Raw genomic sequence first — 288,358 nt, forward strand, 5'->3', positions numbered from 1 at the left:
GTATGAAAGACAAGGCTAAAATGGACTTGCTGACTAAGGTTGGAAAAACGAAGGCGTGCATAAAGGCTTATGCTCCAGAGGAGAACAAAGTTTCAGAACAGAACTCCACTGAACAACAACAACATAGTTTGACAGAGAATTCTGAGTCTGTTCAGTTTACAGACATATACATTACTGAGGAACACCGAGCTTGAACTCAAACTTATTTCAAATTACGACAGCAATTAGAGCAATTGAGTTGCCGTCTCGAACAAGAGATGAAAGCAATGAAAAAGTTCTATGACACCGAATGGGAGAATCTGGAAAGACAACAGAAGCAGCTGAGGGAGAAAAGGGAGCAGGAGCACACAAACCGTCTGCGAGAGGAGGCCAAACGAATCAAAGCTGATTCGGTTTCTGAAGGTGCGTGCTCTAATCTGGTGGAACAAGATGTGCAGCAACTGAAGGCGCTTGTTAGCAGGTTGCAGGCAGAAAAGGCTGATTTGGTCGACATGACTTCCGAGCTCCTACTGAAGTTGGGTGCAGCATCACCGGACGATTCATTTGTGGAAATTCGAATGGTGGAGGCTGCGGATGATGGCAAAGTAGAAACAGCAAAGGAGCCCCAGGGCAAGTTTATAAACAGCCCTGCAGCTAATGGGAAACGGATGATGGCAGAAGAGTTAACAGTCAGCCAACTTCTTCATATGCTGAGGGACAAGACCCTGAAATGGGAAAAACTTGAACACGAGCCTCAATCTTCAAAGAAAAGGGGTTCGGAACTCTCAAAGGTTATTGAAATAGCTGAGGTGGCAACACAGACTGAGAAGACTGCAGCAGAGCCGCTCTTGGATGCCGAAAGTACGCTGCCTCACGTCAATGCAGAACAACAGAATGCTGAAACAGCTACTTCAGTAGAGGGATTGAATGGTCCGATCAATCAATCTCCGAATGAAGTTGAAGTATTGAAATCACAAATGAGGTCATTAGTAAAAGACTTGCAGGAAGCCCAGAAAAAGTGGGATGAAGCTGAACGCATGATGACGTCTCTTCAGGACAGATGTCGGGATTTAGAACAAAAGCCGGCTAACGTTCAGCTGGGCAAGGAGGAAATAGAAGACCCTCCCGCTGGCTTAGCTCAGGATGACACCGAATATTACCATGACCTGTTGAGCGACACCGAATATTACGAGGACCTGTTCTGCCCAGCTTGTGATGAAAACTCCCAAAGTGCAGAAACCTTGATGAATCACAAAAAGTCTAAGGAACATCGGGAGATGGTGGCGCTACTACGGGAGGAACTGTGCAGGCAGCTGGCAGCTGACAATGGAGCCCCGAGAGTCTCCAAGAAGCAGAAAAGGAAAAGACGAAGCAGAAGATGATAACCATCTGAACCACAGAAAAGGAAAAGACGAAGCAGAAGATGATGATCATCTGGACCATCATCATCACTATTAGATCACGCACGGGGTCCCTGCGAACGGAGCCAAATCAGTTTGGAAGTAGAAAACTTTCCAAGGTACTCAAGTTTTACAAGCCAACAATGCTGGTTCAGAAGGACGGAAGTTCAAGCTGTTAAGTCCAGTGAAGGACTATTGGATGAGTCACTCCAGCAACGTGAACCGACTACACCACGGGGAACTGCTGCACCACTGAGGCATTGTCAGGACCGAGTCAAGAAGCACGGAAGGCGCATCCACCGAGATTGAATCTGTGAACTGTTTCCGCAGAGATTACATCTGTGAACTGTTTTAACATAAAGTTGGGTATATGTTAGGAGGTTATGTTTAATGGGGAATAAGTATGTTGTAAGCTAAAAAGGGAGGATTGTAGTGTATGTAACTGTTCTACCTTTAAGAGAACTATTGTATGTAACCGTCCACCTTTAAGAGAACTATTTTAGGTGTGGCACTACTTTATCCTGGCTGCTGTATACTGTAATACCGACGGTGACCACACCGGTATATAAGTGCTGTGGCAGAATTTATTGGGCAGATTCGCCCTGACCTTCGAATAGTAAAGTCCTGTTTAAGTTACTCTTGTAGTCTGTGTATTACTTCGCTATACAACCCACAGACTTTATAGCCACGTGATTGATGAAGAGGGATTACATAAGTCCCCTGACAAAATTGAAGCGGTAGTTAAGGCTCCAGCGCCTGAAAATGTGTCGCAACTGAGGTCATTCCTCGGATTGGTGAATTGCGACCATAAGTTTTTGTCGAATTTGTCCACAATTCTGCACCCACTGAACGACCTGCTACAAACTGGAGTAGCATGGAAATGGAGCGATGAATGTAAGCGGGCCTTTCAGAAGTGTAAAGGCCTGATCACTTCAAGAGAAGTATTGGCTCACTACAACCCATCACTACCGATAAGACTGGTGTGTGATGCGTCTCCCTACGGCGTTGGAGCGGTACTGTCACATAAATCCCTTGATGGTTCAGAGAGCCCGATAGCTTTTGCGTCATGCTTGTTAACTGCAGCCGAGCGTAACTACGCCCAGATTGACAGAGAGGCCCTCAGCCTGGTGTGGGGGGTGAAGAAGTTCAATCACTACCATCATCATAATCATAATCATAATCATAATCAACTTTATTGTCATTGTCACGGACAGAAATTTACTCTACTAACTGATCATCAACCTCTTGTCTCCATTTTCAACCCTAAGAAGGGCGTCCCGATAATGACAGCACAACGGCTACAGAGGTGGTCTCTTTTCCTAGGGGCACACCAATATGACATCGAGTACAAAGGAACTAAACAGCATGGGAATGCTGATGGATTGTCACGCCTACCGTTGCCGACGGTGGAAGAAGCACCTGCAATGGATCCTGTGGAGATATTCCACTCGACCATAGTCGAATGTCTACCTGTGATGAATGCAAACATAGAAAAGGAAACACGAAATGACCCGACACTCTCCAGGGTCTATGATTTAACGGTGAAGGGATGGCCAGCACATGGCGAACCACTGTTGCCAGCATTCTCGCCGAGAAGAGAACAGCTGTCAGTGTGCCGAGGAACCTTGATGTGTGGATCCAGAGTAGTAATTCCACCCAAATTGAAGGATAGAGTGCTCAAAGAGCTTCATGAGGGTCATCTGGGAGGGGTAAAAATGAAGAACTTAGCCAGAGCGTTTGTGTGGTGGCCAGGAATCGATAGAGAAATCGAAGAGATGACCAAGAGCTGTACAGGATGCCAGAAGGTCCAAAACGCCCCACCACAAGCCCCTCTACATCCATGGGAGTGGCCCTCATCTCCATGGCAAAGGGTACACATTGATTTTGCTGGTCCATTTATGGACTCGAAGTTTTTAATTGCGGTGGATGCACATTCAAAGTGGCCAGAGGTAATAAAAATGTCCTCAACCACCACAGAAAAAACTATCACAGTCTTACGAACCATGTTCGCCAGAAATGGGCTGCCTGAACAGATTTGCTCCGACAATGGACCACAGTTTGTGTCTGAAGAGTTCCGGAGGTTCTTAAAGAACAATGGTGTTAAGGATTAAACATCCGCCCCATATCATCCAGCCACCAATGGATTGGCTGAGAGGTTCATTCAAACATTCAAGAAGGCTATCAAGGCAATGTGTAATGAAGACATACCCCTACAACACAAGATGGATAACTTCTTGTTTGCCTACCGGAATGCGACACATGCGGTTACCAACCAAACTCCAGCCATGATGTTCTTCAATCGAAGACTAAGATGCCGCTTGGATTTGGTTAAGCCAAACATCAGAAGAGATGTGGAGAACAGGCAGTTTCAGAATATGAATGAAAGGCCAACCAGGAGTTTTAAGATAGGTCAACCAGTTTTGGCCCGGGACTACCGCACAGAGAAATGGCAGCCAGGAACGATCTGCACATGGCAAGGACCTCTAATGTATACCGTGGACATTGGAGAGAGCATTGTAAGACGCCATGCTGACCAGATTCTAGAGTCACTGGAAAACGTCAAATCTACACCACGATCCTATACACCTGGTGATGAAACCGAAGTACCAATTGCATCTACCTCAGAATCGGTGATATTGGAAGCAGACGAACCAAACAATGACGTTGATCCCGAATCAACTTTGCCAGAAGAACCTGATACCCCAAAGAGGCGTTATCCGGACAGAATCAGGAAGCCTCCTCAAAGACTGAATTTATAATTGATTAACTTCAGCTAATGTATATAGCAACTGTAATTGTAAATATGTTATTTAATTATTAATCGAATGTTATGTACTGTTTAGCTAAAAGGGGAGGAATTGTAGTGTATGTACCTTGAAGAAGGAACTATATTCTGCAGCCCCTGTATACTGCAGTACCAGTAGTGACCACCCCTGTATATAAGCCTGTGTAGTAATTTTGTATTGTAGTTCCAGTTTTGTCTCCATTCAGTAAACACCTGTTATAACCAACTTCTGCAGTCTGTGTCTCAATTACACACGGACGTTACAGACAAGGCTTTCAGCACTGCGGTATCATATGAAGCAGCAGCACGGGGTGCTGCAGAGATACAACAGAGACTGCAAGAATATGGCACAAACGAAATGTCATACAGAACAGAGAAGTGCTATCGCTGCAGCAGAACAACACACGACCACAATGATTGCTGGTTCAAAGACAAAGTGTGCAGACAGTGTGGAAAGGTAGGACACATAGCACGAGTCTGCAGGTCGGGAAAGAAAACCAGCAATAAGAAATCTCCAAAAGAAAAGTACAAGAAGGTACATAAGGTGACGGAGAATAGTTCAGACGAACAAAAGAGTGATAACGACTCCGAAAACAGGGAGCTGAGTTATCTGAAACTACATAATGTGATCAAAACGGAGGATCACCGAACCATTTGGGTCACTCTCAAGATAGCAGGAGTCCAGGTAAAAATAGAATTGGACACAGGATCAGCCCTAACAGTCATAAACCGACGGGACTACGAGCGGCTATTTTCACACATACCCTTGAGAGACACAAAAATTATTTTGAAGACGTACACGGGGCAAAAAGTCTACCCCAAAGGAAAAATTGTGAGGGTGCTAGTCAGTTCTGTTGGTAACCTCTAGATGGCACCTTCACTTGTTTGTTCCTTTGTTAATTGTTCCTAGTTTCCTGTGTTAATTGTTCCTAGCCCTGTGTTAATTCTTAACGGCCTGTTAGCTGTTCATGGGTTTCACCTGGTTTCTTGGTATATAAGTTCTGTTGTTGCTTCACTCTTTGCTCAGTCCTCACTAGGGTGAACCAGGGAGTTAGTCTTGACAATGTTCTCTGTCTTGACTAGGTGCTCTGTGTGACTAGCCTTTTCTCTATGGCAGCTTGCCTTCACAAGCTGGTTGCCATGGTTCTTGCTTGCGTTTTAAGATGTATTTAAGTCTGTTGTTCTGTTAAGTTGCTTGTCTTGGTAAGGTGCTGTTTGGACAAACGTGTTGCTATGTGGGAGCCGTTGGGAGCTTGTCTTGAGCTTTGCATTGATAAGCCGATTACCCTTGGGGTAGCTTGTCTGGAGTTTTGCCTCGGCAAGCCGCTTGCCCCTTGTGGTAGCTTGTCGCAAGCTCAGTATAGACAAGTGGGCTTCCTCATGGAAGCTGTCCTGAGTTCCTATCTTGACTAGCCGTCTTGTAACTTGTCTCTAGTTCTTATGTATGCTTGTTGTGTTTCTGTCTCGAGTTCTCTTGTCTCTAGTTCTTATGTATATTGCTGTGTTCCTTGTGTTAATCTAGTTATGTGTGAATCTAGTAAAGTTCAAACAAAGTACGGTATATTTGTCTCTTGTCTGGTTTCTGCACTTGGGTCCAGAACTTACCTTGCCCGGAGAGCACGGCCCCTTATCTATACGGCCCCGTGGCTCCCCAACCCTGACAAAAATAAGGGTGACCGTTATATATAACGGTAAGGAAACACCAAAACTAGACCTGTATGTATTGCAAGATGGAGGACCACCATTACTGGGACGTGAATGGATCTGGAAAATACAGCTGGATTGGCATTCCATACAAGCACTGACTGTGGCTGCCAAAAAGAATGACGACGTCACACCTGGGCGACTGTCAAAGATCCTAACCGACGCGCAAGAAGTGTTCCAGCAAGGACTCAGAGCAATAAAAGGCGTGACAGCAACAATTAAAATCGAAGAAAACGGAAGCCCAAAATTTTTTAAGGCCAGACCGGTACCTTATGCGATCCGCCCAGCTGTCGAAGCAGAGCTGGAGAGTTTGGAACGTTCAGGAGTACTGTCCAGGGTAGACTGGAGCGAGTGGGCTACACCCATCGTCCCTGTGATGAAAAAGTCATTGAGCAGCACGCCTGGGGAACCAAGGAAGGTTCGCATCTGTGGGGACTTTAAGGTAACAGTGAACCCAGTCCTTCAGACCGTGCAATATACACTTCCGCGGATTGAAGATATTTTCGCCTCGCTACCTGGAGGGAAATGCTTCACTAAGATTGATCTGGCCCAGGCGTATCTGCAAATGGAGGTAGAAGAAGCATCAAAAAAATACCTCACAATCAACACCCATAAAGGTCTCTACCAATACAACCGGCTGGTATTCGGGGTAGCATCAGCTCCGGCTATTTGGCAAAGGGCAATGGAACAAGTCCTGCAAGGGATCCCAGGGACCCAGTGTTATTTGGACGACATCCTGGTCACGGGCGAAAATGACAGTGCTCACCTCGCCAACCTGGAGCAGGTGCTCACTAGATTGAAGGAATATGGGCTCCGAGCTAACCGCCCCAACTGCGAGTTTTAAAAAAAACAGATCTCGTATTGTGGCCACGTTACCGATAAGTCCCCAGAAAAGATTGAGGCAGAAGTCAAGGCTCCAGCAGCGGAAAACGTGTCACAACAGAGGTCGTTCCTCGGGCTGGGAAGCTACTACCATAAGTTCTTGCCAAATTTGTCTACAATACTACACCCACTGAACACCCTACTGCAAACTGGAGTGCCATGGAAGTGGAGTGACGAATGTAAATGAGCTTTCCAGAAGAGCAAAACACTAATCACATAGAAAGAGGTATTGGCCCATTTCAACCCAGCACTACCAATTCGGTTGGCGTGTGATGCATCACGCTACGGCATTGGAGCAGTGCTGTCGTAAAAATTCTCGGACGGCTCAGAGAGGCTAATAGCCTTTGCGTCACGATCACTAACTGCAGCCGAGCGTAACTACGCCCAGATTGACAGGGAGGCCCTCAGCCTAGTGTGGGGAGTGAAAAAGCTCAATCACTATCTGCACGGGCAGAAATTCACCTTGCTGACTGATCACCAGCCTCTTGTCTCCATTTTTAATCCGAAGAAGGGCAGTCCGGTGATGACTGCACAACGACTACAAAGATGGTCACTCTTTCTAGGGGCGCACCATTATGAGATTGAATATAAGGGCACGAAACAGCATGGAAATGCTGATGGGCTATCACGCCTGCCACTGCCTACTGTGGAGGAAGCACCAGCAGTGGATCCTGTCGAAATATTTCATTCGACTATAGTTGAATACCTACCGGTAACTAACGCTCATATAGAAAAGGAGACCCGAAATGACCCGACACAGTCTCGGGTATATGATTTGACGGTGAAGGGATGGCCAGCACATGGCGACTCACTGTTGCCAGCATTCTTGACAAGGAGAGAACAGCTGTCAGTGTGCCGGGCAACCTTGATGTGTGGATCCCGAGTGGTAATTCCACCCAAGTTAAGGGATAGAGTGCTCAATGAGCTTCATGAGGGTCATCTGGGAGGGGTAAAAATGAAAAGCCTTGCCAGGGCTTATGTGTGGTGGCCGGGAATCGATAAACAAATCGAGGACCTGACCAAGAGCTGCTCAGGATGCCAGAAAGTCCAAAATGCACCACCACATGCCCCTCTACACCCATGGGAGTGGCCCTCATCTCCATGGCAACGGGTGCATATTGATTTTGCTGGTCCATTCATGGACTCAATGTTTTTAATAGCCGTGGATGCGCACTCGAAATGGCCTGAGGTCATCAAAATGTCCTCCACCACCACGGAGAAAACTATTGCAGTCCTATGGACCATTTTTGCCAGGAACGGCTTGCCAGAACAGATTTGCTCCGATAACGGACCACAGTTTGTGTCTGAAGAGTTCCGGAGGTTTATGCAGAAGAATGGGGTAAGGCATTACACATCCGCCCTGTATCATCCAGCCACAAATGGATTGGCTGAGAGGTTCGTACAAACCTTTAAGAAGGCAATAAAGGCTATGTACAATGACAACATTCCGCTGCAGCATAAGGTGGACAATTTCCTGTTCGCCTACCGGAATGCGACACATGCAGTCACCAATCAGGCCCCGGCCATGATGTTCTTTAACCGAAGGTTAAGATCTCGCCTGGATTTGCTCAGACCAAACGTACGAAGAGATGTTGAGAGTAAGCATTTCCAGCACATCCATGAGAAGCCAACAAGGAGCTTCAATGTAGGGCAACCAGTCTTGGCCCGCGACTACCGAACAGAAAAATGGCAGCCAGGAACGATATGCACACGGCAGGGCCCACTAATGTACACAGTGGACGTTTGGGAAGAACATCGTGAGACGCCATGCTGACCAGATCCTGGAGTCACAGGAACAAGTCAACCCCATGCCTCGCCCATACGTATCTGGTGATGAACCCGACGTACAGGTCGCATCTACCCCAGAAACAGTAGCATCGGAAGCTGATGACCCAACCAACGACAGGGTGCCAGAATCGCCTCCGCACCAAGAGCGAGACACTCGGGAAAGGCACTATCCAGAAAGGATCAGGAAGCCTCCCCAAAGACTGAAATGGACTATTTTCCAGTTCCAGAGTGAGCCACGTTGAGTAAAAACCTGTTGTACCGTTCTCCTGCAGTCTTGTGTCTTACTACTGACAGACACAACACCATCTTCCCTCATGGAAGTAAATGGCAAGCTCCTCCACACCCCGTTCGCCACCTCCATCGATAACTATAGGTGCTCTCTCTCCTGAGCACCCATAGACGTGGGAGTCTTCCACGTCACCTCGCTTTCCAATGCTCATTCCTATCAGAGCGAGTAGGAGTACGCCCCCCTTCATCCTGAAATCCTCTCTGCAAAGAGATACAAGAACATATAGCCAGGTCCCAAGGAGATTCTCTGGCTTGGGTGACGCATAGTCGAGTCTTGCGACCTCGACTCAATACAAACACTCTTAACAATACTACTACTTACATAAAACTACCAATCACCTCGTTTAAACTTAAGCTAAACACCCAAACTTAACAATTTCAAAACTTAAAAAGATTACGTAAAACTATGTACATCCGCCGCCCGTCTCCGGGCGGCCAGGCTAATCCCTGTTTGGGCTGCAGCACACCGCTCCCTTCGGTGTGGCCGTACTGTTCTGTTCCTTCGGTCCCTCACAGCCTGTGGGTGCTGGCTGGGGACCTCTGTCCTTAGATTTACCCCTGACTCGGGAGTCTGCCCCTTTAAAATGGGGAGCCGGTGACCACGGTTTCCTTGGCTGGGGCGTCCGTGGGGACCTTCTGGGGATTTTGGCGGGTGGGGTCTTTCTGTCTGGTGGGCCTTTAACACGAGCCACTGCCCCCTCCTGTGCAGTCTGTGAACTTTCCACTACCGCTTGCTGGGGATCTTCCTTCTCAGGCTTTACCTCTGCTGAACCTGGGCTAAGGGCAGGTAACTCTTCGCAGCCTGGTGCTGCAGGCTGAGGGTCCTTGCCCTCAGGTCCCACCTTCTCTAAACCTGGGTCAGGGGCGGGGTCTCCGCCCTCGGGTCCCTCCTCACCTAAACCTGGGTCGGGGCGTGGCCTCCGCCCTCAGGTCCCACCTTCTCTAAACCTGGGTCAGGGGCAGGGTCTCTGCCCTCGGGTCCCACCTCATCTAAACCTGGGTCAGGGGCGGGGTCTTCGCCCTCGGGTCCTACCCCATCTGAATCCCAGAAGAGTGGGGGAGTGTCCCAATCGGTGGGCGGAATGGCCCCTCCCCTTAAACAAGCCACTGCACCTGTCTGTGCAGTCTGTGAACTTGCTCCCGCTGCAGGCTGAGGATTTCTATCCTCAGACCTCATCCCAACGGGCTGTTCTCTCCTCTCGGGTTTAAACAGTTTACACTGATTAATATGGAACCATTTGGTGCGCCGAGGCATCTTAATGGCATGTACCATGGGGCTGGCCTTGTCTACAATGCTGTAGGGCCCCATGTATAGCAGTTCTAGACTTCCCACCCGAGCAAAATTCCTCACCATAACCTGATCCCCTATTTCCCACTTGTGGTGTTTTCGGGGTTCTAACAACAATCGATTGCTCCGATGCTGCTTTCCCATGTTCCCAGCCGCCTGCCCGTGGACCTGCTTAAGGTGCTCAAAGAGGTTCCTGGCGAACCTGTCCCGGTTTACCTCCCTGAGCTGACCTTCTGTGAGCACCGGGGCTAGTACATGGGTGGGGGTCCGCATAACCCTGCCAGTCATCAGCTCGTGCGGGGAGTACCCCGTACTTTTTGACTGGCTGGCTCGGATCCCCATCAGGACCAACGGTAGGACCTCGGCCCATTTTCGAGGCGAGTCCACCGTCTCTTTCCTCAACCTTTCTTTCAAGGTCCTGTTCATTCTCTCCACAATCCCTGAGGACTGTGGGTTGTGTGCAACGTGCCACTTCCCCTCGATGCTGAGCAGCATAAGGGTATTCTGTGTGAGGGTGCCAGTCAGTTCCTTCAGTAACCCCTAGATGGCACCTTCACTGGTTGGTTTCCCTTTGTTAATTGTTACTTGTTTCTCCTGTTTATTACTTAACTGCCTTTCATCTGGTTTATTGGTTTCACCTGTTTTTGCTTGTATTTAAGTTCTGTGGTTTCTTCCCTCTGGGCTCAGTCCTGACAAGGGAGTCAGTCTCGACTAGGTGCTCAGTCTCGACTAGGTGCTCAGTCTCGACTAGGTGCTCAGTCTCGACTAGGTGCTCAGTCTCGACTAGGTGCTCAGTCTCGACTAGGTGCTCAGTCTCGACTAGGTGCTCAGTCTCGACAAGGTGCTCAGTCTCGACAAGCCTGTTGCCCTGTGGTAGCTTGCCTTGACAAGTCGGTTGCCTTAGTGGTTGCTTGTCTTGAGCTCCTATGTCTATAACTGTTTATCTGTGTTATGTTTTGCTTGTATTTAAGTTCTGTGGTTTTTCCCTTTGTTCTCGGTCTTGACAAGGTGCTGACAAGTTGCTCAGTCCTGACAAGGGAGTCAGTCTTGACAAGGTGCTCTGTCTTGACTAGGTGCTCAGTTTTGGACAAGCCGGTTGCCCTGTGGTAGCTTGTCTTGAGCTCAGTTTGGACAAGCCGGTTGCTTCATGGTAGCTTGTCTTGAGTTCCTATCTTGACAAGCCAGTTGCCCTGAGGTAGCTTGTCTTGAGCTCAGTCTTGACAAGCCGGTTGCCTCACGGTAGCTTGTCTTGAGTTCCTATCTTGACTAGCCGTTTGCCTATGTGGTAGCTTGTCTTGAGCTCATATGTTTCGTAACTGTTTACCTGTGTGATTCTAGTAAAGTACTGTTATTTAAGACTGCATATCTGCTTCTCGCCTCGTCTGTCTGCACTTGGGTCCAGAACCAGCCTCGCCTTGATAGCACGGCCTCGTGTCTACACGGCCCCGTGACAGCAACCCTGACAATTCTGCATTACCTGCCCAGTAAAGTGACTCCCTTGGTTGGACTCCACATACTGTGGTAGCCCCCATCGCGAGAACACTTCCCGGACCAGGATCCTGGCTGTACCCAGAGCTGTGGCTGTTCTGCAGGGGAAGGCTTCTACCCATTTTGTGAACACATCTACTAGGACTAGGCAGTACTTATAGCCTCCCTGGGCGGTGGGCAGGGGCCCGATGTAGTCGACCTGTATCGACTGCCATGGTCCCTCTACCCTCCAGATGTGTCCCATAGGTACCTTCCTTTTGTGGGGGTCAGGGTTGTTAGCAGTACACACCAGACAGTCGGCGCAGAACTCGCGGACACCTTCCCTGAGTCCTGGCCACCATCCCGCCTGTTCCACCCGCTGCCAGGTGGTCTCAGGCCCAGGATGTCCCGCTCCTGGACCCTCATGGGCCAGTTGAAGGAATTCCCTCCGGTGCTGCTGTGGTACTACCCACTGTTCTCCCCTAAACAGCATGCCTTCTTTCACGGAGAGGGCTGCTGTGCCGTAAGGGCCCTCTACCCTTTTTCCCTCAGTCACTGCACCGAGGACTGCCTTGAGGACGGGGTCTTGGGCTTGGACCGTCTTAAGGTCCCGGGCTAAAGCTACCCCTGCACTCCATTGTGTCCCATCCCTACCCCTGACTGCTGCTATGGGTCTGGACCCATATGGGTCCCAGAAAGTGCCGGTGCGGGCATCCTCCTTAGCTAGCATGTCAGCCTGCTGGTTGCCCTGACTACGGGGTTCTGTGGAGGAATGGGCTTTCACCTTATGGATGAAAACCTCCCCTTCCTCCCCCACTGCTGCTAAGATTTTCTCCAGCAGGGGTTTTACTGTGAGGGGTCTCCCGTCGGTGGAGGTGTATCCGCGGCGGGACCAGATGGCCAGGTACTCCATACACGAATTGCACGTGAACATACTGTCCGAGCAAATCGTGTACGGGGTGGGGAAGATTTCGCGGTGTGTAACAATGTACACTACCACGGACAGTTCAGCCTGCTGGGCGCTCATGGTGCTGGGGAGCTTAATTGCCAGGGCAATGTTTGCCAGTGGGTCATAAACTCCACACCCTGTGAGTCACTCACCAGCAGATACTGTGCTGGAACCGTCCACATAGATTTTGCGGCCTGTGGGGTGTATCCCGGCTCGCAAACCTATGTCCACTTCCCAAACCCCTTCTATGGAACACCGGTGGGTCGTTCCAGGATATACCAAGTTGGCTGCGAGCTTTGGCTCGCAGAGACCCTTCACCTTTAGGTCCATCTGTGAGAGGAGCAGGGTCCAGCGAGCAATGCGGGCACTGCTCACCGTTCCATCCTTGATCCTCTCATCCAGGAGCATCTGGGTGGGTGAGGAGGGTGATGGGAGAGGTGCCTGTGAAGATCAGCGATCTTTTCACAGCCCAATGTGTGGCCAAGAGGTGCCTCTCATAATTGGAGTAGCTCTTCTCCACATCCGTGAGTATCCTGGAGGAGTAGACCACCGGCCTCAGCCTGCCGTGCCGCTCTTGGAGCAGCACAGCACTCAGGCTGTCCCCGCTGGCTGCTACCTCCAGGAAGAACTCTTTTCCCCCATCTATGGCCCCTAGAGCTGGTGCGGTCTGCAGGTCTTTCTTGAGCCTGACAAATGCTGCCTGGCAACCCTCATCCCACGCCCACTCCACTCCCTTGTGTAGGAGTCGGAGCAGAGGGGCTGCTGTGGCTGCATAGTTCTCAATAAAGTCTCTGCAGTACCCGGTTAGCCCTAGAAACAACCTCACACCCGTGACTGTGTTGGGGACTGGTAACTCCTGTACCGCTTCCCTTCTAGCCTTATCTATGGCCCTTTCCCCAGCGCGTACGGTCAGGCCCAGGAATTTCACCTCCTGCTGGGCGATCTGCGCTTTCTTTGGGTTTACTTTAAAACCCTCCTGCCTGAGCAGTTCCAGCAGTTCGGCCAATAGTGGGCCATGTTCCTCTCTCGAATCAGTGAATAGGAGCAGGTCATCCACATACTGTACCAGCTGTCTGGGCTGACTGAAGCCCTTTAAACTGTTTGCCATGCACTGGTGGAAAATGCTGGAGCTATTGTGGAAGCCCTGAGGCAAACAGTTCCAGGTGCACTGTTGCCCTTTAAAGGTAAAGGCAAACTTGTACTGATCCTCCCTCCTTAAAGGGATGGACCAAAACCCGTTGGAAATATCCAGCACCGTGAAAGTGGTCGTGGATGCTGGGATACTTCCTATCAGGTTGGCAACTGCTGCTACCGTGGGTGCACAGGCTGGGATGTTGCTGTTGAGCACCCGATAGTCCACCGTGGCCCTCCAGGAATTGTTCGGCTTTCTAACCGGCCACAGTGGAGAGTTTACGTGGGTGGCTATCGGTCTCAGGACCACCTGCTGTACTAAGGAGGACATGGCTGCTTCCATGTCTGGCTCCGCTTCCCTGGGGAATTTGTACTGTTTTTGGGGTCGGGCCATGGGGTCCCCGTCTACGCTGACCTCAAACCCGTTGATCCTCCCGCAGTCGTGTTTGTGTGTGGCAAATGTGGCTAGGTGGGCTTGCACAAATGCCTGGAACTCCTTTGGGGTGTTACTGACCATAAGCTCGAGGTTATAACCCTCTTTAGGCTTCATGGTGCACAGGGTCCCCTTCCCTTCTTTCCCTGGGATGACTACTACTCCGCCTTCCTTTCCTGTACTTGCCCTCCATAGGCAATGGTTTCTTAAATCCACCAGGATCCTGTGGCCTACAATAAAGTCGGCACCCAGGATCCCTTTTCCACCCTCCTGTTCCCACTTAATTAGGATACAGGTCCACTTAGAGCGGAGTGTACCTAAACGAATGGAGAGCGGGATGGAAAATGAGCCGGCCTGTTCTCTGCCTGTGAATCCCGCCAGGCTGTATGGGATCCCGCTAGATAGAGGCGAGGTGGTGGGGTTAGCTGAATGGACCATGGTGCATGATGCCCCCGTGTCCAACAGATAGGTCCCCTTTACCTTTTCTACCTCCATCTCCACGAGGGGTCTCTTCCATACATCGTACTGTAGGGAACACAGGTAAACAGGCTGCGCTGGCTCTAGTCAGGGCTGTGGGTTGGATGGGGCTGACGGGGTCAGAGCACCGGTAGCGGCTGCTACCTGATGTGCCTTCAATAACTCAAAGACAAGGATTTTAAAGGATTCAACTAAAGGCTTTTAATCACTAAGAACATAGCAGCATAGCAGGTCTTCCCACATCGAGTTCATCTGGTAGTGAGTGACTCATACAGCTCCTGAGACCTTTATATGGCAAAAGACAGGGGCGTAGCCAATACACACAATAGGAACAAAAGGGTGTGGTTCACACAATACAAGCAGGTAAAATACAAGCAGGTCTGATGAAGGCATATTTCATCACATTCACCCCTTCTACAGATTTAGTCTGTCCGGGGGTGTGATAGTCCTTCCTGAACGTTGCAACAGCACCTCGGGTTCCGACCGGGAGTCCGTGGTGCCCTCCTGGGCATACCCATGTGCCGGGGGTGTTGCAGGTACTTCTGGGGGTGGTGAGGATACCTCTGGGGATGGTGGAGGTTCTTCTGGGGGTGGTGGTGATGGGTCGTCGTCGTCGCTTCCTGCCGAGGCGAGGTCCTTTATGGACACGGTGTCTTCACGCCCGTCGGCGTGCTTGACGTACGCGTACTGTGGGTTTGCGTGGAGTAGGTGTACTGCCTCCACGAGGGGATCTGTTTTGTGGCCCCTCACATGCTTCCGTAACAGGACTGTCCCTGGGGCGGAGAGCCACGAGGGTAGGGATACTCCTGAGGTTGATTTGCGGGGAAAAACAAACATCTTCTCGTGAGGAGTGGCGTTAGTAGCAGTACACAGTAGCGACCTTATCGAGTGGGGTACGTCTGGGAGGACATCCTGCCAGCGGGAGGTGGGGAGGCCTTTAGACCTTAGTGCTAAGGTGACCGCCTTCCACACTGTCGCGTTCTCCCTCTCCACTTGCCCATTACCCCGGGGGTTATAACTAGTGGTCCGACTCGTGGCTATCCCCTTCGACAGCAGGTATTGGCGCAGTTCATCGGTCATGAACGACGCCCCCCTGTCAGTGTGGATGTAGTTAGGCATGCCGAACGTGCAAAACAGGTTGCCGAGGCACTTGATGACTGTGGCACTGGTCATATCTGGGCAGGGGTAGGCGAATGGGAAGTGGGAGTACTCGTCCACAATGTTGAGAAAGTACACATTGCGGTCGGTGGAGGGGAGTGGTCCCTTGAAATCTAAGCTCAGGCGCTCGAATGGCCGTGTAGCTTTGATCAGGTGGGTCTGAAAAAACGGGGCTTGCATTCCGCACAGGTGCGGCAGTCCCTGGTCATAGGCCGGACCTCCTCGATGGAATAGGGCAGGTTACGGGATTTTATAAAGTGGAATAGCCGGGTGACCCCCGGGTGGCAGAGGCCATTGTGGAGGCCCTGTAGCCTGTCCCCCTGGATGCTGGCACACATCCCTCGTGATAGGGCGTCGGGGGATTCGTTGAGGGCCCCCGGCCTATATATTATGTCGTACTCAAACGTGGAGAGTTCGATCCGCCACCTGAGAATTTTGTCGTTCTTGATCTTCCCCCTCTGTTTGTTGTTAAACATGAAGGCTACCGACCGCTGGTTGGTAAGCAGGGTAAAGCGTTTGCCGGCTAGGTAGTGCCTCCAGTGCCGCACTGCCTCCACTATGGCCTGGGCCTCCTTCTCTACCGAGGAGTGTCTGATCTCGGGCCCTTGCAGGGTTCTTGAGAAAAAGGCTACGGGCCGCCCATCCTGGTTGAGGGTGGCTGCTAAAGCGAAGTCGGACGCATCGCTTTCGACCTGGAAAGGGATGTTTTCGTCCACTGCCCGCAGCACGGCCTTCTCAATGTCGTGTTTAATGCTGTTGAAGGCGGCGTGGGCCTCGGCTGTTAGCGGGAAGGACGTTGATTTCAGGAGGGGACGGGCCTTGTCGGAATAATTGGGGACCCATTGGGCGTAATAGGAGAAGAACCCCAGGCACCTTTTCAGGGCTTTGGGAGTGTTTGGTAGGGGTAGCTCCCGTAGGGGGCGCAATCGGTCGGGGTCCGGGCCGATTTCCCCCGTTTTCCACCACGCAGCCCAGGATACAGAGGCGCGTGGTGCTAAAGACACACTTATCCTCGTTGTAGGTGAGATTGAGTCTGAGGGCGGTTTTCAGAAATCTCGCGAGGTTCGAGTCGTGGTCTTGCTGGTCGTGGCCGCAGATGGTGACGTTGTCTAGGTATGGGTAGGTGGCTGTTAACTGGTTCTCATCGACCATGCGGTCCATCTCCCGCTGGAAGACCGAGACCCCGTTCGTTACCCCAAAGGGGACTCTGAGGAAGTGGTAGAGACGTCCGTTCACCTTGAAGGCAGTGTATGGACGGTCCTCCGGCCTAATGGGGAGCTGGTGGTATGCCGATTTTAGGTCGATGGTGGAAAACACCCGGTATTGCGTGATTTGGTTAACCATATCCGCTATGCGGGGCAGAGGGTAGGCGTCTAGCTGGGTGTATAGATTAACTGTCTGGCTATAATCTATCACCATCCGCTTCTTTTCGCTACCCTTAACTACTACTACTTGGGCGCGCCACGGGCTGGTACTGCATTCGATGATACCCTCCCGCTTGAGTCTTTCTACTTCCGACGCAATGAACCGTCTATCCTCCCAGCTGTACCGCCTACCCTTGGTCGCTATGGGTCGGCAGTTGGGTGCGGGGTTGGCGAACAGAGAGGGCGGCTTGACCTTCAGGGTAGCCAGACCGCACACTGTGAGGGGCGGCTGGGACCCACCGTAGGTAAGCGTGATACTTTGGTGGTGGCACTGGAAGTCCAGACCCAAGATCACGCTCGCACAGAGATCTGGCATTATCAATAGTTTAAAATCTCTGTAATCATTGCCTTTTACTGACAACATAACCGCGCAGAAACCTGTAATTTTTGAGGTATGAGTCTTATCGGCCATGGCGATTTTGCCCTGTGTGGGGGCTATCGTTAGAGAAAGTCGTTTTACCAGGCTAGGATGAATAAAGCTTTCGGTGCTCCCGCAGTCAATCAAGCATTTAACCTTGTTCCTGTTTACCTCTATGTCCATCATCGATTTAGACAACGGATGTGGCCTGGATTGATCCACTCTGATCGAGGCCACCAGTGGGTCCTGGAGGTCCGTGTAGTCGGGGCAAGATGGTGGACTCCATGAGGGTGGACAAGATGGCTTCCAAGATGGCCGCTCCCACGGCGCACACGCGGCAGTGGTGGAGTTGGAGGCGGGGTTCCCTCTGCAGACTTTGCTGAAGTGTCCTTTCTTTCCGCATTTAGAACAGGTGGTGACCTTCGCTGGGCACAGATGCCTGGAGTGTTTGTCCTGACCGCAGAAGTAGCATTTCGGGCCCCGATGCATCGCGGCAGTAGTGGGGCTCCTGGGTGGAGGCTGGGGCTCCGATGGTGCTGAGCTGGCCTGCGACCTGGGAGGTGAAGATGGCTTCCAAGATGGCGGCCCCCACGGCGCGCACGAGGCGGAGTGGGCCGCGTGGCCTAGGGAACAGGATTCAGAGTTCCTCTGGACCATATCCAGCGATCGCGCTATATCTATAGCCTGTTTTAAGTCCAGTCCCTCCTTTTCAAACAGTCTCTGCCGAATATAGTTTGAACTGAGGCCCGCAATAAGGGAGTCTCGAATCAGCTCCTCCGTGTACACGATGGCAGACACGGCCTTACAGTTACAGTCTCTGCCCAGTACTTTTAGGTTTAGTATAAAGTCCTCTAGTGACTCACCATGCCGCTGCGTGCGAGTAGTCAGAAGATGCCTGGCGTACACCACGTTTATTGGCCGCGTGTAGTGGGCCTTCAGGGTGGTGCAGGCCTCCTCGTAGCTGGTGGCATCTTGGATGAGAGGGGAGACCCGATGGCTCACCCAGTTTCGCAGGATTCCCAGTTTCATGTCTCCGGTAGCGGTTTTGGCTGCGGCTATGGCAGTGGATGAGTTTGCAATGAAAAATTCGAAGCATTGGAACCAGTGTCCGAACTGTGTGGCTGCGTCTGAGGCATGGGGGTCCAGATCCAAGTGCTCTGGTTTCAGGAGTCAATCCATCTTGTTGTTTTAGTGATTAAAATTGATGTGCCTTCAATAACTCAAAGACAAGGATTTTAAAGGATTCAACTAAAGGCTTTTAATCACTAAGAACATAGCAGGTCTTCCCACATCGAGTTCATCTGGTAGTGAGTGACTCATACAGCTCCTGAGACCTTTATATGGCAAAAGACAGGGGCGTAGCCAATACACACAATAGGAACAAAAGGGTGTGGTTCACACAATACAAGCAGGTAAAATACAAGCAGGTCTGATGAAGGCATATTTCATCACATTACCCTCCCGTGGCCAGTCAATAGGGACCTCATGGTGTCCAAAAATGACTCGACCGCGGCAGGAGGGATTCCTGTCTCTGTCTTTTGGGCTGGGGCTGTGGAATTCTTTCCCTTGTTATCCTTCCAAGGGTTTTTGCACTCCTTCCTCCAGTGTCCATCCTTCCCACACCCGTAACAATTAAGCTTAGTGTTGGAAGGGTTATTCCCTTCCTGATGCCACTCCTTCCTACCCTGTCCGGGTTTTACCTCATGCATCTTCCCCTTAGGTGGGTGTGCATCGGTTCCCCTACCGTTCTTATAGGCTAGGGTCAACTGTCTGATCACCGTAAGTTCGGTGGTCAGGGGATTCTTAGGGTCGAACCAGACTTCCGCCTTGGCCCAGACCTGTGGCAAGCTGTTTGCCACCAGGAAACGGAGTCAGTGAGCCAGCTGATCCCGGTTCAGGAACACCCGGTTAGGTGCCCCAGGACAGGCGCTCCTATACACTGGCCATAACCTGTCCGCAAAAGCCTGCGGGGTTTCCCCTGCGAGCTGCACTGTCTTCTCCACACGGGAGAAAGGACTTCCCTCATTCATCCCCATGGCCTCCAGAACTTCATCCCTGAACTCCTCATACCCGCTCTTACATTCGTCAGAGAGGGACTGGAGGATCCTACTCTCCAAAGAGAACAGCAGCATTTTGGCCTGCTCAGCATCATCGCACTCATTGATGCTCGCTGCCTGTTCCACTTCCCTGAAGTGGACCGAGGGGTCCCCTTTTTCGGTGAGCCTTGGGATATGGCTCACCATAGCCCTAAGCTGTTGGGTGCTATAGGGAAATACAAACTGGTTTTGGAGGGGTCCCACGTCCTCGCCATTAACGGGTGGGCTGAACCTCCAATGCCGGGCTGGGCACATCGGCCCTGGTTCTAGCCTCTCTTGCGGGGGTTGTTCCACCTCCGCTTCTACCCCTAACTCCACCCCCCCTTTGCCGCCAGACCTCGCTAAAACCTGGCGCTACGGGTGGTGGTCGTGGGACCTCCTGTTCTTCAACCGGGTCATCCCTTGGCACTACCTGTGGTGTCTGAACCGTTCTCCCCTCGTTCCCGGTAAAATCCGCCTGGCCTGCCTTCGGGCTTATGAGGCACACCATGCCCTTTGCCTTTCTTAGGGCCAGGCTCAGATTCTCTATCTGTTCCTTGCAGGGGCCATGATCTGCATCTTAAAATCCCTGTTCGCTCGCTAACTTATAAGTTGCCTTTACTTCTTTTACTTTCTCCTCCTGCTCCCTTACTTGTCTCGCTAGGCGGGCATTCTTCTCCCGCAACCTCAACTCACTGCTCTTGGCTTCAGTGACCTGGCACTGTAGGTATTCCAACCTGGCCTTATGTTCTCCCATTAATTTTACCCTTTCCTGGTTTAGGGCCTACAATGCTACCAGTAACTTTTCCCCTGCTAGAGCCTTGTCCTGGACCTCCAGGGCTGACTCCCTTAGCTCGGCTGCTGGTGCTGCAATGAGCCTGTCCAAGAGCTGGACCTGCTTCTTGAAGCACATCAGCCAGACTGCCTTCTCTAGGGATTTCTTGTGCTCCTTCCCTTCTGTCCACTTAGCTGCGGCATCTACCGGACGCCCAGCCTTTAACAGATTGGTGATCCACTTCTTTGTGATATTCACCTTGCTGAACACATAATCAGAAATCCTTTCCTCCATCGTGGTTTGCTCTTCCGAACCATTGTCTGCTGTATCGCACCCCTGTTGCCGGTGTCCTGTTGCGGTCGCCATTTCTGTAGGGGGTGGCGTGTGCCCAGTCAGCTCTGCCCCTGACTGTCTCTGAGCGGTTCAAATCACTCCCACACCCCTGGGTTCTAGACACCGGACTTAGGTACAGGCGGCGATACAGAAATAGAGTAGACAATTGGTTTGGTGCAAGAAAACCATAATTTTTATAAAAGGCACAATAAAATCACAACACTGAGAATTACTAGAATAATTACAGGCATATAGAATTACACGTATTTGGGAATGGGGAACACACGGCACATCGAGGGAAAAAACACATTAAAAATCCCCCATCCCTTGTCCCACCCCCAATACCTGACCAAATTAAGCTACGAGGGGCCAGGGATTTATGCCCACCAATGGGGTTTCCTTGACAGTTCAAAACCTGTCGGTTAAGCCGGTTGTGGTTTTGGGGTTCGCTCTTGTTGTCCTTTGGGGCCTGCCATCGTCACGTGGTCTCAGGGCGCGGCGATGGAGTCGTTTGTGCGAAGTAACCTCCTTTTCCACCGTTAGAAATATGGTGTAAAGTCTTTGTTGGGTACTTCACTTTGCAGAGAATGGTTGTTCTTCTGGTGGTGGTTTGGTCACTGACGGTTTTGTTGCGGTTGGCGGTTTATATCATTATTTTGATCTTCCTACCCATGCTTCAAATGCCAGCTTATAACTGGACCGGGGTGTGTGCCAGCTCGTCCCCAACGCTCCTTTTCACTGCCCTTCTCTGCTTATCGGTTTTTGGCTGTTCATCTCGTCTCGTCTGCCCGGCTGTGGCCCCGGGTGCCCTGTGTGCATTCGAGTCGGGTCCCGTTCTCCTCCCGCGTTTGGCCCCCGGTGTTGTAATGGGCGTCCTCGGTGTCGAACAGCGCGGGGAGAGAGGAGAGGACGAAGAGCCAGCAAAGAGGCAGGAGGCAAGAGAGGCAAGAGGCCTTGGCTACCAGTGGGCCAACAATTATACCCGGTTCTTCACCCCTTTTCTGTGCGCCAAATCAGGTCAGTTCTTTGTCTAATTTTGGCGAGCTCGTCTAAAGTGATTACAGTCATCCACTTTAACGGGTTTTGGGGTGGTTGTCTCCTTGTTTTAATGGCTTCAATATCCTGGCTGTTTGTTATTTATGAAGTTTAATCATCTTTTCCTGGCTTGGCAGCTACCTTGAGCTGTTACCGATTATTTATGCAAAAAGTTAATGGCCTCAAGATTAGGTCCATCCTGACTTGATCTGTTCCAAGATGAAGAATGCATATTCTGTGTTTACCTAGCTGTCTGGCTTTAGAAAAAGGACAAAGTCTTTCACAGATCCATGCATGTTAGGTTTCGTTTCAGGATTTGAAAGGGCCTGCCTTTTGCAGGGCCTTGCTTTAAAAATCCTGCAGGCCTTGGTCACGAGGTTTCAGAAGCCATTTTGGGTACCCTTTTTAATAACTTGTCCATACAGGGTCCCTTTATCCATAACTTTTGGGGAATGTGGGAATTTTGAGAACCCTACAGGAATGACGTATGAGGAGAGATTGGGTCGATTGGGCTTATACTCGCTGGAGTTTAGAAGAATGAGAGGGAATCTCATTGAAACGTATAAAATTCTAACAGGACTAGACAGACTAGATGCAGGAAGGATGTTCCCGATGGCGGGGGAGTCCAGAACCAGGGGTCACAGTCTAAAGATAAGGGGTAAGCCATTTAGGACAGAGATGAGAAGGAACTTCTTCACCCAGAGAGTGGTGAACCTGTGGAATTCTCTACCACAGAAGGCAGTTGAGGCCAATTCATTAAATATATTCAAGAAGGAGTTAGATATATTTCTTAAGGCTAAAGGGATCAAGGGATATGGGGAGAAAGCAGGGACAGGGTACTGAATTTGGATGATCAGCCATGATCTCATTAAATGGCGGTGCAGGCTCGCGGGGCCGAATGGTCTACTCCTGCTCCTATCTTCTATGTTTCTATGAGGCCCCGTCTGCTCTTTCAGGTGGACATAAAAGATCCCATGGCCGTATTTTAAAGAAGGGCAACGTAGTTATCCCTGGTGTCCTGGCCAATATTTATCCCTCAAACAACATCACTAAAACAGATTATCTGGTCATTATCACATTGCTGTTTGTGGGAGCTTGCTGTGTGCAAATTGGCTGCCGCGTTTCCTACATTACAACAGTGACTACACGTCAAAATAAAAAGTACTTCATTTGGGATGTCCGGTGGTCATGAAAGGCACTATATAAATTCAAGTCTTCCTTTTCTTTTCTCTTCCCCGGGCGCCTGCTTTCTTCACCCACACCCATTCCTCCCCCACCTCCAGACCCCTGATTTCAACCCAGCCTCTGCACTCCGCTCCCTACAGGCTCGGCTGCATTTAGTCTCCTCCTTCCCCCAATTATAGCTACCTGCACAGCTGTGAGGGTCCGGCTGTGGTAAACCACTGTTTGTATTCCACTGTGTACATGCCTGGACATGCCTCGGCTGACTCCTCCCACAAGTCCTAGTATAAAGGTGACTGCTCCCCAGCCCTTTGTATTTCTGGACCGGTCGACCACTCGAGGCAGACCTTCATTCTTTTGTTAATAAAAGCCTTTAGTTACTCTCTTAACTCTCAGTCTTTTATGAGTAATTGATAGCGCATCAATTTTATTAACACAATTTTTATAATGGAGAAGATCCTCACACCAGCATGCCTGGACTTAGATCATCGGGAGGCGGACTCATCCACCAAGTTTACTCACTGGCTTAAGTGTTTCGAAAAATTCCTGACCGCCTCCGCAGCAATCAAATCGGACGAGGACAAACTGGATGTCCTGACCTCCAAAGTGAACCACCGAGTGTACTCGGTCATCCAAGACGCGACCTCGTACGCGGACGCTATCAAGCTCCTCAAGGACCAGTACACGCGCCCAGTGAACGAAGTGTATGCCAGGCACCTTCTGGGGAGTCGTAAACAACAACCTGGGGAATCGACCGTGGAATACCTTCAGGCACTGTCTGTGCTTGGCTAGGCCTATGGTTGTAAGGATGTAAAGGCCACCGTGTACACAGAGGAACTTATCCGGGACGCTTTTGTAGCGGGCCACAGATCCAATTACACCCGACAGCGACTGTTGGAGCAGAGTGACCTCGACCTCAACAAGGCCTCTGAACTCGCACTATCATTGGATGCAGCCTACCGGGGCATGGATGCCTACTCCTCTGCACCGTGGACGCCGCGGGGAATGACAGCCTGGGACACGGTAGGACCGCCTCATAGCGCCGTGCCACCCCAGCCACACCCCAGCAACGGCCCAACTACCGCAGCAGTGTCCCAAGGCCAGACAGCAGTGCCCCAAGGCCAGAAATGCTACTTCTGTGGCCAGGCAAAACACCCCAGAGCGCGCTGCCTGGCGAAAAACGCGATCTGCTCGGGCTGCGGGAAGAAGGGACACTACGCTAACGTCTGCAGGGCCAAAGCCACCCTGAACCCCAGCAGCGCCGCGTGTGGGCCATGCGGGCCGCCATCTTGGGCCTCCCCGGCCATGTGCGAACCACCGGTACAGCAGCCATTTTGGACGCCTCCAGCCACATGGGGATCATGGACGCCGCCATCTTGGACGACAGCCGGAACGCAGCAGGCCCCCAACACCGCCTCATCTGATACCCGCAGCGACACACCGACCCCTACGCTGGCATCCGTTACACAGTCTCCATAAGAGACCTTGCACCCTCGGGGGCCGCAGTAACCCACTACTCACTACCACCACCCCCCACGATCCGATATCCAGCCCCAGCAGACGGCAGGCCTGGGCCCCGCGACCCGCTCGACATCTACGAGGACGACACGCCTGTGCCACAGCCCACGCAGGACTCGACGCCGGAAGCTCCACTACCCCTGCCGTTGCCACGCCGATCACAGCGCCAGACAAGACCTCCGGAGAGACTCCAATACACTAACTTTTAATACACTTCACCCCGCCGGACTCAATTTTAAACAAGGGGTGAATGTGGTAAACCACTGTTTGTATTCCACTGTGTACATGCCTGGACATGCCTCGGCTGACTCCTCCCACAAGTCCTAGTATAAAGGTGACTGCTCCCCAGCCCTTTGTATTTCTGGACCGGTCGACCACTCGAGGCAGACCTTCATTCTTTTGTTAATAAAAGCCTTTAGTTACTCTCTTAACTCTCAGTCTTTTATGAGTAATTGATAGCGCATCAATTTTATTAACACAATTTTTATAATGGAGAAGATCCTCACACCAGCATGCCTGGACTTAGATCATCGGGAGGCGGACTCATCCACCAAGTTTACTCACTGGCTTAAGTGTTTCGAAAAATTCCTGACCGCCTCCGCAGCAATCAAATCGGACGAGGACAAACTGGATGTCCTGACCTCCAAAGTGAACCACCGAGTGTACTCGGTCATCCAAGACGCGACCTCGTACGCGGACGCTATCAAGCTCCTCAAGGACCAGTACACGCGCCCAGTGAACGAAGTGTATGCCAGGCACCTTCTGGGGAGTCGTAAACAACAACCTGGGGAATCGACCGTGGAATACCTTCAGGCACTGTCTGTGCTTGGCTAGGCCTATGGTTGTAAGGATGTAAAGGCCACCGTGTACACAGAGGAACTTATCCGGGACGCTTTTGTAGCGGGCCACAGATCCAATTACACCCGACAGCGACTGTTGGAGCAGAGTGACCTCGACCTCAACAAGGCCTCTGAACTCGCACTATCATTGGATGCAGCCTACCGGGGCATGGATGCCTACTCCTCTGCACCGTGGACGCCGCGGGGAATGACAGCCTGGGACACGGTAGGACCGCCTCATAGCGCCGTGCCACCCCAGCCACACCCCAGCAACGGCCCAACTACCGCAGCAGTGTCCCAAGGCCAGACAGCAGTGCCCCAAGGCCAGAAATGCTACTTCTGTGGCCAGGCAAAACACCCCAGAGCGCGCTGCCTGGCGAAAAACGCGATCTGCTCGGGCTGCGGGAAGAAGGGACACTACGCTAACGTCTGCAGGGCCAAAGCCACCCTGAACCCCAGCAGCGCCGCGTGTGGGCCATGCGGGCCGCCATCTTGGGCCTCCCCGGCCATGTGCGAACCACCGGTACAGCAGCCATTTTGGACGCCTCCAGCCACATGGGGATCATGGACGCCGCCATCTTGGACGACAGCCGGAACGCAGCAGGCCCCCAACACCGCCTCATCTGATACCCGCAGCGACACACCGACCCCTACGCTGGCATCCGTTACACAGTCTCCATAAGAGACCTTGCACCCTCGGGGGCCGCAGTAACCCACTACTCACTACCACCACCCCCCACGATCCGATATCCAGCCCCAGCAGACGGCAGGCCTGGGCCCCGCGACCCGCTCGACATCTACGAGGACGACACGCCTGTGCCACAGCCCACGCAGGACTCGACGCCGGAAGCTCCACTACCCCTGCCGTTGCCACGCCGATCACAGCGCCAGACAAGACCTCCGGAGAGACTCCAATACACTAACTTTTAATACACTTCACCCCGCCGGACTCAATTTTAAACAAGGGGTGAATGTGGTAAACCACTGTTTGTATTCCACTGTGTACATGCCTGGACATGCCTCGGCTGACTCCTCCCACAAGTCCTAGTATAAAGGTGACTGCTCCCCAGCCCTTTGTATTTCTGGACCGGTCGACCACTCGAGGCAGACCTTCATTCTTTTGTTAATAAAAGCCTTTAGTTACTCTCTTAACTCTCAGTCTTTTATGAGTAATTGATAGCGCATCACCGGCATAATGCTCAACCGTGTCAGTGAAAACATCGCAAAATGCAAGTTCTCATTGCATGTCAATATTTACTCCCATCGAGGACAGCACAATGACGATTGACACTGTGTGATTTGTGTTCTTCAATGATTAGACAAGAGACTGCAGGGAACAATCAACAGGTGTTTACTGGATGAGGGTTACTCTAAAACTAACTATACAGATCCCTACTCAGGGTTTATATACAGGTGTGGTCACTGCCGGTACTACAGTATACAGGAGCTGTAAAAAGTAGTTCTCTCCCTTAAAGGTACATACATTACAATTCCTCCCCTTTTAGATTAACAGTACCATAACATTCATTTAACAATTAAATATCAACTAATTACAATTAACACTTTTAACATGCAACATTAACTGAAAATAGTCTATTTATAAATTCAGTCTTTGGGGAGGCTTCCTGATCCTTTCTGGATAGCGCCTTTCCTGAGTGTCTTGCTCTTGGTGCAGAGGCGATTCTGGCCCCCTGTCGTCGGTTGGTTCATCCGCTTCCGATGCTACTGTTTCTGGGGTAGATGCTACCTGTACGTCGGGTTCATCACCAGGTACGTATGGGCGAGACATGGGGTTGACTCGTTCCTGTGACTCTAGGATCTGATCAACATGGCATCTCACAATGTTCTCCCCAACATCCACTGTGTACATTAGTGGCCCCTGCCGTGTGCATATTGTTCCTGGTTGCCATTTCTCTGTTCGGTAGTCGCGGGCCAAGACTGGTTGCCCTATATTGAAGCTCCTTTTTGGCTTCTCATTGATGTGCTGGAATTGTTTATTCTCAACATCTCTTCGTACATTTGGTCTGAGCAAATCCAGACGAGATCTCAACCTTCGGTTAAAGAACATCATGGCCGGGGTCTGGTTGGTGACTGCATGTGTCGCATTTCTGTAGGCTAACAGGAAATTGTCCACCTTATGCTGCAGTGGAATGTCGTCATCGCACATGGCCCTTACTGCTTTTTTAAAGGTTTGTACGAACCTCTCAGCCAATCCATTTGTGGCTGGATGATACGGGGCGGATGTGTAATGCCTTACCCCATTCCTTTTCATAAATCTTCGAAACTCTTTGGACACAAACTGTGGTCCGTTATCAGATCAAATCTGCTCTGGCAAGCCGTTCCTGGCAAATATGGTCCGTAGGACTGCAATAGTTTTCTCCGTGGTGGTGGAGGACATTTTGATGACCTCAGGCCATTTCGAGTGCGCATCCACGGCTATTAGAAACATTCGGCTGAAAATTCAGTAGCCTTAGCGCCTCATTTGAGGCGCTAGAGGGCCTTGCGCCGGAGTTATGGCCAGTAGTGAAATTCCCTGGGGCCCTAAATCGGCGTTGCTCCGGTAGCGCTGCGCCGGCACCGATGACGTCATCGGTGTGCGCAGCGTCCCGGTTGCCGTGGTAACCCGCCCGAACTCCGAAATTGAGTTGCGGCCGCCTCGCCCGTGGCAGCCGCAACCAGCGTTTTGTCAGAGGTGCCTTACTGCAGTTAGCGCCGGCGCATTAAAGGCCCCGCGGCGGCTGGCCGCTTTCCCGTCAGCCGCCTGCCCGCAGCTCCCTCCCCGGACTTCTCTCCCCCCCCACCCCGGAACAGATGCAAGCCCGGCACTTGTCCGAGGTGCCGGGCTCATTTTTAAGCAGATTTGCGCGGGCCGCGGCCGGGTGCAGGCAGCTCCTCCTTAACGGAAGGAGGAGGCCTGCACTTCCCCAGCCTGCCGCACCGCATCGGGTGCCGCAGCGCCGGAATTGCGGCGCGAAACGGCAGTTAGCGCCCTTTTCCAGGCGCTAAGACCCTTCAGTAGCGCCGGCAGCCGTTTGGGCACGGCGCCACTGAATTTTTGGCGTGCGCAGGGGACTTAGCACCGGCACTAATTTCCGGCGCTAAAGCCCTGGCTAAGCCAAAACCCAATTTCTAGGCCATTGAGTCCATGAATGGACCAGCAAAATCAATATGCACCCGTTGCCATGGAGATGAGGGCCACTCCCATAGCTGTAGAGGGGCATGTGGTGGTGCATTTTGGACCTTCTGGCATCCTGAGCAGCCCTTTGTCAGGTCCTCAATTTGCTGATCGATCCCCGGCCACCACACATAAGCCCTAGCAAGGCTTTTCATTTTCACCCCTCCCAGATGGCCTTCGTGAAGCTCATTGAGCACTCTCTCCCTTAACTTGGGTGGAATTACCACTCGGGATCCACACATCAAGGTCCCCTGGCATACTGACAGCTGTTCTCTTCTGGATGAGAATGCTGGCAACAGTGAGTCGCCATGTGTTGGCCATCCCTTCACCGTCAAGTCATATACCCGAGACAGTGTCGGGTCATTTCGGGTCTCCTTCTCTATACCAGCGTTAGTTACTGGCAAGCGTTCAATTATAGTCGAATGAAATATTTCGACAGGGTCCACTGCTGGTGCTTCCTCCGCAGTAGGCAGTGGCAGGCGTGATAGCCCATCAGCGTTTCCATGCTGTTTCGTGCCCTTATACTCGATTTCATATTGGTGCGCCCCTAGAAAAAGGGACCATCTTTGTAGCTGTTGCGCAGTCATCACCGGAACGCCCTTCTTTGGATTAAAGATGGAGACAAGTGGTTGGTGGTCAGTCAGCAAGGTGAACTTCTGCCCGTGCCGATAGTGGTTGAACTTTTTCACTCCCCACACTAGGCTGAGGGCCTCCCTGTCAATCTGGGCATAGTTACGCTTGGCTGAGGCTAGTGATCGTGACGCAAAGGCAATTGGCCTCTCTGAGCCGTCCGAGAATTGTGCGACAGCACCGCTCCAATGCCATAGGGTGACGCATCACACGCCAACCGAATTGGTAGTGCTGGGTTGAAATGAGCCAACACCTCTTTTGATGTGATCAATTCTTTGCTCTTCTGGAAAGCTTGTTTACATTCGTCATTCCACTTCCATGGTACCCCCGTTTGCAGTAGGGTGTTCAGTGGGTGTAGTACGGTAGACAAATTCGGCAAGAACTTATGGTAGTAGTTCACCAGCCCGAGGAACGACCTCAGTTGTGACACATTTTCCGGTGCTGGAGCCTTGACTACTGCCTCAATCTTTTCAGGGGGCTAATGTAACCCCTCTTTATCAGTAACGTGGCCACAATACGAGATCTGCTTCTGGAAAAACTCGCATTTGTGGCGATTAGCTCGGAGCCCATATTCCTTCAATCTAGTGAGCACCTGTTCCAGGTTGGCGAGGTGATCACTGTCATTTTCGCCCGTGACCAGGATGTCGTCCAAATAACACTGGGTCCCTGGAATCCCTTGCAGGACTTGTTCCATTGCCCTTTGCCAAATAGCCGGAGCTGATGCTACCCCGAACACCAGCCGGTTGTATTGGTAGAGATCTTTGAGTGTTGATCGTGAGGTACTGTTTCGAGGCTTCTTCTACCTCCATTTGCAGGTACGCCTGGGCCTGATCAATCTTAGTGAAGCGTTTCCCTCCAGATAGCGAGGCAAAAATATCTTCAATCCGCGAAAGCGGATATTGTACAGTGTGAAGGACTGGGTTCACTGTCACCTTAAAGTCCCCACAGATGCGAACCTTCTTTGGTTCCCCAGGCGTATTACTCAACGACCTCTTCATTACAGGAACGATGGGTGTAGCCCACTCGCTCCAGTCCACTTTGGACAGTACTCCTGAACGTTCCAAACCTTCCAGCTCTGCTTCGACGGCTGGGCAGATCGCATAAGGTACCGGTCTGGCCTTAAAAAACTTTGGGCTTGCATTTTTCTCTATTTTGATCGTCGCTGTTATGCCTTTTAGTGTTCCGAGTCCCTCCTGGAACACTTCTTGTGCGTCAGTTAGCATTTTTGACAGTCGTCCAGGTGTGACGTCGTCATCCTTTTTGGCATCTACAGTCAGTGCTTGTATGGAATGCCAATCTAGCTGTATCTTCCGGATCCATTCACGTCCTAGTAGTGGTGGTCCTCCATCTGGCAATACATATAGGTCCATTTTTGGTGTTTCCTTGCCGTTATATATAATGTTCACCCTTATTTTTCCTTTGGGGTAGACTTTTTGCCCCGTGTACGTCTTCAAGACAATCTCTGTATCTCTCAAGGGTATATGTAAGAATAGCCGCTTGTAGTCCCTTCGGTTTATGACTGTTAGGGCTGATCCTGTGTCCAATTCCATTTTCACTTGGACTCTGGCTATCTTGAGTGTGACCCAGATAGTTTGGTGATCCTCCGTTTTGATCAAATTATGTAGTTTCAGACAACCCAGCTCCTTGCTTACGGAGTCTGTATCACTTTCTGTTCGTCTGAACTACTTTCCGTCACCTTATGTACTTTCTTGTACTTCTCCTGTGGAGATTTCTTGCTGCTGGTTTTCTTTCCCGACCTGCAGACTCTTGCTATGTGTCCTACTTTTCCACACTGTCTGCACACTTGGTCCTTGAACCAGCAATCCTTATGGTCGTGTGTTGTTCTGCCGCAGTGAAAGCACTTCACTGTTCCGTATGACATTTCATTTGTGCCATATTCTTGCGGTCTCCGTTGTATCTCTGCCGCGCCCCGTGCTGCTGCTTCGTGTGATACTGCCATGCTGAAAGCCTTGTCCAGCGTAAGATCCTTTTCTGATAGAAGCCGTTTCTGGGTTCCTTTGAAGCCCACACACAAACTTGTCCCTTAAAGTATCTGCTAGTCCCGTTCCAAACTGGCAGTGTTTCGATAGCTTGCGCAGTTCCGTTAAATACTCAGCATTACTTTCATCTTTATGCTGGTTCCTTTAGTGAAACTTAAATTTTTCCACTATCAGCAGCGGTGTGGGGTTTAAGTGGTCCTGTAGGATTGACACTATGTTTTCAAAATCCTTTTCTACTGGCTTCTCTGGGGTTAGTAGGTTTTGCAGTAAGCCATACGTTTTTGCACCCATTGAATTCAACAATACCAGCGCTTTCCTGTCACCTGGCACTTCATTCGTCTTGCAGTACACTTCTATGCGTTCGACATATGTCATCCAATCTTCGACTTCATTGTCGAACGCTGTGACACTGCCACTCTTCGGCATCACTGGGTGTGGTTAGACTGGCTCAAAATGGCGTCTCCCACACTCTCCCTTCTTCTCCGCTGCGGCTCAAAATGGCGTCTCCCGCGCTTTCCTTTCTTCCCCGCTGACGCTGCTCGGCCCTTGAACACCGGCTGCGCTCTGCGCGTTTTCCTGCGCGCCTCTCTCTCTCATTGACGCCGCTCGGTCCTGAACACCGGCTGCGCCCTGTGCGCTCTACCCTCTCTCTTCTCCCGTTGACGCCGCTCGGTCCTGAACACCGGCTGCGCCCTGTGCGCTCTACCCTCTCTCTTCTCCCGTCAACGTTGCTCGGCCTTTTTCTGTGCCGTCGGTCGGCTCTAGCCGCCGCTGTCTGGGAAGGGTCTGCGCCGTACCTGTTGCCAGCCTGTTTCGCTGGACCACCTGACTGGAGAACCAAGCCCGGCTCTCGACAGCCTCCCCTGCGATGCTCAAATCTCTGCTGGATGACTGGGGGGTTTCCCATGGTCGACGCCCATGCTTCTGGACTCGGCCTTCTTCTTTCACTGTTCTCCAGGAGCGAATCCCTGGGAGGTGATGCAGAGTTGCAGGTAGGTTTGAATCTTCTCGTCGCCAATGTTAGATCCGTGTATCTTGATGTTGTGTTCTTCAATAATTAGACAAGAGACTGCAGGGAACAATCAACAGGTGTTTACTGGATGAGGGTTACTCTAAAACTAACTGTACAGATACCTACTCAGGGTTTATATACAGGTGTGGTCACTGCCGGTACTACAGTATACAGGAGCTGTAAAAAGTAGTTCTCTCCCTTAAAGGTACATACATTACAGGATTTGGGGTTAGGAGTTGGGATTCTGTGTATTGGTTTGGGTTAGATTTGGGATTATGAGCTAGGGTGATACCTGGGATGGCAGGAATGACGTATGAGGAGAGATTGTGTCGATTGGGCTTATACTCACTGGAGTTTATAAGATTGAGAGGGGATCTCATCAAAACCTATAAAATTCTGTCAGGCCTGGACAGACTTGGTGCAGGAAGGATGTTTCCGATGGCCGGGGAGTCCAGAACCAGGGGTCATAGTCTAAGGATAAGGGGTAAGCCATTTAGGACTGAAATGAGGAGGAATTTCTTCACCCAGAGAGTGGTGAACCTGTGGAATTCTCTGCCACAGAGGGCAGTGGAGGCCAGTTCATTAAATATATTCAAGAAGGAGTTGGATATATTTCTTAAGGCTAAAGGGATCAAGGGATATGGGGAGAAGGCAGGGACAGGGTACTGAATTTGGATGATTAGCCAAGATCTCATTGAATGGCGGAGCAGGCTCGAAGGGCCAAATGGCCTACTCCTGCTCCTATCTTCTGTGTTTCTATGTAGGGTTAGGACGTTAGGGTTTGGGATAATCGGCTGGGTATAGGTTAGGGTGTTAAGGTTTGGGATTATGGGCTAGGGTTCGGGGTTGGGATTATGGGCTGGGGATAGGGTTCGCATTGGACGTTAGGGTTTGGGATTATGGGCTATGTATGGGTTAGGGTTTGGGATTATGGGCTGGGTATGGGTTAGGATTTGGGATTATTGGCTGGAGATAGGCTTCGGATACGACGTTCGGGTTTGGGATTATGGGCTGGGGATCGGGTTAGAATGTTCAGGTTTGGGATTATGGGCTGGGGATCGGGTTAGAATGTTCGGGTTTGGGATTATGGGCTATTGACAACACCGCTGTCATTTATAAAAGGCCGGTGAGCAAAGTATCCTGGCGGCTCACACCAGCCTGTGCCACCCGGGAACATGTAGGGCACACTGAGCCAGAAGGCAAGGCAGCCGACTATGAATGTATCTTTTCAACTGATTCAGCACCGCCAGCCGCCGGTTAGACTGCGATTAACTAACTACTGGGCACCGGGAAGCTGCTGCCAGTGGATCGCTCCGGCCCACCCGCAATCACCACCAGTGGAGCAGTCCAGGTTAACCGAAGGGGAGACGTTGACCAATGAGATTGAAGCTGGGAAATTCAAACAGGAGGGAGGGGCGAGCGCGAGAGTCAGCCGTTCGGCGACAGAGACTGAATTAGTAGACAGCGGCCCGGGGACAACCAGAGTCAGAGACAGCGGCCCGGGGACAACCAGAGTCAGAGACAGCGGCCCGGGGACAACCAGAGTCAGAGACAGCGGCCCGGGGACAACCAGAGTCAGAGACAGCGGCCCGAGGACAACCAGAGTCAGCGACAGAGACAGAGGTCCCGGCAGCGGGGGAGCGATCCAGACACGGCACCAGGAGTGAAAGAGCGGCCCCGCAGTAGGAGTGTGGTTGCCTTCCAGCAGCCGGGTGTCGTGCAGTGCAGTCTCGGTTGCGAGGATGTCGGAGGAAGGCGCGGTAATAGTGTGTGTCCGGATGAGGTCACCCAATGATCGGTGAGTGGGTGTAATGGAGAATGGATGTTGTGTATAATGTGCTCCTCAAATCAATCTTTAAAGGTGGCAGTTGAGAAAGCATATGGGAACCTGGGCTTTATAAATAGAGGCGTTGAGTATAAAAGCTAGGAAGTTATGCTAAACCTTTATAAAACACTGGTTAGGCCGCAGATGCAGTATTGTGTTCAATTCTGGGCACCACACTTTAGGAAGGATGTCAAGGCCTTCAAGAGAGTGCAGAGGAGATTTACTAGAATGGTTCCAGGGATTAAGGACTTCAGTTATGTGGCAAGATTAGAAAAGCTGGAATTGTTTTCTTTAGAGCAGAGAATGTTATGGGGAGATTTAATAGATATGTGGTTATAAGAACATAAGAAATAGGAGCAGGAGTAGGCCAATCGGCCCTCGAGCCTGCTCTGCCATTCAATAAGATCATGGCTGATCTGATCCTAACCGCCAATCTGCTATCACAGAACCATCTCCTGAATCTAACAGAATTAGACACACGAAATAGGAGCAGGATCAGGCTACACGGCCCCTGGGTCTGCTCCGCTACCCACCGGGCTATAACCGATCCGAACCTAGACTCATGTCCAAATTCCTGCCCGCTCCCCGTAACCCTTAATTCCCTTTACTTCTAGGAAACTGTCTATTTCTGTTTTAAATTTATGTAATGATGTAGCTTCTACAGCTTTTTGGGGCAGCATATTCCATGGACCTACCACCCTCTGAGTGAAGTAGTTCCTCCTCATCTCAGTTTTGAAAGAGCAGCCCCTTATTCTAAGACTATGCCCCCTAGTTCTAGTTTCACCCATCATCAGGAACATCCTCCCTGCATCCACCCGATCCAACCCCTTCACAATCTTATATGTTTCAATAAGATCGCCTCTCATTCTTCTGAACTCCAATGAGTAGAGTTCCAATCTACTCAACCTCTCCTCATATGTCCATCCCCTCATCCGAGTGAACCTTCTTTGTACTGACTCGAGAGCAAGTATGTCCTTTCTTAAGTATGGACACCAAAACTGTACGCAGTATTCCAGGTGCGGTCTCACCAATACCTTGTACAACTGAAGCAATACCTCCCTATTTTTATATTCTATCCCCCTAGCAATGAAAACCAACATTCCATTGGCCTTCTTAATCACTTGCTGCACCTGCATACTAACCTTTTGAGTTTCGTGCACCAGGACCCCCAGATCCCTTTGTACTTCAGTGCTTTCCAGTTTCTTGCCATTAAGATAATAACTTGCTCTACGGTTTTTCCTGCCAAAGTGCATAACCTCACACTTTCCAGTATTGTATTCCATCTGCCAAATCTCTGCCCACTTACTTAGCCTGTCTATGTCCCCTTGCAGGTTTTTTATGTCCTCATGTCCTCCTCACTCACTACTTTCCCTCCCATCTTAGTATCATCTGCAAACTTTGATATGTTACACTCGGTCCCCTCCTCCAAATCGTTAATATAGATTGTAAAGAGTTGGGGACCCAGCACTGTCCCCTGCGGAACACCCCTTGTTACTGATTGCCAGTCTGAGAATGAACCATTTATCCCAACTTTCTGCCTTCTGTTAGATAGCCAATCCTCTATCCATGCCAGAATATTACCCCCAATCCTGTGATTTTTTTATCTTAAGCAATAATCTTTTGTGTGGCACCTTGTCAAATGCCTTTTGGAAGTCTAAATACACTACGTCCACTGGTTCCCCTTTATCCACCCTATATGTTACTTCCTCAAAGAACTCCAACAAATTTGTCAAACATGACTTCCCCTTCATAAAACCATGCTGACTTTGTCCTATTAAATGATGATTATCCAAATGTCCTGTTACTGTCTCCTTAATAATGGACTCCAAAATTTTACCTACCACAGATGTTAGGCTAACCGGTCTATAGTTTCCAGTGTTCTGTCTACTGCCCTTTTTAAATAAGGGTGTGACATTAGCAGTTTTCCAGTCTGCCGGGACCTTTGCTGAGTCCAGGGAGTTTTGGAAAATGATTACCAATGCGTCCACAATCCCTACCGCCACTTCCCTCAAGACCCTAGGATGTAAGCCATCAGGTCCAGGTGATTTATCCGCCTTGAGTCCCATTATTTTACCGAGTACCACTTCCTTAGTGATTTTGATCGTGTTTATCTCCCTCCCTCCCTCCCCCCCCCCCCCCCCCCCCCCATAGCCCCCTGTTTGTCCAGTGTTGGGATATTCTTAGTGTCCTCTACTGTAAAGACTGATACAAAATATTCATTCAGTGTTTTTGCCATCTCCATATTTCCCACCATTAATTTCCTGGTCTCATCCTCTAAGGGACCAACATTTACTTTAGCCACCCTTTTTCTATTTATATAACTATAAAAACTCTTACTATCTGTTTTTATATTTTTTGCTAATTTACTTTCATAATCTATCTTCCCTTTCTTAATCAATCTTTTTGTTATTTTTTGCTGTCTTTTAAAGTTTTCCCAATCCTCTATCCTCCCACTAGATTTGGCTACCTTTATATGCCCTTGTTTTTAGTCGAATACTATCCTTAATTTCTTTACTTAGCCACGGATGGCTGTCTCTTTTACACCCTTTTCTTCTCAGTGGAATATATATTTTTTGGAAGTTGTAAAATAACTCCTTAAATGTACACCACTGATCATGTATCGTCTTACCCTTTAATCTATTTTCCCAATCCACTCTACTCAATTCCGCTCTCATACCTTCATAGTCTCCTTTATTCAAGCTTAGCACGCTTGTTTGAGATCCAACCTTCTCACCCTCTAATTGAATATGGAATTCAACCATGTTATGGTCACTCATTCCAAGGGGATCCTTTACTAGGACATTTTTAATTAATCCTGTCTCGTTACACAGGAGCAGATCTAAGGTTGCTTGCCCCCTGGTCGGTTCAGTTACATACTGCTCAAGAAACCCATCCTTAATACACTCAATGAACTCATCCTCAAGGCAGCCCTGCCCAATTTGATTTGTCCAATTAATATGATAGTTAAAATCCCCCATAATTATAGATGTTCCCTTATTACAAGCCTCAACTATTTCCTGATTGATACTCCGTCCAACAGATTTGCCACTGTTCGGAGGCCTATAGACTACGCCCACTAGTGCTTTTTTCCCCTTATTATTCCTTACCTCCACCCAAACTGTTTCATTATCCTGATCTTTTGACCCAATATCATTTCTCTCTTACAGTGATTCCTTCCTTTATTAACATAGCCACCCCACCTCCCCTTCCTTCCTGCCTGTCCTTCCTGATCGTTAAATAACCTGGTATGTTTAATTCCCAGGCATTGTCACCCTGCAGCCATGTTTCTGTAATGGCCACAAGATCATACCCATATGTAGCCATTAACTCGTCTATTTTGTTACGAATGCTACGTGCATTCAGAGAGAACTTTCAAATATGTTTTGTGACACTTAGTTCCTGCTTTTGCCCTTTTTATTACTTTACCTTTTACTCCATACCTTCTGCCCCTTCCTGACATGCTCTGGTTTTTAATTTCCCCACTGCTACCTAAGTCTATGACCTTCTCTCTTGTCATTTTTATTATTTTCTCTCTAGGAACCTCCCCCCCACCCCCCCCCCGCACTAGTTAGTTTAAAGCCCTCTCTACAGCCCGAGTTATATGATCCGCCAGGACTCTAGTCCCAGCACTGGCCAAGTGAAGCCCGTCCCAACGGAACAGTTCCCTCCTGCCCCAGTACTGGTGCCAGTGTCCCAGGAAGCAAAACCCATTTCTCCCACACCAGTCTTTGAGCCACGCATTTAACACTCTAATTTTATTTGTCCTAGCCAAATTTGCTCGTGGCTCAGGTACCCTTGTGGTTCTGCTTTTTAATTTGGCCCCTCGCTGCTCAAACTCTCTCAGCAGAACCTCCTTCCTTGTCCTATCTATGTCGTTGGTACCAACATGGACCACGACAACTAGATCCTCCCCCTCCCACTCCAAGTTTCTCTCCAGTCCAGAGGAGATGTCCTTCACCCTGGCACCGGGCAGGCAACACAGCCTTCGGGACTCTCGCTCTCGGCTGCAGAGAACTCTATCTATCCCCCTAACGATACTATCCCCTACCACTACAACATTTCTTTTAACTCCCCCCCGCTCCACGGTGCTGTGGCCAGGTTGCTCATCCTCCCTGTAGTCCCTGCTCCTGTCCTCATAGGGAGTAAGAGCCTCGAACCTGTTGGACAAGTGCAAGGGCTGCGGCTCCTCCAACTCTACCTCCTGGATCCCCGTACCTGCCTCACTTCCAGTCACACCATCCTGACCCTGGCCACGGACTACATCTGAATTAATTAACCTAATTGGTGTGACTACCTCGTGATACACAGAGTCCAGGTAACTCTCCCCCTCCCTGATGTGTCTCAGTGTTTGAAGCTCGGACTCCAGCTCTTCAACACGGAGCCGGAATTCCTCAAGCAGCCAACACTTAGTGCAAATGTGATCATCGTGAGCATCAATGGTGTCCACCAGCTCCCACATATTGCAGCAGCAACACATCACCTGATCTCCCATTCTGTGTAATTAATTAAATTTGATATTATTTTTAAATACCCTCTGTCCCGATTCTAGATGATGAATATCGCACCTTAGAAACTATAAACCAAAGAGATTTAAGCTTAAAAAGGGAGAAATACTTACCAACCAATCACTTACCCGCTTTCTGGTGACGTCACACTTGGATTACTTTTTACCTCTCTCCTTCCCTCCGAGTTCCCAGACTGGAGACTGGTAAACCTTACCTGGTCTCTGGGACTTTTATAGCCCCGCTGCTGCCGCTGAAACACCCGCCGACCCACTGAGGCCTTACCTGGTCTCTGGGACTTTTATAGCCCCGCTGCTGCCGCTGAGTTCCCGCCGACGCACTGAGGCCTACCTGGGCTCTGGGACTTTTATAGCCCCGCTGCTGCCGCTGAGTTCCCGCCGACGCACTGAGGCCTTACCTGGTCTCTGGGACTTTTATAGCCCCGCTGCTGCCGCTGAATTCCCGCCGACGCACTGAGGCCTTACCTGGTCTCTGGGACTTTTATAGCCCCGCTGCTGCCGCTGAATTCCCGCCGGGTACTGTCTCCCTCTCCCTCAAATCTGCTGTCATTACCCCTCTCAAAAAAACAAACTCTTGACTCCTCTGTTCTTGCAAACTACTGCCCCATCTCCCACCTCCCTTTCCTCTCAAGTCCTTGAACATGTTGCCTCCCAAATCCATGCCCATCTTTCCAGCAACTACATGTTTGAATCCCTTCCATCGAGTTTCTGCCCTGCCACAGTACTGAAACTGCTCTCGTCAAAGTCACAAATAACATCCTTCGTGACTGTGACAAAGGTAAACTATTCCTCCTTGCCCTTCTAGACTTGTCTGCAGCCTTTGACACGGTTGACCACTCCATCTTTTTCCAATGCCTCTCCACTGTCGTCCAGCTGGGTGGGACTGCACTTGCTTGGTTCCATTCTTATCTATCTAATTGTAGCCACAGAATCACCTGCATTGCTTCTCTTCCTGCTCCTGCATTGTTACCTCTGGTGTTCCTCAAGGACCTATTCTTGGCCCCTTTTACGTCTGTGTATAATGAGACACAGACTGCGGAGAACGGTACAATAGGTGTTTACTCAACGTGGCTCAGACTGCAACTGATCTGTACAGATTACTACTCAGCGTTATATACAGGTGTGCTCACTGCCGGTACTAAAGTATACATGAGCTGTAAAAAGTAGTTCCCCCCCCTTTAAAGGTACATACATTACAATTCCTCCCCTTTTTAGATTAACAGTACCATAACACTCTTAACAATTAAATATCAAACTAATTACAATTAACACTTTTAACATGCAACATTAGCTGAAAATAGTCTATTTATAAATTCAGTCTTTGGGGAGGCTTCCTGATCCTTTCTGGATAGCGCCTTTCCCGAGTGTCTTGCTCTTGGTGCGGAGGCGATTCTGGCCCCCTGTCGTCGGTTGGTTCATCAGCTTCCGATGCTACTGTTTCTGGGGTAGATGCGACCTGTACATCGGGTTCATCACCAGGTACGTATGGGCGAGGCATGGGGTTGACTTGTTCCTGTGACTCTAGGATCTGATCAGCATGGCGTCTCGCGATGCTCTCCCCAACGTCCACTGTGTACATTAGTGGGCCCTGCCGTGTGCATATCGTTCCTGGCTGCCATTTTTCTGTTCGGTAGTCGCGGGCCAAGACTGGTTGCCCTACATTGAAGCTCCTTGTCGGCTTCTCATGGATGTGCTGGAATTGCTTACTCTCAACATCTCTTCGTACGTTTGGTCTGAGCAAATCCAGGCGAGATCTTAACCTTCGGTTAAAGAACATCATGGCTGGGGCCTGGTTGGTGACTGCATGTGTCGCATTCCGGTAGGCGAACAGGAAATTGTCCACCTTGTGCTGCAGCGGAATGTTGTCATTGTACATAGCCTTTATTGCCTTCTTAAAGGTTTGTACGAACCTCTCAGCCAATCCATTTGTGGCTGGATGATACGGGGCGGATGTGTAATGCCTTACCCCATTCTTTTTCAAGAACCTCCGGAACTCTTCGGACACAAACTGTGGTCCGTTGTCGGAGCAAATCTGTTCTGGCAAGTCGTTCCTGGCAAATATGGTCCGTAGGACTGCAATAGTTTTCTCCGTGGTGGTGGAGGACATTTTGATGACCTCGGGCCATTTCGAGTGCGCATCCACGGCTATTAAAAACATTGAGTCCATGAATGGACCAGCAAAATCAATATGCACCCGTTGCCATGGAGATGAGGGCCACTCCCATGGGTGTAGAGGGGCCTGTGGTGGTGCATTTTGGACTTTCTGGCATCCTGAGCAGCTCTTGGTCAGGTCCTCGATTTGTTTATCGATTCCCAGCCACCACACAAGTCCTGGCTAGGCTTTTCATTTTTACCCCTCCCAGATGACCCTCATGAAGCTCATTGAGCACTCTATCCCTTAACTTGGGTGGAATTACCACTCGGGATCCACACATCAAGGTCCCCCGGCACACTGACAGCTGTTCTCTCCTTGTCGAGAATGCTGGCAACAGTGAGTCGCCATGTGCTGGCCATCCCTTCACCGTCAAATCATATACCCGAGACAGTGTCGGGTCAGTTCGGGTTTCCTTTTCGATACAAGCGTTAGTTACTGGTAGGTATTCAACTATAGTTGAATGGAATATTTCGACAGGATCCACTGCTGGTGCTTCCTCCGCAGTAGGCAGTGGCAGGCGTGATAGCCCATCATCATTTCCATGCTGTTTCGTGCCCTTATATTCAATCTCAGTGGTGCGCCCCTAGAAAAAGTGACCATCTTTGTAGTCGTTGCGCAGTCATCACCGGAACGCCCTTCTTCAGATTAAAAATGGAGACAAGAGGCTGGTGATCAGTCAGCAAGGTGAATTTCTGCCCGTGCAGATAGTGATTGAACTTTTTCACTCCCCACACTAGGCTGAGGGCCTCCCTGTCAATCTGGGCGTAGTTACGCTCGGCTGAGGTAAGTGATCGTGACGCAAAGGCTATTGGCCTCTCTGAGCCGTCCGAGAATTTGTGCGACAGCACCGCTCCAATGCCGTAGGGTGACGTATCACATGCCAACCGAATTGGTAATGCTGGGTTGTAATGGGCCAATACCTCTTTCGATGTGATTAGTGTTTTGCTCTTCTGGACAGTTCGTCTACATTCGTCACTCCACTTCCATGGCACCCCAGTTTGCAGTAGGGTGTTCAGTGGGTGTAGTATTGTAGACAAATTTGGCAAGAACTTATGGTAGTAGTTTACCAGCCCGAGGAACGACCTCAGTTGTGACACATTTTCCGGTGCTGGAGCCTTGACTACTGCCTCAATCTTCTCTGGGGACTTATGTAACCCCTTTTTATCGATAACGTGGCCACAATACGAGATTTATTTCCTAAAAAACTCGCATTTGGGGCGGTTAGCTCGGAGCCCATATACCTGCAATCTAGTGAGCACCTGCTCCAGGTTGGCAAGGTGATCACTGTCATTTTCGCCCGTGACCAGGATGTCGTCCAAATAACACTGGGTCCCTGGGATCCCTTGCAGGACTTGTTCCATTGCCCTCTGCCAAATAGCCGGAGCTGATGCTACCCTGAATACCAGCCGGTTGTATTGGTAGAGACCTTTATGGGTGGTGTTTGTGAGGTATTTTTTTGATGCTTCTTCTACCTCCATTTGCAGATACGCCTGGGCCAGATCAATCTTAGTGAAGCAGTTCCCTCCAGATAGTGAGGCGAAAATATCTTCAATCCGCGGAAGTGGATATTGTACGGCGTGAAGGACCGGGTTTACTGTTACCTTAAAGTCCCTACAGATGCGAACCTTCTTTGGTTCCCCAGGCGTGCTGCTCAATGACTTTTTCATCACAGGGACGATGGGTGTAGCCCACTCGCTCCAGTCTACCTTGGACAGTACACCTGAACGTTCCAGACTCTCCAGCTCTGCTTCGACGGCTGGGCGGATCGCATAAGGTACCGGTCTGGCATTAAAACATTTTGGGCTTGCGTTTTCTTCAATTTTAATCATCGCTGTCATGCCTTTTAGTGTTCTGAGTCCTTGCTGGAACACTTCTTCGCGTCAGTTAGGATCTTTGACAGTCGCCCAGGTGTGACGTCGTCATCCTTTTTGTCAGCCACAGTCAGTGCCTGCATGGAATGCCAATCCAGTTGTATTTTCCGGATCCATTCACGTCCCAGTAATGGTGGTCCTCCATCTTGCAATACATACAGGTCTAGTTTTGGTGTTTCCTTACCGTTATATATAACGGTCACCCTTATTTTTCCTTTGGGGTAGACTTTTTGCCCCCTGTACGTCTTCAAAATAATTTTTGTGTCTCTCAAGGGTATGTGTGAGAATAGCCGCTCGTAGTCCCGTCGGTTTATGACTGTTAGGGCTGATCCTGTGTCCAATTCCATCTTTACCTGGACTCCTGCTATCTTGAGAGTGACCCAAATGGTTCGGTGATCCTCCGTTGTGATCACATTATGTAGTTTCAGGCAACTCCGTTCCCTGCTTTCGGAGTCGTTATCACTCTTTTGTTCGTCTGAACTATTGTCCGTCATCTTGTGTACCTTCTGGTACTTTCCTTTGGTAGGTTTCTTATTGCTGGTTTTCTTTCCCGACCTGCAGACTCGTGCTATGTGTCCTACTTTTCCACACTGTCTGCACACTTTGTCTTTGAACCAGCAATCATTCTGGTCATGTGTTGTTCTGCCACAGCGATAGCACTTCTCTGTTCCATATGACATTTCGTTTGTGACATATTCTCTCTGTTGTATCTCTGCAGCGCCCCGTGCAGCTGCTTCATATGATACCGCAATGCTGAAAGCCTTTTCCAGCGTAAGGTCCTTTTCAGATAAAAGCCGTTTCTGGGTTCCTTCACTTTGAAGCCCACACACAAACTTGTTCCTTAAGGTATCTGCCAGTCCCGCTCCAAACTGGCAGTGTTTCAATAGTTTGCGTAGTTGTTAAATAATCAGCATTGCTTTCATCCATATGCTGGTTCCGTTTGTGAAACTTGAATCTTTCTGCTATCAGCAGCGGTGTGGGTTTTAAATGTTCCTTTAGTATCGTTACTATGTCTTAAACTCTTTTCCATTGGCTTCGTTGGGGTTACTAGATTTCGCAATAAACCATACGTCTTTGCACCCATTAAATTCAACAATACCGATGCTTTCTTGTCATCTGACACCTCATTTGCCTTGCAGTACACCTCTTCGTTTGACATATGTAGTCCAATCTTCGACTTCATTGTCAAATGCGGTGATACTGCCACTCTTCGGCATTTTGGGTGTGGTTTAAAATGGCGTCTCCCAATGGCTTAAAATGGTGTCTCCCGCGCTTTCCTTCCTCCCCCGCTGCTGCCGACGCTGCTCCCGGCAATGGCGGCGCCCTGTAGGTTTCGCGCGCTTCTCCTGTGCTGCTGCCAACGCCGCTCTCGGCGGTCCTCGTGGCAATGGCGGCGCCTCGCAGGTTTTTGCGCGTCTCTCTCCCTCTCTCCGACGCAGCTCGGCCTTTTGCTGTGCCGCTCGGTCGGCTCTAGCTCGCCGCTGTCCGAGAAGGGTCTGCGCACTACATGTTGCCAGCCTGTTTCGCTGGACCACCTCGACTGGAAAGCCAAACCTGGCTCTTGACAGCCTCCCCCGCAATTCTCGAGTCTCTGCTGGATGACTGGGCGGTTGCCCGTGGTCGATGCCCGAGTCTCTGGCCTTGACCTCCAATCCACTGATCTCCAGGAACGAATCCCCGGGAGGTGATGCAGAGTTGCAGGTAGGTTCGAACCTGCCTCGTCGCCAATGTTACGTCTGTGTATAATGAGACAGACTGCGGAGAACGGTACAATAGGTGTTTACTCAACGTGGCTCAGACTGCAACTGATCTGTACAGATTACTACTGAGCGTTATATACAGGTGTGGTCATTGCCGGTACTACAGTATACATGAGCTGTAAAAAGTAGTTCCCCCCCCCCCCCCTTAAAGGTACATACATTACAGCCCCCTCCTATTTCTCATCTACATGCTGCCCCTTGGCGACAGCATCTGAAAACACAGCGTCATTTCCCACATGTATGCTGACGACACCCAATTCTACCTCACCACCACTTTTCTCGACCCCTCCACGGTCTCTAAATTGTCAGACTACTTGTCCCCACATCCAGTTCTGGATGACTGGAAATTTTCTCCAATTAAATATTGCGAAGACCGAAGCCATTGTTTTCGGTCCCTGCCACAAACTCCGGTCCCTAGCCACTGACTCCATCCCTTTGCCTAACATCTGTCTGAGGCTGAACCACACTGTTTGCAACCTTGGTGTCATATTTGACCCTGAAATGAGCTGCTGACCACATATCCGTGGCATAATTAAGACTGCCTACTTTGCCCCTCCCTTTCTCTGTAATCTCCTCCAGCCCCACAACCCTTATTGTTGTCCAGACCCTAAGCTCTGGAATTCTCTACCTAAACCACTTGTAGGTAGGTGAACCCGCACCTCCTGTCTTATAATTCCAGAATCCGACTTGAGCTCCTTCCGTCCGGGTGGAGTAAAATGGTGAAGGCTCACAAACTCGGTACAACTCGGTATGTTTTTAACTATTTATTGTACTACAAATAACATACAAACGTCGATGCACTATTCCCTTATAACTCCAAACAATACTAACACACGCCGTTCCCTTTAACTATTTAATTTCAAGCACCATTCAAGTGGAGGAGTCTGTTTCCATCTGTGCGGGTGATCAAACCGTCCGCAGTTATCCTTGCAAGTTGCCCCATTCCCTTTCTAAACCCACCCTTTTTATAATACGAAAGATCAAAACCTCTGACAATTGATTGACGCAAACCCTTCCCACTTTGTACCATCTTAATCTCGTTAAAGCTAGGCTGACACTCCAGTGCAGTACTGAGGGAGTGCTGCACTGTTGGAGGTGCCGTCTTTCAGATGCGACGTTAAGCCGAGGCCCTGTCTGCTCTCAAGTGGACGCAAAAGATCCCAAGGCACTATTTCGAAGAAGAGCAGGGGAGTTATCCCTAGTCTCCTGGCCAATATCTATCCCTCAATCCACATAACAAAAACAGATTATCTGGTCATTATCACATTACTGTTTGCAAATTGGATGCTGCATTTCCCACATTAAAACAGTGACTACACTCCAAAAGTACTTAATTGGCTGTAAAGCGCTTTGAGACATCCGGTGGTCTCAATCCAACGACAATCCTGGCATTAACATTTCCAAAAGAGGAGGGAGCTGTTCCAGACTCGGTTGAACCAATTGTAAGTCTGGTTAACAACTGGACCAAGGAGTTTCACTGGACAGGATAGTCAGTTGAATTTTCACAAACACATGTCATTGTGTGGTTTGATTGTTCCAGCCACTTCCTTGGTTAGCATATTCATAAGAGTCGTGTCTGGTTCTTATGCTGTTTAATCCAGAGCGTGTATTATGAATTCCTTTTAAAAGTTTCGTCTTTCCTCATGTTATGCCATGAAATTAAGTTTGTTCAGTTTCTTATGTTTGGTCAATTTCACAAAACTGTCTTTACAGTGCAGCCGTTTGACCCTTTAATGTTGGTATCATTTAAGTTGAATGTGTTCTTGCTGCAGGAACTGACTACACTCTCCGCCCCTCCCTCTCTTTCCTCCTTTAAGATGCTCCTTAAAACCGACCTCTTTGACCAAGCTTTTGGTCACCTGCCCTCATTTCTCCTTTATGTGGCTGTGTCTAATTTTTTTCTCTGAATACTCCTGTGAAGCGCCTTGGGATGTTTTACTATGTTAAAGGTGCTCTATAAATACAAGTTGTTCTTCAAAATTATGGAGCGTTTTAATAGAGTAAATAAGGAAAACTGTTTCCACTGGCAGAAGGGTCAGTAACCAGAACGAGAGGTGAGATGAGAATTTTTGTATACCTGATCTGGAATGCACTGCCTGAAAGGGTGGTGGAAACCGATTCAATAATAACTTTGAAAAGGGAATTGGATAAATATTTGAAGGGGGAAAATTGCAGGTTATGGGGAAAGGGCAGGAGAATGGAACTAATTGGATAGCTCTTTCAAAGAGCTGGCACAGGCACAATGGGCTGAATGGCCTCGTTCTCTGCTGTGTCATACAATGAATAAAGTTTTAATACATTGAGGCAGTGGGGCTGCTGTTGCATATTTGAATGAGCAGGACTTGGTGTGAGTGAGGATATAGGCTGCAGAGTTTTGGATGAGCTCTAGTTTACAGAAGATGGGAGGCAAACTAGGAGAGCATTGGAATAGCTGAACAAAAGCAAGATACTGCAGATGCTGGAAATCTGGGGAAATAAACCTGAAAATACTTAGTCAGGCAGCATCTGTGCAGTGAGAAACAGTTCACGTTTCAGGCTGTTGAATTTTTGTCAGATTTGGAATAGTTGAGTTTAGAGGTGATCAAGGCATTTCAGCAGCAGTAAAGCTGAGGAAGGGGTAGAGAAAGAAGGGCAGTGTTAGAAGTGGAAGTCTTTGTGATGGGGAGGATATGGAGTCTGAGACTCAGTATAGGACATTGAGGCCACAAACAATCTGATTCAATCAAGACAGTAGCCAGAATGGAGGTGGAACTGGTGGTGAGGGTACTGATCTCTCTAACCTATTTCCGCTCTACAATCCTCCAAGAATTCTGCATTCCTCCAACTCTGGCCTTTCGTGCATCCCCCACTTCCCTCGCACCACCATTGGTGGCTATGCCCTCAGCTATCTGGGCCCTAAGCTCTGAATTCACTCCGTAAATATCCGCCTCGCGCTCCTTTTTTAAGACCCTCCTTAAAACCCGCATCTGACCAAATAATTGAACACCCCACCTAATATCTCCGCTTTGGTTTAGTGTTCATTTTTTGTCTGATTATGTCTGAAATGTCTCCGGACATTTTTCTATGTTAAAGGAACTATGTAAATTGTTGTTGACCTGTGAACGGACTCTGTCTTAGATTGGGTTATGGGGTATCTCTAACCCAACCCCTGTAGGGAGGAATGTTGTTGCTGCTTCTGTTAGATGGCAGATAGTTGGACTTTCCATTTCTTAAAGTGAGGGAATCTGGTTTTACTTCTAAGTGACCCAATGACAGCTCCAGCATCAGGACAATCTGAGGTTCTTTTACTGTCAGGATAACCATGGGAGGAGGGGAGCCGGGAATGGTGGCCAGAGGGTGAGCGGGAGAAGCAGGCCACCACACGTGGAGCCGAGCCGGCAACAGTGAGGAGGAGGCCGCGGTGACGAGGAGGACGGAGCGGCTGAGGGACATCGTGCTCCCACTGCCACTGGATGTCAAAGAATTGATTTTCTGAACACGGCGCTGTAAGAATAGCTGACGTGTCCCTACGGGGAGTAAGCATTCCATTGTACTTGTACTGGTTACATATGGCAAATAAAATTGAATTGAATACATCATTTTTACAAGAGCAGCCAATGGTGGGAGAAATGTGCTGCACTCGTAACAAAAAATCTCTCATTTGATCGATCACTGAAATAAAAAGGAAAAAATGCAAATGATGGAAATAAACAAGTTGGTCAGCATATCTAAGAATGTGTATATAATGGGGAGAGAGATGGTGTTTTGGGAGGTGCTGAGAGGTGATGCGTCACTGCAGAGACTCGTGCTCAACAATTACACAGCATTTTCACCCCATGTAGCATGATAAGAGCACATCAGGTTAAGTTGATACCAGAATGCTGTTGAGGTAAATTTGCACTTGATACAGAAGAGAAGAAAAGGGATTTCAAATCTGACTGCATACATTGTATAGTTCAACAGAAATTCCATAGACTACCTACTCCTATATCGTGAGTTTGAGCAGGATTTAGCTACAATTATCTTCAAATTTGTGGAAATTATTTTATGGATGTAATGAAACTTAATTACCATTGTATGTACAGAAAATGTTCACCATCAACTATCTAACCTGCACTGATACTTCTGCAGAATAACTTGAGCCACGAGTGGAGGCCTGGGGGTGAATGAGAGGGTGGAGAGCGAGAGCCTGAGGAATAAACACTAGGATGCTCAATACAATAAGGAGCAGGTCCACCTGAGGTTGTGCTATTGGGGACGTCGTCAGAAGAGGCATGATTTCCCTTTGTTTTGTGAATGTTGCTGTCTGGAAGTGTTAATGGCGACTGAAAGAGCTGTGTTTCAGCAGCACCAGGGTGGCCTTTTCCTCCCCAGTCTCTGTCTCGGATTCAATAGATTTTGGTTGGGTGCCTAGGCTTCTAAACATCTGATTGTTGGTAGTTGTAGAATGCAAGTGAGGGAGACAGAAAATGGAAGGCAGATAGAAAAAGAGAAGGATGATGAAGTGGAAATGGAGAGAGAATTGAATAAAATGTTCAGAACAACACCATGGCAGAGCAGTTAGCATTTTAAGGAGCCATGTTCTTGCTAGTAATTATAATAAACTATATGAATTATACTAAAATGTTTTCAGCTAGTTTGTAATGCAGATCAGGTCTGCTTCACGATTTAAAAAAAAAAAAAAAAAAAAATTGTGCTCTACCAGGGAGAAAGCTTTACAAGGAGGATCTGCTGCTGAAGCCCCTCCGATTCATTGGAAAGCAGACAACCGATCTATTTCCCAGATTACTGGGGTCAAGTCATTCAGCTTTGGTAAGTTCCTGAGATGTTTTGTTACAGATCCCTATTGATAAGTTTAACCGGTAGCAGTTGCCCTTTCGTTTTTCGACTAAGTGACCCTTACTCATCGATGAGCCTAAACATTGAGTCAGCAGCGTAGAGGCCAGCTGTTGCTGTACTAGTCAACAGCACTTGCCTCAATTATCTGTGGCTCTGTTTTCGGAATGGGAATAATAGCACACCTTGGGACAATTGGCTGATGGAGGCACTGATAGGCTGAGCCAAAGGATGTTAGCACCTCTGTACCTGTGACTGCATTCTCACCAAAGGCCATCATCCAGGACACTATTGCTTATAACAGCACCTCTAACATCTCTGCCTATTCACTAGTTGTTGTAAGGATCAGGCCCACTATTAAGGTCAGACTAAGATATCAATTGAATGGAACTGCTGTGATGCCATTTAGTGAGTGACGCGCACAAATAGTTCAAACAGTAGTCGTATCTCGGGTTTAGATTTCCTAGTTGATTGACTTTGCTCAACACATGCTACAGAACAAGCAAATTTAGTTGGTGGCTAGTTCACATTCTTCTGTACTGAACTGGTGGTTTGTTCTAGATCGTGTATTCCATGCTGAAGAGACAACACAAACAGTTTACCATGAAGTTGCACACTCTATTGTGCTCTCTATCACCCAAGGTTATAATGGTAAGTACACTTCAGTTTCTAATCTTAAACCTATGGTTGAATAAAGCTGTCTTTTTTTTCCCCTTCATCATGGTTATATAACTGGCAATTTTTTAAGACTAGTTTTAAACCAGAGCTATGGACCGTTTCATTTGATCTAAGGTTCTGAAGAACATGGAGCAGGCCATACAGCCCCTGATCTTCGATCTCAACTCCACTTTCCCGCCCGATTACCCATATCAAATATGCCTTTGGTATTGTAAATTCAAGCATGGTGATGGCCCTAATCATGAGCTTGATGGGGGTCCTGTTATTAATAAGTTTAATAAAAATCATTTACATTATAGACCATACATTTGCCTGGCAGGTGTATTAGAAGGTTCTCTGGACATTGGGACTGTTGAAATATTTCCAGTTTAAATGTGGAGTTACTGCAATAAAATTGTGCTTGAAGCAAAAACCAAAATGAAGACCTCTTGCAATGGAAGGAAATAACTGCTGTTCAGCATTAGACAGAATAAAACCTCCTTTGATATGATACTAGTGTAATCTTCAGTTACTTTAATGTGCTTCTGTTCACCATTACTATTTAACATTCCTAGGTTTCATCTTGGCTAAGGGGTTTTCCACTTGGTAAATCCTTCAGTAAGTGGGGTAAACTAGTAACATTTTCACTAAGATTGCAGTAGGTTAAGATTCAAAATGGCAAGCTGCCATGCAGAGGGTGGTTGAGGTTCAGTGTTGATGTTAAATTTAACTTTTTGTTTAACAGGCACCATATTTGCATATGGACAGACCTCTTCTGGAAAGACTTACACAATGATGGGAAATGCAGACGCTCCTGGTCTTATTCCTCTGGCAATCTGCAATTTATTCAGTGTTATTAATGATGTAAGTAATGCTTCAGCGCTTTTGACCGCTATACTTCATCTAAGTCTTGAACATTGACTTCGCTTACCACATATTCAAGACAGAGATCGCTAGATTTTTGAATATTAAGGGATATAGGGATAGTTCAGGAAAGTGGAGATGAGGTAGAAGATCATCCGTGATCTTATTGAATGGCGGAGCAGGCTCGAAGGGCCAAATGGCCTACTCCTGCTCCTATTTCTTATGTTCTTACATGCTGTTTGTATTTTGGAAGTGTGGCAATAATTTACAGAATGGAGAGAGTTTGGCCCCTTTTTTGGCTGGTGATGACTCTCTCTCTCTTCCTGCATTGTCACCATTTTCCAGAAATACATTCAGTTGTCTCTTGAACCCATTTATATTATTTCCTTCACTGCTGCTCCCTAGCAGGTTATGCCATACACCTGTGAAATAGGTTTGCCTGAATTCCCTATTTGCTCCTAATTCCCAAATATTTAGATTGCATCATCTTGTTTCGCAACTGTTTTCAGTCTGAACAACTTTATCAATCCCCATCTATTGGATCACCTAGAAATCGCTCCTGTGTCAGTGAAAGTATCCAGAAAATGTAAGGTTATCAACAAAGCTACTCCTGCATCAATAAAGTAAAACAAGTTCTTCTTCTATTGATTCTGTTCTTCAAAATATTAAGGGATTGACAATGTGGATACAAGTAGATTATGTAATTTACACTAACTGCAGAACCAGGGTACTTAAGTAGAACATTCCCAAGCTTCAGCTGAGAATGAGACGTTCTCTTCCCCGATAGGTAGTAAATATGTGATGGTACTTGTCAAAAGTAGGTAACGGAAATATTATGAACTCCTCCACTTTTATATTTAAAAAAAAAAAGCGATCTGCAAACCGGTTGCCATATTCTATATAATAGTGACTGCAATTCAAAAGGTAACTAGAATAGAAACAAATAATGCTGGAAGCGCCCAGCAGGTCAGTCAACATCTGTGGAGAGAATGGGCAACTTGATGTTTGAGGTGTAAGCCTCCAAAAGAATGAAGGATAATTAATTGGCTGTGGAGCTCTTTGGAATGTCTGGAGAGGCTTGGTAGTAAGTTGCTTTATAAATGCTAGTTTGCTTGTTCTCCTCCTGTTTGTTACTTTGGTTCTCATGTAATTGAAGGACCAGAATTTTATTTTTCTGCTGAGCTGTTGTAGTAATTTATTTTTAAAATTTTTTTCACCCAGATGTCAGACAGCAGAGAATTTCTGATGCGGGTTTCTTACATGGAAATTTACAATGAGTCTGTATCAGATTTACTTGCTGGTCCAAAAAGACAACCTCTGGAAGTTAGAGAAGATATGGAAGTAAGTGCATCTAAATGTGATGCTAAACGGTGTCTGTATATTCACCGACCTTCGTTCTTTTGTTTAATACAGGTAAACTCATCCTTCTAGAGGTCTTGAAACTATCTAGCAACAATTTTCTAACCTTTGTATTTCATTTTCTTTGCTGTGGCTTGTGATTGCTGATTGCGTCCTCCTGCTGCAGTTTCTATGATAGGGGCTTTGGGTATGTTAGCTACCCAACCGCTTACAAGTAAAATTCCTCAGTCTAGTTTAATACTGATAAGTGAAATGTTTCCTTCTGTAAAAGGTTTGAGCATTTTACTGTCCTGAAATTGATTCATATAGTATCCTGAAGAGGAACACCAATAATACTTAAATCTTCTACTTTTAATATTTTTAAACACTTATTTTCCAGAGAACAATTTATGTTGCTGATCTGACTGAAGAGGTGGCTGTAACCTATGATGATGTAATGAAGTGGGTCAGGAAAGGAGAAAGTAAGATTAAAGCCCTGATTATTCTGTTGCAACGTTAAATTTCGATGGTGTGGTCTGCTTGGATTCGGGTGTACTTTCACCGAAGTTAGAAAGTTGTGCATTCAAACCTCACCAAGAAGTGAGCACGTGATTCCAGCTGACACAACTCCTGCAGTACTGAAGGAGTGCTACAATGCTGCCCTTCGGATGAGATGTTTAAACTGAGGTCTTGTCTTTCCATTCAGATGAACATAAGAGAACCCATTGTCCTATATTTTTTTTTTTTTTTAAAAAGCACGATTTTCTCGTGTCCTGGTCAATATTCCTTCCATGAATCAATACCAATAAAACACATTAACTGTTTATTGATTTAATTTACTGTTTGTGCCTTGCTATGTGCAAATTAACTGCTGTTTGTCAATATAACAAGTGACTACGCTTCAAAAATAATATATTGAATGCAAAGTGGTTTGGGAAGTCTTGAGGATGTGCTGAGGTGCTTTATATAAAGTAAGTTTTCTTTTTCTTTAATTTGTCTCTTTATAAAAAAAAAAAAAAAAAGCTCTTGACTGAAAGAGATTTGGATTTATATAGTACCTTTCACAACCTCCGGAGATCCCAAAGTGCTTTACAGCCAATGAAGTACTGTTTTGAAGTGTAGTCACTTTATTTATGTAAGAAATGTGGCAGCCAATTTGTGTACAGCAATGTGATAATGACCAGGTATCTGTTTTTAGGTGTTGGTTGAGGGATAAATATTGGCCAGGACAATGGGGAGAACTCCCCAGCTCCTCTTCAAATAATGCCATGAGATCTTTTACATCCACCTGAGAGGGCAGACCGGGTCTCTCTTTTAACATCCCATCTGAAAGGCAGCGCCTCGGACAGTGCAAGACTTCCTCAGCACTGCACTGTGAGTGTCGGCCTAGATTTTGTGCTCGAGGCTCTGGAGTGGAACTGGGTCACGGCTGATAACCAATTGTGTATGGAGTTTAGTAAGAAAAAGTAGTATTTTGTAATTGGACACCTGTATATCCTTGGTATTCTGTATCTGCCTTATACCAGTTATCTAAAGTAATGTCATAGGAACTTCTATTTTAAGATTTATGGTGCCAAGAATGGTAAAGTACACTGGAGCTGTTGCTTGATTTCTGCCATGGAGCAACACATTCTTTTTTTAAGGTTAGGATTTCAATTGTTTTCCAAGTAACAAACCTTCTGTCAAGTGAGGGTTTGCAAAACTTATCATTGCAGTAAGATTGGTTAGTATTTGGGCTCATATGTAAAAACTAGAGGCTTTTTTCACTGCTTTTGCAGATTAGCACTGCTTTTTCTGGGGTAGTGTAGAGAATTTCTCTGCATCTAACCTGTGCTATACCTCATCTAGGAGAGGTCAGTGTGCTCAAAAAAAAATGTTTTGTTTCCCAGTGTTAACAACCCTCACCTAGATGAGCACAAAACAATACAGGTAGACTATCCTTTATCCGAAAACCTCGGGACCAGACGGGTTTCGGATAAAGGAGAATTTTGGATTTCGGAAGGTGGGTTGGCGGGGGGCCGTGCGCACGACTTACGCTGACGCTCAGCGTAAGTCAGTCGGGGTCGGCGGTTGTCGGGGCCGGCGGGGTCCGCGGGGGGGTCGGCGGTTGTCGGGGCTGGCGGGGTCGGTGGTTGGCGGGGTCGGCGGTTGTCGGGGCCGGCGGGGTCCGCGGGGGGGTCGGCGGAGGGTCGTGCGCACGACTTACCCTTTATCCGAACTTCCGCAACCGGAACCCTCTAAAAACCAAAGGTTTTTTCGTTCAGCGTAAGTCGTACGCACGACTTACGCTGAACGAAAAAACCTTCGGTTTTTAGAGGGTTTCGGTTTTCGGAAGTCCGGATAAAGGGTAGTCTACCTGTAGCACTTTATAGGAGCAAAATAAGGAAACTAATGGGAACAAGCAGCAATGGTTCGCTGTGATGCTTTGAATTGCCTCTATTCACCATGGAAATCTATTGCACTGATTTAAAGTGAAGAAGTTGTTCTATTTTTTTTTCCTCTTCAGAAAACCGGCATTATGGAGTAACCAAAATGAATGAACATAGTAGTCGGTCGCATACAATTTTTAGAGTGGTAAGATAAAAGTTGTCCACTTTTTAAACTAAAATAGTGCATTTTGATTGTGCAAAAGAACATTCATTTACATAGCTCTTTTCATGACCTTGGGGTGTCCCAAAGCTCTTTAGAGCCAATGAATTTTTGAAATGAGGTCACTATTATAACGTAGGACATCACAGCAGCCAATGTGCACATAGCAAGGTCCCACAAAAACAACATTGAGATAATTGATCAGGGTACTTTTTTTAAGTGATGTTAGATGAGGGAGATATATTGTCTAGGACACTGGGGAAAACACTCCTGCTCTTAATCGAATAGTGCTGTAGGATCTTTTTATGCCCACCTGAGAGTGCAGATGTCACCTTGGTTTAATGTCTCATTTGAAAGTCAGCACCTCCCAAACTGGTGACCTCCACCATCTGGAAGGACAAGGGCAGCAGGTGCATGAAACCACCATCACCTCCAAGTCACACACCATCCTGACTTGGAGCTATATCGCCGTTCCTTCATCGTTGATGGGTCAAAATCCTGTAACTCCCTACCTAACAGCACTGTAGGAGTACCTTCACCACATGGACTGTAGTGGTTCAAGAAGAAGGCTCACCACTACTTTCTCAAAGGCTACTAGGGATAGGCAATAAATATTGGCTTTGCCAGCAACGCCCACCAATGCTCCCATGAAGCTGCACGGCCGCACAGTGGTCTGGAGGTCACTCGCAGGCTGGCTTACAGGCTTTTACATGGTAAAACCGCGCATGGGCGGAAATTTGAATGGGCCACGCAGCCTGTTAAAGGGGTTGCGCACTTTTTTTTATTTATAAAAAAAAAAAATTAGTGAACATTGACGCCCACATCCCGAGAATTATTTTTTTTTAAAAAACCAAGGTGAACCAATGGCACAGTCACACTAATTTAGTTCCTCTGCTTGTTGTAGACTGACGAGCTGTGCTCTGGCAACTGTAGTATACCTCCAATCAGGCTTCTGGCCAGGACTGCCAATCAAAGGAACTACAGCCAATCATTGACCCTTTTCACAGGTCTCTGATACAGCTGTCAAACAAAACCACCAGCTGAGGATCCTTGATGCTTTGATCTGTCATAACTTTAACTAATTTATTTTGAGATCAGGGCTAAGTACTTTGAATATCTGTGATTGCTGGTAATTAACATTGTCCAGCCAGCTATCAAAGGCACTATTCACTAGAACTACACCAGTAAGTCTGCAATCATTCAATGCTAGCATATTAAACTACCTTTTTTCTGGCCAAAAACAAGACGGACATGTTGACCTCAGTCATAGAGTCATAGAGTTTTACAGCACAGAAAGAGGCCCTTCGGCCCATCGTGTCTGCGCCGCCCATCCATCCCTGTCCAGTCTAATCCCATTTTCCAGCATTTGGTCCATAGCCTTGTATGCAATGGCATTTCAAGTGCTCATCCAAATGCTTCTTGAATGTTGTGAGGGTTCCTGCCTCTACCACCCTTTCAGGCATTGAGTTCCACATTCCAACCACCCTCTGGGTGAAAAAGTTCCTCCTCAAATCCCCTCTAAATCTCCTGCCCCTTACCTTGAATCTATGCCCCCTTGTTATTGACCCCCCTACTAAGGGGAAAAGTTCCTCTTTGTCTACCCTATCTATGCCCCTCATCATTTTGTACACCTCAATCAGGTCCCCCCTCAGCCTTCTTTGCTCCAAGGAAAACAACCCCAGCCTGTCCAGCCTCTCTTCATAGCTGAGGCGCTCCATCCCAGGTAACATCCTGGTGAATCTTCTCTGCACCCTCTCCAAAGCAATCACATCCTTCCTATAGTGAGGCGACCAGAACTGCACACAGTACTCCAGCTGTGGCCTCACCAGCGTTTTGTACAGTTCCATCATAACCTCCCTGCTCTTATATTCTATGCCTCGGCTAATGAAGGCAAGTATCCCATATGCCTTTTTAACCACCTTATCTACCTGTTCCGCTGCCTTCAGGGATCTATGTACATGTACACCAAGGTCCCTCTGACCCTCTGTACTTCCTAGGGTCCTACCACTCATTGTGTATTCCCTTGCCTTATTTGTCCGTCCAAAATGCATCACCTCGCACTTTTCAGGGTTAAATTCCATTTGCCACTTTTCCGCCCATCTGACCAACCCGTTTATATCGTCCTGTAGCCTGAGGCTTTCCTCCTCACAATTTACCACCCCACCAATTTTCGTGTCATCTGCGAACTTACTGATCATACCTTTTACATTCTCATCCAAATCATTTATGTAGATCACAAACAACAAGGGACCCAGCACCGATCCCTGAGGTACCCCACTGGACACAGGCTTCCAGTCACAAAAGCAACCTTCGACCATCACCCTCTGCCTCCTGCCACTCAGCCAGTTTAGGATCCAACGCGCCAAGGCACCCTGGATCCCATGGGCTCTTACCTTCTTGACCAGTCTCCTATGTGGGACTTTGTCAAAAGCTTTACTGAAGTCCATGTAAACCACATCCACAGCATTTCCCTCATCCACCCCCCTAGTCACCCCCTCGAAAAATTCAATCAGATTTGTCAGACATGATTTACCCTTGACAAAGCCATGCTGACTATCCCCGATTAATCCTTGCCTCTCCAAGTGGAGACTAATTTTGTCCCTCAGAATTTTTTCCAATAATTTCCCTACCACAGATGTTAGGCTCACTGGCCTGTAATTCCCTGGTTTATCCCTGCTACCCTTCTTGAATAATGGTACTACGTTAGCTGTTCTCCAGTCCTCTGGTACATCCCCTGTGGCCAGAGAGGTTCTGAAAATTTGTGTCAGAGCCCCTGCAATCTCCTCCTTTGCCTCCCACAGCAGCCTGGGATACATCTCGTCTGGGCCTGGGGATTTATCCACTTTTTGGCCTGCTAAAACCGCTAGCACCTCCTCCCTCTCGATGCTAATATGTTCAAGTATGTCACAGCCCCCTTGCCCGATTTCTATGTCTGCATCGTCTTTCTCCATAGTGAACACAGATGCAAAAAATTCATTTAAAACCCCGCCTACATCATCTGGCTCTACACACAGATTGCCACTTTGGTCCCTAATGGGCCCTACCCTTTCCCTGGTTATCCTCTTGCCCTTAATATACTTATAAAACATCTTAGGATTTTCCTTTATTTTGCTCGCCAGTGTTATTTCATGGCCCCTCCTCGCCCTCCTAATTTCTTTTTTAAGTATGCCCCTGTGTCCGTTTACATGACATGCTTTTGCTGTACCTTGCTCTAGCAACCATAACCAACTGTGTGGTAATAGAATTCAAATCAATAATATAATACAGACAGCAAGACATTTTGTTACACTTGTCCTTCTGTTGCAGAAGGTTGAAAGAATGTATGCCTGCACTGGTAAGCTTATCCATGCTGCTTAGCAAAAGTGAAAACATCCTGAACCTATTGGGAAAGGAAATATGTTATGCTAAGCGATAGTGCACTATGATGAACACGGACAAGATTCTGTCATATGAAGAGAATAGATACATATTTGGTGTGTTTGTTCAAACTTCTGAAGTGCACCTGTGGTAGTCATTCCTTCGTTGTCACAATTTCTGTTCCTTTTGCCAAGTTCTCACTTTTTGAAAACATGAGGCAAAAAACAGTGAAATATTTCACTTATGAATTGGGAGAGAAGACCTTTCAATCTTTCCTATTGACCTTGCAGTATTCCCATATGTCTAATGATACACTGCAACATTAAAAAGCCATCACTTTAACAGCAAATCATGGGCAAAGTTGCTTTTCATAGTTGAATTTTTCCTACATCCGGACTGGATTTCTTTTTTTCTAATAACCCTTTAGCTAACATTTTTCTGGCAGTGGGCTACTGCCCATATCCCATTCCCTTTAGCCTCTTTGCTGTAGAATTTTTAATTGTGATACTGAAAGTTATGTTTTTCAGCTATAAATAAAATTTGGGATACTATGATCTAGTTCTTTAGTGACTGACCTGAATCTCAGTTATTCCTCTAAATGTACAACATTCAATGTTCAAGTAACTGCATATTGTACAACCGCATCGTTCTAGAATGCAGTCGTATTCTTGATCTATAAATGTCTTGTGAAATAAATAGTAGAACTTGGTGTTGATATCCATGAATTATAGTACGTTTTACCCCTTTCTAAAGCTTTTTGTCCTGACAACTACCCCTGTGGAAAAATGTGAGGCACCTCATGATTGGAGCAATAAAGCACCCTCTACTTGTTTTTATTTCAATGAGAAAAGTTTGAATAACTTCAATTAAAATAACTTGTTTATATAAAACAAAGAATAGGGAGGTATAGAGGACAGTGGAAGACCATCATAATTTGCTTCTGACTTAGTGTGGAATATACGTCACAGTTTACCCCATTGTGAATCAATGTACTAAGGTGACATCTTTAAATGGAGCAGAGTGGAGTTTAGACATAAATGTGAATGCTCATTTATAAGATTGCTCAATAGGCAGTTCTTGAACATTGAATGTTCCCTGGCTTGTGAAAAAGGATAGCGGGGCCTGTAAGCTGCAACTGGCTCACTTGTTGCTAAGCCATGCTTGTGTACAAGTACAGGTAGACTACCCTTTATCCGAACTTCTGAAAACCGAAACCCTCTAAAAACCGAAGGTTTTTTCGGTCAGCGTAAGTCGTGCGCACGACATGACCAGAGTGGCGCACGACTTACAGGCCTAGCCAGATAAGGGATAGTGTAGCATTTTTCCACACTTCTGAAAACCGAAATCGCTCAGCGTAAGTGTACCAGCCTTTATCCGCACATCCGAAACCAGAAAACCTCTGAAAGCCGAAAGTGGCGCAAAGCATGACCCTTGCCGACCCCCACCCCCGACCACGACCCCCCCGCCGACCCCGACCCCCACCCTTTCGGATAAGGGATAGTGTATCCTTTATCCGCACTCCCGCAAACCGAATTACTCTGAAAACCGAAGTGTTTTCGCTCACCTTCCGAAATCCGAAATTTCCCGAAAACCGAAACACGGCTGGTCCCGAGGTTTTCGGATAAAGGATAGTCTACCTGTACCTTGTATCACTGATACCATGAATGTGTTGACAAATGAGCATTTTTACTTTTAAAGAAGAAATTATTGAAATGAATATTTGTTTCTGAGATGAGAAAAGCACTCTAAGAACATAAGAACATAAGAAATAGGAGCAGGAGTAGGCCAATCGGCCCCTCGAGCCTGCTCCGCCATTCAATAAGATCATGGCTGATCTGATCCTAACCGCCAATCCACTATCACAGGACTAACTCCTGAATCTAACAGAATTAGACACACGAAACAGGAGCAGGATCAGGCTACACGGCCCCTGGGCCCGCTCCGCTACCCACAGGGCCATGACCGATCCAAACCTAGACTCATGTCCAAATTCCTGCCCGCTCCCCGTAACCCTTAATTCCCTTTTCTTCTAGGAAACTGTCTATTTCTGTTTTAAATTTATGTAATGATGTAGCTTCGACAGCTTTTTGGGGCAGCATATTCCATGGACCTACCACCCTCTGAGTGAAGTAGTTCCTCCTCATCTCAGTTTTGAAAGAGCAGCCCCTTATTCTAAGACTATGCCCCCTAGTTCTAGTTTCACCCATCATCGGGAACATCCTCCCCGCATCCACCCGATCCAACCCCTTCACAATCTTATATGTTTCAATAAGATCACCTCTTATTTTTCTGAACTCCAATGAGTAGAGTCCCAATCTACTCAACCTCTCATATGTCCATCCCCTCATCCCCGGGATTAACCGAGTGAACCTTCTTTGTACTGACTCGAGAGCAAGTATGTCTTTTCTTAAGTATGGACACCAAAACTGTATGCAGTATTCCAGGTGCGGTCTCACCAATACCTTGTACAACTGAAGCAATACCTCCCTATTTTTATATTCTATCCCCCTAGCAATGAAAGCCAACATTCCATTGACCTTCTTAATCACTTGCTGCACCTGCATACTAACCTTTTTGAGTTTCGTGCACCAGGACCCCCAGATCCCTTTGTACTACAGTACTTTCCAGTTTCTTGCCATTAAGATAATAACTTGCTCTACGATTTTTCCTGCCAAAGTGCATAACCTCACACTTTCCAGTATTGTATTCCATCTGCCAAATCTCTGCCCACTTACTTAGCCTGTCTATGTCCCCTTGCAGGTTTTTTATGTCCTCCTCACTCACTACTTTCCCTCCCATCTTAGTATCATCTGCAAACTATGATATGTTACACTCGGTCCCCTCCTCCAAATTGTTAATATAGATTGTAAAGAGTTGGGGACCCAGCACTGACCCCTGCGGAACACCACTGGTTACTGATTGCCCGTCTGAGAATGAACCATTTATCCCAACTCTCTGCCTTCTGTTAGATAGCCAATCCTCTATCCATGCCAGAATATTACCCCCAATCCTGTGATTTTTTTATCTTAAGCAATAATCTTTTGTGTGGCACCTTGTCAAATGCCTTTTGGAAGTCTAAATACACTACGTCCACTGGTTCCCCTTTATCCACCCTATATGTTACTTCCTCAAAGAACTCCAGCAAATTTGTCAAACATGACTTCCCCTTCATAAAACCATGTTGACTTTGTCCTATTAAATTATGATTATCGAAATGTCCTGTTACTGTCTCCTTAATAATGGACTCCAAAATTTTACCTACCACAGATGTTAGGCTAACCGGTCTATAGTTTCCAGCCTTCTGTCTACTGCCCTTTTTAAATAAGGGTGTTACATTAGCAGTTTTCCAGTCTGCCGGGACCTTTGCTGAGTCCAGGGAGTTTTGGAAGATTATTACCAATGCATCCACAATCCCTACCGCCACTTCCCTCAAGACCCTAGGATGTAAGCCATCAGGTCCAGGTGATTTATCCGCCTTGAGTCCCATTATTTTACCGAGTACCACTTCCTTAGTGATTTTGATCGTGTTTATCTCCTCCCCCACCCCCCCCCCCCCCCCCCCCCATAGCCCCCTGCTTGTCCAGTGTTGGGATATTCTTAGTGTCTTCTACTGTAAAGACTGATACAAAATATTCATTCAGTGTTTTCGCCATCTCCATATTTCCCACCATTTAATTTCCCGGTCTCATCCTCTAAGGGACCAACATTTACTTTAGCCACCCTTTTTCTTTTTATATAACTATAAAAACTCTTACTATCTGTTTTTATACTTTTTGCTAATTTACTTTCATAATCTATCTTCCCTTTCTTAATCTTTTTGTTATTTTTTGCTGTCTTTTAAAGTTTTCCCAATCCTCTCTCCTCCCACTAGGTTTGGCTACCTTATATGCCCTTGTTTTTAGTCGAATACAATCCTTAATTTCTTTACTTAGCCACGGATGGCTGTCTTTTCTTTTACACCCTTTTCTTTTCAGTGGAATATATATTTTTTGGAAGTTGTAAAATAACTCCTTAAATGTACACCACTGATCATGTATCGTCTTACCCTTTAATCTATTTTCCCAGTCCACTCTAATCAATTCCACTCTCATACCTGCATAGTCTCCTTTATTCAAGCTTAGCACGCTTGTTTGAGATCCAACCTTCTCACCCTCTAATTGAATATGGAATTCAACCATGTTATGGTCACTCATTCCAAGGGGATCCTTTACTAGGACATTTTTAATTAATCCTGTCTCGTTACACAGGACCAGATCTAAGGTTGCTTGCCCCCTGGTCGGTTCAGTTACATACTGCTCAAGAAACCCATCCCTAATACACTCAATGAACTCATCCTCAAGGCAGCCCTGCCCAATTTGATTTGTCCAATTAATCTGATTCAAAAGCGTTGTTGCTAGGTTTGTTAAAGTTGCCTGTAATTTCACACACTATTTCAGAGATGTTTGGGGCACTTCTGTGGTTCATTGTTTTAAAATAAATTTTGAAAGCATTTCAATTTTATGAAACCTGATTTAAGATGCCTTTCCATTTCAGATTGTGGAAAGCAGGGATAAAAATAATGAAGCTGTTATGGTTGCACATCTGGTGAGTTATATTCCATTTTCCTGAAGTCATTGGAAGATCTACATCTTGTTCAATTCAATTGATTTTAATGTTCTGGCCTAAGCAGGAATGACAAATCCTATTGTCTTCCTGGGCCAAATAGGTGCCCCTTGGCCAGCACATTAATTTGCATATATGTCAGGTTGTTAACGTGTTGATGTTGGAGTTGGGATTTATTTACTAGTGAGGCTAGCAACAGCCCAATCTAAATCGTCAGGCCCACAAAATTAAAACTGAACAACCCAGCCAGCAAGAAAAATAAGTGCAAATACAGCTGAATTGCTCGGGCTCGGAAGGCACAGCTGACCCCAAGAGCTATAGTTATCTTGGGACTACCATGAAAACAAGTCCGGCCAGGGTGGAGGTTCTTGGTCACTGATCCGCCAGTTGTGTAGTACAAGTTTTCTCACGTTCACTTCTTTCGATAATTATTCATTACGCTTTGTACACTATGGGTAAAGAAAAGCAGCCAAACATCAAAATCTGTTGCCTTGTGTACCATGTACATTGTTTCTTTTGCCATTAGTATAATTTGTATTTGTCAATTCATTGATGTGCAAAGAAAGAATCACTGGGTTATCTTCTTTTGATGCAAGGTTTTGAGTTTACTGTTTTTGTGAGAGAATTCCATATTCTAATTGCCACCTGTGTTTATAAAAATGTTTTTAACTTCTCTCTTTTTGTGATTATCGTAACTTTGTGCCTTCTTGCTACCATGTTAATGTGCAGTGAAAACGATCGCTATTTTTACTCTGCCTTGAAGCCCTTTAAGTTACAACTTAAAATTCTCATGTGCTAGAAGGAAGCCCTAACTTCAGTAATACGCTGTTGGAAATATTGCTGTTTCAGTTGACCACTTGCTTTTGGGCGAGAGTTACGTTTTCGCATGCTTTGTTAGGAATAGATAAACTGTCCTTCACAATCAGGGTACAAGATGGTGCAATGAGCTGGATAATAGTCTTTTGCCTCTAGTGCATGGGTTCAAAACTGACTTCAAATGAGTGGGTGAAAGCTTCCTATATGGCTGCAGGGGTCTATATCTGAACTGAATTTGGGCAGTCAGAAGCTGCTTTTACTTTGTGCTATTTCACAGTCTGTTTTAGGAGAGCAATTTTTATATCCTACTCCTGTCTTTATACAATGGAGTGAGTCGTATTTTAAAAAAGCTTTGGGCTCTGGTGTTATGGAGGTCTAGAAAGCAAATGTGTGCATTGGCTACCTTTTTAACATTACAAAAATGTTGTCTTTACCCTAATGCTAGAATCATGTAGCCACAATTGATGCATTTGGTTCTTGGATGCTGAGCTTTATAGACTGCAGGAAGTGGTGAATGTATTGGAGGAAAGAGTTCGTTTTGAGCTTGGGGCTGAGACACAGTGGAGGAGGTTTAACTCCTGAACTTGTGCTTCACAGTGACACTGGATACTGTTTTGTTGCTTTGTACTAATCCTTCACCTTTGTGACAGCAAAACAGTAATTATATTAGTGAAATACCAACTTAAGTGGTTTAGGGTATGGACACGAGGAGCTACGGAACAGGAGTAGGCCATTGAGCTCCTCGTGCCTGTTCTTCCATTCAGTTCGATATGGCTGATCTGTATCTTGGCTCCATTTACCAGCCTTAGTTCCAAATCCCTTAATACCCATACTTAACAAAAATATGTCCATCTCAGTGTTTGAAATGTTCAATTGACCTAGCCTCAACAGCTTTTTGGGGGAGGTCCAGATTTCTGCTACCCTTTATTGTAAAATGTGCTTCCTGACATCACCCCTGAACTTTCTAGCTCTAATTTTAAGGTCATGCCCCCTTCTACTGGGACTGCCCCACCAGAGGAAATGGTTTCTCTATCTACCCTATCAAATCCTTTAATCATTTTGAATTCCTCAATTAGATCACTCTGTTTCTCTCTCCACGATGCTGCCTGACCTGCTGAGTGTTTCCAACATTTTCTGCTGTTAAAGGTTAAGGGAGATTTGATAGAGGTGTTCAAAATCATGAAGGGTTTTGATAAAGTAAGGAGAAATGGCAGAATGGTTGGTAACCAAGGGACACAGATTTACGGTAATTGGGGAAGGGGGGGAAAAGATGACGAGGTGGAAAAACATTTACTGAGTTGTGATCTGGAATGCACTACCTGAAAGAGTGGTGCAAACAGATTCAATAATAACTTTAGAAAGGGAATTGGATAAATACTTGAAGTGGAAAATTTGCATGGCTGTGGGGGAGTGGGACTAAATGCATAGCTCTACCAAAGAACTGGCACAGGCACGATGGGCCGAATGGCCTCCTGTGATGTATCATGCTATGATGTTACTATGAGAGTGCACAGAACAGGCCATTCAGCCCAACTGGTCTATGCTGGCATTTATGCTCCACACGAGCCTCCTCCCACCCCTCTTCATCTAACCCTATCAGAATATCCTTCTATTTCTTTCTCCCTTGTGCTTATGTAGCTTCTCCTTAAATGCATTTCTAAGTTTCTTCAAGATGAAAACAATTTTTAGTAACAGCAAGGGTCTATGTGGCCTAACAACACCATTACTTTTCACTTGATCTCACCATATCCCTCAATCTCTTCTCTCTTCAGAAGCAGCGGCTTCTTTAACCCATTCATACTACTAGCCATTTGTGTTAAACAAAATTTCACCTAACTTCTCGCCATATGCCAAACTTTGTTATTTTAAATCTATGAACTATTAGTCTGGCCCTTTAAATTAGAGTTGAATATACTTCATATTTTTGTACAGACTTTAGAGAGTGTATTATACTTGTTAAATGTAATGCCAAAACACACAATTCAAGTCTGAAAGGGAACCCAAGTTTCATTGTTGACTTTGGGAGTGGTCTTCGCCCCTGTGCAGACACAATTAAGTCTGTTGGTGTTCCCATCCATTGTGGAAAAAGTCAGCCTAATCTGTTTGGCAAATGATGACTCCTAGGCTGTTTATCTGTTATGCTGTGATGCAAGTTGATTGAGGGGGCCATTCAACCAGAGTGACCAGTAAGTGGACTTGCTTCAAATGTGGTCTTTCGTCCAAACTTTGTTTTGGGTTTGCTACTAAGAGAAACTAATTTTCAATGCAGAATTTATCTGTCTTGGATGCTATGTAGGCAAGTTCTGTATTTTAACCAAAGCGCGCTTTACCATGTGAAAGGTGATTTATGAACGGTGAACAGAACACTTGGATAGTATCCTTGCCCTTACCCTTTTTAATACAGATCACCTAGGCAGAGGAAATGAGAAGACCGGGATTTTGTTGACAACTGGTCTACTGTAGTTGGAAGAAACTGTAGACAATCTTTTTCTTTTGTGGGGAGGAATGTTTTGCAATTTGGGTAGAGGATGTTGGATGATTGTGTGAATTGCTACACCTGACTTTGAATATGGGAAAATAACGTTTCCCAAAGTGATCAATTATGGGTGAACTAGCTGGGGGAGCCCGGCTTTGCCAGGGCTGTTTTGGGCCAGGCGGTTTAAATCGAGTCCCAGGCTTTGGGGCCTCTCTGTGTCCCTCTGTGAATCTGCTGCCGGGCAACATTTTAAATCGAGTCCCAGGCTTTTGGGCCCTGTCTGTGTCCCCCCCCTCAATCTGCTGCCGGGCAACATTTCTACCTTTTTAATACCTTGAAAGATGAAAGTGAAAGTACTTATAAAACGTTTTTGGTAAATCTTATGTTATTTTTAAAAGGGATACTAACTTTTTCGAAGCTGGATTAGCAGATTTTGAGCTGGAAGTAAATGGGGTTTTTAGCTTGAGGCAATGGCTGCCAGATCCCTGAGATGAAAACGATTAGTCCCGCCCACAGACGCAGCGATTGGCCAACCATCAGGCGACTGAACTGTAGGATTGGTCAATCGTGCCGGCACAGGATTGGTTGACCTTGATGTCAGTCAATCAATGCTACTTAGCAGATAATGAGTTTAATTTTGAAGGTTTTTTGCATAACGCGCGAACAATTTTTGTCTGGCCGAAACGTAAATACGCTTAGGACGGTTCTGGAATCGTCAGCTTTCTTTCGACGTAATGCACGTGTAGGTACGCTCTAACTTTCGAGTTAATTCATGACCGACAGAAGTATCCTTTTTATATATATATAATATATATATATAAATATATATATTTATTTATTGATATTTATTTATTTTCTCCGATCTCCTTTTTCTATTGTACACAGACCATATGCTTAAACTAAGAATTATACAGTACAGTACTTGCAAAACTCTGTTTCTTTTGCAGAATTTGGTCGATCTGGCAGGCAGTGAACGAGCCAGCCAAACAGGAGCAGAAGGTAAGTTCTTTTTTAAACTTTTAATGTTTTGCTGAAGAATTTACTTCACTGTCCTGTAGGCTCGTACCATTGTCTAATGCCGTAAAATTTCTAACTGATTTTGTGTCTCTGTTTTAGCTTCCTTTAATATTGCTATGCAAATCCCATTTGTATGCAATCACTGTTCTCTGGGAAGTATAGTCTGCCAAATCACTGGCAGTTTGTTAATTTGAAAAATACATTACATTTGAAACTGTATAAGTAACCTCTGTATAAAACAAAGTATTCAGATCTCCATGGCTGGTGTTCAGTGTTAAGACATGAATGCCCTATGTCCATGCAGTGCTTTACCGGTGTCTGCCTAGGCATCCCAGAGGCAAATTGTGGGAAGGAAACGCCAGGCTTTGTTTGAAATTCTGGAGCTGTCAGTCATGCATATGCTTACCAAGTCCTGTAATGTGGTTCTTTTCTCTTAGACCCAGCAGCTTTGAGCTTTCCAGTAGCCCTTCACTCTGAGCTCTCGCTCAGGAAAAACCTCCTCCTTATTTCTCTGCCCAGCAGCTCCTTAGTCTCGTCTCGTCTCAAGCTCAGGCTGTAGGAGTCTCCTACCAGACATAATCAACCCTAGACACTGCTGGGTTCTGCAGTGCTAAAGGACACTGGCAATTAATACATTGGCTTTCAGAAAACTAACCTTAAATGTTGGCCAGGTTTTTACTCTGTAAACTCTGGCACTGAAATAAATCATTAAGACTGTGTGATTACCAAAACATAATTACAGTAATTCAAGTGGCAACATAGTACTTTAAAATATTTATAACTTCAATAATGGTATAAAAAATTCACATTTATTCTAAATAATTTTACATATTGGAATTCTGTAATGTTCTCCAAAAAGGGAAACAGCAGAGTGACTATATGGGCCTAAAAATGCTGAATGCAAATCTGTGTAGATATGATTCCTAAACTGTCTCCAAGATTAAACACTGCTGATGACGAGTGTGTGTGAAGCAGACTAACAGTGTAAGAAGACGCAGAGATAGAGAAAACATAGAATTAGAGGCAGTGTGAAACTAGCAGAGAGACTATTGCAAGAAGAGATGCATTTAAAAAAAAAAAAAAAAATCCAAGTAATGTCATAGGAGATAATCAATTTCCATCTTTGTCAATATCTCCTGTTGATTGCTCCCAGACATTGCTAGGCATTAATCGCTAGCCCCTTCTATGGGCTGTAAGTGTGTCTACAATCCGAATCAAGGTTTCTGGATTCTTGCCAGTTTTAAAAAAAACAATCCCCTGGCCTTGTTCTAGTGAGGAGTATTTAAAAATAAAAAAAGGGGATATTTAATACTGAGCTTACTTCAGTAAGTGCTTCTGTACTGCTTAGCATCTTAAATCTGATGGCATTTAACTTTTGCTTCAAACTATTCACCCCTACTTCAGTGAAGGGGATATTGATTAATTGATTTTTATTTTTCTATAATTTAGGTGTTCGCCTAAAAGAGGGATGCAATATCAACCGTAGTTTGTTTGTACTTGGGCAAGTTATTAAGAAGCTTGGTGATGGACAAGCTGGGTAGGAAACTGCTTTGCTGTTGAGAATTTCTGACTATAATTGAGTGTCCAGCTTTGTTTTTTAATAACATGCCACTGTTAAAATATATGTAATGTAATTCATAACACATTTTGTATGTTGGGAGGTGTAAGTGAGCTTTTAAATGTCCAGGAGAGGACAACACAATGTTTTAGGTTTTTGTTGCCTCCTTGGTCTAATTTTTCTTTTCTTCCTATTTTGTAGTGGTTTTCTAAATTATAGGGACAGTAAGCTGACCCGGATTCTGCAGAATTCGCTGGGGGGGAATGCAAGAACGCTCATCATTTGCACAATTACTCCAGTTGCTTTTGAGGAAACTCTCAGTACTCTTCAGGTAAGACAATTCTCTTCTTATTCTTTACCTCGCCTTTCTCCAGCCCCTTCAAATAAAACTCCCCTGTATAAGTTTCCTGTATTGGTGTAGGTTGATACTTTGAGTTCATGGAGCCTGTTTTTAGCAATGAAAAAAGCACTTGGTACAATCGTATGACAATACTTGCAGACACAAATTTCCCAAGCTGTAAAGACTTTCCTTTCCAGTTGCACCCTGAAATTTCCAAATGCTAAGCATCCTTATTAAATTAGGAGACTAGGACCAACTGAATGCAATTGTGGTGATTAGTGATGAAATGAGCCATAATGATGAAAGCTAGCCTGAATGTTATTCATGCCCTAGTTCATGTCTGTTTTGTTCTCATTGCTTTAGCTACCAATCTTTCATAAAATGACTGGAATTTCTGATGTCATTAAGCTCTCACTAATCTGGTGCCATTTGCCATGAGATAACTGCACATTACCTCTTGTTCTGTTCAATCCATTGCATACAAAAATTTTGTGCCTATCCATTTAATATACAATGGGCTTTCTGTAAGGAGTATGAGGAAGACTTAGTGGCACAAGGAGGTTTTGGCCTCCTGCTTGCAAGTGTGTCCTCTTTGTCATTCACTGGTTACAATGGTACACATGCCAATGTCTCGTCTCCAGTCTCCTGTGACTTCATTTGATGTGACTAGACCTGGGCAACATCCCTGCAAACAGTCACTGCATCAATAATATTGTCATGTGCATCAACAGGGTTGTGCACACAAGCAATGGAGGTAGGGCTAACATTGTACGAAGGAAGCATTTTATTTTCACCGAATAACAAATGCCTTCGCAATTAAGAGGCATTCCCTTGATGCTGCTTATTGTGGTAGTTAAGCTGGCTTTTAGTTTGGGTATGTGAAAGCAAAAGTTAAAAATAAGCTGCAGCTCTCACTTCATTTTCCAGCTCATGCACACTAACTTTCTGCTAGTCTTCGGTCGTTATGGTATTAGGTTATTTAGGAAAAGTGGTTACAAAATGAGTAAGATGTTCTATTACGAGGTAGTAACTCTGTCTGAATTGTACTTCCCCTCCTTCCTGTAAGGACTTCATACTGTTCTCCTCTCAGGAGGCCATCGAATGGATAGCCAAATTAGACATCCCATTATAAGCTTTTCACACGAAACACAACCGTTCTCCCAGTTTGTTTCCAGTACCACCTTCCACACCTGAGCTTTTGAAATGATTTCCTTTGTCCTCAGTTGAAGATTCCCCCTATACTGTGAGGGGTGTGATTTTCAGATTTTATTTCTACCCTCCACCCCGGCAGTGCTTAATGCCCAGGCGGTAAAAATGAGAATCTTCCTCTCTGTATCTGTGTTTCTAATTTAATTGATTGCTCTTCAGTTTTTATATTATCTCTTCAGCCATGTAACTACAGTATCTCCTGTTTTTCTTTTCAGGTTACACTACATCCTTGTGTGTTTTCCTCTTTTCTCCTTTCAATTTGTTCTTTTAAATTGCTGTTCATCAGTATTTCTTTTCTAGTTATGGTTCACAGATGAAATATTAGCTTGTCAGTTCTCTTCACAGATGCTGACTGGCCTGTGAGTTTTCTTAAGATATTCTTGAATATGGGTGGGAGCAAGTGGTGCGGGGTGGGTGCATAGAGATTGATTTGGTTAGCCATGCAAAATATCTGTAAAGCATAGGAAAAGAGAAAATTGTACCCAGTGACCTCTGTTTCTGCCAAATTGCCAGAATTGGATGTATGTGCTTGCAGTTTAAATGAATTGTTTACAATTTCTAAATATATGATCAAACTATTTAAATAGTTACTATGCACAACTAAAAATAGTTAATTGGGGTTTTCTTGTGGAACTGAGCTCTCATTTATGCCTGTTGTAGGAAAAATGATTCCTCGGAAACTAGACTTTGAGTAAGAGAGACAACTTTATTAAATGACAGAGCTCTGGGAGAAGCGTCTGCAACCACGCGGTCTGCGAGAGCACCTTCTCTTCGATTGTAGTACGTGCCGAGCTTATATACAATTCCAAGAAGTTGGTTTTAGATCATTTACATTCACCCAATCAATTCGTTTATTAGCGCATATCGTTGTTTTCCTCCAGTCAGGAGTTTACACACTCGTGTTGCCAATTCTGCCTCTTCAGTGATTGCGAAAGGTCTTCGTTCCGTCTTGTTCCGTCCGCGTCACCGGCGGAATGTGATTAGTTCGATAATAGGATACCAGTGAACCTTGTTAGTCCTCAGTGATTCAATTAATCCCAGTCAGGACACGAGATGAACTTTGTTCCAGCCATGCGTAAGCGTGGCATGTCTCATTGTGCAGTGATTCAATTAGTTCCAGTCAGCGAATTTGTTGTTTGTGTCTTTTCCAGCAAAATCTTGTCCAGCAAAATTTTATTCTAACAGTCCCTCCTCTTGGTCCTGGAGCACGATTCATTTGCTCCCAGATGACCATCCTCGGTCCCCTTTTCGTCGGTGCTTACAGCCACTGGCTTATGTCCGGGGGTTCGGTTGCTCCTTCGACAGTGTCGTATTGGTGTTCTTCGTCCCTTGGTAGCCGGTTGGTGTGTTCCTCCTTGATGGAGGCGATCGGCATCACGGTTTTCATAGCAGTTTGGCAACACAACTTTATAAGGCTCAGCGCACAACACATCAACATACAAATTACAACTATTATTATTATCCCTTGCATCATCCACGCTCCCCACCCGGTCTTCCCTAGCAACCAATCAAGCCATCCCCCTGTGCTTGTGGGTTGATGGAGCTTCTTTATTTCTTCTTGGATATGATTTGCTAGGTTCGTGATATTCTCGGAGCTATCTGGGACATATGTACAGCAGTCTGTCTCGATCAGGGCACAGGTGCCTCCTTGCGCCGCCAACAGATAATCTAGGGCTATCCTATTCTGTAAGGCGGTGGTCCGGATCGCCACCATTTTGGCACTCATTTCTCTCAGGGACTCGGCCGTATCGTTGGCTATTTGTTCGAGCACTGCTGCCATGTTTATGGATTCCCTTGCTATTTTTCCTGTTCCGTACCAGGGGAATGCTATAGCCCAGAATCTTTCGGTTTCCGTAATAGCTCTCTTAACACGCGTGGCTGGTTGCCATAACGACTGGTACCCGTAGTGGTGGGTTAGGGAGGATAAATGATGGATGTATGGTACTACGTATCCTATATAGCATGACCCAGTCCAGGTTCGTGGAAGCCATGGATACGCCTTATATCCGCAAATGAAATAGGTATTATTATAGGCCTCAAATTTGTTCCAAAGTTGGTACATGATCCCAGGTATTCCCCTCCAGGGTAGATTGCTAGTCCGGTTTAGCACTTCGGATAAATTAAACGTTCCCACGTGGGGCCATTCTAGGGCACCTGGTGGTTTAGTACTGGTTTTGGTTAAAGTGTAATTATACTTGCACTTACTCCATCCAACCACTAACCCTGCCTCGTCATAGTTTACCAAGCTGACTTCCCCCTCTGCATTGTTTAGTTTTCCCCCTGTGCTGACTAATAGCTCTTCTGGATACCTTCGATTATCGTACTGGGGATGAAACCATCCTTTAAAGTTCGTGGGGTTATACCCTGCCTGTTTCCACTCATGTTCCAGCTGATCTGGATTCAAGCTATTTTGGGTTTGTATGGTATCCTTATTCCAGGTGGTATTAGAGTATAATAACCACCCTACCATCTCCTCTACCTTAAAGGGGATAGGCCTTAATGGGATACCTCCCCCCCCGTATGGGTGGGCACATGGGCGCACACTCAGCAGGAGCTTTGGCCCATTTTTTTCGCATAGACATATGACATATACAGAAAGGTATTTACATGCAATCCCCTCTCTTTACGTAAATGGGGTACCGCGCTTCCCGTGACAATATAAAATAACGCCATTACCCATAATACTCAACATGATTAATATATCACTACAGTCCAGTCTTTACAGGAATTTTATGACAAAGGGTATGCAGATCACCTGTAAAACAGATTCAGAAAGTAGCCAGTCAGTTGTCTTTTTATATACTTTCACTTGTGTCCAATGCTTCCATACTCCTTTACCCCTTATGTCTAGACAGGCACAGGTATCCCCACTGATTATGATTTCATATGGCCCACTCCATTTTGGGGCGTACCCTGGTTTGCTGGGCAGAGTTTTCACCATGACTTTACTACCCGCTGAGGGAACATAAGCCGTCATTGTGAGCTCTTGTGCCCGATCCTTGTCCTCCTGATTATCACGGACATTCTTTCGCATCTCCTTTTAATTGAGTGCTAAGTTCCAGAACGTATCATTTTAGTCTATCTTTTAAAGGGCCTACATCGGCCCCACCTGTTATGATGCCTTCTGGCAATTGCATCGCCCTTCCTGTCATCAATTCATAAGGGGTCAAGCCTGTCGTTCGGTTTTCAGTGGCTCGCAGCTTCATTAGGATAATGGGCAATACTTCAGTCCAGGTTTTCCCCGATGTCTGCATTGCCTTTGCCAATGCATTTTTAAGGGTTCGGTTCATTCGTTCCACCATGCCCGAACTTTGAGGGTGGTATGGGATGTGGAATTTTTGTTTAATTCCCATTAATTGGCATACCGTTTTTATGACACTCCCGGTAAAGTGGGTACCTTGATCAGAGTCCATTTGAATTGGTATTCCCCACCTGGGGATTACTTCTTCAGCTAAGACTCTGGCAACTGTCAAAGCGGTGCAATTTCACGTGGGGAAAGCCTCTACCCAGCGGGTGAATTGGTCTATGACCACGAGGCAGTATGTTTTGCCGTGTGACGGTGGAAGGGGACCTGTGAAGTCTATTTGTATATGCTCCCAGGGCCCACGTGGCCTTGGTTGATGTCCCATTTTGACCTTTATGGGTCGCCCGGGGTTATACTGCGCACAGGTGATACATCGATGGCAGTATCTCGCGATATCTCTTCCCATCCCCTTCCACCACCATTCTTTGCTGAGGCCTCCCATCATCGCTTCTCTCCGAGTGTACAAGCCCATGGTGGAGTTCTAATAGCGTATTTTGAATGCACTTGGGGGCCATTACCCTGTTATCCTTTCACCAGACATTATCGCTTCCCTGCTTTGCGCCTTGTTCTTCCCACGTACCTTTTTCGACGTCGGGGGTGTCCTTATGGAGTTCGTCAATACTTACCTCGTCCTCGGAGCTGCTCACAGCGGCTATTGGTACTTCTTCGATCCTTTCTTGCTCTAGCGCCCTTTGTGCTGCTTGGTCCGCAGCCTGGTTCCCCTGGTGATTTAACTAGTCCGGTCCGGTTCCCTCTGATGTGCCTTAATCTTAATTACTGCTACCTGTTGGGGTTTGTCGCTAGCTTCTAGGAGGGCTTCTATCCTCAGCTGGTGTTTTATGGGATTGCCTCCCGTAGTAATGAATCCCCTCCTACCCCATGCAGTCATATAATCGTGGACCACCCCAAAGGCATACCTACTATCTGTGTAAATGTTCAAGATTTTATTCTCTGACAACTCTAGTGCCCTGGTGAGAGCCACTAGCTCTGCCACTTGGGCCGATAGGCCTCCATCAATCCGTCCTGACTCTACGGTTTTTAATTCACCATTAACCACCGCCCACCCCGTTCGGGGCAGCCCATCTATATACTTGCGTGAACCATCTACGTACAACGTCTCTTCCGCTGTCGCTAAAGGGGTGTCTTTTATCCTACCTTCTTCCAGGTTCATATCTACGTCCCCACAGTTGTGGGGCTCCCCAGTTCCCAGTATTCTTTCTGCCGGGTTCTCCCCCGTGTCTCTAACAATGGTTACTGCTTTACTCGGAGGGAGGAGGACGGCCTCCCACTTGGCACGTCTCATGTTCGAGACGGATCTTAATTTCCCGGTATTCAGCATCTCTACCAGAGTGTGTTTAGTGTGCAATATAATGTTTCCTATCATTACTATCGGCTCACTAACCTTTACTGCCCAAGCCGCACAATCCAATGCAGCTATGCACCGGGAGAGCCCTGTGACTACCGGTCCCTCCGCTGTGGAATAGTAGGCGACGGGCCTTCTTTTATCCCCATGATCCTGGTAACTACTGCTGTGTAAACCCCCCCTTCATTGTTGCAATGTATGTGGAAGTCCTTACTCATATCTGGCAGTCCTAGCCCTGGGGCTGATACTAGCTCAGACTTTAGTTGAGTATAAGCTTCCTCTTGTTCCGGTCCCCAATCTATCGGTTCCAACGCGGGTTTACCCCCTTTCACTAATCTTTGTATAGGTTCTGCTAATTTAGCGAACCCCGGGATAAAATTTCGACTGTAATTAAAGAGCCCCAGTACCTTCCTGACTCCGCGTACTGTTATGGGTCTCGGCATGCCCTGGACAGCGTGTTTCCTGTCCTGTGGCATTTCTTTAAGTCCTTGGGAGATTAGATGTCCCAGGTATAGGACCTGAGATTTTCCTATCTGTGCTTTTTTAGGGCTTACCTTGAGGCCAGCCGTCTCTAGGGCCCTTGGTACTAAATATAGGGTTGCCAGATGGTCTGCCTTTGTTTCCGAGGCTATTAGTATGTCGTCGACGTACTGCAAAATAGTGCTTCCTTTAGGTACTTCTATCTGTTTTAGGATATCACTCATGACGCGGTGAAAAATAGCTGGGCTATTATGGAATCCCTGTGGCAATCTGGTCCACGTATATTGTTTATCCCCTACTGTGAATGCAAATTTCTCTTGTGATTCCGGATCTAATGGGAGTGCCCAGAATCCGTTAGCTATGTCTAAAAGGGTGAATATCTTCTGTTCAGGGGATAGCCCATTCAAAATTGTTGAGGGACTGGCAACGATGGGGTGTAATTTAGGAGTGACCTTGTTGATGGCCGTGTAGTCTATAGTCAACCTATAGCTCCCATCAGGTTTCTCTACTGGCCATGTGGGGGAATTAGTAGTGCTCGTGGTTTCCCTCAGGATACCCCTTTCTACTAGCCCCTTCACTATGTCCACGACTGCCTTCCTGGCCTCCGCCTTTATTGGGTACTGGCGGTGTGGCTTGTGTTCTGGTCCGGGAATCTTAATAGGGTCGATACTAGCTTTTCCTGTATCTAACTTTGTTTCAGCCCATACCCCAATCACGGAATCACAAATGGCTCCGTATCCTCCCGTATCTTCGTGCCAGTCCCTGGTTGTTATGGTGGCCACCCCAAGGGTGCCGGTGTTATTTGCCAGTTGTCTAATCTTTTCCTTACGACCATCCGCCTTTTGGCCATGTTAACCTTCCTTTGCCACAATCAATTATTGCTTTATACTCCCTCATTATATCATTACCTAATATTGTACCTTCATTATTTTTACACACATAGAATTTCATGGGGAGGATGGGGAGGTATATATTATCGATTTCTACCAGCTGCGTGGTGCTCAAATAAGCTGGCACTTTAGTGCCATTGAGTCCTCGCAGGAGTATTGACTTACTAGTCGTGGGGAGGGGGAGGTTAGTGACGGAAACTGATGCGCCTGTGTCCACCAGCATTTCACATTGTCGGCCCCCTACTAGTGCAGACACATAAATTCTCCCCTCCCTTTTACCTTTTATGGGGGCCACAGGACGTCAACTACTACGCTTATATTCCTGCCATTCCTTATTACTTTGTCTTGTGCAACTTTCTTTATTATGTTTACTTGTTCAATGAGTCCTGCTAGTTGGTGTACTAATAACAAGATTCAAGATTCTTTATTTGCCATATGTAACTAGTACAATGGAATGCTTACTCCCCAATCACTCCCACAATAAAGCTGTGGGAGCTCACAGAGACACGTCAGCTATTTTTACAGCGCCGTGTTCAGAAAGTCAATTCTTTGGCATCCAGTGGCAGTGGGAGCACGATGTCCCTCAGCCGCTCCGTCCTCCCCACTGTTGCCGGCTCGGCTCCACGTGCGGTGGCCTGCTTCTCCCGCTCACCCTCTGGCCACCATTCCCGGCTCCCCCCCTCCTCCCAGTCGGACTGCGAGTCGTCGAGTCTGCTGCTGCGTCCCGATGCGCTGTGCTCCTCCGCCTGACTCGCCGAACACATCCTCCGGTCGCCGCGGCCTCCACCTCACTGTCGCCGGCTCCACGGCGTACACTCCTGCCGCCTTGGTTTTATCCTTTGTCTGTTTAGTCAACCAGCTTCTCTGGAGTTCTAAAGTCTGTGACACATCCCAACCGTCTTTCTGCATCTTCTTAATTAACGACTGTCGGTTTGTCATGTAAGAATATGTGAGGGAGCCCGAAGGTCCCCTCTTAACTTCCTCACCTGACATCGCCGCTGCTTCACCAATCGTTCCTTCGTGTCTGGAGATCTGTTCCTTAGAGAGCCCCCCTATTCTTTCCTTCCGAGAATACCCGAGCTTCTTGTCGCACTCTATGCCAGCGTTCTCAGAGGTCCGGGTTTGTCTTTCTCTCAAAACTGCCCGGATGTGTAACGCTTGCTTGTTGGACGGAGTTTCTACCCCTCCCCGGTGTCTGTTTACCTGATCAGGGTCCTACAACACCGACGCTAATAATCTCCTAGTTCACTTAGCAACATGATATAATGCAGAAAAATGTTAACCGTACTCGACTAGTATCACGACTTTAGAACACCTTGGCGTCTCGGCACCTACTTCATGGTCCTGGCCTTCGCGTGGGGCATTTGCCCTCTTAACAACCGGCCTGAGGCTAGGTGTCTGTGACAAGTGTCCTCCTGGTCCGAGGTTTTTCTTAGTTACTATTACACAAATACAAATCAAGTAGTGTCTCTTACCCACTCAGTCTGTGTCCCAGATTCGTTTTGGTGCCGCTTCGCTGTTCAGTCGCCTTGTCGAGTGTCTCTGATTTATGGGCGGTCAAAAATCTGACTATTATGGGCGGTCAAAAATCTGACTACTCACCCTGGTCACTGATTCGAACGACTGTTCAGCTCCGTGGCACCCTGCTCGCAGCGCCAATTTGTTGTAGGAAAAATGATTCCTCGGAAACTAGACTTTGTAAGAGAGACAACTTTATTATTAGCGCATATCGTTATTTTCCTCCAGTCAGGAGTTTACACACTCGTGTTGCCAATTCTGCCTCTTCAGTGATTGCGAAAGGTCTTCGTTCTGTCCGCGTCACTGGCGGAATGTGATTAGTTCGATAATAGGATACCAGTGAACCTTGTTAGTCCCAGTCAGGACACGAGATGAACTTTGTTCCAGCCATGCGTAAGCGTGACATGTCTCATTGTGCAGTGATTCAATTAGTCCCAGTCAGCAAATTTGTTGTTTGTGTCTTTTCCAGTAAAATCTTGTCCAGCAAAATGGTCTTTTCCAGCAAAATCTTGTCCAGCAAAATTTTATTCTAACATGCCCAATAAATAAAACTACTTGATTTATATTGGTTGGGGAGGGAATGTTTTTCCCATTAACAGATGCTAATCAAGTTCAAGTGTGCAACATTTTTCCCTATTAGTTTGCAAGCACTGCCAAATTCATGAAGAATACACCTCATGTGAATGAAGTGTTGGAGGACCAAGCTATGTTGAAGCGATGTCGCAAAGAAATAATAGATTTGAAAAACCACCTGGAAGAAGTAAGTTGATACTACTTGGGGTGTGTAATTCTAAATGATTGTGGTTTTTCCAACATATTTCCTGTGAAGCAAAAATGATCTTTATGATCTGCAAAAGAGGATTCTATTGATAGAGGTTTGGCGTAGAACAGAAGAAAAGTTAGTGGGGGGGGGGGGGGGGGGGGGGAAATGTTTTTTTATCCGTAAATGGCCATCCCCAGCACATTAGCCACCATTATTGCATCTAATTCTATTTTGAGTAACGCCTCAATTACCTTGTTTGATTGTTTTAAACCGTTATCACTCAAAGTAAAGTTTTTACTGATATCTTTGAAATTAAATTTTCCACATTTATGAGTGTGTCAGCCATGGCACAGTGGCAGCACTCTTGACTGAGTCAGAAGGTTCGAGCTCTATTCCTGAGACTTCATGTAATCAAGGCTGATACTTTGGTGCAGCACTGAGGGAGTGCTGCACTGTGGGAGGTCTCACCTTTCGGGTGAGACTTCAAGCTAAGGCCCCATCTGGCCTCTCCGCTGACATAAAAGAACTCGAAGCACTATTTGAAGAGCAGGGTGTTCTTCCGGTATCCTGGCCAACGTTTATCCCTCAATGAACATTTTTTTTTAAAAGCATATGTGCAAATTGGCTGCTGCATTCCCTACATTACAACAGTGACTACACTTCAAAAGTGCTTCATTGACTGAAGTGCTTTGGGACAGCCTGAGGCCATAAAAGGCGTTCTATAAATAAAAGTTCTATCTTTTACTTATGAACATAGGAATTGCTTGCTTGAAAAAAAGACCACAGTCTATCTAGTTCACCTTCTATTATCCTGGTAGTTGCATGATTCAAAAATGAAGTTGTTGACTAATGGCAATCTATCAATTAGTCTACGACAGATCCAGACGTGCGAGGAAAACCCCCATTGGTGGAAAGCTTTGGGAACCATAGGTCCAAAGTAACCTGTTCCTCCAAGCACGCTACACTTACCATATGTCAAGTTTCACACACTGTGTCCCAAAATATTTTCTGAAAGAAATCTATCTAATTTGCATTTGAATGAACTAACAAGAACTGCTTCCACTGACTCCTTATGGAGTCTGTTCCACAGATTTACCATTCACTCACTGAAATAATGTTTCTGCAGATTAGTTTTGAATTTACCTGTCTTCAAGCACAGGCTGTCCTTTGGTTCTACTGTTCTGGACAAGGTGAATCCTAAAAACAGCAATCGCGTCTCCTTTCTACCTTCTCGTTTCCAGTGAACACATGCCCAATTTAAGTAATCACTCGTCATAATCCATCCCCTCAATTATTCTCGTTGCCCTCTTCTGTATCCATTAAATACAGGAAACTTTGTGCTATCTGGCACCGACTGGACCGAGCTGTTGCCGTTCCCTCAAAACTGCCGGACACACCAGCGTTAATGTTGAAGCATATGGAGCTTTTCATCTCCGTATCTGACAACAAACACTGTTGCTTAGCAACAGCTTCTAAACAGTTGGCCCGTACCTTGGAAGCATCTCTGTAGCTTAGCAACAGCTTCAGAGAGACTTTCCAGAGCCTGACTGCTGGGGGGAAAAAAAACCTACGAGAAGAAAAAAAACCTAACAAAACGGCTCCTGATTTTTGCCAGTGGCTCGAGCTTGCCGGACACTCCGGCTAACACACAGTTTCCTGTAGCTGCAATATCCTTTTTGTGTTTTGGCGACCTGAACTGTACACAGTATTCCAAATGTAGTTGCACCAATGATTTGTAGAGTGGCAGGGTTACCTTGCCATTTTGGCTGAATACTGGCCTTTTAGTACAACCCAACATCTGATTTGCTTTACTCACTGCCATCGAGCATGTTTTGATAGCTTTAATTTATTGTCAATGAGGACCCCAGATCTCTCATTTTCCAGACACAATTATTTTATTTCCATGTATGTAAGTAGTAGTCCCTTCCTGGATTATTTTTTTTGTCCTCCTGTGAAGCACTTTGCATTTTTCTGCATTGAATTTTATCAGCCACCTGTTTTCCCAATTCTCAAGTATATTCAAATTCTCGTGTAGATTGTCCTGTTCACCTTTGCAGTCTACAACTTTCATTAGCTTTTAATCATCTGCAAATGTAGCCACTGTGCTTACGACTCTCAGATCCTATCTACTTTTTACAGTTTACCATCTCCATATTCAATTCAATTCAAATTGCTTTATTGGCATGATGACAAGGTACATCTTATGTTGCCAAAGCATCGAAAAACATTTATGGTTGAACACCTAAACGCAGATCTATCCATACAGTGTATAAACAGATATATCCCTGAGTGTATAAATATACATTCATATAATTTGTATATACTCTTTTTTTTCAGATTTAATGGTTGTCCCTCTGTTTATGGCAAGCTGTAACATAGTGTGCCGCTAAGGTTACACAATTTCTCTGTTCCCCTAGTAGGTATCCCCTATATATACATTTAATATTTTCTATACATTTCAATGAGCACCCCAACCTAACAGCATCAAAATTGCAGATGGTAACCGTGGCAGTAATTTGATGGTGAGCCATCTGCAGTTTGTGGCAATTTTCTACATTTTTAAGGTTATTTTGTCTGGAGTGACTTGTTGAACTTATCAAGAGGTCAAACACTCAATTTAATGGGTGGTTTGGTAGTTTGAGTCAGTGTTGCTCACATGACCAGAGTTCTAAAGGTCTCCTGGAGAAGCTGCATTGACTTTGGATGAGCTCGGAGGCAGTAGCTCAATCCAAGAAAAGTTGGTATTGATGCAGGCTCAAAGGATCATCTTGGCGATACCATGTTTGTAGCATAAAAATAACTTCTTCATCTGGCCTTTAGTAAGGAATCATTCCCTAAAGCTTATTAATGGAAAGCTGAGTCTTCTACTTGGCCTACTTGATATTGTGATGCTTACTTTTTTATGACCATGCCAGTCACGCACAAAAGATGACATCCTGCCAAATGTATGCATTGATACTGGATAGAAATGGAGAATGTACCAAGTTGTGAAAAAAATTTTGTTGCCCAGCTCGCTTCAGAGACTCGTGTTCACGCAATGGAGAAAGCTCAACTGTTGTCAGAAAAACAAATCCTTCAACTGCAGCATGAGCAGAAAATAAAGAACTTGACAAGAATGCTAGTCAAAGTTTCACCTGATGATGACCACCAAGAAATGAGGGTAAGCTGAATATCCTTTACAAACCAACTGTCTTGCATTTAGTACAGTTTGATTTAAGTGATACATATTTGTGCATTAAACTTCAGGAGACTATTTAAAAGAGAATTAGTTTTGCGTATTGGGAGAGTTGAAACATAGAAGATAGGGGCAGGAGTAGGCCATTCGGCCCCTTGAGCCTGCTCCGCCATTCAATGCGATCATGGCTGATCATCCAAATTCACCCATATCCCTTTAGCCTTAAGAAATATATCCAACTCCTTCTTGAATATATTTAATGAATTGGCCTCTACTGCCTTCTGTGGTAGAGAATTCCACAGGTTCACCACTCTCTGGGTGAAGAAATTCCTCCTCATCTCTGTCCTAAATGGCTTACCCCTTATCCTAAGACTGTGGCCCCTGGTTCTGGACTCCCTGACCATCGGGAACATCCTTCCTGCATGTAGTCTGTCTAGTCCTGTTAGAATTTTATAAGCTTCAATGAGATCCCCTCTATTCTTCTAAACTCCAGCGAGTATAAGCCCAATCGACCCAATCTTTCCTCATATGTCATTCCTGCCATCCCAGGTATCAGCCTGGTGAATCTTCGCTGAACTCCTTCCATGGCAAGAATATCCTTCCTCAGATAAGGCGACCAAAACTGCACACAATACTCAAGGTAGAAACATAGAAACATAGACGATAGAAGCAGGAGTAGGCCCTTCGAGCCTGCTCCGCCATTCAATGAGATCATGGCTGATCATCCAAATTCAGTACCCTGTCCCTGCCTTCTCCCCATATCCCTTGATCCCTTTAGCCTTAAGAAATATATCCAACTCTTTCTTGAATATATTTAATGAACTGGCCTCCACCGCCCTCTGTGGCAGAGAATTCCACAGGTTCACCACTCTCTGGGTGAAGAAATTCCTCCTCATTTCAGTCCTAAATGGCTTACCCCTTATCCTTAGACTATGACCCCTGGTTCTGGACTCCCCGGCCATCAGAAACATCCTTCCTGCATCTAGTCTGTCCAGGCCTGACAGAATTTTATAGGTTTCGATGAGATCCCCTCTCAATCTTCTAAACTCCAGTGAGTATAAGCCCAATCGACACAGTCTCTCCTCATACGTCATTCCTGCCTTCCCAGGTATCAGCCTGGTGAATCTTCGCTGCACTCCTTCCATGACAAGAACGTCCTTCCTCAGGTAAGGCGACCAAAACTGCACACAGTACTCAAGGTGCGGTCTCACCAAGGCCCTGTACAACTGCAGCAAGACATCCTTGTTCCTGTACTCGAACCCTCTCGCTACGAAGGCCAACATACCATTTGCCGCCTTAACCGCCTGCTGCACCTGCATGCATACCTTGGATGCGGTTTCTGCTTTCGTTGAGTTCGGTTTACAGCCCGAGCACTGTTGCGATGTAATCTTATGTTCGGCGTGGAGATTTAAAGGCTTTTTATGGAGAAGGATGTAATGAATCTTTAACAAAATGCATAATCCACGTCCACCTGTTCAAGCCCAGTGATGCCCTTGTTGTTTTGTACCAGTCCATATAGGTTTGATGATTGTTACAAGTAGCATTAGAGAAGGGAGTTGTTCTCCTTTCAGGTTACTTGACTGTTGCAGTGAAGCTCTACCTCTCTCAACTCTTAAAACGAGGTTTATTGGATAGATTTTGACTGCGGAGCAATTTTAAGATTTTCAATCTGTTTTAACTATAAATAGTGAAAGGTGCCAGGTCCTACTACAGTATGCAGACTTGTGGCAATTCCATCTTAATTAGTCCAGTAACTATGAATTAGTAGGGGCTCAGTACATGAGTGAGAACAAACCCTAACCCCTCATTGCATAAGAGAGTTTTTCCTCATGTCACCTCTAGTTCTTTTACCAATCACCTTAACTTTATGCCCTCTCATTATCGACCCTTCAGCCATTGGAAACAGTTTCTCTTTATTTACTCTATATAAATCCTTCATGATTTTAAACACTTAGCTTTTCTTTTGTCCAATTACAACTGTTGCATTTTTAACTGAATCTAGTTGGTGAAGACGTAGATTATATTTCAGCTATTATATTTCTAAGTGCTGCTGGAATTTTTTAATGGCCCAGAATTTACTGGAGCGGGGCATCTCGTGGTGCGCCCTGCCCCATTGGTTAGGCTTTTTCCCTTGTCCTTAAGACAAGCAAATCTCCAGGAACTGACACCAAGTTATGAAAAGAAATAGGTGAGGAAATTGCAGATATGTTGGTCATAATTTTCCAAAGCTGTCTTGTTGGGAATTGTGATGTTGGATTGGAAAATTGCAAATGTCACTCAATTATTTAAAAAGGGAGGGAGAGAGAAACCAGGTAACTACAGACCTAACTCCAGTTGTGGGGAACTTGCATCAGGGACAGAATGACCGAGCACTTGGACAAGTATGAGCTGATCAGAGTCAGAATGGATTTGTAACAGGTAGGTCATACCTGATGAATTTAGTTGAATTTTTTGAGGAGGTCACTAACATGTGGACATAAGGGAGTGGCTATCCATGTTATCTATACGGATTTCCAGAAGCCATTTGATAAGGATCCGCACAAGAGATTATAGCAAAAATATATATACACAAAACTGGAGATAACCTTGCGACATGGGTTAGAGATTGATTTGGGAGGTAGAAAACAGTAGGGAGTATGTTCCCCTGGGATCTGTACTGGGGCCTCAGCTTTTCACCATGTATTACAATGATTTAGATGAAGGAATAGAGAATTGTATATCCAAATTTGCAGGTGATACTAAGTTAGGAGACACAGTAAGTTGTGCAGATGGGAGCAGGAAGTTACAAAGGGACACATAGATTAAGTGAGTGGGCAAAACTGTAGCAGATGGAGTTCAATGTGGGGAAGTGTGAGGTCATCCACTTTTGATCTGAGACACAAATTGGAATATTTTCTTAATGGTAAGATACTGAGAACTATGGAGGGGCGAAGAGATTGTGTCCATGTACACAAATCGGTAAACACTAGTGCACAGGTACAAAAACGAATCAAAAAGGCAAATGGAATATTGGCTGTTATCTCATGAGGGCTGTAGCTTCCAATTGTACAGCGCCTCAGTCAGACCCCATCTGGAGTACTGCATGCAATTCTGGACACCGCATTGCAGGAAGGATATATTGGCCTTGGAGGTGGTGCAGAGTAGATTCCCCCGAATGATACTGAGGCTTAGTGTTAAATTATGAGGCCAGGTTACATAAAATTGGCTTGTACTCCTTTGCATTTAGAAGGTTGAAGGGTGATCTAAGGGAGGTGCTTAAAATGACAAAAGGATTTGATAGGGGACAGTATTTCCTCTAGGGGAATCCAGAATAAAGGGGCACAATCTTAATTAGAGCCAGGCCATTCAGGAGTGAAATCAGGAAAGGGTAGTGGAAATCTGGAAAACTCTCCCTCAAAAGGCTCTGGATGCTGGGTAAATTAAAATTTTCAAGACTTGGATCGAGAGATTTTTGCTGGGTAAGACTCGAGGGACTAAGCGGCCTACTCGTGTTCCTATCCTTACATTTGATTTGAATGGCTCGGCGCTCTTAGAGACTCCTGATCAGGTACAATGTCTATATTCTGGAGTTGTTGTTTGAACTGGCAGTCATATTCTGTGACATAGAAACATAGAAGATAGGAGCAGGAGTAGGCCATTCGAGCCTGCTCCGCCATTCAATGAGATCATGGCTGATCATCCAAATTCAGTACCCTGTCCCTGCCTTCTCCCCATATCCCTTGATCCCTTTAGCCTTAAGAAATATATCCAACTCTTTCTTGAATATATTTAATGAACTGGCCTCCACTGCCCTCTGTGGCAGAGAATTCCACAGGTTCACCACTCTCTGGGTGAAGAAATTCTTCCTCATTTCAGTCCTGAATGGCTTACCCCTTATCCTTAGACTATGACCCCTGGTTCTGGACTCCCCGGCCATCAGAAACATCCTTCCTGCATCTAGCCTGTCCAGGCCTGACAGAATTTTATAGGTTTTGATGAGATCCCCTCTCAATCTTCTAAACTCCAGTGAGTATAAGCCCAATCGACACAATCCTCATACGTCATTCCTGCCATCCCAGGTATCAGCCTGGTGAATCTTCGCTGCACTCCTTCCATGGCAAGAGCATCCTTCCTCAGATAAGGTGACCAAAACTGCACACAATACTCAAGGTGCGGTCTCACCAAGGCCCTGTACAACTGTAGCAAGACATCCTTGCTCCTGTACTCTAACCCTCTTGCTTCGAAGGCCAACATACCATTTGCCTTCTTAACCGCCTGCTGCACCTGCATGCTTACCTTCAGCGACTGGTGCACAAGAACACCCAGGTCTCTTTGCACTTGCCCTTCTCCCAATCTATTGCCATTCAAATAATAATCTGCCTTCCTGTTTTTGCCACCAAAGTGGATAACCTCACATTTATCCACATTATGGGCAGCAACATGGCAAATGCACTAATCACCCAACCTGTCCAAATCGTACTGGAGTTTCGCGACATCCTCCTCACAGCTTACCCTCCCACTCAGCTTTGTGTCGTCTGCAAATTTGGAGATATTACACCCAATTCCCTCGTCCAGATCATTAATATATATTGTGAACAGCTGGGGTCCTAGGACCGATCCTTGTGGTACCCCACTAGTCACTGCCTGCCACTCGGAAAACGACCCGTTTATTCCAACTCTTGCTTTCTGTCCGCCAACCAGTTCTCTATCCAAGTCAATACCTTGCCCCCAATCCCATGTGCCTTAATTTTGCATGCTAATCTCTTATGCGGGACCTTATCGAAAGCCTTCTGAAAGTCCAAATACACCACATCCACTGGTTCTCCCATATCTATTTTACCAGTTACATCCTCAAAATTCCAGTAGATTAGTCAAGCATGATTTACCTTTTGTATATCCATGTTGACTTTGTCCGATCCTGTCGCTGCTTTCCAAGTGCTCTGCTATTACATCTTTTATAATAGACTCTAGCATTTTCCCCACTACCGATGTCAGGCTTACCGGTCTGTAATTCCCTGCTTTTTCTCTGCCACCTTTTTTGAATAGTGGGGTAACATTAGCTACCCTCCAATCCATGGGTACTGTTCCAGAGTCTATCGAGTTCTGGAAGATGATCAGTAATGCATCTACTATTTCTAGGGCCACTTCCTTAAGTACCCTGGGATGTAGACCATCAGGCTCTGGGGATTTATCAACCTTCAGTCCCATCAATTTTCCTAACACCATTTCCCTACAAATACTGATTTCTTTCAGTTCCACCCTTTCATCAGACCCTATGTTCCCCAACATCTCTGGGAGGTTATTTGTGTCCTCCTTTGTGAAGACAGAACCAAAGTATGTATTTAGTTGAAATAACAGCAGAAAATGCTGGAAATACTCAGCAGGCCAGGCAGCATCCGTGGAGAGAGAAACAGAGTTAACGTTTCAGGTCTGGGACCCTTCATCAGAACTGGAAAAAGCTGGAGATGTAACAGCTTTTTCCAGTTCTGATGAAGGGTCCCAGACCTGAAACGTTAACTCTGTTTCTCTCTCCACGGATGCTGCCTGGCCTGCTGAGTATTTCCAGCATTTTCTGTTGTTATTTCAGATTTCCAGCATCCGCAGTGTTTTGCAATTATATATGTATTTAGTTGGTCTGCCATTTCTTTGTTTCCCATTATAAATTCCCCTGATTCTGACTGCAAGGGACCTACGCTTGACTTCACCAATCTTTTTCTCTTCACATATCTATAAAAGCTTTTACAGTCAGTTTTTATGTTTCCTGCTAGCTTACACTCATATTCTATTTTCCCTTTCTTAATTAATCCCTTTGTCCTCCTTTGTTGGATCCTAAACTGCTCCCAATCCTCAGGATTATTGCTTTTTCTGGCCAATTTATATGTTGTCTCCTTGGACCTTATGCTATCCCTAATTTCCCTCGTTAGCCACGGTTGAGTCACCTTTTTTGTTATTTTTATGCTAAACTGGGATGAACAAATTCTGTAGCTCATCCATTTGGTCTTTGAATGTTTGCCATTGCCTATCCACCATCAACCCTTTGAGTGCCATTCCCCAGTCAATCCTACCCAACTCGCTCCTCAGACCATCGTAGTTTCCTTCATGTAAATTGAGGACCCTAGTCTCTGAGTCAACTATTTCAAATTCTTCATTAAGATGGAGAATGATCATATTTTGATCGCTCCGACCCAAGGGGCCTCGTACAACAAGATTGCTAATTAATCCTTTCTCGTTACATAATACCCAGTCTAAGATGGCCTGATCTCTGGTTGGTTCCTCGACATATTGGTCCAGGAAACCATCCCGTAAACACTCCAGGAAATCCTCCTCCACAGTATTGTTACTAATTTGGTTAGCCCAATCTATATGTAGATTAAAGTCACCCATAATGACTGCTGTGCCCTTATTGCACGCTTCTTTAATTTCCCTTTTAATGCCATCCCCAACCTCCGCCTTACTGTTGGGAGGTCTATATACCACTCCCACTAATGTTTTTTTTCCCCTTAGTATTTCTCAATTCTATCCATACAGATTCCACATCATCAGAGCTAACATCCTTCATTACAATTGTATTAATCCCCCCTTTAACCAGTAATGCTACCCCACCTCCCTTTCCTTTTTGCCTATCTTTCCTGAATATCGAATACCCCTGGATGTTGAGTTCCCAGTCTTGGCCATCCTTGAGCCACGTTTCCGTAATCCCAACCAAATCATATTCGTTTACCTCTTTGCGCAGCCAATTCGTCCACCTTATTACAAATGTTCCTTGCATTAAGACACAAAGCCTTCAGGCTTGTTTTTTTAACGCTCTTAGTCCTATTAGAATTATTATTATTTACTGTGGCCACGTTTGATTTAAACCGTTGATTTCCCTGACTGCCACTTTTGTTTTTCTCCTTCCTATCTTTTGCTTTTATCCCTGTTTCCCTTTCCTCTGTCTCCCTGCTCAGGTTCCTAACTCCCTGCCATTTTAGTTTAAACCCCCCCCCCCCCCTCCTGAACCTCCCCGCAAGGATATTTGTCCCGTTCTGGTTCAGGTGCAACCTGTCCGACTTGTACAAGTCCCACCTTCCCCAGAAGCAGGCCCAGTGATCCAGGAAACTAAAGCCCTCCCTTCTGCACCAACTCTTTAGCCACGCATTCATCTGCTCTATCCTCCTATTCCTATACTCACTAGCACGTGGCACCGGGAGTAACCCAGAGATTACAACCTTTGAGGTCCTGCTCTTTAATCTGCTACCTAGCTCACTAAATTCTTGCTGCAGGACCTCATCCCTCTTCCTACCCATGTCGTTGGTCCCAATGTGAACCATGACCTCTGACTGTTCACCCTCCCCCTTCAGAATGCCCTGCAGCCGTTCAGTGACATCCTTGACCCTGGCACCAGGGAGGCAACAAACCATCCTGGAGCCACGTCTACGGCCACAGAAACACCTATCTGTTCCCCTTACGATGGAATCCCCTACCACTATTGCTCCCGCACTCTCTCTCCTCCCTTCCTGAGCAGCAGAAGCACCCCTGGTGCCAGGAAGTTGGCTGCTGCTGCCTTCCTCTGGTAAGTCATCCCCCTCAACAGTATCCAAATCGGTATATCTGTTTGCGAGGGGGATGGCCACAGGGGTCCCCTGCACTACCTGCCTGCCTCTACTGCTCTGCCTGATGGTCACCCATTTCCCTTCTGCCTGTGCAGCCTTTACCTGCGGTGTGACCAACTCACTAAACGTGTTATCCACGACCCTCTCAGCATCGTGAATGCTCCAAAGCCCATCCATCCGCAGCTCCAGCGCCGCAATGCGGTCTGCTGGTAGCTGCAGCTGGATGCATTTCTGGCACACATGGTCGTCAGGGACACCGGCAGTGTCCCTGAATTCCCACATAGAGCAAGAGGAGCATAACACGGGGCTGGGCTGTCCTGACATGACTTATCCTTTAATTAATTTAAATTAAATCAATACCACCAATTTAATGATATACTCAAGGGTGCTTGCCTGCCAGCAGTCCCCGCTACACCACAGAGACCCGAGAAACTATAAACCACTGAATTTAAGTTTTGCAAAGAAGGAGAAAGAGTAAATACTTACCAACCAATCGCTTACCCGCTTTCTGGTGACGTCACACTTGGATTACTTTTTACCTCTCTCCTTCCCTCGGACTTCGGAGATTGGTACGCCTTACCTGGTCTCGGAGCTGTTTATCAACTCGCCGCCGCTCAGCCTCGTTCTCTCGCAGGTCCGCCCGCCTGCCTCCGCTGCTTTTTAACCCCATATGTACTGTGACAGAAGGAAACCAATGTCGTGATGCAATACCAATCAAAATTCTTCTGTGTCATGATGGGTTTTATGAAGTGAGTGAGGGTTGTGGGGGAGTGTATACAAAACACTGGTTGAAAGCTGAGTTGGGATGACCTGAGGAGTAGAAATAAATGCAATTGAGACTGAGTTGCATAGTTTGTTGGGACTGGATTTTTGGGGTTTGGGCCTGCATGTGTCCCATGGAGAGGGAGTTTACACACTCTAACATGCGATACACTATCTGTCTGTATTTATGTTTTTAGGCCAAAAGGAAGAGGAGAGTCACCTGGGCTCCTGGAAAACAGCGAGCATGCTTGGACTCTGCAAGTGATGGTGCTGCTAAAATAATAAAGTTGGATAAACTTTGTCAAGAGCTAGATGATGGTAAGTTCAATAATCATTCATAAGATAACTATTTATCTTTAACTCAACTGCTTATCTACCAATTTGACCATTGAGAAAATAAATTCAAAAAAGTAGGCGTGTTTTCATAAGTCATAACTTATCTCGCATTGTGACTGGTCTTCCAAGTCTGAAGTGCAGCACAGCCTGCACACTAATGCAAAGCAGAAATCATGACTGCTGTTGTAGAAAATAATGCCTTTTGGGTCATAGGAGCAGAAGCAATTTAGTATTCAAAAGGTAAAGTGTTGAGAGAGTGTCGCCCTTCAGCACTGTATACTGAATGCTATATATTTTGCACGTCAGTGGTGCGCTTCAAATATAGGAAGACTTCTTAAGGCACCGTATAAAGAGGTGGAAAAGACAGTAGGCACCAAGTATGCATCAGAAAGGGGATACTGAGAGGGTTAAGGGGAGGGAACAAAAACACGACTGACGGGCAGGCTTTTGAAAGCAGGGAGCCAGTGCTTGGACCCTTGTTTCTTGGCTACATAGGTGCAGAAACCAATTGCAAGCTTGTTAAACTTACAGATGAGACTAAAATGGGGAGTGAAGTAGGGATGAAGAATGCAGTTAAGGTTTTGTAGAAGGATTTAGATTGATTATGCAATTGAACAGATAAATGATAAAGAAAATTTAATCCTGACAAATGTGAAGTGCTGCATATGGGAAGAAAAGAATGAGCAAGAAAGGTATACAATGAAGGGGATAGGATGAGCAGAGATTTTGAAAGGGACCTGGAAGTGACTAGATGTAGTGTTGAGATTGTATGGAGAAGTAATTAAAAAAAACAGATAGAGTATTGTGATCCATTGTCAGAACATGGGAACAGGAATAGGCCATTTAACCCCTCAAGCCTGTTCCGACATTCAGTGAGATCATGGCTGATCTGTGACCTAACTCCATATACCTGCCTTGCCCCATATCCTTTAATACTTTTGGCTAACAAAAATCTACTAATCTCAGATTTAAAAATAACAATTGACCTAGAATCATTTGCTGTTTGTGGAAGCGTGTTCCAAACTTCTACCACCCTTTGGGTAGAAGTGTTTCCTAACTTCACTCCTTAAAGGTCTGGCTCTAATTTTTAGACTATGCCTCCAAGTCCAAGACTCCCCAACCAGCAGAAATAGTTTCTCTCTCTCTCTACCCTATCAGTTCCCCTTAATATCTTAGTCTTCAATCAAATCACCCCTTAACCTTATAAATTCCAGGGAATAGAACCCTAGTTTGTGTGATCTTGCTTTGTAATTTAACCCTTGGAGTCCAGGTATCATTCTGGTAAATCAACACTGCACTCCCTCCAAGGCCAATATATCCTTCCTAAGGTGTGGCGCCCAGAACTGCTCACAGTACTCCAGGTGTGGTCTAACCAGGGTTTTGTATAGCTGCAGCATAACTTCTACCCCCTTGTATTCTAGTCCTCTAGATATAAAGACCAGCAATCCATTAGCCTTTTTGATTATTTTATGTATCTGCCCAGGACATTTTGTACCTGGACCCCCCCCCCCCCCCCCCCCCCCCAAGTCTCTTTAGACCTCCACTGTTTCTAGCTTTTCACCATTTAGAAAGTACTCTTCTATCCTTGTAGGTCCAAAGTGCATGACCTCACATTTGCCTACATTGAAATCCATTTGCCACAGTTTTGCCCATTCGCTTAATCTATTAATGTCTTTGTAATTTTATGCTTCCATCTACAATGCCGCCTATCTTTGTGTCATTGGCAAGCTTGGATATGTGGTTTTCTATCTATCATCTGAGTCGTTAATAAATACTGAATAGTTGAGACCCCAAAACAGATCCCGGTGGGACACCACTAGTCACATCCTGCCAATTTGAGTACCTGCCCATTATCCCTACTCTCTGTCTCCTGCCGCTCAGCCAATTTCCTAACCAGGTCAATAATTTGCCTTCAATTCCATGAGCTTCAACTTTAGCTAACAATCTCTTATGAGGGACTTCATCAAATGCCTTCTGGAAGTCCTTGTAAATAACATCCATAGGCATTCTCCTGTTCATTGAATTTTTTGAAGCTGTGACTAAAGTAATCAGATTTATCAGGCGTGACCTACCCTTTACATGCTGGCTCTCTGATCAGCTGAACATTTTCAAGGTGTTCAGTCACTCCTTTAATTATAGACTCTAGTAATTTCCCAACAACAGATGTTAGGCTAACTGGTCTGTAATTCAGTTTACTGTGGACAATCTCCTATCATCCCGTTGAAGTCAGCCTTACCTAAATCTAGAATCTTAGTAACTATTGTGTTTCTCCCTTTCAAACACTACGTTGAACGCGATCATATGATCGCTATTAGATAAATGTGCACTCACTGTTAGGCTGTTAATTAAATCTGGCTCACTACGCATTACTAAATCTAATATGGCCTGCCCTCTTGTTGGTTTTAGGACATATTATCCTGAACACACTCGAAATTCACTACCTTTCTGAGATGAGCTAGTCTGCTTATCCCAATCTATATAAAAATTAAAATTCACCATTAAAACCATCCTGTCTTTGCTACATGCTTGTCTAATATCTGGATTTATACATTCTACCACTTAATGGCTGCTACCAGGGGACCCATACAGAACTCCCACTACGGTCTTAAATCCTTTTCTGTTTCTTAATAGACCCATAGTCTCCACTGCCTGCTTACCTCTCATAATATCCCCTCTTATCATTGAAGTGATTTCAACCTTAATCATTAAGACTACACTTCCTCCTCTACCATTTTCCCCAATCTTTCCTGTAGACCTTGTAACCTGGTATATTTAGTTCCCTGTCCTGACTCTTTTGCAGCCATGTCTCAGTAATGGCTACCATGTCATACATTCCAAGTTGAATTTACACCAGCAATTCATTCAATTTGTTCTTTATACTCTGTGTGTTTGTATAAAGAACATTTATTTGGGCCACACATGGCAACCTGTCCTTCTGCGCTAATGTTTTACTCACACATTGCTTATTTCTCTCTCCTGGTTTAATTAATTTGCATCTTTTCGTTTTCCCTTTCTATCCTTCAGAGTTATCATACCCTGGAATATTCAGTTCCCAGTCCTGGTCACCTTGCAACCATGTCTTTATAATGGCGATCAGACCATACCCATTTGTATCTATTTGTGCTGTCAACCCATTTATCTTGTTACGAATGCTGCGTGCATTCAGATATAGAGCTTTAAATTTTGTCTTTTTACCATTTTTCCTTGTTTTGGCCTTTTTTTTCCTGTTACACTCTTATTTTTAAACATTCTGGCCTAGAAATTCAGTGGGCTGTGCCACCCGTTAGTGCCCAAAGAGGGCACTTAGTGGGTTTTGCGCCACTGGCCATGCCTCCCGCTAAATTTAGCGGGACGCTAATGGCGGCGTTAGCCGCTAGTGCTGCGCCGCCACCGATGACGTCATCGGTATGCGCAGCGCCCCGATCGCCAAATTGGGTAGCGCCCCCTGCTTTAACGCCGGTCGCAATTTGCGACCAGTTCAGGGGGGCCTACCTGCGGCGGTTGAGGTGCGGGGCGGCCATTTTTTTTTGCTGGCCACCTGCCAGCACCTCACCGTGCCGCCATCCCCGTGGAGTGCCGGCTGTGTTCCAAGAGCCGGCACTTGCGCTCTTCCAGCACGCTGCAGCAAGCCCCTCCCCTCTAAGAGGAGGAAGGCCTGCAGTACCGCAGCGCGACACGCTGCGGCATGTTACGCTGCGAACTTCAGTTGCAGCGCCCCAGGAGAGATGCGGGGTGCCTCGAGTAGCGCCGTGCTTCCCTCTGGGGCGCGCAAACTGAATTTGCGGCAGGCGGCCGTGACTTCTTCCGGGGCGCTACTTCCGGCGCCCTGGCGAGGCTGGCGCCCCAAACGGGGCGCCGGTGAATTTTTAGGCCTCTGTCCCTTCCTTCCTGTGACACACTGGTAGTTATTTCCCCCATCTCTAGCCTGCTCTATTGCTTTTTCATTTCTCATTGACTTTTTATTTTCCTGCTCACCTGGATCCTCCCCCCCGCCACCCCCCCCCCCCCCCCTCCCTCCCTCTCTACAGCCCTAGTTATTTGATTTGCCAGGACTCTAGCCCCAGCATGGTTCAAGTGAAGCTCGTCCAAACGGAACAGCTCCCTCTTATCCCAGTACTGGTGCCAGTGCCCCACAAATCGAAACCCATTTCTTTGAGCCACTCGTTCATTTCTCTGATCTTATTTACCCTATGCAAATTCACTCTTGGCTCAGGTAGTAATCCAGCGATTATTACCTTTGTGATTCTGCTTTTTAATTTAGCTCCTAGCTGCTCATACTCTCTCAGCAGAACCTCTTTCTTTGTCCTACCTATGTCATTGGTACCTACCATGACCACTGGATCTTCCCCCTCCCACCCCAAGTTTCTCTCCAGCCCACAGGAGATGTCCTTGACCCTGGCACCGGGCAGGCACCACAGCCTTCGGGACTCATGCTCTCGGCTGCAGAGAACAGTATCTATACCCCTCACTATACTGTCCCCAATCACTACAACATTTCTTTTTGCTCCCCCCACTTGAATGGCTTGCTGTACCACAGTGCTGTGGTCAGTTTGCTCGTCCTCCCTGCAGTCCCTTGCCTCGTCCGCACAGGGAGCGAGAATCTCGCATCTGTTGGACAAGGCCAAGGGCTGAGGCTCCTCCACCACTACCTCCTGGATCCCAATACCTGCCTTGCTTGTAGTCACACCCTCCTGTCCATGGGCCAAATTGGAAGTAATTATTCTAGTGGGTGTGACTGCCTCCTGGAACATAATGTCCAGGTAACGCTCCCCCTCCCTAATGTGTCAGTGTCTGAAGCTCGGACTCCAGCTCATCAACTCTGAGCAGAAGGTCCTCGAGCAGCCAACATTTGCTGCAGATGTGGTCGCCTTGGACCTCAATGGTGTCCACGAGCTCCCACATGCAACAACGACAACCCATTGCCTGGTCTCCCATCTGAATTAATTAATTTTTAAAATTTGGAACACTTCTATCTTTTAATCTACACCAAGGCACTTAAATTTAGACGCTCAAGTTTGGGGGAAAAAAAGCGAGAAATAGAGAAATACTCACCAACCAATCACTTGCCTGCTTTCTGGTGACTTCACACTTCGATTGCTTTTTACTTCTTTACACTCACTGGTCCGTTGTATCTCAGCGTCTCCCGCTACTTTTGCACGCTCCCGGGTTTTGGCGCGCTCGCTCTGCTCCCGCTGCTTTTAAATCTCCCGGGTTTTGGCGCTCTCGCTCTGCTCCCGTTGCTTTTGAACTCTCCCGGGTTTTGAGTCTTGAATTTTTTTTTTGAAATAGCAGATGATGACGACTTTGATGTGGATGGTGATTGGCAATTTGAAACGATATCACAGTGCAGTAGTGCAATCACGGTAAGAAGAGGTGGAAGTTGTGGGTTCCAGATACCTTCATTTGAAGATTCTCTGTGCTTCAATGATCAAAGCAGATCCAACCAAAACACTGAGACTAGGTAAGATATGTACGTGTTGTGCACTGAAAGCAACAGTTTTCCATGTTGGTGACCATTTACCATGTCATCAGATGTGCTATTTTCTAAAAAGATCCTAATGGGGTTCATCCTTTTATTTAAGAGCCTTTTTACACATTATAGGCCAGAGGTTTAAAGAACTCGAGAGAGTTGTAGTCTTGAATTTAATGTTAAATCATGTCACTGGTCTTTCTGTTAACCATCGACAAAGGAGAAGTGCAAGCAGAGGTTGGGATTTTGTCCCGTATGCATACATCATGACATCAACATGAAAATAATACATTTGTGTATGGTGATGTCACCATTGAGGTGCCCCACGGCAATGCGTATACTAGCCTGTTAACCGGTAGCAGCCAAGAAGACTCTGGAAGCCTAATTTTCATTGCTATCCATCTAAAAAAAAACATTTTGGTCAGGTTTACCTTGGGGCTCCCAGCAGCAAGAGACTTTTTATGGGAGCTAGATGGCTCTTCAAAATTTAATGGCAAAAATATATTTAGATGCTTGACTTGAAATAAAGAAAACCTTTTAAGTGAATCTGTTTAAACTTAATTATAAATATTAAGTATGATAAATTGCAATTGGGTTTGCGTACCATACCAATCCTCAATCTACCTTTATAGATTTCTTCAATTGTCATAAAATGCCACTATTTTAAATATCTTCAATTAATTTATTGTGCAGTATGCTGGATGATATATTATCAAAGGATGAGTTGGGAAAAAGGATTAATGAGCTGGAGAAACCACTTGAAATCCTGAGGAAAGAGAAAGGAGAGGAAAGCAGGGAGCAAAAGGTCAGTGCCAGTAAAACCTGTTGAGATCTTCAATCAATTTCCTTTGATTCTGTCAATGTAATCACCATATAAAAGTACATCTTCCTCCAGCAAATGAGGGAAATTATAGCAAGTACTGTTTTGAGTTGGGGGTGGGGAGGGAGGGAAGATGTTAGATCATAGGGAATTGGCAGAATGGTCTTCAAATCTCTTGAATCCAGCATTACCTGGAATGAAATTCTGTTGTATGTTATCTGGGCATAACGAGTATGAAATGAATTGTACGTACTCAATGCAGCTTCTTGTAGTTGTCAGCAGCTTTTCTGGGTTGTCCACTGTTTGGAATGAAAACTGAGGCCATAAGGATGGCTGTGTGTGGGAAATTGAAAAAATTCAGAGTGCAATCGTGGTTGGTTTGGTAGTTGGGGTTAAGGGCACATTGTTGGGATAGAATAGAAGGATTGTAAAACTACATCAGCAATGTTATCTGTAACCTAGAAAATATTATTCTTCTCACTTAGTGCCCAATGTTGAAACATGTTCTATTCTCCAGTGCTGATATAAGTTGCCTTGATGAGCATAAAAACTCACTTAAATTTTTTTCAGAAAGATAATCCATCAGGTCATCTTTCCCATCCATTATTGTATTAGGATTTTATGCAGTACTACATATTCCCCCGCCCCCCCGGCGCCTCAGCTGTACCAGCAATTCTGTTTGTACTTCCACTACTTCTGTGATGTCCGTGAGGTTCGGAAAGATCGAAGCCACAGTCTTCAGTGCTCACCACAAACTCTACTCTCGACATTGACTCTTCCTTTGTCTCACTCAGTTTCAGCATAAATACTGTGTGTGGTAAACCACTGTTTGTATTCCACTGTGTACATGCCTGGACATGCCTCGGCTGACTCCTCCCACAAGTCCTAGTATAAAGGTGACTGCTCCCCAGCCCTTGGTATTCTGGACCGGTCGACCACTCGAGGCAGACCTTCATTCTTTTGTTAATAAAAGCCTTTAGTTACTCTCTTAACTCTCAGTCTTTTATGAGTAATTGATAGCGCATCAATTTTATTAACACAATTTTTATAATGGAGAAGATCCTCACACCAGCATGCCTGGACTTAGATCATCGGGAGGCGGACTCACCCACTAAGTTTACTCACTGGCTTAAGTGTTTCGAAAAATTCCTGACCGCCTCCGCAGCAATCAAATCGGACGAGGACAAACTGGATGTCCTGACCTCCAAAGTGAACCACCGAGTGTACTCGGTCATCCAAGACGCGACCTCGTACGCGGACGCTATCAAGCTCCTCAAGGACCAGTACACGCGCCCAGTGAACGAAGTGTACGCCAGGCACCTTCTGGGGAGTCGTAAACAACAACCTGGGGAATCGACCGTGGAATACCTTCAGGCACTGTCTGCTTGGCCGGGCCTGTGGTTGTAAGGATGTAAAGGCCGCCGTGTACACAGAGGAACTTATCCGGGACGCTTTTGTAGCGGGCCACAGATCCAATTACACCCGACAGCGACTGTTGGAGCAGAGTGACCTCGACCTCAACAAGGCCTCTGAACTCGCACTATCATTGGATGCAGCTTACCGGGGCATGGATGCCTACTCCTCTGCACCGTGGACGCCGCGGGGAATGACAGCCTGGGACACGGTAGGACCGCCTCATAGCGCCGTGCCACCCCAGCAACGGCCCAGCAACGGCCCAACTACCGCAGCAGTGCCCCAAGGCCAGAAATGCTACTTCTGTGGCCAGGCAAAACACCCCAGAGCGCGCTGCCCGGCGAAAAACGCGACCTGCTCGGGCTGCGGGAAGAAGGGACACTACGCTAACGTCTGCAGGGCCAAAGCCACCCCGAACCCCAGCAGCGCCGTGTGTGGGCCATGCGGGCCGCCATCTTGGGCCTCCCCGGCCATGTGCGAACCACCGGTACAGCAGCCATTTTGGACGCCTCCAGCCACATGGGGATCATGGACGCCGCCATCTTGGACGACAGCCGGAACGCAGCAGGCCCCCAACCGCCTCATCTGATACCCGCAGCGACACACCGACCCCTACGCTGGCATCCGTTACACTGGACCAAGCGAGACCGCACCAGCTGGCCAGTTCCACAATGGACATTAAGGTAAATGGCCACGATACAATCTGCCTTTTTGACTCTGGAGCACGGAGAGCTTCATCCACCCCGACACGGTGCGGCGTTTCTCTCTCCCAGTCCTGCCTGCGCACCAGCGGATTTCTATGGCCTCCGAGTCCCAGTCGGCGGACATCGGCGGCTACTGCGTAGTGACACTCGTAGTAGACGGGACCGTGTACGATCATTTTAAATTTCTGGTCCTGCCCGACCTCTGCGCTGCCATCCTGCTGGGGTTAGATTTTCAGTGCCACCTTAAAAGTGCTATGATGGCGTACGGTGGACCCCTACCCCCACTCACAGTCCGCAGCCAGCAGCTCCCAAATTGCCCGCCGCGCACCAGGTGCAACCTCTCCACACTCAGTCACCCCCCCCCCCCCACTGTTTGCTAACCTCACCCCCGACTGTAAGCCCATCGCCACAAAGAGCGCAGGCGATACAGTGCCGGGGACAGGGTTTTCATTAAAACCGAAGTGGAGCGGCTCCTGAAGGAAGGGATTATTGAGGGCAGCACCAGCCCCTGGCGAGCCCAGGTTGTGGCCGTTAAGACCGGCGAGAAGCAGCGCCTGGTCATCGACTACAGCCAGACAATAAATCGCTACACCCTGCTGGACGCCTACCCACTCCCCCGCATAGCTGATATGGTCAACCAGATCGCGCAGTACCGCGTCTTCTCGACCATTGACCTGAAATCAGCGTACCACCAGCTCCCTATCCGCCCTGAGGACCGCCAGTATACTGCCTTTGAGGCAAACGGCCGCCTCTACCACTTCCTTAGGGTTCCCTTTGGCGTCACCAACGGGGTCTCCGTCTTCCAAAGGGAGATGGACCGGATGGTAGATCAAAATGCGTTGCAGGCCACTTTCCCATATCTGGACAATGTGACCATCTGCGGCCGTGACTTGCAGGACCATGACGCAAACCTCGAAAAATTCCTCCGCACCGCCCAACTCCTGAACCTGACATATAACAAGGAGAAGTGCATATTCCGCACAAACCGCCTCGCCATCCTTGGCTGTGTTGTGGAACACGGAGTCATCGGCCCCGACCCCGACCGGATGCGTCCCCTTATGGAACTCCCACTGCCTCAAGGCCCTGAAGAGGTGCCTAGGGTTTTTCTCCTATTATGCCCAGTGGGTCCCCTACTATGCGGACAAGGCCCGTCCGCTGATCAAGTCCACCTCTTTTCCCTTGACGGCAGAGGCCCGCTTAGCCTTCCACCGTATCAAGGAAGACATTGCCAAAGCCACCATGCACGCAGTGGACGAATCCATCCCCTTCCAGGTGGAAAGCGACGCGTCCGACTTTGCCCTGGCCGCTACCCTCAATCAGGCGGGGAGACCCGTGGCCTTCTTTTCACGAACCCTCCAAGGCCCGGAGACCAGACACTCCGCTGTTGAGAAGGAGGCCCAGGTGATTGTGGAGGCTGTGCGTCATTGGAGGCACTACCTGGCCGGAAAACGATTTACCCTGCTCACTGACCAACGTTCAGTTGCTTTCATGTTTAACAACAAGCAGAGGGGCAAAATCAAAAATGACAAGATCTTGAGGTGGAGAATCCAACTTTCCACCTACAATTACGAGATCTTGTACCGGCCCGGGAAGCTCAGCGCATCCGGGGGTTCATTTTCGCGTGGCACCTGCGCCAGCGCGCAGATCGATAGACTGCGGGCCCTCCACAATGACCTCTGCCACCCGGGGGTCACCAGGTTCTTCCACTTCATCAAGGCCCGCAACCTGCCTTACTCTATTGAGGAGGTCAGGACCATGACCAGGAACTGCCAAGTCTGCGCTGAGTGCAAACCGCACTTTTGTAGACCAGACAGGGCTCACCTGATAAAAGCCACTCGCCCCTTCGAGCGCCTGAGCGTTGATTTTAAAGGGCCTCTCCCCTCCTCCGACCGCAATGTGTACTTCCTCAATATTATTGATGAGTACTCCTGTTTCCCGTTCGCCATCCCCTGGCCGGACATGACCAGTGCCACGGTCATTAAATGTCTGAACGACCTCTTCACCCTGTTCGGTTTCCCCAGCTACATCCATAGCGACCGGGGCTCATCGTTTATGAGTGACGAACTCCGTCAGTACCTGCTAACTAGGGGTATTGCCACAAGCAGGACCACCAGTTACAACCCCCGGGGGAACGGACAGGTGGAAAGAGAAAATGCGACAGTTTGGAAAGCCGCCCTGCTAGCCTTAAAGTCTAGGGGCCTTCCAACCTCCCGCTGGCAGGATGTGCTCCCCGATGCGCTCCACTCTATTCGGTCACTGCTCTGCACTGCCACTAACGCCACCCCCCATGAGAAAATGTTTGTCTTCCCAAGGAAGTCCACATCGGGGACATCGCTACCCGCCATGGCTGACGTCCCCAGGGCCAGTCCTACTGAGAAGACACGTGAGGACCCATAAAACGGACCCCCTGGTCGAGAGGGTCGACCTCCTCCACGCCAACCCCCAGTATGCTTACATTGCATACCCGGACGGGCGGGGGGACACAGTCTCCATAAGAGACCTTGCACCCTCGGGGGCCGCAGTAACTCACTACCACCCCCCCCCCCCCCCCCCCCCCCCCCACGATCCGATATCCAGCCCCAGCAGACGGCAGGCCTGGGCCCCGCGACCCGCTCGACATCTACGAGGACGACACGCCGGTGCCACAGCCTACGCAGGACTCGACGCCGGAAGCTCCACTACCCCTGCCGTCGCCACGCCGATCACAGCGGCAGACAAGACCTCCGGAGAGACTCCAATACACTAACTTTTAATACACTTCACCCCGCCGGACTCAATTTTAAACAAGGGGTGAATGTGGTAAACCACTGTTTGTATTCCACTGTGTACATGCCTGGACATGCCTCGGCTGACTCCTCCCACAAGTCCTAGTATAAAGGTGACTGCTCCCCAGCCCTTGGTATTCTGGACCGGTCGACCACTCGAGGCAGACCTTCATTCTTTTGTTAATAAAAGCCTTTAGTTACTCTCTTAACTCTCAGTCTTTTATGAGTAATTGATAGCGCATCACTGTGGCAACAAGAGCAGGTCAGAGGCTGGGTACTCAGCGGCATGTGTCTCACCTCCTGACTCCCCAAAGCCTTTCCACCATCTGCAAGGCACAAGTCAGGAGTGTAATGGAATACTCTCTACTTGCCTGGATGAGTGCAGCTCCAACAATTCAAGAAGCTCGACACCATCCAGGATACAGCAGCCTGCTTGATTGGCACCCCATCCGCCACCTTAACAAACATTCACTCCCCGCACCGTGGCTGCAGTGTGTACCATCTACAAGATGTACTGCAGCAACTTGCCTAGGCTTCTTTGGCAGCACCTCCCAAACCTGTGACCTCTACCAACTAGAAGAACGAGGGTAGCAGGTGCATGGGAACACCACCACCTGCAAGTTTCCCTCCAAATTACACACCATCCGGACTTGGAAATATATTGCTGTTCCTTCATTGTCGTTAGGTCAAAATCCTGGAACTCCTCCCTAATAGTACTGTGGGAGTACCTTCACCACAAGGACTGCAGCGGTTCAAGGCGGCGGCTCACCACCACCTTCTTGAGGGCAATTGGGGATGGGCAATAAATGCTGGCCTTGCCATCAATGCCCACATCCTGGAACGAATATAAAAAAAGACAAGACTGTGCATCCTTGACATCTTGCTGATTAAGGAGCAATATATACTGCTAAAAAACAAGAAATAAACTAGTTAATAATGTAACACTGGATGAATAAAGAGATGAGGGCAAAATTGAAACTAAAGAAAAAGGCATACACTAAGTATATAGAAAGTAAAGGAGAAGATTACAAAAGGGAATATGAGGAAGTTGGGAAAGAAGCCAAAAATACTATTAGGAAGGCGAATAAGAACTACAAAAGTAAATTATCAAGGAATCTAAAAATAAATAGTATTCTACAGACACATAGCAAAAGAAAAATCGGGATGGGGTGAAGCCATTAACAGATGTACAAGATAAACTTACAGGTAATGACAAATATTGAATATTTACCATGCCTCAGTATTTACCAGGGAGTCTAGCAGGGTAGACATGACATTAGAAGATCAAAAAAGATTTTAAGATAGAATGGGGAGATGATTTGCCTTCACAAATCCATGCTGGCTGCCCCTTATTAACCCATGCTTCTCCAAGTGAGAATTAATTTGCTCCTTGATGATGGTCTCTAGCAGTTTTCCCACCACTTGACGTGCGACTGATTGGCCTGTTGTTACCAGGTTTATCCCTCCTTTTTTGAATATTTGCAGTCCTCTGGCACCACTCCAATATTCAAGGAGGATTAAAGATTGTGGTCTGAGCTTAAGCTGTCTCCATCCTAGCTTCCCTCAGCAACCTAGGATGCATCCCGTCTGGAATGGGTGACTTGTGACTAAACAGCAGAAGCAGCATGCTATAGACAGAACGAAGTAATTCCACAACCAGCGGATCGGATCAAAGATATGCAGTCCTGCCACATCCAATCGTGAATGGTGGTGGACAATTAAACAACTAATGGGAAGAGGAGGTCCATGAACATCACCATCCTCAACAGTGGCGGAGCCCAGCACGTGAGTGCAAAAGACTAGGCTGAAGCATTTGCAACCATCTTCAGCCGGAAGTGCCAAGTGGATTATACGTCTTGGCCTCCTTCTGAGGTCCACATTATCACCGATGCCAGTCTTCAGCCAATTTGGTTCACTCCATGTAATATCAAGAAACTGCTGAGCGCACTGGATACAACAAAGGCTGTGTGCCTCGACAGCATCCCGGCTGTAGTGCTGAAAACCTATGCTTCGGAGCTAGGCGCACCTCTGGCCTGTCTGTGCTGTAAATTCTATGTAATGAGCTGAGCTCCGTTATCACCACTCCTCCTCCTCCTATCTTGATTCTCCCTTCTGCTGAAGCCCTTATCCATTCCCTTTTTTTTGCTCCAACTTCAATTACTCCAATACCCTCCTTGCTGACCCCCCTTTGTTCATGCTCCATAAACTCCTATTTGTCTAAAATGCAGCTGCTTGTATATCTAGCACTAAGTTATACTCGTCCTCACTGACCAACACTGGCTCATCAATGTTCCCGTTAAACTGCGCGGCTGTGCTGTGCTCGGGAGGTCATGCGCAGACCACTTGCTGGCTTCACAATGGGGAAAACCCCATGCTTGCGTGGTATTTTGAATGGGCCACACAGCCCCTTAAAAAAAGGGGCCACGCACCCAAAGAAGAAATTAAAGGGAACACTGGCTGGCTCCCTGTCCCCAGTGCAGTCCTTATCTTCTAATCCCTTAATCGCCTGACTAAACCCTAGCTCTAAAACTTCCATGAGGTTTATTTTCTCTCCTAAACACTTCTATCTTACACCTGTGGCTTCCTGAACAATCCATCCACCCCACTACTGGTGGCAGAGCTTTCGGCTGCGTAGATGCTGCTATGGAATTTGCTCCTGCAACATCTCTGCACCTCTCCATTTTAAAAGAAAAACTTCTCAAAAGCCATCTTTTTCTTGTAAGTTTTCAATCATTTATCTTTTTTTCCCCCTTGTTACTGCTGCATAAAGTGCATTTGGAAATCTTGTACGTTAACCGTGGTTCCCAGGAAAACGTTCATCTTGTAATTAGTTGGTTTGTTCCATGTTTGATATTTATTTCACCAAAACTTGTGCCCCAGCTCCCCGGGGCCATGGATCGGATCTGCTTGGTCCTGCGGCCTGCTCCGGTGTGCTCCCTGCCCGACTGGAAGCCAAGCCTGTCAGTCAGACTGACTTCCAGGCGGGGAACCTGGAAGGCCAAAAGACGCATGCTGTTAAAACACCACAGCGTGTGGGGAAACCCGGGATTCCTGTCCAAACCTCCACCCAGTTAATATCCATGCCCATGTTTCAATCTCAGAATAAATATTTGTTTTTCCATTCTAAATTGGTCAAGCAGGCCACATTTATCTTGATTGGCTCATGTCCTTAACTCCAGTCTATTTGGATTCAAGATCTGAAGGAAATTTAAATGGAAACCATTCTTTAACTGAAAATCAAATTTCATGTTGACTTAAAGGGCTGGCAAGATGATGTTCCATGGGTTGGGTAAAATGCAACTAGGAAAGTCAGATGGTCTTTTTTTCCTCCTTTTCTAAGAGATAGTGTGATGTGTGAATCTTTGCATGAAATACATTTTAAGGCTGCCCCTTTTCCTGGTCAACTTTTGGCCTTTTCCTCAGCCATGGGCGATTGGGAAGAGACTAAGCTGGGGAAGAAAATGTGAGAAGTAATGTTCTGAAAAGGTTGTTTATAGGCTGAGGAGTAATCTTATGTGGGTTGTTATAGCAGTACTGTTTTGTTTGTAAGCTGCCTTCCAAGCTTTGGAGATGTTTTTCTAGTCTTTAACTTTTAAGTTTTTTTCCTTCAAAAATCCCCCACTGCTTCGCCTACCCAGATTGTGGACAGTTTTGGACCCAAAATATTTTCAAGGCGATGATAGGCAGATATTTGAGCTACAGAGTCGTCGAGGGTTGTGGGGAGCGGGCAGGAAAGTGGAGTGGAGGCCAAGATCAGATCAGCCATGATCTTATTGAATGGCGGAGCAGGCTCGAGGGGCCAAATGGCCTACTCCTCCTATTTCTTATGTTCTTATTTCCGTGTCTTCTCTTCCACTCCCCCTCCCCCCACCCCCACCCAATGCCTCAGAGAAAGACTGGTGTTCTACTCTGAAGCCTCAGTCTACACATGTTGTATGATTAGCTGCTGGTAATGGAGGAGGACAGGTGAGATTCTCGGATTGACTCTCTCCTTGCTCCAAAATACCTCCTGGTTTCAATTTGAACTGTGCATGTTTTTGTTTTACTGTTTGATTTTAATCGCTTGTCCTAATATTTCAGAATCGTGAAAACCACTTTTGAGAAACCGTTCAAGGAGAGTGTTGAGCTTCTTTACTCGCAAAATGTATGTAAGGTTTGCTCTAGCATTCCATTGCAAGATTCCGTGTGTCTGTTTTCCAGTTTGATGCAGAAAGCTTAAAAATCGAGAATGATCAACAGAAAGAAGAAATCAAAGAATTAAAAGAACTCCTGCAAGAAAGGCTTAAGAATGCAGATTACTTAAAAATGGAGAATGAGAAACAGAAAAATGAAATCAAAGAACTAGAAAAACTGAGAGAAGTAATTGAAGACTTGAAAGAGAGACGTGAAATTGAAGAGTTTGAGTTCTTGGAAAAAGAAAGTGAGAAAGAAGAAAAGGTACTGAGCAAATGTGAATTTTGAAAATATTTAGCCTGTGGTACATTAAGGGTGATCTTGCCAAAGGGTGATGAAGAATTTAGCAAAGCCCTTTAAAGAAGATTTCGTTAACTTTATTAAAAAACACAATCTGCCCAGATTCCATTTAAACTTCTTGGGGTGGATTTTCCTCCTTTGTGCTTTGGTGCAAGTAATAGTCTGGGAGGAGTGCACAGGGGAGGATCACATGCCTGATTCTCCATCCATTAATTTAAATGGACAAACAATTGGGCAGGCTCTGTTGGAATGTGCAATCCTCCCTGCCTGACTTTCTTCTATGTACTGCAACCAGGTGATTATTTACACCCCAAGTGGAAGAGGAAAATCTGATCCGTTTTGTTTCTCCTGCTTTTTGCCTAGATCCTAAATTTTAAACTTTAAAAGCAAGAATTAGTTTGGAGTGGTGAATACCAACAACAACTAGTATTTATATAGTGCCTGTAACGTCGTAAAATCTCCCAAGGCGTTTTACAGGAGCGTTATCAAACAAAATTTGACACTGAGCCACATGGAGATATTTGTACAGATGCCCAAAAGCTTAGTCAGAGGTAAGTTTTAAGGAGCATCTTAAAGGAGGAAAGAGGCTGAGAAGTTTAGCGAGGAAATTCCAGAGCTTAGGGCCTAAGCAGCAGCTGAAGGCACTGCCGCCAATGGTGGAGTGATTAAAATTGGAAGTGCACAAGAGGCCAGAATTGGACGAGCGCAGAGATCTCAGAAGGTTGTAGGGCTGGTGGAGGTTATAGATCGGGAGGGGCGAGGCCATGGAGGGATTTGAAAACAAGGATGAGAATTTAAAATTGAGGCGTTGCCAAACCAGGAGCCAGTGAGCACAGGGGTGATGGGTGAATGGGACTTGGTGTGAGTTAGGATACGGGCAGTAGGATTTTGGATGAGCTCAATTTTATATAGGGTGGAAGATGGGAGGCTGGCCAGGAGAGCATTGGAATAGTCAAGTCTAGAGGTAACAAAGGATTAGATGAGAGTTTCAGCAACAGATGAGCTGAGGCAGGGTTGGAGTTGGAAGTAGGCGGCCTTGGTGATGGAGTGCATGTGGTCCGAAGCTCATCTCGGGGTCAAATACAACACTTAGGTTGTGAACGGTCTGGTTAAGCCTCACAGTTGCCAGGGAGAGGGATGGAGTAGGTGGCTAGGGAACGGAGTTTGTGGCAGGGACCGAAGACACTGGCTTAGGTTTTCCCAATATTTAGGTGGAGGAAATTTCATCGAGTACTGGGTGTTGGACAAGCAGTGGAGGGGTAGAGGTGGTGGTGAGATAGAGCTGGGTGTCATTGGCATACATGTGGAACCTGAATTTGTGTTTTCAGATGATGTAAATGAGAAATAGGAAGGATCTGAGATGCTAGCTTGATGAAGGCTAGTGGAAGTAATTATTTCTCATACAATCTCCCTTCTTGGCTGTTTGCATTTTCATGTTTTTGCTGTGCCTGCAAAGTTAAGGAAGCTGGTTCACAATTCGGAGATTTTCAACCAGGAACTTGAGGTAAGTGATTTTATATTTAAATATCCCTTTTTAAGTGAGCATTAAAGTGAAGTGCATTTCACTCACATAGGAATGAAAAAAACAAGAATGCTGGACATACTCTGCAGATCTCATAGCATAAAATATTACAACATTAAAAACAGTCTATTAAGCTTAGCAATTCTCTGCCAATGAATATAAAATACCAGAGGTTTCTTTTGCCAGGGATCAGTGCCATTTGGTTTCCCAAAAATCTGAGTATTGATTGTGTGTGGTAACGTGAATCTTTTTAAATCATGGAAAATTCAAGGAGTTGAATGTTGTCCTGATAAAACAACATTGGGTAAGCCTGCTGCAAAGTAACATGTTTAAAGGAGCAACACAATATCTTGTGATCATTAGCTGTTTATTTTACATGTGCTATGACAAAAAACACCACTTTTATATAAAATTGTAAACCAACTCTTTATAAACTGGCACACAGTGCAAAGAGAGAATCTTTTCCTCAAGTAATTTGGAACTTGATTGGGGCTCAAATTCAAGTCAAGAATATCTCCATTTTGTTTCATGCAGGAATTCAATTGTACATAGAAGTTGAATGAAGGTGGATAAATGCTAATTGCCTCAACTGTAACATTTTGTTTACCTGGCTTCAAGCCGCCTTCAGTCTTTACATCAATACCTGCTCATTTTTCTAAATTCAATTCTGAGGTCAAAACCCATGTGTGAGTGCCGAGGACCTGTGTGAGTGCCGAGGACCTATATTCGTGATTAGCACTTCCAAAATGTAGCACAATTTTGTTTATATTTGATCTAGTTGTGATATCAATAGTGCATGATTATTTTGAGCAGATGCTATAGTGGGAATTTCAATTTCTTAACAGACTGAACTAAAGACTAAAACTAAGAGATTAAAAGAACAGGAACAGAATCTCCTCGCTCTTCAACAACAGCTAGAACAACTGAAAGAGTTGTCTGACAGCAAAGTGAATCTTGAGATGTTAATGGTGCAGGTAAGGGTGGAATATCTGCTTTGCTTGATCGTAAATTTAACATGGTTTTTATTTTATCTATTAAATCTTTGAGACATTCTTTGTTGATGAACAAGGAAGATAGCAGAATTTTAGGTGCTTGATTTGGGCTTTGCCTTACGAAGAACCATGAAATGGAAGTTTTTGTACATTATTGCTTTACTTATAAATTGTATTTCAAAGTTTAAGGGTAGTTTGAGCACTTGCATGCCATTTCTGTAGATTAGAGGAAATGCAATTATAAATCATTATTACATAGATGTGTCACTTTTTCAATTATGTTTTCTGCTGATTTGCATTCCAGATTAGCCAGTTACAGCAATCGCTGAGCGACGCTGAAGTCGTAACTCTTGATGCAAAGAAAGTGTCTGCTTTTCTCAGAAGTGAAAATATGGAGCTTAAGGAAGAAACGGTAGTAAAAGAATTTTCAGTGCAGAATCTTGACTTCAATAATTGCCTGTAAATTAATCCATCTTGCAGTAATTGATGCTATTTATTTTCATTAGGCTTTCTCCACACGCCTTTGGGAAAATTCCAAAATTTTGTGGTGGTGAAGGAGTTGCCATGGGGTTTTCTTCTCTTCTGCCCACCCCACACCCTCTGAGCTCTGCCACAGTATAAAGACAGTATGTAGAAATAGGGTTGCGAAGGGGTGGAAAGTTTCCGGTACATTTCCGGAAATTTTCCACAGGAAGTTTAGCTTGGGAATTTTGCCCAAAAAAGCACATGCTAGCATTTTCTTTTGTATTTCATATTTTTTTCCACAGGTCTCCTTTCAAAATTACTAACAGAATCTTAATTATTAAGGAATTTCTTAATCAGTATATGTTTATCTTTCTTGGCTTGTTTTAATAATTACAAATTTTGTGTGACTGTGAACAAATGTGTCCTGATTGGTTGGATGAGCGATTAGCTCCCTTTATTGGTGATGTAGCGTCATGCGTGCACAGGTCATGCTTCCATCGCATGGAGCATCAGGAAAAATTTACTCACCCTGTTGCAATCACGCTGATTAACCACAGTTCGACACAGACGAATGCCCTTTATTTCTCTGCATAGAACAATGCCACGTTTACCGTTGGATGTATGGAAGCATTTTACCCCAGGCATTAAAGATGGAAAGATTGTGTACTTGTGCAAACACTCTACAAAGCCATATGTAAAGAATGCCACAAAGATCTAGCAGCATTTATCCAAATGCAACAACTTCACTCAAAGCTCATGGCAATCAGCCCAGAGTTCCTCTGCTTCCATTCAAGAAGATGATGGTTCACATTCAGCATCAGGCTCCTTATCAGCAACTCCTGGCCCACTTGGAAAGTTCTTTAATACAATGGATAACCATAGCCAGAAGAATGCAGATGAGTGCCTTGCTCGAGCTGTATATGCGACAGGCTCACCCCTCATGTTCACAGCCAATGTGTACTGGAAGAGATTTTTCAATGTTATTCGCCCTGCATACTGTCCTCCCATCAGACATGCTTTGTCTACTTATTTGCTGGAGGCTGAGTATAACAGCGTCCAAGGAAAGCTCAAAGAAACGATAGAGATGGCAGACTGTGTTGCAGTTATCTCAGATGAGTGGTCAAATGTACGAGGGGAGGGCATCATAAACTACATCGTCTCCAATCCTCTCCCAGTGTTCAAGAGCACAGACACGAAGGACAACAGGCACATTGCTGATGAGCTGAAAGCGGTCATCAACAATCTTGGATCACAAAGTCTTTGCAGTAGTTACTGACAATGCTGCGAATATGAAGGCTACTTGGGCTCAAGTGGAGGAGGCCTACCCTCCTATTATGTCTATTGGGTGTGCAGCTCATGGGCTCAACCTGCTTCTCAAGGACATCATGGGTTTGAGAACCATGGAAACACTACAAGAGAGCCAAGCAAGTTGTTAAGTATGTCAGGGGAAAACAGGTAGTTGCAGCAACCTACAACTCCAAGCAAACGGCAAAGAACAAGAACACCACACTGAAGCTGCCCAGCAACACTAGATGGGGTGGCGTTGTCATAATGTACAACAGCCTTCTGGAGGGTAAGAAGTCGCTGCAAGAAATGGCACTATCCCAGTCTGGGGATATGGAAACCACCATCAAGAAAATACTGCTGGATGATGTGTTTTGGGAGAGAGTGGTTAGCAGCCTTAAACTATTCTCACCAGTAGCATCTGCAATTGCTCAGATTGAAGGAGATGACATTGTCTTGTCAGATGTTCTCAGGCTTTTTGCTGATTTTAAAAGAACAAATCCGCATTGCCCTACCCACATCCCTGCTGCTCAAAACCGAGGAGAAGGCAATTGTTCAATTCATACAGATGCGTCAAGAATTTTGTGTCAAGCCGATTCATGCTGCAGCATACATGCTGGACCCAAAGCATGTTGGGAGACCAATACTTTTTGGAGAACAGATCAACAGCACTTAGTGTGATTTCTACCCTCTCATGCCACCTCAATCTGGACGTGGGCAAAGTTCTGGGAAGTCTGGCAAAGATCTCGACCAAGCAAGGTCTTTCGAATGGGGACGGGATATGGGAATCATGCAAGCATAATGGTGCACATACCTGGTGGAAGGGACTTTGTGCATCTGAGGCCCTGTCACCCATTGCATCGGTGATACTCCAAATCCCACCTTCATCAGCGGCCTCTGAACGCAACTGGTCACTTTTTGGGAATACGCTACAAAGGTGCGCAACAGGCTGACTAACAAGAGAGTGGAGAAACTGGTGGCTATCCGGGCGAACCTACAACTTATTGAGCCAGATACAGAAGTGTCCACCACACAGCTAGACACTGACAGAGGAGGAAATGGACACGTCAGAGCAAGAGTCAGAGAATCAGGAGGAGCAATGAGGAGTAGAAGACTCAAAGGGTCAAAATAAGGACAAATTACAGGCTAAATAAGCTGATGCTCTTTTTATTTTAGATGGGTCTTTTTTGTGGGGGTTCAATAAAGTTCAAAATTATAACCTAAATAAAGTTTTGAAAGCTGTTTTTATTTGTATGGAACAGTATATCTGTTTTTTGTCTCTGACCCTTATTATCTTCGTCATCAAAATAATCAGTGTGCAAAAAAAAATCAATTCCCATGGAAAGTTTCCTCTTTTAAAAATTCCTGGAATTTCGCAACCCTATGTAGAGATCTAAGTGAAGTGGAAGGAGACGGTATTGGAAAAGGGAGCTGGCACAGTTATATAGGACAAGGTGAGGAGGAATGAGGTGGGAGGGAGAAAAAGAAAGTGACGGGTAAGGAGTGAATGTGTAAAGGGGTGTGGAAATTAGAGGGCATATGAGAAGAGGAGTTCAGTGGGAGCAGAGAAACAGCAAGTGTGATAGGGAGATGTAGCAAAGATGAGGGAGATGGTGAAGCGAGAGAAGAAAGTGATGTGCAGAGGGTTGAGAGCGAAGGAAAATGAGATGAGAGTCAGGGTAATGAGTGCAATTGAGCATAACATTTTTTTCAAAAACTGGTTTCAAAACGTATTATAAGTGGCATTGCCATGCTAGGTTTTAAAATTTCTTGTACGTGATACTTGCATTTACTGTGAGTATTATTGAGTACTGGTTATACTGTACTTGTGGCTATTTTTAATTGAAACAAAATGTTTTCCCTCTTGATTCTGTGGCTCTAAATTATCCCTTCACTAGCTTGTTTGATGACTTCAACACAAGAGCCTGAATGTACCTGATCCAGAGACTGTTTGTTCCTGGGACAGAGCTGCTCCTCTGGATATTGCAAAAGACTAGTGGGTTCAGGTGTCTCCCTGCATTGCACCTTGGGTTTCATCATGCACTGCTCTTGGTATAGGCAAAAGCAAAATACTGCGGCTGCTGGAAATCTGAAATAAGAACAGAAAATGCTGCTCCTATTTTTCTATGTTTCTATGAAATACAGGTTGAGCGTCCCAAATCCGGAATGTTCCAGACTCCAGGACGATTGGTGGCAGGGGTCTGGAATCCATAAAATGTTCTGGAATCCGGACACCCTGAGGGAGGCTTACCAAAAACCGGAAATAGCGCCACCTGGGCCCAGGCATTTCTGGACTTGGCACGTGTTTCTGATGTCCGAAGTCCGGAAATATCGCAATCTGGGCTCTGGCGTTTCCAGATTTCGGACATCAGAAACACGTTTCGAAGTTCGGGAAAACCTCGGTCCTGAGGTTGCCGGATTTGGAACGTTCTACCTTTACTCAGCAGGTCAGGCAGCATCTGTGGAGAGAGAAACAGTTATGTTTCAGGTCCCGGTTTCCATTCTCCCAGTTTCTCCGTCTCCGCCACATCTGCTCTGACAATGCCACCTTCCATAGCAGTGCTTCCTATATGTCTTCCTTTTTCCTCAAGAGGATTCCCCTCTACCGTGGTTGACACGGCCCTTCACTGTGTCTGTTCCATTTCCTGCACTTATGCTCTCGCCCCTTCCCCACCCTCCTGGAGCCACAATCGGGTTCCCCGTGTCCTCACCTTTCACCCCACCAGCCTCCACATTCAACGGATCATCCTGCACAATTACCGCCACCTCCAGCGTGATCCCACCACCAAACGCATCTTCCCCTCACCTTCCCTTTCAGCATTCCGACACCCTGGTCCACTCCTCTATCATCCCCCAACACCCCTTCCCCTTCGCCTGACACCTTCCTGTGCAAGGGCAGGCGATGCAACACCTGCCCTTTTACCTTCTCCCTTTCCACTGACCAGGGCCCCAAACACTCCTTCCAGGTGAAACAGCAACTTGCTTGTACTTCTTGCAATCTAGTATACTGTATTTGCTGATCACGATGAGGTCTCCTCTACATTGAGGAGACCAAACGCAGATTGGGTGACCGCTTCGCGGAACACCTCCGTTCAGTCCATAAGGGTGACCCTGAGCTTCTAGTCGCCTGTCACTTTAATTCTCCGCTCCACTCCCACTCTGACCTCTCCGTTCTCGGCCTCTTGCACTTTTCCAACGTTAGCTCGAGGAACAGCACCTCGTCTTTTAATTAGGCACTTTTACAGCCTTCTGGTCTCAACATAAAGTTCAAAAATTTCAGATCATAAACTCTGCCCCAATTTTTTTTTCTCGCAGCTGTTGATGATTCTGCCATTGCCGTTTGTACTTCATCTAGAGTCATGTTTTGTTTCTTGTCCCATTACCATCTCCTTTTGCCTTGCACCATCATCCCTTTTGTCTTTTAATCTCTCCTGCCTTCCATCCTATCGCAGACCTTCCCCTTTGTTCTTTCCTCCCCTTTCCCTGCCCCTACACTTGCTTAAAAACCTGTTACATCTCCAACTTTTTCAAGTTCTGACAAAGGATCATCGACCTGAAACATTAACTTTGTTTCTCTCTGTACAGATGCTGCCTGACCTCCTGAGTATTTCCAGCATTTTCTTTCAGGTCGATGTTTCGTTCTGATGAAAATCGGGCTACCCTGGCCACAGGCCTATCCGTAATTGGCCATTTTGTTCCGTTGCGTGTGCTGCTATGCTTCATAACTGCTCAAAATAGGGCAAACCATAAAGCAATATACATTTGTGTTATTATAGTCTTTGTGCTCTGCAATTGGATGCTAAAGGGCTTAGCAATCCAAATTGCTGGCACTCTAATGAGGTACTTTAAAACTAGTTGAATGATAATGACCTAATGAAAGTGGCTTTTTGTTCTAAATTTGTTTTTTTTTTAACTTCTATTAACTGAAGAATGAAATGAGGGTAAGCTATCAACAGATGGAAAAGGATACCCACCTGTACTGCCGCCAGCTTGATACTGAACGGTCACGCTACAAACAAATGCAATCTGATTTGCAGAATGAACTAAAATCTGCTTTCAGTGAAAATACCAAGCTAATGTCGATCCTGGATGGAAAAGTTCCCAAAGGTACTGTTACTGTAATGTAGTACAGGAAACTTTCATTTAACCAGAGGTTAAAAGTCCGGAAAGCTCTATCTACTGGCAAAATTCAGGAGCCGTTTTCTATAAGTTTTTTTACTTCTCGTTGCTTTTTTTCCCCCAGTCAGGCTCTGCAAGGTCGGTAGCTAAGCAACAGCTTCAGCTAGAGATGCTTGCAGCTGCAGCCGACTGTTTTGAAGCTGTTGCTAAGCAACAGGGTTTGTTGATTCTCACGGAGCTGAAAAGCTCTATGTTTTAACATTGCCGCTGGCTTATACGGCAGTTTTGATCTAACGGCACCAGCTCGGTCCCGTCAGTGCCGGATACCAGAAAGTTTCCTATACTTCTATTTAGGGACCATGTTGTGTATTGTCATTAAACATCGTCAACCTGGATTTGAATCAAACTCGGCTTGACTGGATGAATTTAGTTTGTAGTTCTGAAGAAGCATCTTGTATACTGTTTCCCTGATTTTTAATCGCTTCATCATTGGTGGCCATGCCTTCAGCTGCCAAGGCCCTAAGCTCTGGAATTCCCTCCCTGAACAGCTCCACCTCTAACGTCCTTTCCTCCTTTAAAACCTACCTCTTTGACCAAGTGTTTGGTCATCTGCCCTAATATCCTTCTGTGGCTCTGTCAAATTTTGTTCGATAATGCTCCTGGTAGTGCTTTGGGACGTTTTACTATGTTAAAGATGCTATATAAATCCTTGTTTGTGTTTTAAACAAGTATCAGAAGTGGGATGCAGTTTTCCATCTCTTCTTACCACCTTAAAATATAGCTTGACCGTTGCACTAGCTGATAGCTTTTTCTTTCCTTCTCTAATTATTGCCTCAAGGCTAATTGGAATGAAGAAGTTTTAGTGTCTGGTTCTCACCTTGTTATGGCAATTTTTCTTTGAAAGAAGCTTGCCTGCTTGTATTTATCAGAGAATAAGCCAAAAAGCAACAAGACTGCTTTACAGATCAGCAGAGCGGCTTATATGATTCACTAATACTATGAATAGGGTTTGTTGGCTGTTTACAGTGTTGTACCTTACAGAAAAAAATGAGTGATTTGCATCTCCCTGCCATTGCCCGCTTGAGGCCAGCCTGACGCGGTTATCAAGTGGGCCTCAATGGGTGGCCTGTGCTCCCGCAGGGGCCTCCTTTCGATATTTAAATTAGGGACCTACGCCAGTCGTAAGTCCCTGATGTCATTTTTCTGTACCAATAGGCAGGCATGCACCATGCATGCTCTTCCCATTGGTACTAGGTGTGGAACAGTTAGGCTTAAAGGGGCTTAAAAGAACAGCTGTAGGCCACTCAAGCACGTAGGTAAAAATTTGTGGGACCAGGAGGTGCAGGAATGTTGCTCCTGAACTAACACACACAGCCTGCTGTTGGCCTGTCCGCCCCCCTCCCAACTCGCTACTTCTGGCTTGGCTCCACAGAAGAGCTGCCTGAGCACTGAAAATAGGACGGGCCTAGATTGAGTCTGAAATAACAGAAAATGCTGGAAACACTCAGCAGGTCAGGCAGCATTGTGGAGAAAGAGTCTGTCAGGCAGGCAATGGGCTCGCGTTGCCTGATGAAATTGGCCACCTGAAAATTGCCTCCATGGTGTTTGAGAAGCGGCTCAAGTTCTGTTTTAGCTCGTGTAAGCGTTCAGCTAGATTTTGATTTTTGTGCTGTCGTTCCAAGATGATCTGTTTTCTCTCTCCCCTTGTATGCTTTGCTTAGCTGAGACTTTGTGATGTGTATGATATGCCCTTGTGAGCACAGCTCTTGCACTGCCCAAAGCAGGGTGTGAAATATATCTGGGGATTTAGTATGTAAGAAGCCCAAAAACCTGATGTGCATGTCTGAGAAACACCAGATGGCTGTACTGAATGTACGAGCTTTCCTACAAAAATGAGATCGGCACAATATCTGAGTGACTGAGGTGGTGCATAAAAAAACTGAAAATACTTTCAATTGGCCACACTCTGACTTTATTCTTCCAAAGGAAGGTATGCAGCTACCCTTAAAGCTCAGGATTTTGATTGTTTAAGAGGAATCAACATCCTGTTCTCATTACTGAAGAGCATCTTGTTAAATGGATTGTGAAGCAGTTTGTTAACTGGTTGAAGAGTGTATTTTGCTTGACCATTAAGATAGTTGGTCATTGAAGCCATCAATGCAAAAAAAAAAAAAAAAAAATCTGAGATTCTTTTGTGTGTCTGCATGTATAATGCTCTTGCCCTGATTCCTTACTTGGAAAATGTTGTGCATATGTTGCATGGGTTTTGATAAACTTCTTTTGCTGTAAGTTGAAGTATACTTCCCTGTTGCTGCTTTGCCTAAGGACAGGCAATTCAGTAGTTCAATTGGCAAGAATGCTTCTATTTCAGCTCTTAACCTCTGTTCCCCTCTGTTATAGGTTTAGGGAATTCCCATAAGGCTGAGCTTCTCCGTATTGCTCTGAGTGAAACTGCTCTAAACAATAAAAATTAAAGACTCATTTGTCTTTCACTAAAGAGTATGGATGAACTCTACCCTTATTAGCATGGGAGAATCCATTTCATCCTTGCACAGGCAGAGTTTACTAGAGTTCTTTACAATAGTTATAAAATGGGTTCACTAAAAGTGTTTCACTTTTGCTGATTGGTACAAGTAAGCTCAGCCTCATTTTATTATGGATATCTTGTCAAACTCTTCAGGTTGGCAAGACAGACTGCCAAAAGAAGCAAGTCAGAAAGAGGGCAAAGAAGATTATTTTAAAAAGCAAGCACTTGCAATGAAAAAAAAAGTCTACACCATTCTGCTCTATTGAAACCACTAACTCATCAAAAATTTTTGGAGTCCCAGCACTCCCTTGCTGCCTGTCCCTCTCTATCATAAAGTTCAAATTAAAAGATTTATTTTGTTCCCAACAATACTAATCTGCATTGCTCAGAGAAGGAAGTTGAACATTAACCTTTATCCACTAGAGTATTTTTAAAGTTTGCAAATGCTGGTTTTGGAGACTAATGTTTGCTCCCCTATTGACTGTTACCAGATTTTAAAAATAATGTAAAAAATGTTGTTGTGTCCATGATTTAGAGAATCTACAAACTCTTGCAGTACAGAGCAGAAGGAGTAGGATTAACCTGAGTCAAAAGATTTTGGGGGTAGGGATAATTGTGGGGACTCTACTCCCTCAAAACAAATTCACTGGGTTACCAAGATTAAAACGTTAATGGGAATTGTTCTTGTAATTTTCCTTCCATCATTTTCTCTTCCTCCCCCAACCCCCCCCCCCCCCCCCCCAAACTTGGGGTTTACAGTACTGTACCATTCCTATCTGGATACTGACTTTTGTTCAGTGAGGGTGAAATACTAAAGGTGAAGGTCAAAATAAAATCATTTGAAGCAAGGTGAACCCATAATCATCTAAATCTTCACGGAGGGGGGGGGTATTTACAAGTAGGTGATCCTACTATTTTTGTGATCGCATTACTCGTGCTGAAGGAAAAAATCAATCTCTAATATTGAAATCCATGCATAGGCGAAGGTTTTAACTCTGTTTCAAAGTACAAGGATATAAACAGTCAACCAGCATTTTAATACTATCTCCTTTTGATGAACCTAGATTTATTGGATCGTGTTTATTTGGAAAACAGCATTGCTGATCTTAAGCAACAATTGAATAAAGCAGAAAAAGAAAAGACTAGTTTGCAGCAAGAAGCAGACCTTTTATCTCAATACAAGTCGTTGCCTGAAAAAGTGGATGAATTAACAAAACAGGTAATGAAAGTGCAATGAGTACATGTAGAGAATACTTGACTTTTATGCCTCTATTTATATTCGAAAGAAAGAACTTGTGCTTGTATATCACCTATCGCATCCTCAATTACTTTTGAAGTGCAATGACTGTTATGTAGGCAAATTTTAGACCAGCTTCCAATTGTGCCATTTCCCTTTATTGCCAAATCACCATGTTAGAAAATCTCAAGGGCGTCACAGATAACAGATTATTTATGGCAGTGTGTATTTGCAACACCAAAGTTCTGATTGGTCCCCTTGGATGACTAGACCAGATTTTTGATTGGTCCAGCAGTTTGCCTGGAATGTGCAATTAGATCCTGCCTGCCTGAGTAATCAAGTACTTTGCAACTTGTAATTTGATCCATTCATTCTGACTGCCAGGCTCCAGACAGAGCTCACATTACAGCTTTCAGAACAGGCAGGGCTCACCCTCACAGGTTAGGCCCTTCTCCTCTTCACCCCCACCCTGCCCAAGTTCCTGACCTTCTGACCCCACCCACCCCCGTCGATAGGTCATTGTGTGGGTGGTCACGAATTGTTGCCAGGTTTATTGGGTATGAAGTGAATAGTGACCGTGTCATGACTACCGGATTTTGTCCAGTCCAATTATGTCACTTACCGTACATGGGCCGGGCTTTCCGAGAAATCAACCAGGTCTCGAGGGAGGAGAAGGCGAACATGGTGCGGGTGTAATAGGGGGTGGGGTTGGAAGAATGTGATCCACATCCAACAGCAGGGGGAGAACTGGATCCGTCTTCCCACCTGGATCAAGTTCTCGCTCTCATTTGCTCCCCCTTTTAGACCTAGATCACATTTTCCCCCCATCCCCACTGCTCTCTTAATTCCTCCCCCCCCCCCCCCCGAGTTCCTGACCTTCCCTCTCCTCTGAGCTCCTGTCCTCTTCCCCTTCGATCCCCTCACCTCCTTGCTCCCTTTGATCCTCTCTTTACCGCCCCCCCCCACCAGCCACCAACGTGATCCCCTGACCTTCTCTGCACGGAGTCGAAACCTTTGGGTACTGCGCATGCGTGACCTGTTCGAGAGTGCATGTGCAGAGTCAAAAATGCATTGCAAATAATCAGTCCAATTATTTATTCCATTCTTTTCCCTTTGTTATTTTTTCTAGGACCTTGTTTGAGCAATGTAGTTTCTCCTGCTCTTGTGACGCATTTATTCGAGTCCTGATGTTCCCCATTTCATTTTGGCATAGCGGTTTTACATTGTTGCCCTCCAAATGAAAGCTTTTTGCAATCATTTTCATTGTGCAGTTTATGGATTTAATTTTTGTAAGTTAGTTTTAATACCCAGTGGAGTTTTTTTTCTTTGGTTCATGCCCATATTAGGTTGCGGTTTTGGTCATTTTGTGCACTTGCAACCTGTAGCATGAAATTTTGCAGATTTCACAGCATGTTCATTTGTATTACAAGCTCATTGGGAATGTTTTCTTGAAATATTTGAAACTAATCTGATGTCAATGGATTAGTTCTCTTAACACACCATTCTCCCTTTAGTCAGACTTTGAAATTGAAAATGGAGTGCAAAATAGAGGAGCACAAACATTCCAAGTTCGGGTGGAAATTTGTTAGGGGCTGGTGTAAAGACTGGGCTACACCAGGAGAATTGCAAAGCCAGGTTACAAACTACCTTTATGTAGCTGGAGAGAAGTCATTGAATTGTTCTGTGTCCAAAGATCCTACTCTGGCTCAAGCTCTAAAGCTTCACTTGGCACTCTTCCTTCCACCACATACAGTGCTGCAGCTAAATATTCAGTTCATTGCAGTAAAGATACCAAATGTTTTGGGTATGATCAACCTGGGCATGTTTCAATTACAGTCACTCAGTATCCGTCAAAGATTTTGAAGTGCTTGCAATAGGACAATTCAGTCTCTTTTGGCAGTGTGTCTAAAAATGGATGTTTCCCCACCCACCCTTATTGCGAAGTCATGAGACTACTGTGAAGTAGAACTCATAAGGACCAGTGTTCTCTGACTTTCATTGTTGGATGACAGCCGTCATCAATTGTACAGGGTTAAATAAAGGTAAACTATATCTAAAAGTAAGGTTTACTTTGCTGTAAATTTTGCCACATTTATTGTGCGACAGCTGCTACTTGTATTTAGAAAAGCAAAATGGCACATCATAGTGGGAGAGATGGTAAACTAAGCAGGTAGTAGGAAAGAAGTTAGAGTAGGTGACAAAATCCATGATTGAAAAGGTAAGTTTTGAGGAGTCTCTTAAAACTGGGGAAAAAGTGGTGAGGCAAAAGGGTTTGGGAGGAGAATCCCAGAATGCAGAGGCATGGTAACTAAGCTCAGTTACTGATGGCACAAAGGGATGTGCATTGCATAGTAGGCCATGCTCGGGTGAGTGGAGGCTGTGAACTGGTATGTAGGGCTAGAGAAGATTGCAGGTGAAACTGGAGAGTTTTGAAGATGAGGGTTTTTACATAAATGTGCTGGGCAGCAGAGTGCCAATGTGTGTTTCGTTGGGAGAAAATTAATGGTTATTGCCTTGAATATGCATCTAGGTTCTAAAGCTAATAGAAGAACTGAATGGTGTTACTTCCGAACGTGATAATTTGTTGGTAGGCAGAGAAGAAAATGTTCAACAATTTGAGAACTTGCGTGGAGAAATGTCGACTATTGTCCAGGATAGGAACAAACTCCAGGAAGCACTGGTCAGCCTCCGATCTGAGCGGGATCTTCAGGAAAATTTGAAAACTGAGCAACAGGTAAAAAAAAAATTAGTATCTAGCTGTCAGATCATTAATCGTTAAAGATTAATCCTTAGGTTTTTTTAAAGCTCATTAAGAAGAATAAGTGATATATTTGCTCATCAGCAGGAATCCTCTTGCATTCTTCTGAAGTTATTACATTTGTTTTCTTTCAATAGAAAATACCTATTCTGATGCAGAGGAAAGACATCAAACAATGAATGTTTGTAATTTCAGTTAAAAATTAAAATGCTAATGGCATTCCCACCATTGCCCTGCTTTCTTCCCTCATCTCTAGTGAACTCAGTTGTCAAATGGTGTAGCTCCTTTTTGGCTAAATAGCTGCTGAGTTTTCTTAAAGCGAGGCTAGATGTTTCAAATTTCTCCCCTCTGCTTGCCATGTAAGCCTAGATATGAAAATGGATTATAGTTGGCAGCTTTTTTGCCCACAGAGTCCAGGAATGGCCAATTATGGTTCCATAATACACAAATGAAAGATCGGCCAATGCTTATTTTAAGGGGTCAATGCTAAATGCATATTAACATCATAATGTCAACGCTGCTCATGTCACATTGCAAGCAGGCAGGGTAAGATGAAACAGCGAAAGGCAGTTATTTGTTTCGCAGCATTTTCTTTAGAGTTGACAAATGAATTGCCCAATTCATTGCCGGTGTGCTTCAATGTGCTTTTTACAGAATGAAATGCAGTGTAGAGTGGAGAATCTCAAAAAGGAATTCGATCTGTGCTTCACACAGTTTGAAGAAGAGAAGGCTAAATGTGCACAACTTCAGCATGATATTGAAGACAAAGAAAGACGATTTCAAGAGCAAGAGCAGCAACTGATGCAGGAGCTTGAGAAACGGAAGGAATTGGGTGAGATTAATGAGACATTTTTCATCTGACCTCGTAAGACTAAGTTAAGAGTACTACTTTTTAAATTAGATCTCGTAAACTAAATCATTACACAAAGTTAATTTAACATTTTCTTCCTTGTTTGTTTTTGCTTTGTCAATGGACAAAGCACATTTATAAATAGGATTTTTTAAAATTAAAACACTCCTCAAGCAGGGGTTCACAAACTAAGGGGGAGAAATTCAGTAGCGCCCAGGAAGGGGCGCTAACTTTTGAAAAATTGGAAATTTAGCACCAGTCGCTAATCAATCTCGCCCGCTAAATTCAGTCTCAGCGCTCAAAGAATGCAGGGGAACGCTAAATCAGGCACTAATGGTGTAAGAGCGGCGTTAGGCTTCAAGCGATAACGAATATGAGGTGTTGTGTAATTGGAAGTGAGCATTGACGCAGGTGCATCCATCCATTAAAGGGGAGGGTCACTGGAGTCTGCACACCAGCCCTCAATCATTCTGGGAGGGCAGAGCGGCGATATGCTGTGAGATGAAATGCAAAGTGGCTTGACGACCCACAACACTCCAGGGACTAAGCAGCCTTTATCTGGATGCAGATACATCCTGCGCTCTCTGCCACTCATAACTGACCGTTTGAACGGAAGTTCCTTAACTGCTGGGGCGCATCCCTTTAAGTAGTGCCCCGCCAGCCGGCTCGTTCACGCCTCTGCTCCCTGGTGCTGTCGACGTGAGGCGGTAAGGCAGGGGGCACTATTGGAATTTGCAGATTGGGCGCCCAGCGAGCGTTGCACACTCGCTGACGTCACGATCTGCATGGCGAAAGGGACCGAGGCGCTAACTGTTATCGCTGGTGCTATGGTGCCGGCAAATTAGTCGTGCTGCGCAGGATTCGCACGCTACTGCCTGAGTGCCCCATTAGCACCCCTGCTAGGTGCTAACCACCTGAATTTCGCCCCGTAAGTGTCCCCAACCTTTGACAAACACCATGATATCTCCCAAGCCATTTTATTTGATTCCAAATTTAATATCTCCTCAATGACAAGATTATAAATCCTGTGTTTATCATTCATTGCCATTTTTAAATGTAATCTTAGTCTGCAACAATCAAGTTTGCATTTTTCTTTGGTCAGCAGGCATGCATCGTTCTATCTATTTGAACACAAAAGTATATCCAACAAACAGCTACATGTTCGATTTTTAAATTCGCCATTTCTTATTTGTCCTGCAAGCACATTAATACTATGTTCTTTTAATTATACATGCCCAAATGATTCCTCCTTTTAAGCTGTCCTAAGCTACAACTTTTATTTGTAATGCGACTGATGTCAGATTGTTCCTTTGATGGATTGTCTTGAGAACTGTAGCTTAGTAAGTGAAAAAAATCTCTGAAGGGTAGATTGACTTCATCAGTCAAAAGCAAAAAAAATGAGCTCATGAGGTGAAGGTACTCCCACTGTTAAGGAGGGAGTTCCAGGATTTTGACCCAGTGACGATGAAGGAACGGAGATATATTTCCAAGTCAGGATGGTGTGTGACTTGGAGGACAACTTGCAGGTGGTGGTGTTCCCATGCGCCTGCTGCCCTTGTCCTTCTAGATGGTAGAGGTCGCAGGTTTGGTAGGTACTGTCGAAGAAGACTTGGTGAGTTGCTGCAGTGCATCTTGTAGATGGTACACCCATGATGCACTGGTGGTGGAAGAAGTGACTGTTTAAGGTGGTGGATTGGGGTGCTGATCAAGCAGGCTGCTTTGTCCTGGATGGCGTCGAGCTTCTTGAGTGTTGTTGGAGCCGCACTCATCCAGGCAAGTGGAGAGTATTCCATCACACTCCTGACTTGTGCCTTGTAGATGGCAAAAAGGCTTTGGGGAGTCGGGAGGTGAGACACTCCCCGAAGAATACCTAGCCTTTGACCTGCTCTTATAGCCGCAGTCTTTATGTGGCCGGTCCAGTTAAGTTTCTAGTCAATGGTAATCCCCCCCCCCCCCCCCCCCCCCCCAGGATGTTGATGGTGCTGAATTCGGTGATGGTAATCCCGTTGAATGTCAAGGGGAGGTGGCTAGACTCTCTTGTTGGAGATGGCCATTGCCTGGCACTTGTGTGGCGTGACTGTTACTTGCCACTTAGCCCAAGCCTGAATGTTGTCCAGGTCTTGCGTGCGGCACAGACTGCTTCATTATCTGAGGAGTTGTGAATGGCACAGAACACTGTGCAATCATCAGCGAACATCCCCACTTCTGACCTTATGACGGAGGGAAGGTCATTGATGAGCCAGCTGAAGATGGTTGGGCCTAAGATACTGTCTTGAGGCACTCCTGGAATGATGTCCTGGGGCTGAGATGATTTGTCTCCAACAATCACAACCATCTTCCTTTGTGCTAGGTATGACTCCAGCCAGTGGAGAGTTTTCCCCTGATTCCCATTGATTTCAACTTTACTAGGGCTTCTTTGATGCCACACTTGGTCAAATGCTGCCTTGATGTCAAGGGCAGTCACACTCACCTCACCTCTGGAGTTCAGCTCTTTTGTCAATGTTTGGACCAAGGCTGTAATGAGGTCTGGAGCAGAGTGGTCCCATCAAAACCCAAGTTGAGCATTGGTGAGCAGGTTATTCGTAAGTGCTGCTTAATTGCACTGTCGACGACACCTTCCGTCACTGCTAATTGAGTGTAGGCTGATGGGGCGGTAATTGGGTGATGGGATTGGATTTGTCCTGCTTTTTGTGGACAAGGCATACCTGGGCAATTTTCCACTTTGTCAGGTAGATCATAGAATGGTTACAGCATGGAAGAAGGTCATTCAGCCCATCGAGCCTGTGCTGGCTCCTTGCAAGAGCACCTCAGCTAGTCCCACTCTCCCGCCCTTTCTCCGTAGCCCTGCAAAATTTCTTCTTTCAGGTACTTATCCAACTCCCTTTTGAAAGCTGTGATTAAGTCTGCCTCCACCACCCTTTCAGGCAGTGCATTCCAGATCTTAACCACTTGCTGCGTTAAAAAAAAGTTTTTTCTTGTGTCGCCGTTGGTTCTTTTGCTAATCACCTTCAATCTGTGTCCTCTGGTTCTCGACCCTTCTGCCAATGAGAACAGTTTATTCTGTCTACTCTGTCTAGTCTCCATGATTTTGCACACCTATATCAAATCTCCTCTCAATATGAACATACGAATTAGGAGCAGGAGTAGGCCACTCTGCCCCTCGAGCCTGCTCCGCCATTCAATAAGATCATGGCTGATCTGGTTACACCACATTCCCGCCTACCCCAGATAACCTTTCACCCCCTTGCTTATCAAGAATCTATCTACCTCTGCCGTAAAAATATTCAAAGACTCTGCTTCCACCGCACTCTGAGGAAGTGTTCCAAAGACTCACGACCCTCTGAGAAAATTTCTCTTCATCTCTGTCTTAAATGGGCGACCCCTTATTTTTAAACAGTGACCCCTAGTTCTAGATTCTCCCGCAAGAGGAAACATCCTCTTCACATCCACCCTGTCCAGACCCCTCAGGATCTTGTATGTTTCAATCAAGTCACCTCTTGCTCTTCTAAACTCCAGCGGATACAAGCCTAGCCTGTCCAACCTTTCCTCCTAAGACAACCCGCCCATTCCAGGTATTAGTCTAGTAAACCTTCTTGGAACTGCTTCCAACGCATTTACATCCTTCCTTAAATAAGGAGACCAATACTGTACACAGTACTCCAGATGTGGTCTCACCAATGCCCTGTATAACTGAAGCATAACCTCCCTACTTTTGTATTCAATTCCCCTCGCAATAAACAATAACGTTCTGTTAGCTTTCCTAATTACTTGCTGTACCTGCATACCAACCTTTTGCGACTCATGCACTAGGACACCCAGATCGCTCTGTAATCTCTCACTTTAGATAAAATGCTTCTTTTTTCCTGCCAAAATGGACAATTTCATATTTTCTCATTATACTCCATTTGCCGGATCTTTGCCCAATCACTTAACCTATCTATATCCCTTTGTAGCCTCCTTATGTCCTCTTCACAATTTACTTTCCTACCTATTTTTGTGTCATCAGCAAATTTAGCAACCATACCTTCGTTCCCTTCATCCAAGTAAGTCATTTATATAAATTGTAAAAAGTTGAGGCCCCAGCACTGATCCTTGTGGCACACCACTCGTTACATCTTGCCAACCAGAAAATGACCCATTTATGCCCTCTGTTTCCTGTTAGCTAGCCAATCTTCTATCCATTCCAATGTTACCCCCTACACCATGAGCTTTTTATTTTCCACAATAACCTTTGATGTGGCACCTTATCAAATGCCTTCTGGAAATCTAATTACAGTACATCCACCAGTTCCCCTTTATCCACAGCACATGTTACTTCAAAGAACTCCAATAAATTGGTTAAACATGATTTCCCTTTCACAAAACCATGTTGACTCTGCCTGATTACCTTGAACTTTTCTAAGTGCCCTGCTATAACGTCTTTAATAATAGCTTCTAACATCTTCCCTATGACAGATGTTAAGCTAATTGGCCTGTAGTTTCCTGCTTTCTGTTTCCCTCCCTTTTTGAATAAAGGAGTTACATTTGCTATTTTCCAATCTAATGGAACCTTCCCTGAATCTAAGGAATTTTGGAAAATTAAAACCAATGCATCAACTATCTCACTAGCCACTTCTTTTAAGACCCTAGGATGAAGTCCATCAGGACCCGGGGACTTATCTGCAGCTCCAACAATTTGCTCAGTACCACTTCCCCGGTGATTGTAATTTTCTGAGTTCCTCCCTCCCTTCCTTTTTCCTGATTTACAGCTATTTCTGGGATGTTACTTGTATCCTCTATAGTGAAGACCGATGCAAAATACCTGTTCAATTCAACTGCCATCTGCTTACTTTCCATTATTAATTCCCCAGACTCACTTTTTGTTAACTTTTTAAAAATATCTATAGAAACTCTTACTATCAGTTTTTATATTTCTAGCTAGCTTTCTCTCGTACTCTAACTTTTCTCTCCTTATTAATCTTTTAGTCATTCTTTGTTTATATTCTGTCCAATCCTCTGACCTGCCACCCATCTTTGTGCAATTATATGCTTTTTCTTTTAAAAAGTTAAAGATAGTATTAAACTTAGTTAACCACGGATGGTGGGTCCTCCCCATGGAATTTTTCTTTCTCGTTGGAATGTATATATTCTATGTATTCTTAAATGTCACCACTGCAACTCTATTAACCTATCCCATAACCTAATTTGCCAGTTCACTTTATCTAGCTCTGCTTTCATGCCCTCATAATTGCCCTTATTTAAGTTTAAAATACTAGTCTTGGACCCACTCTTCTCTCCTCAATCTTCTCTGCTCTAAGGAGAACAACCCCAGCTTCTCCAGTCTATCCATGTAACTGAAGTCCTTCATCCCTGGAACCATTCTCTTAAATCTTTTCTGCACCCTCTCTAAGGCCTTCACATCCTTCCTAAAGTGCAGTGCCCAGAATTGGACACAATACTCTAGCTGAGGCCTAAACAGTGTTTTATGCAGGTAGTTCTTCATTTCCACGCTTTTGTACTCTATACCTCTATTCATGAAACCCAGGATCCCATAAGCTTTTTTAACTGCTTTCTCAACTTGCCCTGCCACCTTCAACGATTTGTGCACATACACCCCTAGGCATAATACCAGGAATCACAGAAGTTGAACAATGTAGTGCATGGTATATAGGGATGAATCTTTACATTCTGTTTAGAAATTTAATTTGTTGCAACTTACTTTTCTCTTGTTAGATGATAAATATTCTAAAGCTTCAGAAGATCTTAAACTACTTAATGAAGTAAAAGAAGAGCTAGTGATTAAATTGCAAGTTTTAACAAAAGCCAATGAAGAACTGATGATGTCACAACCCAAGTCTCATCAAAAGGTTAGTTTAATTGAGTAACCTTAATTTTCTACATGTTTTCCCATATGTTTCACCGATATAAATATCCTACAGTTGTAATTCTATTTAGTGACCATGTTAGTTTTGGCTAATGTCAAATTTCTGGTAGACTTGTATTTCATCTTCTGTTTAATGGCCTTTTTTTAAAAACAAGAAATGCCTCAATCAAAGATAGGATCCCCAAGTTTTTCAAATTATAAAATCCCAGTGGTACTGGTGCGATAATATTGTCTATACCCTCTCCTTTGCAAAATAGATGCACCACAGGGGGTCGATTATCTAAAAATGTACATTAGTGAATGGAAATTACTTTTACTTCAGGTTCAGTTTTCTACTCTGCACAATGAGGTGAAGGTATACTAGAGATCAGATCCCCATCCACTTCTTTCGCCTCAGTGACTACAACAAGCACTGTTATGTCTGATACAAGTGAAAGCTCCCAATATTCTGCCCCAAAATGCATTATAGTTTTAATATGAGGCTCATATACTAATGAGATCAGATGACATTTCCATTTACTGCAGTAGCCATCCTCATGGCCTCAATTAGTTTACAAATCTAGCACCAAATGGTGTTAAAATATGCTGTTAATGTAAGCCCACTTAGAACACTGCTGAGACTATCCAAACTTCTTTCATATAATATCCTTAGACTGCAGAGGAAGGGTACATCTATTCCTTCTATCTCAGCTGGATTCCACCTCAGCTCAAGGAGCAGTGTGCTAAACTCTTGCCGCACCCCCCAGTAGTTAATATATTTGTTTTAATCCAGTTTAAAGTTTACCCCACAATGTTTCAAACAACAAAATTAACTAGATGTTTCCTGTATATAATAATTATACAACTTGCATTTATATAGCGCCTTCAACATAGCAAAAAAAGTCCCACAGCACTTCACAGGACCCTAATCAGACAAAAATTGACATTGAGCCAAAGAAGGTGACCAAAAGTTTGGTCAAAGAGGTAGGTTTTAAGGAGCATCTTAAAGGAAGAGAGTGAAATGGAAGGTGAAGCAGTTTGAGGAAGGAAATTCAGAGCTTATGGCCTAGATAGTTGAAGGCATGGTTGCCATTGGTGGGGCAAAGGAAGTTGGGGATGCACAAGAAGTCAGAATTGGAGGACCGCAGAGTACTCTGAGGGTTGTAGGCCTGGAGGAGGTAGAGATGGGGGTGGACGAGGCCATGGAGAAATTTGAACACAAGGATGTGAATTTTAAATGTGAGGCGTTGGCGTACGCGGAGCCAATGTAGGTCAGCGAGCACAAGTGATAGGCAAATGAGATGGTGCGAATTAGGATATGGTGCGAGTTAGGATATGGGCAACAGAGTTTTAGATGAGCTCAAGATTATGGAGTGTGGAAGATGGGAGGCCTGCCAGGAGAGTATTGGAATAGTCGAGACTGGATGTAACAAAGCATGTATGAGGGTTTGAGCAGCAGATGGGCTGAGGCAGGGGCGGAGATGGGCGATATTACCGAAGTAGAAGTAGGTGGTCTTGGTGATGGAGAGGATATGGGGTCGGAAACTCGGCTCCGGGTCAAATAGGACAGCAAGGTTGCGAACAATCTGGTTCAGTCTGAGACAGTGCCCAGGGAGGGTGATGGAATCTGTGGATAAGGCTCTGAGTTTGTGGTGGGGATGGAAGGCAATGGCTTCGGCCTTCCCAATGTTTAATTGACAGAAATTTCTGCTTATCCAGTACTGGATGTCGGAGAAGCAATCTGACAAAACCCAGGCAGTGGAGGGGTCAAGAGAGGTGGTGGTGAGGTAGAGCTGGATGTTGTCTTGGTGTGGAACACGATGTGATTTGGGATGATGTGGATGAGAAATGGGATGGGGCTGAGGATAGATCCTCGGGGAACTCGAGGCAAAGGTGCGGGGGTGGGACAAGAAGCCATTGCAGGAAAATCTCTGGCTACAGCTGGATAGATAAGAATAGAACCAGGCGAAGGGCAGTCATACTCAGCTCGACAATGGAGGAAAGGCCTGCAAATACCCCTCTTTATCTTGTAGAAGTGCTTAAAAGTTTACAATTAGAACTTTAATTGGGACATTCTTAGAAATTGCAGTTGTCATAACATTTCTATTAAAGAAAAAACGCTGTGGAGCAGCAACACTTCCTGTTTTGGATCATGTGCATCATGTCAAAGATCTATGTCAGTCTTCAGAAACTGTTTTTGACTGACTTCCAGCCAATAAGAGCTCCTAAAAAAGGAAAAACTCGCTCCCACTTCCAAAATAGACAGTGGAAACTGAAAGGCAAAAGAATAAAGGTGAGATTGAAGTGAGAACGCAAGAACATAAGAATTAGGAGCAGGAGTAGGTCGTATGGCCCCTCCAGTCTGCTCTGCCATTTATTAAGATCATGGTTGATCTTCGACCTCAACTCCACTTTCCCGCCTGATCCCCATATCCTTTGATTCCCCTCGAGTCCCAAAATCTATATCTCCGCCTTGAATATACTCAACAATTCAGCATCCACAGCCCTTTGGGAAAACTATAAGGAAATAAGGTTGGAATCCTTAGAGTAAAAATCCAAGTTTATATTTGAAGAAGGGGGTAAATTTGGGAGGCAAAAAGGTGGGTGAGCACAGTTAAAATAAGTTTTTTAAATTATTTGTGTATAAAATTGTTTTACACATTTTGTATTTTAGTATTAGTTGGGTAAAATTGCTGTATCAAATATTTCTTGTGTTTGAGTAGTACAGGTTGAGCGTCCAAAATCCAGAATGATCCGGACTCCGGGACGATTGGTGGCAGAGCCATCCAGAATCCGTAAAATGTTCCGGAATCCGGACACAGTCAAACCGCAACCTGGGCCCAGGCATTTCTGGACTCTGAACGTGTTTCTGATGTCCGGAACCGCCCGAGCCCAGGTTGCGATATTTCCGGACTTCGGACATCAGAAACATGTTCCGAAGTCCGGAAAAACACACAAACTGGCTCGGCCTCGGTCCCGAGGTTGCCGGATTCGGGACGCTCAACCTGTACTATTATTGTAGGGTTTTTTTTTGTACAGGCTGGCGTTTGAGCTGAAAATAAGCCAAATGTGGTCAGAATTCCCTGAACTTGCTGGTAATCAGTTCACTTTTGAATATTGTATTGGAAATAGCTGGTGATAGAAACAGTTTCCTCCTACAGTTCCTGTTGGCTGGTTAATTATAAAAAATATATACTCGTCAATCTCCTATGTTACACACTGGGAGTCAAAGACCAAGTGTGGTCTTCAGGTGAAGCAGGCTTAGAGGGCATGGATAATTGGACCAGGGTGCGCAGATGTGATTCAGACCCCCTTTTTTAAGTTGTACGTTCTGGCCTTGTGTTTATATAATACTTTGATTTTATATATTTAAATTTTAAAAATTTGCACAAGTTGAGAAATAGAAGTAGTTAGTTGCAGCATAGGAATTTTCCTGCAGTTCAAACTAGGAAGCTGGGACATGCAAAGCTGAGATACTACAGCACCACCGTTTGGTGTAAGGGAATGAAAATGAGTTACTACATTGAGTGCCAACACATACTGTAATAAACTTTGGGGTACAGTTTCTTTCCTGATTGCCAACTCAAAAGAATTTCCACATGGTGGTATCAACACTAATGTGCATAAATGGATTTCTAAATGAATAATTGCAGTAATAAACTATTTCTGTTGCCAAATATTTAGGAAGTGGAGTGTGAAGTTGGATATGCATCTTGTGACCAGGAAGAAGAACCTTTGAATGTGAGCATTACAGCTGAAACAACAAACCAAGAGCTTGAGACAAAGGATTTAACTGAACAGCTTTTCTTGCTTCAGAAAAATTGTGAGTCACTGAGCAGTGAGAAGGAGGAGCTACAGCAAGAATTGATGAGCCTTAGATCTGAGAGGGAGCAGTTGAAGTGTGATCTTCAAGATAATATTGAAATGGTAATTTAAAGGTGTTTCAAGTTTTACCATTCAATTAATTGCCATGAACGTTTGGTTAAAGAGAAAGATATAATTTAATAGTACCTACGTGTCATAATTTGCTGCTTGACTCCATTTTGGATCTTTTCAGAGTTTCATTTTTCTATCCTCCAGGTATCTTGAAGTAAGCCCAATGATCCATCTAAGGTTAAGAAATGTATACTTTTTAAACTGTTTTACTTCAATTCCATGCTTTATAATATCCCAATAAGGGCACAGCAGTTATGGGTGACTTTAATCTACATATAGATTGGGCTAACCAAATTAGTAACAATACTAGAGTGTTGTTACAGAAATTTCTGGAGTGTTTACGGGATGGTTTCCTGGACCAATATGTCGAGGAACCAACTAGAGATCAGGCCATCTTAGACTGGGTATTATGTAATGAGAAATTATTAATTAGCAATCTTGTTGTGCTAGGTCCCTTGGGGAAGAGCGATCATAATATGATAGAATTCTTCATTTTAAGATGGAGAGTGACGTAGTTGACTCGGAGACTAGGGTCCTGAATTTAAATAAAGGGAAACTACGATTGTATGAGGTGCGAGTTGGCTAGGATGGATTGGGGAATGTTACTTAAAGGGTTGACGGTGAATAGGCAATGGTAAACATTTAAAGATGCATGGATGAACTACAGAATTTTTTCATCCCTGTCTGGCATAAAAATAAAACGGGAAAGGTGGCTCAACCATGGCTAACGAGGGAAATTAGGGATAGCATAAGATCCAAGGAGCAGACATATAAATTGGCCAGAAAAAGCAGCAAACCTGAGGATTGGGAGCAGTTTAGGATTCAGCAAAGGAGGACAAAGGGATTAATTAAGAGGGGGAAAATAGAGTAAGAGAGTAAGCTTGCAGGGAACATAAAAACTGACTAAAAGCTTCTTTAGATATGTGAAGAGAAAGAGCCAAATGGCCTACTCCTGCTCCTACCTTCTATGTTTCTAACCTGCTAACAGTCCTCTGGTTTTTGACAACATTATTTGATTTTGTAACTAAGTCTGAATTGCTGGGTGGTTTTCTGGAGTTTAACTTGCAGCTTTGTTACTTTATTGTGAATGAGCTGGTTTGTTCCATTGTATAAATTTTTGTGAGATCGATGTAGACAAATGTTCACATTTCCTGATATATGCATCAGTGTCTTTCTGACCACTGTCTTTTGTTAATCGGACATGTTTGAACTATTTAGTCTTGAGAAACTCCACACCAGAGTCAATAGCAGTAAAGGAGTTTAAAGCAGGGGGGAAAAAAATTACATTGGTGCTTAGCCAGAACAAAAGGCAATATGACCAGGGGGCATAGCTTCAAGGTAAGGGGCAGGGGATTTGAGGAAAAACTTTTTCACCCAGAGGGTAGTTGGAATCTGGAACTCACTGCCTGAAAGGGTGGTAGAGGCAGGAACCCTCAACATTCAAGAAGCATTTAGATGAGCACTTGAACCGCCATAGCATACAAGGCTACGGACCAAGTGCTGGAAAATGGAATTGGAATAGATAGGGCTTGATGGCTGGCGTGGACACAATGGGCTGAAGGGCCTCTTTCTGTGCTGTATAACTCTGACTCTGACTTCCTGTGCTGGTTTGAAAAATTTACAGGATATCCAAACCAGCTGAATTTATCTTTCCGAGAAAGAACTTTTAGGTCTTGTCAGTCTTGTACTTCTATAATTGTTCTTACACAAGGTAGTTGACCTATTAGATTTGCCCTGTGTATGTGTATATTATATGTGTGTGTTCTTTGAAGCAAACTGCTTCCTCTTGCCAGTAATTGCAATTTCACTAATCTACCAGTATTTCAAACTCCATATTCCAGCTGACTTTTGTTAGGCAGGTTGATGCTTGTTGGTTTCCACTTTGAGATGCCTCTTATTGGATGGCTTTGCTTATCAACAGGTGCACAAACCACTTGTTTTACAAGTAACTTCTATTTGCAATCTTCCAGTCTACTGGCATTCGGGTCAGGCCATATGAAATCATTGTGGGTCATGGTTGTTTAAATTTGTAATCTCACTTGACCCTTTAACTTCATGTCCACACCAAAGGAGTAGTTTCCACAAGCATTTCTTTATCTTCTATGGCCTGAAACTTGCAATGTTATGTTTGACTTGAATTGGTCAGTGTGCCACTATTGTCTTTTCACTGGTATTCCACACCAGAAACTACATAGTATCATGTTCTGTCCATTCAGAAAGATGGTAGCTATCACATTATCTGAATGTGGTGTTTGGGCTAAAATTAAGAATCAAATTTATTTACAAATGAGAATTATAAAGATTTAAAACATGCACAGCAGTTATGCTTACTGCATAAATTCTTTCAGACAAAATGCTGCGTCTTTATTGATTGATTCCTGTTAACTTTTGAACTGAGTTGTTAATGAAACACTAAGAGGAAAAATGATGCCATGGAGCCCTTCTCTCTCTCTCTCTGTCTCTGCTGAAATTGAGACAACTCAACTCTTCAAAGTAAAATACTCTAAAGTAGCCATATCAAGTCATTTTCACTTCTCCAATAATTATATTTGAAATTTTCTTGTAATGAATTACTCTACAAGGTGGGTCTTGATATCAAATTGGAGTTAACCCACTCATTATAGAGGATAAACAAATGCTAACCTACTTTCTATATTTTTTTTGTATGAATTGAAAGAATTAATACTAGAACATAAGCATGCCTTAGATTTATCTTTCATCTGCCTTTGCCCCTCGTTGTTTATTACCCCAAATTCGAGTGCCTGGATGATATTTAATTTGACAGTCTGTTTTGCTAACTATTGAAACGCAGCCTACATGCAAAGAACTAAGGACTGTTTAGTGTTTTATGGGACTGGGAGAAGGGGATGTCATGTAAATCATGACCACAGAACGTAAAACTCCCAAGAAACATCATTCCAGCAATTTTCCCATTACTGGATGGTAAATATAAATATGCGGAGAATAAACTAATTTTGGAGATTACCAACCTTCTGGTGTTTTTGTTACTGTACCCTTCAGTGAATGCCTTTGCTGTTGTACATGTGATAATGTTGTCAAATAGGGTTTTCTGTTACTGATTTCTTGGGTTCTTGCATATAAAGAAATGAAACTAGGTTTGCTGCATTATGTAATTAATGTACTTTTTTTGTGTGTGTGTGTGTATATAGTGTATAGAGAACCAGGCAGAATTGAGAAGTCTACATGACAAACTAAAACTGAATCAAAATGCAGAGATGAAACTACAGAAAAGTCTGGCTGAAAAGGAGCAGTTCATAAATGAAGAGAAGGAAAAGGTTGGGGAAGTTTTGCACACTTCTTCTCTTGCTACAGTTGCATAGAAATTACAACACAGAAACTGGCCATTTAGTCCAAGCAGTCCACGATGGTGTTTATCCTCCAAACAACCAATAGTCTTAATCCTAACTGCCTACCCTGTTCCCATATTCTTTTATTCCTACAACCACTTAACTAACCTCTTAAATGTTGACATGCTCTCTGCTTCAATCATTAATTCCAGTAGTACTGTACATTCCACAGTCTCTCAACCCTCTGTTTTAAAAAATAAGTTTCTCCTGCTCTCTGTCCGAAATTTCTTGCATTTAGTTTTGTATCCATGTCGCCTTATTCTAGGCCCCTCAATCACTGGAAGCAGTCCATTTCTATTTACCCTGTCCCATCCCTGCATCATCTTAAACAGCTCCATCAAATCCTCCTTTAATCTCCATTGTTTTAGCAAAAAAAAATTATTTCAAGTTTTCTCCATATTTGTATTTCTACATACCAGGCAGCATCCTACAGAATCTGCACTATACCTTTTCTGTTGCCTCAACATTCTTCCTGTGGAGCCCAAAACTATACACCATACTCCAACTGTAATCTTACTAAGGTTTTATATAGATTCACCATTACACCGTGACTTTCATATTCTAGAACTTTCCTGTAAAACCTAGCATTCCGTTGGCTTTCTTTAGGGCATTATATACTTGAGCTACTGCTTTTGATGTCTTCTCTGAATTAAAGGGTAAACTTCCTCCAACCTTAGCTTTCGTACAGATCTCAAGGTTATCTTCTGCACAATCTTAATGTCTGTTTAATTGTGTGTGTTTTTAATACAGGAAACTTTGGTTTATCCGGAGGTTGTATGTCCGGAAACCTCGATCTAACGGCAGAAATCAGCAGCTGTTTTGGTTAGGTTTTTTTTCTTCTAGCATTTTTTTTTAATTTTTTTTTTTATTTTTTAAAACAGTCAGGCTCTGGAAAGCGTCTCTGTAGCTTAGCAACAGCTTCAGAGATGCTTCCAAGGTACGGGCCGAGTGTTTACAAGCTGTTGCTAAGCAACAGTGTTTGTTGTCAGATACGAAGATGAAAACCTCCGTATCCTTCAACATTAGCGCTGGTCTATCCAGAAGTTTTGCTAGATCGGCAGCAGGTCGGTGCCGGATATCGCGAAGTTTCCTGTAACCTCATTACTTTTGTTACTGGGCAAAATTTACATAGAATTTACAGCACAGAAACAGGTCATTTGGCCCAACCTGTCTATGCTGGTGTTTATGGTCCTTGTTGGACTGAAGGAGATTAGAGATGGGAAGTTGCGAGGCCATGGAGAGATTTGAAAACGAGGATGAGAATTTTGAAATCGAGGCGCTGCTTAACCGGGAGCCAGTGTAGGTCAGCGAGCACGGGGAGATGGGTGAACGGGACTTGGTGCGAGTTAGGACACGGGCAGCTGAGTTTTGGTTGACCTCAAGTTTGCGTAGGGTGGAATGTGGGGGGCCAGCCAGGAGTGCGTTGGAATAGTCAAGTCTAGAGGTAACAAAGGCATGGATGAGGGTTCCGCAGCGCATGAGCTGGGGCACGGGCGGAGGCGTGTGATGTTACGGAGGTGAAAGTAGGCGGTCTTAGTTATGCTGTGGATATGTGGTCGGAAGCTCATTTTGGGGTCAAATGACATCAAGGTTGCGAACAGTGTGGTTCAACCTCAGACAGATGTTAGGGAGAGAGATGGAGTCAGTGGCTAGGGAGCGGAGTTTGTGGCGGGGACCGAAAACAATGACTTCAGTTTTCCCAAAATTTAATTGGAGAAAATTTTTGCTCATCCAGAACTGGATGTCGGACAAGCAGTCTGACAATTTAGACACCGTGGAGGGGTCAAAAGAATAGTTAGTGAAGTAGAGCTGGGTGTCTTCAGCGTACATGTGGAAGCTGACGCTGTATTTTCAGATGATGTCGCCAAGGGGCAACATGTAGATTGAGAAATAGGAGGGAGCCAAGGATAGATCCTTGGGGGACACCAGAGGTAACTGCAGGAGCGGGAAGAGAAGCCGTTACAGGTGATTCTCTGGCTACGATGGAACACGTTGGTGTTCGACTGGAGTCTCACTGGGTAAGGAGGCCAGTTTCCTTCCCTAAAGGCTGTTGGTGAACCAGTTGAATTTTTACAGTAGTCCCATAGTTTCATGGTCAATTTTACTGGTGCCAGTTTTTTTCCCTCACAGATCTTTTTAAACTGAATTCAAATGCTCAGCCTGCTGTAGTGGGATTTGAGTTAGCTTTTCTGGATCATTAGTCCAGGCCTCTGGATTACTACCACTACATTATTGTACCCAGTTGGATTTGAGCATTGAATTTAGAAATTAATCTGTTGAATTGATTGAAATTGGGTTGTTCATACAGTCCATGCAGGCCAGTCAAGAGCTGTATCTTGCACAAGAGGAGCTGCGGTACCATCAGCAACTGGTGAATGAACTGAAAACAGAGATTCAGGAGAAGAAAGAACTGTTGTCAAGTATCCAAGAAAAACTTCCTGAAATGTCTGATAGAAAGGTGAGCTTTGTGGAAAAATATGAATGGGACTGTTCCTTATCTGGTTTAGGAATGAAAAGGGTATGGTTCGATCTGAGCCACATCTGCACCAGTACTAGTTTCTGCTGTGTGACTGTTAGGGTTACGCAGGGGTGGAAAGTTTCCGGTAAATTTCCGGAAATTTTACACGGGAAATTTAGCTTGGGAATTTTGCCCAAAAAAGCACATGCTAGCATAATTTTTTTTGTATTTTTTTTTCCCCACATATCCCCTCAAAATTACTAACAGATGTAATCTTAATTATTAAGGAATTTCTTAATCAATATATGTTTATCTTACTTGGCTTGTTTTAATAATTACAAGTTTTGTGTGTGACTGTGAACAAATGTGTCCTGATTGGTTGGATGAGCGACGAGCTCCCTCTATTGGTGATGTAGCATTGTGCGTCCACAGGTCATGCTTCCATCACATGGAGCATCAGGAAAAATGTACTCACCCTGTTGCAGTCGTGCTGATCGACCGCAATTCGACACAGACGAATGCCCTTTATTTCTCTGCATAAAACAATGCCATGTTTACTGTTGGATGTGTGGAAGCATTTTACCCCAAGCATTAAAGATGGAAAGACTGTACATGTGCACTGTGCAAAGCCATATGTAAAGAATGCCACAAAGATGCAGCAGCATTTATCCAAATGCAACAACTTCACTCAAAGCTCACCGCAGTCAGCCCAGAGTTCATCTGCTTCCATTCAAGAAGATGATGGTTCACATTCAGCATCAGGCTCCTTATCAGCAACTCCTGGCCCACTTAGAAAGTTCTTTGATACAATGGATAACCATAGCTAGAAGAATGCAGATGAGTGCCTTGCTCAAGCTGTATATGTGACAGGCTCACCCCTCATGCTCACAGCCAATGTGTACTGGAAGAGATTTTTCAATATTATTCGCCCTGCATACTGTCCTCCCATCAGACATGCTTTTGTCTACTTATTTGCTGGAGGCTGAGTATAACAGCGTCCAAGGAAAGCTCAAAAACGATAGAGATGGCAGACTGTGTTGCAGTTATCTCACATGGGTGGTCAAATGAGGGGAGGGCATCATAATCTACATCATCTCCAATCCTCTCCCAGTGCTCTTCAAGAGCACAGACACGAAGGACAACAGACACACAGGCACATACATTGCTGATGAGCTGAAAGTGGTCATCAATGATCTTTGATCAGAAAAGGTCTTTGCAGTAGTTACTGACAATGCTGCGAATATGAAGGCTGCTTGGGCTCAAGTGGAGGAGGCCTACCCTCATATTATGTCTATTGGATGCGCAGCTCATGGGCTCAACCTGCTCCTCAAAGACATCGTGGGTTTGAGAACCATGGAAACACTGTACAAGAGAGCCAAGCAAGTTGTTAAGTATGTCAGGGGAAAACTGGTAGTTGCAGCAACCTACAACTCCAAGCAAACGGCAAAGAACAAGAACACCACACTGAAGCTGCCCAGCAACACTAGATGGGGTGGCGTTGTCATAATGTACAACAGCCTTCTGGAGGGTAAGAAGTCGCTGCAAGAAATGGCACTATCCCAGTCTGGGGATATGGAAACCACCATCAAGAAAATACTGCTGGATGATGTGTTTTGGGTGAGAGTGGTTAGCAGCCTTAAACTACTCTCACCAGTAGCATCTGCAATTGCTCAGATTGAAGGAGATGACGCTGTCTTGTCAGATGTTTCAGGCTTTTTGCTGACTTAAAAGAACAAATCAGCATTGCCCTACCCAGATCCGTGCTGTTCAATTCATACAGACGCGTCAAGAACTTTGTGTCGAGCTGATTCATGCTGCAGCATACATGCTAGACCCAAAGCATGTTGGGAGACCAATACTTTTTGGAGAGCAGATCAACAGCACTTAGTGTGATTTCTACCCTCTCATGCCACCTCAATCTGGACGTGGGCAAAGTTCTGGGAAGTCTGGCAAAGTTCTCTACCAAGCAAGGTCTTTGGAATGGGGACGGGATATGGGAATATGCAAGCATATCAGTGCACATACCTGGTGGAAGGGACTTTGTGCATCTGAGGCCCTGTTGCCCATTGCATCGGTGATACTCCAAATCCCACCTTCATCAGCGGCCTCTGAACGAAACTGGTCACTTTTTGGGAATATGCATACAAAGGTGCGCAACAGGCTGACTAACAAGAGAGTGGAGAAACTGGTGGCTATCCGGGCAAACCTACAACTTATTGAGCCAGATACAGAAGTGTCCACCACACAGCTGAACAGTGACAGAGGAGGAAATGGACACGTCAGAATCAGGAGGAGCAATGATGAGTAGAAGACTCGGGGACAAAATAAGGACAAATTACAGGCTAAATAAGCTGACGCTCTTTTATTTTAGATGGGTCTTTTTTGTGGGGGTTCAATAAAGTACAAAATTATAACCTGGATAAAGTTTTGAACGCCTGTTTTTATTTGTATGGAACAGTATGTCTATTTTGATGACAAAGATAATATAAAGATCAGAGACAAAAACCATCAGTGTGCAAAAAAACTCAATTCCCATGGAAAGTTTCCTCTCTTAAAAATTCCAGGAATTTTGCAACCCTATTTGTTAAGCTGAGTTTTTCTCCGTTCCTGCCAATACGGGTTTCACATTAATTCCTACCTGGACAATGAAGTAAATGGGTGCTTTTTTCAAAAGCTGTGACCCAGGTAATACAGCACATACTGGGTTTACTAGATGGAATAAATCCTAATTGAGCTTCAGGCAAGATCTGAATTTGAGATGATGGATGGCATTGTGCTCCTTCTATTTGGCAAGTTTGTAGCCTTACAAGCTTAGTTCAGGCAAACTGCCAGGATTATTGTTGAAACCACAGAGCCTAATAATCAATGGATCTCTGTCGATGAGGGAGCCCTCCTTGAGAGAGACAGGGCCTCTAGGACTGTTTCAAACGATTCCGGACATAATGAACAAGCTGAAGTTTCAAGTGGTCGGGTTGGCTATATATCAATGTGAAGAGAAGGCAATAAACAGTGACTGTTCAATGGCACTCCTCAGATTAACCTCGTGGCCACATCTCACAACTCAATACTCCAGGGGTTCTGTTCCTGAATGATGCCTGTGGAAATTGGTGCGGCTTATCAAATCGCATTAATTTTTTAAAAGACTCATCAAAATGCAATGCAAACTTTCATATCCTCGGATTTATTTTTTAATTCTTTGGCGCGACGGATTAGAGTGAGGGAGGGGTTGCGAGCGGGCTGATGTAAAACTTCAAGACAGTGTTTCATGTGAATATTTCTCCTCAATCTCCCACATGGAGAACTTGTAATTCAGGATAATATCAAGCAAAGGAGAGGAGGACTCTATCCTGGGTAAATGTAATCTTGCAATATGGTTCTACATATAAATTTAAATGTTTTCATTAGGCACAAGGGCTAACTGAGGAACTCCAAGATGTGATCTCTCAACGTGACTTGGAGAGCGAGATTAAAGAGCTGGGGGATCGTGTTTCAAAAGAGCAAAACGCCAAAGTTCGTGAAGAAGAATTCAACCAGTGCCTCCAGCAACTTCAGGATGAAAAATCATCCATAATGATGGAGAAGGATGATCTCCAGGAGATACTGGAAAGTGTCCAAGTGCAAAGGGACAAAATGAAGAGCACCCTGCAAGAAAACACTGAGATGGTGAGTTATAAATTTTTAATAACTAAAGGGGAAATATAATAGCTTCTCATGCTGGGGTCTTTGTAACCTCACAGAAGTTATTAGCCAGATTTTCTGCAGTATAGCTTCTGGTGTGTACAGGATAACCTCACGAAAATGTGGATGAAGACCGTGGCAAGGTTATGCATCTGGCAATACATCTGTAAATTGTAATATTTCTATTAGATGCAAAAGCAAACTGAGGAACTCCACCGTGTGGTGTCACAACGTGACGTGCTGCTCAGTGAGATTGAGGAGCTGAGAGCTCGTGTTTCCAAAGAGCAGAGCACAGAAATTCTAGAACAGAAATTCAACCAGTGCCTCCAACAACTTGAGGATGAAAAATCATCTGTACTAAATGAGAAAGATGATCTCCATGAAATAATGGAGGGTGTCAAAGCACCGAGGGACGAAATGAGCACTCTGCAAGAAAACAATGAGATGGTGAGTTATAAATTATTAATAACTAGAGGGATATATAAAATAGCTTCTCGTGTTGGGGTCCTTGTATACTCACTGAATTTATTAGCCAACATGTAAAAAGCCCAACAAGGGATGATTTGCTATTGGATCTAGGAATGGAGAATGAACCAGAGCAGATAAAATAAGTAAACGTAGGGGAACATCTAGGCAATAGTGACCATAATATAATACGCTATCAGATGATCGAGAAGGACATAAGTATGATGAAAACCAGGGTAATAGATTGGAGAAAAGCTGATTGAGGGGCTGAGAATAGAAATTGGAAAAATAAAATGGGCAACAATAATGGCAAACAACGATGTAGAACAGCAATGGGAAACATTAAAAATGGTCAACAGAGTGCAGGAACAACATATTCCACTAAAAGGAAAGAACAAACTAAACACTAATGAGACTCTATGGATGAATAAAGCCATAAGGGAACAATTGAGGGTAAGGAAAGAGGCATACATTAAGTACATGGACAGCAGGGGAGTGCATGATAAGGGAGAATACAAAGAGAATAGGAGAGAAGTCTGAAAACAAGGGCATATAAAGTAGCCAAATCTAGTGGGAGGATAGAAGATTGGGAAGCATTTAAAAGCCAGCAAACAATAACTAAAAGATTAATAAAGAAAGGGAAGATAGATTATGAAAGTAAACTAGCAAAAAATATAAAAACAGATAGCAAGAGTTTCTACAGCTATATAAAAAGAAAAAGGGTGGCTAAAGTGAACGTTGGTCCCTTAGAGGATGGGACCGGGAAACTAGTGGTGGGGAACATGGAGATGGCAAAGACGCTGAACAAATATTTTGTATCAGTCTTTACAGTAGAGGACACTAAAAATATCCCAACACTGGACAAACCGGGGGCAATGGGGGGGGGGAGGAGCTAAAGACAATTAAAATCACTAAGGAGATGGTACTCAGTAAAATAATGGGACTTAAGGCGGATAAATCCCCCGGACCTGATGGCCTACATCCTAGGGTCTTGAGAGAAGTGGCAGTAGGGATTGTGGATGCATTGGTGATTATTTTCCAGAACTCCCTGGACTCAGGAAAGGTCCTGGCAGATTGGAAAACTGCTAATGTAACACCCTTATTTAAGAAGGGAAGTAGACAAAAAGCTGGAAACTATAGACCAGTTAGCCTAACATCTGTGGTTGGCAAAATGTTGGAGTCCATTATTAAGGAAATAGTAACAGAGCATTTGGATAAACATAATTTAATAGGACAGAGTCAGCATGGTTTTATGAAGGGGAAGTCATGTTTGACAAATTTGCTCAAATTCTTTGAGGATGTAACATACAAGGTGGATAAAGGGGAAACCAGTGGATGTAGTGTATTTGGACTTCCAAAAGGCATTTGACAAGGTTCCACACAAAAGATTACTGATCAAGATAAGAAATCACGGGATTGGGGGTAATATACTGGCATGGGTGGAAGATTGGCTATCTAACAGAAAACAAAGAGTTGGGATAAATGGTTCATTCTCGGGCTGGCAATCAGTAACTAGTGGTCTTCCGCAGGGGTCAGTGCTGGGACCCCAACTCTTTACAATCTATTAACGATTTGGAGGAAGGGACTGAGTGCAACATATCCAAGTTTGCTGACGATACAAAGATGGGAGGGAAAGCAATGAGTGAGGAGGACATAACAAACCTGCAAAAGGACATAGACAGGCTAAGTGAGTGGGCAGAGATTTGGCAGATGGAATATAATATTGGAAAGTGTGAGGTTATGCACTTTGGCAGAAAAAATCAAAGAGCAAGTTATTATCTAAATGGGAAGAAACTGCAAAGTGCTACAGTGCAAAGGGATCTGGGGGTCCTGGTGCATGAAACACAAAAAGTTAGTATGCAGGTGCAGCAGGTGATCAGGAAGGCCAATGGAATCTTGGCTTTTATTGCAAGGGGGATGGAGTATAAAAACAGGGAAGTCTTGCTGCAGTTATACAGGGTATTGGTGAGGCCACACCTGGAATACTGCGTGCAGTTTTGGTTTCCATATTTAAGAAAAGATATACTTGCTCTCGAGGCGGTTCAGAGAAGGTTCACTCGGTTGATTCCGGAGATGAGGGGGTTGACGTATGAGGAAAGGTTGAGTAGGTTGGGACTCTACTCATTGGAGTTCAGAAGCATGAGAGGCGATCTTATCGAAACATATAAGATTGTGAGGGGGCTTGATCGGGTGGATGCGGGGAGGATGTTTCCACTGATGGGTGAGACTAGAACTAGGGGGCATAATCTAAGAATAAGGGGCTGCGTTTTCAAAACTGAGATGAGGAGAAACTTCTTCACTGAGGGTAGTAAATCTATGGAATTTGCTACCCCAGAGAGCTGTGGAAGCTGCAACATTAAATAAATTTAAAATGGAGATACAGTTTCCTAGCAGATAAGGGAATTAGGGGTTACGGGGAGAGGGCAGGGAAGTGGACGTGAGTCTAGATTCAGATCAGCCATGATCCTATTGAAGGGCAGAGCAGGCACAAGGGGCCGTATGGCCTACTCCTGCTCCTACTTATGTTCTGTCAAAAAAATCAATTAGGAAGACCAAGAGGAACTATGAAATTAAATTATCAAGGAACAGAAAACAAAATAGGAAAATATTTTGCAGGCACATCAATAAAAAAGGAAGGTTGGGATGGGAACCGGGCCGTTAGGGATAGACAGGATAATACCACAGATAATGATGCAGAGGTGGCAGAAACATTAAACAATTATTTTGCTTCAGTATTCACCAGGGAGATAGAGCAGGTGGACATGACATTACATTAGTAATGAGAAGTGCATTTAAAATTTAAAAAAAGGGGATATATTTAATAAACTAATCAAACTCGAGGATAAAACCCCTGGATTGCATCCACGCATTTTAAAAGATTCTAGGGAAGAGATAGCGGAAGCATTACTATACATATTTAAAAATTCGTTAGAAAACGGTGTTGTGCCGGAGGACTGGCAGATAGCTAATGTAAAACCTATATTTAAGAAGGGGATTAGAACATGTCCAGGGAATTATAGACCACTCAGTGGTAGGAAAAATAATGGAACCCCTACTAAAGGAGAAAATAAAAGAACCTCTAGAAACCAAAAACATAGTAATGAATAGTCAGCATGGATTTCAAAAGGGAAAGTCTTGCTTGACCAAACTCATTGAATTATTGAAGAGGTAACAGAGTAGACAATGGTAATGCAGTAGATGTAACTTATCTAGATTTTCAAAAGGCCTTCGATAAGGTACCCCATAATAGACTGATTAGCAAGGTCAGATAATGCGGAGTCAGGGAACAAGTAGCAGAATGAATAGCTACCTTTTACTCCTACTCTCTGCTTTCAAGACAGAAAGCAGAGTAGAGGTAAAAGGTAGCTATTCACAGTGGCAGAAGGAGGGTAGTGGTGTTCCACAAGGATCGGTGCTGGGACCACTGTTGTTCACAATTTATATTAACCATTTAGACTTTGGAATCAAAAACACAATTTCTAAATTTGCAGATGACACCAAATTGGGGGGGATATTCAATATGGAGGAGGACTGCAACAAGTTACAGGAAGATATTAATAAACTTGCAGAATGGGCATATAATTGGTAAATGAAGTTCAACACAGATAAATGTGAGGTATTTCGTTTTGGTAGGAAGAATAGGGAAGTCACTTATCACTTGGAGGGTGCGAGTCTAGGTGGGGTAGAGGAACAAAGGGATCTCTGAGTACAAATACACAAATCACTAAGTTGCGACACGGGTTAGCAAGGCCATAAAAAAAAAAAAAAGCAAACTAAGCACGGGTTTATTTCTAGAAATATAGAATTGAAAAGTCGGGAAGTTATGCTAAACCTGTATCGAACCTTGGTTAGAAAGGATAGAGGCACCAGAGAGCAGATTTCCAAGGATGATGCCAGAAATGCGAGGGTATACATATCAGGTAAGGATGAACTGGCTGGGTCTCTTCTCTCTTGGAAAAAAGAAGGCTTGAGGGGTGACCTAATAGAGGTATTTATAATTATGAAAGGCTTTGATAGAGTGAATACAGAGAGAATGTTTCCACTTGTGGGGAAGAGCATAACTAGAGGCCATCAATATAAGATAGTCACCAAGAAATCTAATTGGGAATTCAGAAGAAACTTCTTTACGAAAGAGTGGCAAGAATGTGGAACTCACTACCACAGGAAGTGGTTGAAGCGAAAAGTATAGACGCATTTAAGGGGAAACGAGACAAGCATACGAGGAGAAGGCAATCGAGGGTTATGCTGATAGATTTAATGTGGAAAGACGGGAGGAGGCTCGAGTGGAGCATAAACGCCGGCATGGACTGGTTGGGCTGTATATCCTATGTAAAAGCCAGATTTACTGCAGTGTAGCTCCTGGTGTGAACAGGATAACCTCATGAAAATGTGGAGGAAGACATTAGCAAATTATGCATCTGGCAATACAGTTCCATTTGTAATTTTTAATGTTTCTGTTAGATACAAGAGCATACTGAAGAACTCCACTGCGTGTTGGCTCAGCGTGACATGCTGCTTGATGAGATCAAAGAGCTGAGAACTCGTGTTTCCAAAGAACAAAAAGCAGAAATTCAGGAGGAGAAATTCAACCAGCGGGTCCAGCAACTAGAGGATGAAAAATCATCCGCAGTAATGGAGAAGAATGATCTCCAGGAGATACTGGAGAGTGTCAAAGTACAAAGGGATGAAATGAAGACCACCCTGCAAGAAAAGATTAAGACGGTGAGTTGTAAATTCTTTATAAGTAGAGGGATATATAGAATAGCTTCTCGTGATGGGGTCCTTGTATCTTCACTGAATTTATTAGCCAGATTTACTGCAGTATGGCTTGTGGTGTATGCAGGATAACCTCATGAAAACGTGGGTGAAGAGTTTACCAAGGTATGCATCTAGCAATACAATTACATCTGTAATTTTTAATGTTTCTATTAGATTCAAGAGCAAACTGAGGAACACCACCGCTTGGTATCTCAGCATGACATGCTGTTTGATGAGATTGACGAGCTGAGAGTTCATGTTTCCAAAGAGCAGAGCACAGAAATTCTAGAAGAGAAATTAAACCAGCGCCTCCAACAACTTGAGGATGAAAAATCAACCATAGTAAAGGAGAAGGAAGAGCTCCAGGAGATGCTGGAAAGTGTCACCGCACAGAAGGACAAAATGACGAGTACCTGGCAAGAAAACACTGAGGCGGTGAGGAGAATATTTTTTAAAACTGTAGAACAATATTTTTCTGCAAAGCGGGCTTTTTAACCTTAATAAATTTTATTAGTCAGTTGTATACCCTAGACATACTACAGCAAGGGCTTGCTGAAGAGTGAGATCAAAGAACTTGTAGGCTCATGTATTCAAAGAGCAAAACATGGAAATTCTAGAAAAGAAATTCAACCAGCAACTCCACCAATGCGAAATACCAAGCCATACTAAATTACAAATAAATACTAAAAAAAAATGGTAATACACAGTAGCTTAAATCAGCATCTGTAAAGAGGAAAGATAGGTTTTAAAGTTTTCAATTTATACCCTTCACCAGAACTCAAAGGTAACATTTGAAATACCATAATCTTTACAGATACTGACTAACTTGCTGTGTTTTTTCAGCATTTTCATAGAATCTTAAACTTTCACAGCACAGAATGAGGCCATTCGGCCTTCGTGCCTGTGCCAGCTCTTTGAAAGAGCTGTCCAATTTAGACCCACACCTGGCTTTTTCCCCATAAGCCTGCAAATTAGTTCTCTTCAAGTACATGTCCAATTGCCTTTTGAAAGTTCCTATGGAATCTGCTTCCACCGTCCTTTTTAGGTAGTGCGTTCCAGATCTCAACACCCCTCATGGGGTGGGAGAAATTCTCATTTCCCCTCCAGTTGTTTTGCCAATTATTTTTAATCTATGACCTCTGGTTACTGACCCACTTTCCAGAGGAAACCATTTCTCCTTACTTACTCTATCAAAACCCTTCTTAATTTTTAATACCTCTTCGGTCTCCCCATAACCTTCAATGTTCTAAGGAGAACAATCCCAGTATCTCCAATCTCTCCACATAACTGAATTCCATCATCCTGGTAAACCTCCTCTGTACCCTCGCCAAGGCCTTGACATCCTTCCTAAAGTCTGGTGCCCACAATTGTACAAAATACTCCAGCCGAGGTCTAACCAGTGATTTGTAAAAGTTTAGCATGACTTCCTTGCTTTTGTAATCAATGCTCCTATTTACAATGCCAAGTATCCCATGTGCTTTCTTTAACCGCCTTCTCAACTTGCCCTGCCACCCTCAAAAGATTTGTGACCATCCCTCTGCTCTTGCACCCCCCTCAAAATAGTACCATTTAGTTTATATGGCCTCTCCATGTTGTTCCTCCCAAAGTGCATCACTTCACACTTATCCACATTAAATTGCATCTGCTACTATCATCCTCACTCTTTACTATGTTGCCAAGTTTTGTATCATCTGTAAACTTGGAAATTGTACTCCCTATACCCAAGTCCAGGTCATTTATATATACCAAGAAAAGCAATGGTCTGAATACCAATCCCTGGGGGACCCCTCTGCATACTTCTCTCCAGTCAGAAAAACATCCGTTCACCACTACTCTTTGCCGCTTATCCCTTAACCAATTACGTATACAAGTTACCACCATCCCATTAATGCCATGTGCTTCTATTTTCCGAGTAAGTCTGTTATGTGGTACTTTATCAATTATCTTTTGAAAGTCCATATATACTACATCTACTGCCCTACCATCATCAACTTTTATAGAGCTCCAAACTCTGAGAAGGAGATAGCTGAGCAAATTTCAAAGACGTGTAACACAAATAGAGTAGTAATATTAGACTTTAATTACCCCAATATAGACTGAGTAAAACATAGTTCTGTGGATAGGGAAAGAGGTGTGTACAGGAGAACTTTCTCAATCAATATGTCTGCAGTCGCACAAGGAAGGAAGCAGTGTTGGATCTGGTTATGGGAAATGAAGTAGGGCAAGTGGAATGTGTTACATAGGATTACATTAAATAGGATATACAGCACAGAAACAGGCCATTTGGCCCAACCAGTTTATGCTCCACATGAGCCTCCTCCCATCTTTCCTCATCTAAATCTATCAGCATAACCCTCTATTCCCTTCTCCCTCATATATGCTTGTCCAGCCTCCCCTTAAATGCATCTATACTATTCGCTTCAACCACTCCCTGTGGTAGAGAGTTCCACATTCTCACCACTCTTTGGGTAAAGAAGTTTATTCTGAATTCCCTATTGGATTTCTTGGTGACTATCTTATATTGATGGCCTCTAGTTATGTTCTTCCCTGCAATTGGAAACATTCTCTCTCTATCCAGTCTATTAAAACCTTTCATTATTTTAAAGACCTCTATTAGGTCACCCCTCAAGCCTTTTTTCAAAGAGAGAAGAGACCCAGCCTGTTCATCCTTTCCTGATATGTAGACCCTCATTTCTGGTATCATCCTTGTAAATCTTCTCTGCACTTTCTCCAGTGCCTCTATATCCTTTTTATAATATGGCAACCAGAACTGTACGCAGTACTCTTCAAGGTTCGATACAGGTTTAGCATAACTTCCCTACTTTTCAATTCTATCCCTCTAGAAATAAACCCTAGTGCTTGATTTGTGTATTTGTACTCCGAAATCCTCTACCCACCAAGACTCTCCCCCTCCAAGTGATGTGACCTCCCTATTCTTCCTACCAAAATGTAATACTTCACATTTATCTGTATTGAACTTCATTTGCCAATTATTTGCCCATTCTGCAAGTTTATTAATATCCTCCTGTAATTTGTTGCTGTCCTCCTCAGCATTGACTCCACCCCTCCTCTCAATTTGGTATCATTTGCAAATTTAGAAATTGTGTTTTTGATTCCAAAGTCTAAATCGTTAATATAAATTGTGAACAGCAGTGGTCCCAGCACTGATCCTTGTGGAACACTACTACCCACCTTCTGCCACTGTGAATAGCTACCCTTTACTCCCACTCTCTGCATTCTGTCTTGAAGCCAGCTACCTATCCATTCTGCGACTTGTCCCCTGACTCTGCATTCTCTGACCTTATTCATTAGTCTATTATGGGGTACCTTATCGAAGGCCTTTTGAAAATCTAGATGAGTTACATCTACTGCATTACCATTGTCTACTCTCTCTGTTACCTCTTCAAAAATTCAATGAGTTTGGTCAAGCAAGATTTTCCCTTTTGAAATCCATGCTGACTATTCATTATTATACTTTTTATTTCTAGCTGTTCTTCTATTCTCTCCTTTAGTAGGGATTCTATTATTTTTCCTACCATGGATGTTAAGCTGACTGGTCTATAATTCCCTGGACATGTTTTATATTCCCCTTCTTAAATATAGATATTACGTTAGCTGTCCACTAGCCCTCTCGCACTACACCTTTTTTCTAATGTGTGATTAAATATGTGTAGTAATGCCTCTGCTATCTCTTCCCTAGATTTTTAAAAAAATGCGTGGATGCAATCCATCCAGACCAGGGGTTTTATCCTGAGTTTTATTAATTTATTTAATATATCCCCTTTTTAATTTTAAATGCACTTATTTCATTACTAATCCAATGTCATGTCCACCTGTTCTATTTCCTTGGTAAATACCAAAGTGAAATAATGATTTAATATTTCTGCCATCTCCCTATTGTTACCTGTGGTATTGTCCTGTCTATTCCGTAATGGCCCTATTCCATCCCAACCTTTTTTTTATTGATGTGCCTGTAAAATATTTGACGCTTTTGTTTTATGTTCCTTGATAATTTAATTTCATAGTTCCTCTTTGACTTCCTAATTGGTTTTTAGACTTCTCTCAACCCCTTCATATTCTCTCTTATCATGCACCCCTCTGCTGCCTATGTACTTAATGTACGCCTCTTTCCTTACCCTCAATTGTTCCCTCATGTCTTTATGCATCCATGGAGTCTCATTAGTGTTTAGTTTGTTCTTTTAGTGGAATATATTGTTCCTGCACACTCTTGAACACCGTTTTAAATGTTTTCCATTGTCTTTCTCCATCATTGTTTTCCAATATTGTTGCCCATTTTATCTTCCCAAGTTCTATTCTCAGCCCCTCGATCAGATTTTCTCTAATCTATTAACCTGGTTTTTGTCTAATGGTCCCGCCTCCAAGAGGCGGAATAGGCCGTTAAGGCTCTTAACCACTAAATTGCCTCGAATGCCATATTGAAAGGCCTTTGCGATTTTAACCTTTTTCCCACGTGAAACACGCCTGTTCTGAAACACGACGGTAAAATCTGGCGGGAGCACAATTGGATTGCTGACTATCAGCTGCAGCTCAACCATTAAAGAGGAGATTTGATCAGCCATCATTTGCAGGTGGCAGGACTTTGTCGTCTCAGGTCTGGGGTAACTTAGAAGGCCTAACCACAGCTGTGGAAGTTTGGAGCCTGACAGCCATCTGCAGTGTGACCTCCTGGGGAAACCCCTCTCGCCACCTTGACTGAGCGCTTCCTCAACTGAGGCATATACCAGAAGCATGGGAGCCATTTATTTCCTTCCCTTCTGGGCATTAGATGAGGATGAAGACCAGCCGCGGCACCAGCAGAACTAGGAACAGCAGCAGCAACAACAGGCGCGCCAAGCTGCTGCTCACCCACCTGAAGCTGCACAGGCCAGAAGGGGCCAGCGCATGGAAGCCCGTCTGCGCAGGAGATACCCCCCAAACAGGGTCTATAGACACAGGGTCAGCTACCTCAACATGTCTGAGCAGCAGTGCCAAAGGCGGCTCCGACTTTCGCGAGAGGTAGTGGGTGACATCTGCGCACTGCTGCAACAAGACCTGCAGCCCAGAGGACCAGGTGGACAACCCTTACCAGTGGCCGTCAAAGTCACCACCGCACTCAACTTTTTTGCCTCCAGCTCATTTCTAGGGATCAGTGGCAGACATCAGCGGCATCTTCCAGGCGGCCGCACACACTTGCATTACGCAGGTAACCGATGCCCTCTTTGCGCAATGGCAAAATCACATCCATTTCACCAAGGATCAAGCAAGTTTCACGGCGTGTGCGGTTGGATTAGCTAATCTGGCAGGCTTTCCAAGGGTGCAGGGCGTCGTTGACTGCACACATGTGGCCCTTAAGGCACCCCATCGCAATCCAGGTATTTTTGTCAACCGCAAGGGCGTCCACTCCCTTAACGTTCAGCTGGTGTGTGACCACAAGCAGGAAATTTTGCATGTTTGTGCCAAGTACCCTGGCAGTTGCCATGACTCCTTCATACTGCGCCAGTCTAGTGTGCCTCCACTATTCAGTCCGCCAGACCAACTTAATGGATGGCTACTTGGAGACAAGGGCTATCCCCTGAAGACGTGGCTAATGACGCCGTTGAGCCCATCCAACGAAGCTGAGGAGAGCTACAACTCCAGCCACATGTCCACCAGAGCCATAATCGAACAAACCATCGGTTTGCTGAAGATGCGCTTCAGATGCCTGGATAGATCAGGTGGAGCCCTGCAGTACTCAGCAGCCAGGGTCTCCAGAATCGCAGTGGTTTGCTGTGCACTTCACAAAATGGCACAGCGTCGTGGCTTGCAGATTCCTGAGGACCAAGTGGCTCTTCGCACATCCTCCTCAGATGAGGAGGAGAGCGAAAACTAACATCTTGCAGAGGCCCCTCAACCAGCGGCAGCAGTACACGAGAACATTGCTGCCCGGGATGCAAGGAACGCACTCATCTTGGCCAGATTTGCTTAGCCTAGCCAATCAAGCACTTTTGCCTCGCAGCTTCTTAACTGAGCATCAACAATGGCCAAGAACCAGCAGATTCCTAGCAATTTGACCACCATACTGACAATTGCAAGTAATCCTAAGCCCTCAATGTGGAAGTCCCATTCGCGAAATGAGACACGCCACAACTACAGCAGTAGCCATCAGATTTTTTATGTACATTATTCATCTGATGGCTTTTTCACAGAAAACATCAAATTTCACCCAAGTGACTACCTTTGTGACTATTTGTGCAGTATCTTTCTCTTACACGCACTCCTACGTGGTGCTTCCCCTGTGGCTTTAGCAGATGTGGAGGCTCCTTACTCACTTTCCTGCTGCTCCTGTCTCGACACGTTTGGCGGGCGTCCTCTGGGGTTGCAAACCTGTGAGGGCTCGTCAACAGTCTGCTGCTCCTGCGGCTGTGCAGGGGTTGAGACGCCGATTTCAGTTGGGTGTGGACTCTGGTGGGGCTCTGCAGTGGCATGGAAGTGTGAGCGCTTGGCGAGGAGCCCCCAATTCCTTGATGTCTGCCACTAACTTTCCTCTCATGGATCCGGTCCCCCCTCAGCGCTTGCAAGTGGCTTGAGAGCACCTTGCTGCACATCACGGGGGCCATAGGGACCCATATCTGCACTGGCAGTCCTACTCAGAAGGACTTCCATGAAGGTCTGGTTTCTCTGTTCAATAGATGACCATCGCTCCTCCAGAGATGTCATTCTATTTTGAACACTCACCATGTTTTCTGCACCCTGGCGACTTATCACCTCCATGGAGGTTGCCAACCTTTTCATGGTGATGCGTTCATGCGCCAATGACTCCACAAAGGCTCTGCTCATGTTTGCAATGGACTCCTCCATTCGCTCCACACTCGCAGCGACCCTGGAGACAAAGCCTGCCAGAGACTCCTGCATCTGTTCCTGGAGTTCCAGCACTGCTGATCTTATGGATGGACCCAGAGGCAGAGGGTCGACATGCAGCTGAGCCGCGATGGCAGAGTCCTGCGCCCTCCGACTAGGACTCTCCATTGCTGTCCCTGTCTCCACAATCTGCTGATGCTCACTTGTGAGCTGTGATACACCAGGTGACAACACTACTCTATGTCCCGAAGGTCCCACCGAGGTGTGAGTGTCTGCGCTGGTGCTGGGTGTGCTGAATTCTGCTGACGCTGCGCCCTCCGAGGTTGCAGCTTCCTCTGAGGAGTCTGGATGTTCAGGCTGTTGCTCCTGGCTAGTGGGGACGGGTGCTTGCGATGGTCCTGTGGGGGAGTAAAGGAAAGAGTCAGATGTGATGCCAAGGTTACATGCACATTGCATATTGCAGATGATCATAAGTCCATCTGTTAGAGCTTCAGAATCATTATCAGCGACTCATGCGATATCAGTGAGAGAGATGGAAAACTATTGTCACCAGCTTGCTGTGATACACCCGTCTGTCCGTCCCCCACTTGCGCATCTTCCTCCACTCCTACGATCTCCAGGACCGCCCCCTCTCAGGGGGAGAGGTGGGCGACTGAGGGTGGCCCTCCTCCTATCCTCGCTCTTTCTCGCTTATTGTGAGCTCTCTCTCCCTGCAATGAGGGAGACAAGTGGAGGGTGAGTGTAGAGAATCCATAGCATAGATACTTAGAAGGAGACAAAGGTGGAATGAGGTGGCAAGACCAAGGGCCCGCCGTGTTGTCAGTTGTTTTCATAGCATCACAGTGATAGGGAGTGTGAGGGCTGCATAGTCGAATAGTTAGGTGAATGTGACCATATAGAGAGAGGGAATGGGTAAGGGTGCATGGATGTCAGTGTCAAGTGGGATGTGGAAGAAGAGATTGCTAAAGCGGAGTGCTGGTGAGGAAAGGCAATGGGGATCAGATTGAGGGTGATGGGAAATTCATACTCACTTTTCCAGTGCGCAGAAGGTCATGAAATCTCTTCTTGCACTGAATCCAGGATCTGCGGGTTACCGATAGAGTTGACCACCTCTGCCACCTGGATCCTCACAGCCTTGGTCTGCTGGGGAGGCTTCTTCCTCCCTGAAGAAGAGAAGAGCACCTCTTTATGAGCTCTTGCTCCCTCAACTAAAGCCTGCAGGGCAACGTCGTCAAACCTGGGAGTAGACCTAGGTCTTTCGCTGGCCATTTTGCCTCCAGGTCCCTATAACATGAAAGGCCAAAAGGTTGGCAGTCTGCAGAAGAAGCAAGGCTTGTTGCAAACCTTCAATGCAGCAGCAATGATGATGTCATCGGAGGCGTCTTTCTGACTGGAAAAACTCATTTGCCATGGGTTCCCACATGTTGGAACTCAATTGGCCAATTAAGTTAAATTCGCATCAATCTCCCACATCGATTTAGATTCGTGTGGATAACACGAAATGCGGTTTACACGACCCCAGCCCGCCCCTGAATCAAAATGCAGCCCTGTGTGTGCATTGCTGTACAGACAGTTTAACTCATTTTTAATAGGATTTCCTCTCACTTTATGTTTACCCATCTTTTTAGACTCCTGTTGTATAACTCTATTTGCTGTCAATGTCTTCCCTTACTTTATTCTTTCCTATGCTCACTTTTCCTGTTTTGTTTATATTTAGGCTGCTTATGTTTCTTGCAGATTCCTCCCCACTTCTTACTAGTTTAAAGCCTTTGCCATCTCCCTGTTTACCCTTTTCACTAGGACACGGGTCCCATTCCGATTTCAGGTGGAACCTGTCCCTCCCCTCTCTTTTCCTCCCCCCCCCCCCCCCCCTCTTTCTCCCTTCTCCCCCTCTCCCTCCTCTCTCTGCTCCTCTCTGTCTCCCACCACCCTCTCTCCTATCCACAGAGCACCATTCCTGTCCCAGCCCCTTCCTGTCCCAGAACTGGTGCCAGTGTCCCATGAAAAGGAACCCCTCTTTCCCTTAATACTCACCAACCCATCACCTACCTGCTGTCCTGTGACATCACTCTTCGGTTTTTTTGGTAATCGTCGACGGTTCAGCCGCTGTTGGTGTCTCTAATCAGGTCAGCGCTGTTTTATACTCTGCCGCCACTGGTGTCTCCAATCGGGTGTTACAGTAGGCGATAATCTAGCTTACAGTGACCACAACATAATTAGGTTTAAAATAATTATGAAAAGAAACCCGAAAATATCAAAGGCAGAAATGCTCAACTGGGTAAGAGCTAATTTCAGTGATTTAAGAAGGGACCTAGCACAGGTAGGTTGGAAAAGGCGATTGCAGGATAAAGCAGTAATGAAGCAATGAAAGGCATTCAGGGAAGAGAGATCTCCGGTACGAATTAGGCATATTCCTTTGAAGGGAAAAAAGTAAAGCATCCAAAGCTTATGCGCTCTGGATAACAAAGGAAATAAAAGTTAAATTAAGATAAATATCAGGAGCAAGGTTCAGTTAATAACCAGGAAGATTATGGAAAGTGCAGGAGAGAATTGAAACATAGAAACATAGAAGATAGGAGCAGGAGTAGGCCATTTGGCCCCTCGAGCCTGCTCCGCCATTCAATGAGATCATGGCTAATCATCCAAATTCAGTACCCTGTCCCTGCCTTCTCCCCATATCCCTTGATCCCTTTAGCCTTAAGAAATATATCCAACTCCTTCTTGAAAAGTTAATACGGGAGGCAGAGAGAGGTTACAAGGAAAAATTAACAGACAACATTATATTGAACCGTAAAACATTTTATAAACTTGGAAAGCTAGCATATAGGCTAGTTAGGGGATAAAGTTGGGCCTATTAGGACACAAGGGGAAATCTTTATCTGGAGGCAGAGAACATGGCTAAAGTATTGGCCTGTATTTTCCGATTCCTACGGGTGTGTACGTGATGTGTACACACCTGTAGGGACCTCGTAAGTGCCAGTTTCAGGCATGCAAAGCGCCTGCCCTGGAGAAGGGCCTCTGCGGGTGGAGAGTTCCGCTTTCTGCACAACCTCGGCCTGCTGAAAACCTTTAAAAATCTTGCGCCTGGTAAAAGCAGCCGTGAGGCCTGCTTTTACCAGCATAAGAGTGGGGAAAAAAAGTAACCCACTTCTTTTCCCACTCATTTATAATTTTTTTAAAAAGTTTATTTTTAGCCTTGTAAAAAAAACTTTTTTTCAAAAATTAATTTTGTTTAAAATACTTAATTTAATGCAATTTTAACTCATTTTAAAAACGTAATTTAAAAAAAATGTATTTAATGTTTTGATGTTTTTGAGTGATCCCCATTCATACTTTTGAGGGTCTAAGCTGAGAGACCTGTCAAAGGTATGAAGGGGGATTCCCTTCTTCCATTGGTTCCCCGTGGCCCACGTGATCCCAGGGACTCTTGCGAACCGCCTGCGTCCCTGGGATACCTGGGCCCTACGTATTTCGTAGAGCAGAGGCCCAGGAGTGGAAATGTCCAGACCTCCGGAGCCCTCGGGTAAGGGCGTAGATTTTTTTTCCCAGATCGGAAGCCTCCGATCAGAAAATACGGACCATTAAGTGAGTACTTTACTTCAGCCGCTTCCTTTGTGAAGACAGATACAAAGGTTACACAAAAGAGGAGAGGGAAGTTATGGACAGTATAGTAACGGATAGAGAAGACATACTTAAAAAGTTTAGCTTTGCTGAAAGTTAGTAAGTCACCTAGTCCGAATGGAATGCATCCTAGGTTGTAATAGAAGCAAAGGTAGAAATAGCAGGCATTGGTCACAATCTTTCAAATCTCATTGGATATAGGAGTAGTGCTGGACGACTGGAGGGTTGCTAATGTTATACCACTATTCAAGAAAAGGGAGAGGGATAAACCAGGAAACTACAGGCCAGTCAGCCTAACATCGGAAGTGGGGGAGTTATTGGAAACCATTATCGGGGACAAAAACTTTCATTTGGAATGGCATGGGTTAATCAAGGAGAGCATGCATGGATTTGTTAAAGGGAAATTGTGTCTGACTAACTTGATTGAATTCTTTGCTGAAGTAACAGAGAAGGTTGATCAAGTTTGTGCAGTAGATGTGTGTGTATATATGGACTTTCGGAAGGCATTCGACTAAGTGCCACACAGGAGGCTTGTTAAGATGGAAGCCCAGGGGAAAGTGGCGGTATGGATACGGAATTGGCCCCCAAACAGTAGTTCTAATGTAGGGCAGAGTATAAATCAGGAAATTAGAGGCGCATGTAACGAGGGTAATACAGTAATCATGGGGGACATTAATCTACATTTAGACTGGACAGACTAAATTTGCAGTAATAGCGTGGAGGACGAATTCATGGAATGTATGCAAGATAGTTTTCTAGATCAGTATGTTGAGGAACCAACTAGAACAGGCTATTTTAGATCTAGTATTGTATAATGAAAGAGTTAATTAATAACCTTGCAGTAAAGGGGCCTTTAGGGAAGAGTGACCATAATATGGTAGAATTTTATATTGAGTTTGAAAGTGATTTAGTTAAATCTGAAACTAGGGTCTTAAATCTAAACAAAGCAAACTGCGTAGGTATGAGGAACGAGTTGGCTTAAATAGATTGGGAAAATACATTAAAAAGGTATGACGGTAGAGAAGCAATGGCTAGCATTTAAAGAATTAATACATAATTTACAACAAATATGCATTCCTTTAAGGCACAAAAACCCCATAGGAAAAGTGGTCCAACCGTGGTTAACAAGAGAAGTTAAAGATAGTATTAGATCAAAGAACAAGGCTTATAATGTTGCCAAAAAGATTAGTAAGCCTGAGGATTGGGAGGATTTTAGAATTCAGCAAAGGAGGACCAAAAAATTATTAAAGAATTGGAAGGTGGCAAATGTAACCCCACTATTTAAGAAAGGAGGGAGAGAAAACGGGGATCTACAGACCAGTTAGCCTGACATCAGTAGTAGGGAAAATGCTAGAATCTGTTATTAAGGACGTGCTAACAGGGCACTTGGAAAATAATAATAGGAATGGGCAGAGTCAACACGGATTTATGAAAAGGAAATTGTGTTTGACAACTTGTTCGAGTTCTTTGAGGTTGTAACTAGCAGAATAGATAAGGGGGAACTAGTGGATGTGGTGTATTTGGATTGTCAGAAGGCATTCAATAAGGTGCCACACGAGGTTATTAAACAAAATTAGGGCTCATGGGATTGGGGGTAATATACCCGCATAGATTGAGGATTGGTTAACGGACAGAAAACAGACTAGGAATAAACGGTTCATTTTTGAGTTGGCAGGTTGTAACTAGTCGGGTACCGGAACGATCAGTGCTTGGGCCTCGGCTATTCACAATCTACATCAATGATTTGGATGAGGGGACCAAGTGTAATATATCCACGTTTGCTGATGATACAAAGCTGGGTGGGATTGTAAGTTGAGGAGTATGCAAGGAAGCTTCAAGGGGACATGGACAGGCTAAGTGAGTGGGCAAGAACATGGCAAATGGAATATAATGTGGAGAAATGTGAAGTTATCCACTTTGGTAGGAAAAATAGAAAAGCAGAGTATTTTTTAAATGGTGAGAGATTGGGAAATGTTGGTGTTCAGAGGGACCAGAGTGTCCATGTACAAGAATCAGTGAAAGTTAACATGCAGGTACAGCAAGCAGCTAGGAAGGCCTTTATTATAAGAGGATTTGAGTACAAGAGTAAAGATGTCTTGCTGCAATTATATAGGGCCCTGGTGAGACCACACCTGGAGTATTGTGTACAGTTTTGGTCTCCTTACCTAAGGAAGGATATACTTGCCATAGAGGGAGTGCAACGAAGGTGGAGAGGGTGGTGACTCTTTGGAATTCTCTACCCCAGAGTATATTCAAGACAGAGATAGATAGATTTTTGAATATTAAGGGAATCAAGGGAGATGGGGATTGTGCAGGAAAGTGGAGATGAGGTAGAAGATCAGCCATGATCTTGAATGGCGGAGCAGGCTCGACAGGCTGCCTACTGCTCCTAGTTCTTATGTTTAGAAAATCTATTCCCTCTGGTGAGTGGATTAATAACCAGATGTCATGGACTTAAATTCATTGGCAAAAGAGCTAGAGTGGAGATGAAGAGACATATCTTTTCCACTCGGAGTTGTTGGGATCTGGAATACTCGACCTGAAAAGGTAGTAGAAGCTGATTTCATAAATAATTTAAAAAGGGAGTGGGACAGGTACTTGAGAATGAGGAACTTGCAGAGTTACGGACAAAAAGTTGGGGTATGGAACTAAGCATGACTGCTCTTTCAAAGAGCCTGCACAAGCACGATGGGCCAAATGGTTGTAAGTTTCTATGATTCTATGAAACCTTTCTGTTACTTCATTAAAGAACTCACTCAGGTTATTCAGTCAGGATTTGCCTTTAACAAAGCCGTGCTGGCTGTCCCTTATTAACCCATGCTTCTCCAATTGAGAATTAATTTTGTCCTGGACAATGATCTCTAGTAGTTTTCCCACCACTGACGTTAGACTAACTGGCCTGTAGTTACCAGGTTTATCCTTCTCTTTTTTTTGAACAGGATGTAATATTTACAATCCTCCAGTCCTCTGGGAGCACTCCCACATCCAAGGAGGGTTGCAAGATGGTGGTCTGCAAGATCTGCTATCTCCATGCTTCTTTCCCTCAGCAACTGAGTATGCATCCCATCTGGACTGGGTGACTTGTTAACTTTGCCAACTTATTTAGCACCTCCTTTCTATTTATTTTTATCCTATCCAATATCTCTACTCCCTCCTCCTCTACTCCGATATTAACTTCATCCTCTTTTGTGAAGACAGATGCAAAGTACTCATTCAGTACATCAGCCATGCCCTAATCGACCCCACTATTCCTTTAACTATCCTTTTACTCTTTTACTTTTTACATGTTTATAAAAGATTTGGGGGTTCCCTTTTGTTACCAGCTAATTTTTTCTCCTATCCTTTGTCCTTTTTGTATCCTTTTTCAATTTCCCCCTGCACTCTATTCTGTACCTGACATTTGTCATAACCTCCTTTTTCTGTTTTATTTGAACCTCTTTCCTTTGTCATCCAAGGGGCTCTAGCTTTTGATGCCCTATCTTTCCTCCTGACGGGAATATGCTTGGTTTGTACCCGAACTAATCTCTTTGAAGGCCTGCAATTGCTTATTTACTTTTTTTTGCCAATATTTGTTTCCAGTCCACCTGTGCTAGATCCCTTCTCAAATCAGCTCTGTTCCAGTTGGGTGTTTTCACCGTTGATTTTTTTTTTTGTCCCTTTCTGTAGCTATTTTAATCCTAATTATGTTAAGATCACTATTACCCAGATGTTCTGCCACTGAAACACACTCTACTTGCCCAACGTCATTCCCCAGAACTAGATCCAGCACTGCTTCCTTCCTCATTGGGCTAGAAGCATACTGATTAAGAAATTTCTCTTGTGCACAATTTAGGGGTTCTTGACCCTCCTTGCCCTTTACACTTTTTTTTCCTTCTCCTGTCTATATTAGGGTAATTGAAGTCCCCTACTATTACTGCTCTATTATTTTTACATTTCTCTGAAATTTGCCGACAGATTCGTTCCTCTATCTCCTCCTCGCTATTTTGGGGTCTATAGTAAACACTCAGCGATGTAACAACTCACTTTCTGTTCCTTAACTCTAACCAAATAGATTCAGTCTTTGAACTGTCTAGTATATCATTCCTCTGTAGAACTATAATATTATCCTTGATCAATACTGCCACCCCATCCACCTTTCTTTTTCCCTTCCCTATCCCACCTGAGTACATTGTAGCCAGGAATGTTTAGTTCATGTTCCTGCTCATGTTTAAGCCAGTTCTGCGTTATAACCACTATATCATAACTCAATGTGGCAACTTGTGCCTGCAGCTCATCAAACTTATTTGTAAGACTTCTCACGTTATTAACACACATGCATTCCAACACATGCTAGTCTGCTTTGCTTTTTTCCTGCATCTAATTCCTGCTCTTCCTATGCTAATCTTTATTCTGTTGCTATTTGTCCCTCCAGGTTTTCTATGCACCTGGTCTCCCCTCTCTGCTGCTACATCCTGGTTTCCCCTCGTCCTGCCAAACAATTTTCTGTTTGTATTCGATTTCTAGCACTTAAATTTTTTCTTTTAATTTGTTGTCAAATTGAAGTGAAAGTGATGGTATTCAGATCATGAAATGAAGTGGGGGGATGATGTCGCAAATTATTGAAGGATCTTTATAAGCTATGTATTTGGCCAGCTACTGATGGCGCCGTTTGTATGGGATATTTTTATTGACTGTGTTGGTTATCGAGGTGCAATAAACCACAGGCTTTATGTGGCAATAAAGTTTGAGTGAGTTTAATATTGGAGACGTGCTAACCTTTCAAATCTTTGGTTGGTGCTACTTGATAAGACTCATGTAAAAATTCTAATTAGCAGTATTGCACAATTCTAAGAATGGATGATGATTATATAGAAGAGGAATTGCTATCTTACAATGACGCAGGTAAATTAAAAATTGTAATTTTTTAAATTGCAGCCCTTGATACTCATGCGACTTCTGATAGCTGTGTGACTTCATGTTTCAAAAGGTGGCAAATGTGGCTGCTTCAATCTGTGGCTGATTTCCATAAGCTGCAAACAACCACTTTGTAAGGTGCTCTAACGTCACAGAATGAGTTAGTCTGAATAGATCTATCACTGCCAGATATATTGGCCTGGGTTTGCAGTCAGCAGCGAAGGAATGGCACTCGCCGGTCACCTCTGGGTGGTGGGGGGATGCAGGGAAGCTGCCCACAAATTTTTAGCGGGCCCTAGAGCACAGACTTCCTCTTTTCCAACGTCCGTTTGAATTCAGCACCCTCTGCAAGGGATCTGTGATCAGGGAAAACAGCAGAGGAAGGCTGATCAACAAATCATATAGAAGAATGCTCACAAGCAGCAAAGCAGGAAGTAAAAAACAGGAAATATAAATTATATTTAAATCATTGTACAGAAAGCAAAATAAAGATTCGGGCGTACACATGGGATTAAGGGAGAAACTTAAATAGAAAAACACAAATGTTAAATATATTTTTTAAAAATGTAAAAATCAGCAACATTAATTTTCTTGAGGGAATGAGACTCGACGCTTGTAAAATTAAGTTCCCACCGTAACAGTGATTTCTGTGCAGATTCCATCGGTGAAGACTGCAACAGCGCACCCTGTGGAGGAGCAGGGTATCTGACAGTAACTTCTAGATTTCTGGGTTTAACTGCGCATGGATGCCAGAGGTTGCTGTTAGTTTTATCGAGTAATAACAGCGAGTGCTGACAGCCTTGCCATTATTAGTACAGCAAAATCTGGGGTTAAATTTTCTGGAAATTTCTTTTTAATTGTAGCAACTGATGGGGTCTCTTATGACACATTTTTAATGAAGCCATTTTGTGCTAAAGATAATGTGAAGCTTTAAACTATAATGCTCTGTCTAATTTGCAGTCGAGGAACCTAAGATACAAACATTGCAATGCATACATTAAGGCACAAAATCTGGATTTGAGGCATTTTGTGCTGTTCTTCCACACTGCAGTACTCACAAAGTGTCTTCAAACAGAAGCACTGCCTTTGCAATACATATTTGCTATAAATTTTCATCTGTAGTTGTATTACACATCTGAATTGAGGCAAGCGGTTTCTGGCGCTGAACACTAGAGGCAATGTAACTAATTCAAAATCTGGGTCATGATTCTGAGCCTCAAATGCTCTAAAGCAACACTTGTGGTCTTGCACATCTTGTCTGTACACCACATGCAGTATAACTCCAGCCACAGCATAAAACTACTTTTTTAAAGTGCCCAGCTGTCCATTGTACTTTCTGGCAACTTTATAAACTTACTTTTGACTGTCTGTGGTGACAGGAACCCCATTCCTGCCTACTCATAATATTAAAAATTAACTCTGGAGTAGGGCGCTGTCCAAATCTGTGAGCAGAGCTCCACTGAGCTCTAATGGACTATCAGCGGTATAACGCTACTGTTATTATACAGCACATCATTTGGTATCTGTAAAGAGAGATAACAGGTTAATGTTACGAGTCCATACCCTTCATCAGAACTGAAGACTAAAAGATAAGCAACCTTTTTCTTTTATAAAAAAAAAAAATAGAAGGGAGGGCTAGAAAGATTCAACAGATACTCCAATTGCAGAGGTAATGAATAATATGACCCGGAAAATGAGCTGTTAGATGATCAGTGAGCTGATGTAAAGAAAAAAAACCATGCAAATAGGTGAGAAATTGGAGAAAGCAGAAAAAATTTGCAAGTGCAGCATGTCTGAAATAAATAGAAAACGCTGGCAAAACAGAGCATGCCAACACCACCAGCCTAGCCCCCCCACCTCCCCCCATTCCTCCTCCACCCCAGCTAAATCTGTTTAAGGATTGATATCCCAACTGTCAACTGTGCATCCTTCTGTAAAGAAAACTTATCATATAGATAAAGTCTGAAGTTACTAAAGTAAATTCTCAGAGCAGAAGACTGCAGAGTGCCCAAGTAAAAAGTGAGATCTTGTTCCTGAAGGTTAGATTGAACTTGGTTGGATCAGTGTGGGAGGCCAAAAACTGAGGTGCTAGTGTGAATTAGCGGGATGTTTCAAGTAGTGAGCCACAGTGTGGTTATGTGGGAACACACTTTTCCATTCCTGGGCAGTGTGGAGATGGATTGACATTTGGGATGTAGACATAATGCTGGTGGGATGTCTACGCTTGTGATGTTGAGTTTTTTTTTCTTTTTCAACTGGTGGACTCACTTTTGCCAGGGTTTTGTTTTATTTCAGAACTGTTCAATGTGCAGATTTTTTTTTTCTCTCCTTTTCCTCATTTTCTTGCCTTTGGGTGGGTTTTGTCTTTTCAACGTCCAACTATTTCCATGTTCTTTTTGTCCTTTCTTCCCTCCCTTCCCCATTGCTGGTGTCAAGGGATAGTCTGGTGTCAAGTTTTTACGAGTTATTTTCCCCACTATTTCTATTGAACTGCAAGCCCTTAGCATTTGACAATACAGTATCACAAAGTTTAAAGGTTTTTTTTTTTGAATGCCTTGCAAGTAGCCGTTTGCCACAAGAAATCTCACTGTTCGGTATGGTGAACTGTCAAAGCTCCATCAGCATTTTCCAGGCAACTTTTGAGACTAGCAGACAATTAAATCCTTTATCATAGTCCAAGAACAATGCAACCACTTCAATGGGGGGAAAAATTATATACTGGGCATATTTTCCCTATTGTGTAAAATCCCATACCAAGCTCCATATTAAGTCTACAGGACTTTTTAGTTTTCAGTTCCATTGAAAACCAATCATTTAGAAATATCGATTCACTAAACAAAATGTTGATTATCCCCATAATCTCTGTTCATTATATCTGCTCAAGACCCAGGGTTATTAATTATTTTGTCGTATTGAACATCCAACCGAGGGGACAAGTTATCAGGTATAAGGCAAATGATCTCTCATCACAAGATTACATAGGATATACTGCACAGAAACAGGCCATTTGGCCCAACCAGTCTGTGCCGGCACTTATGCTGCACTCGAGCCTCCTCCTGTCTTTCTTAATCTAAATCTATCAGCATAACCCTCTATTCCCTTCTCCCTCATATGCTTGTCTCACCTCCCTTTAAATGCATCTATACTTTTCGCTTCAACCACTCCGTGGTAGCAAGTTCCACATTATCGCCACTCTTTGGGTAAAGAAGTTTCTTCTGAATCACCTATTGGATTTCTTGGTGACTATCATATATTGATGGCCTCTAGTTACACTCTTCCCCACAAGTGGAAAATTCTCTATCCAATCTATCAAAACCTTTCATAATTTTAAAGAATTCGATTAGGTCACCCCTGAGGTGTCTTTTTTTTTCCCCAAGAGAAGAGACCCAGCCTGTTAATCCTTTCCTGATATGTATACCCTCCTAAATACAGATGAAGGCCATTTGGCCCATCTTGGTTCATCCATCCAGAAAATACTATCGTCTTCTCATCACTATATCCAGCTGTGTTTTTTTTTTAATGATTTCAATATATTTGCCTGCATTTCTGTACCTAGAAGTCGTTTCAATGTCTAGATTACTTTGTGTGAAATGGAACTTCCTGATATTAGTCCTAAATTTACTTTTCCAAACAGTTTTATTCTCTTGGCTGTCTCTCTAAAATCACCTTTTCAGCTGCCTCTGTTCAAGGCTGAATCTCGCTCTGGTCTCCCATATGTCTTGGTGACCAGAGCTAGAAACAGAACAAAATTCCTGATCTAACCAGAGCGACAATGAACAAAATAAATAGAATGTTGAACTATATAGCGAAAACAGTAGTAATAGAGGAAGTACTTTTGCAGCTGTACACTGCTCTTGGCTATTTCATCACTATTCATGGAGTATGTATGTTGCCCAATTTTTCTTAAGAGTATTCAATACTTAAACTTGTAGGATAGGGATGTTAAGTGCTTGAGGTTCTTGCAGATAAAAGTGGCCTGTACCAGTTCAATTAGGCGAGTTTTGTCCACCAGCATTGTCTAGCAGGAACTGTCTCTGGCTCAGCTGACCTGACATTTTAGTTTGGGCATCTTTTTCATACTATGGTATTGCAAAGGCACAGTAAATGATTTACAGTTGGGAGGAAATGATTGGAGAAAAGCAAAATTAAATTGCGCTCGTTAAGAGGGACTGGTCAAGTAGTTACTTAATTTTTTGTAATTGCTAGCTTAGTTTAGGGTTAATATTGTAATAAAGCTATTTGGGAACAGACACAGTTGTTTAACCCATTAAGTTTCTCTGAACTCATCTGAGTTAAATGCCAAATAACCCAAGTAATTGAATTAACTGCTGCTTTTAACCTAACAAGTCATCTGTTTTTATGCTGCTTTGGCTTAAATATAAAATGGGTGTAGCAGCGGGCAGTACTATGCGCTTTGAGAAAGAGGTTCATGTATTTGATGCACATCTGATAACATTTGGGATTGGTTCATATTTTCAATCCATTGATGACTTATCACTGGCTCAAATAGCATAACTTGCATTAAATAATGAAATTACCTGAAGAGGTCAGGGTAACTTGTCACTTAGTGTAATCTTTAGGTACCTACTTTTGAAATTGCATTGTTGCAACTTATGGAGTTCATTCTTTTCAGATTGTGCAGACCAAAGAACTACAGCAAACACATGAAAAGTTAACGCAGCAGGAGAAAATGGTGAATCAACTGAAAATTGAGATACAGGACAAGAGCGACCTCATTTCTAGTTTGCAGGACAGGTTCTCTCAGATTCAGGATGAAAAGGTACAATTTACTAAACGTATTGGAAGGTACCCATGAAATTTTCAAAAAAATAGTTACAGAATCAATGACCAAGGGAAACTATCAACTGTAGCTGTCAACATGGTTTTTGTGCTGATTTAATTGTAATATAATGGCATCCTATTCTGGTTTTGTAAAATGCACAATATTATTATTACCCTGAGTGTAGACAGAAATGAAGCATAAAATAGGTTCTGCTGAAGTTGTATTTGTTTGGACTTGTACCCATGAGTTGGTCAATATTGCTGCAGAGATAGTGGATGCATTGGTTGTGATCTACCAAAATTCCCTAGATTCTTGAACGGTCCCCGTGGATTTTTTAAAAATTTGTTCATGGTATGTGGGTGCTGCTGGCAAGGCCAGCATTTATTGCCCATCCCTAGGTTACCTTGAGAAGGTGATGGTGAGCTGCCTTCTTGAACCGCTGCAATCCTTGTGGTGAAGGTCCTCCACAGTGCTGTTAGGGAGGAAGTTCCAGGATTTTGACCCAGCGACCATGAAGGAACGGCGATAAACTTCCAAGTCAGGATGGTGTGTGACTTAGAGGGGAACTTACAGGTGATGGTGTTCCCATGCGCCTGCTGCCCTTGTCCTTTTAGGTGGTAGAGGTCGCGGGTTTGGGAGGTGCTGCCGAAGAAGCCTTGGTGAGTTGCTGCAGTGCATCTTGTAGATGGTATGCCAGTGGTAGAGGGAATTAATGTTTAAGGTGGTGTATGGGGTGCCAATCAAGTGGGCTGCTTTGTTTTGGATGGTGTCGAGCTTCTTGAGTGTTGTTGGAGCTGCACTCATCCTTCTTAGGCAGTCCCTCTGAACCGAGGATGACTTGCTTCCACATTAAAATGAGTTTCAGGTGACTGAGGAGTCCAATGCAGGACCTATAGTCTGTCACAGGTGGGGTGGTTGAAGGGGCGGGTGGGTGGGGTGCTTGGGTTGACGTGCACTCGTTGCGCTGCTTGCGCTTGGCTTACACTTTCTCCTGCCGAAGAGACTCGGTGTTTGGCGCCTTCCCGGATGCTTCTCCACATTTGTGCAGTCTTGGGCCAGGGATTCCCAGGTGTCAGTGGGGATGTTGCACTTTTTCAAGGAGGCTTTGAGGGTATCCTTGAAGCGTTTCCTTGGCCCACCTGGGCTCTCTTGCCGTGTCTGAGCTCTGAGTAGAGCGTTTGTTTTGGGAGTCTCGTATCGGGCATGCGGACGATGTGACCCATCCGTCGGAGCTGATCGAGCGTGGTCAAAGCTTTGATGCTGGGGATGTTGGCCTGAGCGAGAACACTGACGGTGTACCTATCCTGCCAATGGATTTACAGGATCTTGTGGCGGCAGTGTTGGTGGTACCTCTCCAGTGCTTTGAGGTGCCTGCTGTACATGGTCCATGTCTCTGAGGCATACAGCAGGGCGGGTATCACTACTCCTCTGTAGACCATGAGCTTGGTGCCGGGTTTGAGGTCCTGGTCTTCAAAAACACTCTTCCTCAGGCGACCGAAGGCTGCACTGGCACAGTGAAGGCAGTGTTGGACTTCGTCATCGACGTCTGCCCTTATTGACAGTAGGCTTCTGAGGTATGGAAAGTGGTCCACGTTGTCCAAGGCCTTATCGTGGATTTTGATAATCGGGGCGCAGTACTGTGTGGCAGGTGCAGGTTGGTAGAGGACCTTTGTCTTACGGATGTTTAGTGTAAGGCCCATGTTCTGGTACGCTTCGGTGAAGGTGTTGACGATGGTTTGGAGTTCGACCTCCGAGTGTGCACAGATGCAAGCCTCGTCTGGATACTGTAATTCGATGACAGGATGGGACGACCTTGGATCTGGACTGGAGGCGACGGAGGTTGAACAGTTTCCCGTTTGTTATGTAAATTGGCGCCACTCCAGCGTGGAGCTTACTGAGTGTGAAATGGAGCATTGCAACAAGGAAGCTCGAGAAGAGCATTGGTGCAGTGACACAGCCTTGCTTGACCTCGGTCCGTACGTGAATTGGGTCTGTGGTGGAACCGTTGGTCAGGATCGCGGCATGGATGTAGTCGTGAAGCAGGCGGCGGATGGTGACAAACCTTTGAGGGCTGCCAAATTTGAGGAGGACATTCACGGTTGATAGTGTCGAAGGCCTTTGTGAGGTCAAAGAAGGCCATGTACAGTGGTTGGTGCTGTTCCCTGCATTTCTCTTGTAATTGACGCATGGTGAAGACCGTGTCCATTGTGTCCTTTAGTGGGCGGAATCCGCATTGCGACTCTGGGAGGAGCTCTTCAGCCACTGGGAGAAGGCGATTGAGGAGGATTGTTGCGATGACTTTCCCTGTGGCAGACAGCAGGGGAAACTCCTCTGTAATTACAGCAATCGGACTTGTCCCCTTTCTTGAAGATGGTCAAAAATTACGTCGTCTGAGATCCTCTGGCATGCTCTCCTCCTTCCAGATAAGAGAAATTAGTTCATGAATTCGTGCCAGTAGTGCTTCTTTGCTATGCTTTAGTGCCTTGGCAGGGATTCTATCTGCTCCTGAGGCCTTGTTCTTCAGTTGTCGGATGGCCTTTTCAACCTCCTGCTGGGCTGGGGTTGTGCTGAAGTGGTAGCGGATAGCATGTTGTGGGATGGAGTGGAGGGCACTCACGTTGAAGACAGAGTCTCGGTTAAGGAGATCTTCGAAGTGCTCCTTCCAGCGGGCACTGACTGTCTCCCTGTCCTTGATGAGCACCTCTCCGTTCTTGGCCCGCAGTGGGGTAGGACCTTGGGTGCTTGGGCCGTAGGTGGTCTTGACTGCCGTAAAGAATCCACGCATATCGTGGTTGTCTGCTAGCTGCTGGATCTCCTGCGCTTTCTCCACCCAAGATCTGTTCTTTAGGTCGTGAGTTTTTTGTTGGACCTCGGCCTTCAGGTATCTGTAGAGCTGCTTTCTTGCGGACACTCTGTGCCTCTGCATCACTGGGAGTCGTCAGGTTGATTGTGAGGCGCAGGCTGAATAGGGCTTTCTTAGCGGGGTCTTTGAGTGCTAGTGCTCCATCCAGGCAAGTGGAGAGTATTCTATCACACTCCTTACTTGTGCCTTGTAGATGGTGGATAGGCTTTGGGGAGTCAGGAGATGAGACACTTGCTGCAGAATACCCAGCCTCTGACCTGCTCTTGTTGCCACAGTATTTATGTGGCTGGTCCAGTTAAGTTTCTGGTCAATGGTGACGCCCAGGATATTGATGGTGAGGGATTCAGCAATGGTAATGCCATTGAATGTCAAGGGGAGGTGGTTAGACGGTCGCCTGTTGGAGATAGTCATTGCCTGGCACTTCTGTGGCACGAATGTTACCAGCCACTTATCAGCCCAAGCCTGAATGTCATCCAGGTCTTGCTGCATGTGGGCATGGACTGCTTCATTATCTGAGGAGTTGCGAATGGCACTTAACACTGCAGCGAACATCCCCACTTCTGACCTTAAGATGGAGGGAAAGTCATTGATGAAGTAGCTGAAGATAGTTGAGCCTAGGATACTGCCCTGAGGATCTCCTGCAGTGATGTCCTGGGGCTGTGATGATTGATTTCCAATCACCACAGCCATCTTCCTTTATGCTACGTGTGACTCCGGCCAGTGGAGAGCATTCCCCCCGATTCCCATTGACTTCAGTTTTACTAGGGCTCCTTGATGCCGCACTTGGTCAAATGCTGCCTTGATGTTGAGAGCAGTCACTCTCAACTCACCTCTGGAATTCACCTCTTTTGTACATGTTTGGCCTAAGGTGGAACCCAAACTGGGAATCAGTGAGCAGGTTATTGGTGAGTAAGTGCTGCTTGATAGCATGGCCGATGACATCTTCCATCACTTTGCTGATGATTTGAGAGTAGACTGATGGGGCGGTAATTGGCCGGATTGGATTTGTCCTGCTTTTTGTGGACAGGACATACCTGAGCATTTTTCCACATTGTTGGATTGATGCCAGTGTTCTAGCTGTACTGGAACAGCTTGACTGGAGGCGCAGCTAGTTCTGGAGCACAAGTCTTCAGCACGACAGCCGGAATGTTGTCAGGGCCCACAGCCTTTGCTGTATCTAGTGTGCTCAGCCGTTTCTTGATATCACGTGGAGTGAATCGAATTGGCTGAAGACTGGCTTCTGTGGTGGTGGGGACCTCAGGAGGAGGCCTATATGGATCATCACTTGGCACTTCTGTTTGAAGATGGTTACAAACACTTCAGCTTTGTCTTTTGCGCTCACGTGCTGGGCTCCACCATCATTGAGGATGGGGATATTTATGGAGCCTCCTCCTCCCATTAGTTGCTTAATGGTCCACCACCTTTCACGACTGGATGTGGCAGAACTGCAGAGCTTTGATTTGATTGTGGGATTGCTTAGCTATGTCTGTCATGCTGCTTCCACTTTTTAGCATGCATGTAGTCCTGTGTTGCAGCTTCCCCAGGTTGGCACCTCATTTTTAGGTACGCCTGGTGCTGCTCCTGGCATGCTCTTCTACACTTTATTGAACCAGGGTTGGTCCCCTGGCTTGATGGTAATGGTAGTGTGAGGGATATGCCGGGCCATGAGGTTACAGATTGTGATGGAGTTCAATTCTGATGGCCCACAGCATCTCATGGATGCCCAGTTTTGGACTGCTAAATCTGTTCTGGATCTATCCCATTTAGCACAGTGATAGTGCCACACAACACAATGGAGGGTGTCCTCAGTGTGAAGACGGGACTTCGTCAATGCTGTCATGGACAGATGCATCTGCGACAGGTAGATTGGTGAGGACGAGGTTAAGTAGGTTTTTCCCTCATGTTGGTTCCCGCGCCACTTGTCGCAGGCCCAGACTGGCAGCTATGTTCGGTCAGTAGTGATGCTACCGAGCCACTCTTGGTGATGGCTATTGAAGTCCCCTACCCAGAGTACATTCTGTGCCCTTGCTACACTCTGCTTCTTCCAACTGGTGTTCAACATGGATTGCGAGGTACCAAATGTAACGCCGCTATTATTAAAAAAAAAAAAAAAAATGAGCCTGACGTTAGTCGTCTGGGGAAAATGCTGGAATCCATTAGTAAGGAAGTGGTAACAGGGAACTTAGATAATCATATGATTAGGCAGAGTCAGCATAGATTTATGAAAGGGAAATTATGTTTGACAAATCTGTTAGATTTTTGAGGATGTAACTAGCAGGGTAGATAAAGGGGAACCAGTGGATGTAGTATATTTGGATTTTCAAAAGGCATTCGATAAAGTGCCACATGAAAGGTTGTTGCACAAGATGAGGACTTATGGGGTTGAGGGTAAAATATTAGCAGTGATAAAGAGGATTGGCTAAAAGACAATAAACGGGTCATTTTCAGTTTGGTAGGCTATTACTCGTGGGGTCCCACTAGGATCAATGCTGGTGCTAACTCTTCGCGTCTGGGCCTCTAGCACCTCGCATATTGTGAAGTCATAAAGTGCGCATCACCCCGGATGGAAAATTGACTCTAGCCCCCTGCTTTATCGCCTCGCGCCGACAACGCCAGCAAAAGGCGGCATTGTGAACTCGGCTGGCCGCTTCGGAAGCGGTAATTAAAGGGAATGCTTTTCAGCTAGCGCAACCTTTATTATTTGCACCAGTCTGGTGCCTGTGCAAAGTTTTTCATGTTTCATGGTGCAAGATGTCCAAGCCCTCCACTTTGAGTGTGTTTGGGGCTGTAATGGCAGTCGCCCAGGTTGCCTTGCAAAACAGAACTAATGACAACTAGCTTGTGCAGCATCATTGGCCCTTCCCTTTAAGCGAGGGAAGCAACCTCTCTGATGAAGAGTGCCGTTTACAATGCGCTCAGTTGTTTAGCGCTCTGCTGCTACTGCCCTGCTCTTGGACTTTAGCGCCGTAAGAAGTGGTTAGCACTTGATTTAACGCTCCACTTCCCTCTTGGAGTGCTAAAACTGAATTTTGCGGGAGGCGAGAATGATTAGCACCTAGCGCTAATTTTTCAACTTTTAAAGTTTTAGCACCCCAAACGGGGCTATACTGAATATCTCCCCATGAAGTCTTACTATGGTTGTTTAGTGCCTTGGTGAGATTAAACCTGGAGTACTGTGTACCATTTTGGTCTCCTTACCTAAGGAACAATATACTTGCCTTAGAGGGAACATAAGAAATAGGAGCAGGAGTAGGCCCTTTGAGCCTGCTCTGCCATTCAGTAAGATCATGGCTGATCATCTACATTATCTCCACTTTCCTGCACTATTCCAATATCCCTTGATTCCCTTAATATTCAAAAATCTATTGATCTCTGTCTTGAATATACTCAACGTCTGAGCCTCCACAGCTCTCTGGGGTAGAGAATTCCAAAGATTCACCACCCTCTGAGTGAAGAAATTTCTCCTCATCCCAGTCCTAAATGGCCGACCCATTATCCTGAGACTGTGACCCCGGTTCGAGACTCCCCAGCCAGGGGAAACATCTTCCCTGCATCTACCCTGTCAAGCCCTGTAAGAATTTTGTATTTTTCCAATGAGATCACCTCTTCTAAACTCCAGAGAATATAGGCCTAGTCTACTCAATCTCTCCATGTAGGACAATCCCCCCCCCCCCCCCCCCATCCCAGGAACCAGTATGGTGAACCTTCGTTGCACTCCCTCTATGGCAAGTATATCCTTCCTTAGGTAAGGAGACCAAAACTGTACACAATACTCCAGGTGTGGTCTCACCAGGGCCCTATATAATTGCAGTAAGACATCTTTACTCTTATACTCAAATCCTCTTGTAATAAAGGCCTTCCCAAATGCTTGCTGTACCTGCATGTTAACTTTGTGTTTCTTGTACAAGGACACCCAGCTCCCTCTGAACACCAACATTTCCCAATCGCCATTTAAAAAATACTCTGCTTTTCTATTTTTCCTACCAAAGTGGATAACTTCACATTCTCCACATTATATTCCATTTGCCATGTTCTTGCCCACTCAGCCTGTCTATATCCCTTTTGAAGCCGCCTTGCATCCTTCTCACAACTTATATTCCCACCCAGCTTTATCATCAGCAAACTTGGATATATTACATTTGGTTCCCTCATCCAAATCATTGATGTAGATTGTGAATAGCTGAGGCCCAAGCACTGATCCTTGCGGTACCCCACTAGTTACAGCCTGCCAACCCGAAAATGACCCGTTTATTCCTACTCTCTGCTTTCTGTCCTTTAACCAGTCCTCACTCTATGCTGGTATATTACCAACAATCCCATGAGCCCTAATTTTGTTTAATAACCTCTTGTGTGGCACCTTATTGAATGCCTTCTGAAAATCCAAATACACCACATCCACTGGTTCCCCCTTATCTATTCTGCTAGTTACAACCTCAAAGATCTCTAACAAGTTGTCACACAATTTCTCTTTCATAAATCCATGTTAACTCTGCCAAATCTATTATTTTCTAGTGCCCTGTTAGCACATCCTTAATAATAGATTCTAGCATTTTCCCTACTGCTGATGTCAGGCTAACTGGTCTGTAGTTCCCCATTTTCTTTCTCCCTACTTTCTTTAAATAGTGGGGTTACATTTGCTACCTTCCAATCCGCAGGAACAGTTCTAGAATCTATGGAATTTTGGAAAATGACAACCAATACATCCATTATCTCTAGCCAACTCTTTCAAAATCTAGGGGCTTTATCCACTTTGTCCCATTAATTTCTCCAGCACTCTTTTTTTACTAATACAAATTTTTTTCAGTTCCTCATTCTCGCTAGAGCCTTGCTTCTCCACTGTTTCCAGGAAGTTTTTTGCGTCGTCTTCTGTGAAGACAGACACAAATTATTTGTTTAATTTCCCTGCCGTTTCCTTATTCCCCATTATAATTTCTCCTGTCTCAGCCTGTAAGGGACCCACATTTACTTTTGCTAATCTTTTCCTTTTTATATACCTATAGAAGCTTTTACAGTCTGTTTTTATGTCTCGCTATTTTACTCTCATTTTCCCTTTCTTTATCAATTTCTTGGTCCTCCTTTGCTGAATTCTAAAATCCTCACGCTTACTACTCTTTTGGCAACATTATATGCCTCTTCCTTTGATCTAATACTATCTTTAACTTCTCTTGTTAGCCACCGTTGGACCACTTTTCCTGTGGGCTGTTTGTGCCTTAAAGGAATGTATAGTTGTTGTAAATTATGTATTCTTTAAATGCTAGCCATTGCTTCTCTACTGTCATTCAGTGTCAGCCTTTGCTCAGTTGGTAGTGCACTCGCCTCTGAGTCGGAAGGTTGTGGGTTCAAGTCCCACTCCAGAGGCTAGGCTGACACTCCAGTGCTGCACTGTCGGAGGTGCCGTCTTTTGGATGAGAAGTTAAACCGAGGACCCGTCTGCTCTTTCAGGTGGACGTAAAAGATCCCATGACACTATTTCGAAGAAGAGTAGGGGAATTATCCCTGGTGCCCTGGCCAATATTTATCCCTCAACCAACATAACTAATAAAACAGATTATCTGGTCATTATCACATTGCTGTTTTGTGGGACCTTGCTGAGCGCAAATAGGCTGCCGCGTTTCCTACATTATAACAGTGACTCCACTTCAAAAATATACTTAATTGAATGTAAGCGCTTTGAGACGTCCAGTGGTCCTGTAAGGCGCTATATAAATGCAAGTCTTTCTTTCTTAATGTAGTTTCCCAATCTACCTTAGCCGACTCACCCCTCATACTTACGTGGTTTGCTTTTAGATTTAAGACCTTAGTCTCAGATTTAACTAAATCACTTTCAAACTCAATATAAAATTCTATCATATGGTCACTCTTCCCTAAAGGCCCCATTACTACAAGGTTATTAATTAACCCTTTCTCATTATACAATACTAGATCTAAAATAGCCTGTTCCCTAGTTGGTTCCTCAACATACTGATATAGAAAACTATCTTGCATACGTTCCATGAAATCGTCGTTCAGACTATTGCAGCAAATTTGGTTTGTTCAGTCTATATGTAGATTAAAGTCCCCCATGATTACTGTATTACCCTTGTTACATGCGCCTCTAATTTCCTGATTTATACTCTGCCCTACATTACAACTACTGTTTGGGAGCCTATAAACAACTCCCACCAATGTTTTCTGCCCCTTGCTGTTTCTTCGCTCCACCCAAACTGATTCTACTTGATTTTTGGAGCTAAGATCTTTTCTCTCTACTGTCTTTATCCCATCCTTTATTATCAGGGCTACCCCTCCTCCTTTTCCATTTTGCCTATCCCTGCTAAAAGTTAAGTATCCTGGAATATTTAGTTCCATATAGGGAGTGCAACGAAGGTTCACTAGGTTGATTCCTGGGATGTGGGGATTGTCCTATGAGCAGAGATTGAGTAGACTAGGCCTAGATTTTAGAAAAATGAGATGAGATCTCATTGAAACATATAAAATTCTTAAGGGCTTGCAGGGTAGATGCAGGGAGGATGTTTCCCCTGGCTAGGGAGTCTAGAACTATCGGTCACAGTCTTAGAATAAGGGTTTGGCCATTTAGGACTGAGATGAGGAGAAATTTCTTCACCCAGAGGGTTGTGGATCTTTGGAATTCTCTACCTCAGAGAGCTGTGGATACTCAATCCTTGATTATATTCAAGACCGAGATCAATAGATTTTTGGATACTAAGGGACTTGATGGGTATGGGGATAGTATGGGAAGGTGGATTTGAGGTAGAAGATCATCCATGATATTGTATGGCGGAGTAGTCTCAAAGGGCCAAATAGCCTACTCCTGCTCCTATTTCTTGCGTTTAAGATTTCAGCCAGTGAGGATATATATGGATGAACATATTCTTTTGAGGTCAAGTTTTTTATGCAGCAAATTATTGTCTGAGTACTCTGCCTTATTAGGGCGGTGTAAGGAGATTCAATAATAACTTTCAAAGGGGAATTGGATATATACTTGATTTGCAGGGGTATTGGGAAACAAAAGTGAATGGAACTAATTGGATAGCTTTTTCAAAGAGCCGGCACAGGCACGATGGGGAGAATGGCCTCCTCCTATGCTGTAAGATTCTATGATTCTAATATACAAAGGTGCTACCCGGGGCAGTCTTTAGTAAATTATTTTTAAAACCGTGCTGCTTCTGCGTTTGTTCTCTCAATCCAACAAACAAGACAGTTTTGGTGCTAATCTCGTGTGTGCAGAGAAACTTCAAGGAATGAGGAAAACTGACTCCACCAAGGTATGTATAATCTGACCATGGTATGTATAATCTGACCAATATATTTCTGCATGCAATTAGACTCTAGAGCTAGCTGAGGAATTTCACCGTATGGAGTCTGAGGATCACTTGCTGCTGAATGAAATGGAAAAGCTAAGGGCTCATGTTTCCAAAGAGCAGTGCACGGAAATTAAAGAAACAATGTTCAACCAGCGCCTCCAGAAACTTGAGGATGAGAAATTAACCATACTAAAGGAGAAGGAGGCACTCCAGGAGATACTGGATAGTGTCAAAGTTCAAAAGGATGAAATGAAAAGCACCCTGCAAGAAAACACTGAGGCGGTGAGTTATAAATTCTTAATAGTTAAGGGGAAAATATAATTTTGTCGTGAAGGGGTCCTTGTATCCTCGCTGAATTTATTAGCCAAATTTACTGTAGTATAGCTTCTGGTGTGTACAGGATAACATCATGATATTGTGGAGGAAGACTGCCAAGGTATGCATCTAGCAATACAGTTCCATCTGTAATTTTTAATGTTTCTATTAGATGCAAGAGCGAACTGCGGAGCTCCACCGTGTGGTGTCTCAGCGTGATGTGCTGCTCGGTGAGATTGAAGAGCTGAGAGCTCGTGTTTCCAAAGAACAGAGCACAGAAATTCTAGAAGAGAAATTCAATCAGCGGCTCGGGCAACTAGAGGATGAAAAATCGGCCATAGTAAAGAAGGATGATGATCTCCAGGAGATACTGGAGAGTGTCAAAGTACAAAGGGATGAAATGAAAAGCACCCTGCAAGGAAATACTGAGATGGTGAGTTATAACTTCTTAATAACTAGAGGGATAAATATAGTGGGCCAGATTTGCTGAAAAGGTTATGACATCTGAATGACGCACTCCGTTATTAATGTGCAAGTTGGCCAGCAACCTGTGGTGAGGAAGATAAATCTCGTGAATTGTGAATCACCGCAAGTTGCTGGCTGGTTTGCACAGCTCGGCCGTTAGCTTTGCGAAAATGGCATCTCTCGCTTACCTCTGATTTTCATGACCTTGCTCTAGTTGCACATTAATTGGCCATTTAACTTGCCACAGAAAGTGATAATAGTTAATGACTGCCAATCAACCTCTCTTGCCCAGAAAGTAGCATCTCATTCCATTTGTGAATTGTTTTAGGAGATTTTAAAAATGTCATTTAAAAAAAAAAAAATTATTTTCTGTCTGTTTCTCTGTTAATCCAATCTTTCTCTTTCTCGTCCTGATTTGACATTGAATTCACCCCCTTTAATTCATCCTCCGTTCTCAGTCCTACACCTCTTTATTTCTCAATCCTTAAATCTCATTGGTTAAGGAGTTAAGGACTGTTTGTCCTCTTGTTCACCAAGGTGCCAGAAGCTCTGTTGTCCTCACTGCGCCGTTATCAGCTCGCACTTCCAGCATCTTTGAGCAAAACATTTTAAAACCTAAACATGCACAAACAAATCTAACTAACTGGGCACGCCACGGGATGCCTTGCTCCAGCAAAATCTGGCCCGATAGCTTGTCATGCTGGGGTCTTTGAATTGTCACTGAATTTGTTAACCAGATTTACTGCAGTATATCTTCTGCTGTGTACAGGACAGCCTCATGTAAATGTGGAGGAACACATTACCAAGGTCTGCATCTAGCAATGCAGTCCCATCTGTAATTTTTAATGTTTCTATTAGATGCAAGAGCGAACTGAGGAACTCCACCGTGTGGTGTCTCAGCGTGATGTGCTGCTCGGTGAGATTGAAGAGCTGAGAGCTCGTGTTTCCAAAGAGCAGAGCACGGAAATTCTAGAAGAGGAATTCAATCAGCGGCTCCAGCAACTAGAGGATGAAAAATCGGCCGTAGTAAAGAAGAAGGATGATCTCCAGGAGATACTGGAGAGTGTCGAAGTACAAAGGGATGCAATGAAAAGCACCCTGCAAGAAAACACTGAGATGGTGAGTAACAGATCGTAACCTATTGTACCTCTTTAGTTAATGTCACAAAATAGTAATGGTATGGTGGCCATGTGGTTGTGGTGCTGGATGAGCAACCCAAACGGTGAGTTCAAATTCTACTATTGCAAGTTATAAAACTGAATCTAATAATCCCACACTTTGTGGGCTAACACCAGAAAATAAGCATGAACGCTACCGGATTGTTGTAAAAACCCAACTGGTGCTCTATGGTTTTTTTAAAGAAAGTTATGGTCTGGCCTACATGTGACTCCAGTCTCTCACTAATGTAGATGTAAGCAATTGTGACTGAGTTTATTTTTTAAAAAGCAAAATATTGTTTGGACCGATTGGCAGTAACCCCAGCAGCATATCAGGACAAGACTGATGGGCAGTGATGAAATTGGGAGAACTATTTTACCAGTCAAGCAGCAGCCTGACATAATCATGCTCACGGAATCATATCTATAAGCTAATATCCCAGACTCTTCCATCACCATTCCATGGTATTTCCTATCACACTAGCTGCATAGAACCACCAGAAGTGGAAGTACAAGAATGTACAATCAAATGGCAGTGTCCATGGGAGTCTGCAGCATTAACTCCAGACCCAAGAGCTTTTCATGGCTTCATTTCACAGTATCAAGGAAATTTCCTGCTGATCCCCACCAACTAACTAATTTGTACTTCATGTTGAACATCAGTTGAAAGCTTTGAGGAAAGCAAAGGCACAGACTTTGTTTCTTGTAAGGGGACTTCAATGTCCCCCAGTAAAAGTGGCTCGGTAGCACCACCATTGGCAGAGTCTTGAAGAACTTGGCTTCCAGACTAATGAGGGAACCTACACAAGGGGGTATCTTCACTTCATCTTCAGCCTACCTGGTGCAGACACATCAGTCCACAACAGCATTGATTGGTGCAGACACATCAGTCCACAACGGCATTGGTTGGTGTGCTCACAGCACAGCCCTTGTGAAGACAACGTCTTGTCACAGTGAGGACATCCTCCACTGTGTATTGTAGCTGTGCGAACTGGAACCTAGTAGCAGCCCAAAACTGGGCATCCATGAGGCATTGTGGGCCAAGAGCGCAGCAATTTGTAACATGACCCAGTGCATCCCTTACTCCTCGATCACCATCAAGCCAGACATCAACTCTATTTCAATGCAGAGTTTAGCAGGGCATTCCAAGAGTGGCATTAGGCACCACTATGGTTGCAACCTACTGAAGCTACAGCACGTAAAGCAGCAGCTAATAAGCCGAGCTCTATAGTCCCTACTGACAGCATGAGACCAAACCTCCGCAGCCTTACTATCTCCAGTCGTATATGGTAGTGGAGGAGGAAGTGGCTCTCTCAACGCGCCCATCCTAAACCATGATGGAGCCTAGCACATGAATACAAGAGATGAGGCTAAAGTGTTGGGTAGACGATCCTACTTGCTTTTCCTGAGGTCTCCAGCATCATTCATGCATTGATCAACCATGATCTTATTGAATGGCGGAGCAAGCTCGAAGGACCAAATGGCCTACTCCTGCTCCTATTTCTTATGTTCTTATAATCTTGCAGCATCTTGTGTGTAACCTCCTCTTTCCAACAGTTGCTAAAGTGGACAGATGAGCTTAACAGTGTAAGAACTCACCGTGACCAGCTGCTAATTGAGATTGAACAGTTGAGGAAAGAAATTAAGGCTAATGTGTTGAAGATGCAAAAAGTGGAACTCTTGCAACAAGAATCTAATGATCAACTGGAGAGAACAAAATTATGCACAGTGATGGAGAAGGATGAGCTCAAATTGCAAATGGATAAAATCCAGAACGTTCTCTGTGAAAAGATTGAGATGGTGAGTATTTGGAGTTAGGATACTTGGGCTACTTTTTAAATTCTGTACAATATAATTTTAAGTTGGGCCATTAAGTGCAATTGGCAATTACTCTTGTTAGGACTGGAGAAGCTTGAGTATTATAGCTCACAACCTAGAAAGCAGACCGAATGCCAGACTCATTACTGAACATACTTCAAAGTTTCACCAGAAAATACTCTTAGACCCAGTTTACAAAGAATTTTATTTGCTGCAATCCACAGTTTGTGTTGAGATCAGGGTGATGACTGCTGTGCTGAAAATAAAATAATTATAGCTTTCGCAAAAAATGCTAATTTTCCTCTTTTTCACCCCCCCCCCCCCCCCGTTTCTTTCCTTTTATTTATTTCTCCCTTCCCCTAATCCCGAGATTGCAAGTGATCTGAAAATACTGTTCCGAAATATGTGCAGCTCCTCTTCACCAATTTGTGAATTTAGTCTTCCCGATACAGTAGAACAATTTTTAATACGTGCAGCAGATTTGTTTAAATTTATTCAGGTTTTTCAATCGTAACCACTACTTTGTACATAGCTGTAAATACTTGAATAATTACCAACAGCTTGCAATGGAGGAAAGAAGAAACCAAGAACTTGCAGAATTGGTCAAAACTTTGGAGAAACAAATTGTTGCTTTGAAGGAGGAGCAGACACAGATTGAGTCCACTAATTTGGAAACTGATGCAATTGAAACAGAAATTAATGAGCTTGCTAATCATCTGCAGGAAAAAGATCTGCTGTTGCAGGTATGCTTTATACAGTACTATTCTACTAGCAATGCTTTCAATTGTAGCTCTCCTTGCTATGGTACAATCTTATTGTTGTGTGGAAGGTGAACAAATGAGGAAGGAAGGAAGATTGTTTGAAATCCTATCTGGAGTCAAGGTAGATGCTAGTTTTTTTTTTATGTGAGCATTTATTCAGACACTTTCTGAATGAATTGCTGCAATTTTCCCTGGAGACTGGCTAATTATTATGGATCTCGAGGAAACAACCTCCTCAAAACATAATTTACACCCACTTCTGGGTCTCGTCCAAAGGTGGAGGATGATGTAAGGGCATCTTTTAGCCATTTGGTTTTTCCTATCCATCTGGAATTATATGCAAGTCCTTCTGAAAAGTGGTGACTACAGTGATCTAAGCTGATAAAATGCAGAACTTCAGACAAAATGAGTCCCTGGGGCATCAGGTCAAAGGAACAGTGAGGGAGCCATGAATATTGATGTTTACAGAATAAGGACGACATATACAGTAGATCTAATATGCTTCCTCTCACCTTTATACCCAATTGAATTATGTCACAGTATTGCAAGAAAAAGGAGGTAGAAACATAAAAACATAGAAGATAGGAGCAGGAGTAGGCCATTCGGCCCCTCGAGCCTGCTCCACCATTCAATGAGATCATGGCTGATCATCCAAATTCAGTACCCTGTCCCTGCCTTCTCCCCATATCCCTTGATCCCTTTATCCTTAAGAAATATATCCAACTCCTTCTTGAATATATTTAATGAACTGGCCTCCACCGCCCTCTGTGGCAGAGAATTCCACAGGTTCACGACTCTCTAGGTGAAGAAATTCCTCCTCATCTCAGTCCTAAATGGCTTACCCCTTATCCTTAGATTATGACCCCTAGTTCTGGACTCCCCGGCCATCGGGAACATCCTTCCTGCATCTAGTCTGTCCAGGCCTAACAGAATTTTATAGGTTTCGATGAGATCCCCCCTCAATCTTCTAAACTCCAGTGAGTATAAGCCCAGTCGACAGTCTCTCCTCATACGTCATTCCTGCCATCCCAGGTATCAGCCTGGTGAATCTTCGCTGCACTCCTTCCATGGCAGGAACATCCTTCCTCAGATAAGGCGACCAAAACCGCACACAATACTTAAGATGCGGTTTCACCAAGGCCCTGTACAACTGCAGCAAGACCTCCTTGTTCCTGTACTCGAACCCTCTCGCTACGAAGGCCAACATACCATTTGCCGCCTTAACCGCCTGCTGCACCTGCATGCTTACCTTCAGCGACTGGTGCACAAGAACACCCAGGTCTCTCTGCACTTCCCCTTCTCCCAATCTATTGCCATTCAAATAATTATCTGCCTTCCTGTTTTTGCCACCAAAGTGGATAACCTCACATTTATCCACATTATAGTGCATTTGCCATGTTTCTGCCCAATCACCCAACCTGTCCAAATCGTACTGGAGTTTCACGACATCCTCCTCACAGCATACCCTCCCACCCAGCTTTGTATCGTCTGCAAATTTGGAGATATTACATCCAATTCCCTCGTCCAGATCATTAAGATATATATCGAACAGCTGGGGTCCTAGGACCGATCCCTGCGCTACCCCACTAGTCACTGCCTGCCACTCGGAAAACGACCCGTTTATTCCAACTCTTTGCTTTCTGTCCGCCAACCAGTTCTCTATCCAAGTCAATACCTTGCCCCCAATCCCATGTGCCTTAATTTTGCACGCTAATCTCTTATGCGGGACCTTATCGAAAGCCTTCTGAAAGTCCAAATACACCACATCCACTGGCTCCCCCTTATCTATTTTACCAGTTACATCCTCAAAAAATTCCAGTAGATTAGTCTAGCATGATTTACCTTTTGTAAATCCATGTTGACTTTGTCCGATCCTGTCACTGTTTTCCAAGTGCTCTGCTATTACATCTTTTATAATGGACTCTAGCATTTTCCCCACCACCGATGTCAGGCTTACCGGTCTATAATTCCCCGCTTTTTCTGTACCACCTTTTTTGAATAGTGGGTAACATTAGCTACCCTCCAATCCATGGGTACTGTTCCAGAGTCTATCGAGTTCTGGAAGATGACCAGCAATGCATCTACTATCTCCAGGGCCACTTCCTTAAGTACCTTTAGGATGTAGATTATTAGGCCCTGGGGATTTATCGGCCTTCAATCCAGTCAACTTCCCCAACACCATTTCCTTACAAATACTGATTTCTTTCAGTTCCTCCCTCTCATTAGTCCCTATGTTCCCTGACATCTCTGGGAGGTTATTTGTGTCCTCCTTTGTGAAGACAGAACCAAAATATGCATTTAATTAGTCTGCCATTTCTTTGTTCCCCATTATAAATTCCCCTGATTCTGACTGTAAGGGACCTACGCTTGACTTCACCAATCTTTTTCTCTTCACATATCGATAAAAGCTTTTACAGTCAGTTTTTATGTTCCCTGCCAGCTTACATTCATAATCTATTTTCCCCCCTCTTAATTAATCCCTAGGTCCTCCTTTGCTGAATCCTAAACTGCTCCCAATCCTCAGGTTTGCTGCTTTTTTTGGCCAATTTATATGTCCTCTCCTTGGATCTTATGCTATCCCTAATTTCCCTTGTTAGCCACAGTTGAGTCACCTTTTTTTATTTATTTTTATGCCAGACTGGGATAAATAAATTCTGTAGCTCATCCATGCGATCTTTGAATGTTTGCCATTGCCTATCCACCGTCAACCCTTTGAGTGACGTTACCCAATCAATCCTACCCAACTCATGTCTCACACCATCATAGTTCCCTTTATTTAAATTCAGGACCTTCGTCTCTGAGTCAACTATTTCACTCTCCATCTTAATGAAGAATTCTATCATCTTATGATCGCTCCGACCCAAGGGGCCTCGCACATCAAGATTGCTAATTAATCCTTTCTCATTGCATAATACCCAGTCTAAGATGGCCTGATCTCTAGTTGGTTCCTCGACATATTGGTCCAGGAAACCATCCCGTATACATTCCAGGAATTCCTCTGCCCCTTGGTATTTCTCAGTTCTACCCATACAGATTCCACATCATCAGAGCCAATATCTTTCCTTACAATTGTGTTAATCCCTTCTTTAACCAGCAATGCTACCCCACCTCCTTTTCCATTTTGCCTATCTTTCCTGAATATTGAACACCCCTGGATGTTGAGTTCCCAGCCTTGGTCACCCTGGAGCCATGTTTCCGTAATCCCAATCATATCATATATATTCATTTACCTCTATTTGCGCTGCTAATTCATCCACCTTATTACGAATGCTCCTTGCATTAAGACACAAAGCCTTCAGGCTTGTTTTTTTAATGCTCTGAGACCTTTTAGAATTTACTGTGGCCATATTTGATTTAAACCCTTGATTTTTCTGACTGCCACCTTTGTTTTTCTCCTTCCTGTCTTTTGCTTCTATCCCTGTTTCCCTTTCCTCTGTCTCCCTGCTCAGGTTCCCAACCCCCTGCCATTTTAGTTTAAACTCTTTGCCAGAGCTCTAGCAAACACTCCCCCAAGGACATCGGTCCCGGTCCTGCCCAGGTGCAGACCGTCCCGTTTGTACTGGTCCCACCTCCCCCAGAACTGGTTCCAATGTCCCAGGAATTTGAATCCCTCCCCCTTGCACCATTCCTCTAGCCACGTATTCATATGAAATATCCTTCTATTTCTACTCTGACTAGCACGTGGCACTAGTAGCAATCCTGAGTTTACTACCTTTTTTGAGGTCCTATTTTTTAATTTACCTCCTAACTCCCTATATTTAGCTTTTAGGACCTCATCCCGTTTTTTACCTATATGCACCACGACAACTGGCTGTTCACCCTCCCCTTCCAAAATGCTCTGCAGCCGCTCTGAGACATCCTTGACCCTTGCACCAGGGAGGCAAACACCATCCTGGAGTCTCGTTTGCGGCTGCAGAAACACTTATCTGTTCCCCTTACAATAGAATCACTTATCACTATAGCTCTTCCCCTCTTTTTCCTCCCGTCCTGTGCAGCAGAACCACCCCTGGTGCCAGGAAGTTGGCTGCTGCTGCCTTCCCCTGGTAAGCCAGCCCCCCATCAGTATCCAAAGTGGTATATCTGTTTGAGAGGGGGATGACCACAGGGGACTCCTGCACTACCTGCCTGTGCCTACTACTCTGCCTGTTGGTCACCCATTCCCTTTCTGCCTGTGCAACCTTTACCCGCGGTGTGACCAACTGGTTAAACGTGATATCCACGACGTCCTCAGCCTCGCGAATGCTCCAGTGTGCATCCATCCGCAGCTCCAGCGCCGTAATGCGGTCTGCCAGTAGCTGCAGCTGGATACACTTCCTGCACACATGGTCGTCAGGGACACAGGAAGTGTCCCTGATTTCCCACATAGCGCAGGAGGAGCATACCACGGGGCCGAGCTCTCCTGCCAATTTATTGACAAAATACGCTGGTCTTAAACTATCAGTTCAAAACACTAGTGCTTTGTAAAAGTATCTAGCGCACTCCTCTATTGTAACTTTAATGGAATGTATTCCAGTTTTTAGTATTTCACAACCAATTAAAAATCTGTATGATCTATTATCCACCTTTTTAAATATCAGTAAAAACATAGAATCATAGAATGGTTACAGTACAGAAGGGGAGCCATTCGGCCCGTCGAGCCCATGCTGGCTCTCCAAGAGCACTTCAGCTAGTCCCACTCCCCCGCCCTTTCCCCGTAGCCCTGCAAAACTTTTTCCTTCAGGTACATATCCAATTCCCTTTTGAAAGCCACGATTGAATCTGTCTCCACCACCCTTTCAGGCAGTGCATTCCAGATCATAACCACTTGCTGTGTAAAAATGTTTTTCCTCATGTCACCTTTAGTTCTTCTGTTAATCACTTTAAATCTGTGTCCTCTGGTTCTCAACTCTTCCGCCCATGGGAGCAGTTTCTCTCTATCTACTCTGTCTAAACCCCTCATGATTTTGAACACCTCTATCAAATCTCCTCTCAACCTTCTCTGCTCTAAGGAGAACAACCACAGTTTCTCCAGTCTGTCCACGTAACTGAAGTCCCTCATCCCTGGAACTATTCTTGTACAAGTAAATCTTTTCTGCACCCTCTTTTAAGGCCTTCACATTCTTCCTAAAGTGCGGTGCCCAGAATTGGACACAATACTCCAGTTGAGGCCGATCCAGTGTTTTATAAAGGTGGTTCATAACTTCCTTGCTTTTGTACTCTCTGCCTCTATTCATGAAGCCCAGGATCCCGTATGCTTTTTTTTTTAACCGATTTCTCAACCTGCCCTGCCACCTTCAACGATTTGTGCACATATACCCCTAGGTGTCTCTGTTCATGCACCCCTTTAGAATTGTACCCTTTAGTTTATATTACCTCTCCTTGTTCTTCCTTCCAGAGTGTATCACTTCGCACTTTTCTGCGTTAAATTTCATCTGCCACGTGTCCGCCCATTCCACCAGCCTGTCTGTCCTCTTGAAGTCTATCAATATCCTTCTCACTGTTCACTATACCTCCAAGTTTGTGTCACCTGCAAATGTTGAAATTGTGCCCTGTACACCCAAGTCTAAGTCATTAATATATATCAAGAAAAGCAGTGGTCCTAGTACCAACCCCTAGGGAACACCACTCTGTACCTTCCTCCAGTCCGATAAACAACTGTTCACCACTACTCTGTTTACTGTCACTTAGCCAATTTTGTATCCATGCTGCCGTTGTCCCTTTTTATTCCATGGGCTTCAACTTTGCTGGCAAGCCTAATATGTGGCACTTTATTGAACACCTTTTGGAACTCCATGTACACCACATCAACCGCATTGCCCTCATCAACCCTCTGTTACCTAATTTAAAAAGCACAATCAAGTTGGTTAAACATGATTTGCCTTTAACAAATCCGTGCTGGCTTTCCTTAATTAATCCACACTTGTCCAAGTGACTGTTAATTTTGTCTCGGATTATCGTTTCTAAAAGCTCCCCACTACCGAGGTTAAACTGACTGGCCTGTAGTTGCTGGGTTTATCCTTGCACCCTTTTTTGAACAAGGGTGTAACATTTGCAATTCTCCAGTCCTCTGGCACCAGCCTCGTATCCAAGGAGGATTGGAAGATTATGGCCAGTACCTCTGCAATTTCCACCTTTACTTCCCTCAGCATCCTAGGATGCATCCCATCCGGTCCTGGTGACTTATCTACTTTAAGTACAGCTAGCCTTTCTAGTACCACCTCCTTATCAAGTTTTAGCCTATCCAGTATCTCAACTACCTCCTCTTCCACTATGACTTTAGCAGCATCTTCTTTCTTGTTAAAGACGGATGCAAAGTACTTATTTAGTACCTCCGCTATGCCCTCTGCCCCCATGCGTAGGTCTCCTTTTTGGTCCCTAATTGGCCCCACCCCTCCTCTTACTATCTGTTTACTATTTATATGCCTATAGAAGACTTTTGGATTCCCTTTTAGGTTAGCTGCCAATCTATTCTCAAACTCTCTCTTTGCCGCTCTTCTTTCCTTTTTCACTTCCCCTCTGAACTTTCTATATTCAGCCTGGTTCTCACTTGTATTCTCAACCTGACGTGTCATACACCCCCTTTTTCTGCTTCATCTTACTCTCTATCTCTTTCGTCTGGTTTTGGTTGTCCTTCTTCTCCCCCTTGTGGGAATGTACCTCAACTGTACCCGAACCATCTCTTTAAAGGCAGCCCATTGTTCGATTACAGTTTTGCCTGCCAATCTTTGATTCCAATTTACCTGGGCCAGATCCATTCTCAACCCACTGAAATTGGCCTTCCTCCAATTCAGTATTTTTACTCCAGATTGCTCCCTGTCCTTTTCCACACCTAGTCTAAACCTTATGATGCTGTGATCAATGTTCACTAAATGGTCCCCTACTGACACTTGCTCCACTTGACTCACCTCATTCCCCAGAACCAGACCCAGCAATGCCTCCTTCCTCATTGGGCCAGTAGCGTACTGATCAAGAAAGTTCTCCTGAACACAATTCAGAAATTCTTTCCCCTCTGCCCTTTACACTATTACTATCCCAGTCTATATTAGGATAGTTGAAGTCCCCCATTATCACTACTCTATAGTTCTTGCACCTCTCTGTAAATTCCCTGCAAATTTGCTCCTCTATATCCTTCCCACTAGTTGGCAGCCTATAGAAAACACCTAGTGGTGTTATGGCACCTCTCTTGTTTCTGAATAGAGGTGCCTGAATTTGCGGTCAGACGGATGCATGCAAAGCGCAATAAATCTACACACCTACCTGATGGTTCTGGATCAACGGAGACTCGCGCCCCAGGGCCTCTACGCGTAGGCCTGCGTAGAGGCCCAGGTGTGCATGTGGTTCTCAAGCATCCCTGGATCATGTGGGCTGGCCCAACCATTCAGAAAGGGGATTCCCCTTCTGCTTATGGGGATTCCATTTACGTATGGAATCGCCATAAGCGTAATAGGAATCATCCAAAAAATACATGCAATTTTTTTTTTTAATTCAAGGTTGTGTACATGTTTAAAATTAATTAAAATACAATTGCATTAACATTTAGCAAAAATTAAATTTTTTGAAATATAAATTTAAACATTTTTTAAGGGGCCAAAAAAACACACTTTTACAAGTTTTTGAATGTTAAAATGATTTAAAAATATTTATATAATATTTATTTTCACCCTTGCGCTAGTAAAAGGCCTTGCGCCTGCTTTTATCAGGCGTAAGAGTTTCATGGGCATTCGCTGGGCAAATAGCCTAACTCTCTGCCAGTGGATGTCCATTTCCCGGGGATGCGGAGAATCTGTCAAGAAGATTCTTGACAGTTTGCAAGTTCCTGGTTTTCGTGCATGTGCAGCCCATGCCTAAACCCGGAACTTGCGAGGCACTTACGGCTGTGTACGCAGTCATAGGCCACGGTAAATCCGGGCCATTGTTTGCATAATGCAAGTCTAAATTGCCTCGTTTCTGTCCACTTGTTTCTTTTTCCAATTTCCCCACAAATTCACATGCTAAGACAATGTTGCATCCAATTTCCAACCTCCTTGTTTTGCTAAAGATCAAAAATGGTCAACCTCTCTCATCACGAATGGGAACAGACAATTCAGCAGATCACTTTTCTCGTATTGGTATGCTGCAGGCCTAAGAAAGTAGTGTTGAACTGCAGCTTTTCATCTGGCATATCTCAACTTTAAGGATTAGGGAAAATGCTAGTTTAATGGTTCCAAAGTTTAAAAAAAAAAAAAAAAAATCAAGATTACCCAGTATTTTTTAGGTAAATTTAGTGTCGGTGTAGAACAAAGCCAGAAGAGTACCAGGTTCAGTCCACAGTCTAAGATAGACAATTTACATTGGGGTGCTACAATTGGCAATAATGTTTGGACTTGGGCTGGAGATGTTTCCTGCTTCTGATTGCTATTCAATTCTTGATGGAAAGTGGGCATATGCAGACATTATGACCGGTCTGACTCCGCTGTCACATTCCCTCCCCATGGGTGAGTAGCTTGTGCACACACCCAGTCTGAGATTATACATGAAGCATGGCCATTTGGGCAAGGTACCAGAGGGTCCTTGATACCCATAGGCTAACGTCTGAGTCGAGGGAAAAAATTAGAGGGATTTTTTTTCTCTTTTACATCAATGCTGGATTGGATTGTTAATCTTTCAAGAACTACATAGGCTTTGCATGGAAATTTAATGTATCTTTAAGGACTAGTACAAGCATAGTGTTTTTTTGCACTTGATAATGTGTCTCTTTTGAATTTTCATTAAGCTGACTTACTGCCAGAGTTAAATTAAATTGCGGGCTACGACCAAAAATTAAATTAATTTCGCTTGAAGCCCATTCTCTGTTATTTTTAATCATCTCTGTTGCCAGCCACAGCAGGAGAGATGCTGGTGGTTGTGGTTGATATCCTGGCTGCATTGCTTCCCCTCAATAGCTGGGGAGGGCGCAGGTGGCCTATAGTGAGAGAGAGGGAGCCACAGAGCAGGCCCGCCCCCACCGTGTGGCTCTGCTTCAGCGATGCATTGCAGATAGAAGCCCAGGATAAAGCGGAGTCGCTGTCATGGGGGAGGAGGCAGTCTGGATCCAGCGAGTGGAGCCTTTGCAAACAGCGTGGGAACTGTGACCGTTCCTTCTCTCCCTCCTGGCCACGGACCTCCAGTTGAGGACCATTGATCTACAAGATGCACTGCAGCAACTCACCAAGGCTTCTTCGACAGCACCTCCCAAATCCCCGACCTCTACCACTTAGAAGGACAAGGGCTGCAGGCGCATGGGAACACAACCACCTCCAAGTCACACACCATCCTGACTTGGAAATATATCGCTGTTCCTTCATCGTCGCTGGGCCAAGAAGGTGGCTCACCACCACCTTCTCGAGGGCAATTATGGATGGGCAATAAATGCTGGCCTTACCAGCGACGCCCACATCCCATGAATGAAAAATAATTATTGTAATTAAACTGCACCATTGGTGTTGGTGGAATTTGAATGGCAGTGTCACATTATAACATTCTACAGTGTTCCAGCTGAAGTTTGTCCTTACTCTGTGATGTATTCCTGCCAGCTAGCTGCTGACAGCATTAGAGCTGCTGCATAGTTTCCCTTGTTTTGTGCCAATTGGGGAAATTATCTCTTTCGTCAACTGACCTGTAAAACATTCACTTCATTACCTTTTTTTTGACTGAATTTATATTTTTTTAATTATTCAGAACACTATTCAGAGTTTATTCCAATTGGAAGAAGAGTACAAGAACGAGCTAGCTAAAGCTGATGAAAAATTGTCAAGAGAGGGAGAGGCATGGAAAGAGCTACTGGCCAGATTAAGCTCTGAAGTGCCTGAAGAATCAACAGTGTCAACGAGCTTTGGGAAGCTACAGGAAGAGAATCAAAAGCTATGTGAAAAACTTGTGTTGTGGAGAAGTCATTTCATGGTACTTTATGCATTAGATTTTGTAAAGACAATATTTATTCATAAATTTAATAAACCTTCTGTGCATTATGGTCTAAATTTCAAAAGCAAAATACTACAAATGTTGGAAATCTGAAATAAAATCAGAAAATGCTGGAAACACTCAGCGGGCCAGGTAGCATCTGTGGAGAAAGGAAGGTAGGGTTAACGTGTTGAGTCGATCACCTTTTGTCAGAACTGCCAATGGTTCATGAACCTGAACCATTAACTCTGTTTCTCTCCCCACAGATACTGCCTGACCTGCTGAGTGTTTCCAGCATTTTCTGTTGTGATGTAAATTTACTTTTGTAATATGGTTGCCCAGTAGGGGGGAAGTGTTCCTTTTTGTTTCATAAATCTTTAGCTTTAGTTGGTTCTGAAGTTGAATGTGACTCAACTTCATTGGCATTTAGTGTCACAGTGGGTATTAAAGTAAAGGTAAATTGGTGAAGGGCAATCCTAGAGATTTCAACATATTGTCAATGCTTTTAAGTCAGTCTGTATTGTGCTTGGTAAATGTTTTGACTCTGGTCAGGAACCAACACTGGCATTGTCTACTGATAAAGTATAACTTTGAAGTGTAGAGCCTGTTCAAGTTTGAACAGCAGGGTAGCTAATTTGTTGGAAAGAAATAGAAGATAGGAGCAGGAGTAGGCCATTCGGCCCCTCGAGCCTGCTCTGCCATTTAACGAGATCACGGTTGATCAAATCTTCTACAATATGAATGTTCCATGCAGAACTTATTTCAAGAATATTGAAGATCCTACCTAATATAAGTGGACTGGTATTATATTCCTTCTATTGTTTAATTTATCCCCCACATATATTTATCCTTTTGTCTCTGTCCTCTGAGGTGAATTTGGATCAAAGCATTTATATTGCCGGGTAGGTTTGGAGACCACTTGCATTAAGATTTGCGCAGCACAGTTGCTCTAAAGTCACATTTGGTGCCTTGGACCTTTCCCAGTGTCTTGGAAGGGCCTACAGGCTAGCAATTGCTTGCCTGTATGGGCGAACTGAGCACTTGCCTACTTGCAGCCAGGTGAAGTTAATTACCCTAATGACAATCAGTAACCAATAACCTTGGAAGGTAATGCTGCAATATGAAGAGTATTAATTGACAGTATTTTCAGATTTCCATATATGCTGTGGTCTAATCAATATGGAAAGCTTGAGAAAAGCAATAGATGAAAGGAGCTAATCTAACTTTTTTTAAAGGTGTAAAAATATTCCAGTAAAGTGAATGGTAGGTATCTGCTCCCATCCTGTTTGTTTTACGACCATGCCTTTTTTTTTCTTGTGTTTCACCAACAGATTGCACTGAGCACTGTGCCTCACAGTGTGAAGAACCATCAGAAAATTATTACTAAATGTGACGTAGACCTAGCAGAAGAGAAAAAGAACAACGAAGATTTGCTCGTACAGTTGCAGACTCTGAAGAAGCAAATCTCTGATCCAGCTGAACTGGAATTAACATCAGAAGAGAAGAACTCTGAAATAAGAAGGCTTTCCACTTTAATTGAAAATAAAGAAAACCACTTGCAGGTTTGTCTTGTTTCCTTTAGAATAATTAATTATCAGGGAACTAGAAGGCTGTAATTCAAAGACTTTTACAGCTTTCAGCATTTAATTGTGCATTGGATCCAAACTCTAGTTCAGCCAGCACCATGCATTGGTATTTGTTAACTAACTTGCTTTTATTTTTTTGCAGAAGCATTAAAACTACATTAATGTCAATACTGAAAGTGAAATGAATAAATTTCCAGTATTCATTTAATAGCAAAGTTCCTTTTGTGTATCTTGGTGGAAAATTGAGTAAATTGATGGATTGTGGAAATCTGTCAAGCATAGCTATTGGAGCATAGTATTAGATCAGAGGAAGAGACTTAAAATGTTGCCAAAAAGAGTAGTAAGCCTGAGGATTGTAAGAATTCAGCAATGGAGGACCAAGAAATTGATAAAAGGAAAAAAGAATGAGAGCAAACTAGCGAGAGACATAAAAGCAGACTGTAAAAGCTTCTATAGGTATGCAAAAAGGAAAAGATTAGCAAAAGTAAACATGGGTCCCTTACAGGTGGAGACAGGAGAAATTCTAATGGGGAATAAGGAAATGGTAGAGTAATTAAACAAATACTTTGGGCTGGATTTTGACAATGGGGAGCTTTTGGAGGCGGGGCTCCCACGTGTCTGGTTTTAGTCCCGCCTCCATCGACTTCTGGCCAACCCACACACTCTTCCCTTGATTGACCTTATTAAACCTGCCCAGCGGGTTAAGCAGGCCAATTAAGGGAAAGCCAGTGACAGAACGTCAATGTATGACAAATCACCGATCAAAAAATTGACATGAAATGTCATCGTTTGGCAGCTCTGTGAAGCTGTCAAACACTGACATCCTCTGTTGTTTGATGAGTCCTTGTATTCAAGACTCATCAAACCTAACTGCTGAGCAGAAATCTGATGGCTGTTGCATTGGAGAATGCAGCAGCCATCTGTCCTCTCTGACGGTGAGATGCGGGAGTCTCCGGTTCCCCAACTATTGAAGCCTGCAGGAAGAAACTAAGGTAAGTAAACATTTTCTATCACTTTACACTAAGCTCACATATTTAACTCTCCACACTTGCACCCATCACTCACTTCTACAGCGCGCTTTTGGAACCCGGTGACCCTGGCGGGATTTCCCGACATTGGGAAGCCTGCACTTGCAGGGGTAAACATAGAAGATAGGAGCAGGAGTAGGCCATTCGGCCCCTCGAGCCTGCTCCACCATTCAATGAGATCATGGCTGATCATCCAACTTCAGTACCCTGTTCCTGCCTTCTCTCCATATCCCTTGATCCCTTTAGCCTTAAGAAATATATCTAACTCCTTCTTGAATATATTTAATGAATTGGCCTCTACTGCCGCCTTTGGTAGAGAATTCCACAGGTTCACCACTCTGGGTGAAGAAATTCCTTCTCATCTCTGTCCTAAATGGCTTACCCCTTATCTTTAGTGTGGAGATGCCAGTGTTGGACTGGGTTGGACAAATGTAAGAAATCACACAACACCAGGTTATAGTTCAACAGCTTCATTTGAAATCTCAAGCTTTCGGAGCGCTGCTCCTTCGTCAGGTGAAGTCACCTGATGAAGGAGCAGCGCTCCGAAAGCTTGTGATTTCAAATAAAGCTGTTGGACTACAACCTGGTGTTGTGATTTCTTACCCTTATCTTTAGACTGTGACCCCTGGTTCTGGACTCCCTGACCATCGGGAACATCCTTCCTGCATCTAGTCTGTCTAGTCCTGTTAGAATTTTATAAGTTTCGATGAGATCCCCTCTCATTCATCTAAACTCCAGCGAGTACAAGCCCAATCGACCCAATCTCTCCTCATACGTCATTCCTGCCATCCCAGGTATCAGCCTGTCAGAGTTATACAGCACAGAAAGAGGCCCTTCGGCCCATCGTGTCTGCGCCGTCCATCAATCCCTGTCCAGTCTAATCCCATTTTCCAGCATTTGGTCCATAGCCTTGTATGCAATGGCATTTCAAGTGCTCATCCAAATGCTTCTTGAATGTTGTGAGGGTTCCTGCCTCTACCACCCTTTCAGGCAGTGAGTTCCAGATTCCAACCACCCTCTGGGTGAAAAAGTTCCTCCTCAAATCCCCTCTAAATCTCCTGCCCCTTACCTTGAATCTATGCCCCCTTGTTATTGACCCCCCTACTAAGGGGAAAAGTTCCTCTTTATCTACCCTATCTATGCCCCTCATCATTTTGTACACCTCAATCCGGTCCCCCCTCAGCCGCCTTTGCTCCAAGGAAAACAACCCCAGCCTGTTTAGTCTTTCTTCATAGCTGAGGCGCTCCATCCCAGGTAACATCCTGGTGAATCTTCTCTGCACCCTCTCCAAAGCAATCACATCCTTCCGATAGTGAGGCGACCAGAACTGCACACAGTACTCCAGCTGTAGCCTCACCAGCGTTTTGTACAGCTCCATCATAACCTCCCTGCTCTTATATTCTATGCCTCGGTTATGAATGCAAGTATCCCATATGCCTTTTTAACCACCTTATCTACCTGTTCCGCTGCCTTCAGGGATCTATGTACATGTACACCAAGGTCCCTCTGACCCTCTGTACTTCCTAGGGTCCTACCACTCATTGTGTATTCCCTTGCCTTATTTGTCCGTCCAAAATGCATCACCTCGCACTTTTCCGGGTTAAATTCCATTTGCCACTTTTCCGCCCATCTGACCAACCCGTTTATATCGTCCTGTAGCCTGAGGCTTTCCTCCTCGCAATTTACCACCCCACCAATTTTCGTGTCATCTGCGAACTTACTGATCATACCTTTTACATTCTCATCCAAATCATTTATGTAGATCACAAACAGCAAGGGACCCAGCACCGATCCCTGAGGTACCCCACTGGACACAGGCTTCCAGTCACAAAAGCAACCTTCGACCATCACCCTCTGCCTCCTGCCACTCAGCCAGTTTAGGATCCAACGCGCCAAGGCACCCTGGATCCCATGGGCTCTTACCTTCTTGACCAGTCTCCTATGCGGGACTTTGTCAAAAGCTTTACTGAAGTCCATGTAAACCACATCCACAGCATTTCCCTCATCCACACACCTAGTCACCCCCTCGAAAAATTCAATCAGATTGGTCAGACATGATTTACCCTTGACAAAGCCATGCTGACTATCCCCGATTAATCCTTGCCTCTCCAAGTGGAGACTAATTTTGTCCCTCAGAATTTTTTCCAATAATTTCCTTACCACAGATGTTAGGCTCACTGGCCTGTAATTCCCTGGTTTATCCCTGCTACCCTTCTTGAATAATGGTACTACGTTAGCTGTTCTCCAGTCCTCTGGTACATCCCCTGTGGCCAGAGAGGTTCTGAAAATTTGTGTCAGAGCCCCTGCAATCTCCTCCTTTGCCTCATACAACAGCCTGGGATACATCTCGTCCGGGCCTGGGGATTTATCCACTTTTTGGCCTGCTAAAACCGCTAGTACCGCCTCCCTCTCGATGCTAATATGTTCAAGTATGTCACAGTCCCCTTGCCCGATTTCTATGTCTACATCGTCTTTCTCCATAGTGAACACAGATGCAAAAATTCATTTAAAACCCCGCCTACATCATCTGGCTCTACACACAGATTGCCACTTTGGTCCCTAATGGGCACTACCCTTTCCCTGGTTAACCTCTTGCCCTTAATATACTTATAAAACATCTTAGGATTTTCCTTTATTTTGCTCACCAGTGTTATTTCATGGCCCCTCCTCGCCCTCCTAATTTCTTTTTTAAGTATGCCCCTGCACTTTTTATACTCCTCTAGGGCTTCCTCCGTCTTTAGTCTTTTGTAACTGCCAAAAGCCCCCCTTTTTTTCCAAATGCATTTTTGTATATCCCTTGTCATCCAAGGTTCCCTTTGCTTGTTGGTCTCACCCTTGACCTTTACAGGAACATGTTGGCGTTGTACTCTCTCTATTTCCCTTCTGAAAGCCTCCCACTGTTTTGATGTGGATTTTCCTATAAGCAGCTGCTCCCAGTCCACTTTGGCCAGATCCTGCCTTATCATATTAAAATCAGCCTTCCCCCCCCAATTTAGAACCCCTATGGTGAATCTTCGCTGCACTCCTTCCATGGCAAGAGCATCCTTCCTCAGATAAGGCGACCAAAACTGCACACAATACTCAAGGTGTGGTCTCACCAAGGCCCTGTACAACTGCAGCAAGACATCCTTGTTCCTGTACTCGAACACTCTCGCTACGAAGGCCAACATACCATTTGCCTTCTTAACCGCCTGCTGCACCTGCATGCTTACCTTCAGCGACTGGTGCACAAGGATGCCCAGGTCTCGTTGCACTTCCCCTTCTCCCAATCTATTGCCATTCAGATAATCTGCCTCCTTGTTTTTGACACCAAAGTAGATAACCTCGCATTTATCCACGTTCTATTGCATCTGCCATGCTTCTGCCCAATCACCCAACCTGTCAATCATCCTGGAGTTTCTCTGCATCCTCCTCGCAGCACACACGCCCACCCAGCTTTGTGTCATCTCAAAAAAATTCCAGTAGATTAGTCAAGCACGATATACCTTTTGTAAATCCATGTTGACTTTGTCCGATCCTGTCACTGTTTTCCAAGTGCTCTGCTATTACATCCTTTATAATGGCATTTTCCCTACTACCGATGTCCGGCTTACCGGTCTGTAATTCCCCGTTTTCTCGCTACCACCTTTTTTGAATAGTGGGGTAACATTAGCTACCCGCCAATCCATGGGTACTGTTCGAGAGTCTATCGACTGGGGATAAAGAGACTGTAATCCCCTTCCCGCCTCGGGGAGGTGGCTCCCAGCGCAGGTCGGGAACCCGCCTCCTGGGAAGATGGCACGGAGGTGGTTTTGGGGTGGGATGGGCACCCGCCCCCAGATTCTGCCATTTTCCCGGCAGTCCTGCCTCCCCAGGGCTGGCAAAACTCCCCCCCCCCCCCCCCCCCCCCCCCTTTGTGTCTGTCTTCACGGAAGAAGATGCAAAAAAACTTCCCGGAAATAGTGGAGAACCAAGGGTCCAGGGAGAATGAGGAACTGAAAAAAATTAATAATAAAAAAAAAAAAAAAATAGTACTGGAGAAATTAATGGGACTGAGCCAATATATCCCCATGACCTGATGGCCTTCATCCTAGGGTTTTATAAGAGGTGGCTATAGAGATAGTGGATGCATTGGTTGTCATTTTCCAAAATTCCATAGATTCTAGAACGGTTCCTGCGGATTGGAAGGTAGCAAATGTAACCCCACTATTTAAGAAAGTAGGGAGAGTGAAAATGGGTAACTACAGACCAGTTAGCCTGACATCAGTAGTAGGGAAAATGCTAAAATCTATTATTAAGGATGTGGTAAAAGGGCACTTAGAAATTAATAGGGATGGGCAGAGTCAACACTGATACATGAAAAGGAAATCGTGTTTGACAACTTGTTAGAGTTCTTTGAGGTTGTAACTAGCAGAATAGATAAGGGAGAACCAGTGGATGTGGTGTATTTGGATTTTCAGAAGGCATTCGATATAGTGCCACACAAGAGTTTATTAAACAAAATGGGATTGGGGGTAATATACTAGCATGGATTGAGATTGGCTAACGGACAGAAAACGAAGAGTAGGAATAAACTGGTCATTTTCAGGTTGGCAGGCTGTAACTAGTGGGGTATCTCCAGGATCAGTGCTTGGGCCTCCGCTATTCACAATCTATATCAATGATTTGGATGAGGGGACCAAATGTAATATGTCCAAGTTTGCTGATACAAAGCCGGGTGGGGAATATAAGTTGTGAGGAGGATGCAAAGAGGCTTCAAGGGGATATAGACGAGCTAAGTGAGTGGACCAGAACATGGCAAATGGAATATAATGTGAAGTTATCCACTTTGGTAGGAAAAGTAGAAAAGCAGAGTTTTTTTTTTAAATGGTAAGAGATTGGAAATGTTGGTGCTTGTATTCAGAGGGACCTAGGTGTCCTTGTACACAAATCGCTGAAAGTTAACATGCAGGTATAGCAAGCAATTAGGAAAGAAAATGGTATGTTGGCCTTTATTACAAGAGAATTTGAGTATGAGTAAAGACTGTGGTGTATGTGCCTTTAAGAGCCCCTGTGTACTGTAATGGCCACTCGGGCTATATAAGCCTGTATAGTGTCTTGTATCTGTTAGTTCACCTCCAGACTTTGTTCAGTAAACACCTGTGAAACCAACTCCTGCATTCCGTGTCTCCATTAACACACGGATACAACAGTGGCGACGAATTGGAAACGAACTTACCTGCAATTCGGCAGCACCTCAAGGAGATCGATTCCTCAGATGAAAGTCGAAGAAAAACAAGAAAGAAAAAAAAAACTGTGGTTTCACCAGCTAGCCGAGCTGGTGGCAGGTACTGCAATAATCCTTCCTGGGCGGTGGGCTGGGGCTCCATCGGCTGGCTCTGCAGCAGGGCCGAGCAGCGGAGGCAAACAGAGACAGAGGGTGGAGCACTCGGGAGACGGCCGGCGCTGCAAAGCAGGTCAGCGTTCGGACCAAGCAAAGGGAGGGGAAAGTCCCAGAGAGTCCGGCGGGAACGAGTCTCCACCTATTAAAAATACCTATGTAAATAAAAACCGCGGAGAACAGCGTTGTCAGCAGCGGCGGGGAGGCGCCATTTTTTTTCTGCGGGGAAGAAAGGAAAGCGCGGGAGGCGCCTTTTTTTTCAGGATGCCCAAGACTGGCAATATTACTGATTTCGATAGCGATATGGAGGATTGGACCACATGTGGAAAGAGTGGAGGTATATTGCACAGCGAATGAAATAGAGGATAATAAAAAGGCATAATGGGCGCAAGGACATACGGGCTGTTACGAAACTCAATCACTCCAGCCAAACCGAAGGACAAGAATTTTAAGGAGATTGTTGATACCATACAGGAGCACTTAAACCCAACACTGCTGCTGATAGCGGAACGATTCAAATTCTTCAAGAGGAATCAGCACAAGAATGAAAGTAACGCTGATTACCTCACCGAATTAAGGAAGCTGTCAAAGCACTGCCAATTCGGGGCAGGACTGGCAGATTCTCTTCGAGACAAATTCGTCTGCGGTCTCCTAAGTGAAGGAACACAGAAAAGGCTACTTTCTGATAAAGATTTGACACTGGACAAGGCTTTCATACGAAGCAGCCGCAAGAGGAGCTGCAGAGATACAGTAAAAGCCACAGGACTTCGGCACCCATGAAATGACACAGGGTTTCGAGAGATGTTATCGCTGCGGCAGATCCACCCATGACCAGAGGGACTGCTGGTTCAAGGACAAAACATGCAGGCAATGCGGAAAGATTGGACACATTGCACGTGTATGCCGATCTGGAAACACAAAATCCAGGGACAGGAAAAAAATTAATAAGGAAAAGTACAGAAAGGTACAAATGATGACGGACAGTAGCTCCGAAGACCAGAAGAGCGATAGCGACGCCGGAAACAAGAGACTAAGCTGTCTCAAATTACATAATGTAATTGCCAAAGAAGATTACCAGACCATTTGGGTTACCCTCAAGATAGCGGGGTCCCCAGTTAAAATGGAGCTAGATACAGGATCAGCTCTGACCGTCATAAGTCGACGGGATTACGAGCGGCTATTTCCGCATATACCTTTTGAAAGACACATCCATTATCTTGAAAACATATACGGGGCAGAAAGTATACCCCAAAGGGAAAATAAGGGTGCCTGTTGTATACAACGGCAAGGAAATACAGAAGTTGTATTTATACGTTCTGCAAGATGGTGGTCCACCGCTGTTGGGACGTGAATGGATCAGGAAGGTACGTTTAGACTGGCACTCCATTCAGGCACTGACGGTGACCAGTAAGAAAAAAAATGATGATGACGTCATACCTGAACGATTAAAAGACATCTTGGCCAACGCCAAGGAAGTATTTCAACAGGAACTAGGAACCTTGAAAGGCGCCACCGCCTCAATAAAAGTGGAAGATGTGGCAATTCCCAAGTTTTTTAAGGCAAGGCCGGTGCCATACGCAATTCGTCCAGCAGTCGAGGCAGAGCTGGAGAATTTGGAAAAGGCAGGCGTATTATCCAAGACAGATTGGAGCGAGTGGGCAACACCCATCATCCCGGTCATGAAGAAAACGTTCAATAATGATAAATCTGAAGAACAGAGAAAAATTCGCATCTGTGGGGACTTCAAGGTGACTGTAAACCCGGTCCTTCACACGGTACAGTATCCTCTTCCGAGGATAGAAGATATTTTCGCCTCACTATCCGGAGGGAAAAGTTTCACCAAAATTGACTTTGCACAGGCATATCTACAGATGGAGGTTGAAGAGGCCTCTAAAAAGTATCTCACGATAAATACACAAAGGTCTGTACCAGTACAATCGACTGGTTTTCGGAGTAGCATCAGCTCCAGCTATCTGGCAGAGAGCTATGGAGCAAGTCCTCCAAGGGATTCCGGGGACTCAATGCTACCTAGACGACATCCTTGTAACAGGAGAAAATGACAACGAGCACCTTGCCAATTTGGAGCAGGTGCTCACTAGGCTGAGAGAACGGGGCCTATGAGCAAATCGCCCCAAGTGCGAATTTTTCCAAAATCAAATATTAATTATGTGGCCACAATGTGATAAGGAAGGCTTGCATAAGTCACCTGAAAAAATTGAAGCGGTCATAAAAGCCCCAGCACCTGAAAATGTCTCACAATTAAGGTCGTTCCTGGGATTGATAAATTACTATCATAAATTTTTACCGAACTTGTCAACTCTTCTGCACCCTCTTAACGCACTGCTACAAACGGGAGTAATTTGGAAATGGAGCGAAGACTGTAAACGTGTCTTCCATAAATGCAAGGGCTTAATCACGTCCAAGGAAGTTTTGGCTCATTACAACCCATCACTGCCAATCAGACTGGCATGCGATGCATCCCCTTACGGCGTAGGAGCGGTATTATCGCATAGATACCCTGATGGCTCGGAGCGGCCGATAGCTTTTGCGTCACATTCATTGAACTCAGCTGAGCGTAACTATGCCCAGATCGACACGGAAGCACTCGGCCTGGTATGGGGAGTGAAGAAATTCAACCATTACCTACACAGACAAAAATTTACCTTGTTGACTGACCATCAACCCCTCGTCTCCATATTCAACCCTAAAAAGGGTGTTCCCATTATAACCGCGCAAAGGCTACAGAGGTGGCCCCTTTTCCTAGGGGCACACCAATATGACATAGAATACAAAGGATCAAAACAGCATGGGAATGCTGATGGTTTATCGCGCCTACCGTTGCCAACGGTAGAAGAGGCACCTACAGTGGACCCAGTGGAGATGTTCCACTCAACCATAGTGGAATGTTTACCAGTAACAAATTCTGCCATTGAAAAGGAAGCGAGAAATGACCCGACTCACGAGTCTACGATTTAACGGTGAAGGGATGGCCAGCACATGGCGAACCACTGTTGCCAGCATTCTCGCAAAGAAGAGAACAGTTGTCAGTGTGCCGAGGAACCTTGATGTGTGGATCCAGAGTGGTGATTCCACCCAAACTCCAGGATAAAGTGCTAAAGGAGCTTCACGAGGGGCATCTGGGTGGAGTGAAAATGAAGAACCTAGCCAGAGCGTTTGTGTGGTGGCCAGGTATCGATGGAGACATCGAAGAAATGACCAAGAGCTGCCTCGGATGCCAGAAGGTCCAAAACGCCCCACCACAAGCCCCTCTACATCCATGGGAGTGGCCCTCATCTCCATGGCAAAGGGTACACATCGACTTTGCTGGTCCATTTATGGACTCAATGTTCTTAATCGCGGTTGATGCACACTCCAAGTGGCCGGAGGTAATAAAGATGTCCTCCACCACCACGGAAAAAACCATCCCAGTATTAAGGACCATATTTGCCAGGAATGGGCTGCCTGAACAGATCTGTTCTGATAATGGACCGCAATTTGTGTCCGAAGAATTCAGGAAGTTCCCCAAAAAAAAACAAAAAAAAAACAATGGGGTTAAGCACTACACGTCCGCCCCATACCATCCTGCCACCAATGGATTAGCTGAAAGGTTTGTCCAGACCTTCACGAAGGCCATAAAGGCCATGGGTAATGAAGACATAAATCTACAGCATAAGGTAGATAACTTCTTGTTTGCATACAGGAATGCAACACATGTTACAAACGAAACTCCCGTCATGATGTTCTTCAATAGAAGCCTAAGATGCCGGCTGGATTTGATCAAGCGAAACATCAGAAGGGACGTAGAGAATCGGCAATTTCAAGGCATGAATGAAAGGCCAACTAGAACCTTCCAGATAGGTCAACAAGTTTTGGCCCGGGACTACCGTACCGAGAAATGGCACCCTGGAACTATTTGCACACGACTAGGACCGCTGATGTATACCGTGGACATTGGAGAAAGCATAATAAGGCGCCATGCTGACCAGATCATAGTCATCCGAAAAGGGACAACCTACACCACAACTCTATACGCCTAATGATGAAGCAGAGATACCCATGGTATCTACCTCCGATCCGGTGATACTGGAACCAGATGAACCCGACACTGGCATTCAAGCCGATTTGACCTTGCCAAAAGAACCTACTACACCACCGAGGCGTTATCCGGACCGAGTCAGGAAGCCTCCAGAGAGACTGACTTATAATTGATTAACTGCAACAAATGTGTAGATTATTGTTCTTGTAACATGTTAATTAATGATTACTTAAAATGTTATGTACTGGTTGTCTAAAAGGGGAGGAATTGTGGTGTATGTGCCTTTAAGAGCCCCCTGTGTACTGTAATGCCGGTAATGGCCACTCGGGCTATATAAGCCTGTATAGTGTCTTGTATCTGTTAGTTCACCTCCAGACTTTGTTCAGTAAACACCTGTGAAACCAACTCCTGCATTCCGTGTCTCCATTAACACACGGATACAACAAAGACGTCTTGCTGCAATTTTACAGGGCCCTGGTGAGACCACACCTGGAGTATTGTGAACAGCTTTGGTCTCCTTACCTAAGGAATACCACAGCAAATAATAATTCTAAAAGATCTAAGAGCGTTAAAAAAACAAGCTTGAAGGCTTTGTGTCTTAATGCGAGGAGCATTCATAATAAGGTGGATGAATTAACTGCGCAAATAGAGGTAAACGAATATGATATGATTGGGATTACGGAAGCATGGTTCCAGGGTGGCCAAGGCTGGGAACTCAACATCCAGGGGTATTCAATATTCAGGAAAGATAGGCAAAAAGGAAAAGGAGGTGGGGTAGCATTGCTGGTTAAAGAGGGGATTAACACAATTGAAAGGAAGGATATTCGCTCTGATGATGTGGAATCTGTATGGGTAGAACTGAGAAATACCAAGGGGCAGAAAACGTTAGTGGGAGTGGTATATAGACCTCCAAACAGTAATGCGGAGGTCGGGGATGGCATTAAACGGGAAATTAGAGAAGCGTGCAATAAGGGCACAGCAGTTATCATGGGTGACTTTAATCTACATATAGATTGGGCTAACCAAATTAGTAACAATACTGTGGAGGAGGAATTCCTGGAGTGTATACGGGATGGTTTCCTGGACCAATATGTCGAGGAACCAACTAGCGATCAGGCCATCTTAGCCTGGGTATTATGTAATGAGAGAGGATTAATTAGCAATCTTGTGCGAGGCCCCTTGGGTCGGAGCGATCATAATGATAGAATTCTTTGTGAAGATGGAGAGTGAAATAGTTGACTCCGAGATTAGGGTCCTGAATTTAAATAAAGGAGACTACGATGGTGCGAGTTGGGTACGATTGATTGGGGAATGTCACTCAAAGGGTTGACGGTGGATGGGCAATGGCAAACATTCAAAGATCGCATGGATGAACTACAGAATTTGTTCATCCCAGTTTGGCATAAAAATAAAACAAAAAAGGTGACTCAACCGTGGCCAACGAGGGAAATTAGGGATAGCATAAGATCCAAGGAGAGGACATATAAATTTGCCAGAAAAAGCAGTAAACCTGAGGATTGGGAGCAGTTCAGGATTCAACAAAGGAGGACAAAGGGATTAATTAAGAGGGGGAAAATAGAATACGAGAGTAAGCTAGCAGGGAACATAAAAACTGACTGTAAAAGCTTTTATAGATATGTGAAGAGAAAAAGATTGGTGAAGTCAAGTGTAGGTCCCTTGCAGTCAGAATCAGGGGAATTTATAATGGGGAACAAAGAAATGGCAGACCAATTAAATACATACTTTGGTTCTGCCTTCACAAAGGAGGACCCAAATAACCTCCCAAAGATGTCCGGGAACATAGGGTCTAATGAAAGGGAGGAACTGATAGAAATCAGTATTGTTAGGGAAATAGATGGGATTGAGGGCCAATAAATCCCCAGGGCCTGATAATCTACATCCTAGGGTACTTAAGGAAGTGGCCCTAGTGGCCCTAGAAATAGTAGATGCATTGCTGGTCATTTTCCAAAATTCAATGAACTCTGGAACAATACCCATGGAATGGCGGGTAGCTAATGTTACCCCACTGTTCAAAAAGGGTGCTAGAGAGAAAACGGGGAATTACAGACCAGTAAGCCTGACATCGGTAGTGGGGAAAATGCTAGAGTCCATTATAAAGGATGTAATAGCAGGGCACTTGGAAAACAGTGACGGGATCGGACAAAGTCAACATGGATTTACAAAAGGTAAACGTGCTTGACTAATCTACTGGAATTTTTTTGAGGATGTAACTGGTAAATAGATAAGGGAGAACCAGTGGATGTGGTGTATTTGGATTTTCAAAAGGCTTTCGATAAAGTCCCGCATAAGAGATTAGCGTGTAAAATTAAGGCACATGGGATTGGGGGCAAGGTATCGACTTGGCTAGAGAACTGGTTGGCAGACAGAAAGCAAAGAGTTGGAATAAACGGCTCTTTTTCCGAGTGGCAGGCAGTGACTAGTGGGGTACCGCAGGGATCGGCCCTTGGACCCCAGCTATTCACAATATATATTAATGATCTGGACGAGAGAACTAGATGTAATATCTCCAAGTTTGCAGACGACACAAAGCTGGGTGGGCGTGTGTGCTGTGAGGAGGATGCCGAGAAACTCCAGTATGATTTGGACAGGTTGGGTGATCTGGCAGATGCAATATAACGTGGATAAATGTGAGGTTTTCCACTTTGGTGTCAAAAACAGGAAGGCAGATTATTATCTGAATGGCAATAGATTGGGAGAAGGAAGTGCAACGAGACCTGGGTGTCCTTGTGCACCAGTTGCTGAAAGTAAGCATGCAGGTGCAGCAGGTGGTTAAGAAGGCAAATGGTATGTTGGCCTTCGTAACGAGAGGGTTTGAGCACCGGGAGAAGGATGCCTTGCTGCAGTTGTACAGGGCCTTGGTGAGACCACACCTTGAGTTTTGTGTGCAGTTTTGGTCGCCTTATCTGAGGAAGGATGTTCTTGCCATGGAAGGAGTGCAGCGAAATTTCACCAGGCTGATACCTGGGATGGCAGGAATGACGTATGAGGAGAGATTGGGTCGATTAGGCTTGTACTCGCTGGAGTTTAGAAGAATGAGAGGGGATCTTATTGAAACTTATAAAATTCTGGCAGGACTGGACAGACTAGATGCAGGGAGGATGTTCCCGATGGTCGGGGAATCCAGAACCAGGGGTCACAGTCTAAGGATAAGGGGTAGGCCTTTTAGGACAGAAATGAGGAGGAATTTCTTCGCCCAGAGTGGTGAACCTGTGGAATTCTCCACCAAAGGTGGCAGTAGAGGCCAGTTCATTAAATATATTCAAGAAGGAGTTGGATATATTTCTTAAGGCCAAAGGGATATGGAGAGAAGGCAGGAACAGGGTGCTGAATTTGGATGATCAGCCGTGATCTCATTGAATGGCCTACTCCTCCTATCTTCTATGTTTCTATGAAGGATATACTTGGCATAGAGGAAGTGCATCGAAGGTTCACCAGACTGATTCCTGGGATGGGGGGATTGTCCTATGAGGAGAGATTGAGTATACTAGGCCTATATTCTCTGGAGTTTAGAAGAATGAGAGGTGATCTCATTGAAACATACAATATTCTTACAGAACTTCACAGGGTAGATGCAGGGAGGATGTTTCCCCTTGGCTGGTGAGTCTAGAACTAGGGGGTCACAGTCTCAGAATAAGGGGTTGGCCATCTAGGACTGAGATGAGGAGAAATGTCTTCACTCAGGGTGGTGAATCTTTGGAATTCTCTACCCCAAAGGGCTGTGGAGGCTCATTCGTTGAGTATATTGAAGACAAAGATCGATAGATTTTTGGATATTAAGGGAATCGAGGGATATGGGGATAGTGCAGGAAAGTGGAGGTGAGGTGGAAGATCAGCCATGATCTTACTGAATGGCAGAGCAGGCTCGAGGGGCCAAATGGCCTATTCCTGCTCCTATTTCTTATGTTCACCGTCTTTTGTAATTGTTCAGTTATAGTTTCTGATATTTGAGAACTTTCTGCAAGATAGATGAGTAAGAGTGCAGATATTTAGGAGAAACTCATCATTCAGCTGGTAGAAAGCACCTGAGCATAGAGCTCTATCCAAAGGCATGTTCTCAGAAATTGAGAATCGTGATCTTCCTCAATTACCTGCTGCATAAATGCCCCACCCATATATTAATCCTCTTCTGGTGTTTTTTTTTAATCATTTGTAGTAGTGTCAATTCTTGGTGTCCCAGCTTCTCATTTTACTTATTTCAAATTAGTGTCTTCAAATCTTCCAGCATGAAAATGGGCCATTTGGCACATCAAGTCTGCGCTTGTGTTTATCTCCACAAATCAGCAGTCTAATCCTACTTTCCTGCTCACTTCCTGTACTCTTTAATTTTCGCAAGCAACTTTTGAATTCACCTTAAAGAATTCTTGGATGACTCTTCAATAATTTGTAGGGAAGAATTCCACATTCTAAATGATTTGTATATTTTTTAACCTTCCCTTTAATTATTTTTTGGATTATTTTGTGAACCTTTTAATACCTGATATTTTACAGATCATGATGAACTTTAGATGGAATCAAGTTTGCAGTCCAAATTTAAAACTAATTTGTACAAACAAGAAAGTCTAGGTTTGATGCCTGTTAGTTGATATCAGTCAAATCAGCAGCTGAGATTTTACATTTCTACAGTAACCTAGGATGCACCCCATCTGGACTGGGTGACTTGTTAACTTTGAGTGATGCCAACCTATTTAGCACCTCCTTTCTATCTATTTTTATCCTATCCAATATCTCTACTCCTCTACTGTGACATGTAGGGGGGCATCCTTTACCGGGTTTACGGTAATTTACCTGGTCAAGTAGCCTTTTTTTCCACTGCACTGTGACCAATACCAATCAGCGGTTTCGAATCGCAAAACCCACCCTTCCAGTTCTGACTGGAGGAACTTATAATTAATGATATATTAAAAACGGACAAATGGTTTGGATGCAAGAAAGTCAAACTTTATTAACTAAATAAACTACACCACATGTTCTGCCCTCGCAACGCGCTTCTATGCAGAGCTAGACAGATAGCGAACAACTCGATATCTTCCAATAAAATCACAAGGCTTGACTTTTCTTGTAACGCTTTACTGAACGATTCTAATTGTAAAACTGAAATACAACACAGAAATGGAAGCACACATTAGTATACAGGCGCATAACTGATATGTATACACAGATTTAGGTACGCCTGAGCAACACAGTACATTTAGTAAACTGGGAGGCATTCTCTTTAAATTAGCCCTGTACATAGTGTATGAAAATACAGCTACGAGTTAATCAGCGAGACAGAGAAAAGTTACAACTAAACATTTTCTACAACATGCAGTGCACATTAATCATCCATAGCATTCTAAAATACTTACAGACAAACAATTTCCAAGACTCAAGCATGGGGACAATACAACTGCCCGGAGCCTGTGCTGCTGTAGGAGCACCGTGGTGTAGGTCTGTGTCCCAGCGAGGACTCCACGAGGACTACGTAGCAGTCCTGTGGGGAGCGTGATGACCTCATCACGCTCGGTAGCGTTGTCCGCGCTTGGGGCGTCACGTGATGCGCGTGGTCGCGTTTCTGGCCGTGGAGGCCGAAGTCGGGAGCGGGAGCTGGAGGCCAGGCTGAGCCGATGCTTGCCGCGGGAGCGGAAGATCGCGTCGCTCCCGGCGGCTGGTAGATGCGGCCGAAGACGCTAGGCCGGGCTGTGCCGGCAGCCTTTCTGGAAGGCCGAGTCGGGCCGGCAGCCGCCTCACGCACGTCACGTCGTACGTGCCGTGACGTCGGCACGCTACGTTGTACGTGACGTGACGTCAGCACGCTAAGGCGCGTCTTAAAGGGGCAATGGCCCTAAACGGTGAGTTAAAGGGGCAACGTCCCTAACAGGTAAGTTATACATATTTAAGTAGGTTATGTACATACAGTCAGGTTAAGTTAGAGGGAGAGACAGCACACCACACGATCAATGTAATCACGGTAAAATTGCTTAGATAGGGGAGGAAAAACGGGCATAACGAGGGAAAACGACTAAAATGACAATTCTAACAAAATCCCACTTTACTCCCCACCCCTATGCCTATCCTAAGTTGCCTTGTGGAAGGTCAGAAAAATATATGCTCACCACTATAATGCCAGCTCCGTGTCCCACGAGATCTTCACTGTGAAGTAAAGAAACACCCCAGTGTTTTAAAAGTAAACTGCTGGTGTTCTTACTACTTCAGACAGACTCCCACGCTGTAGAGGGCACACGGAGGCAAGCCAGAGAGAGAGAGGCCTTCGAGAAGCTATCTCTATATAACCCAATTTTTGGGGCCGAAATGTTCCCGCCCACATCCGGAGTTTTCTGGGCTAAAACAAAGGGATCCAAACCGTCCACTTGTCTGGGATGGGTGATTCAAACCCATCCATTCTTAAACTGTTCCTTTTCTTAGTCTAAAAAGTCTCTTCCGTAGTTTAGGTGTGTTTCATTGTGTGTGATGGGTTTTGAATGGAGTTGAATTACTATATAAACAGAAACCCATTCTCTTGTCATTGAAACCGCAGTCAAGTGGTTTTAATCCCTTGTGCAAACATCCTTGTAAATAAACACCGATTGTCTCTGGAGGGAGGAGGAAACTCCCCTTTTGATTGACAGAATTTGACTGCCAACTTTGATCCTCCCCCTTTTCACAGACATACACGAGCTGCTTCCAAGTCCTTTGTCCTTGGCCATGCTTTTCTGACGGCCATTTTTATCCCTGGGCAATTTACCAAACTCAAGGGTACAATTTTTAATAAAAATGTACTCTTAAGGTGTGCGATTTTTTACAAAGTTCTTTGATTCCGGTGTTGTCCAAGTGCTGCTTAGCTCACGGGCTCCTTAACGCAGCCTTTTGCGGTTCTGGGCACGTTTTAAAACATTGTCCAACCCAGAGACAATTTAAACCACGCAAAGTCTTTGCCCACGATGTGGATTAATATTTCCCGATCTTCGGGGGCTGAGGGGATTTTGCAAACCCCTACAGACATTAACTTCATCCTCTCTCTTTTGTGGAGGCAGATACAAAGTACTCGTTCAGTACCGCAGCCATACCCTCTGCCTCCACAAGATTTCCTTCATTGTCCCTAATCGACCCCACCATTCTTTTAACTATCCTTTACTTTTTATGTATTTGTAACAGATTTTTGGTTCCCTTTGTTACCCATTGATCTTTTCTTATGTTCTCTTTGCCCTTCTTGTATCCTTTTTACAATTTCCCCACACTGTGTTCTGCCTGGTTTTGAATTGTATTCTGTACCTGACATTTGTCATAAACCTCCCTTTTCTGTTGTATTTTAATCTCTCTTTCCTTTGGCATCCAGGAAGCTCTAGCTTTGGATGCACCATCTTTCCTCCTTATGGGAATATGCTTGGTTTATAACTGAACTGTCTCCGCCTTGAAGGCCTGCCATTGCTCAGTTATCTGCTTAACCATTCCCTTGTTTAACCAAGGAAGGAATTATTAATGACCGTTTAATTGTGAATCTTCTAAAAAGCTATTAAAATTATCCCACAAAGATGCTGGTCAGTCTTTTTTTTATCAGTCAGAACCTGTGAGCAGGCAAGCTACAGATTACTGGTTTCGAGGCTCAAACAGTGGAAGGAATAATGCAAACCATTTCATTGCCACTGTCGAGAGCAAAATGATTCCACGTGCTGTTAAATGATAGCTAATGTACCTGTTTCTTTGAACAATATTCAGTTTAAGAAGTACAGGAAACTTTGGTTTATCCGGAGGTTATATGTCCGGAATACTCGATCTAACGGCAAAAATCAGGAGCCGTTTTCTGTAAGTTTTTTTAGTTCTCGTTGCTTTTTTTTTCCCAGTCAGGCACTGCAAGGTCTGTATATAGCAACAGCTTCAGCTAGAGATGCTTGCAGCTGCAGCCGACTGTTTTGAAGCTGTTGCTAAGCAACAGGGTTTGTTGATTCACACGGAGCTTTTCAGTTCTGTATTTTTCAACATTAACGCTGGTATGTCTGGCACTTTTGATGGTACGGCACCAGCTCGGTCCCGTCAGTGCCGGATATCAAAGTTTCCTGTAGTATCCAGACAAGCTGATATTCCTGTTTGATGCAAGCAGTGAAACATGCATTACTTCTAATGAATTAAAAAAAAAAGTTATCTGGGCCAACCATGCCCCAATATTAATGGAATAAGCTGATAATTATATTAAAGATTTCCACTGCTCACTGAACAGCACGCAAGAGAGATCCTTAGTGATATTCCAATGCTGGAAGTTCCCTTTACTTGTGTAGAACAAATCTATGAAATTAGGTGCTCGGAAGAGGAGAGTGTATTGCTAGGTTACTTTATCTATCATGCAGGTGTTCGTGTTAGCTATTCAACTGGAGCTGTCTACTCCAATTGCATCTGGCCATTCGCTATCAAATACTTAACCAATTCCCTTTTAAATAATAATTCTCTCTGTGTGGTAAATCATTCCATCTTCTAACCATGCTTTGTGCAAAAAAAAAACCTCTCAACTTCCCCCTTCATTCTAGTGATTGACTTGATGCCCCCTTATGATTTGTCAAATAGTTGAAACAATCATTACTATTTACATTTTTTAAAACCTTTCATAATTTTAAAAATCTTAGTTCTTGAACTTTCTTTGCTCCAATTTTTTTTAAAAGTCAGAATTTTTCAAGCCTTTCTTCATTTTATTCCTGGTAACGTTCCAATAAATCTTCACTGTACCCTTACCCTAAGACAGCGCCCAGATCTACATGCAGTATTCTAACTGGCCTAACCAATGTCTTCTACAAATTCAACATCACTTCCTTGGTTTTATTTTCAGTAGCCCATGTATAAAACCCAACATCTAATTTGCCTTTTTATGGCCTTTTCCAGCTACACTCCTGTCTTTAATGATCTTTGTATCTGCACCCCTAGATCTCTCTGCTTCTCAAGTGTCTTACTATTCTAGTATATTTCCATTCACTGTTTTTGCTAAAGTGTAATATTTTTTATTTCTTTACATCTACCACCTATCTGGGTCAATCTAGTGTATTGCTGAAGTCTCCTTTGTAGCCCCCAGTGCCTGTTTACTTAGACATTTGTCCTTGATCTTTAGCTGTGCTTTATTATTGTTATATACTAATGTAGTTTTTTTTTAAATTGTTGTACTGTGTGTAAATTCATAGATAGCTTTTGCTTTTCTGACCCCCAGCAAAGTTTCTGGCTCTTTAAATGCCGATCGGGCAAGGGTCTTTTTATTTTAAAAAAATATATATTTTTTTGCAATGTTTTCCAGTTTTACTTTTAGCATCAAAAACTGGGAGAAAATTAGGAAAAATTAAGAACCCAAATGATTGGTAAATTTGGAGAAAATTAGTTTTTGTTTGGAACATCACTAAATGTCTTTATAAAAAAAAAAGGCACTAACTCGGTAGGGTTAAGCTAAATGGCAACAACAATTAATTACATCATTCGTACTTACCACTTTTATGGTGCTCAATAGCAGTTCAAAAGTAGCAATGTAATATAAGTTTCCATGATTAGAAAATACTAAAGTTATTTTAGCAGTAAATACATTTATAGTATTTGTTAATGGACCGCACACTACATGATAATTGCTAAAATGTTACGTTTAAAGTACTACATTATCACCATGGTATTGTGAAGCACAAATATAAGTCTGAAGCTAAAGTTTAATTTTTGGTGTCTGCTATAAACTGTATATTGTATAATCAGTATATGCAGCATATCCATTTTGTTAATAACATCACTAATGATTATCAAGTCTCTTCAGTGTGCATCCTAAAACTACAGAAGCCATTCACATGCATCCCCAGCCCTTTTTTATTGTAAGAAAATAATGTCCTGATTTGAGGAAATAGTTTTTTTTTTACCAATTCACCTTCCAAAAAACAGGACTTTGTCAGTGAAAATTGATAAAGGCTCATTTTGAAGGTCCCTGCAAGTTGATATATCTACTATATTGTGGTAAAATTTCTTTGATTCAGACACTAGTTACTTCAGAAACCAACCAGTAGCTAATCTAGCTATTTTGATCATCTGTAGTTGCATGTTTCAAGTCGTGAATGCCTTTTTCATGTATATTGACTGTCATTTCTCTCACTCAGAATACCCAGCAGACTTTGTCTGGATTGAAGTCAAAATATCAAAACTTCCTGACCAGCGCTCAGAATGGATTACATTCCAAGACAAAAGCCCGAAAGGATTTTATGGAGAGAATTTCCAATGAGTCCTGCGCAAATGTTTTGAAGGCAATTGAGTCTGAAAATCAAATGCTAAATCAAGAATTTCAGCTTCAGCAGAAAGCAGTCCGGGTACGTTTTTTTGCTTGAAGATAGGTATAGCATTAGTGTATTTGTGAAGATCGCATGTTCAGCTTCGACTGTTAGATGTTTAGAATTTAGAATTTATTTCCATATTGGAATCTGCTGTAGTATTTCCATCAATCTATTGACTTGTTACCCTAATTTAAATTGCTACAATTCTTGCAATTTGCTTTTGATTCATGTTCAATATCTACTCTAGAGGAAAGCTGTGTATCAGAAAGATACTCAATGCCATATGGATAAAAGAGAATTAAAATAAAGTGGTTCCAAATTGTATGTACCTAAATTTTAGTTTCGTGAATGTTGCCTAAAATGAGATCCATTTCCCACTGTTTAATCTTTGCACGATCAGGTCTCCATTTAGATCAAAGTTGGAGGGAAAAGCACCAAAGCAATACTTAATGAAAAAGTTGAGATTAGCCTCATTCCTTCATTTGCTATTCTGAACACATCATTGGCGTTGAACTGGCTGTGACAATATTTTGGCAAAACCACGTTGTTACAAATTTATGTATCTACTGTAGATAAACATTACCTCTAAGCCACACATGCGCTGAACTTTGGGCCGCGCAGCCCATTAAATAGAATATGAACCCAAATTTAAAATTAGAGGCAACATTGCAGTCGATATTCTCTCCGGTTCAACCACAGGCTCTGATGAATTGGCAAGCATCTTTGCTGCCTAGTATCTAGTTATACTATAATACAGCCTTGTGTTTTCTGGAAGGTAGACTAAAAAGCACTCTAGTGAGGCAAAGCCAATTTGTAAACGAACAAAGTGGTTTATTTTACACTGTGAATGAACAGGGTAGTTTTCAAAGTAAGATTCAGTCAATATCCTAAAATAATAAATGGGCAACTGTGCCACTGTTAGAGACTAAACCCACTCACAAATTAGTAGTCCCTGCACTGACTGGCACTGATATTTCTCTTGCAGGCCATATCTGTTCATATTTCAGCCTGGTATGTCTGTCTCCCTCTACCTAAATAAAGGGCAAGATTTTTCTGGTCCTCTCACTGACTTTTCCAGAGATGCAGAGACACACTCAGATTTTGACTTCTGACTACTCCTTGAACTGTCGAGGGTTTCTCTGTTGAGCTGTCAATCCAAGTTGTGCCCTTGAATGAGGACCCGCCCCCCCCCCACCTTTTGATGTTGGGGCTCATTACAATTACACTGTCTGTTTAGCTAACCCCCCCCCCCCCCCCCCCCCTTTGTTAGGTACATTGAATGAAAATAATTTTGGTATTAAGGGTGCTAACTGCTCTGGGATGTGCCCAGTGACTTTCCATTGTCATGAAACTTATGTGATATGCAAGAGTATACATTTTTATGGCTTTTTGGTCTGGTATTCTACTTCATTGTCCGAATCAGCATTCTCCATATCTTGTTTGGAAGTTAACTTTTTGCAAACTGAATCTAACTTCAGAGCAGAATTGTAATTTAAACAAAAATCCCTTCCAGGCCAAATAGGTATGTCTCCATATTAACAGATTTTTGGCATAGTGATGTTCGCAGCTTTAGACAATGTATAAAATGCCAGCACAAACATTGGAATGGCAGTTTGTTTCTTGTCACCATGAAAACGTTCCTCCACTTCACCATGTCACAAGACAGCTGTTCAGTTAGGTTTCTGCTGGGAGCCATCAATACCCCAATGTTTTGCTTTCTTCTAATTTAATTGCTCTCAAGTTCTGGTGCAAAAATGATTTTTTTTTTCTTGTCTTGCTGCACTGCTCCAAACAACACTACAGCTGGTCTTGCTCAGTGACACCAATTACATAAAATGTCTTTAAGATACTTCCCAATGAGGAAGTCTAGAACCAAGGGCCATAGCCTCAGGATAAAGGGTAGGCCATTCAGGACAATTTCTTCACATAGAGGGTGGTGAATCTTTGGAATTCTCTACCCCAGAGGGCTGTGGAGGCTGAGTCATTGGGTATATTCAAAACAGAAGTCGATAGATTTCTGACTAGTAAGGGCATCAAGGGATATGGCAATAGGGCCGGTGAATGGAGTTGAGGCAGAAGATCAGCCATGATCTCGGTGAATGGCGGAGCAGGCTCAAAGGGCCGAATGGATCACTCCTGCTCCTATTTCCTATATGTTCTTATGTTCCCATGGCATTACAGAGGTGCAATAGGGAAAAAAATGAATGCTGATCCAAATAATTAGATACTGGAGGTGGCCAAAAGCTTGGTCAAAGAGGAGCATTTTGAAGGAAGCGATAGCGATAGAGATAGAGATAGAGGTGGAGTCGTGGAGGGTTTTACGGAAGGATTTTGAGTGTGGGGTCTAGACTGAAGAGCCGCTGCCAGTGGTGGTGGGATTGTGGTTACATAAAAGGCCTGAGTCAGCGTTGGTGAGTTCTGGGGCAGGGGGAATTGTAGTGCTAGAGGTTAGAGATGGGAAGGAGTGAGGCCATGGAGGGATTTAAACATGAGATGAGTATTTTAAATTAAACATTTGTGGGAATGGGTGTCATTGTAGGTCAGTGAGGAAAGGGGTGATGAGCAGGCAGGACTTGGTAAAGTTCAGCTCATCCAAAACTCTGCTGCCCATATCCTATCCTGCACTGAGGGTAGAGAAGGGAGACCAGCTCGGAAAGCATTGAAGTAGTCAAGTCTCAAGGTGACACATACAGGGATGAGGGTTTCAATGACACATGGGCTGAGGTAGGGGTGGAAGTAGGTGATCTTTTGAAATAGAGAGGACATGGGACCAAAAGCTCAACTCTGGGTCGAATAGAATACTGAAGTTGCAAACAGTCTGGTTGGGGTGGCGGATGGAGTTAGTGGTGTGGATGCAGAGTTTGTGATGAGGACCGACTTTAATCTTCCCAATGTTTAACTGGAGGAAATTGTGGCTCATCCAAAACTGGTTTTCTGACAAGTTTGACAGCGCAAAGGTTGTGGAGGGGCCGAGAGATAGAGCTGGGTGTTGTCAGCAAATAGAAGATAAAAGCTGACCCATGTCTGTGAATAATGTTGCCAAATGGCAGCACATTGATGAAGAGGAGGTGGTCTGAGGATTCCCAAGGTAAAGGTGCAGGCGGGAAGAGAAGGCATTGCTAGATCGGATATGTAAGAGGTAAACCCAGCGAGTGCCATTCCACTGGTTTGGAAGATGGAGTAGTCATTGGAGGAGGATGGTATGGTCGCCGTTGTTGAAGGCTGCAGAGTTGTTGAGGATAAGAGGGGGATAATGCATTGCAGTCAGAATGTCATTTGTAACTTTGGTTAGGGACATTTTTAGTGCTGGAAATCTGACTGCAGAGATGCAAACTGAGTTGTAGGAGCGAAGGGCATAGATCTGGGAGGCGACAACACGTTCAAATACTTTGTCCTTGCAAACTACTGCCCATCAATTTTTCCCCTCCAGGGGGGTTGAGAGTAATTTTTGTTTTCAATAAGGAGTTTGCTTTTGTTTGATGCAGAACATTGAAGCATGCTTTCAAAAGTGGAATATCACAATCAGTGCATGTTAGTAATCATGGGTGGACCATGTTCTACCTTGTTAGCATTGTCTGATGGCAAAGGTTTGGTGTGCAGTGTTAGTTGGACATGATTGTCTACAGTGCTTAGCCATCAAGCACAAATCTTTCCATTTTATTTGCCTCACTTCTTCAGCATAGATCCAGCGAGGTATACTGAAAAGAATATCAATTCTATGTAGTATAATATTAGGCAAAGAAGAGTTATAAAATCACTTGTGTCCCATTTCAGTTGAAGATTTGAAGTTTCTATCTGTTGCCCCCTGTTGCTGTCCTCTGTTGCAGAATAATCGGTAGTGCAATTTCATTAGGCCAGCATAAATTTCTAGGCTATTATGGAATTTATAGAATATTGTCAGTTTTGCAGGGGCCATATCTACACAATTTCTCCCACACTACATCTAATGCATTAACTATACATGTCCAATAGTATATAGAGGACAAACCGCATTCAAAAAATGACAAAGTCCATTGGAAAGCTACGTATTTCAACTTTAGATCCACATTTTATTTAGTTTATTAATGAGAAATTTATTGTATTGTCTTGCTGCACAGTATACTACACTGCTAGAAATTGTTCATTTCTCCCCCATGTCTTCCTAGAGTGAAGCTAAGTTTAATGTGTCAGTGCGGAATGGATATGTAAAGTACATCAGGAATTCTTGTGATGAAGTGGCTATTGAGAAGAAAAAGAATGAGGCGCTGCTCTTACAGATTGAAGCTCTCCGACAGCATTCATTCAACAAAAATGGCTGTGATCCGTTATTGGCTGTGGAGAACCAGAAGCTGTCCAGAAAATTAAAGACAGATGAGCAATTGCTGCAGGTATTTAAACAGCATTAATGCTTTATTCTGAATTGCTTTTATAGGATAGAGGAAAAATTCACTGAAAAGATTTGAAAATTGTAATGGGAAAAGAACCCATCATTGTGATCAACTTAGTGAGTCTTTCAAATTATCTTGATATGCTTCATTAATTGGAATGTGAAGATGTAACTATCTTTATCCAGTTCCTATTGTAAATTTGGGACGGCAGCAGTAATAAGACAGTGCACTCTGATATGCTGTTAACTAATATTGCGTGATAGCAGTATTGTTACTTCAATGTATAATCTGTGCACAGCTCAGATCTGACCCAAGCAACAATGAGATCCGAGCACATTCTGCAGTAAGCCCAGAAGTAAGTTATTTTTAAAGCCTTTTGAGCCACCTGTTATCTTCACGATTGTAGTTCAGACCCTTTAAAGCTCACAAGACATCATTTACATTTGAGTGACTTGTGTAGAATATATTAAGTGTCTCTACATTTTTCATATTGGAACAGAAATGCACTGATCTTGAAATGTAGTGTTGCTAAGTAATTTGGTTAAGGCATATTTATATCCCAACTTTACAATTTCAGAAAATGCGAATAAAAATTAATGAGCTGGAAATGGCACTGACAGCAAGTCAAGAAACGTACAAACAGCAGGAAGATAAAGTCGCAGAACTGCAGACAGAGTTAAACTCCAAACCTGAAGATCTCCAGACAAAATTGTTGAAGGACAGCCAGATTAAACATTTCAATGAAACTTTGGAACAGCTGCAGGTGTGAGGCTAGAAATCAAGCTTATTGGATATGAACTTCAAAAATATGTGCACTACTGAAACCAGAAATACTTTTGTTAAATATTTGTTTTAAAAAAACACCTACCCTTGAATAATTGTTGCAGGGCCAAAGATGAGGTTGTGACAAAATGAAACTGTTTAGGGATTTTTTTAATTCAGTCACAATACATTAAAAAACACACAAAAACTAGCTGTACTGTCCCAGTCTGAAGTTGAAATGTTGTTCAGCTATTTGTAGGAAAATTTCTTGATAAAGAACCAAGCCACGCACTTGAAACAAGTGTGCTGTGGTTGTTTCAACTATGTGTATGACTGGCAGCACCTTTCAAAATTAGTTAAATCCACAAAGCCCCACCAAGTGTTTTGAGGACATTTATTAGTCTGGAGCTGTTCGATAATCAGTGAGAGTCTGAAATTTTCAAGGAGATTGTTAGATAATAGGAACTCTGCTATGTATGTGTAAAAGTTAATTACAAAATTAGAGATTGGAAAGCATTAATTTTCCCTGTTTGAGGAATTAGCATAGTCTGGCATCTACTGTAAATCTATATCTTCAAAACCATGAATGTTTAAAAAAGAAACCTTCTTGTCACTTTTTTTGGTTAACACGTTTGTCAACCTTTTCCTTTTATAGCTTCCCAGGTCCACATTTATGTAAACTTGTCACCTTTTAATTGCACAATATGGTCACCAGGTGGTGCTATATTGTTTCCCTACTTTTTACTTCATTTAAAAAAATATATTTTGATCTACCATTTTCTCAGTAACTGAAACTTCTAAAATCCACAACCTAGCCCCAATTGGGGCACTTTGCATACCATTTTCCTGTGTGTTCTCAGCTTTGAAATGGTAAGGGAAAAACATGCGATTTTACCCCAGCTGAATAACTGATTTGTTGAGGTAATTCTGATGATGTGTATCACATTGTTGGAAATGAAGAGTGATCCCTGGACATGCAAAGTTATATCACCAGATTTGGGGAGGGGGAGTGAGATGTTAGTCAAAACCTTCCCCTGGAATTTTTTTGAAAGCAGCTATTTTTATTTTTTAAACCTAAGGCTCTTTCTGAGCTCAACAAGGCAGCTTAGGGGTGCTTTCTGATTCTGTCCCCGACTGGTGGCAATTTAAAATTATCTTTGTGTTCTGGAAATTTGAGAATTATGTTAGCAGCACTTGTGACTCAAAAAAAAAAAAAATCACATTACACTGAAATCTAAAGGCAAATCATTTGTTTAGGAAAAAAACCTGATTGAAAACGACTGCATGTTCCAGAGTCCCGTGAAAAGGTTTTGTGTAGATAAATAATATCTTAATTATCCTGTAGTAGGAAGTATTCACTAGCATATTTTTTGTGGTATTACAGGCTAAGGTGGACATGGGGGCTCAGCCTTTCAAAGAGGAGATGAGTGAGCTGAAAAATCGATTGTTTGTATTGGAAATGGAGAAGATTAAAGAGAGCAAACATCTTGAAAATCAGTAAGGATAGCTGTCCATATTTTTTTTTTAAGCATTAGCTAGTTTTATTTAGACTGTATTGTAAGCAAAGTTCATTATTTATTTGCAGAATTAGTTCACTAAAAGCCAGCTTAGAACATAAAGAAGAGTTGCTGAGACAAATGAAGGAAACACTTCGAAGAAACCAACAAGAACAGGATACCACAAGTTAGTATCTTTTTTAATTTGTTACTAAGAAACAAGCGAGAAACACCAATTCAGAAGGTAGATTTCAAAATGTATCCTAATTTATTTGCCCCTCCCTATCTCTGTAATCTCTTCCAGTCCCACAACACACCCCACCCACCAAGATATCTGCACTCTTCAAATTCTGCCCTCTTGAGCATCCCTGATTATAATCGCTCAACCATCGGTGGCTGTGTCTTCAGCTGCCTAGGCCCTAAGCTCTGGAATTCCCTCCCTAAACCTCTTTGTCTCGCTACCTCTCTTTCCTCTTTTAAGACGCTCCTTAAAACCTACCTGTTTGACCATCTGCCCTAATTTCTCCTTTTGTGGCTCGCTGTCGATTTTTGTCTTGACACTCCTGTGAAGCGCCTTGGGACATTTTACTATGTTAAAGGCGCTATATAAATCCAAGTTGTTGTTAACTTCATCAAATTTTGGAAATACATACAAATGTTTTGGACTTTTAGGGGGAACAATGTCAACATTTGTAGATGACACAAATAGTGAGCATGAAGAGGACTTTGACTATAGGATTACATAGGATATACAGCACAGAAACAGGCCATTTGGCCCAACCAGTCCATGCTGGCGTTTATGCTCCACTCGAGCCTCCTCCCATCTTTCCTCATCTAAATCTATCAGCATAACCCTCTATTCCCTTCTCCCTCATATACTTGTCTAGCCTCCCCTTAAATGCATCTATACTATTCGCTTCAACCACTCCCTGTGGTAGCAAGTTCCACATTCTCACCACTCTTTGGGTAAAGAAGTTTCTTCTGAATTCCCTATTGGATTTCTTGGTGACTATCTTATATTGATGGCCTCTAGTTATGCTCTTCCCCACAATTGGAAACATTCTCTCTCTATCCACTCTATCAAAAAAAAAAATCATAATTTTAAAGAGCTCTATTAGGTCACCCCTCAGTCTTTTTTCAAGAGAAAAGAGACCCAGCCTGTTCATCCTTTCCTGATGTGTATACCCTCGCATTTTTGGTGTCATCCTTGTAAATCTTCTCTGCACCCTCTCCAGTGCCTCTATTCTTTTTATAATATGGCGACCAGAACTGTACGCAATACTCAGTGTGGTCTAACCAAGGTTTGATACAAGTTTAGCATAATTTCCCTACTTTCCAATTCTATACCTCTAGAAGTAAACCCTAGTACTTGGTTTGCTTTTTTTATGGTCTTGCTAACATGTATTGCAACTTTTAGTGATTTGTATATTTGTACTCCTAGATCCCTTTGTTCCTCTACCCCACTTAGACTCTCACCCTCCAAGTGATAAGTGACCTCCCTATTCTTCCTACCAAAATGTAATACTTCACATTTATCTGTGTTGAACTTCATTTGTCAATTATATGCCCATTCTGCAAGTTTATGTCCTCCTGTAACTTGTTGCAGTCCTCGGTATTGATTATCCCCCCCCCCCCCCAAAATTTGGTGTCATCCGCAAATTTAGAAATTGTGTTTTTGATTCCAAAGTCTAGATTGTTAATGTAAATTGTGAACAGCAGTGGTCCCAGCACTGATCCTTGTGGAACACCACTACCCACCTTCTGCCACTGTGAATAGCTACCCTTTACTCCCACTCTCTGCATTCTGTCCTGAAGCCAGCCAGCAATCCATTCTGCTACTTGTCCAATGACTCCGCATTCTCTGACCTTGTTCATCTGCTTATTATGGGGTACCTTATCGAAGGCCTTTTGAAAATCCAGATAAATTACATCTGCTGAATTGCCATTTTCCACTCTGTTACCTCTTCAGAAAATTCAACACGGTTGGTCAAGCAAGGCAGGCATGGCAATAGATGTCAGATGAACTTTCATGAGAGGTTTGATGCATTTGGGTGGGAAGAATATATACACTAAATAGTAAAACTTGAAAAGGAATAAAGAGCAGACACTTGTGGGGTTCAGATGCATAAATTATTCAAATGTGGAGGACAAGTTGATGGGGTACTTTTATAAAAATAAAAAAAATAAAAAAAATATTGGGTCATATGTTTTATAAGTAGGGTCTACATCCCAAACCTATATACATCATTAGGCCACAGTTAGAATATTGTCCTGTTTTAGGTGTCCTACTTTAGGATTTCAAGACCAAGGCGAGTGTAGAAGCTGCTTTACCAGGCTTTAGTTATAAGATGAGACTAGAGAAATTGTTCATCTTTTTTTAATGGAATGAAGGTGGTTTCGAGGAGATCTAATAAGTGCTCAAAATAGAGGTAAATAGGGAAAAATTTGGTGTCGGTGACGGCAGGGCATAAAGGGAGTTATTAGGAGAAATATTTTTTATGTAGAAGGTTGTTGGGACCTGGAGTGTCCGACCAGAAATGGTGATGTAAGCAGAATACATAATAGTTTCCTCAAATTTGGGAAAATATCCATTCAAACCCAGAGAAATTGGTAATTTAACAGTGAAGAACCATTTTAAAAACTGATTAAGACCCCTACTCTCAGAGCCTTGTTGAAGGCCTTTTGGAAATTCAAAAACGTACATCATGGAGTTCTTTGACCCCCAAAGTCATAAGAACATTAGAAATAGGAGCAGGAGTAGGCCATTTGACCCCTCGAGCCTGCTCCGCCATTCAATAAGATCATGGCTGATCTGATCTTGGCCTCAACTCCACTTCCCCGCCCACTCCCCATAACCTTTGACTCCCTTATTGTTCAAAAATCTGTCTATCTCCACCTTAAATATATTCAATGACCCAGAATTCCACAGATTCACAACCCTGAGAAGAAATTCCTCCTCATCTCCGTTTTAAATGGGCGACCCCTTATTCTGAAACTATGTCCCCTAGTTCTAGATTCCCCCACGAGGGGAAACATCCTCTCTGCATCTACCTCCAACTCCTCAAGGAAGGTTGCTAAATAGAATCCTTCCCTTTTCTGTCATGTGGTTGTTTGATAGGGCCTTAGCTGTGTAAATATGTCTAGACAACAGTTTGCTTCCTTTGAGTACTAAACCTTGGGTAAGTGCATCAATATTCAAAGATTACAGATTGAGTAGAGTAGTATGTATTGCTTTTGGGAGGGCAAGATCTCTCTCTTTTTCACCCCTGCTTCCTCCCCCTCCCCAAGAATATTGGCGTTTGATCTGTGTAGTGTCAGGTATTCTACCGACTTGTCATGGGTTTCAATTTATCACTGGGTGATTAGCTGTAAAGTTGCTGTGCTTCTGTTAATGGATTTTTAATCTAGTCCGATGTTATTTTTCAAGGACAAAAGGTAGCAGTGTTTAGCTATTCAACTGATGTCAATAATGTTTAATTTCTAATATTTCTTTCAGTTATGGTTGAAAATAAAGATGAGACCTGTTCTACTGATGCATCCCTCACATGTAGTGCTGGAAGCGGTATAGTTCAGAATGCACTGCTGCTTGTTTTAAATTCTGAGAAAGCTAAACTTGGTCGAGATCTAAATCAGCTCAAGAAGGAAAATGCACGTCTTGCAAGGTAACTTTTCACATTAAAATATGCCTTTTTTATTCTGTTGGTTATTTAAAATAAAACACTAGTGTGTATATGCTTTTTAGGTAGTTGCCTCAGGCATCAAAGGAGCTTGTGCGGGTACAGGGCCAAAGCTTAAAAATCCTGCAAGTAGTTTCTCAGGGCAGCTGTACTCTCTGAAGAATTGATTACATCTCCTGATCCTTTCATACCCACGTCTCTCAAGTGCACTCATTTTTTTCCCCACAATCCGTGATGTTAGCTACTGTGCTTTTCCTTGTTTGATCGTGATCTTAACAAAACTGCATCACTCATTTTTCCTTAGTTGTTTTATTCTTAAGGTGCTCATGAATTAGCCCAGCATTCACAAGGACTAGGGGAGGGATCATTAACAACTTGGTCCCTTTTGACGTTTGCATGTATCAGACATCCCTAATCCTGCACTTTCATTCTTCTGTTAACAGTATTTTTTTCACTGCTTTGTGGCAGGGGGTTGGGGTGAGGTGGAGAATGGTTTTGCACTACTTGTATCCATTTTTAAATCTTGGATTCCCAAATTTCTATACTGACCCGATCACTTGAGCTGGATGCGGTGGGCGTGCACAATTTCCTGATTTGCACCAAAGTGGAAAATTTGCAGACTGGTTTGGGTTTAGAATGGGAGAGGACAAATTTGATTCGAATGTAAAACAAAACAGGATTTTAAGATTTTCCCCCTTGAACATCAAACAACTTGATCTTATGTAGTTCTTAGTCTTGTCCTTTTTTGAAGTTTTGACTTGTAAACTATGATGTATTATGTAATAAGGTAAAATGTGCTTTTTGTGGTCTTGAGACGTTTTGCTCTTGAATGTGCTAAATTGCATGCTTTGGTTTCCCACTTTGCAGTTTAAATATGCAAGTTGTTAAAGTAAGTTCTTCTGTACAAGGTATCTGGCATTGATGTTATCTAAATTCATTTTAGAACTGTGTCTGAGCTAAAATATGAAAATAATAAGTGGAAAGAAAGAGCTGTAAAGCTTAAAGAAAAGGAACAAGTGCTAGCAGAACATCGACTGGTGCATAAAAATGTTCAAAATACTTCGACTCTGAGTCCAGAAGAGGGCCTCACTTCCCTGTCATGGAAAGAACGTGCACCAGTGCCACAAAAAGTTGAGATTTCGACAGAATTATTTCCTTCTGAAAGCAAAACTGCTGCCGCTCAAGATGAAATTTCACTTGCTTCAGGAAAAATGCTACCCGTTGATTCTTCTAAAATGTCATCCTTTGGTATAGAATCGCAGCTGTGGCCACTCCCTCGCTCTCAAATTTTTGATAACTCCCAGCTGGGTTTCCAAGCAGGTAAGTGGATTCAGCATTTCTGTGGTTGAAATAGATCTGCAAATTAAACCATTAACGAAAAATAATCTGACGGACTTCAGTTTTTGCAGTGACAAAACTCTCAATATATATGAGCAGATTACAGCAAGCCAGAAAAAGAGTTATATTCCACAGTAACAAAGTGAACAGATCATGAAAAATTCCCCCTCACACCCTGCAGCAGCGCCAGGCGATGTTACCGACTGCTGCAGGGGTTGCGAACAGTGAGGCCAGCTGCTCGCGGGCCGCCATTTAAAGGTGCGGTGGCCAGCCGACATGAAAAAAAAACAGCGATTTATTATTTTTAAAAAATAATTCTGAGCACCGGACGCGGGCTGTGTGCCATGATCGGTCAGCCCGGCACTCCGCTTGATGCCCAAAAAATGCAGAGCTCGCAGTGGGGAGCCCTTCCCTTTAATTGAGGGAAGAGCCCCTGCAACGTGGCAGCGCCATGAGTGGCCACCTGTGGCACTGCTGAGCACATCGCCCCAGATTGGGACATTCCCCGCCTCGTGTGCTCCAAGAGGGAAGTGGAGTGCTTGATTTAGCGCTCCACTTCCCTCTTGGAGTAAAAAAAAAAATGGGAATTTCTCAAATGTTTGAAAAGTTTAGTGCCTGGCACTAACTTTTCAAACATTTTTGACTTAGCCCCCCAAATGGCCCTCTTGGGGAATTTCTCCCCCTAATAAATTATGCACAGAATGAAAATGTTTTTGTTTATTGCAGTCAATGCAGAGACTGACCGGTGAGCCTAAAACACCCCAATTATTGAAGGGAATTGGGTCGTCTCTCCTTACTCAATTCCCTGCAGTAATATCACCAGTTTTTACAGGGCGTCCTGAGTTCTATGCTCTTACTTGGTTTCCTTTATATTGGATAATAGTTAAATGTCCATGTCAGCCACGAGCCAACTTCCCAAATAACTTGTAAGCAGTGCTGAATACTTATTAAAGCCTGATTTACTTTTAATTTCTTATTGAGCAGTGTAGGTTGCCAATGTCGGCACTCAGCTGTGAAAGCGAGGTTACTCTACCAACAGGTATTTCTAGATCACTTGTAAAAGGGAAGTAACTACAGACATGTCCTTACCATAGAACACATCAAAACATTCCCATGAGGGGGAAAGAAAGGTCATCTCAAGCTCGAGCTCCCTGGGTGACTAAAGAAATGGAGATTAAAATGAAACAAAAGAAAGAGGCTTATGATAAATGTCATGTTCATGTCCGGTGAATGCAGAGGAGAGCTGAAAAGGAAATAAGAGGGGCAAAGAGAGTGTATGAGAAAAGATTAGTGGGTAACATAAAAGGGAGAGAGTTAAAGAAAGGGTGGGACCAATTATGGACCAAAAAGGAAATGATCTTGTGGAGACAGAGAATATGGATAACGTACTAAATGAGTACTTTGCATCTGTCTTCACAAAAGAAGAGGATGCTACCAGTGTCACAGTAAAGGAGGATAGGATTTTTTTTTTAAAGTTGGCAGCCCTCAAAATAGTAGTCACCGGGTCCAGATGGGATGTGTCCCAGGTTGCTGAGGGAAGTAAGGGTGCGAATAGCAGAAACTCTGACCACAATTCTTCAATCCTCCTTTTGATATGGGAGTGGTACCAGAGGACTGGAAAGTTGCAAATGTTACACACCTATTCAAAAAAAAAAAGGGAAAGGGATAAAACCCAATAACTACAAGCCATTCAACCTAATGTCAGTGGTGGGGAAATTTCTAGAGACTAATCTGGGACAAAAGTAACCGTCTCTTGGGAAAAACATGGGTTAATAAATGACAGACAACATGGATTTAATAATTTGAGTTCTTTGATGAAATAACGAGGATTGATGTTGTCTATGGACTTTCAAAACATTTGATAAAGTTTTATATAATAGACTTGTTGGCAAAATTGAAGCCGGTCAGATTAAAGGGACAGTGGCAGTGTGAGTATAAAATTGGCTAAGAGACAGTGTAGTGGTGAACGGTTGTTTTTCAGACTGGAGGGAAACAATGTTCCCTGTAATTTTTTTTAGCCCTGCATGGCCATTCAAAATACCGCGCATCCATGGGTTTTACATTGAAAAGCCAGCTGCACGGGTTCCGTGAAGGGAAGTATACAGTGGTATCCCCCAGGGCTCAGTATTAGGACCACTGCTCTTTTTAATATATCAATGACCCGGACTTGGGTATACAGGGTATAATTTCAAAGTTTGCAGATAAAATAAAACAAAAAACTTGGAGCTATAATAAACAGTGGGGAGGATAGTAACAGACTTCAAGAGGACATACAGACTGGTGAAATGGGCAGGCACTAGATGGAATTTAATGCAGAGAAGTATGAAGTGATGCATTTTGGAAGAAAGAATGAGGAGAGGAAATATAAACTAAATGGTACAATTTTAAATGGGGTACAGTAACACAGACCGGGTTCATATACACACAAAATTGAAAGTTACATGACAACTTGAGAAGGCTGTTTTTAAAAAAAAAAAAAAAAACATATGAGATAGTTAGCTTTATAAGTAGAGGCATAGAGGACAAAGGCAAGGAAGTTATGCTAAACCTTTAAAACACTGGTTAGACCACAGCTGGAGTATTGTGTTCACATCTGGGCACCACACTTTAGGAAGGATGTCAAGGCCTTGGAGAGAGTGCAGAGGAGATTTACTAGAATGACATAAGGGATGAGGGACTTCAGTTAAATGGAGAGATTAGGGAAGCTAGGATTGTTCTCCGCACAGGGAACGTTAAGGGGAGATTTAATAGACGTGTTCAAAATTATGAAAGATTTTGATAGAGTATAGAATTATTGAATGATGCAGTACAGAAGGATGTCATTCGGCCCATCGTGCCTGTGCCAGTAGATAAGGAACTGTAACCAGAGGACACCGATTTAAGATAACTGACAAAAGAACCAGACTAGAGATGAGAAATATTTTTACGTAGCGAGTTGTGATCTGGAATGCACTGCCTGAAAGGATGGTGGAAGCAGATTCTTTACCCAGAGAGTAGTGAGAACGTGGAACTCCCTACCATAGGGAGTGGTTGAAGTGAAAATTATAGATGCATTTAAGGGGAGGCTAGGCAAGCATATGAGGGAGAAGGGGATAGAGGGTTATGCTGATAGATTTAGACGAGGAAAGACAGAAGGAGGCTCGCGTGGAGCATAAACGCCGGCATGGACTGGTTGGGCCAAATGGCCTGTGTGCTGTATATCCTAAGTAATAGCAATTTCAAAAGAGAATTGGATCTATACTTGAATAAGAAATATTTACAGAGCTATGGGGAAAGAGCAGGCGAGTGGGACTAATTGGATAGCTCTTGAGCACAGGCACAATGAGCTGAATTGCCGCCTCCTGTACTCTGATTCTATGACCCTGTAAAAGGAAGATAATTCAAGAGATAAGCACTTTGCATAGAGTACTTGTAACGCAAGGGTTACTGTACAGCCAGGTTCTTGCTACAGAACAGCTTTTTGGTCCGGTTTTGTTTTACAGTTTTTTTTTAACAGGGATTTTTCTTGGAAATTAGATGAGTCAAGGGGATAATCGTTTGGGAAGGGAGAGAAGAAACAACGTCGGGCTTTAAAGAGGCCATGAGCTCTAATTCCAATGCTATGGAGGGTTCCAGGGAAACCTTTTGAAGTTCCTTGTTCTGGTAAATTTGCTCTATTCAGCAATTTGCAAAGTTCTGTGTAGAGGAGCCCTGAAATAGGCAGTGTAAAAAGGCATGCTTTAGATCTTTATTAACATTGGAATTTTTTTTTTGTCTTTAGCTGGAAGTCCTCAACAGAAACCTAAATCTGACGAGAATAACCATGATGGCTGGTGGCCCAAACCCTCTGCTGCTGATCCTCAGTGTAAAATGCAATGAAAATTAATCGATGGGTAGAGGGAATAGGTTAAAGTCCACTAACTACATTCACTAAGGCCCTGTTGAAAATTACTGTAGTGCTGGCCCATTGAATAGTTAAATAAATTGTACATTTCTGTAGGAGCCAGGTAGCTTAATTGGATAATACTTTTTGCCTCTAATTTCACTTGCAGAGGTCACAGGACAGCTGGGTCTGATTCAAATTGTCACACCAATGCACTGGGTGCTGCTCTAATGAGGGTAAAGGGAGGTTTGTTCTGCATCTAACTGGGTAAACCTGATCAAGAAATGCTGGGTGCCCAAATTTGGAAAAATGTTCTGATTTCCAGCACTGGCATTCCTTTTGTTGAGCATCAAAATTTGCTTTGAAAAGCACGACTGTCTCTATCATTGGCAACAAATAAACAAGCAGCAGCAACATTCACGCCGAATGAGCAAAGGCAGTAGTTTTGGTGTTTAATTGTATGGACTATTACTCTGACGATGCTCTCCAGCAATGTTTTCACCAAACAGAAGATTTTATAACCTGTATTTTATTTTCATGTTATCAATGTGTACACACTTATACTAAAAGTTTCTACTATTGAAGGTTTCTCAATAAAGATTGTTTTTTTCTAACTTCAATGAAAACTTTTGTTTGGTTTCGTTAACACACAGCACTAGATTGCCATTGCAGATCAGTCACAGCCTATTGCAATCTATGAAGGTTAAATGATTATTATTGTAAGAACCCAAATGGTAATTTGAAGGGAAAGTAAGTTGTCATGTATTAGCCATGATGTACCCTCCATCCTGCAGTGTGAAGCTGCACCTTGGGCAGCGTGCCTTTTTGAGGGAGACTTTCCTCCTGAGCTACCAGAAGTGTAGCGGAGAGGCGTGGGTCAGAAGAGAAAGGGAAATAGAAATTCAGTGAGGGGAGGGAGTGTGGGGATAGAAGGGGGCTGGTGTTACTTTCAGTGGCAGAGAAACGCCCAAATACTTCAGTGAGGAGGGAGAATGCAGGTTTGTTACTTTTAATCAAAATTTTGGGAGTTACTGCTGATGTAGGAAGCCTATGTTTTAACATTTCTTTCATATAGCAAGATCCTGGAGGTTTTTTTTGTTATTACAAGGTCCTGAACTTAATTCATTATTTGCCATGCTCAACCTGGAAAGATTTATATTAAATTTACTAGTATTTAATTTTCTGATGTGACACTCCAACTGTGTTTAATATGACAGTTTAAAAATAAAAATGTTAATGGTACTGAATTTTTTTTTTTTTTGCTCAGCCTGTGTCTGATGTGCAGAATCCCATTTCCAAACCAAGATATTGAAAAGTCTACAAAGGTAGAGTTTATGGTTGCCTGATAGTGTGCACAATCTTTCCTCACATAGGAACAGGAATAGGCCGTTCAGCCCTTCAATCCGATCATGGCTGATCTGCACCTCCTCTCAATTTACCCACATTTGATCCACATCCCTTGATGACCTTACTGAACAAAAATCTATTAATCTCAATCTAGAAATTTTCAAATAACTCGGCTCTAGATTTCCACGACCCTTTGTGTGAAAAAGTATTTTCTGATTTCACTTCTTAATGACTTTGCTCTAATTTTAAGATTGTGTCCCCTTGTTCTGGATTCCCCACCACAGGAAGTATTTTCTCGGTGTCTACCCTATCTAATCTCTCTTATTTTAAACACCTCAATTAGATCACCACTCAACCTTCTAAACTCAAGGGAATACAAGCCAACTTTATGCAACCTGTCCTCGCAATTACAATCGGTTTATAATCTCAGGACAAGGTTCCAGCCACCAGAGTGGAGGGAGCAGTTTGATATTCAGAGTGGAACTGGTGATAAAGATAAAGTTTTTGACCACCATGCCAAATCCCAACTGCAGGAATCACTGTTTTGAGTGCTGTTTGGTTACAAATAGTCTGGTTCAGCCAGGGTGTGGGATGGAGTTGGTAGCAGAATTTGTGGCAGTGGCTGAAGATGATGGTTTTGGTCTTCCCAAATGTTTAGCTGTCAGTAAGTTATGATTCACCCAGGACTGGATTTCAGACAAGCAGTAGAGGGGTTGAAAGAGGTGGTAGAGAGGTAGATCTTGGTGTCGGCACTGAATACATGGAAGCTGGTTGCATGTCTGTAGATGTTGCCAAGTGGCAGCATCTAGATAAGGAGAAGGCCAAGGATGGATCGTTGGGGTACTCTGGCAATGGGAAGAGAAACCATTGCTAGTGGTATTCTGGCTACAACTGGATAGGTAATAGTGGTAAGACATGAGGAAAATCTCTTTTATGCAGTGAGTGGCTAAGATCTAGAATGCACTGCCTGAAAGAATGGTGAAGGCAGACTCAATCATGGCTTTCAAAAGGAAATTAGATAAGTACCTGAAGGAAAATAATTTGCAGGGAAGTTTAATTATGTCCATATATGCTCAAAATTTGAGTTCTGGGTCCATGAATCGAGTTCGTCTTCATTGAACTTTATCAATCAAAATCCATTTGAGGATGAAAATTCCACGGTATTCTAAATATAGCCTCATCAATTTGCTCTGCAGGTTTTGCCTTATGATGTTTGAGAGGCATCTCACTACATGCTCCATCTTAAGAGCCTTACATTAACTCAATTCTTTCACCGAATGATGAAAAATTGCACCCAACTCTCTCTCTTCCCACGTCAAAGTCTTGGAAAAAGAAAACATGTAATCATCCGTTGCTTTAATTGTTGGCAGTGTCAAGTTTGATCCTCTTTGGTCCTAATTGGCATAAATTAGCACTGTTACTCCCCTGCCACCATCTAGGCTCTAAGACTAACACCATGAGATGCAGCTGTCCCACTCATTGTTCTAGCTAAAGGGTAGTGCACAGGTCAGGTCATTTTCCACATCTTTAGATTGCCGTCAGCAATATTGAGTTTATGGAGTTGTGCACCAAGGCTGCTGAGGATCCCATCTGTCATGGATGCAGAGTTTGCAATCCTCCAAGAAGAAATGAATTCCTTACTTGCAGAGAGGGATGATCACAATGAACATTCACCATCATTCCAGGTGGAATAAGATTTGTATACACTGGTAATCCTATTTCATCAAAGATTTCTCATAGATATCTTCAATTTCATGGACATTGACTTCATATAAGAAATAGGAGCAGGAGTAGGCCATATATACCCTGTCGAGACTGCTCTGACATTCAATAAGATCACAGCTTGGTACATCTTTGCTTTTTAGTTCCACAGCTGTTAAAAGGTCCTAAGAATTTATAGTCGAATTTCTTTTCCTGAACCTGTGTTTTGGAGGACCTGTGAGAAGCCAACCCTTTCCTCTGCTCAGTTAATTCAACATAGACCAGGTCCTTTTTCTTCTCCACCTTAGCTAATGGATACTGCTTCATTGTGTACATGTGTTGTTTCATGTCCAATGCGCATTGACTTACATTTAACTACAATCAAATCTATCTGATTGACCCCCGAGTGCCAATATACTCCAGAGGAGCTGGCAGTTCCAGGGAAAGTAGAGCATTTGTCCCAAGGCACAAAGGCAACACTTAGTAAAGTGACAATTGGGTGAGGTGGGGACCACTCTTGCGTTAAAAGTTGATCGCAGCTACATGACTAATGTCCACATCAGGGGACAAGGTGACATTTGGCATCATGATCTTATTGAAGGTAACTAATGAGGGTTTATGTTAATTTGTGTATGTAGCTGTACAACAAAAACTTTTCTATAGCTTTTAAAGTAGTAAAACGTCCCAAGGCATTTCACAGGAGCGTTATCAAACAAAATTTGACACCGAGCCACATGAGCTATTAGCACAGATGAACAAAAGTTTGGTCAAAGAGGTAGGTTTTAAGGAGTGTCTTAAAGGAGGAGAGAGCGGGGCAGAGGGGAGGGAATTCCAGAGCTTAGGGCCTTTGTAGCTGAAGGCACGGCCACCAATGGTGGAACGATTAAAATCTGAACTGCTCAAGAGGCCAGAATTAGAGGAGTGCAGATATCTCTGAGGGTTGTGGGGCTGGAGGAGATTACAGAGATAGGGTCAAGGCCATGGAGGGATTTGAAAACAAGGATGTGACTTTTAAAATTGAGGCGTTGCTTAAACGGGAGTCAATGTAGGTCAGCGAGAATGGGTAAAGAGGACTTGGTGCAAGTTAGGACACGGGCAGCAGAGTTTTGAATGACCAAGTTTATGGAGGGAAGCACGCAGGAGGCCGGCCAGGAATGTGTTGGAATAGCCAAGTGTAGAGGTAACAAAGGCATGGGTGAGGGTTTCAGCAGATGAGCTGAGGCAGGGACGGAGTCGGGCGATGTTCTGGAGGTGGAAATAGGAGGCTTTCGTGATGGCACAGATATGCAGTCGGAAGCTTATCTCTGGGTCAAATATGACCAAGGAGAGGGATGCCAGGAAGGATAAAGGCGGAGAAGTTTAGGGAAGGAATTTCAGAGCTTGGTGCCCAGGCAGCTGAAGGTACAGCTGCCAATGGTGGAGCAACTAATATCGAGGATGCGCAAGAGGCCAGAATTGGAGGAGCGCCGAGATCTCAAAGGGTTATAGGGCTGGAAGAGGTTACAGAGATGGGGAGGGTCGAGGCCATAGAGGGATTTGAAGACGAGGATGAGTACCGATTAGTCTGGGGCTCAAATTACAGTAATGTGGGAGACTACAGTCTCCCGCGTAAAGAAATAGGCAACACAGCGAGCTACAAGAAATAGGTCTTTACTCCAACTCTCGCAATACAGTACTGAATTCGTAAAGACCGCGAGCCTGTGATGACACACGGATTGGTCACCTGCTGGAACCTGATTGGTTTTCCTTCTCTCAGCAGCAGGCAAGTCTGAACATGCCTTATTCCTCTCAGCTTGCAACTGTCTTGCGGGGGGAGGGGAATACAGCAGTTAAAAGGGGATTATACAGGTTTATCTACATAGTGTTTCCCCAATGTGGCAACGCCACATACGCCCCCCCCCCCCCCCCCCCAGAATCCTCGTTAACTGTAAAAGTCAGTCTCTGCGGGGTTTGACCAAACGGCCGTAGCGGCTGTAGTAGCTATCTGGCGTGTGAGGAGGGCTGTCTGGGAGGTCGGCCGGTGGGCTGGCTGGACGGGCTGCCGGCGAAGGTGGGGCGGCGGCCAGGAAGTAAGGTTCTGGCGTGTCTTGGTCCTCTTGTGGGGCCGCCGCCAACGCGCGAGGTCTACCCCGCCGTGGGTGGGGGAAGAGCCGGACGAAACGGGAAGCTGAGGTCCAGGTGCGCCGGTTTGAGGCGGTCTACAGAAATAAGGTCCGGCTTCTCGCCAATGTCGATAAGAAAAGCTTTGTCCCCCGTCTCCAATACTGAGAAGGGACCGGTGTATGGTGCCTGCAGCGGGCCTCTGTGCGCGTCCCGGCGCACGAAGACGAACTCCGCATGTCGTAAGTCCCGAGGCACGTAGGACGGCTGCGGGCCGTGTTGCGAAGTGGGCACTGGACGGAATTGCTGGGCCGCGTCCTGGTGCAGGGAAAGCTGTCTGGCGGTCGACCACGGCTCCGTTGTCAGGGGGAGGAAGTCGCCTGGTACTCTGAGCGGTTGGCCGTAGACCATCTCGGGCGCGGAGGTCCTCTTTGGGCGTAGTGCGCAATCCCAGGAGGACCCAGGGTAGTTTGTCGATCCAGCTGGTGTCGGCCAGGCTGGCGCGGAGGGAGGCGCTCGCAGAGCCCGTTGGCCTGCGGGTGGTAGGCTGTTGTCCTGTGCAACTTGGTGCCGAGGCCGGCGGTGATGGCATTCCACAAGTGGGAGGTGAACTGGGGGCATCTGTCTGAGGATATGTCGGTCGGCACGCCGAACCGGGCCTCCCATGTCGAGACGAATGCTCGCGCGACGTCAGTCGTGGTGGTGGAGACGAGGGAACCGCCTCGGGCCATCTGGTGGTGCGGTCGACGATCGTGAGCAGGTGTGTGAAACCGTGCGACGGCGGCAAGGGGCCTACCAGATCGACGTGGACGTGGTCGAAACGCCTCTCGGGCACCGGGAAACACTCCAATGGCGCCTTGGTGTGCTGCTGGACCTTAGCGCGCTGAAACGCCACGCATGTGTTGGTCCAGTCTCTCTCATCCTTGTGGAGTCCAGGCCAGACGAACTTGGCGGACATGAGTTTCTGAGACGCACGCATCCCTGGATGTGAGAGGCCGTGGATGATGTCGAAAACTCGCTTGCGCCAGGCGGATGGGACGACCGGCCTAGGCGAGGGGACTGAGACGTCGCACAGGAGGGTTGTGCCGGCTGCGTGGAAGTGGATGTCGGCCAGAGTGAGGCTGGTGGTTGACGTCCTGAGGGCCTGGATCTCCGCGTCGGCGGCCTGGTCTCTCGCCATGCTGGCGTAGTCGACGCCCAGGTGCACTGCGTGGAGCGAGGGTCTTGAGAGGCAGTCGGCCACCAAATTGTCCTTGCCGGCGACGTGGCGGATGTCCGTGGTGAACTCCGAGATGAAGTTGAGTTGGCGCTGTTGGCGCGCGGACCAGGGTTCGGTTACTTTGGCCATGGCGAAAGTGAGCGGCTTGTGGTCCACGAATGCGGTGAATGGCTGGCCTTCCAGGAGGAAACGGAAGTGCCGGATTGCCAGGAACAGGGCCAGGAGCTCTCTGTCGAACGTGCTGTAGGCCTGCTTGTTCTTGCGCAGCTGTCGGCTGAAAAATGCCGGTGGCTGCCACGCGCCTTCGACCCACTGTTGCTGGACAGCGCCAACGGCGTAATCCGAGGCGTCCGTGGTGAGGGCGGTCTTGGTGCCCGGGATGGGGTGGGCCAGTAGTGTGGCGTTGGCCAAGGTGCTTTTGGTCTGGTGGAAGGCTGTCGCCATCTCACTGGACCAGGTGAGTTGCTCTTTGCCCGTTTTGCCCCTGGTGGCTTCGTAGAGGGGGCGCATGAGTGAGGCGGCCTTGGGCATGAAACGGTAATAGAAATTGACCATCCCCCAAAATTCCTGCAGCGCCTTGACTGAGGTGGGCTGGGGAAAGTCCGCCACCGCCTGCACCTTGGAAGGTAGGGGAATGACTCCCCTTGGCGAGATTCTGTGGCCGAGAAAGTCAATTTGGGCTGCTCCGAACTGGCATTTAGCTGGGTTGACGATTAGCCCGTGTTGGCTGAGGCGCTGGAAAAGAGCGCAAATGCGCGATGTGCTCGGCCTTGCTGGTGCTGGCCACGAGGATATCGTCCAGATAGACTAACAGGAAGCACAGGTCCCGTAGGACGGAATCCATGAGCCGTTGGAAGGCCTGTGCGGCGTTCTTGAGCCTGAAGAGCATGCGCAGGAACTCGAACAGTCCGAAGGGGGTGATGACCGCCGTCTTCTGGACGTCTGCGTGGTGGACGGGGACCTGATGGTAGCCGCGAATCAGGTCGACCTTGGAAAAGACGGACTTTCCTGCTAGGTGTGCCGAGAAGTCTTGGATGTGCGGAATGGGGTATCTATCGGGCGTGGTGGCGTCGTTGAGCCGTCTGTAGTCGCCGCAGGGGTGCCAGCCACCGCCCGGCTTGGGCACAATGTGGAGGGGGGACGACCAGGGGCTGTTCGAGCGGTGGATGATGCCCAGTTTCTCCATCGTGGCGAATTCTTCCTTGGCCACCGCCATCTTGGCTGGGTCCAGGCGTCTGGCTCGGGCGAACACTGGTGGTCCCGTAGTGGTGATGTGGTGCTCGACACCATGCTTGGCTGCCGCGGCTGAGAAGGTCGGTTGTGTGAGCCTCGAGAAATCTGCGAGTAGGCGGGCGTAGTCATCATCCGCCGGGGCAGAGCAGGACCCGACGAGGGCCGGGCTGTTGCTCTGCTGGCAGGCCAGTGAAGCGAAAGTTGCTGCGTCGATCAGGCGCCTGTCGCGGACGTCGACCAGGAGTCTGTGGGCGCAAAGAAAATCGGCGCCCAGCAAGGGATGTGCCACCGAGGCCGTCACGAAATCCCACGTAAATCGCTGACCGTTGAAACAAACCTCGGCCCGTCGCTTTCCAAAAGTAGCGATGGCTGCGCCATTTGCCGCCACGAGGGGTGGGCCGCTGCAGCCTGCTTGGATGTCGAGCTGGGAGGCAGGAATTATGCTGCATTAGGCTCCGGTGTCGCAAAGGAATCTGCGCCCTGAAAGGGAGTCGGTTATGTACAGCAGTTTACCTGCGGTGCCGATGGCCATCGTGGTGGCGGGGGTGCGGTCAAGCGGGCCTAGACGGCGGCGCGGGGCTGGCGCGTTGGGCCGGGCGGCCATCTTGGTTTGATCGAAAGAGCAGGGTGCTCTGCAGCGTTGGGCCTTGTGGCCGAAACGCGCGTGGTAGTAGCATTGTTTGCGGCCTGGCGTGGCGGCTCGTGCTCGGTGGTGTCGGGGAGCCTCGCAGCTGCACAGCCGAGTTGGGCGACGGCGAAGACTTTGTCCGCGGCGGCTGCCAGTTGTATGCAGTCCATGATCGGGGACCCCGCGAGGGCAGTCTGTACCTGCTGAGGAAGCAGGCTGAGGAAAAGGGCCCGAAACAAGAAGCACTGCGGTTCAGAGCCCAAGAGCGCAAGCATCCGGCTCATCAACTGGGTCGGGGTAGAGTCGCCGAGGCCTGGTAGTGAAAGAAGCCTACGGGCCCTCTCCTACCCGGACATGCCGTAAGCCTGCAGCAAGCGGCCCTTAATGGTTGAGTACTTGCCGGTCTGTGGTGGGTTCCCCAGCAGGTTGAGAACTTCGGCGGCGGTGGAGCTTGCTAGTGCTGAGACTACGTGGAGGTACCTTTCTTCATCGTCTTGAACCCTGCGAAGGGTGAATTGGGCCTCCGTGTGTGCGAACCAAGCTGGTGCTTGGTGTTCCCAGAAGGTGGGGAGCTTCAAGGACGCGGCACCGGTCGACATCGGGCTGCTGCTGGTTGCCGTCGGGTCGTTGCTGGCCTCTGTAGGGCTACGTGAGTCGGGGGCTTCGGCCGCCGACATTCAGGGTCACCAATGTGGGAGACTACAGTCTCCCGTGTAAAGAAATAGGCAACACAGCGAGCTACAAGAAATAGGTCTTTACTCCAACTCTCTCAATACAGTACTGAATTCGTAAAGCCCGCGAGCCTGTGATGACACACGGATTGGTCACCTGCTGGAACCTGATTGGTTTTCCTTCTCTCAGCAGCAGGCAAGTCTGAACATGCCTTATTCCTCTCAGCTTGCAACTGTCTTGCGGGGGGAGGGGAATACAGCAGTTAAAAGGGGATTATACAGGTTTATCTACATAGTGTTTCCACAATGTGGCAACGCCACAGTAACATGCTTATTATCAAAGACAAGGTCTGCTGTTCAGGGGAGAAGCGATCACAATGAGCAAACACATTGTCCCTGTTTACTGGTTCCACTATCCATTATTTAGGGAACTTACCCACAGTGCAGAGAAAGAACAGAGAGAAAAGTGTGAAAGCCGAGAATGATTTCATTCTCCTGCAGCAAAAGCCCTGGGTGAGTTATTTGTAGTTGTCGCCTTTTATTGACACTTGTTTCTCAGTGTTACACTGCACACAATGGAGCTGGTTTATATAAAGGGAAGGCTGCTCACTGAGCAATGTGAAACGCACTAGGTAAATATGGACTAATCACAGAAATCACAGAAACCCCACAGTGCAGATAGAGGCCATTTCGGCCCATCAAGCCTGCACCGACACATATCCCACCCGATCCCCGTCACCAACACATATCCCACCCTATCCCCACGTATTTAATCCCCCTAACACTAAGGGTCAGTTTATCATAGCCAATCAACCTAACCCGCACATCTTTGGACTGTGGGAGGAAACCGGAGCACCCGGAGGAAACCCACGCAAACACGGGGAGAATGTGCAAACTCCACACAGACAGTCACCCGAGGCCGGATTCGAACCCGGGTCCCTGGCGCTGAGGCAACAGTGCTAACCACTATGCCACCGTGCTGCTGCTAATGTGTGTGGGGGAACAGATAACCATAATAAACGTGAACAAGTTCTACAGTGTTAAACAAGGTACAGATCCAGGCACAGGATGAAGCTAAAAGGACGCAATCACGAGGGCCACCCAGAGTTGCTATCCTTTCACTGGAGTACACAGTGAGCTCTTTGTCTCAACCCACTCATCCCTAAAGCCGTGAATTTACAAATAATAGAACTTGGCTGTGAACTTGTGTATAAATTGTAGATAAAGTACTTTCACCTCTCCACATTGCTCACTGGTTGCACTCGTGCTGGGTATAAGTTCAACTCCCAGACCTGAGCACCAACCTGATACTTCAGTGCAGTACTGAGTAAGTCGGTGATGACGGCCTTCGACTGAAACATGAAACCAATGCCTCGTATGCCTGTTCAGATAGATGTAAAAGAGCCTATGACACTATTTGAAGAACTCCCTGCTCCTCTTCCATGTCCCAGTCCTTGCTCCTCTTCCATGTCCCAGTCCCTGCTCCTCTTCCATGTCCCAGTCCCTGCTCCTCTTCCATGTCCCAGTCCCTGCTCCTCTTCCATGTCCCAGTCCCTGCTCCTCTTCCATGTCCCAGTCCACAATTACTCCTCAACCAACACCACCAAAAAAAAATAACATTGCTGTTTGTGGGACTTTGTTTTGTGTGAATTGGTTGCCACATTGGCCACATAATAACTGACTGCACTTCAAAAATAATTTGTGTGGAACAGTGAGACATGATAAAGTGCTATATAAATCTATAAAAAGTTTTTGCTTTTTTTCCCCCCTTGTTCCCTGAAAAATTGATGCAGGTCACGAGATGGCCCTGAGTTTATACTGTTGACTATAGAAGATCTGATCAACATCCTTAAAATATTAAAAGGATTCAATAAGGTAGATACAGAGAAACTATAGGAAAATCAAGAACGAGGGGATGTAATTTTAAAATTAGAGTAGGTCATTTAGGAAGGAAATCAGGAAGCACTTTTTCACACAAAGGGTAGTAGAAATCTAGAATTCTCCCCCCCAAATTCAAATCAATCAAATCAAATCAACTTTTATTGTCATTGTTAGTGCACAAGTGCAGTACAACGAAATGTAGGCGTGCGGCTCCTGAGAGTGTACATTTAGATTAAGACATTTAAACATTCAACATACATTTGGCTTGTAATACATTAACATAAACATAACCATAATAAAGTGCATTGGCAGATGTGCAGGCTTTAGAGTTTATTTGTGGAGTTCAGTAGGATGACAGCCCTGGGAAAGAAGCTGTTCCTAAATCTGGTCGTACGGGTGCGAATGCATCTGTAGCGTCTCCCAGATGGCAGGAGGGCGAACAGACTGTGGCTGGGGTGGGTAGGGTCTTTGATGATGGACCGTGACCTCCGTAAACAGCGTTTCTGGTATATGTGCTCTATGGTCGGTAGCCGGGTGCCGGTAATGCGTTGGGCAGTTTTGACTACCTGCTGCAGGGCTTTCCGGTCATAGTAGCTACAGCTGCCATACCATACTGTGATACAGTTAGTCAGGATGCTCTCTATTGTGCAGCGGTAAAAGTTAGAGAGGATCAGGGGTGACAGGTTACATCCCTTCAGCCTCCTTAGGAAATATAGGCTGGGAAAATTGGAGCTTTGAAGACAGATTAATAGATTTTTGTTGGGAAAGGGTATCAAGAGATGTGGAGCTAAGGTAGGTAAATGGAGTTGAGGTACAGATCAGCCATGATCTAATTGAATGGCGGAGCAGACTCAAGGGGTGGAATGGGCTACTCCTGTTCCTATGGTAATCTAATCAGTAAACAATAGTTTCTGCCCCTCAATCGGTGCTCTAGTTAGCATGCTCCATAGTTGAATTAAGGCACAGAGTGCTATTTATAACACTTGCTAACTGCAGAATCAGCACTATTCGGGTGATTATTTGCAGCATATCCAAGTTCTAAGAATGTTGAATGAGTAAATCCGTGTGTTCCTGCAAATAGCCTAAGAACGGAAAAGAAAATGAAGCTCATTTACTGCACATTTTGTTGAGCTGTGCAGATGGTACCTCAGAAATCTGAAATCTATATATGAGGTTTGAAAAGGAAACTTGAGTGTTTGCTGCTCAAGCCTAGAGGAATCTAAGAAACAAAACCATAAAATGCTGGAATCACTCAGCAAGTCAGATAGCATATGTAGAGAGAAAAAGATGTAGCATTAGAAAGGATTGAGAGACGGATAGAGAAGTAAAAAAAAATAGCAAGGTATTGGTGGGGTCAGACTAAGAGAGAACACAGGATTGTCTAAGATAGGTTTACAGTGTATATGTGAACGCACAAAGCATAGTAAACAAGATTGGTGAGCTGCAGGCGCAAATAGCCACATGGGAATATGATGTCATGGCAATAACGGAGACCTGGCTCAAAAAAGGGCAAGATTGGGTACTAAATATTCCTGGATATAGGGTGTTCAGGAAAAATAGGGAAGGAAAGATAGGAGGTGGTGGGGCAGCATTGGATAAGGAGAATGTTACAGTGCTGGAGAGAGAGGATGCCCTGGCGGGATCAAGGACAGAATCTATATGGCTAGAGTTAAGAAATAATAGAGGTGCCATTACACTACTAGAAGTATTTACATGCACGGTAAAAAGCGGAAGCAGCATGCTATAGACAGGGCTAAGCGATCCCACAAACTGGGGATCAGATCAAAGCTCTGCCATCCTGCCACATCCAGTCGTGAATGGTCATGGACCACTAAACAACTAACGGGAGGAGGAGGCTCCATGAATAGCCCCATCCTCAGTGATGGTGGAGCCCAGCATGTGAGTGCAAAAGACAAGGCTGAAGCGTTTGCAACCATCTTCAGCCAGAAGTGCTGAGTGGATGATCCATCTCGGCATCCTTCTGAGGTCACAAGCATCACAGAAGCCAGTCTTCAGCCAATTCGATTTACTCCACGTGATATCAAGAAACAAAGTGATGGAAGTTGTCATCGACAGTGCTATCAAGCGGCACTTACCAATAACGTGCTCCCTGATGCCCAGTTTGGGTTCCGCCAAGACCACTCGGATCCCGTCCTCTTTACAGCCTTGGTCCAAACATGGACAAAGGAGCTGAATTCCAGAGGTGAGGTGAGAGTGACTGCCCTTGACATCAAGGCAGCATTTGACCGAGTGTGGCATCAAGGAACCCTAGTAAAACTGAAGTCAATTGGAATCGGGGGGGGAAAACTCTCCACTGGCTGGAGTCATACATAGCACAAAGGAAGATGGTTGTGGTGATTGAAGGTCAATCATCACAGCCCCGGGACATCGTTGCAGGAGTTCCTAGGCCCAACCATCTTCAGCTGTTTCATCAATGACCTTCCCTCCAACATAAAGTCAGAAATGGGGATGTTCGCTGATGACTGCACAGTGTTCAGTGCCATTCACAACTCCTCAGATAATGAAGCCGTCCATGCCCGCATGCAACAAGACCTGGACGACGTTCAGACTTGGGCTAATAAGTGGCAGGTAACATTCGTGCCACAGAAGTGCCAGGCAATGACTATCTCCAACAAGCGAGAGCCTAACCACCTCCCCTTGACATTCAGTGGCATTACCATTGCTGAATCCCCCATCATCAACATCCTGGGTGTCACCATTGACCAGAATCTTAACTGGACCAGCCACATAAATACTGTGGCAACAAGAGCAGGTCAAAGACTGAGTATTCTGGGGCAAGTGTCTCACCTTCTGACTCCCCAAAGCCTTTCCACCATCTACAAGGCACAAGTCAGGAGTGTGATGGAATACTCTCCACTTGCTTGGATGAGTGCAGCTCCAACAACACTCAAGAAGCTCAACACCATCCAAGACAAAGCAACCCACTTGATTGGCACCCCATCCACCACCTTAAACATTCACTCCCTCCACCACCAGCGTACCGTGGCTGCAGTGTGTACCATCTACAAGATGCACTGCAGCAACTTGCCAAGGCTTCTTCAGCAGCACCTCCCAAACCTGCGACCTCTTCCACCTAGAAGGCCAAGTGCAGCAGGTGCATGGAAACACCACCACCTCCAAGTTCCCCTCCAAGTCATACACCATCCTGACTTTGAAATATATCGCCAATCCTTCATCGTCGCTGGGTCAAAATCCTGGAACTCCCTACCTAACAGCACTGTGAGAGTACCTTCACCTTACGGACTGCAGCGGTTCAAGAAGGCGGCTCACCACCACCTTCTCAAGGGCAATTAGGGATGGGCAATAAATGCTGGCCTTGCCAGCGCCGCCCACATTGCATAAACGAATAAATTTCAAAAAAAATTCTATAGACCACCAACTAGTGGGAAAAATATGGAGGTGCAAATTTGCAGGGAAATTACAGAGAGATGCAAGAACTATAGAGTAGTGATAATGGGGGACTTCAGCTATCCTAATATAGACTGGGGTAGTAATAGTGTAAAGGGTAGAGGGGGGGAAGAATTTCTGAAGTGTGTTCAGGAGAACTTTCTTGATCAGTATGTTTCCGGCCCAACGAAGGCGGCATTGCTGGATCAAGTGGAGTAAGTGTCAGTAGGTGAACATTTAGGGAACAGTGATCATAGTATCATAAGGTTTAGATTAGCTATGGAAAAGGACAAGGAACAATCTAGAATAAAAATACTTAATTGGAGGATGGCAAATTTCAGTGGGATGAGAACGGATCTGGCCCGGATGAATTGGAATCAAAGATTGGCAGGCAAAACTGTAATCAAACAATGGGCTGCCTTTAAAGAGGAAATGGTTCGGGTACAGTCAAGGTACATTCCTACTAGGGGGAAAAGTAGGGCAACTAAAGTCAGAGCTCCCTAGATGATGAAAGAGTTAGAGAGTAAGATGAAGTAGAAAAAGAGCGCGTATGACAGATGTCAGATCGAGAACTCATCTGAGAATCAGGCTAAATATAGAAAGTTCAGAGGAGAAGTGAAAAAGAAATTAAGAGGGGCAAAGAGAGGGTATGAAAATAGATTGGCAGATAACATAAAAGGGAATCCCAAAGTCTACTATTGGCATATAAGTAGTAAACGGATAGTAAGCGGGGGGTGGGGCTGATTAGGGACCAAAAAGGAGACCTACACATGGAGGCAGAGGGTATGGCTGAGGTACTAAATGAGTACTTTGCATCTGTCTTCACCAAGGAAGAAAATGCTGCCATAGACATAGTAAATGAGGAGGTAGAGGAGATACTGGATGGGATAAGAATTGATAAAGACGAGGTACTAGAAAGGCTGGCAGTGCTTAAAGTAGATAAGTCACCAGGACCGGATCGGATGCATCCTAGGATGCTGAGGGAAGTGAAGGAAGAAATCGCGGAGGTACTGGCCATAATCATCCAATCCTCCTTAGAAACGGGGGTGATGCCAGAGGACTGGAGAATTGCAAATAGAAACCTAGAGAAATAGGAGCAGGAGTAGGCCACTTGGCCCTTTGAGCCTGCTCCGCCATTCAATATGATCATGGCTGATCCTCTATCTCAGTACCATATTCCCACTCTCTCCCCATATCCCTGGATGCCTTTTGTGTCTAGAAATCTATCTATCTCCTTCTTAAATATATTCAGTGACTTGGCCTCCACAGCTTTCTGGGGTAGAGAACTCCACAGGTTCACCACCCTCTGAGTGAAGAAATTTCTCCTCATCTCAGTCCTAAATGTCCTACCCTGTATCCTGAGACTGTGACCCCTCATTCTAGACCCCCCCAGCTAGGGGTAACATCCTCCCTGCATCCAGTCTGTCTAGCCCTGTCAGAATTTTATACGTTTCAATGAGATCCCCTCTCATTCTTCTAAACTCTAGTGAATACAGGCCTAGTCGACCCAATCTCTCCTCATACGACAGTCCTGCCATCCCAGGAATCAATCTGGTGAACATTCGCTGCACTCCCTCTATGGCAAGTATATCCTTTCTTAGGTAAGGAGACCAAAACTGCACATAGTACTCCAGGTGTGGCCTCACCAAGGCCCTGTACCACTGTAGTAAGATATCCTTGCTCCTGTACTCAAATCCTCTTGCAATGAAGGCCAGCATACCATTTGCCTTCCTAACTGCTTGCTGCACCTGCATGTTTGCTTTCAGTGACTGGTGTACAAGGACACGCAGGTCCCTTTGTACATCAACATTTCCCAATCTGTCACCATTTAAATAATACTCTGCCTTTCTGTTTTTCCTACCGAAGTGGATAACTTCATATTTATCCACATTATACTGCATCTGCCATGTAGTTGCCCACTCACTCAACTTGTCTAAATCACCATGAAGCCTCTTTGCATCCTCCTCACAACTCACAATCCCACCTAGTTTTGTGTTGTCAGCAAACTTGGAAATATTACATTTGGTTCCCTCATCCAAATCATTGATATATATTGTGAATAGCTGGGGCCTAAGCACTGATCCCTGCGGTACCCCACTAGTCACTGCCTGCCACCCGAAAAAGACCCATTTATTCCTACTCTCTGTTTCCTGTCTGTTAACCAATTTTCAATCCATGCCAGTATATTACCCCCCCAATCCCATGTGCTTTAATTTTGCACACTAACCTCTAATGTGGGACTTTATCAAAGGCCTTCTGAAAATCCAAATACACCACATCCACTGGTTCTCCCTTATCTATTCTACCAGTTACATAAGAACATAAGAACATAAGAAATAGGAGCAGGAGTAGGCCAATTGGCCCCTCGAGCCTGCTCCGCCATTCAATAAGATCATGGCTGATCTGATCCTAACCGCCAATCCACTATGACAGGACTATCTCCTGAATCTAACAGCATTAGACACACGAAAACAGGAGCAGGATCAGGCTACACGGCCCCTGGGCCCGCTCCGCTACCCACAGGGCCATGACCTATCCGAACCTAGACTCATGTCCAAATTCCTGCCCGCTCCCCGTAACCCTTAATTCCCTTTTCTACTAGGAAACTGTCTATTTCTGTTTTAAATTTATGTAATGATGTAGCTTCGACAGCTTTTTGGGGCAGCATATTCCATGGACCTACCACCCTCTGAGTGAAGTAGTTCCTCCTCATCTCAGTTTTGAAAGAGCAGCCCCTTATTCTAAGACTATGCCCCCTAGTTCTAGTTTCACCCATCTGGAACATCCTCCCTGCATCCACCCGATCCAACCCCTTCATAATCTTATATGTTTCAATAAGATCGCCTCTCATTCTTCTGAACTCCAATGAGTAGAGTCCCAATCTACTCAACCTCTCCTCATATGTCCATCCCCTCATCCCCGGGATTAATCGAGTGAACCTTCTTTGTACTGACTCGAGAGCAAGTATGTCCTTTCTTAAGTATGGACACCAAAACTGTATGCAGTATTCCAGGTGCGGTCTCACCAATACCTTGTACAACTGAAGCAATACCTCCCTAGTTTTATATTCTATCCCCCTAGCAATGAAAGCCAACATTCCATTGGCCTTCTTAATCACTTGCTGCACCTGCATACTAACCTTTTGAGTTTCGTGCACCAGGACCCCCAGATCCCTTTGTACTTCAGTACTTTCAAGTTTCTTGCCATTAAGATAATAACTTGCTCTACGATTTTTCCTGCCAAAGTGCATAACCTCACACTTTCCAGTATTGTATTCCATCTGCCAAATCTCTGCCCACTTACTTAGCCTGTCTATGTCCCCTTGCAGGTTTTTTATGTCCTCCTCACTCACTACTTTCCCTCCCATCTTAGTATCATCTGCAAACTTTGACGTGTTACACTCGGTCCCCTCCTCCAAATCGTTAATATAGATTGTAAAGAGTTGGGGACCCAGCACTGACCCCTGCGGAACACCACTGGTTACTGATTGCCAGTCTGAATATGAACCATTTATCCCAACTCTCTGCCTTCTGTTAGATAGCCAATCCTCTATCCATGCCAGAATATTACCCCCAATCCCGTGATTTTTTATCTTAAGCAATAATCTTTTGTGTGGCACCTTGTCAAATGCCTTTTGGAAGTCTAAATACACTACGTCCACTGGTTCACCTTTATCCACCCTATATGTTACTTCCTCAAAGAGCTCCAGCAAATTTGTCAAACATGACTTCCCCTTCATAAAACCATGCTGACTTTGTCTTATTAAATTATGATTATCCAAATGTCCTGTTACTGTCTCCTTAATAATGGACTCCAAAATTTTACCTACCACAGATGTTAGGCTAACCGGTCTATAGTTTCCAGCCTTCTGTCTACTGCCCTTTTTAAATAAGGGTGTTACATTAGCAGTTTTCCAGTCTGCTGGGACCTTTGCTGAGTCCAGGGAGTTTTGGAAGATTATTACCAATGCATCCACAATCCCTACCGCCACTTCCCTCAAAACCCTGGGATGTAAGCCATCAGGTCCAGGTGATTTATCCGCCTTGAGTCCCATTATTTTACCAAGTACTACTTCCTTAGTGATTTTAATCGTATTTAGCTCCTCCCCCCCTATAGCCCCCTGCTTGTCAAGTGTTGGGATATTCTTGGTGTCCTCTACTGTAAAGACTGATACAAAATATTCATTCAGTGTTTTTGCCATCTCCATATTTCCCACCATTAATTTCCCGGTCTCATCCTCTAAGGGACCAACATTTACTTTAGCCACCCTTTTTCTTTTTATATAACTATAAAAACTCTTACTATTTGTCTTTATATTTTTTGCTAATTTACTTTCATAATGTATCTTCCCTTTCTTAATCAATCTTTGTTATTTTTTGCTGTCCTTTAAAGTTTTCCCAATCCTCTATCCTCCCACTAGATTTGGCTACCTTATATGCCCTTGTTTTTAGTCGAATACTATCCTTAATTTCTTTACTTAGCCACGGATGGCTGTCTTTTCTTTTACACCCTTTTTTTCTCAGTGGAATATACTTTTTTTGGAATTTGTAAAATAACTCCTTAAATGTACACCACTGATCATGTATCGTCTTATCCTTTAACCTATTTTCCCAATCCACTTTACTCAATTCCGCTCTCATACCTTCATAGTCTCCTTTATTCAAGCTTAGCAAGCTTGTTTGAAATACAGCCTCCTCACCCTCTAACTGAATATGGAATTCAACCATGTTATGGTCACTCATTCCAAGGGGATCCTTTACTAGGACATTTTTAATTAATCCTGTCTCGTTACACAGGACCAGATCTAAGGTTGCTTGCCCCCTGGTTGGTTCAGTTACATACTGCTCAAGAAACCCATCCCTAATACACTCAATGAACTCATCCTCAAGGCAGCCCTGCCCAATTTGATTCGTCCAATTTATATGATAGTTAAAATCCCCCATAATTATAGATGTTCCCTTATTACAAGCCTCAACTATTTCCTGATTGATACTCCGTCCAACCGAGTTGCGACTGTTCGGAGGCCTATATACTACACCCACTAGTGTTTTTTTCCCCTTATTATTCCTTATCTCCACCCAAACTGTTTCATTATCCTGATCCTTTGACCCAATATCATTTCTCTGTATTACAGTGATTCCTTCCTTTATTAACATAGCCACCCCACCTCCCCTTCCTTCCTGCCTGTCCTTCCTGATTGTTAAATAACCTGGTATGTTTAATTCCCAGGCATTGTCACCCTGCAGCCATGTTTCTGTAATGGCCACAAGATCATACCCATATGTAGCTATTTGTGCCTTTAACTCGTCTATTTTGTTACGAATGCTACGTGCATTCAGATAGAGAACTTTCAAATATGTTTTGTGACACTTAGTTCCTGCTGTTGCCCTTTTTATTACTTTACCTTTTACTCCACACCTTCTACCCCTTCCTGACACGCTCTGGTTTTTAATTTCCCCACTGCTACCTAAGTCTATGACCTTCTCTGTTGTCATTTGTATTATTTGCTCTCTGGGAACCTCCCCCCCACTAGTTAGTTTAAAGCCCTCTCTACAGCCCTAGTTATATGATCCGCCAGGGCTCTAGTCCCAGCACTGGCCAAGTGAAGCCCGTCCCAACGGAACAGCTCCCTCCTGTCCCAGTACTGGTGCCAGTGTCCCAGGAAGCAAAACCCATTTCTCCCACACCAGTCTTTGAGCCACGCATTTAACTCTCTTATTTTATTTGTCCTAGCCAAATTCGCTCGTGGCTCAGGTAATAATCCAGAGATTATTACCCTTGTGGTTCTGCTTTTTAATTTGGCCCCTAGCTGCTCAAACTCCCTCAGCAGAACCTCCTTCCTTGTCCTATCTATGTCGTTGGTACCAACATGGACCACGACAACTGGATCCTCCCCCTCCCACTCCAAGTTTCTGTCCAGCCCAGAGGAGATGTCCTTAACCCTGGCACCGGGTAGGCAACACAGCCTACGGGACTCTCGCTCTTGGCTGCAGAGAACTCTATCTATCCCCCTAATAATACTATCCCCTACCACTACAACATTTCTATTTACTCCCCCCTCTTGAATGGCCCCCCTCTCCACGGTGCTGTGGCCAGGTTGCTCATCCTCCCTGCAGTCCTCAATAAACTCCAGTAGGTTTGTCAAACATGATTTCCCTTTCATAAATCCATGTTGACTTTGTCTAATACTGTTGATATTTTTAAGTGTCCTGTTATCACATCCTTTATAATAAACTCTAGCATTTTCATACTACTGATGTTAGGCTAACCGGTCTATAGTTTCCTGTTTTCTATCGCCCTCCTTTTTTAAATAGTGGGGTTACATTTGCCACCCTCCAATCTGCAGGAACTGTTCCATAACCTATAGAATTTTGGAAGATGACAACTAATGCATCCACTATTTCCATGGCTACCTCCTTTAGTACTCTGGGATGCAGATTATCAGGCCCTGGGGATTTCTCCACTTTCAGTCCAATTCATTTCTCCAGCACTATTTTTTTACTAATACTAATTTCCTTTAATTCCTCCTTCTCACTAGACTCTTGGTTCCCTAGCATTTCTGGGAAGTTATTTGTGTCCTCTTCCGTGAATTGCTCTGCCATTTCCTTGTTCCCCATTATAAATTCTCCCGTTTCCGACTGTAAGAGACCTACATTTGTCTTCACTAATCTTTTTCTTTTTACATACTTGTAGAAGCTTTTACAGTCCGCTTTATGTTCCTTGAAAGTTTACTCTCATACTCTATTTTCCCCTCTTAATCAATCTCTTGGTCCTTTTTTGCTGAATTCTAAACTGCTCCCAATCCTCAGGCTTGCTACTTTTTCTGGCAACTTTATATGACTCCTCTTTGGATCTAATACTATCTTTAATTTCTTTTGTTAGCCATGGTTGGGCCGCTTTTTCTTTTGTGTTATTTCGCCAGAAAGGAATGTGTAACTGTTGCAATTCATGCATCCGTTCCTTAAATGTTAGCCATTGCCTATCCACTGTCATGCCTTTTAATGAAGCTCCCCAATCTATCATAGCCAACTCACTCCTCATACCTTCATAATTTCCTTTGTTTAGATTTAGGACCCTAGTTTCGGATTGGACTTCTTCACTTTCCATCTTAATGAAGAATTCTATCATGTTATAGTCACTCTTCCCTAAAGGACCCCACACAACAAGATTATTAATTAACCACTTCTCATTGCACAATACCCAATCTAGAATAGCCTGTTCCCTAGTTGGCTCCTCAACATACTGGTCTAAAAAATGATCTCGTACACACTCCAGGAATTCATCCTCCACGGTATTATTGCTAATTTGGTTTGGCCAGTCTATATGTAGATTAAAGTCACCCATGATTACTGTAATACCCTTGTTACATGCATCTCTAATTTCCTGTTTAATGCCATCCCCTACATTACCACCACTGTTTGGAGGCCTATAGACAACTCCCACCAATGTTTTCTGCCCTCTTGGTGCTTCTTAGCTCCACCCAGTCTGATTCTACGGCCCCGATTTTCCCTGAGCCGTTGGGCGGGGTTTCAGGCATGTGGGGGGGGGGGGGGGGAAATCCCGAATTTGGGGGCCCCGACACCATCCCGCCCAAAACCCCGCCCCACGCAACTTTCAGGGGCGGCGGGTACCTGCCCCGCACTGGAACCCGCTGAAACCAGGCGGGAAGGGATTAGTGCCAATTAACTGCCTGTTAACAGGTAGTTAACAGACAGTTTTTAGCCTAATCCCTATTTTGAGGGGTTTCGTGTGGGATTCCCGATGGCTCCAAACCACGCCAGGTTGAGCAGGCGGGCCGTCGGGTTGAAGGAGTTGGAGGGGTCGTGATGTCGGTGCTCAGGTGAGTGATGGGTGCATGAGTGCAAAGGTAAGTGTGTTTGGTGTGTCTAAAGTGTGTAAAGAACTTTTACTTACCTGTACTTACCTTAACAGCCTTTCTTCCTGTAGCCGTCGGGAGCCCATCACTCAGCCGGAACTTAAAGCTGAATGGCTGCGATCTGTGAAAAGTGACAGCCTTCAGCTTTGAGTGCTGCTGAGAGTTCTATCTGAGTCTGTGCAGAAGGACTCATGTTAGAACTCAAACTGTCAGTGTTTCACAGCTTCAAACAGCTTGACAGATGAAATTGCAGTCTGTGACGTCACCTGTTGCCGGGTGGCCCTTAATTGGCCTGCTGAGCCCGCTGGGTCAAGGTCAATCAAGGGAAAATCGTGCGGATTGGCCGGACGTTGATGTAGGCGGGTCAAAAACCCAAAAGTTGAAGTCCCGCCTTCTTCCCGACAGGTTCAGGAAAATCTACCCCTACATCTTGATTTTCTGAGCCAATATCCTTTCTCACTATTGTTCTAATTTCATCCTTTACTAACAACGCCACCCCACCTCCTTTTCCTTTTTGCCTGTCCTTCCTAAATATCGAATATCCTTGGATATTCAGCTCCCAGCCTTGGTCACCCTGCAGCCATGTCTCCGTAATCACAATTATATCATATTCCTTTACATCTATTTGCACTGTTAATTCATCTACCTTTTTACGAATGCTTCGTGCATTCAGATACAGTGCCTTAAGATTTGTCTTTTTAACATTTTTAGACATCTTAACATTCTTTCTGTTAGATTTAAGGTAGTTATGGAAAAGGACAAGGATAGACCAGGAATAAAAATTCTAAATTGGGGAAAAGCAAATTTTGCTAAGCTCCGAGGGGATTTAACCATAGTGGACTGGAATCAGCTAATTGAAGGTAAATCAGTGTCAGAGCAGTGAGAGGCTTTCAAGGAGGAGATCCGGAGGGTTTAGATCAAACATGTGCCCTTAAAGAAAAAAGGTGGGACTAACAAACCTAGAGCCCCCTGGATGTCTAGGGACATACAGGGTAGGATAAAAAGGGAGGTGTATGACAGATACTGAGGGCTAAATACTCCAGAATCTTTAGAGGAGTACAGAAAGTGCAGGGTGCAATTAAAAAGGATATTAGGAAAGCAAAGAGAGAGCATGAAAAATTCTTGGCAAGTAAAATCAAGGAAAAGCCAAAGATGTTTTATAAATATATTAAGAGTAAGAGGATAACTAAAGAAAGGGTAGGGCCTATTAGAGATCATGAGGGTAATGTGTGTGTGGAGGTGGGAGACGTTGGTAGGGTTCTTAATGAATACTTTGCATCTGTTTTCACAAAGGAGAGGGGCGAAGCAGACATTACTATCGGGGGAGGAGTGTGAAATATTGGATGAAATAAACATAGTGAAAGAGGAAATATTAAGGGGTTTAGCAGCTGTAAAAGTGGATAAATCCCCAGGCCCAGAGGGTTGTGGGGGTCTGGAAATCACTGCCTGAAATGTATCCCAGGCTGTTAAGCGAAGCAAAAGAGGAAATAGCAGAGGCCCTGACCATAATTTTTCAATCCTCTCTGGCTTCAGGTGTGGTACCGGAGGACTAGAGGACTGCTAATGTGGTACCCTTGTTTAAAAAGGGAGAAAAGGATTGACCGAGTAATTACAAGCCAGTCAGCCTAACCTCGGTGATAGGAGAATTATTGGAAAGAATTCTGAAGGACAGGATAAATCTTCATTTAGAAAGACACAGATTAATCAAGGATAGTCAGCACGGATTTGTTAAGGGAAGGTCGTGCCTGACAAACTTGATTGAATTTTTTGAGGAGGTAACCAGGAGGGTAGATGAGGGTAGTGTGTTTGATGTAGTGTATATGGACTTTAGCAAGGCTTTTGATAAGGTTCCACATGGCAGACTGGTCACGAAGTTAAAAGCCCATGGGATCCAGGGCAAAGTGTCAAGTTGGATTCAAAACTGGCTTGGAGACAGGAAGCAGAGGGTAATGGTTGATGGATGTTTTTTGACTGGAAGGCTGTTTCCAGTGGGGTTCCGCAGGACTCAGTACTAGGTCCCTTGTTTTTGTGGTATATATCAGTGATCTAGACTTGAATATAGGGGGTATGATTAAGAAGTTTGCAGATGATACTAAAATTGGCTGTGTGGTTGATACTGAAGAAGGAAGCTGTAGACTGCAGGAAGATATCAATAAATTGGTCAGGTGGGCAGAACAGTGGCAAATGGGATTCAATCCGGAGAAGTGTGAGGTAATGCATTTGGGGAGGGCTAACAAGGAAAGGCAATACACAGTAAATGGTAGGACACTAAGTAGTGTAGAGGAACAAAGGGACCTTGGAGTGCATGTCCAAGGTAACAGGCCAGGTAGATAAGGTGGTTAAGAAGGCATATTGAATGCTTGCCTTTATTAGCCATGGCATAGAATACATGAGCAGGGGGCTTATGCTTCAACTATATAAAACACTAGTTAGGCCTCAGCTAGAGTACTGAGTGCAGTTCTGGTCACCACATTACAGGAAAGATGTGATTGCACTAGGGAGGGTACAGAGGAGATTTACAAGGATGTTGCCGGGAGTAGAGAATCTTAGCTATGAGGAAAGACTGGATAGGCTGGGTCTGTTTTCCTTGAAACAGAGGAAGCTGAGGGGAGACCTTATTGAGGTGTATCAAATTATGAGGGACATAGATAAAGTGGATAGAAAGGACTTATTCCCCTTAGCAGAGGGGTCAAAAACCAGGGGGCACAGATTTAAAGTAATTGGTGGAAGGTTTAGAGGGGATTTGAGGGGAAATTTCTTCACCCAGAGGGTTGTGGGGGTCTGGAAATCACTGCCTGAAAGGGTGGTAGAGGCAGAAACCCTAACTACATTTAAAAAGTACCTGGATGTGCACTTGGGATGCTCTAACCTGCAGGGCTACAGACCAAGAGCTGGGAAGTGGGATTAGACTGGATAGCTCTTTGTTGGCCGGTGCGGACACGATGGGCAGAAATGGCTTCCTTCCGTGCTTTAAATTTCTATGATTCTATGATTCTATTTTGTACTGTGGCGCTATTTGTCTTATTACCATTTTTTCTTATCCAGACCCTATTTGTTAGTGCACGCCTTTGTTTGTACGCTCTGCCCCTTCCTGACACAATCTGGTTATCCTTACCCCAATCACTTTCCTGCACTGCTTCCTTGTCTTTTCTCTTTAGCATTCTAGATTTCTTTACACTGGGAGCCCCCCCCCCCCCTTATTTAGTTGAAAGCCCTATCTACCTCCCAAGCTCTAAAAAGGGTGTAAAGGTAAACCCAGCAACTATAGACCGGTCAGTTTAACCTCAGTAGTGGGGAAGCTTTTAGAATCAATAATCAGTAACAAAATTAACAGTAACTTGGACAAGTGTGGATTATTTAAGGAAAGCCAGCACGGATTTGTTAAAGGCAAATCATGTTTAACCAACTTGATTGAGTTTTTTGATGAGGCAACAGAAAGGGTTAATGAGGGCAATGTGGTTGACGTGGTGTACATGGAGTTCCAAAAGGTGTTCGACAAAGTGCCACATAATAGGCTTGCTGACAAAGTTGAAGCCCATGGAATAAAGGGGACAATGGCAGCACGGATACAAAATTAGCTAAGTGAAAGGAAACAGAGAGTAGTGGTGAACGGTTGTTTTTCGGACTGGGTAAGGTATTCAGTGGTGTTCCCCAGGGGTCGGTACTAGGACCATTGCTTTTCTTGAGATATATATTAATGACTTGGATGTGGGTGTACAGGGCACAATTTCAAAATTTGCAGATGACACAAAACTTGGAAGTGTAGTGAATAGTGAAGAGGATAGTGATAGACTTCAAGAGGACATAGACAGGCTGGTGGAATGGGCAGACACGTGTCAGATGAAATTTAATGCAGAAAAGTGTGAAGTGATACATTTTGGTAGAAAGAATGAGGAGAGGAAATATAAACTAAAGAGTACAATCCTAAAGGGGGTGCATGAACAGAGAGACCTGGGGGTATATGTGCACAAATCATTGAAGGTGGCAGGGGAGGTTGAGAAAGCAGTTAAATAAGCTTACGGGATCCTGGGCTTCACGAATAGAGGTATAGAGTACAAAAGTGTGGAAATTATGATGGACCTGTATAAAACACTGGTTCAGCCTCAACTGGAGTATTGTGTCCAATTCTGGGCACCACACTTTAGGAAGGATGTGAAGGCCTTAGAAAGGGTGCAGAAAAGATTTACGAGATTGATTCTAGGGATGAGGGACTTCAGTTACGTAGATAGACTGGAGAAGCTGGGGGTGTTCTCCATAGAGCAGAGAAGATTGAGAGGATTTTGATAGAGGTGTTCAAAATCATGAGGGGTCTGGACAGAGTAGATAGAGAGAAACTGTTCCCATTGGTGGAAGGGTCAAGAACCAACGGACACAGACTTAAGGTCATAGTCATAGAGTCATAATGGTACAGAAGGAGGCCATTCGGCCCATCGAGTCCATGCTGGCTCTCTGTAGAGCAATCTAGTCAGTCCCATTCCCCCGCTCTATCCCCGTAGCCCTGAAAGTTTATTTCCCTCAAGTGCCTATCCAGTCTCCCCTTGAAAACATTGAGTGACTCTGCTTCCACCACTTCTGTCGGCAGCGAATTCCAGGTTGTCACCACTCGCTGCGTAAATAAGTATTTCCTCACATCCCCCCTGTATCTCTTGCCCAAAACCTTAAATCTGTGCCCCCTAGTCCTGTACCAGCAACTAGTGGAAACAGCCTTTCCCCGTCTAGCCTATCCAAATCCATTATAATCTTGTACACCTCTATCAAATCTCTCCTCAACCTCTTTTGCTCTAATGAAAACAAATCCAGCTTCTCCAACCTGTCCTTGTAGCTAAGATCCCCCATCCCCAGAACCATTCTGGTAAATCTCCTCTGCACCCTCTCAAGGGCCTTCACATCCTTCCTAAAGTGTGGTGACCAGAACTGGACATAGAAACATAGAAGATAGGAGCAGGAGTAGGCCATTCGGCCCCTCGAGCCTGCTCCGCCATTCAATGCGATCGTGGCTGATCATCCAAATTCAGTACCCTGTCCCTGCTTTCTCCCCATATCCCTTGATCCCTTTAGCCTTAAGAAATATATCCAACTCCTTCTTGAATATATTTAATGAATTGACCTCTACTGCCTTCTGTGGTAGAGAATTCCACAGGTTCACCACTCTCTGAGTGAAGAAATTCCTCCTCATTTCTGTCCTAAATGGCTTACCCCTTATCCTTAGACTGTGACCCCTGGTTCTGGACTCCCCGACCATCGGGAACATCCTTCCTGCATCTGGACGCAATACTCCAGTTGTGGCCTAACCAGTGCTTTATAAAGGTTCAGCATAACTTCTCTACTTTTGTACTCAATACCTCTATTTATGAAACCCAAGATTCCATATGCTTTGCTAACCACTCTCTCAATATGTCCTGCCACTTTCAGGGACTTATGCACATTAACTACCAGGTCCCTGTGTCCCTGCACACTCTTTAAAACTGTGCCATTAAGTGTATATTGCCTCTCCCTGTTCCTTCTGCCAAGATGCATCACCTCACACTTCTTTGTATTAAATTTCATCTGCCACTTGTCTGCCCATTCTGCTAGCCTTTCTATGTCCTGTTGCAGTCGATTGGTATCATCCTCACTGTTTGCCATACCCCCAAGTTTGGTGTCATCAGCAAATTTAAAAATTCTACTCTGTATTCCAATATCCAGGTCATTTATATATATCTGAAAAGCAGTAGCTCCAGCACTGATCCTTGGGGAACACCACTGACTACCATCCTCCAGTCTGAAAAACAGCCATTTACCACAACTCACTGTTTTCTCTCCTTAAGCTAATTCCTTATCCAAGCTACCACTGACCCACCTATTCCATGAGCCTCAATTTTGTTAACCAGCCTTCTATGTGGTACTTTGTGAAACGCCTTCCGAAAATCCATGAAGACAACATCCATTGCATTCCCTTCATCAATCCTCTCTGTTACTTCATCAAAAAATTCAATTAGATTAGTCAAACATGATCTGCCTTTTACAAATTTGTGTTGGCTCTCCTTAATTAACTTAATCCTCTCCAAGTGCCCATTAATTTTTTCCTTGATTATTGTTTCTAAAACTTCACCCACCACTGATGTTAAACTGACCGGCCTGTAGTTACTAGGATTGTCCTTACACCCTTTCTTGAACAATGGTGTCACATTTGCCACTTTCCAATCCTTAGGCACCTCCCCCGCATCGAGGGAAGATTGAAAAATTATAGCAAGCCCTTCCGCTATCTCCTCCTCCAATTCCCTTAGCAACCTGGGATGCAAGCCATCTGGACCAGGCGACTTGTCCACTTTAAGCATACTCAGCCTTTCTAGTACATCCTGTCTATCAATTTTCACCCCTTCCATTGCTTCTACCTTTTACACTTCTACCGATATTTTGTCAGCATCCACCTCCTTAGTAAACACCGATACAAAGTACTCATTGCGTATTCTAGCCTTGCCCTGCACCTCTATGTCGCTAATAGTCCCCACCCCGCCTCTTACTACCCGCTTACTGTTTACATGCCGGTAGAAGATTTTTGGGTTCCCTTTTATGTTAACTGCAATTCTACTCTCATATTGTCTCTTTGCCAATCTTATTTTCATCTTCACATTCCCTCTCAACTTATTGTATTTGGTCTGATTCTCCCTTGAAGAATTCACCTGACATGCGTTATACATCCTCTTTTTTTGTTTCATCGTCTTCTCTATCTCCCTCATCATCCAAGGAGCCTTTGCTTTGGTTCCCGTACCTTTCCCTCTTGTTGGAATGTACCTAGCCTGTACTTGGAACATCTCCTCCTTAAAGATCACCCATTGTTCCATTACAGTTTTTCCTGTCAGTCTTTGGTTCCATTTTACCCTGGCTAGATCCTTTTGCATCCCATTGAAGTTAGCCCTATTCCAGTTTAGAAGTTCCACTCTAGATTGTTCCTTGCTTCTCTCCATTGCTAATCTAAACCTTATGATACGATGATCACTCGTACCCAAGTGTTCTCCCACAGGCACTTGATTGACCTGGTCCACCTCATTCCCCAGCACCAGATCCAGCAATGCCTCCTTCCTAGTTGGGCCAAGAACATATTGGTCAAAGAAATTCTCCTGAACACATTTCAGAAATTCCTCCCCCTCCTTTCCCTTTACTCCAGCATTATCCCAATCGATATTTTTGTAATTAAAGTCCCCCAATATCACCAGTCTATAGTTCTTGCATATCTCTGTGATTTCTCTGCAGATTTGCTCCTCACCCTCCCTCTCACTATTTGGAGGCCTGTAGAATACCCCCAATAGCGTGATCATACCCTTTTTGCTCCTCAACTCTAACCAAATGGATTCTGTCCTTGTCTCCTCAAGAACATCCTCCATTTCCAACACTACAATGTCTTCCTTAATCAGCACTGTCACCCCACCTCCTATTTTTCCTTCCCTATCTTTTCTGAACACCATGTACCCTTGAATGGCTGGCAAGAACTGTGCACGGTGCTGGAAGAGAGCAGACGCGTCTCTGTGAACTCCCACAGCTTTGTTTTATTTTTTTCGCTACTGCGGCCGTTCTACCTGCCTATCTAAATCAAATCAAATCAAATCAACTTTTATTGTCATTGTTAGTGCACAAGTGCAGTACAACGAAATGTAGGCTTGCGGCTCCTGAGAGTGTACATTTAGATTAAGACATTTAAACATTCAACATACATATGGCTTGTAATACATTAACATAAGCATAACCATAATAAAGTGCATTGGCAGATGTGCAGGCTTTAGAGTTTATTTGTGGAGTTCAGTAGGATGACAGCCCTGGGAAAGAAGCTGTTCCTAAATCTGGTCGTACGGGTGCGAATGCATCTGTAGCGCCTCCCAGATGGCAGGAGGGCGAACAGACTGTGGCTGGGGTGGGTAGGATCTTTGATGATGGACCGTGACCTCCGTAAACAGCGTTTCTGGTATATGTGGTATTCTGGTACCTGTTTCGCCTCTGGGCTTACCTGCCTTTCCGTTGCCGTTCGGCAGCCTCATTTCCCGTGGATGGTTGCTGCTGCCGCCGCTTTAGAGACTACCTACCTTGCATCTGGGCTTAACTGTCTCACCGCCGTCGCTCAGCCGCTTGGTTTCCCGTGGGTCCGTTGCTGCTGCCTACCTGCTGCCTACCTGCCTTTCTGTTGCCGTTCGGCCGCCTCGTTTCCCGCGGGTGGTTGCTGCTGCCGCCGCTTTAGAGACTACCTACCTTGCGTCTGGGCTTAACTGTCTCACCGCCGTCGCTCGGCCGCTTGGTTTCCCGCGGGTCCGTTGCTGCTGCACCGCTTTTGGGGGTCTACTTGCCTTGTCTATGGGCCTATCTACCTTGCCTCTGGGCCCACCTGTCTCGTCTCTGGGTCTACTTGTGTCGCCTATAGACTTACCTGCCTCATCTCTGGGCCTACCTGTCTCGCCTCTAGACCTACCTGTCTCGCCTATAGACTTACCTGCCTCATCTCTGGGCCTACCTGTCTCGCCTCTAGACCTACCTGCCTCGCCTCTGGACCTACCTGTCTCGCCTATAGACCTACCTGCCTCGCCTCTGGACCTACCTGTCTCGCCTATAGACCTACCTGCCTCGCCTCTAGACCTACCTGCCTCGTCTCGCCTTTAGATCTCTAGACCTACCTGTCTCGCCTCTGGGTCTACCTGTCTTGCCTCTAGCCCACCTGCCTCGCCTCTGGGCTTACCTGCCTCGAATATAGGCATACTTGCCTTCTGGGCCTACCTGTTTTGCCTCTAGTCCTACCTGCCTTGCTTCTGGGCCTACCTGCCTCGCCTCTAGACCTACCTGCCTCACCTTTGGGCTTACCTGCCTCGAATATAGGCATCCTGCCTCACAGCCTCTGGGCTTACCTGCCTCGAATATAGGCATACCTGCCTCTGGGCCTACCTGTCTCGCCTCTGGGCCTACCTGTCTTGCCTCTGGACCTACCTGCCTCGCCTCTAGGTCTACCTGCCTTGCCTCTAGACCTACCTGTCTCGTCTCTGGGCCTACCTGCCTCGCCTATGGGCTTACTTGCCTCGAATATAGGCATACCTGCCTCACAGCCGCCGCCTCGTCTACCATGGGACCGCTGCTGCTGCCGTCACCGCTCTGGGCCTATCTGCCTCACCGCCGCTTTTATCATCGCCGCCACTCAACCGCCTCATCTCCTGCAGGTTCGCTGTTGCTTTTTATTTATTATTATGTGTATCCTGAATGCGAAAGTGGTTATTATATATAGTCGCCAAACACTCTTGGAATTACGGAATATTCCAGTGGTTTTTCACGGAAATACAGACATCACAACAAGAAACTTAACAAAAGACTTTCCTGTGGAGGTACTGAGGGACAATGGAGAGCAGCGGGGGCAGGGGAGTCCACCCCTCGACCAGCACCATCAGGCCCCGGGGAGTAGGTGCAGACGAGCCGACAGGCGGGGGTCGCGGGCAGGCCTGCTAGTTAGATCACGCAGACGGGGGTGGAAACCAGCTTTGCCCAGCATTCTCCTTGCCAATGTTCAATCTCTGGCAAATAAGATTGACGAGTTGAATTGCCGTATCGCCTCACAGCGGGACATTAGGGAGTGCTGTGCCATGTTCCTAACAGAGTCATGGCTAACCTCCATGATACCTGATGAGGCGGTGCAGCCCCAGGGATTCCTTCTGTTTCAGGCCGACAGAACAGCTGATTCAACGGGGAAGAACAGAGGTGGGAGTGTCTGCTGCCTGATCAACAACAACTGGTGTACAGATGTCCAGGTACTTTCACAACACTGTCCACCTAATTTAGAACTACTAACAATTAAGTGTCGCCCTTTTTATTTACCGAGGGAAATCTCTGCTATTCTCATGGCAGCAGTCTACATTCAGCCACAAGCTGATGCAAACGCTGCACTGAGTGAACTTTACAGTGAGGTCAGTAAACTTCAGAACCGGTATCCCGAGGCAGTTCCTATCATTGCGGGAGACTTCAACCATTGTAGTTTAAAGAAAGTATTGCCGAAATACTTTCAACACATCTCCTGTCCGACAAGAAATGGAAAAACTCTAGATCACTGCTATACAACAATAAAGCACGCCTACCGTGCCATTGCTCGGCCGGGCTTCGGCAAATCAGACCACATTTCCGTACTCCTACTTCCTGTTTACAAACAGAAGTTAAAGAGCACACCCACAACAGTAAAAACGGTGCGAAGCTGGACAGCGGACACAGAACTACAACTGCAGGGCGGGTTGGAAATAACGGACTGGAGTGTTTTCAAGAACCCAGACCTGGATGTGTACACAGGTCACGTTACTGGATACATTAACAGACTGGTGGATGAATGCATTCCTACCAAGACTGTCCGTTTATTTCCTAACTGCAAACCATGGATGAACTCAGACATCCGCAACAAACTAAGAGAACGGCGTACCGCTTTCAAATCAGGGGACACCGAACTCTACAAGAAGGCCAAGTATGACCTCAGAAAGGTTATCAAAGCAGCAAAAAGAGGCTATAAGAACAAACTAGAGTCTCAGTATGGCAGGGGCTCTGACGCCAGACGCATGTGGCAGGGACTAAGGGCCATCACCAACTACAAGGGGAGCTTAGCGGGAGTCACCAACACCGATCCCTCCCTACCAGACGAACTGAATACTTTTTATGCTCGCTTCGAGAGGGAGAACACTGAGCCGGCCATCAAAACCCCCAGCCACCCAGAGGATTACACATTACAGCTGACTGAATCCGAGGTCCGGAGAACCTTCAGGAGGGTGAAAGCACGGAAGGCAGCCGGCCCAGACGGGGTTTCACCCCGTGTCTTCAAGACCTGCGCAGACCAGCTGGCTCCTGTGTTCACGGACATTTTTAACATCTCATTGCAGCAGTCTGTTGTACCAGTGTGCTTCAAGGAGACAACCATTGTGCCGTTACTTAAGAAGACCAAGGTAACAGGCCTCAATGACTATCGTCCCGTGGCTCTAACATCCATAGCCATGAAGTGCCTGGAAAAGCTGGTCATGACACACATAAGCAGCATCATATCCGATTCCTTGGACCCGTTCCAGTTCGCATATAGGGCGAACAGGTCTGTAGACGATGCCATCTCCCTAACACTACACACTGCCCTGGAACACCTAGACAGGAGGGACACTTACATCAGACTGTTGTTCATTGACTACAGTTCTGCATTTAATACTATTATTCCCTCCAAGCTGGTCCTGAAACTGAGGGACCTAGGCCTGGGCACCCCCATCTGCAATTGGATTCTGGATTTCCTGACTGGTAGGCCGCAAGTGGTGAAAATAGGGAACAACACCTCATCCACTCTGGTTCTCAACACCGGAGCGCCACAAGGCTGCTGCCTCAGTCCTTGGCTGTACTCTCTGTTTACACATGACTGTACAGCCATACACAGCAATAACCGGATTATCAAGTTTGCCGACGACACCACAGTAATTGGCCTGATAAGCAACGATGACGAGACGGAGTACAGAGATGAGATAGTCCAGCTGATGAGATGGTGCAATGACAACAACCTTGCCCTGAATGTTGGCGAAACTAAGGAGCTCATCGTGGACTTCAGAAGCCACCGAGGGAACCATCATCCCATCAGCATAGACGGGACACCAGTGGAAGTCGTCAGTTGCTTCCGATTCTTGGGTCTGCAGATTTCTGATGACCTGGCCTGGAACCATAATAGTAAGGCTATGCTGAAGAAGGCACACCAGCGCCTTTACCCTCTACGGTGCCTGAGGAAATGCGGCATAAGCACACAGTGGCTTGTGAACTTTTACCGCGGCACCATAGAGAGTGTCTTGACGAGTGGTGTCAATGTGTGGTATGGTAACACCACTGCACAGAACAAGAAAGCCATCCAGAGAATTGTGAATACGGCAGAAAAGATCATTGGGTGCGCACTTTCATCCATCGAGGAGATCTTCCAGACCAGGTGCCCGAACAAGGCCCGCTCCATCATCCAGGACCCCAATCACCCTGGGCACAAACTGTTCTCCCTCCTGTGGTCCAGACGTCGGTACCGCAGCATCCGAACCAGGACCAGCAGGTTTAAGAACAGTTTCTATCCACAGGCAGTGCACCTACTGAACTGCTAATCGCACTGCCCCATATATTATAGTTAGATGTTTATGTAAATATATATATTATACTCATATTACCATATATTTATCATATTACATTACTATTATTTCCAGTGGTAATTGAGGCTTTTTTGTACTATTCATCATATCCTGCAACTTGGACTGTTATTGCTATACTTTTTGCTTATTTGCTTATTGTTTTTATTTATACTTGTTTTTATTTTTTTGCTTTTATATTATATGCTTGTATTGTGGGAGTGAGTGGGGAGTAAGCATTCCATTGTACTAGTTACATATGGCAATAAAATGATCTTGAATCTTGAATATTAAGTGCCCAGTCCTCACCGTTTTTAAGCCACGTTTCCGTTATTGCCACAACATCATATTGCCACAGGCTAATTGTGCTTGTAGCTCACCAACCTTATTCATTACACTTTGTGCGTTTACGTACATGCATTCTAAACCTATTTTTGAAATTTTTGTAGTCTTTCTTAGTCTGCTCCTTTCTAATATGTTACTACTTCCACCTCTAGTACTATCTTCTCTAGTAATATCCAACACACTCACTCTTTTATGCACCTTATTTCTCTTTTCTACTCCTATATGCTGGTGCCAAACCCCCTTCCCAGCAGCACTAACAAACCTCCCTGCGAGAATATTGGTGCTGGCTCTGTTGAGGTGTAACCCGTCCGGCTTGTACAGGTCCCACCTTCCCCAGAAACGGTCCCAATGCCTCAGGAATCTAAAGCCCTCTCCAGCCACACATTCATCTGTTCTATCCTTCTATTCCTGTACTCACTAGCACGTGGCACCAGGAGTAATCCGGAGATTACTACCTTTGAGGTCCTTCTTTTTAATCTCTCACCTAGCTCCCTAAACTCTGCCTGCAGGACCTCATCCCTCTTTCTGCTTATGTCATTGGTACCGATATGGACAATGACCTCTGGCTGTTCACTTTCCCCCCTCAGAGTGTCCTGCAGCCACTCAGTGACCCTTGACCCTGGCACCAGTGAGGCAACATACCACCCTGGAGTCATGTCTACGCCTGCAGAAACGCCTGTCTGCTCCCCTAACTATTGCATCCCCTACCACTATTGCTCTTACACTCTTTTTCCTCCCCCCCTATGCAGCTGAGCCACCCGTGGTGCCATGAACTTGACTCTGGCTGCTCTCCCCAGAGGAACTATCGCCCTCACCAGTACTCAGAACAGAACACTGACTGGAGAGCGCGACGCACTCTGGGGGCTCCTGCACTACTTGCCTGGTCCTCCTCTTCTGTCTGGTGGTCACCCATTCCCTCTCTGCCTGCATACTCTTATGCTGCGGGGTGACCACCTCTAAGAGACGTGCTATCCATGTAACTCTCAGCCTCGCGGATGCACCGCAGTGACTCCAGCCACCGCTCAAGCTCTAAAACCCGGAGCTCGAGTTGCTGTAGCTGGTGACACTTCTTGCACATGTGGTCGTCAAGGCTAAGCGAAGCATCCAGGACTTCCCACATGGCACAGGATGTGCACTCCACGGGACTAAGCTGCCCTGCCATGCCTCTATTTAATAGGCTAAGAACTAACCCAGCAGAAATAAACCTAAAACTTAATTAAAAAAACACTCCCCAACTACTCACCGATCAGCTCTTTCGCTCTATTTAATAGGCTATTAACTAACTTAGCAGAAATAAACTTACAAACTTAATTTTTTTTTAAAAATACACTCACCAGTTACTCACCAATCAACTCCTTCCCTTGTGCCGACGTCACTTTTTCTACTCTGACATCACTTTTTCAAAGACTGCCTCTGCTGCCGCTCAGGAGTGCTCCTTTTAACTGCTCCGCTCTCGCTGCGCTCCCACCAGGTGATTGGCAAAAGAACCAAAGTCAACATAAGAAAAACATTTTTACTCAGCGATTGGTTAGGATCAGGAATGCACTGCCTTAAAGTGTGGTGGATGCAGACTCAATCACGGCTTTCAAAAGGGAGTTGGATAAGTACCTGAAAGAAAAACATTTGCAGCGCTACGGGGAAAGAGCAGGGGAATGGGACTAGCTGAGGTGCTTTTGCAGAGAGCCAGCACGGGCTCGATGGGCCGAATGGCTGCCTTCTGTGCTGTAACCATTCTATGATTCTATGAAAGAGTTAACATTTCAGGTTGATGACCTTTCATCAGAATCTGCAGTATTTTGCTTTTATTATAGGAACATAAGAATACTTGACAACAAGTAGCTAACTCTTGCTACTTACTGACAATGAGACATTCCAGAGATCATGGAACAGTTATGGAGACATACCTTTAACAACAGAGGGAAATGAGCTTGAAAATAGATCCTGCAGTAGGTGATGCCATGACTTCTAGTTGACCTGCCCTGAGTATAATTGGATCCTTTATGTTTTGTCTTTTGGGCCACTTCCCTGCAAAATCATCAGTCTTTCTCTGTCTTTCTTTCTCTCTCTGCCTTTCTCTTTCCAGTTGCAGAACTATTAATAAATAAATTTGTACAATGCTGTATGTGTGTAACTTTATAATAACCTGGCTGACAATTTAGTTACATGTATGAGTGAAAAATAATTCCTCGGCAGTGAAGTGCTTTGGGACTTCCTGAAGACATGAAAGGTTCTATAAATGTAAATTATTTCTTTAAGTTCTAATGTGCCAGCACAGAAACCGGCCATTCAGCCCAATAGCTCTGCGCTGGCATGTTTCTCTACATGGGCCATCCAGTTTAATCCCCCTCTCCTGCTCATCTTTCCCATTCCTCTTTTTCAATTATTTCCTCGCAGAAGCATTTATGGACTCTGCTTCACTGATATATTGTAGCAGAGAATTCCACATTCCAACCACCCTCTGTGTAAGGAAGTTTTTTCTTACCTTCCCTTTAATTAATTTTTGGGATTATCTTAAATCTGTGTCCTCTGGCCACTTTCTCACTAATCAGCGGAAACAATGGGCCAGTTTTGGTGTCTATAGTTCCCTGATTTGGGGTGGAAATGGGGCAGTATCAGCCTGGAAATCCATACCAATGCTTTGGCTGGCATTTCTTTCGAGCACTGCTCCTCACTGGGGGTGTGAGATTACTGAATTTACTGTTATTTGTGTGATTAATCATATTTGCCATTGGTTAAGTTAAATTCCTATGTGTAAATGACAAACACTGTTCTCCTGACTGGGCAGTAACCACCCCAAATGTTAGAGCATGGTTTTTATTTATGATTAGATGTTCTATCAATTCCTTAAAAGCAATAAGATTCTTGAAACTTTGAGGTTAAGCATTCATAGATTTATTAAGCACTAGCTGGGGGGGCCCAGCGTTGCTAAGGCTTTTTTGTAAAACGGCAGTTTACAGGGCTGCGCAGTTTACGGCCGGCCGCTGCTGCTCCCCCGCTCTGTGTCTCGGGCCGAGCAGTTGTGAGGCCCGGCCCAAGTGACCCCAACTCACCTCCTGCTCCGGCGGGCCGGGAGCGGGATACTGTGCCGGAGCAGCACTGTGGGGGTATGTTGTGCTGGTGCTGTCGCTGTCAGTATTTAAAAAATGGCGGCGACGTTTCGGGAGGCTGCAGGATTAGGCCCACCCACACATGGAATGAAACGCCCCCCGTGATGCAAGAGAGAGAGAGAGAGACTTGTAAGGATTTCGGGGGTTTCTTTTAACTGGTTTAAGGTAATCTACCTGGCCAGCAGTCTTTTTGCTGCTGCACTCTAAACCAATTTTAAAACAGTGGTTTCGAATCACTACCCCTCCTTTAGTTCTGAGTGGAGGAACTTATAATTAATGATATTAAAATGGAACACGTGGTTTGGATGAGAGAAAAATATCAATCTTTATTAACTAAAAGAAACTACAATCACAATATCAAACTATCCCACACGAACACAGTAAAATTGTAAAACTATATATCAAGGGGGTACACACGGCAAAAACGAGGGGTGCAATGGCTACAATGTATTTAAACAATCTTAGCAATTCCCTTAAATCACCATCCCCCCTTAACTCCTGCTAGGTTGCCTTGTTGAGAGTCAGAAAATCTCTGCTCACATGGTCCAGCGAAGAGAGAGAGAGAGAGAGAGAGAGAGCTCACCTTATCGTCCCAGGAAGTCAAGAGAAAGAGCTGGCTTCAGCATCTATCTTTATACCTGGTGAGCCCCTCATATCCTGCCTTGCAGGCTGTGTGCAAAATTTCCCTGTGATAGGCTAACTCAAAGTGGTTAGATTGAGTTAATGTGATTTTCAGAGCTCCCTTTGCTGAAACAAAAGGGAGATATATCTGCTCTATAGTCCAGTACTGGGTGATTGGAAACCCATTTAAAGTTAACGCTTCCCATTCAAGGTGCAAACGTCTCTTCTGCAGTTTCAGGTGTATCTAAACAAATGCTAATAGCATTCAGTTGTCCTTTGTCTTCATTGAACCTTACTTCCAGACACAGAAAGCTGCATTCCAAACCTCTTTTGTCCTTCAGCCATGTGGTGTGACAGCCATTTTATCTTTGGAAACTTAAAAGCACCTCGCTCAGGGATCCTTTAATCAAAAAAATGAATCTTCAGAACTGTAAATTATTGCGAATTCTTACAGTCCGCCCTTGGATACTTCCAGCTTGCTTGTAGTATCCTCTTGAAGAAATGAGCAATGATTTCTGACCCCCCACAAACAACCATCCCCTGTATTTACCTAATAGTTATCTGCCACTGATCCCCGTCCCGTCTATTCCCCTTAAATTCAAGAAAAAAACCATGGTACGGTAGGCATCTTACAGATACTTCAGTTTTCACTAAGGGGTCTCATACCCCTACACGCTTGTAAAATTATACAGTGTAAACCAAATTTACAATCACCTTTTTTTTACATCATAAGTTATTACAAAATGTTGCAATCTTAGTTACACAATGTACTCAAAAATTATCGCAAGCACGGAGAGGGTCCTACGCCTCTGCTCAACTTGGAGTTGTCACAAACTGGTCCCAAGCACGGAGAGGATCCGACACCTCTGCTCAACTTGGGGCTGCAACACAAAATACAAAAAATCATTAAACAACATGCTTATGAACCCCGATCATCACAGGCCGATGATGGGTCGCGAAATTCGAGTGGGTATTGCTCCTCCCACTCGGGCAGTAAAAGTACCTTCCACCCCCCTATGATCAGCTTAAACTTTAAAACAGGCAGAATGGATTTACCGACCAGCCTGCTCCGACAGCCTCGAGCCATTCCCTTGTCCTTTTGTGGAGGCGGGGTACCCCTTACGTTTAAAATTACCTTCCACAGACCGAGACCGGGGAGTATGGGATCTCATGACTCCCAGTCCCTCCCCCTCCCGTCTTCCCTCGACTGGCTGCAGAAAATGATGGGTGCCTGTGTGGCGGCACTCCCTGGCCCCACACTGATCCGGCCACCCACTCATCCTTCCCAGCCACAACTTATCTTCTTTGCCCGTGGGCCCCCGGGTGGGTTCCTCCCTCCCCCGACCGCACCCACGCGACTCTTGGGTCTCCCCCTCCTCTATACAATCATTCCCGGGCCATCACCACCCACCCCCAGGGAACGCGTCCCTATGACCAGGCGCCCGCGCTTCCCCATCGTGACTCCTCTACAGCGAGGTCTCCCGCACGTGAACTTCAGTCAGGATAGTGCTGGGTTGGGGGCCATGCCCCACCCAGCTGGGGCCATCTCCTCCCCGTAGGAGGAGTAGGCAAGTTCCTCCGGACTCTGTCCGGTTTTCCCCGAAGATCGCTGCGGGGTCTCCTGGATTCGTCCAGTGGCGAGGTGATCCTCAACATTCCGTATCTTCATTCGATGTCCAGCTCGGGCTGGGCGAACATGGCTGCTTCATTTTCCCATCTCCTGCAAAAACTTAAAAGGGACATGCAGCCAGGTCTCACTGACCTGCTGCCTTAGGTAGAGGCATGGTCGGGTCCCTCGACCTCGGACCAAAATACAAACATTCGGCACACATGTAAACTTAAACTCTTTAACCATACCTAATAAACTAGTTAAATCAACAAAACTTAAAATACACCTTAAAGCAAGCTATATACACACACATAGCTATAATACAAATGCCGCCCGTCTCCGGACGGCCAGTCTAATCTCTGGCACTGTCGCAGATTGCTGCTGACTGCAGCGAAGCTGGACTGCCTCCTGTCTCTGGTCCCCCGCAGCTTATGGCTGTTGAGTGGGGGCCTCTGTTCTCTGGCTTTTCCCTGGCTCGGGAAACCACCCTACTCCACTGTAAAGTGGGTGACCATGCTTTCTTAGGCTGGGGCACCCGCTGAGACCTTCTGAGGGGTGTCTCTATGGGGGAAACTTTTTGGCTGGCGGACCCTGGGCTTGGGTCACAGCCCCAGCTGGCTGGGAACCTTCTCCCCCATGTCCAAATAGCCCGCACGGTATAATGTACCTGGCAGCCTGCCGGTGCAAATCTCTCTCTGGGTTTGTCTGCTTTTCCCTGGAAACAAGTCACAGTTCCTGTTTTTGCAGGCTGTGAACTTGAACTTGCATGGACAACAAACTCATGTTCCCTCACCCAGGTGGCTTTAACTGGGGAATTTTGGACCTGCCCTTTTCCTGGGGCCAAAACTATCCCCTGTGTGCCTCCCTTGTCCTGGATTTCTGCTACTGGGCCTGCTCTACAGGGGTCCGAGAACTCTCCTTTCCTGTTCTCTGGAATGGCTCCTCCCCCCACACAAGCCACAGTGCTTGCCTGTGAACTCAAACATGCTGTGGGCTGAGGATTCCTATTCTCAGGCTCACTCCTCACGGGCGGACCGTACCTCCGTTGTTGGAGGGGGTACACTGGTCCTGGTCCCCGCCTGCCTAGCGGGACCTGCTGGTGTTCTCCTACCACCCCATTGTCCACCCCTCCTTGCTGCCAGAGCTCCTCAAAACCCGGAGCTGTGGGCTGCTGTCTTGGGATCTCTAATTCCCTAGCCAGCCTTTCCCTGGGTGTTGTGTGTGGGATGGTTTCACTTGGGCTGCCAGTAAAGTCCGGCTGACCTGCCTTCAGGCTGATCATGCAAATCATCCCCTTAGATGCATTTAAAGCCATGTTAAGGCTTTCTATCTCTGCCCTACAGGGGCCATGATCTGCTTCACCAAACCGGACATTCTCTTCCCGCAGTCTCATCTCATTTTCCCTGGCCTCAGTGATTTGGTACTTTAGGAATTCTATCTCGTTTCTCTCATGGCTCTCTCTCTCGCTAGCTTTTTGGGTGAGGTGTGCATTCTCCTCTTGTAGCCTCACCTCTCTGTCCCTCACCTCTGTGACTTCCTGCACAAGGCGCTCTATAAATGCCTGGCATTTTGTGACCTCTAGTGTGAGGCGTGCATTCTCTTCCCGCACCCTCATTCCACTAGCTCTGGCCTAATACACCTCTCTGAGGCGTTCTACCTCCGCCTGGCATTTTTCAAGCTGGGACTCCCGATTCTTGGCATCTTTAACCTCCTCCTGCACCCTCTTCTCACCCTCCTTAACCCAGCCACCTATACCATGATAGGTCAGCCTACACGCTGCTGCTAACATCCGCAGGGCTACCCACATACTGAAAACAACGAGAGAAACAAGGGCTGATGCTTTCACCAGATCCAGACCACTTATAAAATCAAAAACTGCCTCCACTCCTACCTGGCTCGCCATTGTAAGGATTTCGGGGGTTTCTTTTAACTGGTTTAAGGTAATCTACCTGGCCAGCAGTCTTTTTGCTGCTGCACTCTAAACCAATTTTAAAACAGTGGTTTCGAATCGCTACCCCTCCTTTAGTTCTGAGTGGAGGAACTTATAATTAATGATATTAAAACGGAACACGTGGTTTGGATGAGAGAAAAATATCAATCTTTATTAACTAAAAGAAACTACAATCACAATATCAAACTATCCCACACGAACACAGTAAAATTGTAAAACTATATATCAAGGGGGTACACACGGCAAAAACGAGGGGTGCAATGGCTACAATGTATTTAAACAATCTTAGCAATTCCCTTAAATCATCATCCCCCCCTTAACTCCTGCTAGGTTGCCTTGTTGAGAGTCAGAAAATCTCTGCTCACATGGTCCAGCGAAGAGAGAGAGAGAGAGCTCACCTTATCGTCCCAGGAAGTCAAGAGAAAGAGCTGGCTTCAGCATCTATCTTTATACCTGGTGAGCCCCTCATATCCTGCCTTGCAGGCTGTGTGCAAAATTTCCCTGTGATAGGCTAACTCAAAGTGGTTAGATTGAGTTAATGTGATTTTCAGAGCTCCCTTTGCTGAAACAAAAGGGAGATACATCTGCTCTATAGTCCAGTACTGGGTGATTGGAAACCCATTTAAAGTTAACGCTTCCCATTCAAGGTGCAAACGTCTCTTCTGCAGTTTCAGGTGTATCTAAACAAATGCTAATAGCATTCAGTTGCTTTGTAAACAAAGCATTGTCCTTTGTCTTCATTGAACCTTACTTCCACACAGAAAGCTGCATTCCAAACCTCTTTTGTCCTTCAGCCATGTGGTGTGACAGCCATTTTATCTTTGGAAACTTAAAAGCACCTCGCTCAGGGATCCTTTAATCAAAAAAATGAATCTTCAGAACTGTAAATTATTGCGAATTCTTACAGACTGGGGGGAGAGGAGAGAGAGAGGGAAGGAGAGAGAGGGAAGGAGATAGAGAGGGAAGGGGAGAGAGAGAGAGAGAGGGAAGGAGAGAGAGACAGAGAGAGAGAGAGGGAAGGAGAGAGAGACAGAGAGAGAGAGGGAAGGAGAGAGAGAGAGGGAAGGAGAGAGAGAGAGAGAGGGAAGGAGAGAGAGAGAGGGAAGGAGAGAGAGACAGACAGAGACAGAGGGGGAAGGAGAGAGAGAGGGAAGGAGAGAGAGAGAGAGGGAAGGAGAGAGAGACAGACAGAGACAGAGAGGGAAGGAGAGAGAGAGACGGGGGAGAGAGAGGACAATCAAACCATTACAAATCCAAATGCTCATTACAGTCTGCCACTATTAATACATTACCCTCACCTTGACTAAGTGACAATTTGTATGTTTCTGCATTACATGATTATACTTGGACTTTTACTTTTACAATAACTTCAGTTAATAAGTTGGTTTCTTTACTAACAAGTTATTTTTCGATTAGGCCAACGAGATCAGTATAACTCCATCATTTTATTATCTTATCACTAATTTCGCTCTGGTTGTTATTCCACCAAGTGAAACCTTTAATTATCGCTGCTCGCGATGCGGTCTCCTCTACACTGGGGAGACCAAACGCAGATTGGGCGACCGCTTTGTGGAACACCTCGTTCAGTTCGTAAGTGTGACCCCAAGCTTCCGGTCACCTGTCACTTTAATTCTCCACTCCACTCCCACTCTGACCTCTCTGTCCTTGGCCTCCTACACTGTTCAAATGAAGCTCAACATAAGCTTGAGGAACAGCACCTCATCTATCAATTAGGCACTTTACAGCCTTCCGGATTCAGCATTGAGTTCAACAAGTTTTAGATCATGACCTCTGCCCCCATTTTATCGGACAGCAGCTGTTGATGATTCTGCTATTCCCATTTACACCTCTTCTAGACCCATCTTTTGTTTCTTTACTTGTCCCATATCCTTTTGTCTTGCACCATCATCCTTTTTGTCATTTAATCTCTCCTGCCTTCCACCCTATCACAGACCTTCCCTTTTGTTCTTTCCTCCCCTCCGCCTTTCCCTGCCTTGGTACTTTTTCCGGTTCTGACGAAGGGTCATTGGCCTGAAGCGTTAACTCTGTTTCTCTCTCCACAGATGCTGCCTGACCTGCTGAGTACTTCCAGCATTTTCTGTTTTTACTTTAATTATAAGTATGTCTTTGATGCTGTACCATTTGGCATCAGCTAATTCCCCCTTCTACAGAAACCTTAATTAAAAAGGTTGTGGCGGAGCCACCAAAGGACTCAGAGCGGTTGTACATAATTCCTTTAACAGCAATGTAGTTACAGCCCTTTAATTACACTGTTTAACTGTACTATGTCTAGTTACCTTTACAGCGCGGTTTTAACGCGATGACGTCATGCCGTTCGTCACGTGATCCCCCAATGGCGGGAAGAACGTGATGACGTCATGACGTCAGCCATCAGACCAGCCCAGCAGTCCTCGTGGAGCCTTCAGAGAGAACAGACCTGTATTCGATGTATTCCAGCAGTATCCAGTTAAAACCTGTTTTGTTCCATTAAAGTTCGTTGTTTTAATTGCCTGAGTCGAACTCAGTCTTTTCATTAGGAACCTCCATTCCTACATTGGTGACCCCAACCTCTACGAACGGTTTTCGTGGAAGATATTATCATGGATATGAACGCCGTGACCCTGAAACTGCCACAATTCTGGGAGCAACAACCAGCCGCATGGTTTATCCAGGCTGAAGCTCAATTTGCCATCCGGAACATCATCGCGGATTCGACCCATTACTACTAAGTGGTCTCCGCCCTCGACGGCGCCACAGCCTCGCGGATTGTCAGCCTCCTCGGTAGCCCACCGGATGACGGCAAGTACGATACTTTAAAGGCGTGGTTGCTCCAGGTCTTCGGCCTCTCGAAGTCGGAGCGCGCTCGCAGACTTCTCGCTATGCCCGGCCTCGGGGACTCCAAACCATCTGAGCTCATGAGCCAAATGCTCACGCTCTTGGGTGCCGAACCGGAATGCTTCCTTTTTAGGGAATTGTTCCTCTGCCAGCTTCCAGAGCCAGTGCAAACTGCCTTAGCCAGTTCTGCGATCACAGACTGTGCTGAACTCGCGGCAGAAGCGGATAAGATATTCACGGTAACCCAACAGTGCTGCGCGGCCACGAGGCACCCAGCCCCCACAGACGCAACTCCAGCTCCTCAGGCGGCGGGCTGGTGCTGCTACCACGCCCATTTTGGCATGAAAGCCAGACGCTGCCGTCCGCCCTGCAGTTTTTCGCCCCAAAAAAACCCAATAAAGCTCCCGCAGCGTTTTTCGCGAAGGAGGACCGGGTCTAAAGGGCACACCGCGGCTGCGATGTCCATCGGATCTTCAGGGAAGCTTCTTAACATCACAGACTCCCTATTGGGTCGCCGTTTTCTTTATGACACTGGTTCGCAGTGTAGTATCTTGCCTGCGTCGAGGCGTGATCTCCAAACTGGGGGCCATGGCCTTCCCCTCGAGGCAGCTAATGGTGCGGCCATTCGTACCTTCGGGAAGCGGCGGGTCCAACTGTGCTTCGGCGGTCAGCGCTTCTGCTGGGAGTTCGTCACGGCCAAGGTCTTGCAGGCCATCCTAGGGGCGGATTTTCTGTGTGCGAACGGATTCCTCGTCGATGTCCGGCACTGCCGCTTGATCAATGCGGCCACTTTCCATTCGATCCCCTGCCACTGCAGCACCGCCGTGTCGTGGTCTGTTGCCTGCGCGTACCCATCATCGGATGGATTCACTCGTCTCCTCGGGGAGTTCCCGGAGCTGACCAGGCCCACCTTCCCTTCCTCGGTCACGAAGCATGGTGTGGAGCACCATATCACCATGACAGGCTCCCCGGTTTATGCACGGGCTCGAAGGCTGGAACCTGGCAAGCTCGCGGCTGCGAAGGCAGAGTTTGACACAATGGAGCGGCTGGGAATTATTCGGCGGTCAAATAATCCCTGGTCTTTGCCTCTCCACATCGTTCCGAAACCTGGTGGCGGCTGGCGGCCATGCAGCGACTACCGACGCCTGAACGACGCTACTACCCCTGATTGGTACCCGATCCCACATATTCAAGATTTTTCGGCCCATTTGGCGGGAAAGTCCATCTTTTCTAAGGTCGACCTCGTCCGCGGGTATCATCAGGTTTCCGTTCATCCGCAGGACGTTCCAAAAACCGCTGTTATCACACCGTTCGGGCTTTTCGAGTTCCTGCGAATGCCGTTCGGTTTAAAGAACACAGCACAGGCTTTCCAGCGACTAATGGACTCTGTGCTCCGGGATCTGCCTTTCATTTTCGTCTATCTCGATGACATCCTCATTGCCAGTGCTAGCGAGGAAGAGCACATCGGGCATTTGCGTACTCTTTTCACACGCCTTAGCCAGCATGGGTTAATCATCAACCCGGCCAAGTGCCAGTTTGGCCTGCAAATCATCAATTTTCTGGGACACCGCATCACCTCGGATGGCGCCGTCCCCCTAGCAACGAAGGTGGAAGCCATCACGTCTTTCCCACGCCCGCGGACTGTCAGGGCCCTCCAAGAGTTCCTGGGGATGGCAAATTTCTACCATCGCTTCGTCCCCAAGGTGGCTCTGCTTATGCAACCTTTGTACGAGGCCCTCAAGGGCAAATCTGGCAAAGACCCAGTCATTCGGGAACACCAAGAGCGCCTTGGCTGATGCAACCATGTTGGCGCACCCTCTTCCAGGTGCCACCATTGCCCTTACTACGGACGCGTCTGACTATGCCATAGGTGCAGTACAAGAGCAATGGGTCAATGGCACGTGGCAACCGCTGGCGTTTTTCAGCCGTCAGCTGAGAAAAAATGAAAAACAATACAGCACCTTCGATCGGAAGCTACCGGCCCTTTTCCTGGCTGTCTGCCATTTCAGGTTTTTGTTAGAAGGACGTCCCTTCATGGCTTTTGTCGACCACAAGCCGCTTACCTTCGCCATGTCAAAGACCACAGAACCGTGGTCGGCTCGTCAGCAACGTCACCTGATGTTCATTTCAGAGTTCACTACGGACATTCAACATGTGTCTGGTAAAGACAACCTGGTGGCAGATTGCCTCTCCCGCGCAACGGTCCAGGCAGTTCATCTTGGAATTGATTACGCTCGCATGGCTGAGGGCCAGATTTCGGACCCAGATGTTTAAGCATACAGAACCGTCCCGTCGAGTTTCCAACCGGCCGACGTCAGCTTCCGGGCCGCGGGCACCACGCTCCTTTGTGACGTCTCCATGGGCGTTCCCTGGCCTATTGTGCCAGCCGCGTGGCGCCGAAAGGTTTTCGATGCAATACACGGATTGTCGCACCCTGGTATGCGGGCTTCACAACGTCTAATGTCGACGAAGTTTGTCTGGAAGGGTATGCACCTGGATGTCCGGGACTGGGCCAACACCTGCGTGGTCTGCCAGAAGGCCAAGGTCCAGCGACATGTCAAAGCACCAGTAGCTCCGTTCGTTGTTCCGGAGCGTCGTTTCAACCATGTATATGTGGACCTTGTGGGACCACTACCACCTTCCCGTGGTTTTACTCATCTCATCTCACCATGGTGGACCGCACCACCAGGTGGCCAGAGGCAATTCCTTTGGTTTCCACCACTTCGGCGGACGTCGCTAGAGCCTTCATCTCCTGCTGCGTGGCTCGTTTCGGGGTGCCGGCAGACATCTCCTCCGATCGTGGGCCACAATTTACCTCGGACCTTTGGAACGCTGTAGCTCAGGGGCTCGGTGCCAAACTTCATCGCACCACCGCCTATCATCCACAGGCGAACGGCCTGTGTGAGTGATTCCACAGGTCGCTTAAAGCCGCCTTACGGGCCAGTCTTCAAGGTGCAGGATGGGTGGACAGGCTCCCTTGGGTCCTGTTAGGTCTTCGCACAGCGCCCAAGGAAGACCTACAATCTTCTTCAGCGGAGCTGGTTTACGGCCAGCCACTCCGAGTTCCTGGTGATTTCCTCCCTTCTCCCACGGAGCCATGGTCCGCCTCCCAGCAGCTTGTCAGCCACCAGGAAGCGGCCAAGTGTTTCGTCCCGGTGCTTACATCCAACCACAGCCTGCAGAGCTCCCACGTACCGGTTGAGCTGAAGAGCGCCGAGTACGTCTTCATCCGCCATGATGCTCACCGGGACCTGCTCAAGCCTCCTTACACTGGCCCCTTCCGAGTCATCGAACCAGGAGACAAGTCCTTTGCGGTCGATGTTGGAGGGAAGCCGGATCACATTTCGGTGGACCGCTTGAAGCCGGCTCATTTGGACTTGGATAGCCCAGTCATCATCGCTCAGCCACCAAAACGTGGCCGCCCGCCCGCAGCCGCCGTGCCGGTTCAACCACAGCCGCTCGCCAGTTCGACTACACCCGCCGCACCAGCTCAGCCACAGTCGCCCGCTAGCTCGACCACCAGTCATCAACTTCCTCTGCCAGGCTATCGAAGTCGATCGGAGAGACTGGTCAGACCTCCGCCTCATCTCACTTTTTCTGTTAAAGACAATTTTGGGGGGTGCGCATGTGGTGGAGCCACCAAAGGACTCAGAGCGGTTGTACATAATTCCTTTAACAGCAATGTAGTTACAGCCTGTGTCTGTACCTTTAATTACACTGTTTAACTGTACTATGTCTAGTTACCTTTACAGCGCGGTTTTAACGTGATGACATCATGCCGTTCGTCACGTGATCCCCCAATGGCGGGAAGAACGTGATGACGTCATGACGTCAGCCATCGGACCAGCCCAGCAGTCCTCGTGGAGCCTTCAGAGAGAACAGACCTGTATTCGATGTATTCCAGCAGTTTCCAGTTAAAACCTGTTTTGTTCCATTAAAGTTCGTTGTTTTAATTGCCTGAGTCGAACTCAGTCTTTTCATTAGGAACCTCCGTTCCTACAAGGTAATATTTAGCCAGATGTTTTTCTTTTGCAGGACTAACTTTTGTCCTTACACCCATTATCAGTGATTACAGCTCCCTGAAACTAAGGAACCAGTATGCAATGGCTCATCTTTAATTGAGTTCTCTCATTAGGTGGTTGATGACCTCATACTAAAATTAGCGAGTGCTGGCGGGTCAATCTCAGTTCAAAAGTTCAGTGGTCACTACTTTAAAATTGAATCATATTTCCCTGCTTAATAAACAAAGGTTAAAAGCTAACATTACTACAATATGAAGAAAAATCAATAGCAGTATTACATTAGCACAGCAAGGCAGTCTGATTAACCCTTTCCTTACACTAGTTTATTATATAATTGCAAGTTCGTTCTTTAGTTTATATACAGTCAGCACTAAAAGACCCTTACAGCAGCACAGGACAGTTCCGGCTCCAGTTCCATAACTGTTGCCATTTTCCCCAGAGTACACAGGGTGCTGTGGGGAGGTGGGAGCGCTTCATCGACACTTTATACACAAGGACACAACCAGTTGTCATTATTTGTTACACCACACTCCCTAAAGCTGGATGTATGTAACCTGTTCCACCTTAAGAGAACTACCTTAAGAGATGTAGGCCTAGAAATTCAGTTGCGTTCGCCAGCCGTTAGCGCCATAAGAGGAGTAGATTTTGAGCGCTAGGCACTTAGCGCTCGGGCGCAGGCCGATCTGCGCCTACACCCAACTTCAGTTGACATTTAGCGCCGGCGCAAAGTGTTTGCGCCCGCTCAGCTGCGCGCGCAGCTTGTGACGTCATTTCGTCGTGCAACGCTGTTTGTGCGCCCCAAACCGGAAATTCAGTGGCGCCCGCCCAGTGTGGGCGTGGCTCTGTTAAGAACTGTGAAGTGGAACGCAGCAGAGGCCCTGCGGGCCTCGGGGAGCGCTAATTAAAGGGCACTTAGACTGAACTATAAAGGCCAGCCATTTTGCTGCAATGACTTTAGTGCTTTGGATTTCTGGACAGAGACCAAGGAACAGACCTTACTGATTTGGGACAACATAGGAGAGGTATTTTTGGCTTCTGGCCAGAGCTTGGAAATTTGACTCATTGTGATTTCACTGTTTGCAAGTTTATTATGGGGGCTGCATGGGGTTCCAACCCTCAGTTCCAGCGTTATGTGCGAAGGGCTCGCAGACACCGTGTGAGAGGGCCAGCCATGCCTAGACGCAGAGGGGCCATCAGGCGTCGGCAATGTAGGCCTTACCCACTCAGGGAATACCGGCAGCAGGTGTCCTATCTCACCATGACTGCCGCGCATTGTGTTAAGAGGCTGCGCTTCAGAAGGGAGGTGGTTGCAGAGATCTGCCAGCTGCTTCACAGAGATCTGCGTCCACAGCTGATGTGCAGGACGTCTCTGTCGGTGGAAGTGAAGGTCACGGTGGCTCTGAACTTTTATGCAAGCGGATCCTTCCAAGCCGCTGCTGGGGACATAGCGAACATCTCCCAGTTCGCCGTGCATCGCTGCATCCGGCAGGTCACCGATGCCCTTTTCGCAAGGAGACACCAATTCATCTCCTTCCCCATGACCCTAGAGAGGCAGGAGCAGTGTGCAGTCGGATTTGCCAGGATCGCCGACTTCCCCATGGTGCAGGGCACCATTGACTGCACGCATGTGGCTATGCGGGCACCTATCGACAATGCCGAGGATTACCGCAACCGGAAGGGCTACCATTCCCTCAATGTACAGCTGGTGTGTGACCACAGGCAGCGCATCCTAGCTGTCAATGCCCGCTTTCCAGGAAGCAGCCACGATGCATTTATCCTGCGCCAGACTACTGTGGCTGACATGTTCGAGGCACAGCCTCCACCAAGGGGATGGCTTATTGGGGACAAGGGCTACCCTTTGTGTACATGGCTCATGACCCCGCTCTGCGCGCCCAGGACCCCTGCTGAGGAGGCATACAACGAAAGCCATCAAGCCACAAGGAACATCATAGAGCAAACGATTGGCATCCTCAAGCAACGGTTCCGCTGCCTGGATCGTTCCGGCAGATCTCTACAGTATTTGCCGGATAGAGTCTCCCAGTTCATCGTCGTTTGCTGCATGCTGCACAACCTGGCTATCCGCAGGACTCAGGCACTGCCACCTCACGTTGGACCACCACCTCAGGAGGACGAGCAGGAGGACCAGGAGGAGGAGGAGGAGTACCAGCCCAGGAGGGAGCCACAAGGTCCAAGGGCCGTCCGCCGGCGGCTTATTGAACGACACTTCTAGGCCCCCTGTCAGGGAATGGCTTGTGGCAATGAACGCACCTGAATGCAGCCGCTCCGCAAGCCCTCAGCCGGTTAACGCAACAACCACTTGAAACATGACACCTGGACAAGCTGAATAAATAAAAAGCTTTATTTAACAAACTCAGGGCCCTTCCCACATGAAACAGAAAAACAGACAAGACCCCCAAAAAACAGTCAAAAACATATCTCACTCCCACAACCTGGGGAGGAATAACAAAACTTGTCCATCCAATTGGCCTTCATCCTCGGCCTAACCAAGACAAACCCCCCCATACAGAACACAAACACCCCCATATAAAAAAACAGTTGACAACACACTCTACTTGGTGTGCCGAGCGGGCGAGTCCTTGTGCAGGCTTCTCCGGCCCCTGCCCGACCTGTTGCTCCGCCTCAACCTGGGCCCTGTGGGTGTTGCAAGGCTGGGGGAAGGCTCCTGAGGGGCACAATGCGTGACGGCAGATGCCCTTGGGGGTCGGTCTAGACGAGGTCCGGCCCTGGAGGGGCCGGCTGCTGACTGCTGCAGCTGTGGCTGGGCAGCATCAGTCTCACCAGCTCGTCGCAGCTTGGCTGGGGGAGTGGCAGTGGCGGCTGCAGCAATGGGGGCAAGCTGGCTGATGCCAGGCGCTCGCTGGTTGCCAGAGACACTGGCACTCGGCCGGGCTGGCACTGCAGCAAGCGCAGCAATCTGGTGAAGGCCAGACCGCTGTGCTGCAGCAGGGCGGCGGGTGCCCTGGCGATGCGTCCGTGACACAGCGAGTGTGGCAGAAGTGAGTGCCCGAACTGCCCTGGTCTCTGCCCGCATCAGACCAGCCAGTGTCTGCACGGCACCACTCAGGAACTCTTGACTCGCGTCCTGTGCTGCCGCGAGTTGGTCGACACCCCTGGCCTGTGAGTCCCCGAAATCGGCCACACTATGAGCCAGGGACTCAATGGCCTGAGGCAACTGTCCCACAACCCCCATGAACTCGGTGTGGCGCCGCTCCGAGTCCGCGGACATTTCATCAAGGAGGCGCACCTCCTGGGCGAGGACCATCTCCGGACTGGAGGCCGGACTCTCTCTCTGGGGAGAAGGCCGCCGAGCTGCCCGACCCTTCCCGCGTGCCTGGACGCCACTGGGCCCAGGAGCTACACCCCCCTGCAACACTTCCCCCTGGCTCTCCTCCAGGCAAGACGTGTCCCCTCCATTGCCATCCCCTGGCGCGGATGAGGGTTCCCCCGATGTGCCGCCTTCCTCTTGGTCCTCATCGTCCTCCTCTTCCAAGGGACTGGCACTCTCAGCTTCAGGGACCTCCTCCTCACCAGCTGAAAGCAGGAAGGCACAAGAGTAGCTTTAGAGTGAGGACAGGGCGTCAGCGAGGGAGGCATGAGTGTTGGCATTATGCGCATTGGTGGGACAGTGGCAAAGGATGTAGATCTGAAGCGCAAGGGGAACGAGAGAGGTCCAAACGGTCATGTCCTTACCATTGGGGCCCAGCACAGGGTCGGCATCTCCAATAGCTACGGGGCCAACCACCCGGGCACGCATGAGTCGAGCCACGCGCTCCTCCAGGTCACTGAGCTCCTGGAACTGGACACGGCCTCCCCCGGTGACAGTCCGGCTCTTCAGATTCTGCGCCAGCTTGGCCTGCAAGAGAAAGGACGGCCTCTAAGTACAGTGTGGTGCCCTGTTGTTGTGTGCACTGCCTCCCATGGTCGAATAGCTTGGCCAGTGTGGTGCCCTGTTGTTGTGTGCACTGCCTCCCATGGTCGAATAGCTTGGCCAGTGTGTAAAGTGCAGAAAGTGCTATTGATGATCATGCCAGTGCCATAGCTGTGGGAGGAGGGCTGGCCATTAGGCCTTTGAGGTCCCTTTGCCCATAATGTGAGGTGCACATGCAAGGATGAGGAGGACACTGGAAAGGGTACTCACCCTGACCAACCGAGTGAGGTCGTTGTACTTCTTGCGGCATTGGTCACCAGTCCTGGGGACATCGCTGTTGGCTGAGACGCTCTGGGCGATTTCCCTCCAGGCTCTCCTGTACTGCCTCCTGGGAGCCTTCTTGCCACTGTCCGGGCACAAGATCTCTCTTTTCTTTTCCAAACCCCTAAGCAGCACCCTCAAAGCATGCTCTGAGAAGCGCTGCGCTCGTTCACGGGCCTTCTGCATGGCTTCAGGCGCTATTTGGGTCCACCAGCAGTGTTCAGGCCTAGCTGCAGGGCTCCACTATCCAGGGCGTGGCAGCAGACAAAGTCGACCCTTCCCCCTTTAAGAGCTGGCCGGCGTCAGGGTGTCTGCTGTCAATCAAAACATGACCGCACCTGCGCTGCGCCCGGCCTCGGCGTTATCAGTCTGCACTGCCGGCTTAGCGCCTAAAGATAGGAGTGCAACACCAGTTTCAGCGCTCGCCCAAACTCCTTGGCCAAAGCTACTGAATATCGGCGAAGTGGCCTCCACTTTCCGGCGGGCGCTAACGTTAGCGCCCGCCCGACTTTACCGCCCCAAAAGTGGCTACACTGAATTTCTAGGCCGTACTACTTTCTCTTGGCTGCTGTATACTGTAATACTGTAATACCGGTGGTGACCACACCGGTATATAAGTGTTGTGCAAGGATTTGTTGGGCAGTTCAGCCCTGACCTTCGAATAGTAAAGACCTGTTAAAAGTTATTCTTGTTGTCTGTGTCCAGTGATTGATCCGAAACCTAATTGGGACATACAGACTCAACAGTGGCGACGAGTCCGATCTTACCCTGCGGCAAATTTACATCCAAGGCAGCTTCGTCCTCAAAACGGGCGTCGAGAAGAGGCATCCGCCCTCATCATCCTGCTGAGCACCATCGCACGGGAGGCATCGAGAACCCGGGTTAAAAAAAAGAAAAAGAATTCTGACCACGAAGCCCTCCATCAGCGACAGGCAGTGTTCATCCCTTCTACCACGGTGGTGGGTAAGCCGATCAGCGACACGAGCAGAAAGTCGGCCGCGTTGACTGTGGAGTAGGGGAGGGAAAACGGAGGAATAAGGGCGGAGAGCTCGACCACGGCCGGTAGAAAGGGCCGGGCTGCAATCGAGGCCGAGAGGCGCAGCGACTGGGGCAGCTTAAGGCTCGAGAGCCGCGGAGAACTCAAACGCAGCTGGTGTACAGGACCGGGCTGCGAGTGGGGCTGCGAGGCAAAGCAGCGTCGGGGAGTTGAGAAGCTTAAGGCACGAAAGCCGCGGAGAATTCAAACGCAGCCGGTGTAAAGGACCGGGCTGCAAGCGGGGCTGCAAGGCAAAGCAGCGTCGGGGAGTGAGAACCGCTGGGGAGGCGAGAACGGCAGCAGCAAGGCAATCGCCATTGCAGCCAGCGGGGGAAGAAGGCAAACGCGGGAATCCGCCATTGTAGTCGGCGGGGGAAGAAGACGAGCGCGGGAATGACCGCCAAGCGCGGGAAGCCGCCATTTTAATAGGCGGGGGAAGAAGACAAGCGCGGGAAGCCGCCATTTAAAAAAAAAAAAAATTTAAAAACTTGCAAGGATGCCTAAACATGGGAGCATTAATACCTTTGATAGCGATGTCGAAGATTGGACCACGTATGTAGAACGCCTGGAAGTTTATTGTAAAGCAAATAAGGTACCAGATGATGAGAAAGCATTAACCTTATTAAGCTCAATGGGGGCGAAGACATACGGGCTATTGAAGCACCTTCTATCACCAATTAAACCGGCGGATCAGACCTTCGCGAATATTGTTACTGTCCTGAAAAGTCATTTAAACCCCACGCCGCTGATGATAGCGGAACGATTTAAATTTTACAGAAGAACGCAGTTGAAAGACGAAAGCAACGCTGAATTTTTAATTGAACTACGTAAGCTATCGAAGTACTGTCAGTTTGGGACAGGGCTAGCAGATGCGCTGAGAGATAAATTTGTGTGTGGATTGTTAAAAGAAGGAACACAAAAGCGACTGCTTGAAAAGAATGATCTTACGCTTGATAAAGCTGTCACTATTGCAGCATCGCAAGAAGCCGCAGCAAGAGGCACTGCGGAAATGCAGCTACGGTCACCGGAACTCTGTACCAATCAAATGGTCTTGAGTACAGTAAAATGTTATCGTTGTGGAAAGACAACACACGATCAGAACCAGTGCTGGTTCAAAAATCAGGAATGCAGAAAATGTGGCAGGCTTGGTCACATAGCTAAAGTATGCCGGTCAGGAAAGAAGACCAGCAACAAAAAGTCACCGCAGGTAAAGTACAAAAAGGTACACAAGGTGACAGAGAACAGTTCAAACGAACAGAAGTCAGATTCAGACGCCAGCAGTAATGAACTGGGTAGTCTAAGAGTACACAATGTTGGTAAGGAAGCAGACCTCCAAACAATTTGGGTCACACTTCAGATAGCAGGAGTCCAAGTGAAGATGGAATTGGACACTGGATCGGCATTGACGGTCATGAATAAGAAAGATTACAAAAGGTTATTCCTACATATTCCCCTACGGGATACGGAGATTGTATTGAAAACATACACGGGGCAAAGAGTATACCCCATCGGGAAGATAGAGGTAAAGGTGGTCCACAAGGGCAAAGAAAGCCGAGGAATGGACTTATATGTGCTACCTGAGGGAGGTCCACCACTACTGGGACGGGAGTGGATTAGGAAAATAAATATGGACTGGCATTCCTTAAAAGCACTAACGGTAGATTCCGGTACAAAAGATGTCAAACCTAAACGATTGTCCAGAATATTGGACGATGCTAAAGAGGTGTTCCAACAAGGACTGGGAACACTGAGAGGAATTACGGCAAACATCAAGATTGAAGAACATGCAAACCCGAAATTTTTCAAAGCCAGACCGGTACCTTATGCAATACGACCTGCTGTGGAAGCTGAGCTGGAAGGGCTAGAACGTTCAGGAGTACTGTCTAAGGTAGACTGGAGTAAGTGGGCCACGCCCATTGTCCCAGTCATGAAGCGTTCATCGAGCAACAAGCCGGGGGAACCGGGGAAGGTTCGCATCTGTGGTGATTTCAAGATCACTGTTAATCCGGTGCTTCACACGGTGCAGTATCCGCTTCCACAGATTGAGGATATCTTCGCTTCATTGTCTGGCGGGAAACACTTCACCAAGATAGACCTGGCGCAGGCGTACTTACAGATGGAAGTTGAGGAAGAGTCACGCCAGTATCTCACGATCAACACGCATAGAGGCTTGTACCGGTATAATAGACTGGTTTTTGGAGTGGCATCGGCTCCAGCAATTTGGCAGAGGGCCATGGAGCAGGTATTACAGGGAATTCCAGGTACACAATGTTACCTGGACGATATTCTGATTACAGGAGATGATGACGAGGAACACCTTGCAAACTTGGAACTGGTGCTCACCAGATTGAAAGAATATGGTCTTCGAGTCAATCGCCAGAAATGTGAATTCTTTCAGAAGAGGATCTCGTACTGTGGTCATGTCATTGTGTCATTGACCAGGAGGGGCTTCATAAGTCTCCTGACAAGATCGAAGCTGTTGTGAAGGCTCCCGCTCCGGATAATGTATCCCAATTGAGGTCGTTTCTAGGGTTGATTAACTATTACCATAAGTTTCTGCCAAATTTATCCACGGTGCTGCACCCGCTGAACGCTCTTTTGCAGAAGGGAGTACCATGGAAGTGGAGCGAGGACTGTAAGAGGGCCTTTCGCGAAAGCAAGGCATTGATCACCTCAGAGGAAGTGTTGGCTCACTTCAACCCAACGCTGCCTATTCGTTTGGTTTGTGATGCTTCTCCATATGGTATTGGGGCAGTACTCTCACACAAGTTGCCAAATGGCCAGGAGAGGCCAGTTGCGTTCGCATCCAGGTCATTGACCTCCGCTGAGCGCAATTATGCTCAGATAGATAGGGAGGCTCTCAGCCTTGTGTGGGGAGTAAAGAAGTTTAATCATTACCTGCAGGGCCAAAAGTTTACGCTTCTGACAGACCACCAGCCGTTGGTATCCATTTTTAACCCTAAGAAGGGTGTTTCGGTGGTGACAGCACAGAGACTCCAGAGATGGTCCCTTTTCCTAGGGGCACATCAATATCAGATAGAATTCAAAGGTACAAAGCAGCATGGTAATGCTGATGGGCTGTCGCGCCTGCCACTACCTACAGAGGAGGAGGCACCGACGGTTGACCCTGTTGAGTTATTTCACTCGACCATCATCGAATGTTTACCAGTCACCAATGCAAGTATTGAAAGAGAAACCAGGAACGACCCGACACTGTCCAGGGTCTACGAAGTGACAGTGAAGGGATGGCCAGCACATGGTGATCCACTGTTACCGGCATTCTCAGCAAGATGAGAACAGCTGTCCGTCTGTCAAGGAACATTGATGTATGGAACAAGGGTGATTATTCCTCCTAAGTTAAGAGAGAGAGTTCTAAAGGAACTGCATGAAGGTCATCTGGGGGGAGTCAAGATGAAAAGCCTTGCTAGGGCTTATGTGTGGTGGCCGGGTATCGACCAACAGATAGAGGAGCTGATGAAAAGCTGCTCAGGGTGCCAAAAAGTGCAAAATGCACCTCCGATTGCACCGCTGCATCCATGGGAATGGCCTTTAACCCCATGGCAATGTGTACATATTGACTTTGCTGGTCCTTTCATGGACTCCATGTTTTTAATTGCGGTGGACGCACATTCTAAATGGCCAGAAGTGATTAAGATGACTACCACTACCTCGGAAAAGACGATCGCGGTGTTAAGAACGATATTTGCGAGAAATGGATTGCCAGAACAAATATGTTCAGACAACGGACCGCAGTTCGTGTCAGAAGAATTCTAGGGATTCATGAAGAAGAATGGGGTGAAACATTATATCTCTGCCCCATATCATCCGGTTACAAACGGGTTGGCCGAGAGATTTGTACAAACGTTTAAAAAAGCAATAAAGGCCATGAACGAAGATCAGATTCCACTACAACACAAGGTGGACAAATTCCTACTGGCATATCGAAACGCCACTCATGCAGTGACAAACCAAAGTCCTGCCATGATGTTCTACAACAGGAGGTTGCGGTCCAGGTTGGACTTGTTAAAACCAAATGTGCGGAGGGAAGTTGAAAACAAACAGTTCCAGCATATAAATAACAAGACCACTCGGAGTTTCGAAATAGGACAACCAGTGTTAGCCCGGGACTATAAAAATGAGAAATGGCAATCTGGAACAATTCGGGCCAGACAAGGACCCCTGATGTACACGGTAGATATTGGTGAAAATGTAATACGGCGTCATGCTGACCAACTGGTAGAATCGAGAACAAGGGTCGAACCCATGGTTACGGCAGAGACAACCGTGAAAGAAGTTAGTGAACCTGAAGCATCTACCTCAGAAGTGAATGTACCTGATGATGATGTCCAATCCATAAGAGACCAACTAGATGAGTCACCCCAGCAACGAGAATCAGAGACCCCTGAAAGGCGTTATCCAACTCGAATCAGGAGGCCTCCTCAGAGACTGAATCTTTGAACTGTTTTGCATGAAGTTGTATATATATATGTTATTATGTTATGTTAAATAGGGATATAACTGTTAAGCTAAAAAGGGAGGATTGTGGTGTATGTAACCTGTTCCACCTTAAGAGAACTACCTTAAGAGATGTACTACTTTCTCTTGGCTGCTGTATACTGTAATACTGTAATACCGGTGGTGACCACACCGGTATATAAGTGTTGTGCAAGGATTTGCTGGGCAGTTCAGCCCTGACCTTCGAATAGTAAAGACCTGTTAAAAGTTATTCTTGTTGTCTGTGTCCAGTGATTGATCCTAAACCTAACTGGGACATACAGACTCAACAGGGAGGAATGCGATGAGACAAAGAGCTCGCTGTGTACTCTGGGTGGCCTTCAAGTGATTGTGCCCTTGTAGGTTCAGGCTGTGCCTGGGCCTGTGCATTGTTTAACACTGTAGTACTTGTTCCAGTTTATTACTGTTAACTGTTGCCTCACACACTCAGCCATCCTCAGTCCGTATTTACCTCCTGTGTGTTTCACATTGCTCAATGAGTCACTGAGCAGCCTTCCCTTTATATAAACCAGCTCCATCGTGTGTGGTGTAACACTGAGAGACAAGTGTCAATACAAGACGACGGCTGCACATTACTGACCCAGTGCTTCTGCTGCAGGAGAATGAAACCATTCTCAGCTTTAGCTCTTCTCTCCCTGTTGTTACTCTGCTCCATGGGTAAGTTCCTCTTAATATCACTGTTGATGGTCATGGACTGTAATTTCTCTCATCGCCTTTTATTTGCTACCATTTTGTTTTCTGGGTTAAATAACAGCTCTGTTTCAAATGAACTAGGGTCAACTCATTCTGATGGTGCCTTATACCTTCTGATCTACAATTGCTTCAGACTTGAATGGAGGCTGATGGCCTCGCCTTTCCCTATCTTTGAAATCCCTTCCTGCTCTACTACCCTTCGAGATCTCTGTGCTCCTCCAATTCTGGCCTCTTCCGCATCCCTGATCTTCATCGCCCCAACATTGTCGGCCATGCCTTCTGTTGCCTAGGTCTTAAGCTCTGGAGTTCCCCCCCTAAACCGCTCTGCCTCTCTAACTCTCCTCCTTTAAGAGGCTCCTTAAAAGCTACCTCTTTGACCAAGGTTTGGTCCTAATATCTCCTTACGCGGCTCAGTGTCACATTTTGTATGATAATCCTCCTGTTTTTTTCATTCGTTCATGGGATGTGGGCATCGCTGGCAAGGCCAGCATTTATTGCCCATCACTAATTGCCCTTGAGAAGGTGGTGGTGAGCCGCCTTCTTGAACCGCTGCAGTCCATGTGGGGAAGGTACTTCCACAGTGCTGTTAGGGAGGGAGTTCCAAGATTTTGATGATGAAGGAATCATAGAATCACAGAATCATAGAAAGTTACAGCATGGAAGGAGGCCATTTCAGCCCATCGTGTCCGCGCCAGCCAACAAAGAGCTATCCAGTCTAATCCCACTTCCCAGCTCTTGGTCTGTAGCCCTACAGGTTACAGCATCCCAAGTGCACATCCAAGTACTTTTTAAATGTGGTTAGGGTTCCTGCCTCTACCACCC

At 45.3% G+C, this 288,358-nt stretch overlaps 1 protein-coding gene across 4 annotated transcripts; it reads left to right on the plus strand.

Annotated features, from left to right (window-relative positions):
- The first annotated feature begins 33,523 nt into the window (after positions 1-33,523).
- Positions 33,524-229,657, plus strand: cenpe (centromere protein E). 4 transcript variants are annotated; one of them, XM_085983096.1, is made up of 48 exons: positions 33,524-33,883; positions 48,903-49,009; positions 49,595-49,684; positions 50,436-50,554; positions 51,776-51,895; positions 52,293-52,374; positions 54,399-54,466; positions 62,372-62,422; positions 66,680-66,731; positions 68,199-68,286; positions 68,509-68,638; positions 78,052-78,171; positions 81,185-81,334; positions 89,880-90,000; positions 95,308-95,479; positions 96,182-96,293; positions 105,391-105,627; positions 107,120-107,167; positions 108,031-108,159; positions 108,482-108,589; positions 113,856-114,033; positions 117,637-117,791; positions 120,340-120,543; positions 121,222-121,399; positions 127,130-127,263; positions 130,944-131,186; positions 134,366-134,491; positions 136,872-137,021; positions 140,427-140,684; positions 140,889-141,146; positions 145,626-145,886; positions 146,097-146,357; positions 165,907-166,053; positions 176,242-176,502; positions 176,708-176,968; positions 177,859-178,119; positions 179,715-179,957; positions 180,536-180,718; positions 190,412-190,633; positions 191,965-192,195; positions 212,743-212,949; positions 217,059-217,280; positions 217,858-218,043; positions 219,427-219,539; positions 219,628-219,725; positions 223,035-223,200; positions 224,159-224,535; positions 228,314-229,657. In XM_085983096.1, exons 1-48 carry the CDS (start codon positions 33,828-33,830, stop codon positions 228,409-228,411), a joined length of 7,842 nt encoding a protein of 2,613 aa, XP_085839222.1. In that variant the 5' UTR covers positions 33,524-33,827; the 3' UTR covers positions 228,412-229,657. The 4 variants fall into 4 exon arrangements, 3 of the variants coding, with proteins under 3 accessions (XP_085839222.1, XP_085839201.1, XP_085839211.1); XR_015077704.1 differs by lacking the exon at positions 33,524-33,883 and adding an exon at positions 228,070-228,195 and having other exon boundaries at positions 47,716-49,009; positions 228,314-228,402; XM_085983075.1 differs by lacking the exon at positions 33,524-33,883 and having other exon boundaries at positions 47,721-49,009.
- Positions 229,658-288,358: the final 58,701 nt, after the last annotated feature.

The sequence above is a fragment of the Somniosus microcephalus genome, chromosome 1 (assembly GCF_052327205.1).
Source record: "Somniosus microcephalus isolate GS21.2 chromosome 1, FLI_Smic_1.0, whole genome shotgun sequence".
Taxonomy (NCBI): Eukaryota; Metazoa; Chordata; class Chondrichthyes; order Squaliformes; family Somniosidae; genus Somniosus; species Somniosus microcephalus.

What these genes read in the sequence shown, in the direction of transcription:
- cenpe (XM_085983075.1), top strand. Translation starts at nt 48,841, where the DNA reads ATGCAGATCAGGTCTGCTTCACGATTTAAAAAAAAAAAAAAAAAAAAA. An exon ending in TATTCAGTGTTATTAATGAT is followed by an intron (nt 50,555 to 51,775) that starts GTAAGTAATGCT and finishes TTTTTCACCCAG; the next exon opens with ATGTCAGACAGCAGAGAATT. An exon ending in TGCAAGGAAATACTGAGATG is followed by an intron (nt 176,969 to 177,858) that starts GTGAGTTATAAC and finishes TGTTTCTATTAG; the next exon opens with ATGCAAGAGCGAACTGAGGA.